Source organism: Dysidea avara, chromosome 4 (assembly GCF_963678975.1).
Source record: "Dysidea avara chromosome 4, odDysAvar1.4, whole genome shotgun sequence".
Taxonomy (NCBI): Eukaryota; Metazoa; Porifera; class Demospongiae; order Dictyoceratida; family Dysideidae; genus Dysidea; species Dysidea avara.
This window is the reverse complement of record NC_089275.1, coordinates 5,822,572-6,071,480: the sequence shown is the minus strand read 5'-3', so window position 1 is coordinate 6,071,480 and position 248,909 is coordinate 5,822,572. Positions and strand designations below refer to the sequence as shown.

The window sequence follows — 248,909 nt, the reverse complement described above, 5'->3', positions numbered from 1 at the left end:
TCTAACTAAACTCTCTACAGGGAGATTTGTTTGCAGCTGAACTCTATTCATGATGGTTTCTTTGTAGCTGAACTCTCTACAAGGTAACTTCTTCTAGCTGAACTCCCTACATGGTGGTCTCTTTGTAGCTGAACTCTCTACAAGGTGACTTCTTCTAGCTGATCTTTCTACAGGGTGATTTGCTTGTAGCTGAATTCTGTACAGGTGATTTGTTTGCAGCTGAGCTCTTTACAGAATGGTTTCTTTGTAGCTGAGCTCTCTACAAGGTAGTTTCTTCTAGCTGATGTCTCCACAAGGTCACTAGTTTGTAGCTGAATTCTGTACAGGTGATTTGTTTGCAGCTGAGCTCTTTACAGAATGGTTTCTATGTAGCTGAACTCTTTACAAGGTAATTTCTATTAGCTGATGTCTCTACAGGGTCATTAGTTTGTAAACAAATTCTCTACATGGTGGTTTCTTTGTAACTGAACTCTCTACAAGGTAACTTCTCCTAGCTGATCTCTCTACATGGAGATTTGTTTGTAGCTGAATTCTCTACAGGTGATTTGTTTGCAGCTGAACTCTCCACATGATGGTTTCTTTGTAGCTGAACTCTCTACAAGGTAACTTCTTCTAGCTGATCTCTCTACAGGGTGATTTGTTTGTAGCTGAACTACCAACAAGGTAACCATAGGCGGCGGAAAGGGGGGAGCTAGGGGGCTAAAGCCCCCCCTTGGTCTGCTGAGGGGGGGCTTAGCCCCCCCTCAGAATGATATCACACCGAAATTATCTTTCTTGGAGTGGGGCTGAAAACCGTGATAAAGATCGAGATACTCTAATAGAGCAGTCACTCTAATAAAGTAGTCAGTGTGTAGCGAGCTGTGAAAGGATTTTTATGTAGTTTATCAGCTAGAAATGGTAGCTGGTGAGGTGGAAAGCTCTTGTCAGTTGGTTGCGACCTTTTTTTTCTTTTTTTGGTCTCACCTTAGGCCACTCCAAGTCATACCTTAGTTTCTGGTCACTCCCTAGCCAACAAAAGGATGCGGGCGGGCGGATGATCAGGACTTCAGGACTATCATAGACTCTTACATATACACCAGTAATACTGTAATGTTATTAATTTTGCTCAATTTACCCATTTCATATTGAGTTTACAACCAAGCTTAACCAACATTCTTATAGCATAAGTAGTTAATTATGCTTCTACAAAATGCACCAGAAAAATTGTCGATGGCTAGCTACACTGCTGAGCACAACAATGTGTAGCTAACACTAAGGAAAGGTCTGCTCATGTAGCTACTTTTGCTTTACAAATGAAATGTTTCATTAGCTATGTCAGGAAATTATTATTTATTAGCTAGCTAATAATAATCCAAAGTTATATTAACACATCATCAGAAACTCTTTCAAATGTGAAGTCTTAGCCAACTATATATGCATACGTTTCCAGCCTTCTATACAGTAAACCTTGAGTAAAGTAGCTGTCAAAGTTTTGAGTTGAGTTGTTGAGTGCTCCAGGCTATATTGTTTTTCAGTGATCATGTGGGAAAGCTAAGTTAATGTTTTAACTAAGGGATGTCATGCACTTGCTAATTTAGGACCATACTTGCAATTATGTAACCATGGAAAAGTTGAAGTTTGAGCTCACCAAACGTTACCGGATTTCAAGTCAGTATATCAGTGATCAGTGATAAGGAAATCCAAGTTTAGATCCACTAGAAGAGTTACTAGACTAATCATTAGAGAACTACATCTGAATTGTTAGGAAAGTTTAAAGCTATGGTATATCTGATCATTAGGCTAGTGATCAATGCTACATACATACTGTACTGAAATTACTTACTGGCAACAGAAGCATTACTAATAGCTAGCTATATAGCTAGCTAATCAAGGACAAGTCAAAAACGTTATAGTAGTATCTGTCTATTCTAGTATTAGAGTTAAGGGTAGTGTTACTGCTCTATTAGAATCCCTGACTGCTCTATTAGAGTATCTCGATCTTTTGCAGTGTTTAAAAATCACTGTCCTTGGTCACGTACACTTAAGCGCTTGTAATATTAATAATAGTCCTCATAAACTGGGGTTCCAGTTTTCCATGCGGGCGGGTGACCAGAAACTAAGGTTTGACTTGGTGTGGCCTTACCAAACTATAGAAATAAGTCTGGGTCAGCCCAGCCCCCCCTCATATCAACTACTTCCTCCGCCGCTGAAGGTAACTTCTTCTAGCTGATCTCTCTACAGGGTGATTTGTTTTTAGCTGAATTCTGTACAGGTGATTTGTTTGCAGCTGAGCTCTATACAGAATGGTTTCTATGTAGCTGAACTCTTTACAAGGTAACTTCTTCTAGCTGATGTCTCTACAGGGTCACTAGTTTGTAAATGAATTCTCTACATGGTGGTTTCTTTGTAACTGAACTCTCTTCGAGGTAACTTCTTCTAGCTGATATTTCTATAGGGTGACTTGTTTGTAGTGGAATTCTGTACAGGTGATTTTTTTTGCAGCTGAGCTCTTTACAGAATGGTTTCTTTGTAGCTGAACTCTTTACAAGGTAACTTCTTCTAGCTGATGTCTCTACAGGGTCACTAGTTTGTAAACGAATTCTCTACATGGTGGTTTCTTTGTAACTGAACTCTCTACAAGGAAACTTCTCCTAGCTGATCTCTCTACAGGGAGATTTCTTTGTAGCTGAACTCTCTACAGGTGATTTGTTTGCAGCTGAACTCTCTAAATGATGGTTTCTTTGTAGCTGAACTCTCTACAAGTTAACTTCTTCTATCTGATCTCTCTACAGGGTGATTTGTTTGTAGCTGAACTCTCTACATTGTGGTTTCTTTGTAGCTGAATTCTACAAGGTGATTTCTTCTAGCTGAATTATCTCTTTCTATAGTTGCATGAATTCCCTACAAGGTAACTTCTTCTAGCTGATCTCTCTACAGGGTGAATTGTTTGTGGCTGATCTCTCTACAGGGTGACTTGTTTGTAGCTGATCTCTATACAGGTTACTTGTTTCTAGCTGATCTCTTGAATTCTCTTCGGGTGACTGCTCTATTAGGATGACTGCTCTATTAGGATGACTGCTCTATTAGGATGACTGCTCTATTAGGATGACTGCTCTATTAGAGTATCTCGATCTCGCACTTGCTGCACCAAGTTGGATTTCGTGTTATAACTCCGTGACTTTACGTCTAATTCTTTTACACCATTGATGAGTCTTTCTAAGATGATTACTCCATCTGTACAACGATTTTCAAAGCATTACCCCAAGCGGTTTATCTGGTAGGAGTGGCAAGCAGTTGTTTTTTTATTAGCTAATCTCGATTGCGTAATTGTTACACACTGTTGGTTTTTTCGTTGTATCTTCCTGGTTTTTAGCTTTCAAACCACAAAAGGTTTGAGGTTCAATAGTTAACCTATTCACCCACCGATTTTCAGCTTCTTCCCATACGCGGTTTACCCTGTAGGCGTGACAACATATTGGTGTTATATTTCGTGAATAATCGCTCATAACTCTTTGCCTGTTTATCGTATTCCAGCCAAAGTTGGTACAGAGATGCGCCTTTATATCCCCCTTCTGTGTGCCAAATTTCAAGGCAATCGGATATGGCGTTCGCGTTTTATAGCAGTTTTTGTAAGTGTGCGAAAAGAGGAAGAAAAATAAGAAGAAAAAAAAACCAAGAAACTAAGCCAATTTTTGATGTCGCATATCTCGGGAACGCGAGAAGCGATTTCGCTCAAATTTGGAGTGTGGAGTGCTGAAGGTGGAGGGAGTGTCCACAGCAAAAATCGTCTTGTTTCATCAAGGCAGCACAGAGCTACGGAGGTGCGAAAATTGCGTTACGCGCCGGCTTCTTGGGCCGCACGACACACTACCGTGTGTCTTGATAGATGGATATTATGGCTATGTAGATGGTATTCTTAGAAGTGCTATATACAGTATTATGGTTGCATAAAAGTTGGGGTGAATGCAATTGGCTTTATGAATAGCATTTTAACACATACTGTAACTTTATTGTCAATCTAAAAGTTTGAGGCCCTTTTAATAGGAGCTTGGATGCCTCTTTTGCCTTGAGGCCTAGCCTACTCAGGCTTTGCTCATGCATGTTACACTTGCATGCCCAGTATTCAAAATCCTGAGTTCATTATCCACGGTAATTCCTGGTACAAACTATGTATGTATACTTCATAAACCCATTGTACAGCTGCAACCTGACACATCTCACAAAATAAACTCACCAAAAGTTACTCAGCTCTTCAGACTGCATAAAATTATAACACATACTTACCTGCATGTATGAGTTACCACTCAGTATAAATTCTGCACATTACATAACCAGGGTATACAGCTGATCAATTTTACCTATGAAACCTACAGTACATCCATGTGTCATGCACATGTGCAAACATGCATTATGTCACTAAGAAGCCTGATTCATACTGAAGGTATACTGATGTCTCCCACAACCACTTGCATAGTTACTATTGCATACTACACACATACAACACTGTTGGTAGCTATGCAAGAATGCATGCACACACACATGCACACACACACACACACACACACACACACACACACACACACACACACACACAAACACACACACACACACACATGTATACATGCACATCACACACAAACACACACACACACACACACAAACACACACACACACACATGTATACATGCACATCACACACACAAACACACACACACAAACACACACACACACACACACATGTATACATGCACATCACACACATGCACACACTGTGACCACACAAGAACACACTATGCGCAACGTACACTATGTGCACACACTTTCCTTCCTTCATTCCTTCTTCTTCACTGCCCTATCTGGGTCATGCAGCCTTCCTAATCAAATGGACAGTCAACATTAAAAGTGTATATACAGTCATGCCACCATACCAGTACACACCTGGTTCACTGTGAGCAATGGTCATGGAGTAGCCACATCAACCCAGCAGCGGCATGTGCCAAGCTGTGCCTTTCCTCAGTGCAGACTTGCAGGTTTACACACACATGCATGCACACACGTCAAGCCTCAAGTAGTCCACATCTAATGTTGTGCGTGTACGCGCGAGCGCGCGCACACACACACACACACACACACATGTACGCACACACACACACACACATGTACGCACACACACACACCAAAACTATTCATGAATAAGCACTGTGCCAGTGTGGAACTGACCCCAGCTAGCTGTATAGTCTGGCTAAGTAGTTACCATGATGTTCTAGACTGTGAGTGTGGCTTGTCAATAGAGCTCAGAGTGCAGAACTGGGTGTTCCATATATTCAGATATTGCCACATGTGCCCCAAATTAAAGCTATAAAATGTCATGGTTACCAGTGATTTGTGCCCATTCAGTAAAACAAAGTAGTAACAGTTTATGATGAGTACCATGAAAGTTGATACAATATAACAAATCTGATAAACACAACTGCACAAACTACAAAGCCAACTATAACTAGTCACACAACACAAAACTAACTTGAATTTTTATGGTAACTATACATGATCATGTTACATGTAACAGTATGTAGTTCAATTACGCCAGTCACTACACCGGCTCCACGTCTCCCACAACTCTCCAGTGCCAGGGTGAGTGCCTGGTGTACTGATACTTTAAACTTTCTAAAATGTAACTTAAGTGACTGTTCATTGAATGTTAAGGCATCAGCTTATCTAACAATGATTCGATCTCAGATGGAGTACGCTTCTGTTATTTGGGATCCATATTATATTAGCGATAGAGATACATTAGAATCAATTCAGTGAAGAGCAGCTAGGTGGGTTTTAAGTGATTATAGTAGAACTAGTTCAGTATCATTAGTGCTACATCTGTTATCTTGGCCTACCTTACAAATTTGACGGAACATCTCAAGATTTTTCATCATCAATTATCCCTGTCAATCCCAACTTACTATCTACCTGTAACAAGAGACACACGACACTATCACCCTTATCATGCATTATGTAGAGGCTGGTATTGTGGGACAGGGGGTAATATGGGTCACATAGCTTAAAACCAGTTGAGCGGGTTGAATCCTGCAGATTTAGGAGTAAAGAGATAGTACTATTCAGTAGGGCTGGGGGATAGTATGTGCATATTATCGGAATATCGGGATAGTATATATCACTATCGGTATCGCCTATACCGCTTGAAAATTTACTATCGGACAGTAATTAACAAGTAAAATACGGAGAAATATCTGCAAAATACTGTAAAATAATAACTTTTTGGAACAAGAATCAGCGTAAAAGGCTGTTTAATATCTTATGTAAAATACATGCATAGGTACATCCCTCCTTACAACTCTCTTTGAAGGCAACTAATAGGAAATAGGTGAACTATCACTATCGTTTTACTATCGTCTATCGTGAACAGTGTCTTGATATCGTTCGGACAGTGAAAATTTCACTATCCCTCAGCCCTACTATTCAGATCATCACAGATAGTGATTATAAGTCACTCACAAATCTAATTATGGAGTAGCTCCTTAAATTTACTACGTCATATTGATATACTGTCAATGATTCTCTTTGTACCACTCACTATGTAGTTAAGAGTACAAAGATGAAAAGTACACATATGAAGTCAACTAATCTTTTTCGACTGTCTACAGTGTCCCTGCTACCCTTTACATAATATGAAATCTACCGTAATTAAATAGGAAATAGTCAACTTTCAAGCACAGCATCTCATAATATATACCCCTGTATGTCTCATAATACACACATCTACAGTGTTCCAGAAAAATTATCATACAGACCACGAATTTTTTTGAATTTTTAGGTTAATGTAGTTTATGGGTACACTTTTCCTTAGTAGTAGTGGTAAATACCAGGGTTACCGGCAGTTTTAAGTAATTTCAATGCTTTGAAGTCAAGTGTCTCATAACTACCACCACTACTCTATACAGTCATGCCACTGTACCAGTACACACTTGGTTTACTGTGAGCAATGGTCATGGAGTAGCCACATCAACCCAGCAGCAGCATGTGCCCTACATCCACCAAACTGTGTGCAGCCTTGTAGGCTTACACACACATGCACGCACACACGTCAAGCCTCAAGTCGTCCACAACTGACATTGTGCACACACACACACACACACACACACACACACACACACACACACGCGCGCGCGCGCGCGCGCGCACGCACACACACACACACCAAAACCATTTACGAATATGTACTGTGCCAGTGTGGAGCTGACTCCAGTTAGCTGTATAGTCTGACTAAGTAGTTACCATGATATTCTAGACTGTGAGTGTGGCTTGTCAATAGAGCTCAGAGTGCGGAACTGAGCTCGGGTGTTCCATATATTCAGATATTGCCACATCAGTGTGCCCCAAATTAAAGCTATATATATATAAATGTCATGGTTACTGGTGATTTGTGCCCATTCAGTAAAACAAAGATAACAGTTTAATGAGTGCCATGAAAGTTGATACAATGCAAGAGATCTGATAAACACAACTGGACAAACTACAAAGCCAAGTAACTAGTCACAAAACTAATTTTTATGCCTAACTATAAACGATCACGTTACATGTAACAGTACATAGTTTAAATACGTCAGTCATTACATCGGCTCCACGTACGTCTCCCACGACTCTCCAGTGCCCGTGTACTGATGTTGAGACTGATGTGATATTGACGGGCGTTCAGTCAGGTACAGATGTGAAATTAATTTTGTTCAACCTTTAATATATTTATGTTGTATAACTGCAGTCAATATTCGAACCGAGTCGTGACCATCTGGTCAGAAGTTGCATTGCTCTTTGACTGGAAAAGTCGAAAGAAACGTCGTCGTCGTATTTGCCACATATGCATGGCGATAGCCACACCCACTGAGATTGGTGGATATGAACACAAGTTCGTGGATGTCCCACAAGATCGATATATCTGTAAAATTTGTTACTATCCTAGTCGAGATCCTTACCTTAGTGTCTGTTGTGGAAATGTTTTCTGTAAATCTTGTTTGGATAATGTCAAGAAAGCTACAAATGAGGCCACAAGCACCATTACATATGCATGCCCGATTTGTCGTGCAGATGAAAAAGAATTTGTCACTTTTCCCAACAAGCAACTTGATAGAGAAGTTAAAAGTTTCCGTGTGATGTGTACTAACAAGGAGAGAGGTTGTGAGTGGCAGGGTGAACTGAATAACATAAACAATCACCTTGGAAACAGTGATGGTTGTCAGTTTGAGGACATACAGTGTTACAATGAGTGTGGGAAGATGTTACAACGACGATACCTGGCCAGTCATGTTGAGACTGAGTGTCCACGTCATAAGACTGACTGTCAGTACTGCCACTTTACAGGAGAACATCAGTTTATTGAGGGAGAACACAAGGAACAGTGTCCCAAGCTTCCCACACCCTGTCCCAACAAGTGTGAGGTAGGGAGTGTCCCTCGTGAAGACATTGAAGCACACAAGGAAGAATGCCCTCTTGAAATGGTATGGTGCTTAAACAAATGTAACAAAATATTACAACGGCAGAATCTGCCCAGTCATTTTCTAATTGATTGTCCACATCATGTCGTTAAATGCCACTACTGCCACACAATGAAAGAGCGTCAATTTATTATGAGTTCATTGCATTTAAATATGTGTCCCAAGCTTCCCCTACCTTGTCCCAACAAGTGTGAGATAGGGAGTGTCCCTCGTGAAGACATGGAAGCACACAGGAAGGAGTGTCCTCTTGAGATACTCCAGTGTGAGTATCACAATGTGGGATGTGAGGAGAGGATGATGCGTAAGGACCTGGAGATACGCAAAAAAGAGAAAATGGAGAAACACTTGTCACTGACTACTTTGCAATTGACAACTGCATTGAAGCGCATTGACACATTAGTAATTGCACTACAGCCAATTGTTCCACAAGCGTACGATTGCTACAAAGATATGCATTCAGCAACATCCATAATAACAGCAGCACAGCGATCTCTCAACTTAACAACCATGGCAGCTATGATTAAATCTGGTAGTCAGGTGTGTCCAGTAATTGTGAATGTCACTGAATTTAGTAAAAAGAAAAGAGATCAGGTAGACTGTTACAGTGACCCTTTCTACTCTCACGATAAGGGATACAAGCTGTCTGTGCATACTTATTTCGATGGTTGTGGTTCTGGTAAAGGTACTCACTTGTCAGTGTTCCTGTTCCTCATGAAGGGTCCACATGATGATGAGCTAACATGGCCACTGAGGGGAAAGTTTGAATTGAAACTGTTGAACCAGATCAATGACTGTGAACATTATTCAAGGACGGTGACCTATGATGACCGAGCAGATGATGATACTGCTGGTAGAGTTACTGTGGGTAACAGAGCTGGTTGGGGATATCATAAATTAATTTCCAATGAAGACCTCCAAAAGATTACTCCTACATATCAGTATCTCAAAGATGATTGTATCTTCCTCCAAGTTAGTAAACTGTAAACATAGTTACAGTTTGGAACTACAACATACAGTTAGCCTCTAGGAACGTTTAATACAATGTGTGTACACCATTAATATAGTAACAAAATTTATATTATATTATTAGTGCTGCAAAGTCTTCCAATATATTAATGCACAAAAAACAGTTCATATGAAAAACGGAAAAAATCTGTAGTTATATTGTTCTCTCAAATAGTTCAGTACCGGGGACACTTGAGTCATACTGTTGTTTTGTGTTGTATCCATGGTTACTGAATTCCCCACCACCATAATCTTGTCCAACATCAAATTTATCCATTGTGTCTTGGGTAACTACATACCTATGTGTTAGTGGCTCTAAATTATTGAAATAATACTGTATTATAATTGCTATAGAGATCTTAACATGTTTTGGAACATTTCTCTATAGTTAGTCACTCTCTCGTGTTGAAAATGATAGATCTCAGCTGTGGAGGGAACAATAAGTACCAACTAATCTCGAATAAGACAGTCAAAAATCGCCAAAAAGTGTTCACTGTATTCTGAAGCCATGTCATTACAGTGCAAAACGTGTGCATATCACAATGACCCTGAGAAGCTGAGTTATAGCTTAATTATCACCTCTATATGTGACACATCAACAAACACTTATATTGACCTACAGTAGCTATAATTCTCATGCAGATTACCAAATCTCCTCATGATCATAATGAACAAGATAATTAGTTTATAGGTAAGCTGCACCATGAATTTTACTACGTGGGACCTGCCTGTTATACTGCAATTATCTGGGATTTCCGAGGACTCCATCTATATGTTCTCTTCTCCAAAGTTCATTATTGTTAAACCACTGCAACTGGGATATATCTGGCTAGTCTGTGCTCTGTTAGTAAGTAGATAAAATTCATTGTGATTGTATTGATGCAGTGTGCGTATGTCATTTGGAAAGTAATTTTAATGTTTTCAATTTGATTGTACATCTGAGATTACATCTGAGTGCACATTATGATGGTTGCAACATGTGAGCTGTGTAGAAATATTGGCTGTCTGCAGTTAAACATGATAGCGTGCACCTACTGTATTGTAACATATGTGTGCATGTACATAATTATTTACAGTTTGTGGCTTTCTGTAGACATTGTCCAAGGTACACACTAGCTTTCTTGTAGTTCTTTAAGAGACTATAAGCTGCCATCAAGAACTGAGAAATATGTGCACGGTATCCAGAAATTCTGCCACATTATATGCAGGTGTATTGCCAAATAATTAAGATGAATAAGTCTATATTTTAGTAGCTCTCTGATCAAAATCTAAAGTCCATTTAGAGGTTTGAGTGGTAATAGTGCCTTAAGATGGCCTTTTCCTCCATCCTCAATCCAAAAAATCAACTTTTACAAATCACTCCCTAGCTGTACCAGTCATTGTGGGATGTTCATTGTTACAGTAGTATCTCACTGCTAGATCCACCATGAAACTGAAGCCACAACTGTTGTCTTCACAGTAGGCATAAGGCTATTATGCTTCAAAAATTGAGCATTATCTTTTGAGCATGCAGTGCTTAAAAAGCCACCTACTATGCAGTGGCGGATCCAGGATGGGGCATTTGGGGCAAATGCCCCCCCCCCCCCCCCTTCAAGAAATTGCATACAAGATCGAGATACTCTAATAGAGCAGTCAATTACTCTAATAAAACAGTCACAATGTTCATGAGGCAGTGTAGCTTACCTATGAAGCTATAAATAGGATTTTATTTTACATAACAGACGTGATAAAGTTGGTAAGGATAACTAGCTATTATTGTCGTGACCTTTTTTTTTTTTTTTTTTTTTGGTCTTCAACTGGTTTTCAGCAAGTTTTTTTGGTCTTCAACTGTTTTTCAGAAAGGTGCCCCCCCTCTTTCCAAACTCTGGATCCGCCCCTGCTATGCTTTTGAGAAATTGTTAATCGGATGGCTGCAGGTTCGAGGCTGCCCAGGTCCAGTCATGGATTTTTTCGTCTTTCTCCTTCTTTTCAAATATACTTAGTGCAGTTAATATAAACATCTTAGGCCTTTATAAGGCTTTCTGGTATACAGGCTCTGCCTTACCAGGTACTTTAATCATAATCATAATGAAATGTCCATGTTATTTCCAAAATTATGCCACCATCAATAATGTCTATATTATATCATTAAATGCTTCAACTTGAAATAGCTCTCTTTTCTTTTATCTGGTTGCTATATTGGAGTATTTCATTACTGTGTGACTGCTTTATTAGAGTAGCAATATTCGGTGACTGTTCTATTAGAGTTTCTGGCTCTTCTATTAGAATAATTATCTCAATCTTTTTAATAAAATTGTGCAATTTGCAGATTTTGCTACTGTTAAAGCTTTATAATCACCTCAAAATGCTAGTATAATTCTTGATTCCCACACATACCTATTATGCTCAGTATTATGCCAGTAAAGCTAATCACTGAATGCTTACTTCATGAATACATTTTCAGTAACTCAAAATTTATGTATATTTTATTCTTTTTTCCAGACCTTATCTTACCAGGAGTTTATAATGTGTTAGAGAACTACACCATTTTAAACTCTTGATCTTACTAGAGTTATTGTAGTTAAAATGTATGTACAGCAATAAGGATTCCACTGCTTTCCCCAAAAAAAAATTAGGCACGAATTTGCAAATTCAAGCTGCCCTAACAGCCAAGACAAGAAAAGCCAACTCTTCCACATAGTGATGCGATAAGGTTGGATGCATAGTCTGTGTATACTGTTAGTATGAAAAACATCTGAGATTTCTCACCATCTGGGTGATTTTCATGCTCTTAATGACTCTGAAGTCCTTTCCGCTGCTTCTGATGCCACACTGGTCACCTGATTTTGTTTAGAATGATGATAAATATGCATGGCAATGGTGGCAGTCATGGTGTTTTTGTAGTTTCATATGATGCAGTATACCAACAGTTCGCCAGGACCTCCAATTTGAAAATGAAAGATTTTGTGCTTTGGATATTCTGGAACTTGATGGTGTTGTAGGATGATCTAGTAAAGATTTGAAGCTGGTGTGGAGCATGAGAAAGTTTAGACGATTCCGGTGGTGTAGAGTTGCCAGAGCTTTGAGGTTATGGATAAAATATAAAATAATAATCAACCACAGCATGGTGCCAATTGTTCAGCTGTATCTTTTGCCATCATTTTAGTCAACATTATTGATGGTTACTGTGGCTGCAAAAGCACTGGAAACAGCTGGAAAGCATGATGAAACTCCTTAATGAAAATTTTCAGCCTTTACAAACTAACAGTTGATAGACAGGCTATGCACCAACCTATTACATCACTATGAGGAAGAGTTGGCCTTTTTTGTCTTGGCTGGTATAAGGAAGCTTGAATTCAAAAAATTGTTTTTTGCTTACTAAGTTGTTAAAGAAATCAAATCAACCCTGTGCTGGGAATCCAGCCAATCATTTGCTTATTGCTGTGCATACTATTTTAACTACAATGACTCTAGATTAGATCTGGCTAAGTACATGGCAAGTTTCATCCTATCCTTTAGTGTGGAGCACAAAATTTAAAAAATAAATTTTGCATCTTGTTAGATAATATTATACTAAAGGCAATATTTCTGTGAAGACAACAATCATGCCTCAGGTTTCATGATGGATCTAGCAATGGGGTACTATGATGAGTAGTATCCCACACAATCATAGGGGGATCGATTTATAAAAGTTGACTTTTCAGATTGCAGACCCTAACTTAGGCAACAATAAAAAAATCTATATAGCTAACTTTAACAAAATATAGTAGTATATAAAAAGGGCAATAATTTAATAAGAAATACTCCAAACCCTCATGCATGCTATACTTGCATGCCTGAGTCTTCCTAGAATTCAAAAATCTTGGATTCATTATCCATGGTAACCTCTGCAGGTACAAACTGTACACAGATATACTCATAAACCGATTGTAAAACAGCAACCTGATACCTAACATGCCATCTCACAAAGCAAACCAAAAGTTATTCAATCATCAAGTTCTTCAAACTATGTATGGCAGCAATTAATACTGATATGCATGAGTTATCACTCACAGTACAAAACCTACATATCATGTACACATGTTTATGCACCCAAATGTGCATCGTCAATTATGAGGTATGAAGTTCATACTGAAGGCATGTCTGAGATGTTTCCCACAATCACTTGCGCCGGTATAGTTAACTACTGTTTGGCATACCACACACAGACACTATAAATCACATATACACGAGTGCATGCAAGTATATATGTATGCACTCACTGCATGTACACGGGGCAATATATTGGAAACAGTGGAAATGGAAACTGGAAGTGGAAATGGAAACTGGAAGTGGAAATGGAAACTGGAAGTGGAAATGGAAACTGGAAGTGGAAATGGAAACTGGAAGCAAAATGTGGAAATGAAAAACAGAAATGGTCAAGCCGTCATAATATAAATATACCCAGAGTAAAACCCTTGTTTAGTGACCAGTGGCCACTTCTTAATACCTGCACCTCCATACAAAGACCCATGCATGGCCACATTACAATTACATCTCAAAATGGCTAATGATAACCAGATTGCTTCATGGTCAACCTTAATAAAGACCACCCTCTTTACAAAGACCATGCACCATGCATGCACCTATTGTAAGTTCCAAACATCATTTCATGACTTTATCAAAACAGCTAGGTCAGCTAAAAATGCTAGGGTGTTAAGCTCGTCATCTCCTTATGAAACCTTAGGAGTTAGGATACATGTATATATGCTTCACTTGTTGATGGACTATGTATGACACATTCTAGTACAAAACAATAGCCAAGTAACTTGAGTGAAGTGTGCACAAACACGTACATTAATGAATAGCTACGTACTGTGAAACTGGCTAGCTGAGCTATCATGTTAGACTTTATAATACTGTGAGTGCCGGGGCATGTGGCTTGGCAAAAAAAAGTAGTGGATTCGTGGAATATATTCCATATTCAGATCGGTGTTGTGCCCCAAAGCCAGTATCTCGTGATTGGTGCTACGTAGCTAGCTACGTCTCCCACGACTCTCAAGTGCCCGTGATGTCGAGACTGATTTGATGATCGGACCAGCGGCCGTGAGGTTCGAGGTGGGTTAATTCGTTCAATCTATAATTGCAGTCAAAATTTGAACAGTCAAGCCATTGATACAGGGTAGATCTAGTGAGTATAACGTTTTTACTTTGCTCTTTGAAAGGTCGGAGGAAGCTTCGTTGTATTTACCATATATGGCGATAGCCACACCTACTGATCATGAGATTGGTGGATATGAACACAAGTTCGTGGACACCCCACATGATCGCTATATCTGTAAAATTTGTCACCATCCTAGTCGAGATCCTTACCTTAGTGTCTGTTGTGGATTTGTTTTTTGTAAATCTTGTTTGGACAATGTCAGGAAAGTTACAAGCACTTGCACCATTATATATGCGTGTCCGATTTGTCGTGCAGATAAAGAATTTGTCACTTTTCCCAACAAGCAACTTGATAGAGAAGTTAAAAGTCTTCACGTGATGTGTACTAATGAGGAGAGAGGTTGTGAGTGGCAGGGTGAACTGAATGACATCAATAATCACCTTGGAAACGGTGCTGGTTGTCAGTTTGGGGATGTGAAATGTTCTAATGAATGTGGGAAGATGTTACAACAGCGATATTTGACCAGTCATGTTGAGATTGAGTGTCCATGTCGTAAGGTTGACTGTCAGTACTGCCACATAACAGGAGAATATCAGTTTATTGAGGGAGAACACAAGGAACAGTGTCCCAAGCTTCCCCTACCCTGTCCCAACAAGTGTGGGATAGGGAGTGTCCCTCGTGAAGGCATGGAAGCACACAGGAAGGAATGTCCTCTTGAGATGGTATGGTGCTTACACAAATGTAGGAAAAGGTTACAACGACAGCATCTTCCCAATCATTTTGAAAATGAATGTCCACGTCATGTTGTTAAATGTCACTACTGCCACACAGTGAAAGAGCGTCAATTTATTGAAGGCCCAAAACATTTTGATTTGTGTCCCAAGCTTCCCCTACCCTGTCCTAATAAATGTAAGGTGGGGAATGTCCCTCGTGAAGACATGAAAGAACACAGAAAGGAGTGTCCTCTTGAAATGGTAGAGTGTAAGTATCTTGATGTAGGGTGTGAGGAGAGGATGATGCGCAAGGACCTGGAAAAACATAAGAATGAGAAAATGGAGAAACATTTGTCATTGACTGAATCTAAATTAGCAGACACTACATCACAACTCTCTGTTGCATTAAATGAACTTACATTATACAAATTCAATGATGGTATTTCCTCTGAAAGAGCACTTTCAAGTGTAAAACATTCAATTAAATTACAGGCTATGGCAGTTATGGTAAAATCAGGTGATCAAGTATGTCCAGTGATTGTGAATATTACTGAATTTAGTAAACAGGTTGCAGACAAGGTACAAAAAAATACCAGCTGCTTCTTCTCTCATGATAAGGGATACAAAATGTGTCTGCGTGCTTACCCTGCTGGCAATGGGAAAGGTACTCACCTGTCAGTATACCTGCAACTCATGAAGGGTCCACATGATGATGAGCTAACATGGCCACTGAGGGGAAAATTTGAGATAAAATTGTTGAACCAGATACATGGCTGTGAACATTATTCAAGAACAGTGACCTATGATGATCGTACTGAAGATGATACTGCTGGTAGAGTCACTGTGAGTAACACAGCTGGTTGGGGATATCATGAATTCATTTTCAATGAAGACCTCCAAAAGGTCACTCCCACATGTCAGTATCTCAAAGATGATTGCATCTTCTTCCAAGTTAGTAAACTGTAAACATGGCTACATTTTAGAACTACAACATACAGTGTAACCTTAGCCTCTAGGACCACTTTCAAAGTTTAATACAATGTGTGTACACCATTAGTATATATTAGTACAGTAGAGTGTTCCAAAAAGTAACAATAATAGCTAAACAAAAAACAGATTATATGAAAAATAGAAGAAATCTATAGTTGTATAGTTGTTCTCTCATAGGTCAGTACAAGGGACACTTGAGTTGTATTATTTTGTGTTGTATCCATGGCTACTGACTGCCCCGACCATCACAATCTTGTCCAGTATCAGTGTTTCTTGTAGCTACTTTGTAACTATCTGTGGATTAGTGGCTATAATACAAGTACAAAACTTCTCACCTTGCTAAATGATGATCTGAGATCTTATCTTGAACATCACTCTAAAGTCGGTCACTCTCTTGTGTTGAAAATGATAGATCTCAGCTGTTGGGGGAACAATGAGTGTACCACTAATCTCGGTCTAAATTCCCTAAGTCATGTGAACACAAGGTTACCAATAATATTCATGATCACTGTCATGTCATTATGCATGTGTGCATATCACAATGATCCTGAGAAGCTGGGACACTGGCTCAATCTCATATTTACAGTATTGTATCTCAATAGTAGAACATGTACATTGAAAAGGGTGTGCCATCTATAGTATCTCTCTGACTACGAGCAATTTGCTATTGTATTCAGTTCAATTTGTATCCAGGCAGTAAAACCAACACTTTGAATAGAAAAAAACAAGTACTTCCAATCCAGTGAGGGAAGGCACCTATATCGTCTATGGTTTGTTTCTCAGTAAACAAGGCATAAAACCTTTATTATGATATCATACATGCAAGTTACGGCTGTTGTTGTAACATCAAACTAACATGCACCTGTATATTTGGTTGGTGTAGCTACAGCTTGAATGTTTTGCCTACTAGTTTAGTAGATTGTTTCTTGGCCTTCTACTGATACAGGATTATGATGTGTGTTAGCTGCCACTTTGACAAGTGTGAGTGATTTATAATTATGAAAAATTAGACAGGGATTATGTACTTGGCAAAAATAGGAGCTAGTATAGATACTAGTATAGTGTTTGTAACTATACATCAGCCATAATTAACTTGTCCAGCATCCCACCATTTTCACAAACATACTTTTATATAGTGCACCCACAAGGACTATAGGCCAAATTTTATTATCAGTTACAAGATCTAGTCTACACACAGGGGGCAAAATTCAGATGGATCTTTGAGTTTCCAATCCAGTAGCTATGGGGGAATCTATTATCTACAAACAAATTAGCAAAGTGATCGAACACATTTATAATACAAGTAATTCCAAATATGGTATGATTTGGTTCATCCATTGCACAATAGGGCAAACTATCATGGCAGGTTTTACTATACCTTACATAAAAAATAGTGTGGTTTCTGGTCTAGATTGCATCTCTGAGCTCTCTTTGCACTGAACTCCCTGTACAGCAGGCTTATTGTAATTGTAATGGTGATTACTAATCATTACCATTTTTTCAAGTAATTACTGTTAGAAATTGTATTTAAACACGTAATTAATTACTAATTACCAAATTTTGGGTAATTGTAATGATTAAATCTGGTAAGTAATTACAACAAGCCTGCTGTACAGTGAACATAATGCAATCAACTTAACATTGTAATTAATTATGCAAATAAATACACTAAAAAATAACAGCATGTCCATAAATGCTTGTACCAGTGGCAACTCAATGCAAACCTTCAGACCGAAAATGGTTGTTATGTTAGAGTAGTGAGCGTACTAAGATTAGTTGAACGCACACACACACACACATACACACAACACACACACACACAACTTCAGAGTCATGAACATTTCTGTTATCCGAACACAGGTGGTCAGATAACTGAGGCTCTATAGCAGTGGTGGATACAGGGGGTTGCATGGTTCTGCTGAAACCCCGTCTGAAAATAGCATGCGCCCTAAGTTTATTGACAAGTCGTCGTTTGTGTGATAAAATCACTACGAGTTATACATAGTGTGTTACAGAATGATTTTCTACTGGCAAAACATCTTTTTTTTTTTGCCTTTGAAATCACAATTATGGCACTGAACAGCAGGTTGTGACCTTTTTCTTTCTTTCTTTTTTTTGGTCTTCTACTTACAGCTATAGGCTGAAGTTGAGTGGAATCTGAATCTCCCTCTGAAAAGTTCTAGATCCGCCACTGCATAGTACAATTAAGTGGTAACTGCTAATGTTAAGATCTACATGTAATTGTACTCTAGAATAAATGAGGCTGTAATTTAATAAGATGTGAACAATCCTTGATTTGTTTTCTACATTATAGCAGAGTTCACAATAACAGTTAGCCACTGGCCAACTTCCAAACTAATTTTGTTGATTTCAGAACACATGGCAAAGTGTTTGGCCACTTTTCAGACTACATGTAGCTGAAAGTTTATGGTATTTGCTAACATATTGACTGGCAATCAACAATACTATTAACAAATGTTGTGGCAGTTTCTGTCCCTCCTTTTGTAAACAATAACTCATGACTTGCCAACCAACTTTCAGTCATTCACCTGTCTTCTGCGTGTTAATTTTGAACTCTGTAGCATGAGACAGTTACATTTGTTATTTGTCATCCAACAGCATTACAGCCTCAACCCTGAATCTTAATCCAAGTTTCCATCACAAGCAGTCACAATGGCCATAGAGATATCCTATTACATTGGGGAATATCAATATAAATTTGTTGAATCGCCACCAAATGACTGATCTTTGTACCATCCTTGTAGAAACCCAAGACAACCTGAGACTGGCAGTGGGGTACAATGTTAATAATCTTGTTGAAATTGAAAAAGGGAACTCTCTCATCAGGAATAGTTTTCCTACAAGAGGTGATTACACTTACACTTTATCATAATTAATATTTTTTTACACACATACCACAATTTTATGTATGTTTATACTCGATTGCCAAATTCTGTACACTATCACTTATTTAACTGAGTGGAGGTTGTGAACACACCGTTTGCAAAACTTGTATAGATGGTGCCAGAAGAACTGCTCATTATGCAGAAAATGAAGAAGAACTTACTAAGTTTAAGAGCCTTCATGTGATGTGTACCAACAAGGAGAGAGGTTGTGAGTAGCAGGGTGAACTGAATGATATCAACAGTCACCTTGGAAATGACAATAGTAGTCAGTTTGAGGATGAAAAGTGTTCCAATGAGTGTGGGAAGATGTTACAATGACAATATCTGACCATGCAGTCATGCATGTTAAGACTGAACGTCCATGTTACGTGTATAGTTGACTGTCCATACTGCCACATTACAGTTTATTGAGAGAGAATGTACACAAGCAACATTTCCTCATTAATTTTACCTCGTCCGAACAGATACTATTGGACATTGTACAAGTGCAATAATTATCGTACTCCAGATCATACTGCTGGTAGAGCCACTGCTGAAAACAGAGCTAAAATTTCCTGAGTTCATTTTCAAGAGGACCTCCACAAGATCACTCCCACTTGTCAGTATCTCAAAGATGATTGTATCTTCCTCCAAGTTTACAAACTGTAGGCATAATTTATATAGCTACATTTTGAGACTGCAACATACAGTGTAACTTTATCTCTAGGATCACATTGAAATTAAAGATTAATACAATGTGTGTATACCATAATTTACTGTGGAGTGTCCAATGCACATAAAGCAGTTCTTAATTATGAAAAAGTAAAGAATCTGTATTGTTGTAGTAAATATTCCCCCTTTGTGATCTTCAAGCAGCAAGGGTGGTAGAAATTGGCATTCTCTTTGCTTGTGTCTACACTGTCAGTGGTATAAATACTTTCATCCTCTAACCCGGCAGTCATTTCATTTAACTGCACCATACGCTTTACGGGAGTACAGTGGAACCTCTCTATTACAGACATTTTGGGACCCAGAATATTTGGCTATTTTTTGCTGTAATTTAGAGGTTTTCCTCTTTCAGAGGTACAAAATGTATTCCTCTTTCAGAGGTACAAAATGTATTAACCAGACCTGTTGGGACCAAAATTCTTGCCCTTATTATGGAGGTTTTTTTCTAGATTGTTAAGAGAGGTTCCACTGTATTAGGTGCCTGTTTCAAGTTTTGATGGTACATGTAAGTGTACATGTGACATCCTGAAGTTTAATCTGGAGTGAGTCTTCGTACTGTGCCCAACTTTTGTACACTTTGTGCAGGTGAGCACAATGTGTCTATAAAAACCTGGAGCATAAATATTAAAGTAAAGCTGCATTGTAAGTCTATATTCTTATGAACTGTTGTGTGTCAGTCAATTCTGAGCCACCTGGAGGATGATTTGCAATTGCTTCCTAGTGCTAACAAAGGCAAATATTATTAATGTCCAGCCATGCATGCCAAGATGTGTTAATGGATCTGTGTCAACATTATATGCATGCACAGGGGAATATTTATGGGGGATGTTTCCTGGACTCCTTTTGAAATTTTAACTTGTGGGTTTGCAGCAAGAACATCAAACTATATTAGTTTGGCAGCACAAATATACAGATTAACTGATTATGGGAGGATCTTTATATAAGATTGAGATACTCTAATAGCACAGTCAGATGCACTCTATGGTCTAAATACTCTAATAGAACATTCATAACAGACTGCAATTTTTAAATAGGTGTTAAAGAATTATATAAACATAAGACTAACTTGAATAAATGTCTTAATAGTTCTTTATTTAAATTAGAGAATTTGGTTATGTATTTGGGTCACTACTATAATGTCTGACTATAATTTAAATTTACGACTTAAAGGGAACCAAAAATGCATTGAAAATAGCTTATACACCCATGAATCTTGAAGTATTTAATTTTCAAAATCTTTCAGCAGCTGGGACTGTGTACCTATAACTCGCTTCCATTTCTAGAAACCACATCTGTCAAGTTTCTCAGCTTTCTCTTTTTGATTCTCCATAATCTGGCAATATTCCAGCATAAACAAGTTGTTTATCGATTATAATATGTGCACGTTGAGATGAGCCCCTAAAATTTTAAGTAATGGAATTGAAAAAGTTCTTGAAACTTAGCTCACTGCTTGATCCACTAAAAGTACTTTACATACAATTTTTTCATTCGAATGTCCAACACATTATTATGACTAAATTTGTCACCATGGTGAAGTTATAAGGTGCATAGCTTGTTACAAACTTGTAATGGAGTCGGCTCTTAACACCTTTTCTGCACTGGGTGCAGAAAATAGCTTGGCTGAATGAATATGTGATAGTTTTGACAAAATGCATCAGTCTTATATTATAGCCTTTCCATGCAAGATATCCAAGTCTAAAAATGGCTCATATATAACCCCCTGAATCTTCTTGAAACCTTGCTCCAACACTGTGCCAGGCAAACTGATTAAGTTTTCAGCTGCTACATTGTTCACAAAAGAAGTTATCATTGACAAGTGGCACCAACTGGCAAGGCTATACCAGGTAAGACTGGTTTTGTCAGACCTGGTCACTTGCTCAAATTATCGAGAAGCATCCTTGGCAGGTCTCAAGCCTTTTAATGCAGAAAGCGGATAAAAATCTGTGTTATTATTGTACACACACACATGAAGGAGTGTCCTCTTGAGTACCACATTGTGGGGTGTGAGGAGAGGATGATGAAAGCAAAAGACAATGACATTCTGTGAATGCTGTCCCACTAGGGTCCTGTGAGAAGGCTTAAAGCCTGTGAATACAAGGAGTTGGAAACACAACTTTCACAAAACAGTTCACAAAATAGGCTACCTGCTGTACAGTATAGCTATGTATGCAACAGGACCACATTCAAAGTTTAGATGTGTTTAATTTACACCAACGAGAGTATGACAGTAATATTATTAGTACTGTAGAGTGTTCCAATTACACTATTAAGGATAATAATAATACACAAAAAACAGTTCATATGAAAAATAGAAGAAATCTGTAGTTGTAGTATTGCTCTCTCATAGGTCAGTACCAGGAACACTTGAGTCATATTGTTGTTTTGTGTTGTATCCATGGTTACTGACTGCCCCACCACCATAATCTTGTCCAACATCAAATTTATTTGTAACTTGGAAACTTAAATAGCTTTCTGTGAATTATTGGTTCTAACTCAAGTATAATTAAAACTTCTCACTTTGCTATAGAAGGTGATCTGAAATCTTGAACATGTTCTGGAACATTTTTCTATAGTCAGTCACTCTCAAATGATAGATCTCAGCTGTGGAGGGAACATCATATTAAGATGCAGTACTAAACTGAAATGAGGTGACCATAAAATCACTGTGTCATGTGAACTCAATGTTACCAATTTCCCAAGCCATGTCATTACTGTGTAGTGCATGTGTAAGGATTACAGCAACAAAACAGCCCTGTGAAGCTGGGACACTGGACCTCATAGTATTGCCCCGTAAAAGTAACCATATGCACATACATCAAAAAGAGTGTGTTATCTGTTCTATCTAGTACACTCAGTGAAATTTGTACAGCAACCACCATACCTACAGGTGCCTACATTAGCATGCAGTCATATATGCACATACGTACCATAGATGCACGAAGTTAGCGCTTGGCTCAATGTGCTTGCCATGTAATCACTCATACAACTTGTCCTATATTCACTTGTGCATACCAGTATTTCCCCCAACCCAACAAAAACTTCAGTACCATCCTCCAGAGTTGAAAGTTTTTAGGTTTAGTTACTCACTCAGTGTACAGAAGGTTCATAAAAGACTTTGCTATCCTTGCACCAACTGCCTGAGAAAAGTTGACTTTAGATGAACTACTGAGTACCAGACAGCTTTGACCACCTAAATATGTGTCTTACCTCCACTCCTATTCTAGCAATGTACCCAATTGGTACCAAAGCGTACAGCTCATCTTGTTAACAGTCACCTGATCTACAAATTGGACTACTGCTAGTACTATATATTTTGTCCTTTGCTGCTTTTTTGTTTCTCGTATAGTCACAAAGCATATATATGCATATGCTTTCTGAAATTGCTTTGTGACCTTCGCTTTTTGACTCTGCTTTATACATATGCAAAACTCTAATCTACAGCATGGAGTCCTTTCAGCAGATAAAGTATACCTGATACAGATTTTGACATTATGGTATAGAGCTACCTTTAATATCATTACCAAGCTGGTTAGTATTGTGAACTAAACATTTCGGAAACATGTAATTGATTATGTAGGAGATAAAGAATTACACTATGGGGGTATGGGGTAAAGCTGAGGAGTATCTTCAACTCTGATAGTAAAGACCTTGATACTGCTAATGCCAATCATTGACGATCCATAGACTTAGCTATATACATATGCGTTCCGAATATTTGTAAATCCAACACAGGGGAGGATCCAGGAGCTGGCAAGGAGAAGGGTACAAACAAGCTAGTGGTTGGGGAGAGCCAGATAATCCTGTTCTAAAAACAGCTGCTGCATTTTTGAAGCAGCAAATAATCACTTCTTAGTAGTGTCTCACTGTTGATTTTTGCCATTATGGCCTTTGCAGATGGTTGTGAAGTCTTAAAAGCTGTTAAAAGGCTCGGAATGTTTTAAACAACAGCAATACATTAATAATATTATTTTTAGAGGCGCTTAGCATGCACAAAGGTGTTGAGTGACAATTTCACAGCTAATTTCACTTTATTTCACTTAAATTTCGGGTGAATTTGTAATAAATTCTAGTAAATGTGCGTACTTTCATGAGTTTTATAAAATTTAGTGTTTTAATCAGAAGTATGGCTGCATGGCTGGGGGAATTGCCCCAAATGCCCCATCCTGGATCCACCATTGCAACACTATAGAATTATTGGACCTTCTTGACCAAAGAAAATTTTGAAAAAAAAGATCAACAAAGAACTACATACACATGCATTTGCTGCCAGCTCTTAAAGAAAAGTCGTACAGTAAGAGACTATATATCTCTGGTCCATAGCTGCTATACAGAGATGACTAGCTTGATCCTATTAACAAATTACTTATATATAATACTACATAGCAATCAAACTTATAGTCATTTTTGTTCCTTTGTTTCCACCTCTACTAGGCGGTATTCATGATCACTTTCAATTGTTCCACTATACACAGACCACCATCAACTCTTTCCATTTCTCATTTTTTGGTAATACTTCATTTATCTCAAGTAAGATTCCATGTAATATCCTATCATTGTCAAATCATTGTGCTGTGAATAAGTATTTTTGGTTATATAATTTTAAATTCATCTCTGCTTTGCATAACTTGTGTTCTTGTGCATCTGCATGTGTTCCATGTATTTTTTGTACTGTTGTAGCCTTTAGTTATTTATATGTGTTCTATGTGTGTAAGGTTTTGGAGAAACACTTTTGTGCAGGCTTAACCTTTTGGTGTCACCCTTTCCAATTTTGGATAAATCAGATAATAATAAACCATATATACTTTACTTCAGACTTCTCCACATTATATACCTACTCCAGTACTACTAACACCAAGGGACACTAGTTTAAGTTGTTTTATATCATTCAAGATTGAATTGTAGATTTAATTATTATTTTTAAAGTAGGTTTACCTGCATCTATAGTTAATGCTAATTCTGTAAATAGTTTTAACTCTTTAATTAGATATAGCTACTTAGATTTGGTTTTGTATAATTACGTGCTAATGATTCATCGTACATGCAGGCTGTGGCCTTTGCCAGTATTTTAAAGTAACCTTATGCAGGGGTAATACTGTACAGAAAATTCAAGTTAAAACACATCTGCATTTGTATGCAACCCCTTTCTGATCGATCAGGCAAACAAAGTAATAATTCATGGACTGGAGATGCTCAGGAAGGTGTCGATGCTATGCCACTATTGCATACAACTGGTCTATGAACTACGTAGATTTCCAATGAAAATTACCAAATATGAAATTTCCTTAGAATCTATGATTGAGCTGCACCATGAATTAAGCTTTACTGCATGCATGGGACTTGCCTACTATGCCGCATGCAGTGGTTATTTCTTTACTTTAGGGGACTCCATAGCCAGACATGTATTCTCTTATAATTTTCTCCAAAGTTCATAATGAGAGAGAATAAACGTCTTAATGATTAAGACAAAATATACATTACAAGCATACAGGGGCCTAGACACAGGGGTACCATGTGCTGATGGATCAGTACAGGAGCCCTGGCAAGACTTACATTAACTAAAGGTAAATTAAATTACAATACACAAAAAAACTATATCTACATATATGTAATACTTAAAGTTTACCTAAGGTGGTCTAAAAGATCCCAGCCCGGGGAGACACTAGAATTAAAAATTCTGTAAGAACAGGACACAGCAATGCGAGCTGCCTGCTCAAACAAAGATCTTACGGTTTTCTTTGGCACTTCACAAGCAGTAGCCATTTGAGCAATTGTTTCTGACAAAAAGTGGCCTAAACAACCAATTTCAATTGGAACAAGATTGACAGTTAACCCAGAAAGCTGGAGGTCATATTGCAAGGAGCTATATCGATCTTCCTTTCTAGCTCTAGCAGCAAGAAGATGTTGCTGGGTATTAGTTGGTACTGTCAATTCGAACAAACAAATGGAATCATTAGAAACCAATACCAAGTCAGGCCTGCTGAGGGTGGAGGAAGATTGGTTGGGATGGTACTAGGGGGCTGGAACTAGCTAGATAACCTGGAAGGTCAGCGTAAAGTTTGAATGTTTCAGGTAAATGCTGTTGGAGCCCATGAACAAGGACCTGTAAAACTGAATCATGTCTCCAGGTATACCTGCCTTGATCTAGAGCAGCAGGACAGCCAGTCAAAATATGGTTTGTTGTGGGTTGAGGAGCTTGACAAAGAGCACATCTAGGATCAGTAATGATGTTCCATCTGGCCAGGTTTAACCATGTAATTGGGATAGCTATTTGGCTAGTCTGTGCTCTGTTAGGAAGTAGATAAAATTAAAGTAGATAAAATTTGTTTTGATTAAAGGGGCAGTGCGCCAAGCCATACTAGTGCTGAAACCATACAAGTGCGACAAGCATTTGACGCTGTTTTACGTAATTACTGAGCAATTGTGGTTTTGGAAATGAACAACAATTCTCACTTCCATACAGCCTGCTACAATGACTTGAAATCATTTTGCTGTGAAACAACATGTCTAGACAGGTTATTTAAGCCAAGTAGAAGATTGTAAAAAATGAATGCTTGAGTACAAGTTTATACCATTATCATAGCTTTGTTTACAATTATCCTCGCAATTATCCCATTAGAAGATCACTACAAGTTCGCCATTTCGTGACATGATGCAATAAAACGCAACAAATTATCACGTCATGAACATATTTTACGGGATGTGAAATTAGCACTTGTATATGGCTTGGCGTACTGTCCCTTTAACCATTATATTGATGCTGTGTGCCGTGTCAAGTAATTAATGTTTTCAATTTGATTGTATATCTGAGATTATATTTTCATGCACATTATGATGGTTGCTGTTTGAGCTACATGCAAGAAAAATTGGCTATATATCTGCAATGATACTTACCGTATTGTAACACATGCATATCATCATGTACAGATGTACAGCTTGTAGTTTCTTTAGGGATATCTCTATAAACATTGTCCAAGGTACACACTAGGATTCTTGTCAATTTCTTGTTACATATATTAGTATTCACTTTCAGCAGTCAGGCTTTGTTCAGGACCTGCTCAGTTTTGATTTCATTTGTTTCTCAGACCAAACTGTTGCTATATTCTACACCCTATAATCTCCTCAAACAAGGCCATAATGGTAGGTACATGTGGCCTAAGGGGCAGTTGAATGTGCAGAGATTTCTTGGTCAAAACTAAGAGACTGAGCTGTCATCAAGAACTGAGAATTATGTGCATGGTATCCAGCAATACCAGGGGAGAATCCAGGGGAGGTTGTGAAGTTTTCAGGAACCGGTCATCTATAATATATTATTCAGGTTAAAATGTTGCTATATTCTACACCTTATAATCTCCTCAAACAAGGACATAATGGTAGGTACATGTGGCCAAATGGGCAGTTGAATGTGCAGAGATTTCTTGGTCAAAACTAAGAGACTGAGCTGTCAGAACTGAGAAATAATTTGCATGGTATCCAGCAATACCAGGGGAGAATCTAATTGATTTTGCATTGGTTTGCATGCAAAGGTATCAAAGATTCAAATCGAAATACTCTAATAGAGCAGTCAACTACCCTTGTATGTTGAGAGATGGCTATAGCCTGCCCTAAAAAGAATTCCATAACAACTCACTAGAGCAACATTTAGACTGATCATAAAGTCATGATAAATGACTGGCTCCAGGTCCTTAGTCAGCTGAACATCAAACTCCACACCAACAGCTCCCTATAGTAAGACAACAAGAATTAGCACAAGCTGATAACATCACCACTACACTACTGTAGAGAGTTGATGATCTGAATACATATTCCAAGCCTGTAGGCAGGGGGGGGTTCTGAGAACCCCCCACTTGAAGAAAAAGGTCAACAATTTCAGCAAAAGGTCCACAATGTGAAAGAAAAGGTCCACAAATTGAGTGAAAAAGGTCCACAATTTGAGCGAAATGTCCACATTTTCAGTAAAAAGTTCACTATTTCAGTATTGAAGTCCAATATTTCAGTAGCAAAAGTCTAACCTAAAATTTTAGTACCTTAAATGTCACCAAATTCAGCCTTTTCAGTTTATTTTCAAAAATTTTCCTGGTGGCATACCTCCAAACTCTACACAAAGGTCCACCTTTTCACCTAAAGAACCTACCCAGACAAAAGTCTGGTTTTGCCTCTGTATTCAAATGCAAAATTTTGTTCAATGAGAGCAATTTGTCAACAGGTGTGCAGTATACTGCTGAACACTATGAGACCAAAATAGCTGACAACTTCAAGGAAACGTCAATACAGAAAATTAATACCTTGGTACGAGGATCATTTAACTGAAGAAAGTTAAGGCAAAGTACAGAAGGCAGACATTAATTGGAACTACAAACAGCACATCCCACAAGTTTGTTTTTGTGGCATAAAATGGTGGCTGTATGCTCCTTCATTTGGCCTCTAGCCTTGCGACTGTGGTCAGGCAGGCTGGCAGATGAAAATTTGAGTTATGGTGATTTTAAAAAAACACCAATATCCGGACACCTGTGTTTTCTGCTGTAATTGATGCTGAATGGAATAAGACAGATTTACCCATCTACAGGCAAACAAGATTAGAAAAAAATTTTTCATGCCTCAGGTATGTAGTCTCACCCCAGTCTGGTGCCAGTGTGATACAAATGTTTGGTCGTGACCATGTATTCTACATAATTATCTCATGTGACTAAACTCACTTTGTTCCTTTCATCTTCTCCTTTACTGAGTGGTCACCAGTCTTTGACCTTTTATTATGCACTTTAAACTTAAGCAATGCTCCATTGTCAAACAATATCAAGTTGAGGTCACACTAAATGGTGAAAAGAAGGAATTAGACCTACAATTCCGTTCTAGAGTAGTAGTAAATGTGAGATCGTATATTCTTCACTTGATACGGGTATGAAGAATCTATGGTCAAATCCATCCTCTTCTTGCCTGAATGAGGGACGGTGATGCAAAACTTTGATGGGTGCATTACCATATGCAAAGTCACCATAGGGCCTTTGTAAAACAATTAAACAAAACAAAAATATTACTGAATTTAGATTCCGTATGAAGCCCCTCAGTGACTGGACTGACTGAGCCATGTTGATTTAGCATGCCAATACAGTGAACCCCGTAGTATCAATCCAAGGTGACTCAAAAGTTGATCTTTAGAGAGTATTACCATAGATCCTTCTACTGGTGTTAGCTATACAGCTTGTCTCCATGTATTTGTTGGTACACTATGCAACTCTAGATGAGGATTTGCCAGGCCAGCAACAACTTGCAAAAGCAGACTAAATCTACCATGCTTTAAAACTGAGAAACAAAATCGATGGGAAATCATAACTGAGAAACGAGAGAAATATTCAAGAAATGAGAAATAATTGAGAACTATTTGGGAAATAAGTGAAAATAATTGAGAAGCAAGAAATAAATAAGAAATTCCTTGGAAATAAGTGAGCGTAAATGCCCAAAAGCAGCCAACGTACATTAGTGCAAGCCCGACTGGGCACAAGACTAACCGGTATCCTCGTTGTAGCCTGACTGAACTCTAGTATATTCTTATAAAAATTATGTTTACCTTGTTATCCTTAAAGTATCCATCCTGCTATCCGTCGCAGACCTATATAATATACAATTAGAGAACTGCACTTGTCCTCTGAAAATTCCCAACCTCGTTTCCAACTTGACTCGACTCTCACTGAGGATGAAGATCAGAATATAGTACGGGACATATTTTAGTGCCACCCCCTTGATATGTCTGTGTGTCGAGATCTCTGTCACTTAGCTAACTGATTGAAAACGCTAGAGAGTATTTCCAGATGAGGCAACTTAATGTAGCTAAATATAATATTCATAGATAAAATGGAAATTTAACAGGGGGAATAAGGATAGTGGCATAGCAAGGCCTTCAGGGATGGGTGGGTATGTTCACCCACACATTTCACATACCCATGCAATTGACTAACTACGTGTAGCACAAAATGAGAGTCCATTCTTGGTGGACTCTACATACATTTGGTTTAAAAACTGTTTTAAAAGTGCATAATTGCATAAATGTATCTAGCTAGTTAATAATATGATCACACTGCTGTTCCTGCAGCTTATTTCTAGCTAATTCAGCCACCAATTGCAATTTTTTCGCATCTAACCGACTTGCCTAACACTAGAGAATGCAATTTCGTCTATTAATGTATGTACCATGTTGTTGAAAATAGCTGAAATTTTTTTTTTTTCGTCTATAGCTATCACTTTAGGTCACTTAACCTCGCCAACAAAAGAATCCGTGCTGTCACTCCCAACTCAGTATTCCGGATGTGAAAAATAGACTGGATCCCCTCCTTCCTCGTGTTCCTCTTCCTCACCTAAAATTTCGATCACGTGATGTTGTGCGTTAAATAAAAAGTACCAAACTACTTGGATCACATGGTGTGATTATTGAAATATCAGCTGACTACAAAAGTATTTCGCTGCCAAGGTATGCACTATATACTTGTCTCTTGTTTGTAATGTGTCCTAGAAAAATTTGGGTGGGCACGTGCCCACCCAGTCCCACCCTTGGCTATGCCACTGATCATAAATAGGGATCGCTTTTTAAAAAGCCGCAAAACAAGAACGGATTGCTGGGGTGGTAATGTAAACCACAAATCTCTATTAACTTCTATCAGGATGTTACCACTTCTTTATTATTCAGTGGGTTCCCCCACTACCCCCTCGAGCATAGGTGGGGCTTTACAGGGAGAATTGACACGGAACTGATGCCCCATGGTGGGGTATTTGACATGTTATTTACAACATCTTTATATCCTCTTTCTTTGAAATTGAAGGCTCTATCCTTTATTATACTCGATTGCTATGCTTACATAACATCACCTAAATACAATTCTGAAACTCGTAAGCTAGACATACGCATTTCCGTGTTTTGACATTCTAATCGTTTTGCGTGCTGCCTTGTGCTGTCAAGAATGAGTGCCATGAAGAAAGTTCTAGTTTGTTTTGGTGAGAGAAAACGAAGTGTTGAAATTTCCGATGATGGGGAAAATGATGAGAAGCATCTTTGTGCCAATGGTATGAAAACATTTCAAGATTTGCTACAACCTGAAACGTACACCAATTTTTTCTTTCAAGTAAAAAGCAAGGATTGGGAAGGTGAATTTGTGGCCTGGTTGATAGCCAGGTGATTGAAGACAGAAGCATGGTGGAATTTATGATTGCAATGAACAGACGTGGCAACAAGTAAACAGGTGTGTATTTGACATTGTTGCACATGCGTACAGTTATATAATCTTTTATACACTAGCTACAGAATGAAGAGCTTGCAGGTCAAAGTGAAGTTACTCCTGTGGTTGCGACAGCAAGTGGATCTAGCAATGAGGTATAACAGCAATAGAAATTGTTATCTACTTCACCTTTTACAATTTTTAATTAACTGCTCCGTTAGCTGTTTTGAATTATAGCATCTCTACTTGTAGTGGTGTCCTGTAGATGGTGGTGGCATCACATTGGCTAAGCCAACTAAAGTATGTATAATTTAAGTATTGAGATGTTATAAACTGAGATTCTTGTAGGCCCCTGATAACACAGAACGTTCAGAGCAATTTAAGAGTTATATCCATGAGAAATCTAAAATATATGTAGGCCATCATCAAAAGAACCAACTACATATCAGCAAAAGATTAACAAAGCTTGTTATCATCTTGCTTTAAAAAATCCTTCTTTGTTATCTTCTCATCAAAAACTTCTGGACAATGGTTGACAAATGGTAAATCAGAGTGGATATGGATTCAAAAAGGATGAAAGTCATTCAAACAGCCTACAAGGCTTAGAATCTGAAATACCTAGTAAATGTTACAAGACCTCATAATCATAAACATTAAGAATGAAAAGGATTTCTGAGCTTAATGATGATTTCAGTGACCAGCTTATTCACCTATAATTGTAGATTTTAGTGCGAAAAGTAATTCTGCTTCAAGCAATGACACAAGTACTTCAAAATCTCCTTTACCTTTGGCAAGTAATTCTTCGTTGCCCTCATCCTGTTCTGAGGAATCAGATTTTCAGTAAGGCCTCCCCAGGACAAAATGGGGAGTCCTGCAATAGAACTAGCATACGTTTACTCTATTGAGTATAGTAAGTTATTGTCACAGCCCCAATGTATAGGGGATTCTGTACATGTATCACTTATTAATCGACTTTCTTTGCAAGAGTATATTATTGGTCATATGGGATATTGTAAAAGAAACCACAAAAACACATGTTTAAAGTGTACTCATGTTAAAATTTGCTGCAGTTGTTCTTCATGAGGGTTTCTGCCTCCTTTCATCTGCATTTAAGTAGCTTCACCAAATGCTAAGTATCAAACAGATACAGCACATAGACTGCTGCTACAAATGCCCCTGGTCTCAGTCCGAGTGGGAAACCCTTAAAATTCTTCAGATAAATCATTTACCCTGTTAATTGAAAATTTTCAAGCCATGGATTTTGCTAAAGTAGGTTTAATTCTAAATCGCTTAACTGCTTTGTTCTCTAGCTCTGATTCAAGAAGTCCTTAGCAAAATCAGATAGGGAACATCAATAGTAATAGGTATGCAATTTTTTAAAGCTTTAGGAGTATCAGCAACCAAGGCCTGACATAGATTTGGCTTTGAGTCTATGTTGAATCTTTTAGCCGAAGTTGAAGAAGCTATTACCAGGCTTGGGGTCAAATACTTTGAAAAGTATTTAAATACAAATACTCTGAAAGTATGAAATACAAATATACTTATACAAATACAAATACTTTTAAGAGCATTTAAATACTTTTAAAATACTTCTGTACTTTGATCTGAACTACATGTTACACAACCACCCAGTAGTACACAACTCTGTTTTAATATTGTTCAAATAAAATTTCAAGTGTATGGTAAAAACAACTGACCACTCACAACTAGCTAGCTACTTAACTTATTGATTATATCTTATAAACATAAATTCCTCAAATTATTTGTCAGTTAAATGGCATCGATCAGGGTGAAAGACTTTACCTGCTATGCTAAACAGTCTTTCTACGGGTTAGGTCATACAGATTCTCTTCCAAGTGAAGTATTTGAAGTATTTGCAGAAAGTATTTCAAGTTTTTACGTAATTTATTAAAGTAAAATTACAAATACATGTTGTTTCAAAACTTCAAAATACAAATACTCAAAAATAGTATTTAAATACAGCTAAATACAAATACTCATGTATTTGATCCCAAGCCTTGCCAAAGCTGTCAGAATTAGGGAAGCTATAGATGACATAGCAAGGATGCAAGACAGGTCACTTTTGGCAAACTTTGGTATCACTAATGAAACAAGCACTAGTTCTAGTGATGAAGACTCTTGAGACTACTGCACGTTCATGTGATTCTATCCCACCAGAATTTGATTCCTTGCCAGCAGATTATTTTAAGGAGAAAGTAGTAAAAAGTAACTATAATTAGTTTGAGATTTGTACTGAGTTGGGGCAAGAGTTTCCCAATGTTGATTTCAGCTTAAAGTTATTAAGCATAATTAGTAATCTTGGGCTGACGGAAGATAGGTTAGCACTAGTAACACAATCCTACCACGCATACTTATAATCAAAACAGGCTTCATATGAAGCTGAAAGAATAGCAAATATGGTAAATGGTGAAATTGTAACTGACTCAGAATCTGACAACCCTGATGAATACATTGGAATCAGTGATCTTGTAAGTGAAAGTGGAAATAAACTGATTATGAAATGGAGGGCTGTTATCAGAAGGCAAGCACAGAAAATGTGTGCCAAAATTATTGCTGACCTTTCAAGGAGAGTTTCCAAGCGAGTTAGCCGTATCTTAACAGAGTGTCCTGACATTGGAAAAACAATTGAAAAATATGTAGAAGATCATAACGTTGGTGCTGATAGCTAGAGACACATTGGTGTCTTGACATCTGATGGTAGCGTTCATCTTAAACAGAAGGTACCAATTAGAAGAATACAGAAACATCTTGAAGATGTCTGTAAACGAAAATTTCTTTTGGATCAATTGTGCAACTTTGTGTAGCTAGAATTAAAAGACAAAAGTCAGCAAAAAGGTATTTAGGCTTAGCAAAGTCATGACAAGGTGTGCACATAAGGGGTTCAATTTGAGATACAATTCTGATGCTCATTGGTCTGCAGCATTTTACAAGGGCCGAAAGACATTCAATATAAAGATGGGAAATGCATTACTAATATTAATCGTGATGATGCTGCAGGATTCTGCTTGGACACCTTAATAACACACAAACAGTATCCTACCCCTGTATTGGATGGTCAAGATATTCTAATGACACAAACTGACTATGTAAATAGATATTCCTCTACACTACAGACTACATCATACAATTTTTCTGCTACTGATACTACAACTGAAAATTGCATTGGTGTTGTAAAAGCAACCATTACATCATAAGAACCCTTGTCAGCATGCTGCAGACCTTCAAACGCTGGAACTCAAGGAAGAGTTTACACATGTGTTCTTCAGTGATACTGGTACTCATAAACCAATAGATTGTATACGTGTTGATGTAGCTTCAGATGAGGGTCCATCCCATGAAGAAGTTCAATTTTACTGGACAGAGTGACATATTAACTCCAAGCACTACATGTAGCAGTGGGTCTAGTTATTTGAATTATGTTGAACTCCAGAACGGATGTTCGGCACTGGGTCATGCCAATACATTCATTCCTTCAACTCTCTCTGGCTGTTGTATAGATCCGAACAGTGGGACTGTTAATGAAAACAGGTTAAAGGAGAACTTGAATATGGCAATAGATGCCTATATAAGCAGAGTAGATGGCTGTGCTTGTGGAGACACCACTACACAGAGGTGCAGAATCCAGCCACAGTGTTAGGGAGAAGCCGCTAGTGTTTCTCAAAGGTTCTAAGAAAGCTAATGAAGCCTTAATACTTAACAGTCCAGATTTATTTCAGTACCTTCAGGCAGTGTGAAAAGTGAGAAATGATCATATGGTTAGTTGGCTACCCAGCTAGTATGTTTTCTATTTAATTTGTTGCTACAAAGAAGGATGCAAACATGAACTATACCAAGCGGGAAAACCTGCTGATCCCATTACTTGGTATCTGGGTAGTCCAACAGTTTATCAGCTTCCCTTTCCAGTAATTGATGAAGAACGTCCATGGGGCAGTGTACATTGCCTTTCCTGTAAAGGATTCTGTGCTGGGCATTACAAGACATTACTAGTAAATATATCATCTAAAGCAGAGAAAAAAAAATACTGCCGCCACCTTCTACTGTCCTTAAATGTTCATTTACAGATATTGCTTTCTATAAGCAACCCATCAGAGATGCTGCTCAATCTGTGCTGTTAATAGAAAATGAATGCCAATTGTGACCAGATTTTACAAAACCGATCCAAATCGCACATCAGGCAAAATCAAACTACCACCTCCAGTTGATAGCTACACTATCGTACTAGTTTTGACACTCAGTACTACTCAAATTACTCGAGGCTGGTTTCAACAGGTGTCTTTTCTGGGTGGTGTGTAGAGCTCGAATGGCAGTTTTAGGCTTTGTGAAGGACCTGGCTTGGCAAGAATCAGTGGTTTACTGGTAGACAGCCTGATAATGTTGGCCAGATGTTTTTTCTGTGGATTTTGCTACGTATCAGCCACTAAGGAGCCAGCACAGCCCTTTAATCTTGTCTCTGAACTCCAATCGTGGTCTGCCTCCATTTTGAGGTCTAACCTTTTCCCACCCCGCCGCCCCTACCCTCCACCCCTTTGTGAGCACTCGTGATACTACTTCACTCATCCAACTGTTCAGATTTTCTATCTTATTTGGCGGGAAACTCTGCGAACAGCTACAAGTACTGGAAGTGGTCTGAAAGGTAACAGATTGATGCATCTTTAGTGTAAATTTCATGCGCATGCTTGCTATCCTTGGAAAGTTATGTTGGCTTGAATTCTTTAAGATTGTTTATCTCGAAACTTCTAATGTGCAATTTGGATCGTTTTTCCAAAATCCAGTCACAAATATGGATAGATCATTTAGCAGCTGTATTTGAAAATTGCAAACGTAGTGCGAAAAAAGCTGCGGAGACACACTCAAAAAAAAAAGAAGAGAACAAGTGAACCTGTATCAGATGTCAGTCAGATTGAGTTACCAGGGTCATCTTTGTCTATTCCTGTAGTTGAAGATTTGAGTGAAGGTGACGAAATGTGTACATACTGTGGAACATGTGGTGAAGAATTTGGAGAATCAGGTGATACTACAGAACTTTGGATACGTTATGGCATTTGCGATAAATGGTATCACTGTTCATGTGAAAGCTTATACAGACCACCTTCCGAAGACCACTATATATGCAGAATGTGTCAACAATAGTGTACAAACAGTTTTATTACAGAACTCATGTGATATATACAGTTCTTGTACAGCCAGGTAAGCCTTGAAACTTGAATAATCCTGCAGAAAATAAGAAGTTTAAGATTGAATGCCAAATCCTTACCATGCACCTGGGGATTTGGCATGCAAGGTGTGCCCCACTATGAGGAATTTGACATCATGGTATGTCAAATCCCCATTATAGCCCCACCTATGCCCAAGAGGGGGTAGTGGAGGAACCCATTGATAGGTGCATAATTACTAGGCAGGCAGCACAGCTGATATGCCTAGGATGTAATATCAACAATAGTACAGTGTATGTTACGATCAATAAGAGTATGCATGCTACAATTACTAGTTGTGAAACAGTACGTATGTGTTAAATCAAAAGTTAGCTACAGTGTATATGTTACAATTACTAATTATAAACAAGAAGTTAGCAATCCCTTTTTGTTTTGTGGCTTTTTTTGCAATCCCTATTCCCACTTTTAAATTTACAGTTTTTATCTATCTAGATAGATTGTTTACTTTTTATAATCCAATACTGGATCGATTTTGTCATTACTATATGGTGGTTGCAATGAAGCAGGTACAGAGAAGCTAGCATTGTTTACAGGAAAGCTAGTTTTATGGATGAATTTGTGTCAAGGACTAGAGACCAATTTAATAGACACTTGGTGGCATTGTATGAAGTAGTCCAGACATGGGTTGGTTATCTTCCAAAAGCCACTGTACAGCTACGAATCAATGCTGACCATGATACAGCAAACCAAAAAGAGAATAAAAATTGGTCTTTCTTAATGCACACAGTATCACACTGCTGTATGTTGTTTGCACATTGCTAGTATAGGAATACATAGCTTAGATAATTACTAAGTAGATTGTGCAGCCGTGCATCCAATATTTTTTTAATTCTGGAATTCAGCCAAGACTGTTTACCCATTCCAGAGTATACAGTCAGTTGCATACTGAGACACACATACCAGTATGAAACAATTACAAAACAAAGCAATATATGTGACCATCTCAGTGAAAACCCGTATAGTTCGCACAAGCATGCATTTTGGGAAAAAAAATGAAATTTATAAAAAATGGTGAAATTACACGTGATAAAGAAATTTACACAAGTTTTAATTGAGCTATTACTTAGGGAAGGAAGTCTCAAATTAATTAAACCTATACACCATCTTATTTGCCTGCTCATGGAGAGTTTGAAAATTGTTGTTTTGTTTCTGTAGCCTCAGCAGTTTGCATGTCACATGCATTTGTTTACAATGCGGTAGATGTAAACAAGATCATTGCTGTTTCTTCAACAAAACCACCTTCATATGTCTATGCGCAAGTGACTCCAAGGCTAAAACCATACCTTGATTGATCTGCAAATTCATGATGAATATTTTAAGCCACATCCCAACTCTGTAGACTAATTCAAACGGAAGTTATGGCTGCAAATGTAAGCACCTTCAGTTTATTTTCAGTGTAGTGACTCTACAAATCAATTTCCTTGCTCTTCCTACTGTTTAGTGCTGTAATTCCAAAACTACTTACCGTGTTTTAAAAAATTGTTAATTTAAAAATGAAGTAGGGATCTATGCAATAAAAAGTAGTGTAACAAGAGATGAATGATGGTATTACAGCATAGCTCAGTAGGAAGTCCCTACTTTGGCATTGAACAAAATAATAATAGCAAATGTGCCAAAGTAGGGACTTTCCCACTGAGCTATGCTGTAACACCATCATTCATCTCTTGTTTCATTACTTTTTATTGCATAGATCCATACTTTATTTTTAAATTAACAATTTTTTAAAACACTAGTTTGCTTAGTTTATTGTTGTGGCACAGCCTAGCTACAATGTAACTTGTATTAGTCCACTTGTATTTTCCACATCTGTAGGTATGGGGGAGGAAGATACCATCACTTATAAACATCTCACCCATTTGCTTAGTGAGAGGTGGAGTTCCCCATATTCTGTGGTTATGGGCTGGCTTCGCTGTAGTTTGGGGCTCTCCTTGCTGCACTCTTCAATAATGTGTATCAGGGGATTGCATTCGTCCCTGTGTGCCTCTGGCTGTCAACCTTGCTGTTGCTGAGGGGCACCTGTCTCCTTTAGAACAATAATGTAATAGCTATATTGATTTTATATTGTGCTTGCTTCTTTTTCTTATAAAAATAGCTATGTCTACCAGAACAATGTAACTTGTAACTGTCCTATTACACATGACTGTTGTATTAGAGTATATCTCAAGTCAGCCAAGGGGTGTGCAGCTAGCTAGACCATTAGGGAGTAAGGTGGTCTTGTTTACTGTTAAGTAACTAGCTAGATTGTTAAGAGGTGGGGTCTCCGTATTCTATTGCTATTAGTCCACCTAGATCTTTATTTGATGGGCATGGTCGTAAACTTATCGCAAGCGGGATCCCAATCGTGAAGTTGCAGATATCTTGCAAGTGTACCTCTTATAGTAGTGCTGGGAGTGGAGCGCTTCTGAAATCCACCTCTGAAATAGTTCTGTGGCGTCTAAACATGCTGCTGAAAGAAAGTGTTGATACAGAAAATTAATGCCTTGATACGGTTTCGTTGGATGAAGAAGACAAGCAGCCTGATTGAAGATAAAAGAAAAGACAAGGCACAGAGGGCCTACACTTGTCAGAACCCTAAAAGGCACATCCCACTGGTGAGTTTGTTATTGTGGAATAAAATGGTGACCGTGCGCTGCTTCGTTTGGCCTCTAGCCTTGCGACTGTGGTCAATGAGGCAGTGAAACTAAAATTAGAGTTTCGCGATTTTTAAAAAAAAATTCTATATCCAACTACCTGTAAGTGTTTTGTTATATTTAATGTATTATATGGAGTAGTACTATTCCGTAAAGGTGATTTTCGTCATGTAAAATGTCTCTAGGATGATTTTTGAGGGCGGTATTTTGGGCGGCGCATGAAATTTTCGGTGTGATCCCTACTTAAACAGTACTACCATACCGTTTGATAATCGACTGAAACTTTGGTGACCCATTCCTTGGACATTGTAGATAATGCTAAGAAGATAAAAAAGAAATTCGGAAGATAGACGGGTTTTCGCTGAGACGGTCACATAATATATAATGCACACACAAAAACACAACATAACTGCACAAAGCACAATGTAATAATAAACCATACAATAAAATGATTATACAAATTGCGGAAGGTAGACAAGTTTTGGAAGATTCACTGTCAGTATGATTATTGCCACTACCCTGGGGACAACTTTGGGTGACTACAAATCCCCACCCATTGCCCGAGGGTGGGTGATAGATGCATAAGCCATATTACCGTATTATATTAACTAAACTAGTATTCCATTAGGCTTTGTGTGAAAAAGGAAATAGTTTATGGAAATCAAATTCATGAGAATAAATAAGCTGGCATCACCACTGCTAAGTTGAGGCAGCGTGAATGATGAATGTAGTTAGATGGCCTCTCGTAAGTAAACTACATACACGAAGAGAAAATGCAGTCTTGATTAATTCGCTAAATAATGTATTGTACTTCATACTATTGTTCAATCCATAGCCATAGTGTACAAAATTCCTGGGTGTAAGTAAATTGTGTAATTGCATCTTTGTGTTTATTTAATGATAAACAATCTTGTAAGCTTTTTTATAATTTCCAGTGAGAAAATGGCTATTGCCGCACACAGTGCAAGTGGTGGATATGAAAATAAGTTTGTTGATGTTCCATCAGATGCCCTTGTGTGTAAAATATGCATTCATCCTTGCCGAGATCCTTACCTGAGCGGATGTTGTGGGCACAACTTTTGCAAGTCTTGTTTGGATGATGCCAGGAGGGCTGCTACCAACTGTCCATTTTGTCGAAATGAAGAATTTTCCACATTTCCCAACAAGCTAAGTGATCGAGAGATTAGAAGTCTTCATGTAATGTGTACTAACAAGGAGAGAGGTTGTGAGTGGCAGGGTGAACTGAATGACATCAACAATCACCTTGGAAACAATGATGGTTGTCAGTTTGCAGATGTGAAGTGTTCCAATGAGTGTGAGAAGATGTTACAACGACAATATCTGACCAGTCATGTTGAGACTGAGTGTCCATGTCGTAAGGTTGACTGTCAGTACTGCCACATTACAGGAGAACATCAGTTTATTGAGGGAGAACACAAGGAACAGTGCCCCAAGCTTCCCCTACTCTGTCCCAACAATTGTGAGGTAGGGAGTGTCCCTCGTGAAGACATAGAAGCACACAGGAAGGAGTGTCCTCTTGAAATTGTCCAGTGTGAGTATCACAATGTGGGCTGCGAGGAGCAGATAACACATAACAGGAAAAGGGAACATGAACAGGAGAAGAGGGAAGAACACCTGTCATTGACTAAACGTAGGCTGACTGATACTCAGCAAGAACTAGCTGATACTAAATCACAACTTTCTAATGCAGTAGAACTAATAAATGCTTTAATGGTGACATTTCATCAGGCAACAGGACAGACTAGCCCCAGAAATGCGGCAGCAACTGTTTCAGTGGCACGATGGTGGGTGAGGTTAACAGCTTTGACCACAATGTTTAATTCAGGTGATCATGTCCTGTGGTCATGAATATTTCTGAGTTTAGTAAGAAAAAGAGGGAAGATGTGGTGTGGTACAGTGACCCATTTTACACTCAGGTTAAGGGATACAAAGTTGGCTTGAAGATTTATCCAGGTGGTCATGGTGATAGTAGAGGTACCCACCTATCAGTGTTCCTCTGCCTCATGAAGGGTCCACATGATGATGAACTAACATGGCCAATGAGGGGAAAGTTTTTAGTAATCCTGTTGAATCAGATCAGTGACTGTGAGCATCATTCAATGACTTGGCTTTATGATGGTCGTGCCTCAGACAGTAGTGCTGGTCGAGTTATTGATGGTGACAGAGGTAGGGGCAGTGGATATCCACAATTTATATCCAATGGAGACCTCCACAAGATCACCCCCAAATGTCAGTATCTCAAAGATGATTGTATCTTCCTCCAAGTTAGCAAACTGTAGACATACATAGTTATATTTTGGACTCAACATACAGTGTAGCTTTAGCTCTAGGACTACATTCAAAATTTAATACAATGTGTGCACCATTAGTAGAGTGACAATAATATATTAATACAAGTACAAGGAATTTTAGGGATCATAGAAATAAAATGTAAAGAAATACCTAGCTACACCTGCAGATATACCAGTGGACGTTTAATTACTACCTCAGTCTGTACAGCGTTACAAATGAAGAACAGTACAAGAAGCATTTCTGTATAATCAATCCAGTCACTACTGATCATGATACATGGATGATGACTGTTATAAACCTGATAGTCAGTGCAAGAAAGCCATAATGCACTACAGCGAATTAACACCTTACACTGTTGATGGAAAGAAATGAGACACACAGGAGGACAAAGGCAAGCCCATGATGTGTGTATTGTATTATGAATTGTAGTATGCTAAAAGGCCTGTTGAGCTGAAGTGACAAGTCATATATAGCCATTATTGAGTTAGTCTAAAGGCGTTAGTAAATAACCTGTACTGAACAAAAAAAAATTACATTTTGTAGCAACCTATTGGAAGCATAATAGCATTTCAGATTGCACTTTTTGTCTTGTCTACATCTATAACCAATACTGCCAAGGCGCCATGAAAGTATATTATGAGGCTGGTTTATGGTCAATAGCTTTTTGTGAAAAAATGCTCCATGATCCCTAATATTGTACTTTGTGTGGAAGGATCGAATAGTGTACTGTATTTTACATGGAACTTGTTGAACTGGATTGAGTTCATCCAACTAAACTAATTTCTTCTGCACTTTGTAAAGGAGAGATATCAGCACTACCTGGGTTGAGATTAGTGGTTTGCTTCTTCAGCTTGCTGGCAAGCCATAGTACATATTCCTGACTAACCTAATTATAGAGTCTCTGATGATCCCCCATTCATGCACTCATGCTTGGTGGGACCATTAACGAAGAACTTGAGTGAACATCAATCTGTTTGTGCACATGTTCAGCTACTTGAGCCAAAGATTTAGTCCTGAATTAAATACTTCCTCTTTTCTATTGATTTTCCATGTAGATGTGGCTTACCCATGGTCACAACATTATTGTCAGATAATGCCAACACCTTCAAATCAGCTTCTAAGGAAGTACATTGTACCAGGAGTGGATCAAAATTCCAAATTATAAAAAGTTAATAAATTAAGTATACAAACCTAATCATGCTTAAATAGAGCTTTTTGGGGCCAAAGTCTGTATAATGAAATAGTCACTATAACTAGTACTAATGAGAATAAGAAGTTGCGACATACTTAGTATACTATATTTACTATACTATACTTAGTATACTATATTTACGTAGTGACATGACCACTGTAATGAGGTAGTCTTATTATAGAGGTGATCTATCATAGATATCGTTTGTACAGAGGTGGGCATTAGTAACTATTTTACGAGTATTTACCAATTTATTTCTTCCAATTTCCACTGTTTACAATTGCCTCCACTAATCTACACATAGCTACTAAGTTACAAGACACCATGCAGATGGGGATCCAGGGTTTGGAAAACAAGGGGAGCAGGAGGTGTGGGGCCACAGCTTATAATTTTGAAATTGCTGTTACTGTATGGTTACTTACTTACTTACTGTATGGCTACTGTTGCTGTTACTGTAAGATTAATAATTATGGTGGTGGGGGCAGTTAATAACCATGGATATGACACAAAACAATAGTATCACTCATTCCATAAGTGTCCCTGGTACTGACCTATGAGAGAACAGTGTTAATTTTTCTACAACGATTCTATTGCTGAGTCATAAGTTGTAAACCTTTAATTCGAATGAGCGGACTGATGATAGCTAGTCCAGCAGACTGTATAAATAATCAATCTTGGATAAGCACACTTGGCTGTACATGTGAATTGCAGAAGTATAGGAAAAGGAAAATGAAATCCACCAATTGACACTTTGAAGGTCAATGTACAGAGTTACTTGGTTTAGTTCCTATAGTGTGTGTGTTTCATGTCCATCAGCTTTGGCATGAGTATGTTTATTCGTCTTTATTTATGGATTCAATCTTTTTACCCAATAATCTTCATTGCTATAGTTTCTGACTAACTTCTCCAGCTTCGTAATTACAAGTGCTTACTTGTCTACACTGGCTAAGATGTACAAATTTGCTTCGAGTTGATAGTTAATAATGTTTGTCATTTAGCATCTCTTGCAACAGTATCTCATTGATTTCTTATGCTAGCTCCATTACCACCCCTCTATATTCTCCACGAATCGCACGAATCACTCTACAGCAATCAAATTTGGCCTTATTGTGAGCAGTGATACCTTCTTGAGCATGTACCCTTTATATAAAGAGAGGAATGGGGAATGACATTGGCTCATTACATATGTATGTATAGCATAGATATTTGTAACCGTGCCATGGGCCTGTAAAAACAGGGCATGTGTGCACAAACTACACCAGCACACAACAGGTCATAGCTATTTCAGTATTGAGTAGAATATTTGCATTCTGTAACTTAGAAACTATGAGCCATAAAGGTTTGAAAAAGTAGCCTCAGGCTATAGGTTTAGCTATGTGCCCACGTACCCAGGCCCACTCAGCTTTTATATCTATGATCATATATAGCAAGAGTTAATAATAGTGGGGAGGGCTCCCCACTATTATTAACTCTTGATCATAGCTATGAGATTAAGTGATTAAGGCCCAAAACCCAATGTCAACAATAGCTATTATATTAATTTTAAAATATATAGCTATTAATTATTGCTAAAACTCATATGCATGTATAACAAATTAGTGAACATGTCACCGGCTGTCTGCTCCGAGGTCTGCTCTTACAACTAACAGTATAGCCGCTATAACTATTGGCTAGTCTAGATGTGTTCTTACAGTTAGACTACACGTGTAGGCATACCTGCTCTATGCACGTGACTATGATGACATACAATTTACTGAGTTCGACCACAGTTCGTCATTGTTCTATTAAACGAGCACCACTACTATTTCGTGGCGCCAGAGGTAGTATATTCTCCGTAAACGGGTACGGAGAATATACTATATCTATGGTGCGCGTGACTAGTGAACTGAGGAGTGAAAGCACCAGAGACTATTTACAGGTGAGATGACTTATTTCGTATTCAATACTAGGGCCTAACTACTCATCTGCACAGACTGCAGTATAATCGCGCGGCCGCGGACCCGGTTTCTCCCCGTGCACTGCAACCTTTGGGTGGGGAGTGCCTTATGGCAGAAGCGCGAAATAGGCTAGTTGTAGGCAGATTTACCAGAGATTGGGCTGCGATTACCAGGTCTAGTTTTGGAGTCGCGCCTCGTCAGCGGTACCGGTTGCGCAATGATCGTGTTCAGTAACAAGCATATCATTGGGGCCCGTGCAGAGTCGCTCAGGCTTTTGCTGTAGGCGAGGTATATGACACCTCTAGTCGAGCCTCTAGTACACCCTTCGGCTTATCAAAGTCACAAGCGATTTCCGCCCACGAAAATAATTAGAACTCTAGATCTAGTCTCGTAATGCAAGCCTCAGCCTCATAGCTAGTGACACAAAACTAGTATACCTTACAAATCATACTACAGCAATCGCGTATGAATTTTCAAATGGTGAAGTTTCAAATCATGAAAAGATTTCTAATGTGCAGATTTTATTTATTTATTTTTTATTTATTTATTTAGCTTTAGCTACAGCATGTGTGCAAGTAAAAAATCAAAATTGCATGCTGAAGGTATGCCAGCAACAGGTGCTGACATCCAAGGTGAAAAAAAAAGTAAACAATTTTAGTTACCATTCAATACAGAATTATAGTTACAGTTCATTGAAGTTAGCGGAGATAGGCACACTGGAGCGGCAATGACATGGACAAAGGGATGTGAAAAGTGCAGGCTCGATCAGAATTGAAATTATTGGAAAAATGAGTCCATAAGTGTTGGATTAATTGGCATTTGATATCGTTAGTTGGTAATGAAATGTTAATAGCTAGGAGATAGTTGTAAAGTCGTACGATTCTGTTGAAATAAAAGTGACGCTGTGCTGCTGAAGTTGTTCTAGGATGGATTAGCTTGTGATGTGTCCCTGATCTGGTAGATTTACTGGTAAAGGAAATATGGTCTCTGATGTCAAAGTTGTCTGATGGCGATTTCAATGATTTTATTATTGTTATTGTTATTAGTGCTTTACAGTGACCAGCACTGAAGGTCTTAGGAACATAAGGTTGCGAAGGTGTCACACCCCTCAGCTATAGGTCAATCCAGAACTGAGAGGCGCATGGTCCGCGGGTCTGGAAATCTATGGTCCAACCGGACCATTTCTGGCAACGATCTATAGATTGTTTGGTCTTCCTGAACTAGTTCATCCTGGACCAAAATTGGCCCGGCATGCATGTGAAAGAAGTTTGCTACGATTATGTGCGTAATCATGGAAACATGGTAAATCACACACTAACTTGCAGATAGGCACCAGCCTATTATGCTTTTAATTTTTCCTATTATGCTATGCTGCAGTGCTCAAACATTTTGCCTGTTATGCTCATAATTATGCTCAAAATTTTTGCCATAGTTCCAATGTTTTGTTACTTTCTAATGGATAATGATAAACTTTGGCTTATGAACAACTGGTTAAATGTAAAATGTACTCGTTGTGCATTAAGGATTTGGCTGCATTGTAAACTATAATAACAGTGGCGTCATCAGTGGCATAAACTGTTTTATTATTGTAAGTCAACCTTTTTCTGTGGCATGCATTTTTGCTTACAGTATGACAATTATTCTGCCTATTATGCTAGCATTATGCATGATGTTTTCAGGCACCTATTATGCTCAAAATTATGCTGGCATAATAGGCTGGTGCCTACTTGCAGAACTAATTCAAAACATTTTTTTCATAGTAACACTAAGATGTTGGGATGCCAATAGAGTGTTCCCTTCCAAGCTATCCACCATTCAATTTGCAAGATAGCAACAAAGTAGCTTTCAACTTTTAAATGATATGCTTAAATTTCCTCTGATTTCCTTCAGCTATGTAGCTCATTTAAATCACCATTCATTGCACTTTCCGATCTGGTCTGGAATCTGATGTATTTATCACATGTCACAGGTTATTACGCCATTTATTACATGGCCCAGAAACACCCAATACAAAATGTTTGGGGGAATTTGCTTTGGTTTAGGCCACCAAAAGCTCCGTAAAAGTTGAGACTGTACTTGCAGAGAGTTTACTCTACCTGTATCACACCCAGAAAACTACAGTACCTAATGGAGGCTGTACACAGTAATTAATTTCATTTTTATAAGCTTTTCGATAGAATTGTATTGGATATGCCTGTTCCATCTGGCAATTTTGCTGCATATGGATTATGCATGGTAATTTAGTGCTTCTGACCCTGACTGAAAATTGCACTCCTGTTTTAAAATTGTGTCATACATGTTTTGTTTTAATAGCTACACAAGCATCTCCATGGCTTTAAAGACTGTTCATGGTAACAATCTGGGTAACTTGTAACTGATAGCCCAATACTTGCAGTTTGTTCCGTGTATTAAAACAGTATACTGTAAATTTTGAATGGTAGCGCAGTTTGCAGTACAGCAGTTTTGCAATTTCGTACTAATTGTAGAGCGGTTGCATACGAATGCATGTTTTGATAAGGTAATTGATCTCGTACAAGTGTGAGGAAAAATTGAAAACTTTATAGGGATCATAGGAATAAAAGCAATGAAACAAGGTCATCTGCAGCTATACTAGTTGACTTACTTAAGTCATGGCTATAGTATTGACAGGCTGTATATGACTGAAGTATATATATAGGAATAAAATGTCAACTCATGATCATATAGCTGCAGGTGTAGATGACATCCTGCTTTCTGTTTCTATGATCCCTACTCAATTGTAAAATTTCTAATTTTCCTTGCACTTGTTTGTTTACTTTTTTATTGGTTAACCATCACATACCACATCAAAGGAAAGAATGGTGCCAGAACCATCATAAAAACTACTGAACATGCACCCCAACTATCAATTATTAAAACATAAAGTGGCTATTTCACTTCGTTCTCAGCTATGTTCCAACCGTTATACAGCATTAAAAGTACAAGAAGTGCCTAAGCAATCAATGCAGTCACTATGGAAATTACAACTGAACATACACCACAGTTATCAATGATTACTGAAATGCGAAGTGGCCATTCTGCTTCAGTTTCAGCTTTGTTCCACCCCCACACAATGAGAAGGTAGATTTTATGGGGGCTAAGCCACAACAAAGGCACAGGGCATCAGTAAACTCATCCTTGAGAAGCAAAAAGCCATACTGCTCCAAAAGAAGGACCAAGAGCCAGGAAGAGGCCTCTTTTTCTGTCAGCACTCGATGCAGGTAGGAAGGACAGCAAGACACAACAGATCTGGAGTGGTCTAGAAGGAACTGATTCTTAGCAGAGGTAAGATGTTTAAACAATTCATTTTGATGATGGATAACCTCATTGGGCCAAAAGGGAAGTCCAATTTGAACAATTTTAGCTACCTCCAGTGGTGTCAAGCTTTGAATGATGCATGGAGGTTATGGATGAAATACTAACTGACAACCACTGGTGTCAGGGACATCCTTTGCTATTGCTCTAGTCAATAACTGACTACTACTGTGGCGGCAGTACATTGGGAATGGAAAGATATTATTCCTTAATGCTGTAAGAAATTTTAATGCTCATCATCCCGATGGTGAGAAGTCTCAGATCCTTTCCAGACTATAACAGCATAGACAGACTAGGCATCCAACCTTACCACAACACTATGAAGAAAACTTGTCCTGGATGGTAGGATAGTGTTTCTTTATTAGTTTTTTCAAAGAAGGCAGTCCTGTGCCGGGCATCCAGTCAGTCATTTGCTTATTACTGTGTATACTTTTTATGTACAATAACTCTAGATAAGATTTGGCTATGTAGCAAGTTTCATCTGGTCCTTTGTATGGAGCAAGACATAAAATTAATGAAGATACCATTTCTGTGAAGCCAACAAGCATATATTTCTCTGGTTTCATGGTGGATACCGCAATGGTAGGGGATCTGTTTATTTGGACCCTATAGTGGCCCTCCCATCCACCAAACTGCTATGCTAAGATGTTATAGTGTTATGTATACTGCATACAGAGCATGTACAGAGAAGCTCTACATGTTTTGCTAATTAAGAAGGGGCATGAGGGTATTTTCCCAGCATCTGTCTACAGCTTAAGTGTTTCGATGATAGAATTCATTAACAATCTAGGTACTTAAAATAGTACATGTACAGCCATTTCAAAATCTTGTGTTTGAATTTGATTCATCAGCAAGGCCTTTAAAATCAAGGTTGGCATTGATGTGTACACTCCATTTACACCTCTCAGATGAAGTAAGGAAGGACGCTTGGAATATCTCACTGTAAAATTGAGTCTAAATTTTACTCTGACCACCTGTGTCTTGGTCTGGGTGTTATCCTTCTCTTGGATCTGCCCCTGCTGTTCATAGGATTATATGGAGCCATGCTCATTTATGGTTTTTTTTTTGTTGCTGTCAGTTGGCTCATAGATGTTATGTGAACCCAATTGATTGTTAATTAATAAGCCTTACCTGTGATCTTGTTTGGTTAACATAATAACTATCCACTTAAATCTTGTTGTTCTTGCAGACCATCTTTACACTAGTGGAGCCGGACTAACCAATATTGTGCCCAAAATGGACCTCTTTATGAACAGCTTGCAATTGTACACCTCTGTTTTAATCGAATCAGGTCCCATTCAGATTACTGTACGTTTCAGTGGTGCTGACATGATGTCAACCCTGATAGGAATACGGTATGTGACCAATCTTCTCTACTGTTGGTTTATCTTGTGACCACATTCATATTGAATATCACTTGTTGAGGCTGTGAAGCGTGCTACCATAAGTGAAGGGTCAAATATGTACTGGTTCATTTCTTTGAGGTGAATATATAATAACAATGGTTTATGTGTTGAATTACAACAAAATCAGCCAGGAAGTATAGATGCTTTCTGGTGCCTAACAATAACAACTTATTACCCCCCAGTTTTACCATCGTCCTGTACAAGCTATTCTGAATTCCGAGTTTTATGTAATCATTTGTGGGTGATACCAAGAGTTCATATATAATATAATTTACATTTGAATAGGGATCATAGAAATAAATAAGAGAGATCATTTACACCTGTAGCTATAATAGTGCATGGACATTTACTCCCTTCAGTCATGGTTATACTATTGCTATAGGGATAAAATGAGCAGTAAACAGATTTGCTGAGAACAAGAAGGTTGTGTAACAATACCTTTGTATTTATTTTAGTGATCACAAGTCATTTATTAAAATTATGCTTTTGTGTTATTTACTTTGTTAACAGTGAATATGGCAATAGCAACATCCAGTACAAGTGGCGGATATGAAAATAAGTTTGTCAATGTTCCACCGGATACCCTTGTCTGTAAACTATGCATACATCCCTGCCGAGATCCTTACCTGAGTGGATGTTGTGGGCACAACTTCTGTAAGTCTTGTTTGGATATTGCCATGAGAACCGATACTACCTGTCCATTTTGTCGAATTAATGTTTTCACTACTTTCCCCAACAAACTAAGTGATAGAGAAATTAGGAGTCTTCATGTGATGTGTACTAACAAGGAGAGTGGTTGTGAGTGGCAGGGTGAACTGAATGACATCAACAATCACCTTGGAAACAGTGATGGTTGTCAGTTTGAGGATGTTAAGTGTTCCAATGAGTGTGGGAAGGAGTTACAACGACAATATCTGACCAGTCATGTTGAGACTGAGTGTCCATATCGTAAGGTTGACTGTCAGTACTGCCACATTACAGGAGAACATCAGTTTATGGAGGGAGAACACAAGGAACAGTGTCCCAAGCTTCCCCTACCCTGTCCCAACAAGTGTGAGGTAGGGAGTGTCCCTCGTGAAGACATGGAAGCACACAGGAAGGAGTGTCCTCTTGAAATTGTCCAGTGTGAGTATCAAAATGTGGGGTGTGAGGAGTGGATGATACATAAAAGGAAAAGGGAACATGACCAGGAGAAGATGGAAGAACACCTGTCATTGACTAAACGTAGGCTGACTGATACTCAGCAAGAACTAGCTGATACTAAATCACAACTTTCTAATGCAGTAGAATTAATGAATGCTTTAATGGTGACACTTCATCAGGCAACAGGACAGACTAGTCCCAGAAATGCGGCAGCAACTGTTTCAGTGGCACAGTGGTGGGTGAGGCTAACAGCTTTGACCACAATGTTTAATTCAGGTGATCAAGCTTGTCCTGTGACTATGAATATTACTGAGTTTACTAGAAAAAAGGAAAAAAGTGTGACGTGGTATAGTAATTCTTTTTTCACTCATGACATGGGATACAAGGTTTGTTTAAAGGTTTGTGCTACTGGCAATGGTGATGGTAAAGGTACTCACATGTCAGTGTTCCTGTACCTCATGAAGGGTCCACATGATGATGAGCTAACATGGCCACTGAGGGAAACATTTGAAGTAAAAGTGTTGAACCAGATCAGTGACTGTGAGCATTATTTAGTAACATTGGTCTATGATGACAAGTGCAAAGATGACACTGCTGGTAGAGTCATTGATGGTGACAGATCTAGAGGTTGGGGACATCATAAGTTTATTTCCAATGAAGACCTCTACAAGGTCACTCCCACATGTCAATATCTCAAAGATGATTGTATCTTCCTCCAAGTTAGTAAACTGTAGACATTGTTACATTTTGGAACTGCAATATACATTGTTACAGTAGCTGTAGCCTCTAGGACCACATTCGAAGTTTTATACATGTGTGTATACACTTTTAGCCAAAGGTAGTGACAATATTAATATTATTAGTACTGTAGAGTGTTCCAGTAACATTGTTTAGATGACTCCATTTGGTCCATTGTCTTGTGCCTAATATAGGCCACATGCTACTGATATGTCAAGTCACCACTGCATCAGGAATATTTTTGTATAGTACATGCTGCATACAAGACTTTGATTCTAGATTTCTGTATTTACAAGCTTTTAGCTTTCTCAGAAGTCACTTGTGGAATAGCAATTTCAATTAGGGCTATAATGATTGTGACTTTTTATTCAAACATGTTACATTAACTGATAATAACCTGTCAACAAATCTGGGAGCAGTGGTAGCTGACGGGCATGAATGTTGTAGTATATTGCTGTAGTTAAGGCAGAAAGGATTTGAAAGGAGTAATCCCAAAACTGTAGTATTTTGCAGTTTAAAGGCCTTAAAATTAATGTAAAGTGATGCTAATCTATACAGCAGCAACTATTCCAAAGGAATTTTTAAAACCCCTTCCCCTTAGAATATTGCCTATGACTTTGAGATATGACTAGCAATTTGCAAAATTAAATGATTTCACATTTCTAAGCAGTCTTTTGGGTGCAAGTATTTCTCTTCTAAAAATGAGATTACTACTGAACTTCCTACTTGAAAAAGTGGTAAACTGCTAATAGCCTGCATGGTGAAAACATGTCACATACCGGGTATGTACCTACTGTATGTAGGCTACCATTGGTTAACACCAGAAAATACTGTGGTTAACCACGCAGTCAAATGATGATGACCACCATGTGACTAGCCACTATTTTGTAAACATGTCCATATGAGGTCATCATCTTTTATCTTCAAATGAAAGGGGAATATATACTTTTTAAAATCTTCTGGTGTATGCAAAGTTTTTCATTTACATTCTTGGCACACTGTAGTTGCTGGATGGTTTGAAGAGTGGAATAGCATGAGTGTCTAGAGAGTAACAAAAAACAGGCATTAAGAAAACTTGGTCATGCAGACATAATGTGAATTCTACCATATCTGATTAAAAGGCTTCCAAAAAAATAAACAAATCTCTCTAGACTTGTTTCAAGGATACTCAGTCTGCCAAGGAGATTTATCACCAAATTTACAAACAGTTTATTTTCAAACAAAAACCAATACCACAAGCTGTTACATGTCTGTTGGATCTGCTTTCTGTGCTCATGTTCCTGGAGGCTTGTAATACATAGGTGACAGTCAACTTTCCTGGGGTGACTTGATGACTTTGATTTTGCTGAGCACTTGGTATATATAGGCTTAGACTCTATTTAGGCCGTTTTGGGTGGGTAATAAATTTCATATACTCCACCTTGTTTTCTAATATACTCTACGCCTTCAGGCACAATATAACATATGCTCAAAATCTAGGTTCATCCAATCGCTATGCATTGTTCATGTGCAGTGATTTAATGAGTGTGATTATTTTGTCACGTGAGGACGCATAGTTGCCATGGCGCTAGTATTATCGCAAGAAAACTAGCCGCTTTTGCCAAGCCTACAGCAGAAACAGCCGTGGATGAGGTAAGTAATCTGAGTGTAATGTGAAATAGAGTCTAAAGCAGTTACACGGGCACAATGTGGAGTCTATGAAATTTATAAACCCTCAGGCCCTTAGTAGCGCCCTCGCTTTGCTCGTGCACTACAGTCCGGGCCTTCGGGTTTATAAATTTCATAGACTCCACATTGTGCCCGTATAACTATTATTTAGCCAAATAGCAACAGTTCTGGGAATGTATATAAATAGTCTCAACTGGCTTCAAAGCAAAATTATCCCCTTTAGTCTATTTCTGGTTCCTATAAGTAGCTATAGCTCAATAGTCACACATTCTACCACCTGGTAAAACTTGCCAAAAGTGCTTAATAAGCATAAAGTACAAAGTTAAACGAGGGAATTTTTTTGGCAATTTTCTCCCTATAATCTTCTGTAATGCAAATATTGAAGCAGATGTGTGTATAGTTATTTTATATGAAAATACTGCAGTGCAGAAAACAGACTTATCTATTTTGTTGCCACCAAAGTACAGATGCATACACTAGATTATTTGATTGATGTATGTAGCAAGTGCAATTGATGTTATGACCCATGAATAATCACATCAAGACTTGGTTGAATATATTCAATGTCTGACATGCATGATTCCTTCAATCGTGCATTGTACAATAATATTTACAAAGTTACAGGCTCTTGAAAATGCTATATATATACTCAAAACGTTTGAGGTGTTTGTTCTAGTGACCCACCTGATGGTCATGGGGATTGATAAAAAGTGGCATGGCTTAGTTGGGATAGTGTTAGTTGAATTTGTGGCATTTATGCAGCTGTTGTGAAGGTGGTATACAACTTTCATGTATATGAGGAGATGAGTGTTTTAGATACATAATTATTATGTGGATATTGCCATAATCACCAGGTAGTATGCCAATTGGTAGCATAGTGTTGAATGTATTTCATTTGACTAATGTTGTAGATAAAAACTGACATGGTATCAGAGTGTGATGATGGCAATACATGTGCTGTGTCACAAGTTTTATCTCTTTTATAAATCTAGCTAGGCAAGCCAATTGGTGTACTACTGTCAGAATCACATAGTTACTTTCCGTTACATAAACACTAACAGCTATTCCAACAGTGTTGGGACTTACTTTTTAAAAGTAACTAGTTACATTATTACTTGCAACTGAACTATTTAGTTACAGTTACATATTACCCAAAAAATACAGTAACTATAATAATATTACATAATTATTATCTTACTTTGTGTTCACAGCATTAAGCTGTCACGTGTGAAACTACCACCTTATCACGTGACATGATTACGTTGTTGGGAAATGTGCAAATCTTGGTTATAAGTAAGAAGCTGGTGAATAAGCTTCATTCAGTAGGCTTCATTACTTCGTTGTGGCTAGGCGTTACTCAGTGAATCACGAATGAGATTAGTAACTTCGTTACTTACAGTAATAATATTATGTAATATTAGATTCGTTACAGTAACTATATTACTTAGGTAACGGGTTACATTTGTAAGTAAAGTAACTTGAGTTGTATTACCTGTTTTTATAGCGTATTTCGTTATATTACTTAGTTACCACAAAAGTAATAATATTACATAACGCATTATAATTATACGTAACACGTTACTCCCAACACTGTATTCCAATAGGGACCCGCAGAATTTGCAGATGGTAAAAAGAATCCAGAATAATAGGATGAGAAATTATAAATTAAAGTTCATAAGTATAATAAAAATACTAGATTTATCCTATCAGTTTTAAGTCAAGTAAAAAAACATCATGTTAGATACAGGAGACTCGCTCCCTTCGTTATTAAACTCTCAGAGTGACTTGTTTGTTGGTTTGACTGTATAGATATACTAACCCCAGGTGTTAGTGTATCTATGGTTTAACTCAACTCAGAGACAAGAACCTGAAGTTCTGGTTGTCGTGCCGCTAATCTTATCAGGGGAGTCAAGCGCAACAGAGAGTAAGGAATGTGATACCTATAATTATTATGCACCTATCAATATTATCCCCCTCCCGAACAACAGTGGGGGAAAAGTGCAGGTGGAGATTTGGCTTTTTCAAAATTCAAATTCCTAACACATGCAACAAGCATAAAATCCCTGCCCATGTGTACTTTGGGAAACAGGTTATTCTAGGTACATAGCCTGTAAAGTCAAGCAAGAACTACTTTATTTTTGGATGATCAAATCCCCTGTGTCCGGTAATCATGAATATCACTGAATTTAGTGAAAAGAAAAGTGATCAGGTAGACTGTTACAGCAACCCTTTCCACTCTCACGATAAGGGATACAAGTTGTCTGTGCATACTTATTTCGGTGGTTGTGGTTTTGGTAAAAGTACTCACCTGTCAGTGTTCCTGTACCTCATGAAGGGTCCACATGATGATGAGCTAACATGGCCAGTAATGGCCACTGAGGGGAAAATTTGAAGTGAAACTGTTGAACCAAATCAGTAACTATGAGCATTATTCAAGGACAGTGACCTATGATGAAGATGATACTGCTGGTAGAGTCACTGTGGGTAACAGAGCTCGTTGGGGAAATCATAAATTCATTTCCAATGAAGGCCTACACATGGTCACTCCCACATGCCGGTATTTCAAAGATGATTGTACAGTATCTTCCTCCAATTTAGTAAACCGTAAACATAGCATTTTGCATGGAACTACAACATACAATGTAGCTTTAGCCTTTAGGAAAATTTAATACAATGTGTGTACACCATTAGAATATATATATATATATATAGTGACAAAATTAATGTATCCGAATCTGCAAGAATCCCATAAGCCTAATTTTACGGGAAGGTACACTGGAAAGACTACTGGACTGGTATTTTTTGTTATTAAATTATTTTTTACATTCCAAGATACAGGGTGTGTTAAAGTGTATTTGTGAAAAAGAAATGCCTACTTGGTACATTCTCTACCAAAGCATCCTATTGACATTATATACATGCCTTGCATGTTTCAAAGTTGAATGTGTATATTAGTAGTAAATGTTTTAATGCCCATGTGTGATCCCCAAAATTAATGTAAGCAGTATTGAAGAGAGATACTCTGGATCAACTGCTAGATTAGCATAATATTATTTCAGGGGACTAAACGTTGAAATGATATATAATAATACATATCATTAACTACTGTCATATAAGTACAAGTATAGTCATAATCAAACCAATAGTCCCTCAAAATTGGAAATTACTGTTTTGTTAGAGTATTTCGAGTACAGGTGTATGTTCTATTAGAGTATTTCAACAGAGCTCTGTATACAAATGTGTGCACTTCAGTTATCCAAACTATTCACTTATCTGAACACTTACCATTGTCTGAGACACATCAGGATTCAGATAACTGAGGGTCCACTGTAATTATAGTGAGTTGTAATACTACATATTGGCTTAGCATCATCATACATCTTATCTGCATAATAGAATGATTTGGTAGAGAAGGCAACAAGGAGACACTTCTAATAAAACAACATGAAATTTCAATAGGGAAAACGTAATTATATCACCAATACCGTAGCTAATGCAATAATGTCACACTCACATTATTCAAGCAGATATGACTAAAGCTAGTGTATTGAAGTAAATGTAATAGCCAACATGTCTAACAAAAGTGTAGAAATATGCAATCCAAAATACCAGTCCTGTGTTCCTTGGTTACTGATACAATTACCCATAAAAATACCATATTACACCTCATCTGATTAACCTAAGTAAAAAAATAAATTTGGTTAAGAATGGTTACATTGGTTGCTGGCTTGGAATAGGAACCACAACCTACTTAAGTTGTGAGTTTACCAAATAATATATTTACTATTACAACACACTTATCTTATCTTTGTCACTTCCACACATGAGGATAAGACTCACTAGTGACATGTCCGCCGTGTAGTTGCCAAACACATGTACAGTGTAACAGTAGCCATACATGTACTTCAAAAGGCCTATCACTTTGGGATCTGGTTAAGAGTTTTACTTGTACATTGTACACAATTCACAATATTTACATGTAACGTGATTTACAATAAAATATTTGATGAAATAAATAAGTTTACCCATACAAAAATGAACATACAATAGTAAATTATTGTGAATAGATAAGCTGGTCCACACCAGTCCATTAAAAATACAAATAAAAATGTTTAAATAAATGTGTCAACTGGTCACACAGTTTGTGATAATCTGGTGTTATCTGAAGACTGTTGGATATTTGTAGGTATTCTGTAAGGCAATTCGTAGTGATTATACAATTATCACAGACACACACGCACACACACATTAAAATACAGGGAGTATGTAAAACCCGGAACCTGGATCAGCCGGATGGAACAGTGTTATTTTGCAATTGGAATCACGTGAAATCACTAGCATGCTACAGTGGAATGAACAAATTTGTGTGATATGTTCTTAACTTATCCTTACTTGTAACAAATCTGCAGCCAAAACTTTATCTTAGCATTCCTAAGTGCACAATCGCTACAATTACACAAGCTAGCTAGCTACCTTACTTGTGGTCTGTGACTGAATTTATTAGATTGTAGCGAGTTAGCACGGAAAATTTTGTCAGTGGAGTTTTTTATAACCTGTGGAATGCTAGTGCTTGCACATGATTCCAATCACAAAAATAACACTGCTTCGGCCAATCCGGGTTGTTCCAACATTCTGGGTTTTCCACATTCACTACAATAGACACTATACACGCACACGTACACTACACACACACACACACACACACTACACACACAAACCTGTCACAGATAATGGCAGTCACTCTTTGGCTGTTCTGCCATGATACACAATCCTCAAGATCATTATCAGTACCCCATGTCATCAGGAATAGTTGATGCCCATGTACCAAATCGATCACTTTAGATTGTCCATTCACCATATCAGCACACACACTAACACCCTGTATTACGCAATAGGTGATGACGTACAGGTACTCAATACTGCATTGTGATTAATTTTAGACACAATTGGCCAGCTAGCTAGAGCAAACTAAGAAATCTGTGTTCTGAGTCATCAACAGTGAAATCTGTGTGTATTAAGGACAACTTGGTACCAACCAATAGTGTCCTGATTATCAAGGTGTCCTGATTATCAAGGTGTCCTGATTTAATTTCCCTGGTCAGTTTATTTACTAAGGAATACTTTAGGCTAAGTGCCCAGATTATGCAGGCGACCTCATTTTAAGGGTCCTGATTAACAGTAATTCAGCCATCTAGCTACTGCTCATCAACACTGCCATGAGGATTAGCATATGAGAAACATCTAAGTTCATGTGGCCTTCAGATTCACAATTATAAGATGAATTTACCATCATGTAAGAAGAGCACAACACAACACAGTACAGTAGTGCACTAGTTTAGTCACAAAAATGCTCAGATAAGTGAACCAGTTTGATGCATCTCATTCAGTTATTCAAGGAGTACAGCTGTTGACAAACACTCTAATAATAACTTTCGCTCTGTCACTTCTGCGTACTAGTTAGAACGAGCTAACAGAGTCTCTATAGTACTTAGAGACCTAGAGGATGGCTACCCACAAACTCAATAATTGTGGGTACATCATCTGAGAGGCTCTAAATAGCATAGAAACTGACGTTGGCTCGTTTAAGTACTTTAGAAAATTTTCCTTAGGTAAAGCAAGTAAAGGAAGTGGCAAACTGTGGCTGCTAGTATTGACATTGATCCTTCAAGTTGAGCTCCACAACATGACATTGGTGTATCAATTAACACCTATGCCTAGATAAACATCAGTGATGGTCTTGTTCAGAAAGAAAGCTAACAAGTGGTAAACTGTGGGTGCTAGCATTGAGATATACCCTTTGAGTTAATTGTGTCATAACATTAGAGTACCAATGTCTAGATTAACGCTAATGACACCTGTCTCGTTGCTGATTTTCATTTGATGAATGTGGTAAACAACCACGGGCTAGACCACAGGTAATCCTTCCATACAGGTTTCTACATTGCATTCAGATTGCATAAAATTTCTAATGTATAGATAATCTAAATTGTATATGTAAACTCACAGTAAAGTTTTGAGACTTTGCAAAGGCAACAGCATCGTACACTGAATGACCTCTAACATCAACAGCTAAGGGGTACTTTGGTGAATTGGCTTGTGTTAAGAAGAAGACTGGAATTTGAGGTTGCTTCAATTGTAACCTGAAGAGATAATGATTTAGTGATCAGTGATATTACCAACCCCTCACATTGTACATAACGAGGGATCAAATGTGGAGATAACTATATTCCTCTTTGAACCATATTGGTATAGTGTAGAAATGATTACATCAGCAATTGTGTTGCGGTTGAAGTACGGGAAATAGTCACATTCTCCACCATCCTACAATGAAGCATACAAACAGTACAATAGCTAGTGTACACACAGTGATGTACATACCACACTCATGTACACACAGCATTCATCGAGTGGTGGTCAGATTTGAATAGTAGCCACATTGATTTTATGAACTAAGTTAAACGTTGTGGCATTTAACAAAGTACGTACAGTAACTTAATTTTTATACGTAGCCTAAGACTACACATTAATTGAAAGTGTGTTCACTGGGCTACTGGAAAAGGTTCAATACAGTGGCTTACTTGTTATGAAGCAATGAACAACAAGAAGTTGTGTATCCGTGTTTCAAAATTCTTGTCATGAGTTTAATTTTGGTTGTGGGTTTACTCACGTGAGTCTTATATGGCCTGATAGAAAATTTAATGGTGAAACAAATAGAATTTGTTGCAAAGTCAAAGGAGCATCCACTATCGAATTTTGGATCATTTATAAAGGTATGTAAAGGGTTTGCATGTTTCCTTACCGAAAAGTTATTTTAAAGGGATAATTTTGGTCTCACCGTTTAGCATTAGGGTAAAACCCTAGGTATCATTTTAACCCTTGTTACATCACAAGTAGAATGACATAAATTGTGTAGCCACATAGGACGGATACTTTTAAAGTTACAGCGCTTTGTGCTAGGCACATGTATTTACATTCAGTTTTCTAGACTATGCAGGTTTAAGGGTTAAAATCATCACAAACTGAGCTGCCTTGTCTTCCAGCTGTATGTTGCTCCAGAACTTGTTTCAGTATGTGTCTAAGTCGTGTTAGCCATGTGTCTACTAACTCATGTTAGCCGTGTGTGTCTAAGTCATGTTAACCATGTTTAGCCTGTTAGTATCAAATGTAAAGATCATTATATGATAAGCTTATTACTGCTCACTTATTAAAATAATGTCGTAGCTGCTATCTGTGATTAGGGACCCGCCACCAATTGCTGCATTGCTCAAAATTTTACCTATGGTGCTCAAATTATGCTCAATATTAAGCTATACCTCAGTTCTCATGTTTTCTAGTAAAAATTTTGCACTTTATGGGAAAACAGTAAGTTGCTGACTCTAAATCCTTGCTTGTCAAAATTCATGTCACAGAAAAGATCAAATATACTCTAATAGAACAGTCAGCTGTCTGATTATTCTGATTGTTCTATTAGAGTATATTGATCTTTTTCTGTGATATGTATTTTTGATAAGCAAGAATTTATGGTAATGCACAAGTGTTCTGCCTATTATGCTAGCATTATGCTCAATGCTTTCAGGTACCTATTATGCTCATTATTATGCCAGCATAATCGGCGGGTCCCTATCCTATCTGTGATGGTTACAGCAAGGCTACATGTATGTAGTGTACTATGGTAGAAGGTGATTTGTTGCAGTCAGAAGACAAGTTATCACTTTGATATAATAAAAAGGTAGTATTATTATTCAATGCAATATACTACTGGCCCACGAGAAGTAACGCGTTATATTACTTTTTGCTGTAAATAGTAATAATACCCCTCTTGAAAAAACAATGTTGAAGCCCTTATTTCCAAAATCAATTGTGGCACCACTCAAGTGCGACTACTATTGAAGGTGCAGCGTTTATGAATAAGCAAATATGGTACCCCACCTAATGTCACCATGCATGCCCATATGTGTAAACATGCAGTTCTTTACTAGTTTAAGGGTCTCACAAAATATAACATATCTAGTTATTTTAATTTTACAGTAATATGTAATTCTACTGCATCACTTTTGTTGGTAGTAACGAGTAATAAGTAATAATATATATTACTTTAAAAATGTAACGACCCCAACACCACATGAGTACACACGACACACAAAATATAACTTATATTACACAGCCATATACACAGCCATATACACAGTCATACAAAACACTGGATCACTACTCAGATGATCTAAGAGTCAGTACACAAATCCTCCTGGGGCAGGACTAGTAACACACAGGAGGCTGTACCATGTCTCACAGGTGAAGGTATGGACACCCGAAGTCCCACCTGAACTTCACTTAAGTTGTTCTGTGAGACAGGGACAGTTGGCATTTGCTGATGTTATAGTTTCTTGCTCAAGGAAACAACAGCAATTGGGCATTACTAGGCATCAAATCTGAGCTTTGTGATTACCAGGCTGGTGTTCTTATCATTTAGCAATGTTATCTTACACAACACATAAAATACTTTACTTGTTTAGGAAAGGGATATTTCACTTCAACATTGAAGAAAACAGACTCTGGAAGCTTCTCCAGTACCTACAAGTGTACAAACAGTACACAATCAATAGCTGATCTGTACACACTATCAAAACACAGAAATATTGTTGCTGAATTAGAAGTTGATGCCTCTATATGTCAAAATACCCAACACTCGCATACTTGTTATTTCAAATGCAGCCTCCCCCCAGCCTTACAAAAAGCTTACCTTTACCAGTTTAGTAGTTTATAAGACCTTTAAACATAGTGTATGCACGTGCACACTTTATCGCTTTCTATTTTCAAATGCAAACCCTTGTTGATGCATCATCCACACACTTGTAGTGTACTAGTTCAATAAGTGTTCAGTGAATTTGTTTGGATGAACTATTTCACACATGTACTCCGATAGAAAATACACCAGCTAAAAAATATTCTAATAGAACAGTCATCCAATACCTGGTAACTAGCCCATTGCATGTAACACAATGAAACCTGTCTGATCAGGCCACAAGTCAAGCAGAACTACTAGTGTAATGCATTAACTGTGACTGGATTAGACAGGTCCCATTTTAGTATGTAGCCTATTTATTTATTTATTTACCATATGACTAGAAATCTTCAAGGGATACCAACTTTTTAATTTGGTTAACTTAAGAGCCTAACAAGTTTTGTAACCACAAAAATTCTCCCTGAGAAGTTTCCTAGCCATATGGCATAAACTGTATACTGTAGATCAGAAACCTTTGTCGATGAATAAATTTTTTTTTGCATTAAAATTAAAAATAAATAACATGCAAAAACTTGTAGTACACCCAAAATATTTTTGCAATTATAAAAGGAGAAACCCAATGGCGCAGCCTTTTGTAGTGTAGGTTTCTGATCTACAGTACACTGATGATTGCACGTCAACATCACCTCTCTGAGATGTGGAAACACTTTATTCTTGCTGCTATGTCCACCCAGCTCAACTCCTGTGGTATTGCATGACACATTGTACACGTATACACCCTGAGCTATTGTACTGGATGGTGGCAACTGGAGTGGATTATAGGCAATTAAGCTACCTGTACCCGAGTCTGTGGCAGTTTAGTAGGTGCGCAACCTGCCCTTAAAATAAGCCATTTTAGAGTAACAAGATGATTGTTATAATCACGCTGACTTGTATGACAATCATACTCGTAACAGCATGATCAAACTGCAACTAGCACTCACCTGATGTGGTTAAGAGCCGTGACTTATCCTTGGGGGAGAGCTAAAAGGAATAATGATTATTACGTGGATACGGTTGTCTTCTATCTACCCACCTTGAAGGATTTAATCTGATCATAAGTCAACTCTTTCAACAGAACATCAGCATAGTGATCCTGTAATGAACAATAGGATTACATTATGTAGTATATTGAAATACTATGTACGAAAAAATACCATATAACGGGAATGATTCGCGGAAGAAAACATTCACGAATGATCTACTATTTCCTCGTTAGCGAGAAAATGTTCGCGATTTGTTGCATAAAATAATTAATAATTGGGCGCGTGCCCACAACGAATTAATCTTTTTTTCTATGGATAGGGAACGTTTGACTATATGGCTCACTTTGACATGTTGTGTACTACACATACTAGTAGCCATGCATGATCGCTGTTTCGCTGGAGAAGTAGGCATTCACGATAATGAGCACAGACAATAGGCACGCCTTGGGGGCGGCATTAAAACCGAGGCTAAGACACACCGTTCCAGCACAGTGAATCGCTAGGCTGCAATTATATTTGCCCCATTTAGTAGCACCGATTATTCCACTGTCACTAAAGTTTGCATCTCTGTCCGAATCACACGCCATGGCCTGTCACGCATATATAACAGTCCATAGCAGTCTAGCAAGTAGCAAGGCGAGTAGCTACCGCTTATGCACTCGTTACATGAATGCTACATCACAGATTTTCGAGAGTATCTATGGCTACGTCAACTGATCCATGAAAAAAAAAGTTTTTTTAACTAGGAAAATTTTTGCAAGAAAACATTCACGAATGCACCTAAAATCACAAAATTCGCGAATGTTTTCTTCCGTGAATCATTCCCATTATACGGTACTATGGAATTCTTTTTAGGGTAGGCCATAGCCATCTCTCAACTGTATACATACAAGTCACAGTATTGCCATTTTGTGGATAAGCAGTTGCTTTGCTTCTAATGTTTAGAGGGACCTACGTACGTCGTGCTGTAGGCTTGTTGCTATAGTTCCCATATGCCATTTGTGACTCTATCAACTCAAGAGTCATAAACCATATGAACAACTCTTGTTACATAACAACTCACTGGAGCAACATTTAGACTGATCATCAAGTCATGATAAATGACTGGCTCCAGGTCCTTAGTCAGCTGAACATCAAACTCCACACCAATAGCTCCCTACAGCAAGACAACAAGAATTAGCACAAGCTGATAACATCACCACTACACTATTGTAGAGAGTTAATTATTTCGAATTGTATGAGAGCAATTTGTCAACAGGTGTGCATTATACTAGACCAAGTGCTGAATACTATGCAACCAAAACAGCAGATCTGATTATTGTGCTGTAATATTCCACTGGTTAAGACCCCTTGTTAGCACCATCATTTGCCTGTACACCATCATCTATATATATATATACACTTTGAAACAACCCTATGCCACTCACCACCCCGATTGGAACTTGCCTGGTACGCATTAAAATGAAATTTGTGAAGAAACTTGACTGATGGCAACTTGTATAATAGACGCTCTGAACTAATTTAGAATGTACAAGTACAGCCACAATAATTCCGAGTTATATAACCTTCTGAATACACAAACAAAAAGGTACACGGGAATAGATATTTTCCCAGAGACCTTGACCTGCACAGAAAAAGTAACTACAATGGTACTCTTCCCCCACACTAATAGACTCTCTGACACATTCACTGTAAAAGTGGCTAAACAAAACTGTCATCTTAACATGTTACAGGTCTACTAGTCTAAGTGATCATATCAGAACCACAATATAATAACAATGCTTACTTGTTCAATAGCCTTCTCAAATGAAGCTATAGTGTTTTCTGTTATATCAGCTGGTCTACAAAACAAATAACTTGCATAGTAACTGGCCTCCTCATTGTAGTGACCATGTCAAGTGTCTAAAGTGTGCTTCATGATCTCAAAATAAGACCACCTCATTATAGTTAACATATCAAGTAAATCCCAAACATAACTAAGGAGTACTTCATGATCATGACCTCATTAATAAGTTGATACTGTGCCACTTCTAAACCAGGCACCCATGCAATAAATACCATTCCTTCACGATTTGCTACGAACAAGACTCGGTCATACAAACACTCACTCACAAAGACACAACAAAGTGATAGCACTGATACCATGTAATGAATATAGTTTCTATAAACCATTTTCTTTCCACACAAAGCCTAAAGTTGGTTAGTCTTGTTGATTCATGCCAATAGACATTGCAGCTACACAGTATTTGACTTTGTTGTTGTGAATTATGTGCGTGTATCCAAGATTAGCCACAGCATAGATTTCATCATGTAATGGATACAATACTAACATGAACAACAAACTCTGCACAAACTACATTATATTACGTGTCTCTTTTCTGACATATCATTTATACTACTGTGCACCAGTGAGCCAATCATAATAATAATATGCTCAGTATATTATTATAGTCCATGCACCTCTGCAAAAACCACATGTGATTCTTCTGATTGTGTGCTGAAATGCACAACCACTGACTGTTTAACTTATATAAGTATATGCTTGTCAAGGTCCATGTCCTGTGACAGGTATGGTACTGCTCAAACATAACGTCGCACTCACTCGCACCACTCGATTGCAAGTGATTAAGAAATTCACCCATTAAAGGGTATGGCACCCGTTTCCTTCACGAGCATTCATCCTGTTTCATATGGGAAGAATACCCATGAAGGAAACGGGTGCCACGCCATTTAATTAGTAAGTTTTTTAATCACTCACAATCAAGCAGTGCCAGTGAGTGCGACGTTACGTTTGAGCAGTACCGTAGCTAGCTCAGTAACATACTGTACCATCTGGTGTGTATTTATGAGCACTACATGTGGATGCCAATGTGACAACAATGACTACAAGTCCTGGGACTACAATGTACACGTACTATTGCAATAGCTCCTCAATATTAGGAATGTGTAATGTACACAGCCAAGAACAGTCACATAAATACTCTAATAATGCAGTCAAGTGTGTCGGATAACAATAAAGCTTGCACAGTTGCACCGAACTTGACAACTATTAAAAACACTAATGTAAATTGCTCTATCTACAACAATCATCATTATCAAACAAATCCAATACTGAATTTAAAAACAGTACACAAACTAGATGAAAAAATTTGTAATTTTTAAATGGGAAATAGGGATCGCTCAAAAAAGCCATGAAACAAGAAGGGATAGCTTGGGTGGTACGTATGTAAACCACAAATTCCTACTTTGACTCATCTCAATATGAGTGGAGCATATAAAATTAGAGTCATCTAGTTATATAACAAACATGCACTAGTCCGGGAATGATCCAGTTATCCCAACCTTTATGGGTGTGTTCGCTTCAATACTAACACATCCTGCTATGAAATGCATTTTACAAGTTGTGGTGAAATATAAAAAAAAACTATAGATGAGTTATGATGACACGCCACCACCATATGATGGCAGTGGCTCTTAATGGGTTCTCAATACTCAGGCCATCTCAAAAGCGGCCATCTCAAAGGCAGCCGTATCAATCAGGTTTCAAAACAGTCTGATGCAATCCACACAAACCATATTCAAGGGAAAACACATTAGTGCCAGCATTGGCATGTAAAAACATTTCACAGGTACAGGTTGTCAGGTGCTTTTCAGCTCTACAATGTAACCATGTTCAATGTGACTGATGATGTTGAATGCCTCATATGACTCTGCTTTGTGTACAATTCCATTGTGCTATTCAGACCATCATCATGTAGTGTGAAATAGCCCATAATAGGCTGATGGTGGGTAAATGTATTTTATATAGCATTTATTTTACAGTGAAACTTCTCTTAAAGGTTTCTTTGACATAATAGTTATAAAAACAATTGGTGTCAACAAGCCATTTTTACCTCTGAAAGATGGCAACCTCTCTACTACAGCTTAAAGTCTTGGTCCCTATAAACTATCCATTATAAAGAGGTGTCTAGTGTGAAGCTTATATTAACACTTACGGACTATGACAAGTTTTCCCATTTCCTCGATGTCCAAGAATCATTGAGTTACCTTCTGTAGTTGTCCATCGGTACAACTGACCCAGTCTCCACTGGTCATCCATTGAACAATCAGCTACTGAGGCACAGGGCAGCACCACAATGAAATCCACTGATAAAAATAGTAACACATCATTTCTTTCCTTATTTACTGACCTGATATAGTTCCAATAGGAAGTAGAGCAGCATCATGTAAAGTTAGTGTAAGAGTTCCCTCCAAATTCCTCAATTGTTGAGGTAGGACACTTGCTCTTCCCACAAATTCCTTGTTGGAGTCGCTACACACTTCAAACCTGTAACTCTGTAATACTACACATCAAGTTAACACTACCACTGGTAACTACCTACATAACAGTTGTAGTCTGGTACCCTTAACATCCATAGCTGTGGTAGTGATATAACGTGACCGACATTAGTGCTCAGTTCTTGACAGTGACCAGTAGCAGAGTCCAGTGACTATAAATGATCAAATAATTTTGTAATGATGTTCAACCAAGACAGCATCAGCTAAAGGCTGCATCCTAAACATGTTCTCCAGTTTTGTAGCTGGTTAGAAATGATAATGGAGTTCTCATTCAAGGAAACAACACTAACCACCCAGGTATTAAACCAGGAACTGTCCAATGTGAGGTTTTGCTAATGTTCCATAACTGATAATATTTTTCACAATAAATGTAGCTAATTCAATATAGTAAAATGTATTCAGCAATAGACCCAATTTAGTATGTTTGCAGTGAGCAACACATGCCAAAGTAATAGTTAAACAATACAATACCAGGTGAATGAGGGTCACTACCATTAAACACAACTATACACATACACAACACATAGTCTAGTAATATGATATGGGGAAAAGTACATATGATCTGTAACCTCATTAACACTTATTAACACATGATATACACAAGGTGTTTACAACTCACATAAGCTCTCAAGTTGTTAGTAGTACTGATCTACAGAATAACACAACCGCCATTAGAACTATACAGTGTTCTATATTATATGCTACACAATTCTTAGAATAATATTATACTCTTCATCATACACGTACTTCTCCATTCCACCAATCATTGTTATAGTAACATAACAGGTGTATAATGATATTATTGCATCATCCACAAGGATGATGCAAGTACAAGGTCCATATACTGTACGTGGGACATACCAGCCCGAATCTCTATGACTCTGAATATCACTCTGAATAGAACATGTATACGGTTCTGTAACATGCTGTTCTATCCTCCATACATGCACTAATAAATGGATAAGTGCATGACAAGATTGTCGCCCATGTATGGAAGCAAAGACTGCTGTAAAAGCAACGTGAAACTAACTGTTATATAAATGCAAAAGTGTATTTCAAAAATGTCTGTGTCTGTGTCCACATCTGACCATGTCCGCTAATTCCAACTACCTACTTTACCAATGTCTGCGCCTTATACTAAATGTGGATCTGGCCTGCAAAGCTAATTTGGGGCATACAAGCTAATCTATACAACTATATAACTCTGTATTAGATTTCTAGATCACTATACAGTCTATAACACTTAATAGCATTCTGTCAAGTGTTAATCCTCCACACATATGCTTTTAAATGGATAAGCACCATGACAAGATCAACTCGCAGGTCTGGAAGTGAAGACTGCTATAAAAATAACGTTAGATATGAAAACTAACTGTTGTATAATGTATTTTGAAAATGTCTGTTCCACGTCCAACCATATCCGCCTTTTGGGTAAAGCTGTCACTTTAAAGTGATTTAGAATGAACATTCCACTCATTCCTTAGTCCTACTTGTCTACCCAATCCTTTTTTAGGATAAGGTAGAAATCCTAGAGTCTGTCCCACATGTCCCACCAATACGCTATCATATCATTACCTTTTCATCCCATATAGGACAGAGTGGACATAATGATATGGTACACTTTCTCACAGAAAGTTTATCAAATGTCATAACTCTATGATGTGTACCAAGCATACCACCAAGCAATATTGTCCATCAACTAAAATGGTTAAAGATATTTCCTGATGTCTCTACCAATTTTTAATGACCTATGGTGTATTTTAAATTTTTTTAATGATGCTATGTGACTGGCCTGGAGGCATGCTCTGAACAGCAGTGGTCACACATTGTACACTGTATGCAATCTGACACTCATACAGTTTGTCCTAGCTATAGAAATACCAGCATCTAGAAAAGCGGATGTAGTGTCATGAAAATGCAATTTGGTACAGGTTTCAGGGAAGTGTATCTTTGTAGATTTCAATTCTTTAAGCTTGATGGGTAATGTTAGTGTATACAACTTTCAGTGATTCCACTGTTAAAATGAAAATCATTCACATCCAAGTGTTAGATTGTTTATTGGTTAAGTTACCATAAAATCAAGCCTTACAACTTCAGAGCAGAAAAGCAAAATGAAAGCAATTGATTTTACAAAGCTCAGTATACTAAACTACAACATCCACTCCAGTGGAGTTCTTGCCACCCTAGCTCACATTAGCACAATTATTAAATTTAGATTATAACAATTTAAGTGTGGTCTGATTCTCAATATTAACTAATTTAGGTGGAAAAGTTGTGGCCACTCAATACCAAGTAACACAAAGGGTGGCCAGTTAACATATTTCACCAGCTACTTACGTTTTAGCGGGATAATTGTAAATTCACACTACCACTCCGGAACACAACCACAATGTCAACAAAGTCCCACGTATTGTGTAAGTTGTGCATGCCTGTGAACGTATTTGGACATAGCGCAAGATTGCATGTTATATAAACAACAGTCGCGTGACTTACCCAGTGCTGTACTGCTAGCACACAGCGTCTAACAAGAACGTTGCGTACCAGGCAATTTTATTAATCTACCCCATTCACATGAGTTTACGTAGCCAACAGTACACGCAGCGCTTTGTGCAGTGAAGCTTACAGTAGGAACGTTTCACTCTCGTCAACAGAAATAATTACCAAGTGACATGTTATATCATGAGAACTAATCGCTAACCTCGCAGTGACGCAGAAGAGGCTTGGCGCGCACTTGAATGGTATACTGGGAGGTGTCCTCCACACCAATGACACTGAGTGGTTCCGCTGAGGAAGAGTGAATGAAGAACTGAACTTCATTCTGTGTTCCTAGCCAATCTCTACATGATAACGTGGCAACACCTTCAGCAGCCATGTCAAGGAATGGAACACGTAAATTAATCGCCACTTTTATACAAAAACGGGTGTGAAATCCGGGATGAATTTACGGATCTTAGTCTCGCATGCCCCAGGCGGTTCGCGCGTTTTCTGCCTATACATGTATTCAAGTAATAATTTTTTTTTGATCCTCCGGCCCTAATGGCACTCCCTTCCTCTCACACATCTCTAGAATGCTAAGAAAGTATTTGAAAAATTAGTTATAAAAGAACCTACAGCATGCCCAGGGTTCAACAGGCAGGCAGGTGCCCCTCAGCAACAGCAAGATCAACTGCTTTCAAGTAATACCTGATAACTGGTCCCAGTGGACTCATTGTAGTATACGTATACTTAGTATACATCAAATGTTGAATTGCGCCGGACGAATTTTTTTGGACACAAAGTAATATAATTATTGGGAAAAACAAACTATGATACACCGGCTCTACAATACAAACTACTTTACAACTAAAGTACAAACACAATTACAACAGGGGTTTGGGGAAAGGAAAATCAGAGTCCTCACACTGTAAAGCCCAGTACCGTAAAATTATACAGGCAATGTTCGTCCATAAAGAAACTGAAAGTTGTTTAGTGTAACAAATGTTTATGAGCTTGTTTGGTTGACGGATGCACCACTTCTGGTTGTGGTGCATTCAGCGATGGTACGAAGGGTTTGAAGTGCAAATAGTGACCAAACACCACAAGTTTCAGGCTACAACAAGTGGGACAAAGTCACACCCCGCCTCCTCTACAGTATCTTGATGTTTCTGGTCCCTGGCTAACTCACCAGCTGCAGCAGCTATACCCCTGCACAAGAAATGTGGGAAGGCTGGGTATACAGTGGGGCGACTAAGTCATATGATCGTTCACTTTGTGATAAAAGCACCAAATTTGGTGTGGTGATACTTTACTTTATGCATTTTCATTTTAGGATGGGTACCATTAAAAATTGCAATGGTAAAACCACCATAATCAACATTTTTGAACCAAAGAAACCTTATAAACGTACACTTCTTAGCTCTACATACATGTAACATATAAATGAACCTGAAAACACATTTTTGGTGTGTAGCAAGAACATGTTTATAGTAAATTGTCTGTATAATCATGACCACACACTATATGGACCATTATAAAAAGACCTGAACTTTACCTGAAATGCATTGCAGCCAAAATTTTAACAATTACATTGATACTCTGAATCGATTATCACCATATTTTTTGTTGTTGTGGATCATCATACAGTACGATAGTACTGTATAGTAGTAGGGACCACAAAGGTTTGGGCATGGCCCATGAAGAGCCACCACCCAAAAACCACCTCATTTTTCCTGACGAGGAGGCAGTATTGGTTAGGTAATACTATATAAGCCTAAAATAGCCTTCAAAACACTTTTAACAAGTTGCTATGGAATTTTTAAAAAAGAAATTTTCTAGTGACTGACTGACTGACTAACTGTGATGCCTTCAGATAAGCAGGCTACCGGCTTGATTTTTTTACTGTTCAAGGTTGTACATACAATGCATTCTTTATGGGCTTACCAGTGTTCTCCTTTGCGTCTCACTCATCTTTGCTGACAGCGCAAGGTGTTGATTCAGAGGTAGTGCATGATGGCTTCCCTAGCAGAAATTGTCCAGGTTTTTCATAGTGGCTATTTTAATTGCAGGGACACTTTTTGAACAGATCTTGGTTTGTAATGCTGTGTAACGAGCTGAATATAGCTGACAATGTAGCGTAATGGATACTTCACTTTTCAGACAACAATTTATAGCTGGACATTCCTTCTTTTGATGCGATATGCAATATAGGAATTTTAAATTGGAGTAAGGACCACAGTAGAAAGAAAAGGTTAGTATTTCAACCAAAAGTAGTATGGCACCTCCACACTGAAGGGGGGGGGGGGGGGGGGGGGAGGCAAATGTCCCATTCTGGATCCGTCATTGGGTTTCTGATCAGGAGCATAGCTAGACTTTTGGTGAAGACCAAAAAAAGGTAACTGCCTACTGAAATTAACTAAATACCCACTACAACTTGTAAGGCTACACAACCATCTGTAAAGGCCATGATAGCAAAAATCTACAGTGAGACACTACCAAGAGGTGATGATTTGCTGCTTCAAAAATACAGCAACTAACAAGAGAATCTGCTCCACCCAGCCACACTACATCTGTGTTCCTCCCCTTGCCATCAGTCCTGGATCCGCCTCTGAAACCAGTCACCAAAATCCTGGAGCCGCATATGCAGGCCATTTAATTGCAGAAAAGTACCAAGAAATTCTGTGAGCATCATTCTGATAAAATGACCTATGATGATCATACTAATGATAAGTATGCTGGAAGAGTCACTCATGATGATAGAGCTACTGGTTGGGGAAGACATCAATATATTTCCAATGAAGACCTCCACAAGGTCACTCCCACATGTCAATATCTTGATTGTATCTTCTTCCAAGTTAGTAAACTGTAAACATTGTTACATTTTAGAACTACAACGTACAGTATAGCCTTAGCCTCTAGAACCACATTTAAAGTCATCTGAAGAAGTTTGCTACATATGGCACGGACATTATTTTGCTTAGTCACGAAACACTGTGATTTTCACAAACTATAACCTGCAGAACTAGTTCACAATGCTTTTGTGTCATTGTAACGCTAATGTAGTGAAAGTTAATGGCTGTCAAGGCATTGAAATAGCTCAGAGCGTTCCCTTCCAAATATCCGCCATAGAAAAAGTAAGTTATTTTCAACCTTAAAGTGATGAGCTTAAATTTCCTCTGATTTCCTTCTGCTATAGCTCATCTTAATTGCTATTTACTGCTCTTTCCACATCTGGTCCGGAATCTGAGGTATCTATCATGTGTCGCAGGTTATTACACCTTTTATTACATGCCCCCAAAATGCCCAATACAAAATGTATAGGGAAAAATTTGCTACACCCGGTCAGTTTAGGCCATTTTGACAAGCCAAAATGTCTGTTAAATTGCAATTGGACTTCTTTTGGCATCATTGTACTCGCAGAGAGTTGCTCTACATATATCAAACCCAGAAAGTTACTAAACAGACTCGAGTTAGACAGTACACGATAATTAATTTTTAATGGTTTTTCAATTGAAATGTATTGGACATGCTTGTTGCAGCTGGCATTTTTGCCATGAACAAAAGTCAAATTTCTTAATATGTTAATAATACAATGTGTTTACACTTGATAATTAACAAAACATCTTAGTATTTGCTTAACAAAAGAACTGGTTACTGTTTGATAGATAGTGACAGTGTTCAATAATTTTATAGGCAATAAACACGTGAACTCAAATGGAATGCAGACAGACAGATGGCTGTTCAGCTTTATATATAACTAGCTATAGTACCTGCCCTATCGTGCAGGGCAGTATGTACAATGACATGGAAATTAAATGAAATTACAGTTGGTAATATACTATTATAGATACTTTATAAAAGACTAAGGAAACAATGTGGTGTAAGGTAAGGATTGCATGAATGCAATAATTGTGGAGAAGTGCACTCTTATTGGAATATTTTGTGACTTAAGTTGCTCAAATTCTACCATCAACCAAACATACCATGAATTACTGTAATCTGCACTACAACGATTCTGTTATGACAAAATATAACGGCTTTATAAAATATAACAGCATGGGCACAGAGTCGGGGCTAGCAAGAAATAATAATAAATGAAAACAAAAAATTTTGAGTCATCCAGCCCAAGACAGCTCATGGAAAAAACCTGCCAGCCTTTTCTTTTGTTTTGCTGCACAGGAAAAGGCGAAAAATGCTCCACTCTGCTTTGTATGCATGTGTAGAAAGAGTTCAAATCATTGCTGCAAAGTCTATAAATAGCTCCCATTTTCACAACGTGCCCCACGTTGTGAAGAACAGTCTGCCACGGGACCATGTCATTTTACTGTGTAGCTGCAGTCATCCCTCCTCCAAGCAAACCATCCAGGATATGCATAAAGACAAAAGAATAGAAAAGATAAATAGTTTCACACATACATAAATATACAAAGCAACCATCTGATACATTTTTTTTACCATAATACCTTCCTTACCACCATCCACAGGTGCTGATCCATAATATCACAAAGCAGCAGTAGCAGCAGACATACCTAACTAAAGTACATGTGTTTGCCTATCTAAAAACCTCACTACAGACTACATTACGTGTTTTGCAATCCCCTCTAATTAAAAGTGTCAATCTATCTGCTGAATCTACCCTAGATAGTGCCACATAAAGCATGCCGTGTGTGAAGCTTTCGTCCGTCAAATCTAATCCTACACCCTTAAAAGTTTGACCCTGGCTTTTGTTAATGGTCATGGCAAAGCAAAGTGCAATTGGAAATAGAAGCCGTCTAAATTCAAAAGGCAAAACCGAGTTACTCGGAATGAGAGGAATGCGTGGTATTATAATATCGTGTCCTGCATATCTACCGTGAGAAATCTTGGCCTCTACTGTGTTAGCCGACAGTTTAGTAACTACACACCTAGTGCCATTAGTAACCCTTGGAGGATCTAGAGAGCGTAGAATAATAATAGGAGCGCCTACTTTAAGTAAGAGAAGATGCTGAGGTAGTCAAGATACCTCTAAAGAGTTCAAGAATTCTGTTGGAAAGTGAACAGCCTGAGATTCATCAGGTATGGTGTCCAAGGACCTGTAGTCACAGCAGTCACCAGGTAACTGCTCCACCAGAGTCATGTTGATGGAATGAGTGGTCTTGTTAAGAGGAGCAAGAATGCAGCGTTCAGAAAGCCAAGCCAAGTCCCTAAAGTTAGAGAACAAATCTGGATACACCCTGGAAACCAGTTCCTCCTTGCTATCCACAAAGGTTCCCATGGTGTCAGGTAGCTGGACAACATCAGGTAGAGTGTCAATAGGAAACTTCCCATCTCCAATGGCCAATAGTTCTTCAGCGAATTGTCCAGCTGCCACATCCCCACACAGGTGCACTCTCATGTTAGTGTGTAGTTGTTTAACCACCACACTGTCCCACAGATGAGATCGCTTGAGGCAAGCATCAACAATGTTACCTCTAGTGCCACCTTGAATGACAGGTAGAATCTGCCTGAAGTCACCACACAGTAGCATGCACTTGCCTCCCATTGGATTATCATTCCCTTTTGCAATTCTGTTGAGTAGAGCCAAGCCCGTGGTTTCCCAAAAATCATCTCCTTTGTGAGCATCTCTAACAATTTCTTCACCTTAAGCCTAAACACACGGGCCATTAAGTCTGGATGGTCCAGAGGCTCTTGACCTGGTAGTAGATTGTTCCTAATCTCTGGCCAATTAGGATTGGTGGTCATGGTGATAAAGAGGTCGGGGTGGCCATACTTCCTAACGTAGGTCATTGCATCCTGCTGACGCTCATGCATGTAGCGTGGTCCACCAGTAAATGACGACGGTAGGATCACCCTACGACCAACATTCCTGGGGTCACCATCCCCATCTACCATTGCATCCCGCAAATCCTGGTAGCAATCAGCACGTAGTGCCTTTTGCTCACGCCAGAGAAACTGTAAGCGCTCAGTTTCAATCTTACAGTAGGCGTCAACCAGGAATTGCTGGAAAAGCCTTTTAGCCTTAAGCAATACAGGCACTTGCTGCCTGACCATGATGTGGTAGCGGTAATACACCATGGCTGTCAATTTCCTACCATTAGCCAATTTCAGGTTGATGTGCCATAAGAAAAGAGTAAAGGATACTGTAAAGGATCATACCCCCTATGAAGTTCAGAAATGTGCTGCAAAGACCCATCCCTATAGTGCAAAACTATGTCCCTATTATTTACATTATCATTAGGCATTAGCACTCCTACCTCATCACACATCGGGCTATTGTACCTCCTAGCATGCTCTCCTACAGGCCGTTTGTTCTCATTAATCACTACCCTAATATTTGCTGGCTCATCATGCTGCTCAAATATTTCTTTAGCTACCTTAATAAGTTGAACATAGTGATTATCGTCATGCAAAAGCTCAGTAATACCCCTAACTATGTCAAGCCTTAACCCATCAACTATCCCACATCTTGTAGCTACTTCAGTTTGCTGGTTGTCGATAAAATAAATTTGGGAAAATTTAGGAGACTCACCTGTTGATGGAACTAAACTACCTATACGATGATAGACTTGACCCTGTACTCTAAAAGAAGGATTGAAGCCAGCCATAGTTATCTCGTTACAGCCAAAGCTTGTCATTTGAAATGCACTATTATACTTACGTATGCTAGCTAGAAAATGTTTACCTCCTGTGTTTGTACCTTCATACAGGTGTCTCAAGAATGACTGGGGCTGTGGAAATGCCTCTAACTGGACATTACCCTTCAAGCAACAAAGGGATTCGGTCTCCTGGGGAAATTTTAATGCGCCGCAGTGTGTGCATTCTACACTAAGCGTGCCTACATCTGTAGTGTTGAAGAAGTTGTGTGGCTGATAGTTAAGCCCCCTAAAGCTTGGGTGTGTGCTTGCACGTGCCTGTTGTCTGCGTGCTGTGTTAGCCTGCTGCTCCAGAGCTCTGTAGAGTGGATCAGCTCGAGCTTGTTGATGGGAAGCTGTATCTTCTTGTTGCTCCTCCCTCCTTGTTACTGGGTCTTCACGCGCAAGTCGACGGGCAGCTGTTTCACGCTGCTGCGAGGGGTCACCAACTCACGAAAAAGGGGTACGGATTTCAAAATCTTGAACAAATTTCTCAAGATTTCACGGGTTTCAAAAGATTTCGCAAAATCGAACGAGAGCTGCAAAATCTGATTTTAAATTACAGGTTGGTGTAGAGTGATAAGTTCTGAAATCACCAAAAAAATAGTGGGAGAAAGAAACAGAAGTTCAGCAGGCATGTAAGAGCAAAGCCTCATGAAATTGAGAGGAATTGCGAAGCCATATAAAACCAGGAGTAAAGCCTAGGCATAACTATTAAATGAAACCTTACAAAACCAGGAGCAACTCACAGCTGAAGCCCTATAAACCAGGAAAAAGGCCAATCATTCAGGGGAAATCCCGTGCGAAACCCCTCAAAACCAGGAGCAACTGTCAAAGCTCTATCTGGTGTGAAACCCCCACAAAACCAGGAGCATCTCATGCATGCTTAAGTTGCTTTTGTAGTTGTGTGTTGCTAAGTTTATGAAGTTTTGCTAAGTTTATGTTGCTAAGTTTGCTAAGTAAATCCGAAGCGGAGCAAAACATCGGATTCCATTCTTACTTTTGTGCAGGAGCAGTTTGCATGGATTCCCTGGTTTTGTTTGGCTTCCACAACTCGCTTAATATAAATCCGAAACAGAGCGGAACATCGAACTTTACATGGATTCTCTCCTGGTTTGTTGGCTTCTTTCCCACAACTCCTGGTTTTGCCGGTTTGGCTTCCACAACTCGCTTAAAATAAAGGCTTTTGTAAAAGGGAGCGAAAACTCCGCACCTGCGAATAATTAGGTATTATGGTCACCCGTGTTTCTCCGCGTACCAAAGTCAGGTATTAACCCTTCCTTGTGACCTTAGTGGTGACCTCAGGTGGTTGTTGGACTATTAGTGCTATTGAACAGGTGGCGATTTTCGCTGTTTCACTATGGAAGGTATGTAGTTTCACTCGTGTATGTGCACCTCAGTAGTGATCACGAAAGACTGTAGGCCTATTCCTCAGCCAGTGTGTCACGAGTGAATAGGGCCATAGATAGGGCTAACTTTAAAGATGTAGTGGTCTTAGCCTCATGGATGTACGGATTGTGAGCTTGTCACCTTGTGGGTTGTATAGGGTAATTAACTTACAGTGACTTTTGTTTAGCCAATTATACTCCTATCAATGTCATGCCCCACCCCCTGGTAGGATGGGGCTGAGGCTAATAAGCCTGTCAAAACCCCACTATGTCCCTACCTCGAAGAGGGGATTTATTTACCTAATATAATAATTTTTGGTTCGGCAAACTACTGCTGTCAGCCTCAGGGGTGGGGTAAGATGTAGATGTCAAATCCCCTTATGGGGACCCCCAGGGGCACTAGGCACATTACCTGCCTGCTTGTTAAATATTTCAGGTAAACTCACCATCTGGCTAAGAAAAGAGCAGTTCAATGTTGTACAATTTATTAAAACGGCACCTTGGCACCCCCTAGGGATATTTCGGAATCATGATATCACTCTACCTCTCAAGTACAGGCAGACTAAGGGATCAGGTAAGTCCTGGATTTGACAACTTCACGAAGCATATGCCCCACAATTTTATGTGCTACCATTACCTATGAACTGATGCAAAACTATATACGTAGGTAGATTCAGTGGTGTAGCCGGACTTTTTGCCATGCCAGGGCACTGGGTTGGCAAGCCATTCAACCGTGCAACACACATACACATGCCCATCTTCATATGGACATCATTACAGCATTTTAAAAATGTGTATGCATCACTATAATATACTTTACTGTATGCAGGGTGATTAGTGTACTTTAGAATGGTATGACTCATTTATAGGTTAACTAAATCACTTAGTCACCTACACATGTTCTCTTAGTAACCCGCCCTCAAGCAATTTTGTACATGATAATTATAACACAAAAGGCACACTGGAGTACTTGATAATACTGTAATACTCTTCTTCTCTGTGTTCTGCAAATAATTCTGAACAAATAGTAGACTAAGTGGCATATCTACTGTAGCTCTAGCCATTACATGTGGTAACCGGTCGAATAATTATTTTTGTGGATGCTGTTAGAACTTCAGGAAGAAACCGTTCCACTGTTCTGCATTGCTCTTTCACCCCACACTCATGCTCTGGTTATAAAGGTACGTACTTTAAACCATAGTCTAAATAAGTTAGACACCGCGACCAAGCGATTTAGTAACCCCTCAGGCCCTTAGTAGCGCCCTCACTGCACTCGGGACGCTACAACTTCAGGCCATCAGGTTTACTAAATTGCTTAGTTCCCTTGGTCTTGGTGTCTAACTATTATTTAACCTTACTCTAAGTGAATGCTAGCAAGCTATTGGCCTTCTTACTCCATGCATACATCTCTGTATGTGTCTTAATACCATATCAGACTAGGAAGAAACCTGAATTAAAGCACGAGGTACTTTTATTGTTGTATCACGTGATGACTATGCCCTGCCACTGCCATTAGAGTTGTCAGCTTAGAACAAAAAAAAGAAAACAGTTGTTGACTGAACAAGTATTCCGTGCCGTTTTAACTATCACTAAGTAGTATCTACGCAACTATTGCTTCAAATATCTTGCCTCTGATCTGAGTTTTGACCACACTGATAGTTACACAAGTTAATCCAAATGTTTAACTTAACTGTCGATCCCACTATACTGGAAGAATTAATACCAATCCTTGTTCTTCACTCCATGTCACAATGCTGCGTGGTTTTTTGTAATCACATGATCTCACTTCTATTTATTGCCTCCTATTATTTCTCCACAATGAGTGATATCCGCAATGACGTTTTTTGACGTTGCAATTACAAAATTTGATGTCATAATTGACAAAATGGCCATGTTAGTGTTGGGGCTTTAGAGACTTCGGCTCACAGTATTCGAAATGAATGTTGTCTGTATACTTTTACACATGGAACCACGAGATAATAAAGGTAAGAAGTAGTACACGTACTGTGACAGTGCAAAACGAACTCCAACAAGGAAAACAAACCAAAAATTTTAAAATCGCACATAAATAGGCTTATTTGAATTGCCTTATATACTATAAGTCTCACCTTCGCCCTTATTCGAATTTATAAATGCTATCATAGGGAAACACCATCTCGTCCAATACCTCCATGTACAAAGTCCCCACACTACAACGGCCATTTTGTTTTGTGACATCACAGATAATGCACGCTACGTCAAGAAACGTAATTGTGGATATCACTCATTGAGTTACTCATAGGGAAAATCCCTTGGATACCCCATCTCTGTCCATCAACTAGATGGAAAGAAAAACATCGGCGAAAATAACACGGTTAGTATTGTGTAAGTTAAGCTACTGTATCACAATAATGGAGTAGCTAATTTTAATCCAGCCTATGTCTATAATTGCTCTGGGTGGCTGATGGTGAGGTAAATTAGTCTGATTCCAGGGCAATTCCCAGGCCAGGTTTGGCTACGCCACTGGGTAGATGGCTAGTTTTCAACAACGCATGTGTTGGTATACCTTTTTGTGGGATACTAGTTCTACTACTGGAAGTTAATAATTTGTACACACCTAAGTAGTGCATGGGTGGCCCGGTCAACTGGGTAGGTATGACAAATTTGCAGTGTATAGTATGTGCATGCATGCATACGTGGTATGTATGTTTGTGTGTGAGGCATTAGAAATGTACATAACTATTATGCCAGCAGCAAACAGAATGAGAAAGTGTATGACAAAATTGATGTTGACTAGCAGGTAGGAAAAGTTTTGTTCCTGGCTAACATGATTAGTTCTCTGGTGCAGCCTGTCACTTGGTTTCTGTCCTGGCATTTAACCAGTAGCCCATATAGTAAGTGCTACAGTAGTGTTGTGAGCCCTTGTGGCACCACTCAGGTGTAGAGGTGTACCAATACTCCGATTGGCTTTGGCTATGTTGGCCTTGTTTTTTTGCATATCATCATCAGATCGGTAACATGTGTAAACAAGCAGCAGATATAGATACACATAAACTATTATTTATGAGCACTCGTGTTCAAGTGATATCCTAGTAACACCTGTTGTCAACTGTTGATCAAAACCCCACACTGTCACTTTATAGTTGAAGTTAGAGTGAAAATTGTAAGGGGAAGGGGTCTATGCTACCATATCAGGTCAGCTTTGTTACTGCATGTAATCCATTGTCAAAATTAACTGCTTAAACAGCTTACATGTACCTCTGCTAAGAATCCTTAATTTGTATAGACCTTTCCAAATGTATTGTGCCTCGTTGTCCTCCTATTTGTGTTGGGCTATTGAGTGCTACCAGAATAAAGGTACCTCTTACTGGCTCTCAGCTATTTCTTTGGTGCATTATGGCTTTTCACTTCACAAGGGTCAGTTTGTTGTGTTTCTGTTACGGTTTATTCCCACTTTATCTACCTTCTCATTATGTGTGTGTGGCTAAGATTTTCTGTGTTTCATGTTCACATGGTACCTTTGTGCCAACTTCTAAATTGTTATTTAAGGTGTGCCATATGAGTCTCCCTGGCAATCCCTTACAGGGAAGTTGTTGCATAATTGTTCTGCTGTTCTTGAAAAGTAGATCTTTGTTTGACTACAGGTTTTTAGTGGTCTATTAATGTGCGTGTTATTTAACAACTTTGTAGCAACCAGTTGGTCTTCCACTCTACTCACTTTCTCCAGTCTACACAGCCATATAACAGGGACTTGGTGTCAACCAGGGAAATAGCTCACCCAGCTCTAACATCAATGGGTACCTAGTGTTAGCTGGGGAAGCAAATTCCCAACTGTCCTTGTCTTGTTTAGCAGTGTTGGGGTCAGGGATTAGGGATCATAGAAAAAAAGCAAGGAAACAAGGGAGGGAGGTTGCCTACACCTGCAGATACACTAGTGAACATTTAATCCCTAATTTAGTCTTGGTCTTGGGGTATAGACTGGATTACGAATTAAATGTTCACTAGTGTATCTGCAGGTGTAGGTGACCTCCCTTGTTTCCTTACTTTTTTTTCTGTGATCCCTAATCGAAATTAAAATTTTTAATTTTTTCCTTAAACTTGTACACCCAAATACCATATCATTACAACTCGAGTGTGTGGGGTGTGTGTCCGTGTGTGGGTGTGTCCATGTGTGCATGTACATGTGACTGCATTTGTGTTTATGGTGTACTTTAATCAATCCGGTTCAGATCCTCGCCTTACTGGGATTACTATCTGGGTCAGTGATGCTGACCTGGTTCAATGCAAGCTAGTATAAATAGTTTTCCCCATACCTATTGTTCATGCAGTTGTTATGTAGGGCTAACTAACTGGTACCAACAAGGCTAAATGGTGCCAAAATACATAGCACTTGGTGGATACCTCTGTCAGTGATGGTATACACACTTGCCTATGGTCCCATTTGCAGTGATGTGCAAATAGTGGTGGCTTCAAGAGACAGGGTTGAGTCCAGAAATGTATGACAAAATATGTGGGTCCTTGACTTACTGATTTGTGTAAGTCAGAGGTCTGTAGTGGTTGGTGAGTGAGTGGTAATGGTAGCTACTTTATTTGAGTGCTGGTTGATGCTGACATTTGCTAACCACTATGGATACATTCTTTCACCTCACTATATTAAGGATGTCCCAAGGTGTCAGCCTTTCTAATGAAATGACATAATATTGTGAGTTGCACCACAAATAGTGAAATGCTCTTTCTCTTTTTACTATAGCTGTTAGTGAATACCATGTTGAAGTCATGCTACCACATGCAAACCTCTAAGAATTATGTAAGGTAAAAGCTGTAACACAGTTGTTTCCGTTGTATGTAACATTTAAATTGCAATATGGCAGGTCCCTATAGATGATCATGACAAGGACACATGACTTTCACGCTTCATCCATATACTGTACAGTGATGGTATGTGTTTAGTGCATATGTCAGCAATACTACAGTTCTCTTCTTTCTCCTTATTTCTAGCGAATACATAAGAGACAATTTGCTGAATCATCAAGGAAGTTGAATGCTGTCTTTCTAAGAAGTGGCTAGGTGAAGAAGACTGGAATGAACTAACAACAATAGTTATTCATCTATCAAAGTTTTGTCCTACCTAGGTAAACGAGGGGCTTAATTAGGTAAACGAGGGGCTTAATTAGGTAAACGAGGGGCTTAATTAGGTAAACGAGGGGCTTAATTAGATAAAAATTCATGATCCATGATTTAGACTAAAGTTACATCATAGGGTGATGCATTTACTATGTAGTCACTATGAAATAGCAGCCAGTTTACTATGTGTTCACTTACAAACAAATTGTCTATTCATTTGTACCATTAGTGTAGTCCGTACCACCAGCCCTAGAGGTGGACGTCCAGACTACTTTTTTCCACCAGAGCAATTTACTTTGACTTGAGAGTTGACCAAATCCCCCTCTTTGCTGGCATGGGGTTAGACTGACAAAACTTTGATGGGTGCATTGTTATTCACTATAACTTTTTATGGTAATTTATTTTACGAATAGTTTGTATTGTTATTGTACATAAAACTAAAATTTACGGTAAAATTACAAAGAATGAATTTGGCGCGTTATTCGAGTGCAGAGAGTTGAGTTGCGGGTAATTGTCACATGTTTGTACCTATCGCGAGATATGGCCAACAATGCTACTGAGCTCGAGTCCAAGAGTGGAGATCAAGCGATAGTGGAGTGCTGTAAAGGTGTCATGTACTGACGTATATTTGTGCACACGATCATCGTGCTGCAGCTGGCATATAGTCAGCTGTTGTAGGTTTAGTAGTGCATTCCATGCCTCGAAAGCTACCCTGTAGCTAGACGTAGGACGTATACTGAATCACTGATGGTGTCGTGGTGAGCTGTTCTCTGAATTATTAGATCAAAGCTAATTGTATTCATGATTGCCAATGCCGAAGTCTATTAAGTGGATGTAGAAGGTGTAGCTAGAGAGCTTTAAGCTAGCTAGAAAGTTTTTCTAAGGGGAAGGAAACTAGCTTCAATTCCATGCACTTTGTACAAAAATTAATAGTTATGCTTGACTTAATATAAAAATGACAAGCTATTGAGGCATGGATCCAATGAGGCATGCTATAGCTATCACATTAGTTACCTAGATCAGATCATAGCTATATAAAACAATGCAAACAAAATTGCATAATAGTGTGCATGTCACCATGCAGTACTTTCAGAAGTGTGTACGTGAATAAATATTTACTGTAAGCTACAACATTATATTATGTGTGCCTTATAAATGCAGCTGACGTAGAAATCTTGGGTCGCTGCATATCATGCTACAGAAATAAGAGGAGTACTGAGTATTGCCGAATGATGAAACAGCATGAAGAAGCTGATGCTGATGTGTGCAATAGCTGTGATGACAAGCAGAACAACATCACAACATGTCGCCAGCAGCTGCGACATGACGGAAGCAATGCCACCTGTAAAAAAAAAGTTGACCGTTGCAAAGAACTGGGACTTCCTCAGTGTTGCTTAAACTTAGCCGGTCTCCACCTGGAATGTTATGCTTCAAACCCAGACAAATTGAAGACACCAAATGCAACTGGTTACATAATGCCGTATAATGAGGAAAAATGGGAAAAGTGGCTTCAACAGTTTACACTTCAAACACAGTGTGAATACACTGCCCGAAATGGCTCTAAAGCCAACATTAAAACAAGAGAAAAAGGTGTTATTAGAGTAAACAAAGGCCAGTTCTCCTATACATCATCATGGGTACATACATATAATTGCTTGCGTGGAGGCAAGAGAAAATTCAATCCACCAAGTCTAGATGTGGAGAAGAAATCACGTGCTTCAATTGGCTCTCGTCGTCTTGGCTGTCCAGCATGCATTCACATTAGACACCTTATAGTCAGCAAGGGGATGGAAATTTTAGAAATCAAAGTGCCATTGTTATGCGCACACTTGTCATCACACACTCCATCATCCATCAAAGATCAGCTTACAATGAAACCTCTAACTGAGATAGAGCAGAAGGTCACAGATTTGGTACTAGAGTGCTTCTTAAATCAAAGAGCTTTAAGAATGCTTCTGAATAGTTGGGTTGAGAAAGATCTTATACCAGCCCACATTGAAAGTGGAGTGCTGATTGAACCACCATCACAATTTAACAGAGCTTACTATCCCACAAAGGCTGACATCAGGGTAATGGTAACAAAAGTTATGACAAAACAACGCAATGGACTCTTTGATCAAGACGCAGTAATGGAGCTACTACAAAGCACTGCAGGTATAAAGCATTACTTCCGGCAATACAGCAAAGGCACTGCAAAGTATATGAATTAGTTTAATCTGATCAATATAGCTACAATATTTTATTTTATAGGCTTGAAAGCCATATAAGCAAAGCTGGGTCCCACATGAACAGTAAGAATCCCATTGAAAGGTATATAGATAATATTATAGAATGGTGTTATTTTTTATGTACTGTATGATATTATAGACATTCTGAATTGCTGGAAGAGGCAGATGAGGCAGTGTCAAAAGTTTTTGTGCCAGACGCTGATCAAGAAGAAATATGCTTTAATGAAGAACAGCCATTTTTATTAGTCCTCCAAACAAGGCAGCAAAGTAAATGGCTACAGCAGTATGGTAATACTATCACCTGTATGGATGCAACATACAAAACCTTACGATATGGGTTTCCCTGCTTTTTTGTTGTTGTAAAAACATCTCTTGGGATAGGGAGAGTAGTAGGGACCATCATCCCACAGTATGAAACTGAAGATCTAATAAGAGAAGGCTTAATGAAACTGGCAGAATGGAATCCATCATGGTGTCCGCAGTTCTTTATGACTGACAAGAGTACACAGGAACTAGGTATATCACCCGTGAACAGAATTGTTCTTACCTTTTATTTTAGGAGCTGTTAAGGATATACATCCAAATTGTGTCAGGCTTGTGTGTGATTTCCACACCCTTCAAGCTTTTGAACGATGGGTAAACAATTCCCACCATGGTGTATCACCTGAAGTGAAGCAGTCTGCAAAGAAAGCATTTAAAGAATTGATGTATTCCAGAACCGGTAAGTTCGTTTGTCTTGTTTTAGAATAGTATTTGTATTAGGATTGTGTATAGAAGAAGATCACGAAAAGGCCTTAGTAAAGATCACTACTTCCTCCTGGTACAAAGACAATGAAAAGTTACAGACATATCTGCAGAATGAATGGCTGAGTTGCAAGCCAGTAAGTTTTTTTACTGTATATACAGTGTACATAACAAACTATAATGTAAATTTCACAGCTTTGGTGCCATGTTTTCAGACAAAAGTTTCATGGAGAAGTAAACACCAATAACTACACAGAGTCATTTAACAATGTTTTGAAAAACCACTATTTTATCTTACGTAATGATAAGTCAGTCTTTTCCTTGATAAAACTCCTACTACAGCATGTCTTTCCTGAGCAAGAAAAGGAGTACATAGAGTTGTCAGCCAGGCAAGCTAGAGATCACCGACTTCCAAGGGAGCTTCTTCCTTCATTTTTACATAATCGTCCCAAGCCAGTCATAAGTGCCTGCCTATCAAGTATTGAAAAAGCCAAAGCTATCGACATCTCCACCATTACTGAAGTAGACAAAGTAAATGGCATTTACCAAATATGTTCAAAAAATGGTGAGTATTCAATTGACATTAAGGGTGGAAACTGCACATGCCCTTATTATACGTTGCGCCAAATACCATGTAAACACATGTTCTGTATTTTTCAAAATTTCTGCTGGACTTGGAATGACCTTCCTCCATCATGCATACAGTGTCCTCACATGACTTTGGACAACGAAATTGACATGTACATTAATCAGGATGACTATCAACTAGCTGATCAGCAAGATGATGCACACAATCATGATAACTCATCAACCACAATGCATTCTTTAACCCCCATTCCACCTCATCAAACAGCTGGTTCAAAGTTACTCTGTTTGCAGAAACAGCTAAGAGATGAATTAGCAAAATGTACTGCAGCTGCGTTTATGATTAATGACATTGAGGTTCTAGAGACGTTAAAAGAGAAAGTACATGGCATACACCTAGAACTAGTTTCAGCTGCCTCGACATCACAAACAGAAGTAGGTCTATTTGCTATGAAGCAATTGATGAAAGAAGAGGTGTTGGACTCCAGAAAGAGATCAACAAAAATTTGTAGAGCAAATCGGGTGACAAAGAAGTACAGCAAAATGAAGAGGAAAACCAAAGGAGAGTGCCCAGTACTACCGAAAAGATCCAGACCAGTGCAAAGAGATGATCCACTCCAAGCAGCTGCACATGCTTCAGTTGGCCGTCCAAAAGGCAAGAAACATTCTGCAGTTACAGGTACAGTTCATATCTCAGTCACTGAGTTATCTTATTATCTATAAATTGTTTAATTAACAACTAGAAATGATGGATCATGGTGGTATATCACAAAGTGATAAATCACAGTTAACCAGTACCACAAGTGAACAGGTATCTATAGCCTTTGTAATGTAGCAGTATAAGTTATGTTGTACATAGGCATTACTTACAATTGATGGATGATAAATTCTCACATGCTAAGAAAGGTATAATATACATAGCTACATGCACATATTTCATATCAAGTTGTCATCTGAACTAAACGACTGAGATTGCATAAGCTTACTTCAATATTTTACAGAGTTTACATTTTATATACTAGAAGTGATATTGCTGCAAGTCTCCTATACACAGCTGTTGATCAGCTGTTTAACATCCATTATACCACTTTGACACCTCAGATCAAACGAAATCACTCACATATTGTCCTGACCACAGGGCGATATCGCCCTAACCTTACCTGTGGTTAGGACGATATCATATTATAGCCCTGACCACAATGCCTTTTATGCTGAGGCAACTAAAAAGCATCAGTTCCCTTCGATTCTCTATATTTATTGGGTTTCTTAAAGTTTTGCATTGTGGGCTTGAGTTTATTTAGCATATAGGCTTATAGCATTCTCTTCACGGAAAAATAATCAAATGAGTCATCATCACATAGTTTAACTACTACACACCACTAAATAATTCTTTGTGCAGTTTAGGGGTTGGTTCTCAAAACAGCACATTTCAACCATACGTAACCTCTACTCTTCAGCACTTACTCTAGTACCTTAGACTATTTCCTTAACTGGATTACTTGGCTAGAAATGGTACCACTAAAACCAGAAATATCCACAATCATTTCTTTTTTGAATAGCACAGCCCAAAATTCAAACCCACAATAAATATCTACATAGCTTTGTAGTGGTGAATGTAGTTTTGTTTCTTCACATAATATTAGGTGAACATACCAAAGTGGTATATTACTTTTACCATGGCCACTCCTGATATATATGCCCACGCCCTCGGGCATATATATACCCTTGTGGCCATGGTAAAACTATTAAATGTAAATATATCACACAAAGTATTTACAATGGTTGCATATGCTTTAGCTGATTTTACATATAAATGTACATACTTATTGCAGGAAAAAAACGACAAGGATGTGGTCAGTGTGAGGCATGTACAAAGGCAGACTGTGGAAAGTGTCGTTATTGCCTTGATAAAAAGAAATTTGGTGGAAAGGAGAGACTTAAACAACGTTGTGTTCATAGAAAGTGTAGGAAAATTCACATTAGGGAAAACAAACTTTCAGAAAGCAGAAAGGTATGTATGTATTATGCAACTGTTTGAGCTAGATATAATCGGATTCGTATACAAACTTTTAGTCTTGAGTCTCTTGACCAACTTGTCCATAACAGGCAAATTACGTGCATACATACATATTTCATCCAAGTACATGCCAGTACTTCATGTTGTCAATATATCACGCATATCAGCATAAATGTAAATGTAGCCATGCAAACATTATAAGCGTAGCCATGTTACACATTAATATGTACGTATTCCAATTGGAGTGCATATAATGTGCTAAATTATTGTTATGTGCCTCTTAAATGATGTGGGACTAAAGTTAAGGTTAAGACAAAAATCTGCAAAATTTGTTCACTAGTTAGCTATAATGAGTTTATTCGTAGCAGTATGAGTCTACCTATCACTTGACATACTCATTCGCCAATGTAACTTTACCCCTAAATCTTACAGTGAATTCTATGTGTACAGCTATACATAAACATGAATCATGTTTCCAAACTATTGAGACTAAGACATAGCTATAGACTTACAATGCTATGGGCGTATCTTTGTATAGACACTGAACTCAGTGGAACAACACGTCGAAGCATCAATCAAGTCATTACACACAATTACAAGTCAAATACTGTGTACATCAAACAGGCAAGTTATAAATGTCAGAATAATAACATACTGATTACATAAAGTAACTGTAGGGAAATAAATCCTGTCAAGCTGTCACTATCTGCTAGCAGTATTTTCAGTTACCGTCTTATGTTGGCAAGTACTTTGAGACTAGACATCACAGAAGACCAGTGTAGGGAAATTTCAGTTACGCCACCTAGTCCATCAACTTTCTCCATCCAGCTGTTACTATCTGAGCAGAATAGGTCTCTAGATAGGATCATTGGTGATGGTAATTGTCTTTTCAGATCATTCTCAAAGGAGCTTTTTGGGGATGAGAAACACCATACAAACCTACGGGGGATTATAATGGAGTTTATATCAAACAATTCGGACACTTTCAAACAATTTTTATCAGACAGCTCAGAAAATATTATTCAACACTGTAAAACAGTAAGCAGAGTAGGCACCTTTGCTACACAAGTAGAGATTTATGCTTTCTCTTATTTTCTACACCTACCAATTTACATGTACAGTATGGTTGGATTGGCTTCATCTTGGAAATGGCTCCAGTACCAGCCAAAGAACACAGTGAAGTATAATCCCCTACATTCCAATTTGCCATTGCCATCCCCAAGCAATTACCACATTGAACTGTGCCATACCAATGGGAACCACTTTGATCGTGTAATACCAATAAGTCAGTTATTCAAATCAGTATCGGACTCATCATATGACCAATACATAAAAGATTATCCAGCATTATCAGGGACAGAAAACAAAGAAAACATTATTGAACTGTAAACACATATACACAAACTGTAGCTTGGTATCTCAGACATTGTAACATCTGCTCACGTTTCATATATACATTATATCATACAGTTTGATAGCATTAAGCAGACCATCAACTAGTTATAAATACACTCGAAACTGTAATACATAATTCCACGATGTAATGCTGTCTCATATAATTATAACAAGTCAAAGTGTACTGTATCTTTGAACTAGTTGGACATCAAAGCCATGAGTAAACCAAATTCCATGATTTGATATGCAAGTGAAACCTCAAGTGGCACCTTTTAATGCCATGCTAAACAGCTAAAAGTGGTACATATAATAATGATATCAAGATAATAAACTTGAAACCGTTGATCTATATGGCAATCCCTGGATCGGAGCTCGTTAACTTATTACATTGCAGTAAAGTGGACAAAGTTTTAAGACACACACAATTATTAACTTTTTGGGATACTTCAAACTTTACTTGGTGGTACTCATTTGTTCTAAAACTGTTACTACAAGCACAATGTGGGTGAAAGTATAAATCATAGCCCACCCATGTTTCTAAGTGCGATACGGAGGTATTTTTCCTAATACCATACCATTCTTCAAAAAAATGCAACACCACCCACCCACAATTATATGCATGCACACAACCACAGTCACCCATGCACGTGCACATATACGTATACACACACACACACTACACAATACAAAAAACCCAGTTGACTGGGCTACCCTTGCACTACTTAGGTGTGTACAGGTTATTAAACCCCAGTAGTGGGAATAGTACTCCACAAAAACACATGTGCTTGCAACTTTGAAGTTAGTTGTAAAAATGTCTAGCTAGCTGTTCTCTTATTGTACATGCATATCTAGCACACAAATGCTGTGTTGTAGTTGTGTACTTATAAACCACACACTCCGCAGATTGGACACCAAGTTATGACTGTCACTCTAAGGTGGTTAGAGGCATTTGCAACTAGTGACTAGTGTAAGTACCGTAGATTCCCTAAAAATTTGGCAGAAATAAATTAATTCTGGCCAAACAATTAGGAAAAAAATGTACCAGCCCGGTGCTATTGTCGAATTTTTAAGGATCTATCCCTAATACAGTCTACACGCTTCATGGCTATGTTATTTGCGATCTGCTAACTGGTTACTTTCTGGATTTATTTCTACAGGGACCAACAGGAACGCCTTGTGGCGGAACTGACGATACTGGCTGCAGCACTATATACCGTGATTGCCTACATTATCCAGGAGAGATCAATGTCATTACTGCATCGCTTTTGTATACAGTCACTCGACACTAATAATAATAGAAACCACAATCAATATTATTAAACTAACTATCTCGTAATAATTAATTAAATCTCGCTAGCTCCCAGTTGGTGCATGAAGTGTTCCATGACTAAACAGAGTGTTATATCTGAGGATGTATCATGTTTGTGGGCTCTAGGAGAGATGTTATTCTGTGAACAGAAACGAAGATCGTTTTGTGGTAGCCGTGATGTTACACGATGATATCGTTGGGCACGTTCGTTCCGTGAACAATTTTACACTTTGTGCTTAGGCAGTTCATCCAGCATTGAGGTAGCATAATATGTGAGATCACTGGAAATCCTTAGTACTAAAGAAACCTTCGTCAATTAGTACTCCAAGTGCCAAAAAATTAGCACGCTTGTAATAGAAACTTTCTTTCCGCTTGCCGAAATTTAGAGCACATTGCGTTCAAAGCACGGGGAGTGCCGAATATTTAGAGATGCCGAAATTTTAGGGAATCTACGGTATACTGTTTATGCATCTACAATTTGTACCCCAAGTACAAGCTAAACAGGTGGAGTTTACAAATAAAATGCTCCACAGGTGTGGATGGCCATACTTTTTTCACTTTGAGTCATTGTTTCTCATCACCACCTGCATCATCCTGACAACTCATTCCCATTGTATAAATTCACACAAGCCGCCACTTCGACACATGTGTTCTTTACACTGCTGTGATGCCATAGGTACTGGCTACCGCTAACCCGGCTTGACGTTTTCGATCACTGCCGTTTCCCAGCTGTGCAAGATCCGAGTCTAACGTGAAAGGAAGCGGTGTGAGCTTCGATTTTTTCAAAACTTCGGCAAAAGCACATTCAGTCTCTCCGTGATTATTTTAAATTGTGTAACATTGTCACTACAACATATAACCCAATCCCACAATGACTCCACCTATATGCCCATATAAAATGCATACATTTTTAGAGACCCTTGGATCTTTGTGGATTTTAAACACCTCGCTTTGCTTGGTTTAAAAATCCACAAAGATCCTTGTGCTAGGTCTCTAACCTACACTTAGGGAAGGTTTTCAAATTATAGAATGCTCAATACTTTTGTCATCACTTTTCCCCGGAAATCTGAAGCCATAGCAACTTCTTACCAGACCATGCCTTAGGTTGCAACCCGCCTATAGAAACCACTTTTTCAAGGTGGGGACATAGTGGGGCTTAGACAAGCTTCTCAGCCCCAATACTGGGGAATATAACACTAGACTTTATCAAATCTCCTGTACTACCCCACCCTAGGGCATGACATTGATAGGTGCATAATTGACTGATTATAATAAAAAAGTCAATACTGTAAGTTAATTAATTAACCCTATACAAACCATGAAGTGAAAAGCTCACAATGCATGCTACACGAGGCTAAGAATTCAATCACAATAAAAACTACCTAGATTACAAATATTTTTCAAAACTGTACATCAAGAGTGCCCACCGTCAATCCCTTCCCAATGGAAAGATCTACCAGACTATATCACCCAAGACGATTCATTACACCAAACTCATCCACTTATTTGCACCAAAAAGTTTTTATTAAAGGATTGGAACAATCTACCATCTAATAAACAACATTAACTCTTTTTCAGCGGAACTTTATACAGCACTGTGTCGAACTAAACAACATCATTGTAACTACATCCTGTGATTGCACTAATTAATTTCTTTTCTTGAGTACATCAATTGTGCTGTCTGTTCAGTAATGATTAAATAAAAATAAATAAAAAAGACCACTACATCTTTAAAGTTAGCCCTATTCACTCGTGACACACTGGCTGAGGAATAGGCCTACAGTCCTTCGTGATCACTACTGAGGTGCACATACACGAGTGAAACTACATACCTTCCATAGTGAAACAGCGAAAATCGCCACCTGTTCAATAGCACTAATAGTCCAACAACCACCTGAGGTCACCACTAAGGTCACAAGGAAGGGTTAATAGACGATATGCACACTCTATTACTCGAACGAAAAATGATCAATTAAGCGTAGACGGCGCAAAACTCGACGGTACCTTAAAAGCGGAAGTCCCATACAAAAGTATGGGAAGCAAATGCGGCTCGAGCAATAACTCACCACTCGAGCTAAGGACAGGCCATCTCGCTTGCCATACACTTCTTTCCGTGCCAAAGAAGTGTATGGCAAGCAAGACGGCCTGTCCTTAGCTCGAGTGGTGAGTTATTGCTCGAGCCGCATTTGCTTCCCATACTTTTGTATGGGACTTCCGCTTTTAAGGTACCGTCGAGTTTTGCGCCGTCTACGCTTAATTGATCATTTTTCGTTCGAGTAATAGAGTGTGCATATCGTCTATACCTGACTTTGGTACGCGGAGAAACACGGGTGACCATAATACCTAATTATTCGCAGGTGCGGAGTTTTCGCTCCCTTTTACAAAAGCCTAAAATAAATCCGAAACGGAGCGGAACATCGGATCTCATTCTCTCCAGGTTTGTGCGGCTTTTTTCCCACAGCTCCTGGTTTTGTGCGGCTTCCACAACTTGATTATAGATTATACAAATCCGAAGCGGAACGGAACATTGGATTTCATTCTTACTTTTGTGCAGGAGCAGTTGAGTGTAAGCTACGGTACCAGAACGAGTATAGAATCAGAATCACGATAACAACATAAGATTTCGTATTTCAGGTAGGATTTTACTGAAGGTGTACGAGATTTCGAAGCAGTTGGTGACCCCTCGCGCTGCTGTTCTTCTTTGGTGGCCGGGTCCGCACGCGCAAGTCGACGGGCAGCTGCATCGTGGATCCGTTCCTGTGATCTTCTTTCTTCGTCCTGGCGGGCCACACGATGGGCTTCTGCGTCACGTTGTCGTCGTCTCTGTTGTGAGTCCAGTTCACACCTAGCACTGGATGAGGTGGTAGCTCCAGTTGAAGCCTCCTGGCGGCGCAGTATTTGTCGTTCTGCTTCTTCCCGTCTCTTCTCTGGATCCAATCTTTGGTTCTGCTTGCGTCTCCTTGCTTGAAACGCACAAAAAGTAGACGATCGTTTTCGCTTAGGCGGCATGCTCGGGCATGCTTACACCATAGATAATAGACACCCCATTATTATCTATGCTTACACAGCACATCATTTGAATTAGAAATATCACGTGTGTACAGTTGGCAAAAACACATGCAGTACAGTGCGAAAAAAGGTGCACTGAAAAGGTGCCCAAAACGAAAAAAAAAAATTAACACCAGCTGGACTCGAACCCACAACCTCGCGCACGTAAGACAGGCACCTAAACCATTAAGGGTGCTCGCTGATATTTGAAGCCGTTTAAGTGCCAGCCCAGAAACCACATGCGGCTATTGCATCATAATTGGCATTACTACGCATACTTGTAGTATCCGTGTTAAGCGGACATGTTTTGCGCCAGAGAACACGAGGAAGAATAGCATGTTTTTTCGCTTCAAAATCGTCACTGAAGTGTTAGCAAATGATTGTCTGATGGATCAACAGTTACACTAACATGAATTAATCTGAAAGTAAGTGTTATTTAAGGCAACAAGTGTGAACGCACTTTTCACTTGTAGGCAACATGCGTTCGTGCCTTGTTTTCTCGAGTGACAGGGTATGCTGGTAGTTAGTATTGTAATTGTAAGCTGCTTATGTAGGGGACAATGTTACCAGCTGGAATCACAAGGCGTTACAAGCTGCTGATGATGGCGTGCCTAGCGTAACCTATCCAAGAGCGACTTGGAGACTCCAGGCGGAGCAAGAAGCTGTTCCTGTGTGTGAAGAAGAGATAACAGAGCTTTTTGTGTTTAGAACAGCGTTTATGACATGTTATTTTGAAAAATTGGTGATTGCGGTCAATAGGAATTTGTGTGGTTATTGTATCAATAATGTTGGGCGCACGCAATCTTTGCACATGTTTACTAAAAATAAAACTAGTTTTTGAGTGATAGCCGTGAAGGCTTCACATTTTGTAGGGAGATTGGCTGATAAATTCTCCAGAGGTCTATGTTTAGATTTTGTCCGTAGCGTTATGGCTTCATGAGTTACGGCACCGAGAACATGAGGTTTTGAATGGTGTAGCACACTTTTAGTACTAACTTAAGTTCTATGTACGCTGTGTACTAATACTAAACATAGAGTTGTGAGTTATAAGTTGAAGTTTGTTCAACGTGGTTTCCAGTGCGCTACTGTGAAAAATGGAGAACTAGTTTCGATTTAAGCGCTTCATAAAGAACTACGCATAGTTATAAAATGGTATAGGCTAGAAGAATTCTGTTTGGTTTGTGTTGAAGAGAAAGAAAAGCACTTCCAAAGTAAGTAGCATATGGATTCATTTTATACATTATGTGAGTATAAGCAACAATACAAAAATTGCATGTTGTATGGCTTCAAATAGCCGCGAGCACCCTTAACCTATCTACTTCACCACATTGTTACAGCAATATTTTTGTCTTATAAAGACTTGTACAAATGGACTGAGATAGGTGTTTACTTGCGGTTTGCATGCGGTTTATAGAAAGAATTCAAGCGAATTTTAGTCTACACACCTGCCTTCAACGGCCCCTAGACGACTAACGATAGCTCGCACGAACTTTTCGAAAGCGTCATTGTTGAGCTCAATAATCAGCGCTTCCGTGACGCCAAAGACGCTTCCAAACGCGCAGCGGTTCAAGAGTACATGCCTGACATCAAATGGAATGCAGACAGACGGACGGACGGCTTTTCAGTCTTATAATATAGATATGGCAGATTTTTACTATCTAGTTACTAACACTACATGTGTATACTAGTAAGTAGTTTATGGTAAACTCGCTCCTGTTTAGCCACGTATGTAATTCCTTCTTTTTATAAAAATCACTTATGCTTGTCAAAGTGGCAGCTAACAAACATCATGATATCAGTGCATCTCCGGCAAGGGCTAGGCCAATTATATTTTTCATAGTAGTACGTTAGTAAACAAGACATGTGTTTACAAAATCTAGTCTACAATCTACAATTGGGTGACTATATATGAACAAATTAACAAAGTGATTAATTAATTATAATTAACAGTTTTATAATACATGTAATTCTAGTTTAGTTCATCCATTGCTTTCAAAACAATGGGTTGAACTATGCAAGTTTCACTACTTTAAAATAGCGTATAGTAGCAGTAGTTTCTAGAGTGGATCTCTGAGTTCTCTTACTTTACCCTGAGCTCCCTGTACTGTGAACACAATGCAGCCAACTAGACATTGTAATTAATTATGCAAAAAAAAAACAATTATACTGAAAAATAATGGCATTTCCATGAATGTATGTAGCAGTGGCAGCTCATTTATCATGACAGTTACTGTATGCAAACCTTCTATTAACCGAAGTATTCAAGTGTCCATGACTCTGAAGTCGTGTGTGTGTTTGGCTATTCTAATAGAACGCTCACTGCTCTAACATAACAACAATATTCAGCAATGTCCCCAAGGGTTCACATAACTGAGGCTCTATATTGTACAAGTAAGAGGTAACTGCTAATGTTAAGATTTAGATCTGATGAAATTGCGCTCTAGAATAATGTATTTAGTAAGACGTGAACAATCCTTGATTCGTTATGGCACAAAGTCCAAAATAACAGTTGGCCACTGGCCAATTTCTGACCGCATTTGCTGATTTCACACATGACAGTGTTTGGCTACTTTTCAGACTACATTTAACTGATGTCGCTACAAAGGTGAACTCAAATGGAATGCAATAACGAATTAAAAGCAATTACACTATTATCACATGTTTTGGCAGTTTCTGTCCATTATTCTGTATCATATCAAAACAATAACTCATGACCTGCCAACCAACTTTTATAATTGCCTAATGTTTTGCAAAGTATTATGCCATTTTGGTTGTCCTCACATTATTTTGATCTCTGTAGAGCATGGGGACAGTTAATTTTATCTGGTGTCATCCAGCGGCTTTACGTAATCCGAGTTTCAATCATAATCAGTCACTATGGCCATAGCCATGTCCAATAACTTTGGGGAATATCAGTACAAATTTGTTGACTCACCACCAGATGACCTCTGTAAAACATGTTACCATCCTTGCAGAGACCCCAACCTGACACTGGAAATGATGTATAAAATTGTTAATAATCTTGTTGAAACTGAAACAGGGAAGCTGAAGGAACTCTCTCGTCAGGAATACTTTACCTACTAGAAATAGATTTACAAGGGTCAACTCTTTTAAATATTGCTTTTACCCATATGCAATTAAATTGCGGAACAAATTGCCGTACCAGATACTCATAGGTGGCTCCAGGATTTTTGGTTACTGGTTTCTGATCAGGAACATATAGCTAGACTAATGGTGAAGACCAAAAAAAAGGTAACTGCCTGCTGAGAATAACTGCCCTCCACATAAAATGCATAAAAATCCTTATTTATAGCTAATAGCTTGCTACACTGCTTCTCTAATACTGTGACTGCTTTATTAGAGTGATTGACTGCTCTATAGAGTATCTTGATCTGAACGTCTTGTGCCTTTGCAAATCAAATTTATTACCCCTTGAATACACTTGACCAGTTTCTGGGAACCTCAGAAACTCCCTGGAGCTGCCCCTGATACTACATGAATAATTAACTCTATAAAATTACTAAACTTTAAAGATCTAATCAATTTTAACAGTTAAGATCATTTGCACATGCACCACAATTTTACGTACATTTACACTCGCTTGTCAAGTTCTGTACAGCTAAGTAATTAATTATTTAACCCTTAGATGGTGCCAGAAGAGTTGTTACAAATTGCCCATTTTGCACAAAAATGAAGTAATTTTTGCTAAGATTAGGAGTTTTCGTGTGATGGTACTAACAAGGAGAGAAGTTGTGAGTGGCAGGGTGAACTGAATGACATCAACAATCACCTTGCATGGAAATAGTGATGGTTGTCAGTTTGAGGATGTGAAGTGTTCCAATGAGTGTGGGAAGATGTTACAATGATGATATCTGACCATTCGTATGCATGTTGAGACTGAGACAGTGTCCATGTTGTAAGATTGACTATCAGTACTGCCACATTACAGGAGAACATCAGTGTACACAGGGAGAACACAAGGAACACTTCCTCATTAATTCTTACCTTGTCCCAACAGATATAATAAAAACAACCAGTAAAGAATGTGTTACACTGTCAGTGGCATACTTTCCTCACATTTCAGTTGGCTGCTCCATTACGCTTTGCAGCAGTATTTGGTGCCTGTTTCAAGTTGTGATATATCGATGGCAATCAGGTGCACATGTGACATCCTGAAGTTTAACTTGAGTTGGAATGTGCGAGTCTTTGTACTGTGCCCAACTTTTTATACTTTGTGCAGGGTGAACCCAGCATGTCTATAAAATCAATATATATTCAAAAAAAGCTGTATTGTTTAAAACTCATTCTTGTGAACTGTGAATTCTGAGCCATCTGAAGGATGATTTGCAATTGCTTCCTGGTGGCCCTAACGAACATGACCAACCATGCACGCAGCAAGATGTGTTAATGGATCTGCACCAGCACATGCACAGAGGCATATTTGGGGGATCCTGGGTTTTGGAAACACCTTTCTGAAATTGTAACTTTATTTAAATTGCAGAATTTGGATTTGGGACACTACAATATCTGACTAGCCACGAACCATAATAATTATTGACATTTATGACTTAAAGGGAACGAAAGATGTATTGAAAATAGCTATATCATGAATCTCGAAGCATTGTATTGTTCAATCTGTCAGCGGTTGGGGACTGTGCCCCCAGACCACTGCACTTATATATAACTCACTCCCAAATATGGAAACCACACTAGATACGCCCCTGCATGTATGACCTGGGCCATCCCTGGTTGATATTTCATGTGCTATAGACTTTTTAACTGTATGACTATTTCTCAGAACAATACAACTTTTCTCTCCTTTGAATATCACTAATACAATATACCATCACAAACTGAGGGTTCTTTGCCATCACTGAGACCATCTGCTTTGTTACTGGGAAGTTTGATCTTATTAAGATTTGCAGTATCCTTCTCACAGTTGCTGCAAGAAGCAAGATAGCATTTGAAATAAACATGCAATGTCTGTAACTGGCAATGTTCATATATAATGCCTGAATCTTGGCTTTGAAACTGTGACTGTGAGCGTCTTGATGCATACACTATTGGATAACCATAAGAGAACTGATCCAGACTTTTGTAGCTGGCAGTCAACAAGAGTATGATTGGCTGTAAAGTAAATGGGGTTCGCAGGCCAGATCATGTCCAAGGGACACAATTAATTTTGTTGTTTCTTTGTTTAGTTCAAGATTTGGTATATGATTGGGGCTTGATGCCTTCACTCCAGAGTTTGTTCCAGTGTGCCACTACTCATCCCAAACATTTCTGTGACCACGTTTTGAAAGATGCTTTGTGAAAGTGCATGACATGTTGTGGCCAAAATCTGTCGCATGTGTAGAGATTATAGTTATTAGTGTCGATTTGCCAACATCTGGCATGAAAGAACTCAGATATGTGTCATCATTGAGGTCAACTGATTAATATCAGGGATAGAAATAGTGATGGTTTTATTAAATTTTGTTTGGATATTGATGGCTTGATTGATGGTGACTACCTTACTTCAAGCTGTGTACGTGCAGTGTGGCAAACAATTCTTAGTAGAAGGTGGTCAGCCTCATGGAGGTTTCCCAACCATTCATAATGAACTGTGGGACATCACTGCTGACTGAAATTATATGAGTGAACCACTTTTGTCCACTTCTAGGGTATAGAAATGTCATGTAGCATCAAGTACGTCCTGTTGATGGATTTTGGAAATTGATGTGGACAGAATCGAAGGCATAACATCTTTAGATGTGTAGCTGTGGTTACTATTTTCTGGCCAATGTCTCAAGTCAAGCGTGCAGAGTTTGGAAAAAAGGTTACAAAGGTAGGGAACATGTGGTGAATTAATTTCTTCCTTAGTTCACAAGTGCACTGCTACCTTGTCATCTGAACACCCTGGAATAGAACACTTCACCTGCTGATCATGGTCCAAGTTAAGTTAACTCTCTTTGTTCATCAGTAACTTGCCTAAGGGGAACTAAGTGATGTGTGTAGAAAATAGCATGGACTTGCCTGGCTGAATGAATATATGTAATGACAATAGTTGACAAAATACACCAGTCTTAATAATATTATAGCCTTTCCATGCCAGATATCCAAGTTTAATGGCTCATATATAACTCCCTGAATCTTCTTGAAACCTTGCTCCAATACTGTGCCAGGTAAAACTCTTAAACTGGCTAAGCTACCAGCTACATTGTTCACAAGAGAAGTTATTATTGACAAGTGGCACCAACTGACAAGGCTATGCTGGGTAAGAGTGATGTCAGACCTGGTCACTTGTACGTTCATATTGAGAAGCACCCTTGGCAGGTCTAAAGTCTTTTAATGAAACCCTATCTTTGGCAAACCAGAAAATGAACAAAATTGTACACACAACAAGGAGTGTCCTCTTGAGATGGTCCAGTGTATCAAAAGCAAAGCACGATGACATTCTGTGAATGCTATCCCACTAGAGGGGCTTAAAACCTGTGAATACAAGGAGTCAGACAATTTTTGCCGTTCACAAAATAGACTACTTGCTATACATGTATGCAGCAGGACCACATTCAAAGTTTAATACAATGTGTTTACACAACAATAGTGTGACAATAATATTATTAGTACTGTAGAGTGTTCCAATTACACTATTAAGGATAATAATAATAATACACAAAAAACAGTTCATATGAAAGATAGAAGAAATCTGTAGTTGTAGTATTGCTCTCTCATAGGTCAGTACCAGGGACACTTGAGTCATATGGTTGTCTTGTATCGTATCCATGGTTACTGACTGCCCCACCACCATAATCTTGTCCAACATCAAATTTATCCAGTGTGTCTTGTAACTTGGAAACTATCTGTGGGTTAGTGGCTCTAAATTATTAGAATACAAGTATAAAACTTCCTCACTTTGCTGTAGAAGGTGATCTGAGATGTTAACATGTTCTGGAACATTTTTCTATAGTCAGCCACTCTCTCATGTTGAAAATGATAAATCTCAGCTGTGGAGAGAACACCACAATAACAATTAATCTTAAACTGAAATGAGATGACCATACATCACTATGTCATATGAAGACAATGTTATCGATGTACCGTATTCAACCATTACCATGTGTAGAAGCTGGGACACTGGACCTCATAGTATTGCCCCGTATAAGTAACCACATGCACATACATCTAAAAGTGTACTATCTGTTCTATCTAGTACACTCAGTGCAATTTGTACAACAACCATACCCACTAGCAGCCGTATCTTGCACATTCATACCATAGGTGTACAAAGTTAGAACTTGGCTCAATGTGTTTACCATGAAATCACTCGTACAACTTCACTTGTACATACAAGTAGGAAGACACGAAATGATGACATTAATAAACTTTTGTAATACAGATATGGTATGATTTAGCTTGTCTAGCATGTGAATACAAGGGTGCAAACAATGCAGGTTTCACAACATTCCATAGTTCTTTGCATAAAAATTGTCTACTCACCTAATAGTGTAGTAGCAATAGTTTCTGTTCTAGACTGGATCTCTGAGGCCTCCACCATCTGAAAATAACATCATTAGGATGAAGTGATAAGGTTTGAACATGACTCACATCAAGTCTTCCATCATCTTTTAGTCTCTCACTCTCTCTAACTTTACCTTGAGCACCCTGTATAGTGGATAACAATACAGTACGGTAAATTACTAATACAACAGCTAGAAAGTAAACATCTACTATTTGTAAAATTGCCAAGCATGTAAACACATACATGATAGTTATACCATGCCCACAAAAGATTTTCCTGAATATACACATGCCCAAACCCGAGGGCGCAGGGATATACAGCACGAAAATCATAAGAGGCTATGGTATAAGAGTTCATAATGTACTCTCGGTGTAAGTAATATATAGTGCTCTGTCTAATAGCCGAACTCATTGGAGCCTGGTGAGTTCAGATAATTGAAAAATTCAGATAATGGTAGCCCATTCATTTATATACTGAACTCTGTTCAAATACTCCAATAGAACATACACATTGACAAAATACTCTAATAGAACAGTCATTTCTACAGTTCAGATAACAAAACGTTCGGAAAATCGATGGTTGGATAATAGACGGACTAACTGTATACCACTCAGGCATGCTCACCTAATACAGTGTAGATTGAAAGACAAACATACATTCTCCTCATCTGTTATACACACAGGTATCTAAAGATTGATTGTAAGTTAAACACCTGGGCTATAGAACTCATTAAATATTATTTATACACTTAGTACAGTACTTTTCGAAACAAAATGGGTTTTGCTGATTTTTGTGGTAGCTATCTAGGCCCGTTAAGCACCCTAAACTAAGTTAATTCTCTAAGGTAAGTAATTATGAATATTATAAATTACTAATGTTAATGACAAGTTACGTGTAGTTACTGTATGGCTGGTAATTTTCGAAAGGTTTTTATTGTTGGATATTTCGAAGAGGCCCTTCTCTTTGAAAATAAATTTCCACGTCCGGCTGTTTTTAAAAATAAATTCCCACAAGTGAAAGCAATCGTCCAACTTCGGCGATTCGTTCGTGTATTCCTTGAGTTTTAGCTCAGTATTACTGATGATAATGGGTAAACTGTATCATTACTATACCAATAACCAGAAAACAGGTGATCCAGAATGGGAATTGATGCCGTCTGCTCTAGAATCTATGGTAGGATAGCTAGCTATGATCGAGCGTGATCGTGCCAGTGAATTCACTCTACCCGAGACTCCCTCAGTCTTCTCTCCAGCGCACAGGAATGGGGATTATTCCATCAGTCAGTTTTCGGCAAACATTCACGCATCTTCATAATCTGTGACATGAATTTTCCGTTTATTTGAAATCCATCCGGACTTCAAAATATGCACTCTTCGAAATTAAAATCTTTCGAAATTCCGATTTTGCTTCTTGTGCGAAAATTTCTGTTTCGAAAATAACCCACTATACGGTACTTAAGCATAAGTTAAGGACATCTAAGCCATTTATAATGTGTCATGTATAGAAATGATATCCCAATTATGAAAATAATTATTTAGTGTTGCAATTGCCTTTTTTCAAGCCTATCTAAACTACTAAATCCAAACCCACAATCAAGAATATATCCTAACTCAAACCCACAATGTAAACTTCAAGCAGTTCAGCATATAGAATTAAAGGAAACCAATGCTTTGTACTGCCTCAGCTTCAAAGGCAAGGTAATATCATGATATCGCCCTGTAGTCAGGGCAATATGTGAATTATAGCACTGTGGTTTCCTTTGACTAAGGTATGAAAGTGGTATATCACACTTTAGCAAAGGTTAAATAATGACTTAACCCTTAAACCCACATAATCCAGAAAACTGGATATGAAGGAAAAACGCACAATATTTTAGCCATTTTACATACATGGTTTTAAACAGGTATATCTTGTGAAGTGTTTATCCAATCTCTTAGAAACAGATTTTTTTACTTGGGAAGGCCTACCGTTTGTAACAGTATATAAACTTTTAACAAAAAAACAAGGAACTCACGTGCTACGAAGCATTGAATCAGTTTGTTTCATTTCGTGTCTGTATCATTAGTGTTCTTGCTGGCCATTCCGTCAATTACATGATAGCTGTATCAGGAGCTTCCCTAAAAAGCGGTAGAGCGGCGCAGCACTCTACTTTACTCAAAAATCTTAAGTGGTAATATATAATTAACAAATTGACTTTGATGTTGGTAGCGAATTGACAGCTTTACCTCTCTACTTCATTTTGCTGGGGAAAACTCTCTGTATATCAACGGAATCGCCATCATGTGACGACCAAAATGACATCAAGAAAATGTTTCTATGATGCAGTATGGCCAAGTTATGGCCTTTGGTATATCGATATGCAAAGGAAGATGAAGATTATAGTTCTTTTGTACTGTAAAGGCACAGAGTGAAGTTCTGAGATGAAAGGATGCGATGAAGGATAGACACATTTAAACCGAAATTTAATGGTGTGAGTAACATGGTGTTTGTAGTTTTTACACAGCTTTAACAGTTCTTGTTCTATATTAGTTTGTTTAAAAGGCTTGCTTATAATCCAGTTTTCTGGATTATGCATTTTCAGTGCTTGCGTTTCGTAAAATGGCTGCAGGTTTAAAGGCTTCAAAATCATTTTTTTCTCAATTCCCAACTAGTAATTTGTATACAAGGGATTTCTGCTGTCCACTGCCTTGTTTAGCCGCTGATTGGGAATGGAAAACATTTTTAGTTAGAACTTACTCTGTTAATCTGGACAAAGTCTGGTAGTTCGTGGATCATTCCAAGGTATTCCTTTAATCCATCCATCATTGGGATCATGTCATGCCTTGGCTGTGTCAACACCATTTAATGTAATCTTCTCTATAACACAATATCACTTCACCTGTTCCCCGTGCATGTTACCAATCTCCTCATACGTCGAACCAGTAGTATTGATAGCCTCTGTTAAACCACGAGCATCTGGAGAAGAAAAGAACATAAAGTATTAACTACAGTTTATAAAATAACACTTTTGAGGAATGAAACTTTCAAAATTAATTGTAGGAAGGGTTCAGTTCACCTAAAATATCATGTACTGTATATTTGCTTGCAAGGGCTGTTCCTTTAAGCTAGTTTTAGTAATAAGACTTGATAGTGAGAGGTTTTAAGCCTTAAAACGGAATGTCAGAAATTTAACAGAGAAATGTTCAACACATGAAACTTCTACATATAAAAGATCACAAAGTTACTTACAAGGAGCATCTTCCATGTGGAAACATTGTCCTAGTCCAGTCACTACTGCTGACATTCTGTGCCACTCCCTCATAATGGCTGCAGAGGAATGAATTACATCACAAGGGGTGGGAGCTCAAGTGATCACATGATCCACTTACGTCCAGACATCTTGTTACAATGATCATCAAACTTCTGGAACATTTTGTTACACGTATCGTCCATCTGTACAACGAATTTGCCAAAGTGTTCCACCTTCTCAGTACTACACAAGAAACAGACAAGTATGCATGCATGTGCATCATATCATACAGTAACACACACATATGTACAAACCACCTGCATGAATGTATGATTCTTAATCCATGGCCATGAACAAGGACCGCCATCCTTCGAGAACATGCAGTTCCTCTGTGTGTGCGTGCGTGCGTGCGTGCGTGATCTTCAATGTGTAGCTAACACGTGGCTACCCAGCTTTAGTACACACCATATAATAACTAGCATGTTCACCAGAATATGTACAACCTAACTATGTAGGTCACAAGTTCAGTTTGTTATGTATTTTATCAACCTCTGTATTAAGGACACCTCTATACAAAGGACAGACTACACCCTCAGTCCCACAAGAGGTTTGTAATGTGTATGTTATTCTTAGTGTCTTACGCTGTATTGAGGTCAGTCCGAACATCTCTATGATCTACTGTTAGTAACATCTGAGCAGCACAAAATTCATCCTTCTCAGCTTTTCTCTTGCCAGCCTTCCATTCCTGCAATTAATTCACATGTGACTGAATCTTTATGGTTAAATTTGTACTATGCAAGCTAGGCACACAGACAGACGCACCCCACACACACACTATGGACGGAGACACTTACTTGATCTTCTTGACATGTTAGAAAATGTCTAAACACAAAAGACCGTGACATCACTGGGTGCCTAGCAACTCTATTACTCCATCCTTCTAACTTCTCTTTACGTTTAGATACAAATTCTTCACCATAGCGACCTGTAAATAATGTGATAGGACCAGATAATAGTTAAGAACATGTAATGTACATACAGACAAGTAACGACCTCACATTACACGTTATGACCTTACCATAGTACTGTTTATCAGGTAGTGGTGGAATAGTACATGCTGTAAACTTTTCTGTTAATCGATCGTGTAGCCAATCGTATTGCTTGTAACGCCGACTAACAGGATTACCAGTATCCTAGAATATCCAAACAATAATAGTGATACAATGACAGTATATTCAAGAGAATTACATTTGTGACCAGATCTGCGAAAACAGAACATAATCACTTTCCCCCTTCAAATTCCTGTTTATTAAATATTTATAATCTACTTAGCCAAGTGTACCCGCTAGCAAAGTTTCAGCTTCATATGCCAATAACTTTGGGAGTTACAGCCCTACAAAGTAGCAACAACAGAAAAATTGATTTGTACAGTAAGTATAGGAAAAATAAATTACAGGCGCTTACAAAAACGGTTGTAACTTCTTAAACGGAATGAGGTACGGAGCTAAAACCTTCACCATAGTGTTTGCCATGAACAGTGGAATCAATTACTGGGTAAGCTTTTCCTTTACTCGCCCTTCTTCACGGCATACAAAGACGAAATTCGTGAAGAAAAATCGATTGCGTACGATCGCTTTGACACGATGTAAACAAACGCTTGTAACTTATGTATCCTTGGGTCTACTGCAACGAAACAAAGATTTTCCAACTGCTCTTGAGCAGGCGAATATGATATCCAGGTGTTTATTGTTAGTACCTTCCTTCACTAAGAAAGAGGAGTTAAAAAAATTTATGGAATTTTTTCAATAATATGCAAGCATTTCACCCAATGTATTCTATGCTTTACAATGTAAATTTAGGCTTGTGTGATTATGTCCCTTTTTTGCAGATCCGGTCACATTTATTAAAACTGGTAGTAAATTATTGACATGACATTTTATCAGGTAATTCATGGTGGGTAAAATCCTCTGAGTGTAAAAATATTAAGTTACGAATGATTGCATGAATACCGAACCAGTCACCTTTAGTCCATTTTTTGGCTATATGGTAGTTAGACACCAAGACCAAGGGAACTAAGCGATTTAGTAACCCTAAGGCTGTAGCATCCCAAGCGCAGCGAGGGTGCTACTAAGGGCCTAAGGGGTTACTAAATCGCTTAGTTCCCGTTAGTCGTAGTGTCACACTTATTTAGACTATGGTTTAATTTATAACCAGAGTATGAGTGTGGGGTGAAAGAGCAATGCAGAACAGCAGAACGGTTTCTTCCTGAAGTCCTTACAGAACTCACAAAAATAATTTTTCAACTGGTAACCACAGTAACGGTTAGAGCTATAGTACACATGCCTATTATTTGTCCAGAATTATTTGCGGAACACGGAGAAGAAGAGTATTACAGTATTATCAAGTACTACAGTTTGCTTTTCCTGTTATAATTATTTATCATGCACAAAATTGTTTGAGGGCGGGTTACTAAGTGAACATGTGTACGTAGGTGACTACGTGAACGTGTCAGGTGACTAAGTGATTTAGTAAACCTGTAAAGGAGCCACACTATAGTATAAATTAGGAAGGTGACTGCATTAGACAGGTGGTATAGGTTCTGGCATGACATTTATTGCGTATAAAAAGGTGGCCACGCACTATGAAGAGTTCCACATCATTGTCTGAATGTGCTGTGAATACATAAGATTATAATACAGTAGATACGTTATACTGATATTTAGTTCTATGACATTTCACTGTGATGTGCACTAAAAGGAACAACAGATCACTACACAACACAGCTGTTGTATACTTCTTCTAAATCTATAGTAGCTAGATTCTTACAACACTTATTATATGAGTTCTAATAACAGCTGTGGCGTTGATGTCATTCTTTCATGAAACAGTGTGACCACTATACTGTGACTATTTCAATTGTGGTGTTTAGCTAAGTTAATACATTATGTATATGTGTATGTACGTACGTAATTAAGATACTTACACTGGGTACGATACTGTATGCAGTAAATGTTTTAATTCCTTTAAATTTGCTTTTCTTCTCCGGGTCTCTGACCTCTATATGGTAAGGGTTAGGATGAGGTTCCCACATTGGTTCATTCTCTGGTCCATACTGTGGTGGAATAGAATACACACAAAGGAATTATTGCTTTAAGAAATAACTTTGGCAGTCACTATATATTGTTTACGGTACAATACATACATGATTGTTCACTTACCACTATTCTGATTTTTTCAGCCTCTGCAATGCGAGGAGCTTTCTTTGCTGCTGTACCAAGTAAGAAAGATTCAGCACCAACTTTGACAAACGGTGAAAATCTACAAAAAGTTTATACACACCTCATTAGTATTCATTATGAACTGAACTACTACAGTACCACATGTGCAGTAAGACAGTTTTACAGATAAAACATCTGGAAGGTTTGTATAAGAAGTATAGCATTATAAGTATGTAATATGGTCTATCAAACTATTGTAGGGATGGCCATGTAACACATTAAAAGTTAACTCATTTTATTACAGTTGTAGTAATGATGGTTATCATATCACCATGGAAACTTAAAGACTGAACATTAGTTGTAGTGTACACAATTCTTACATCCCATTCATACTATCCTCTAATGCAGGTACAACATGGCTAATTTGAAATAAGTAGTAGTAGTGTTTAACTGATTGAGTTGTGCCAAGTCAGGCCCAGATGGGTTGGGGTGGGGGGGTATGCAAACATATTCACTACTGACGTGCCTGTATACATTGTATGCATGAATATACAAACACATACTATATACGTAAGATGAACACCAGCAAATAGTTAACTGCATAAATAGTATATAGACAGCAAGATGGAGATGAGAGTGAAAAAGAGAGGGGAGACAAACCTGTTCATATTCTTCTTCACTGTGGCATGTCTGGACAATTGTTCAGTTGAAGTACCAGCTGTGGAGTCACTTCTCTCTGTTCTGAATGAGTCATCTTGACAACCAACAACAATAGCACTTAATAAACACAGCTAAAAGTTATGCAAAATCACTGTAGCAGCTAATAGTCTTCTGACAACTTCACATGGCACAACACACATACAGTGTATGGGCACAGAAAATTACATGTTATTTAAAACCCCAGACATGTGCAGACTGACAAACCTGTGATTCTGTGCAATACTGCTGTGCATGCATTATGTTGTGTTTGAAGACGTAAGTAATGTATATTATAAAGCAAGGAGATTTATAAATAACCCAAAACAAGAAAACAAAGCCTATTAACTCATGTTGACACATAAATGTATTCTTAACATCAGCAGTTTTTGTGATTTTCTACTTTAACCATCACATGTACACAATATACTATAGCTAACTATGCAGTGTGTACGTGTAAATGATGTAATGAGAGCACTTAGGTGAGTCACGTTGCCATGGCACTTATAGCAAGAGATCTAGCTGCTTTTGTCAATGCAATTTCAATTAAGGGTATTACAAGGGGCAACTAATTCAAGTGTAATATAATACACGTATATGTATGTAACACTCCGGATTTCTTGTAGCTCCGCTCGTTGTAGCTACAACCTCTACTTTCCTTAGCAACAACTGTCCTTATAGTTTAGAACTAGTTAACTGGGTACAATGTGGAGTTCTATAAACCCTCAGACCCTTAGTGATATCCTCGCTTTGCTTGTGAGTTACAACTTTGGAGCTTTGGGTTTGTACCACAAATACCATAGATCTTCACACTGTCTACGTATAGCTACCATTTATCTGTACATGTACTGTACCTCTATTAAAAGGTGGTGGTTGGTTATCTTGTTGATAATAACTGTTTGGGGTGTCATCCCATTCTCCAGTATTGTCCACATATCCTGACTGGTTGCCATAGCCACCAGCTGCCTGGTCACCATATGACTGGTCACCATATGACTGGTCTCCATTATAAGGGACATCACCTCCTCCACCACCTCCACCTCCTGATAACATCTATAAGTGTTTGTTGTAACAACATTTTAAAAACTTCTACTAAAGTCTCACCTCTACGTATGCCTCAGGGAAGAGACCTCTTTGTCCATTCGATAGTTCTCCCTCCCACCAACCATCTCCAATATCCTACAAGTGTAAGTCAAGAATGAACACCACCTCATAGATGTACAGTATAGTAAAGACCTGTTGACAAGTTAAGTCAGTTTACAAGTTTAAAACAACTTTTCAACATAATCACACATATGGGTAAGTATGTGAACTACAAAACAACTATTCGGAGAACTTCAGGAACAATACACTATACGTATGCACAATACACTATATGCACACAACAATATGGTAATGCCATAATTTGTTGTTGGAGTACAGAGGAACCTCTCCATTATGGACATTTTGGATTCAGAACTTTTAGCCACTTTTCGCTATAATATTCCACCTATGAAGATTACTTAGTAATCAAAATTGAATGTATTTCGTAAATTGTTAATTGTTTTGTAATTCATCAAATACATTACTATGCATTACAAAGGACGCGTAACTTGAACCAACCACTAATTGCATAGAAGTATCTTCTCAACTGTTTTAATTCTATCGTGTTAAAGCCTCAAGGCTACCTTTAATTTTTGTTTGCGTAAAAAGGGGACGTGCCCATTTTCAACTCATAAGGATATGCTATTCTCGGTGCTCACAAGGGCTGCTACACTGATTTTCGGCCTTTAAAAAAAGCCTGTTACAGTACATAAGCAAGCCCCCATTAAGTGGTTTCACACACCCTTCAAGTAAACACGACTAAACTGATAAGCTAACCTTTACCACAGTATGTAAACAGCCTCTATTCATTGAACGAAGGCTTACTTTCTGTATCTCAAAGTTTTGTTTGCTCATGTGTGTTTGTGGACAGACACGCATACACACAGTTTTGGCCAAACAATTTCTGTTAGCAGGGCGTGTGCCTGGTTAAAGTAAAACTTCAGGTACACTAAGCTTTAGTCTGCAGTGGTTTCTTTGTACCTGTTTTAAAGACAGGTGTTGTGTGTTTCTATAGCTTTTTTCCTTTCCAAACAAAAACAACAAATAAAAAAAACCTGTACATTTAGCAAATCCCCTTTAACGTGCACAATAGCACTGCTTGTATCCTACCAATCATTACTGTGGTTGACCACCAGTTACTGTTATTTGCAAATGAATATAATTATGTTGCATAAGCACATGGACAGATCATCACAGCATTTAACGAGATCGTCATGCGCTATACTACAAGCCTCGATACAAAAAATGAACTAGTCGCTGGCTTTTCTAGATACAACTGTCGAATTTTGGATGGGCAAGCAGTAGTAAATAAGCTACAATTGTGCGGAAGCCGCTTTTTAATACTCGCTTCCGGCAGTGGCTAATTAAAAAACAACAACAACAACAACAACCTGTTGCAAATCTTTGTGCGACATGGGTAGAATTAACATGTGAACTAAAGACCTGATAGAAAAAGTAGCTCTGCATGATGATAGATAATCAGGTAAATAGTGACTAACAGCAAATTCAGCCCCATAGTGCCAAGAACGAAGAAAGAGTTCACTCTGAAGGGCTAAATTTGTAACTTGCACTACACGCATCCAAGAGAGTTCCTGTTTGTTGTAAACAGTAGAAAACAAATGCTTATATAGATTTCTGTTAGTACAAGGTGCTTCATTGTGACAGCTTGCTTGTTTTAGGCCCTGTAAATTTCATGGTGAAGCCATATGGAAACTGTTCCAGCCATCTAATAAAGTGCAGGATAGTACTGTTTGTATCCTACCACACCTACTTATGTGGCTTCTATGAATTTAGTGACCTCATCACAAGCAGTAACATTTTTACCAAATATGGTCAAGTTATAGAAGTGCATGGTTTCACAGTTTACACAGAGAAATTCAATATAACATCACCAGCAGAAGTCATAGACAAGTAGCATAACTATTTATAGAAGAACCCGAATATGTACACAGTGACACGTAGGAGTGTATCCACTCAGAAGACAAAATTGCTCATTCTGTTGCTATAGAGTCAAATATGTACTTTCCTATAAGGCATATACGTGTACATTGTATATTCAAAGTACTGTAGCATTCATTGAATACTAACTATACCACTCTGACATTTAGGCAGACTTTGTGCTATACGTACATCCTATATGACAAAATACCTTGTGTCTATTTGGGTCCATGTGCATATTTGAGTACACGGTCCATAAAATGTATAATATGTAGTATGTGAAGCAATTTACAAAAGCTAAACAACCAATGAGATCACCTAGATTGACTATATTGTGCGCTCGTTTGTGATATAAACATTAAATTACACACACTACATACACACGCGTGCACTACACACACAGACGGAACATTTATGACCGCCTTTTCAACATGTCTTGTATCCACCACTACAGCTACTGGTATGGTAATAGTTAGGGTATGGACATTGTTGGATAGTTTCAACTTATTTCCTTTATGTTATGAAAACATTATCACATGCTTATACCAAAACTATGAATGATACACTAAATACAAGACAATCCCATAGTGTTTCCAATGAATTAGAAACTTGAAAGTTCACTTAATTGTGTCCTCTGGGTGTTGAGCTCCTGACTCAGACTGCACAAAATTTTGTGAGTATAGCATGAAGCTGCATCACAATGAGTCTCAAATGTATAGGGACAAAAATATGAGGAACAGTTTTCATACAATTAATGGGAATTAATGTTCTAGAGCTTCAACCTCCTGGACATGCCAAGTGTCCCACAGATCAGACTCAGGCAACTGTTTTAAGATATTACGACATCATACTGTATAACACCAAGAGTTAATATTATGGAGACGAGAATATCTAACATAGCTCTGGACCCTGGTAACAAATGATTGCAGAGAAGTTAAAGGGCTTTTTTTTCTGTGTAACATATAATTTGTCCTTTTCCTTACCACAATTAGTTTAGCCACACAGTGAAGAATGTTTGAGAATATTATCCTACTGCACCAGCCAATCACTGAAGACTGAGTAAGGATAATGGACAGTGTTCCTTCAATTACAAAACTCTCAAAGGCAGGTTTCCAGGAGGATGTGATTGAAAATTGAAAGCGGTACTCCGTCATTTGTTATTGTGTTTCAGACATGTTCAGAGTTATCCTCTAGGTTATCAGCCATGCCCTTTAATACAACAGGACTGCTCTTGCTGGCCAAGTCAAACGCATGTCATTGAGTCTGGTGGATAAATACGGAAAGATACTACTGTAGCTACGCGGAAAAGAAACTATTGTTCAATTTCTGCGTAATCATGACTATACAGCATTAGATGTACTCTCCTCTCTGTACTTTTAACTCTTGATAACACAAAAAGGAAGAAATTCTACACAGACATTCGTGAGGAGCATATTATCAAATTGTGATCTTTGACATCACTCATATGACCTGCAGACAGATGACTGGATAGTTTCAAATCGTTTTCTTTATGAAAAACATTGACATGTTTATAATAAACACTGACATGTTTATAATAAATCTGGTTGGTTGTACATATGCTTCGCTGCACTACTACCACATGTTGATTCATGTTCTACAGTATATAAGTGTCATCAAAACAATCTGGCATAGAATAACCTGCAGAGAGTGATCAGCTACATTTAGTACAATACATTGCTTCAATTTTTCTGTAGTTCTAAGTAAGAAAATTATACAAAAATACAAATCCATGATTTTTTTTCAAAAAAAACCCCCAGGAAACCTAAGAATGTATCACAAATTATAAAATGACTTGCACCAGATACAAAAAAAGCTTTAGATTCAACAGACTATATGCACCGCTGAAAATATTCTAAAAACACATGATATTTCAACATGTTTTGCTATGTTTTAATACGTCATGACGGTGAACAACTGCGATAAATGTATGTCGAAAAATGTGAATCTCAGAAAATAGACCACTCACCAGTACTTCTTCCAGATTGATAGATTCCTCTCCCTGTATAGAATAGTAGTTGGAAAGAAGAGCCAAGTCCGTAGTGTTAGTGGTGGGTATAGCCTGAGCTGTATTTGCTACCCATACTTTTGTATGAGGTTTGTGATAGTTGCTCACCATCAAAAATTCTCGGGCACTCCGCTAATCACTGCAAATTGATTTTTTGTTGAATAAGTAGACCACACTACGTATATAGTCTACTGTTAGCATAAATGGAGTTTTAAATGGTTTCCAGTGAGCTCAGCTCCATCAAGTAGCTGACTTCAACTTATGAATATCATCATACTGCACTAGTACATGTGTGTACATGTAATACAATAAAAGCCATTGATGTGATCAAGCCAAACAGTTTCATTGAAAGCTATTATGTAGCTGTAAGCAAATCACAATGAAGTACATTGGGTACAAAAATTAATGCGTTTAATTTCCTAAAATAATTTAAAGCACATTTTAATCTCAGTGAAACAAGACTTGAATTGATATAACTTGTACACACTGTATCATTGGATTTACTTCTTCAGTAAAGATAAATATCATCGCTACCGATATTGCAATATATCAGTAATATCCTAATAGCTTGCAGAGGTTTCACGTAAGTACTGTGCCCACTTTTATTCATGGTTGACATTCTGTAACACGTCGGTAATGCATAATACAAGGCTTTTCATGATGGCCAAGGGTTCATGTCCTGAGTTGGAGGAAATGTATTTTCTTTGCATAGACGTTTTTTGTTTGTTCACAATATGGCTTTGGTAACTGCTTGTAGTAGTGGGTTGCATATTACCACAAAAGATTTAAGTATGGACAATACAATAACTAAAAATATGGCAAAAAAAATATTGGTAAAAGAATTGGTAATTCAAAAAGTGCTCAATATTTGTATAATATAGCACTTGGTTTTGCCTCATGCTATATTTGTCTCTCGCCCACTCTATAGTTTTTCAGATAGCACTTGCGGCAATGCTTTAACTGGTTTAAAGAACTTTCAAGTTCGAGCTGGAGTTGGACAAAAACATGCGCAACTATTTGAGACTTACCAAGCAGCCTTCAGTGAAACAATCGACTTCGCTCCAGATGTACCTCTGGAGTACTTTCATCGCCCATTCTCGATTTTAGGGTCAGGCACCGCGTGACTAATCGTCTTCTACCCACACACAGTGTTATAACTACTCAAATGTAGCACTGCAGTCACCAATATAGTACTGTGGTCATGTAAACTGTTCTGTATGGCAAATATAGCACTGTTTTTGCTTTGATTGAAAGTTCTTTAAGTAAACACAAAAACTATTGAAGCACACAGGTGTAACATCACCACAAAATGTATTTCTCTACTACAATAACAAGTAACATCATCAACATCAACTGACTAACAACTCTATGGCACTGCATGTACATAAGCTACCATTATAAAAATGATTCATAGGAAGAACTCTCACTACAGGATTTTTCTACCACAATGTACATTTAGGAGGGTAGCTGGTACCATAATCCCTAATGCTATGTATGTGTTACATTCATGTAACTTCACAAAATTTCAACTATGATGATCTGAACAGATAATGTTACTATTCAAGGAGGATGTGTTACATGATGTTGTACACACGTACGCATGAAGTAAAAAAAGTGCCACCTTACCTTGAGAACAATATTGGATGGGACAAAAAAGTTTTTGTTCTTATTTATTTTAGATAAAATACGTGTTTTAACATACAACACTTGGGCTCCTGTTAATCTGAGTAGGGACCACCATTCCTCCGTGGTTTGCATTACGTAGGATAGATCTACAATATCATACAACTTTTACTAACCTTCTCTATTATTTCGTCTCTTTTGTGACAGTAGTATCATCGTAATTATCATCTTAGAAACGGCCAAAAATTCTTTCAAATGCAGAGGTTCGCCTCACATTACACTTGATCATGTTGCAATGCTCGGATAAAGCTTAGGATAACAAGCACACGAAAAAAATTGGAATTTTCGACTAGAGTAGGGACCATAGCACATCGATAAAAAGTACTGAAACAAGTTGGAGTAGTCCACGATATTAAATCACAGCAAAACAATAAGAAGTGTTATATCCCTACTGTACATTTCCATTATGGTATCTTGAGCACAGTAGGGATATAACACTTCTTATTGTTTTCCTGTGATTATCATGGACTACTCCAACTTGTTTCAGTACTTTTTATCGATGTGCTATGGTCCCTACTCTAGTTGAAAGTTCCAAATTTTTTCGTGTACTTGTTTGTTAACTTTTTTTGTAAATAATTTTGTTATGACAGGTGAATCTACGCATACCGCATCTGAAATGGAGCTGTGCGCCCCTGCGTCCCAGCTAAATCAAATATTGTCTGAAAAGTGAAGTATCCATTACGCTTGGTTGTCAGCTATGTTCAACCCGTCACACAGCAATACGAATCAAGAACTTTTCGGAAGCACCTCTACAATCTACGCATACCAAAAGAAATGGTGCCGCGCCCCAATTTTATTAATTATCACCTGAAAAGTGAAGCATCCATTGTGCTTCGCTGTCCACACAGCAATACGAATCAAGAACTGTTTGAAAAGCGCCTCTGCAATCAAAGTAGCCACTATGAATAATACGGATGATTTCCGTTTCGAAAGGAAGCCATCACGTGCTCGTGCCAAATCGACACCTTTCCCTGTCAGCAAAGATGAATGGGACAAAAAGGAGGACGCTGGTAAGTCCATGAAGAGTGCATTGTACGTACTGCGGTATGCCAAAAGGCACCTGTAGGGCCGAAGCGACACCGAACAGTGAAAAAATCAAGCCCATAGCCTTAGCCGTTCTTGAGTTACGCTTGTCTGAAGGCATCAGTCAGTCAGTTACTTACTCAGTCAGTAGAAAATTCCGTTGAATAAATTTTTTTAAATTCCGTAGCAACTTGTTGAAATCGTTTCGAGGTTGATCTGAAAGCTTGTTTGCATGGGCTTAGTTTTACCTCACCAATACTGCCTCATCATCGTTAGGGAAAATTGAGGCTGATTTTTGGGTGATTTTATTTCGTGGGCCATGCCCACTGCTTTGTGGTCCCTACTATACAGTTACTATCATACTGTATGATATCCATTAACTGCAGAGTCCAAACCATATATTCATAGCAGGATATTTAGTTTATGAGATATATGTTTGAACGCATGCATGTAACAAGAGTCACTATAGTGGCGCTTGCATTTAACGGAACACCTTTTTTATTAACTTCGGGGCCAAATGGTTAAGACACCAGCTTTATAAACTAAGTTATAATATATGTTGAGAAATATGACACACGAAAGCAAAAGACAGAGATATGGCTCCCATCCTTTCTCACTTTTAATAAGAGCTAAATAAACCCTTATAACTATCACTTCACTTGCACCACAACAAATAGCCAAAAGGAACACAAAATATATCATCCATCACCCACCATCTATAGCATTACAGCAGGCATTTGAACAGAACAGAACAGATGTGCCAGCAGGAACAACTGCATCATAGAGAGAGACAATTGATTCTGAACTAAGAAAGAAAAGCTAACACTAAGTATTATACTTCAGTGTTTAGTTTAGCTGGTTAGCACAAGCCCAACAGTTGATGAAGAGTAACATAATAGTCCATCAAGCTTCAAAGGCTTTTATTTTGTAAACAAACATGCTGTCATTAACTTATACGTCAATCAGTTTATGATAAGATTTCACTGGAAGGCTTCAGCCTTTGAATTAGGACACTTAGCGCAATACTACCAGTGTACTATCAGAGTTTCTTTACAAGTTCTTTGAAAAGCACTTTGGGAAGTTGGTACAATTACACGATACAGATTCACATTTACCTAAGCTTTGCATTTCGTTATTTGCCAAAATACAGGTATTTAGTGAAGCCCACATGAGAACTGTTTATCAACATTACCTAATGTTTATCAACAATTAAATACTAAACTAGATCCACTTCTTTGATTTACTGACTTTTACAGGAGACTAGGATAAACAATAGACTTCATGCATACAAGCATGTGCATTATAATTACCAGGAATTTAACTGTTGCATGTCACAAGTAGCCTCAAGTCACTACCACCACATCACCATCACAACATTACATCACGATTGATGTCATAACAACATACACACACTAGAAGGATGTACGGAAATTTCATTAGGAAATCACATGTATAAAGTACAGGTAGTTTCATCTTTAATATCTCAGTATGATCACTATCATAAGCAAACATGGTGCATAAACACGATATCATTTAACTAACTCAAGAAATGTATCTCATAACACAAAAGGGTGGTACATTGGTAGGGCACTTTCAATGAATACAGTATTATGTTATGTACACGACCTACGTATTTTCATAAGTCCCTTTAATGACTTTTCTTCTGCTGTATGTTTGACAATCTCTGCATTTGTAAGGAATATATCTGTCGTTATACATACGTACCTTATGAAGAACAGTTTTAGTGCTAGTAACACAAGGTTAACTTGACTATTGAGATACCTGTAAAGATTCTCTTTTCCAAAAGTTCGACAAGCAATTTCCTCAAGTTTGTACACACGTGCACACACACACACCGTATATAATTCCAAACCTTGAATATAGCTACCATGCTTTTAGTCAAGTAACCGCAGAAAACAGTTTGCGCCGCAACTAGGGATTTAAAAGACACAGCACCTATTTTCGAGATAATTAAAGCACGCATGAGTGACAGCAGGTGTTATCATTTTGGTTGTAATCTGTAACTCGAGACGACTAAAATCTGATAATTGTGTAATTATCAAATTAACTGCTCCACTGGGTTTCAGAACAAGCACCAAGCTTACACACTGTATGTTCTACATTTCTACAATACTTCCCTAATCCAAAATTCCCTACTGCCGTACACAAATCAACAGGGAGCACCCCACAGACATTTAATATGTTGTAATTTCATCTCATCTTCTGGAGGGCAGACATGACTTAAGCACTGCCAAAATGTCTCTTAAATAATGCTAAACCCAAAACAATGATCGGTTATTTTCCCTCTGTACTGTATGCAAACAGCTGAGTCAGCTACATACAATGAAATTAATACAGCCAAATGAATTGTTCACTCAATCTGATTGTATGGATTGTTAACTCCCCTCCAAATGTGGTTTAAATCATACACATTAATTTTATCTACTTTCTAAACTATGAAATAGTATTTTTTTTTTACTGATGCTGCTTGTATCATCGATTTAGAAAGTAACTCAAGGAGAAAATATTTAGTAACATGCATACTAAGCAAATATTTCCAGGTAGGTGGTCACAGTTAGGGATGACAATTTCATGCCTCCAGCCAGGGCTTGTACTATTGATTACAACCACTACTAAATATTTTACAGAATTAGCATACCACAAACCAATGTTTTAGCCCAGTGAGAAATTCCAAAGCAGCCCTGCCTGTACCTGACAATTAACTACACTACATGTTGAATATTTGTGACAACCAAATAAAAGCATGTAGAAATGTTTTTGAAACATGCTTAGGAACCACAAAGATAGCTTGATACCACAAAGAAAGCTTGATACCAAAACTACTTACATATAGTCCATTTAATAACCGCAAACAAAGAAAGCTGTTTAGCAATACAAGGTGTGAAATCTTACTAGAGTTTTCCAAACTATCTATTGAGCTTATCTACTAACAACACTGGTATCTTGTCAGGCACAGCAAAGTACAAACACTACATATCGCAGGATACCCACTTAAGAATTTAATTTAAATAACCTCACGGAGCTATGTTATACGTATTTTGTGACAATCACCACAAATAATCACTCTACAATAATCATTGTAGTGTTTTTCCATGTTCTAAACAGCCACTTGTTCTACATGCCAATAACAAACTGATTGCTTAGCGTAACAAGATTATAACACGGCCACAGCTGTGTTCAGTGTGTACCCGCGAAATCCAGAACAGTTACACACTTACAAATGGACCGCAAGCAACTTACACGTCACAAATACAACATATAATGCTTGCCTGGTTGATAACTGTTATCGTATCGCCTTCAGATATTGTCAATTCTCCATTTTCGATGTCTCCTTCGAAATCGTACAGCACTCTGGCCTAGATATAAACGAATAGTTATAACTCATAACAATCGCAAGAAGATCCGTTTAGTAAAATCACTGTAACATTGCCGGAATAGCCTTAACTAAGATGACCCACCTGCAGCGCCATTTTACAATGTTTAAAAATTTGCCTCTCCCCAAATGAACTGGTTAGTTGAGCGTTTACAAAAATTTATTGGACTATCGGTTCCAAAATCACAACTCCTTGCAAGTGAAAGTGTTAGAATACGCAGGTAGCTGTTTGAGTGAAATTTCCAGCTGACATGTGAAAAAGGCCAACGAACTTAGAGAAGTAGTTTAAAGAGTCACTTGAGCTCTTACTGGTGAGTTAGACAACATGTATTTCTTAGAGCTAATTTATCCGAGAATGGACAACTCACTGAAAATCGCGGCTAAATTACTCTGCAAATTGCGAGTATAAAAGCGGTGATTTTAGGAAGGAATTGTGCCGCTTTTTAAAGAAATACTACCGTATGATGGTTGAACGTATTGGGTTTCATAAAAGCGTTGAATTTCATGCTGTGCCCACAAACTCTGAAACTTGACAAATGTATAAACACCTCTATTGGTGAGATGGTTATGAATAACTTAGCTAGTGACAATCAACTCTTGAAATGCAACACTATACAACTTTAATGTATTAAGCGACAAATATGTTTTGTGTACTGTATTTATTTACTGTAGCAGTTAGGCACTGGAGGAGCTACATTACTACTGGCCTAAGTGAAAAATATTTTGTGTAATGTGTCCTGAAGTGAAGCGGAACAAATACTTAGACGGTTTTTTAACAAAGCCAACCCATCATGGCTTGGTCTGTAAGCCACCCAAATTCCAGCCAAGCACCTTAGCCCTTCATGTTCAATCAACTGTGTTGTACGAATAAAGCAAATCTTCCCCGGCTTATTGTATACATTGTATGAGCCTTGGTTCCTAATTGAAAGATTGTAATCTGTGAGAATGTGTGAAGGAAGAATGTTGATTTGAACTCCTCACGATTGTCTTTGTTGATTTTACGTTGTCTTATTTTGTACTGTATTGGGATAATGGTTTTCCCAATGATTCATTAGTTTTTGTTATCACTTTGACCCAGACACATTCAACATTTGATAAGGCCACCCAAAGACGATGGTTTACTTTATGAAATGTTCCACAGTGTCGTTAAAAACGTTATTCCGTATTTTTAAAAGATGATACCTTGGTACTGCATATATATTGAACCCTTGAATGTATATGTATATAGCACAAGAAAATATATTCAATGTATGGGAAAAAGAGTTAATTGACAAGACAAGAAAGTTTATACACAGCAACACTAGTGTGTGTGTACTGTTAATTTTGATATTCCTTGTATTTTAATACTAACTGCTATTATATTTCAGCGATTTTCAATATTTCAGTATCATAGCTTCCCAGCAGTATAGTTGTATGGTGCATTTTAGGTATGGTTGGGACCTACTTGACATGGTCACTATAATGAGGTGGTATTATTAATGAGGCCATGAAGTAAATCATCTTCTAACCCTGGGAGCTGTAGTGAGGTTGTATTATGCCACCAATTATAGAGTGTCACTGGGGTGTGTAATAGTGTCACTGCAGTACTGTATGTATGTTACTGTATCGTACGTATATGATTTGTTTGCTGTTTTTCTATTACATAGACACCACCTAGCTACCAGTTCTTTAGAAACATCCAGATTGTGTCATGTGGGTAAAACCTACTGAAGTATTGTTGTCAAATAATCCTTTATGGTATGGAAATACTTTGGTTACTCTGTAGTTGAGTATTGTTCTTCTTGTAGGCTTGTGGAGCAGTCTAATGCTTTCTTTTGTCTCCAAAAGAGGCGTGGCCACAGTGAGAGAGGACAGAAGGCAAGTTTCACTTCACGTGTTGTTGGTACCCTTGACAACATCATGGATACCAAGGTATAGTACAGGCTTTGATTGTGAGTTTGGTTTGGAATATTCAGTTACAGCCTCTGCCCTATCGGATTTTACTACAAACAGCCAGCTCGGATTTCAGCTATTGTAAGTCTCTACTGTATACACGTTTATAGGTTAAAATTTTATGTGTTACGTATTTGCTCAAAACCTGGAATTATACCCATTCTCTTGGCCACTATTCAGGTTGTCACATGCGTCAGAGTATGGCAAATTTTCAACTCTTGAATAGAATGAACATTTTTGAACATTCTGTCTTGACCATGTTGGAATGTGTCATATTATTTTATCAATGCTGGTCAAAATATTATCTTAATTTATTGGGTATGACCAGTGTGACAACTTGTTTGGGTTATTGTAATGTAGCAAGCCATGAATTTCATTACACAAACACTGCTTGCACTATATATATGGGGACCTGTTGTAAACTGGGCAAGCAAATGGCAACAATGCATGTCTTGCATAACGGGTGAGGCTCAGGTGGAACTTCTAATGCCCACACTTTCACCTTTGAGGCATAATATGCTGGGTTTTGTCATCTACGTAATTTTTGTGACATATTTTTCCAAACTGTTGCTATAGTGATCGCTACTGGTTACACGCTAGATGAGATTACCAAACACTGGTTCTACCTGGAGAAGTCTCTTCTACCAACGTTATGTTAGTAAATGATGTTATTGTACCATGCTATAGTGGATCCTGTTGATGTGGACACTTAGTACACCTATGTACACAATCAGACTCTGTGTTCCTTAGTAGCTGACTTCAGGACACATTAATAACAAGAACACTATTGGTCTGCCCTAAGGTGTCCATAATGCACAGGCTTCACCATGTGGCGCATGTGTGTAGAGTTATATATGTATTCAAGACAGAGTCTTTGTGAAAGAAAGGACACAGTGTGCTTAACTATATACTTATAATGCATGGCTAAGTAATCCTCAGATAGTGATAGAATTTTTAAAATGTATCTTAGAGAACCATGGTGAATTTGTGTGCATGTCAATAAATGATGTCAGTAATACCCTCTAGATAAAGGTAATGAGTTTCTTTGTGTAATCAGCAGATCCCAAAGCTCCTATTGTCATACAGTATGATAGTACTGTATAGTAGGGACCACAAAGGAATAGGTGTGGCCCACAAAATAACATAACCCAAAAACTTTCCCAGATGACGATGAGGCAGTATTGGTTAGGTAAAACTAAGCTCAAACAAGCTTTCTGATCAATCCAAAACACTTTCAACAAGTTGCTACAGAATTTAAAAAATAATTTATTTAACGGAATTTTCTACTGTCTGACTGCCTGATCCCTTCAGACAAGCATAACTCGATAACAGCTAAGGCTACGGGCTTGATTTTTTCACTGTTCGACCATGCTTCGGCCCGAGAGGTGCCTTTTGGCATACCGCAGTATGTACAATGCATTCTTCATGGACTTACCAGTGTCCTCCTTCGTGTCCCATTTGTCTTTGCTGACAGCGAAAGGTGTCGATTTGGCGATAGCATGTGATGGCTTCCCTTCGTAATGGAAATCCGTCCGTATTTTTCATAGTGGTTATTTTGATTGCAGAGGTGCTTTTCGAACAGTTCTCGATTCGTACTGCTGTGTAACGGGTTGAACATAGCCGACAACAAAGCATAATGTATACTTCACTTTTCAGACGATAATTGATATAACTGGGGCGCGTGGCACCATTTCTTTCGGTATGCATGGATTGCAGAGGTGCTTTTCGAACAGTTCTAGATCCGAAATGCTGTGTAGCGGGTTGAACATAGCTGACAACGAAGTGTAATGGATACTTCACTTTTCAGATGATAATTGGGGTGCATGGCGCCATTTCAGATGCGGTATGTGTGGGTTCACCAGTCATAATAATCATTTACAAAAAAAGTTAACAAACAAGTACACAAAAAAAAATTGGAATTTTCAACTAGAGTAGAGATCATAGCACATCAATAAAAAGTACTGAAACAAACTGGAGTAGTGCACGATATTAAATCACAGTAGAACAATAAGAAGTGTTATATCCCTACTGTGTTCAAGATACCATAATGGAAATGCACAGTAAGGATATAACACTTCTTATTGTTTTACTGTGATTTAATATCATGCACCACTCTAGCTTGTTTCAGTACTTTTTTATCGATGTGCTATGGTCCCTACTCTAGTTGAAAATTCCAATTTTTTGTGTACTTGTGTAAATTACTTCAATGGTTGTTGGCTGTTCAAATATTAATTGGAATTCACCATCTCCAATAGCATATGGATGTCACCCATATTGGAAGCTCCAAAGTGTCTCTTATAAATTGGTTTTATGAACTGTGTAGGTAGAATCCACTCACTATGTGTCAAATTCTTGGAATTGTCAATATTTAAAGTATTTCAGAAATGTACATTTGTGTATTTCAATTCCAGGTGAGTTTGACGATGACATAGAGGCTACCACATTCACTAGAGGGAAGATTGAGGGATTGATAGCTCATGAGCGGTATGAGTTTGAGACTAGAGGAGGTGTGTGTATCTGTTAATGTGTCTGTCTGTCTGTATGTATCTGTTAATGTGTCTGTCTGTCTGTATGTATCTGTTAATGTGTCTGTCTGTCTGCCTGTCTGTCTGTCTGTGCCATGATGAGTTGTCGTACTTAATTAACCAGTAAGGTACTACGTATGTATGTAGAGTGTGCAAGATTTTAAAATAATAGTTAGACACCAAGACCAAGGGAACTAAGCGATTTAGTAACCCTGATGGCCCGAGGCTGTAGCGTCCCGAGCACAGCGAGGACGCTACTAAGGGCCAGAAGGGTTACTAAATCGCTTAGTTCCCATTGGTCGCGGTGTCTAACTTATTTAGACTATGGTTTAAAGTACGTACCTTTATAGCTAGAGCATTAGTGTGGGGTGAAAGAGCAATGCAGAACAGCGGAACGGCTTCTCCTGAAGTCCTTACAGCGCCCACAAAAATAATTATTTGACCGGTAACCAAAGTAACGGCTAGAGCTACAGTACATACACCGGTTTAGTCTACTATTTGTCCAGAATTATTTGTGGAACATGGAGAAAAAGACTATTACAGTATGCAGTGTGCCTTTCGTGTTATAATTATTTATCATGTACAAAATTGCTTGAGGGCGGGTTACTAAATGAACATGTGTAGGTGCCTAAATGAGCATGTCAGGTGACTACGTGATTTAGTAACCATGTAAATGAGCTGTACCATAGTCTAAGGATATATGTTTGTGTACGTATGTATTGGTATGGCCATACAAATAATATACTGTGATATTAAGAAGTGCATAAATTTTTTAACATATGCACTGATATGATGAACATGTACAAAGTTCACATGCCAGTGCATCAGCTACACTCATATGTGTGTTAGCTATTAACACCTCATCAGGACACTAATGGTTGGTCCTAAAGTATCCACATGTAGCATGTATATAAAGTAATCCTTGAAGTTGCAAAATTGAGTGCGTGCATGCTTTTCAGTTTGTGATTTATTCATGGAAGAACTGCAATACCCTTATGGAAATTTTTATTAAGCTGCACACATACAAGTGCTGTTATTTTGTATGCACACTTGTGCATGTGTGCACATATGGCTCGATTACACACATGCATTTCCATAATTCCAAAGCTGTTGCATGTAACACTTGATGTGTGCCATTGCATATGTGTGCAGTTTAGCAACTGAGCAACTGCATGCATGCAGCTTGCAAATGCTAGCGCATTATGTCAGATTAATCTTTATACAAGAAATGCATGTAATACAGAACTACGAAGTCAGCCACAAACTGTCTGCTTGGTCCCACTACGCACAAGTGTTTCACAGTTCAATAGCAAAAAGTAGCAAGTTATTTTGCTTACATATTGCACATGTGCAGCTTGCTTTCACAAAAGTTTGGGAATTGGTTTGCTTACAAATTACACACATGCAGTTCACTCTTTTTCTGCATACATGTAGCATACAATACACTGTAGAAAAAAAATGCGCCTAAACTTTTCGCTACTATTGACAACATTTACTACTATTTTAGCTTTTTTAGGTGTTCTACAAAAACTTGTTGCAGCTGTACATGACATTACCAGTACAGCTGAGGTTGATGTTTGTCTTTAAAGTCCATCACAGGTATAGAAACATGCTAAACATAATTAAAAACTGCTGCTACTGTTCATTGTGGCTTCTCCATCAAAGCAAGGGTGTGTAACTTTTACCCTTTGATTTGTATTGAAAACATACAAGAAACAGCAGCTGTGCTATTGTTTTGTAGCCATCTTAAAAGCACTGCATGTGTTTGATTGCAAACTGCTTACAAGTTGCACACAAAATTTTCAATAGTTTGTTCACTTCTTTTGTTATACCATAGCTATGATATACGTACAGACATATGGCCATGACTACTTTTTTCAGTATCTCATTAGCTTGAGTAAGCTCTGCACTAGATTAAGAGGTGTACATTTGTGGTTGTCATGTATTGCAGCAGAATGGTTAAAGGGTGCAACAGCGTGTTCTGACCATTTGTAAGAGGGGTGTTCATGATGCAATCGCTATTGGGACGAGCCTGAGCAATCCCACACTAGGGAGTGGACAATTACAAGAAAACACGATAGCTTATAAATGTTTCCATATAAAGCTGGTAGGTACATAGCATTACTGGCACTCCATATAAGGCTGGTGCGTGTGTTCATAACATGGACAATAACCTACATGTTTTACTGATCTCCATATAAGGCTGGTACGTATGTACCATGTATTACTGACCAGTGACAGTGTCATTATGACAAGCTTTGAGTACTCAATTTTCTGTAATGAATGGTAGCCAGTGTTGGGCAAGTTACTTTGTAAAAGTAACTAGTTACATATTACATATTACTTGCAACTGAACTATTTAGTTACAGTTACATATTACCCCTAAAATAAAGTAACTGTAATAATATTACATATTATATTACTTTGTGTCCACAGCCTTAAGCTGTCACGTATGAAACTACCACCTTATCACGTGACATGATTGCGTTGTTGGACAATATGCAAATTTTGGTTATAAGTAAGAAGCTGGTGAATAAGCTTCATTCAGTAGGCCTCGTTACTTCGTTGTGGCTAGCCGTTACTCAAAGGACAACTAACGAGATTAGTAACTTCGTTACTTGTAGTAAGGCCACTTCAACTAAATCTTTTGTTTCTCGGGCAAAATTCAGCCAAATAAAGATCGGTAGGTCGGTAAAATAAAAATAAAAATAGGCTATTTTGCTAGCTGAAGAGTGATATTGTGAGTCAAACGGTGGCTAAGCTACATTACGGTTGCTGTATCACTTGCGAGTAGGCAGCTATATGTTGAGATATTTAGTGTTACCTATACTTTTTGAGAGCTTAAAGATGAATTTGCAACTCCTTCGTGGCGTTGCCACCATATGTTGCCACTCTTTGCAAGGTGATCACGTGATTAACATAATTATTTTATACTGAAAAATATAGGATCGGTCGGGCCCGAGAAACAAAAGATTTAGTTGAAGTGGCCTAATAATATTACGTAATATTAGACTTGTTACAGTAACTATATTACTTAGGTAACGCGTTACATTTGTAAGTAAAGTAGCTTGCGTTATATTACCTGTTTTTATAGCGTATTTCGTTATATTACTTAGTTACCACAAAAGTAATAATATTACGTAACGCGTTACATAAGTAACGCGTTACTCCCAACACTGATGGTAGCATTATCAGTTTTTACATAATTGGATTTGGCAAGTCAAATCACTGTGCCCCCAAAACTCTTTCAGCATCATTCTAATTGTGAATTCTTGAGAGCAGTGCACACATATAAAAACACATACGTACTCTCATTTGATTCCTTCATGTTTTAGTAAATTGTATTCAACATTGCTACGTATGTTAATGTTTGTATTTAGTAATTCAGTTGAAATCTGTGTATGTGTAACAACAGGAAGTAAGCTACTGTGCACTGTGTGTATGTTTACTGTTTATTGTTTACAATCCACTAAAGACCTACAAAATGGCTACTGAAAACCATTGCATTGTCAGCAAATGATCACCCATGACCTCATTCAAAAATGCATGGTTTAGTTGATAGATGTATTTACGTACGTAGCTTAGCAGCTCATTATTGCTCTTTTCAAGTACCTTTTTACTTGGTTAAATGCCACAACATTAATTTATTTAATTACCTTAGGTCCAAAAACTGATACGGTGATTAATCATGACCACTACTTGATACTCAAAAATAATGTTCAACTCATATTTTCGAAAGACACAAAAAAGTATCTTCTAAACGTACATTTTAGTAAAGGCAAAACTATGCTGGCAGGTCACATTGTATGTATGCTAGAAGAGCTGCCAGATCAACCCTATGAATGAAGGCTACTGGTTATGGGTCTAGCAAGCTTTTGAGAAGTAAACTAGCGCTAAAGTTCCTCTAACTGGATAAAATCGGCATTTTTGCTGAATTTTGACAGCCGTTGAGCTCAGCCAGATGGCAAACAATTGTGGAATTCGTTGATATTTGGTGTGTTAGTAGTTTGACCCATGCCAGACCAGTTTGACCTGGGAGGCATCGCTGTGTGCTCCAGACGCATTGAAACTTTTTTTCCAGTCTGAAATTTTATTTTTGCAATGCTGTGGTTGGAAATCACTTCATACAATGCAGCCACTGATGGTTTTTGTTTAGAGTACAGTTAGTATGAAAGGTTGAGAGAGCGTATCGCAGCTTGAAAAGACATTTCCTTGAAGATATAGCAAAAATTTGTAAACATATTAGCCAATCTGCACAACAAAATTAATTAATTAAATTTTTAATTAATGAAAAATAGTGTCAATCTGGCATTTTCTAAGTGGTACCTAGCCTAGCATTTGTGGGTGGTTTGGTAGTTGATTCTCGGAGGTCGAAATTTCATGTTGCGGACCTACATAAGCAGTACTAAAACATATGCAGAACTTTGTGCTTATCAATTAGAAGGTTGCATAGTTTAGGTATGCTTCTTCAAGTACAGGCATTAGTACTGTACAACAATGCTACAATAACAGGGTGTAGGGTTTTGTATGTTACTAATGGTTAGTTAGATGCAGTCTTTAGGACGTATCTTCATTTCCACAGTATATGCAAGGTTAGGCTGAGGTGGTTTTGCATTGGGATTAATATTGTAACATTGATTGTACCACCATCCAGACTTGTGTTCTACAGCACAGTTGCCTTCATACAGGTCATTATCATTATCCGGAGTTGAGAAGAATGTGTTGTTTAGTGGCTGATTTCCACCATTAAAATAGTCACCTCTTCCTCCAGTGTACCCCCCAACTGTTAGTTTGTACTTTTCATTATCACTTCCCACCTTGAACTGATTGTAGTGGATGTACATGGAGCGATAATCTACTATCATTTCCCATTGGCCACTTCGTGTTAGTATATGGATTAGTTTAAGCCCGTACCAAAAATGGTCATCAAGACTGCCAAATCCTTCCTCGTATTCTCTCCAGTTCCTATTGAAGCTAAAACCAGGACCTTTACTATTTCTTTGTATCACAATCCATCCTCCATCAGCAGTATCCATGTCACAGTAGACATCTAGAGTACCAAATGTTCCCATATTCATCTTGTATATTCCACTTGAATATTTCCTGAAGTCACAACAACTCTTGATTTGCGCCATCTTGCTGGGAACTTGTTTACTGCTATAAGCACTGACCAGTAGCAGTGACAGTATCAGTGTGAAACATTGTTTAATGTTTAATCATCATCTTTTAGCAGCAATATTTACTCTTACTACGATTGATCAAGGAATAGTCACGTCACTGTTAACAGTTATGCTTATATTGCACAAAGAAAGTTCACAGATTATCATAACCTAACACCGTAATAGGAATAGTATCAAGTTACAAAGTGGTAGTGTAAGTGAAGTCATGTGATACATACATTTTGTATGGGCACATACAGTATACATGTGTGGAATTGTTGTAGTTGTGGTGTATACAAGCCTGCACTTAAAATTATAGGTTCTAGATACAGTCTTTAGGATGTATCATTTGTATGCATTAGTTGCACACTGATGTCTGTTAGGATTGATGTCATCACAAGCATTAAACTACATCCTGAGTTAACAGTCTCTTTGTGCAGCGGTCTTTAGACAGGTTATTATCGTTGAAAGTTGAGAATGATGTGTTGTTTGCTGGTTGGCCCCCACCATTAAAATAATCGCCATCTCCTTCAGTGTATCCTCAATTTGTATAACAATACAAATTGAGGATACACTGAAGGAGATGGCGATTATTTTAGCGGTAGCGGCAGTTCTGTACATGCATATTAATATGGGCATTGCCACCCAGGGATATACAGTAAGCTGAGTGTAGTGTAGTCTACTGGGGCAGTACTAGTAACTATTGTGTCTTGCAGTATACGAGGGGAGGAGAACTATGTAGGAATTAGCTTCCAAGGTTAATGCTAGGTCTCCTTTTACAGTATACAGCTGGGTAGGCTATATGCAAACCTAGTGGAGTATTACGTACATGTATAGGTTGGTTAGGGATCCAACATGAGGTTCTTGAGGTTTTGAAAACAACCGAGGTTTCTACATCACAAAGAACTGATGGCATGGCTCCTAACTTGTTTAGTGCATCAAAGCACGTGGCTACTATTTAAGACAACTATCCAAGGAGGACAGCTCTTACTGACTTAGTGAATCTGTGGTGTTTACAGGGAGGTACAGTGCTCCCTTGATTATCTGACCCCCTTGGGACAAAGACACTTAAAAAGTTTTTATGATCAAAGCCCATTCATTTTATATGCAGAGCCCTGTTCAAATGCTCTAATAGAACACACATAATATTATTTTGATAAAATACTTTAATAGAACAGTCATTTCTGCTGTTTGGACAACCAAGTGTTTGGTAATCGAGGGAGCACTGTTTATGAATTCCCTTTAATATAGTCTAGATGTGCACTGATATAAATGTCAGTATCTGTACCAATACCACAGTAATATCAGAAATTCACTTTTTAGCAGATATTTCACTCAAGTACAAAAATTGTATTGTCTTATGTATGGTAGATCTTGGCATGAGGTTTACGATGCTAATGTTTCATAGTGGCCAAGAGTTCAGACCTTTTCATAAACCTTTTGGCAATTGCCGTGCATTATTGTGGTGTTCATTCTGAAGACCATTTGTGTTCAGATACAACCCAAATAGTATCAGTATCGGAAACAGTAATGGACCTTATCCGCAATGACATCATAATTGACAAAATGGCCGTGTTTAGTGTGGGCACTTGTATGTAATCACTAAAATGTTTGTGGATTTCACGACATGGAACTATTAGATAATAAAGGTAAAAGGCTAGTTAGCATGATCAAGAGTAAATAATGGAAGAGAGAGTATCCAACTGCCATATACTGCATCAAAAATGAGCATGTCAAGTAGAGAAGCCATCCTGTAGTGCTTTCAAAGGCAGTGTTGAATGAAGTAATAAACACCTGCTGTTTCAAGTGCCCAGGCATGATTTGAAGTCAAACAGTCTGAGCTAGAAGGTGTTTATTACTTCCATTATTTACTCTTGGCGTGATGTGATGTGATGATGCGAAATAGTCCCACCAGACGAAACCAGACTTAAGTTTGCTATCACCACGCACATTTTCCTTGTAATTAAGTATGTATGCCTCACCTTGCCCCTTGCTGCAGTATGTAAACGTTACATAGCGAATCGCCATCTCTCCCAATAGTCTCTCCTTTTATCCAAGGGGTGTGGCTCTTGTAACAATATTTCAAGGTCAGGTTGTGCTGCTATGCAGGTACGGCTATCAACTGGATGCTGTTTGCTGATATTTAAAGTTACAGGCAATATCCAGTGTAAATTAAGGACCACATTTACTTGGTAAAACTGAAACCCACAATCATAAATGACATGGACTATTATAAAAGGCATGGACTACAGACATGCGTATTCTACTACCGCGAAGGTGTTGATTTATGGGATTTTTTGGAAAAGGTCATACTTCATTGGAGACCTTTAAATTGCTGCATGTGCTGTCTCTCTGGTTTAATTCCCTTGTATACTGTACATCTGTGAGTCCACTGCTGTTTGATTGTCAATGTGTGCACTTAGCCATTTCTATTGTTTCAGAGTAGATAATTTCAAATAAAACAGTACAGTAGGTGAAAGTCTCAATCCAACACGGTAGGCAAGAACTGGGTTCACAATCCGTCCTCCACCATCAGCCTTGTCATAGTAGGTATGAGCAGTATTAAATGTTCCTGCACTCATTTTGTATGTCCCGCTTGGTCCTGAGGTAACAGCAACTCTTGATTACTGTAGCAGATGTATTGGTATTGTAGTGGTTGAGTAGCTGTTGATTATCATCAGCAGTGACGGTATCAATATGACAAGTTACAAAATGCCATCATCATTTTATATATATCAGCAGATACAACTACCTATCACGACATGACCCTGTCAACGTCAATGAATTAAACTCAGCACAAAGCAAGTCCGCATGTTCATCATAACCTACAATCAAAGTTTGTAAAGATGAAGAGTATAGACCAAGTCATGTATTTGCCTCCAAACTATTTTAAACATTGATAGCAGTGTAGCTGTGGATGGGTGGGGCTAGTATTGTGCAGTGCAGCTAGCCATTCTTAGTTTATCTGTGCTTGTTATCACATTGATAAGACTGTTTGCATGTTAATATGTAGTACACACTTTTTGTGTGTAGTGTACGTACCATAATTCTATTATGATGAAAGTATATCTGTTCATATGTTACATACATACATACTGTGTGTTGACTATGTTCTGTTCCTTTATGTTCCCTTGTAGAATCTTTGGAGAGTATAAAGTTCAAAGAGATTGAGACAAGATTCCATAGCCTGTTCAACTTGCCACCTGAAGAGAAGCTAGTAAATTGTTAGTTATCATGATAATGTAGTGTTGTTTGTGTGGTGTTTGGTACATCTGTCTTGTACAAAAACATGACTTAACACATGTACATACAAACTACACACACTGTGACATACAATACATGTTTGTCCACATGTTACTGTGATTTCAGATTACTCCTGCTCCTACTGGAAGGGAACACTACCTAAACAAGGTTGGATGTACCTCTCTATCAACCATCTCTGTTTCTATGCCTTCTTCATGGGAAATGAGATCAAACTGGTACTGAGATGGAGTGAGATCACGGTAAACAATCCTCTGTAGATGTATATATAGAGTGTATGTGTGTACCTTTCTTAATGGTCACTTTAAGAGCAATACACTAATTGTAAAATTGTATGGAGGGATGTTAACACACAAGTGTTTTTCATATTATAGTGGAGAGTTTCACTGTACATGAGTGTGTATATGTGGTAGTGTAGTTATGTGCTAATTGTTTGTTTTAGGCAGGCAATAGGTGTGTTTAGTAGTTGTGTGTGTGCATGTTGTAATTTAGAATTTTAAGGTTATGCTATTTGTTTCTTTTGTCAATAGAAGTTGGAGATACAGGCACACAAGCTAAGTGGATCAGGGATAATGATATGTACGGCTGCTTTAACGGTAATCTCCATACTGCATACTACATTCCATCTATAACACACTATATGGGGGAAACTTTGGCACTGGCAAAATTTGATGAATGGCCATAAATTCACCAATTTTTCCTCATCCACATATTTTGAACTGAAACAGCTCTTTGCAGCTCACTTACTATATACACATATCTAGTATACAATATATTGTAAGTACGTAAACCTGCTGCAAGTTCTTGAGGCCACTGGGCCGTTGAACAAGAGTCCTGCCAGTACCATTGAGTACTGAGCTAGGTAGTCCTCAAATGTTGAGTCCAGACAAACATGAGTGTATCAGTAATTGCCAGGTGTGTCAACATCAGGTATAATAGTATGTACGCGTTGAGCTTGATCCTAAAAAACATTTAATACTGATGGATGTAATTACACATGATCTTGAAATTTGGCTCATTTGTAGTACTGCTTGACTTGCTAAAACTATTTCAAACTCTTTTCATTTAAATGTTTGACACAATATTTATGGCAAATCAAAAATTTCACCATACGTGTCTAATGGGGAAGCCATAAAAGTGTTGTATCCGTTACGGATGGTTCCAGAACTTGTAACGGAGCCAAAATACACATGTTTGTTGATGACACATTTACTGCCACTGTTAATCATCTGGTTGGCTGAAATGTTAATTCTTTTGAGAAAAAATCCACTTTTCATTTTTAGCTGTTTTTTTTTTTTTTTCAGGATCCAGCTCAACTTGTACATGCTATAGTGATTGGTAATAAATTAACAAGGGCGTGCATTTTGCTAACAATTCACCAAAATTTTAGCCAACTGTGATATTTTGCTTGATTTGCCAAATTTTCTAATTTAATTTGAGTGATTATACATACAGTAATATAAAATAAATAATTTGATCTCTTCAAGTAATTGTTTGTAATTAAGTTAATTCAACCGGTTTAAGTGTACATTTTTGCGATGTATTGTATTCTAATTATTTCAGGATCACTTTGCAATGTTTGCTAATATACAAGAGAGTTTTGAACTAATACAACAGCTGACTACCCTATCTAATTCTGAGTAAGAAAATATTACTGTATTACACTAAACTAGGGCTGGAACAAATGTACACAACAAAGACTTTTAAATATTGCAAATTCTACTCTTTATTCATATTGTACTCGTGCTGTAAAGCCTAATAAATATAACTAATCACTTTGGTTTGTGGATTGTGAAAGAAATTAAAACAGCTGTAATGTGTTTGCACTTACAGCACAATGTTGACTGCTCTATTAGAGTATTTTACTCACATTGTGACATGTTGCATCTGAGCATATTGTGTTACAGTGTTTCAGCCCTACTGTTGTTCCATGCCATCAACATGTATTATACATTTTATATTGTAATGTATTGTTGATATTGCTCCCTCTACAGCATATTGTCAGGCAGTTTGATAGACACTAGTGCCTCTATAGTTGAAACCATGAGAATGGCCAGGTATGTGGTTTAATGTTAGCACAGTGGATGTGTTGGTGGTAGCTACTATCATATTGTTATGTATGTCATGTACAACGGACACAGAACCTCTCCTTTGAGGTTCTAAGTTAAGGATTTCTAATTAATAAAGAGAACAGGAAGAAATAGAGAATTCACCTTTTATCAGTACTGTATAGCCAAGTGCTATGTATATTTGTTTGTGTCATGTATACCAACTGAAGTGTGTGTATCATTTATATGGATGCTATATGTTTCATAGTAATCGTCATATTCCACTGAATCAGCAGCTGGCCTTGTATAAACAGAGGACACAGTACAGGTAGGTGGTGCTTATATTTAGAGTGTGCTTAACCCTTAAACCTGCAATAAACTTTGGGGAAATGCATTTTTATGGGCACGCATGGCAACACTAGTTGGGTAACTTAATAATTCTTATAGCCTACAACTACACATTGATTAAAAAGTCTATTCAATATGGGCTACTTAGAGAAGGTTAAATGAACGTTGTAACTACAGTTGCTTGTATAAAGAGTGGGCTCTACTTATCTGTACACCAGGTCAATTGGTCTTGAGTGGTGGTAAAATCTAAATAGCTGCAGCGTCAATTTTTAGAACCAGGAGCGCATCGAATCCTGTGGACAAGGGAGCAAGTAACTTCATAAAGAGCAAATTTCAAACATGGCTGCCATGTACCACTATAAATAACTTATAAAATTTCCTAATTAGGATATTATGCAGAGGCGCATGCTAGAATATATCACATTTCCGCTGCGACGAAGCAAAGCTATGGAAACAAAGTTCAATGGCATGATGGAGGAATATTGGCACAGGCTTAGCAGGACAGTCTTTCTACAGTCGATAATCACGTGAAATTACTCCGCTTGAATATTCCAAGCTTCACCTTCCAACTCGTCGATCTTCCTATCAAAGCAGCTTTGCTACCTTCACACTAGATGATGGAGTAGCAGCCCATTCAGTGCATCCCTGTTGCGCGTAGCATAACTAATTATATACATAGTAACACCAGACGCCATGTTTGAATTTCACCCGTAGTATTGGTAGTATATGGAGTTACACGCTCCCTTGTCTATAGGATTCGATGCGCTCCTGTTAGAACTAAGGTGATAAACTCTACAACATTTAATATTTTAGTATGTATAAGGGGATGAGATTTCTTTCCAATAAATTTTCTGATTTGAATTTGATAACAATGTTGAAGCCCTTTTTTCAAAATTGATTGTTGCACCGGATGATTGCGGCTACTGTTAAAGGTGTGACAATTAACCAAGTAAATATGGTGTGTATTTCTCTATAGATTGGTAATTTTTACTAATAAACTCAACAAATTATGTAAATATGGAAAGTTTTCAATCTCAACTCTCAATTGTCTAAATGATTAATATGATTGTTCTATTAGAGTATTCTGTCATCAGCAGAAAAGTGTACTGTATGTTCTATTAGAGTAATTGAATTGTAATATGCACCATAATTACCTTGTTGTGTGTGAAATGAGTTGAAGTGTTTGGTAATCAATATTGCTCACTGGTTCATTTTTACAGGTTGCTATTCCGTCTGCCGGATCATGAAATACTCCATGCTATGTGTAATTGTACACTGTGGCACATCACTACAAAGGGACTGATAGCCGGATCTCTCTATCTCTCACCTCACTACTTGTGTTTTACCAGTAAGGTGAGCTCTATATAGAATGTGTGTATGAGCTCTATATAGAATATGTGTATGAGCTCTGTACATTGCCATGTCTACTGTGCAGGCCCTCAGGGTACAGGTAACATTACTGATCTATTTTTTGTGAATTTTTGCAGGGTAATTTCTATATTTCTTTAGGAAAACTATAGCTTTATAGGCAGTGTTTTGCAGTGAAGTTTTCCTGATGTGTTCTAGATTGCACTGTGTGTTTCTCTTGTTCATACAGCTGCAGGGTGCACTATGGACGGTGATTCCCCTTCGAGAGATTATACAAAGTGACCTCATAAATGATAATCCACACCTCCCTCAATCTCTCCACATTACCACCAAAAACTCGGTAACCAGTTTATGATTGAGCAACAAAAACTCTACAATGTCTTGTGTTCTCTTGTAGGTTAGTTTTATATTTTGTAACTTAGATGACCGAGATGGGTTGTGGAAACAAATTGATGGCTTTATTCAAGAGATTGAGAGACAAGAAGACAAGTAAGTAATGTACGATAGCAAGAGTTCATAATATTAAAAAGAGCTCTTGACGATAGTACCTATCATATGGGTCCAGTGACTCCATTGCCTGTTAAACTACAGTTGGCCCTTAAGCTAGTTTATTCAAAACTGGTAATGACTAGGATGTATGTATGTTTACTACCAATGATTGATGAGACTTAATGTAGTGTAGGTTTGTTAAATTACTCTAATACAACACACGCCTGCCCTTAAAAACTCTGGATAAAAAAGTGGTTCTTGTTCCTTGAAACTCTGTAGTATATATTTGACCGGATCTCCCACATGTTAGTGCATTTTTGAATTCTATTTTAATTTTCTTTATCTACATAGATAGCCAAAGGAATGGTCAACCAAAGTTTCAGCTCTAGAAGCCAAGAGTGGCAACAACAGAATAAATTGATTTGTACAATGACAATGTTGAAAATGTAGTGCAGGCGTTTAATTAAATGGTCATAACTTACAAATGCAGTCCTCTATCAAGATGCAACTTACACCATCGGGTTCTCCATGAACAGGCGAATCCATTGCTGAGTAAGTTTTGTCTTCCAGGCCCTTCATACGACCAGGGCAAAAAACGTGAGGCAAAAGGCTACAGTGAATTGCCTGTCTAATGCAAGGCAGACTAACGCTCATATCTTCTGTCTCCTTGTGAGCACTGACACAAAATAAATATTTTCGGGCTCCCCTTGCTTTGGGGATCACGATGCTACCAAGATTTTTGCTGTTACCACCTTTCTTCATTGTGAGACAAATGTTCAAAAAAGTTATGGAATTTTTTGGATTTTGTAAATATTTCACCGTTATGTTTATTGCATTCTACTGCAAAATATACTTGTGCTAACATGTGGAATTTTTGCAGATCCGGTCACATATGGTATACGGCTTATATGAAATGTAGAGATCGAAGCATAACATGTCAAGAACTATACTAATTAAATACGTATAATTTTTAAAATGTATACACACTGTTTAACCTTGTACTTGCATACTTACCAGCCACCTCTTTAGTAAGACCACCTCATTATAGTGACCATGTCAAGTAGGTCCCAGACATAGCTAAGGTGTACTTCATAACCTCATTAGTAGGACCACCTCATTATAATAACCATGTCAAGTAGGTCCCAAATATAGCTAAGGTGTACTTCATAACCTCATTAGTAGGACCACCTCATTATAATGACCATGTCAAGTAGGTCCCAAATATAGCTAAGGTGTGCTTCATGACTTCATTAATAAGACCACCTCATCATATTGACCATGTCAAAAGATGACCTGGTTTCACTATATATAACATATATGTCAGTTTCACTGTCATGTACATTTGTACTAGAATACAAATCACTGGTGGTTCCATTAGTGCTAAGAAGGTGTTGGATTCAAGTAAGAAAACAGAGTTACAGTCTGCGCTGAGGCTATTACAGCCTGAAAAGCTGAATGACAAAGAGGAGGCTCTTCAACAATTGCTTAGGGACAAGTGGAAAATCTATTTCTATGAGAATGGACGGTACGAGTGTGTATGCATAGTAGTTTAAATGTGCTTTGTAGAACTATACAATAGTTTGACTCAGTGATACAAAGAGTATCTTACTTCTTGTGCTATATAATGTTTGTAGTAGCATTAGGGGCAGTAGTAAGCAATAAGTAGCAATAACAGTAACTGAGGTATTTTTCTCAGAGTCTACTACCAATGTCAGTATACAACTCTACCAATCTGTCATTTCATTTGCTTTACTAAAGATGTGTTTTCTTGTTTTATAAACATTTTTGTTGTTTGTCCAGTGGTAGTTGTACACTGAGGACGAGGGAGTTAACTGATCTTGTTCGTACTGGGGTACCCATCAAGTATCGTAGTGAGATATGGATGGTGTTCTCTGGATCCCTTGCTGAGGTGAGTATATCAACTAGAGGTGGGTGATAGCAAAATTTTCTCTCAAGACGATTGATAGTAATGAATATATCACAATAATGATATGTATCACGATAGTATCTAAATGACAGATCTGTAGTTAGCTGCTTTACTTGTACAATTGAGAATTTTGTGAACAAACTTGCTAATTTATACATTGTTTACACCTAATCATTGCTCCTTTCTTGTGAAGAAGCAAGAATATGGTTCATGAATAGAACTATTTAGTAGTCATGCATTTACAAGTGTTACATCCATCACAATAGTGTAGAGGCTAAATATCACGATACGATTTGAAAATTAATATCACGATACTCGATAGATATTTTTTTACTATTGCCCAGCTCTAATATCAACACTAATAAGTTGCAGTTACGTTTCCTTAATACCAGTGGCTTGTAGTAGTTACTGATGAAGTATTTTATAGTGTCAGTAACATCTTGATAATAAGCACGGGAGCTTATTCCTCTAATGTTTATTCAAACAATTTCAGCATTTGTGTGCACGTTGCTGCTGTATATTACAGCCTGGTTAGGGTATACAACATGCATGTACTTACTTTATGGTCTATCATATGATTTTAGCACCTTTTATTACGTACAATGATGTTAGTTACTATACAAGTGAGGTCATATTGGTGTTGTTACAGATGAAGTACCGTCGTGGCTATTACCAGTGGTTGGTACAGGAAGCTAATGGATACTGGTGTTTGGCATTTGAGGAGATTGAGAGAGATCTACATCGGTAAGGGCCTAAACTGTCTGTGCTTATCTGTCTATTTCTGTACATGTTCTCCTACGTAGGTGTTTCTGAGCATGACTGTTTAGTTGTCTGCTTGTACATTTTCTCTGTCCATGTGAATGCCTATCTCTTACTATTGGCATGTGTACCACCCCCAACACTACATTTACACTTTTACAAGATAGTCTACTGCAGTAAATCCTTTAGCATAATTCCACTGAAGAGATACTGTACCTTAGTACTTATGATATACCTGTATGGCTAGCCCAAATATCAGGTTGTCGAGATGCCTCGATTAGACAATGTTCTAAGAGTCAAATGTAGGTGAAACAATTCTGACTATGGACAAGTGTCTACTACATTTATAATATGTTACACATTTATCTCTTCAAGATCACTACCAGAGCATGCAGCTTACCAGAAGCCTGATGGGATCAATGCTCTTCGCAGGGTACTGAGAGCATATGCTTTGAAGAACAGACAAATTGGTATGTATTATACTGTAAATGAACGTGTTTGTGTGTGTGTGTGTGTGTGTGTGTGTGTGTGTGTGTGTGTGTGTGTGTGTGTGTGTGTGTGTGTGTGTGTGTGCACGTATGGTGTGTGTGTGTGCGTATGCATTTGTGGTATGTGTGTACGTGTGGTATGTGTGCGCACGTGCGTGTGTGTGCATGCACATGTGTGTGTGTCTACCTAAAGAAGTGTGTTCCATCAGTGTGACAACAAGTTCTTGCTTCCTCCGCTGCGGTGGAGGACCACGCGACACAAACGGGCAGTGTCAAGACAAGTGTGTGTGTGTGTGTGTGTACACTTATCGGCATTGAGGCAACAGAGGTACAGCTGGTACACTATAACTGGTACTATAACACTATGAATATCCTAATACAATAGTTGCTTTATAACTCTAATGGCGTATCATTATCTTATACATAATTTTATTTCCTGTTATTATGCCTTTGTATAATGATGTGAACTGGAATAATCTGCCGAGTACAATGCATCCAGTATCATAACTGTAGCTAAGTTTTGCTTATAAATCACTGTACTTCCACTCTAGGTAAGGTTTGTGGTTTGCATAGAATATGAAAAAATCCATGAGGTGACTTTTCACAGCTACATGATACTACACGGCTCCATTTCACTGAATAATGTTTGTGTTGTGCCGCTAATCTTATTTTCCAATATACCCTCACTCCCCCCTATCAATACCATTATGCTGTTTGTATTGTTGTAATTAGTTTTTTTTTATGGGGAAACTTTTGTATTTTTGCAGATTGGCAATTATTTATCTGTGAATTTTTTTTCCCTCAATCAAAAAGGCACTGTTTGAGTGTTATAAATGAACAAAAAAATTGTCCCCTCTTAATTTTTAATGGTGAACTACAATAGTTTTCATCCTTGAAAATAATCCACTACACGGTATCTCTGGTACTCTATGTAATCATGCATTCACTTTGATTCACTGTTTGTTTTATGCTACTCCGTGTCATGCTTAGGATACTGTCAGGCAATGAACATCATTGCGTCAGTGTTTCTACTCTACTGCAATGAAGAGGAGGCATTCTGGCTGCTAAGCACTGTTGTTGAACACCTGTTGCCTGGTTACTACAATGTCCGTGTGGTTGGTGCTCAAGTTGACCAAGGTGTGCTATAAATAGAACATAAATAATGTAATTAAGGTATTTTAGCACTTGAAATGTTTTCTGTGTTCGATGTCAAATGTATTTTTGTTTGGGCATACATGTAATTCCTGTGTCTCTATTAAGAGCTCATGTACAATGCTAAAAACTACAGTCAGCCATTTTTTGACAAGCATTTGGCTAACCGAAACCCTATAAATTACCAGTACATTTTTTTGATGAGTAGAATTGTCATAAATGGTCTATCAATTTCTAACTCCTATATTTTTAATGTGTATGCTGCATGCACCGTGTGTCCGTCCATCTTTCTGTGTTCTCACCTATTCTCTTACACACTGTAGTTGTATTCAGCAAGCTGACTAAAGTTCATCTACCTGACCTTCATGATCATCTAAACAAGTTACAACTACTTCATATGATCTCGTTGTCATGGTTTCTGACCCTCTTTATCAGGTGAGTGGTTGTCCAGTAATGTATAATCATAACTGAGACCTATAGTTATCCTAATGGGCCCAAGCAGTGAAAAAAGTATGGAGATAAGTGACTTGCTGTACTCCAAATAAAGCACACCACACAACCATATGTGACTGTCTCAGCAAAAACTCGACTTGTTCGCACAAGCATGCGTATTGAGAAAAATAATTCATAAAATTACGCCTGCTACAAAGAAAAAAATATGCACGTTTTTATCATGTGATTAGCAACATGCCCCAGAATTTTAGACTGTTGTAAGCCCATACAATAATAAAGGTAGCAAATACAACTTGGACTAGTTTCTGAGGTCCGCACTTTCTCTACATATATCCACAATATATTCTGTTTACCACTGGTTTTTTGGCAGTGCATATGTGACCGAATCTGTAAGAATCCCATATGTTAGCGCAAGCCTAATTTTACAGTAGAATTGCAATAGGTGAAATATTTACGAAATTGGAAAGTAATTCTGTAAATTTTTTGAGCACTTGTTTCACAATGAAGGAAGGTGATAAAAGCAAAAGCTATAGTAGCATCATGATGTCCAAAGCAAGAGGAGTTTGTTTTGTGTCAGTACTCCCAAAGAGAGAGAAGATACAGTATGAGCATTAGTTTGCTTTACATTGGACGAGCGGTTAGTTATCGTTTTATGTCTTAGCCCTGGAAAGGCCTGTAAGACTAAACTTACCCAGCAATGGATTTGCCTGTTAATGGAGAATCTGATGGTGTAAATTGCATCTCAGTAGTGGACTACATCTGTAAGTTATGACTGTTAAAGAGCCTGTAGTTTATTTTCCTTGTTGTCACTACTTTGCTGTTGTCACTTTGTAGCGCTGTAACTTCTAAAGTTCTTGGATTCTGGAACTGAAGCTTCTGTTGGCCATTCCTTTGGCTAAGAAAATGTAATGGAATTCGAAAAATGCACTATTCTTGCAGATTCGGTCACATGGTCTACTGAAATACCTTGAATGAACAATCATTTTTGAATTTTGGTTAGCTGAGTGTATGGCCACCAGCTACCGTACCTTTGTGGCCATGTCATGGAGTAACACTGCTTTCTATATGACCTCATTAAACAAGACCACCTGATTATTGAAACTATATCTTATGGTCCTATGAGGTGGTCGTTAATGATTCCTCTTTTGTTATGTAGAAAACCTACTTTAGTATACAGCTAGTGTTATGTGATGTATGTACGTATTAGGCAACAACAATATGTCCCTATTCTTTACAGTGTGCAGTTCAGTTTAATATGTGACATACCCTTCTCAGAATGTAGGTATCATCTACATTAACCCTTTAAGGACCAGCGTCGTACATGTACGTCCACATGTACGTCCAAGATATTAAGCAGTAAACAAATAGCCATATCTTCGCAGTATTAGAAGCTATGGGCTTTAAGCAAAGACGATTTTGTTCGCCATTAGTAGGCGATTCTTTTGATATACAATGTCAATATATTACGTAAAACTACACTAGAAAGAACTAGCCTTCTACTTTTAAGTATACTATATTTACACTACAACAAAACTAACCTTGTACAAATCCGTCCATAACTTTCGCCTTGTAGCTCATATTGAGCAACAATAAACTTCACGGCGCTCTTCATTTAGAGATGCATCTAATGATATACAAGATCACGTGATGGCGCTCTTTAAAAGGAGTAAAGCAATGGCTTGTAACAGATCGCATCGTGAAGAAGACAGATCATCACCAGTGTTAACAAATCGCTTTGCTAGTTGAAAATGGTAAGTTCTATACACTTATAACTTAGATAGTTCTGCTTATTATTGATAGGCGAATCTGTACTACAGTTTTTATTAGCCCTTACTACTTCCTGCGGTTTTGGTGATGCTACAAACTTGCTAAGTAATAGAATACGCAAATTTCATAAAACTTACGGGTTTTCAGGGTAGGCACTGCGTAAATTACTGTAGTCCTTAAAGGGTTAATTAATTAAACAAGTACACAGAAAAAATTATAATTTTCAATCAGAGTAGGGACCATAGCAGATCGATAAAAAGTACTGAAACAAGTTGGAGTAGGCACGATATTAAATCACAGTAAAACGACAAGAAGTGTTATATTCCTACTGTACATGTCCATTATGGTATCTTGAACACAGTAGGGATACACTTCTTACTGTTTTACTGTGATTTAACATCATGGACTACTCCAACTTGTTTCAGTACTTTTTATCAATGTGCTATGGTCCCTACTCTAGTTGAAAATTCCAAATTTTCTGTGTACTTGTTTGTTAACTTTTTTTGTAATAATTATTATGACTGGTGAACCCACGCATACCACATCTGAAATGGCGCTGCGCGCCCCAGCTATATCAATTATCATCTAAAAAGTGAAGTATCCATTACGCTTCATTGTCAGCTATGTTCAACCGGTTACACAGCATTTTGGATCAAGAACTGTTCGAAAAGCACCTCTGCAATCCACGTGGTGAACCCACGCATACCACATCTGAAATGGCGCTGCGCGCCCCAGCTATATCAATTATCATCTAAAAAGTGAAGTATCCATTACGCTTCATTGTCAGCTATGTTCAACCGGTTACACAGCATTTTGGATCAAGAACTGTTCGAAAAGCACCTCTGCAATCCACGCATGTACTAAAAGAAAGAAATGGTGACGCTCCCCCCAGTTGTATTAATTATCGTCTGAAAAGTGAAGTATCCATTACGCTTCGTTGTCTGCTATATTCAACCTGTTACACAGCAGTACAAATCAAGAACTGTTCGAAAAGCACCTCTGCAATCAAAATAGCCACTACGAAAAATACGGACGATTTCCATTGTGAAGGGAAGCCATCACGTGCTACCACCAAATCGACACTTTTCGCTGTCAGCAAAGACAAATGGGACACGAAGGAGGACACTGGTAAGTCCATGAAGAATGCATTGTACGTACTGCTGTATGCCAAAAGGCACCAGTCGGGCCGAAGCGACGTCGAACAGTGAAAAAAATCAAGCCCATAGCCTTAGCCGTCATCGAGTTACGCTTGTCTGAAGGCATCAGTCAGTCAGTCAGTCAGTCATTCAATCAGTCATTAGAAAGTTTCTTTAAATAAATTATTTTTAAAATTCTGTAGCAACTTGTTGAAAGCGTTTCAGGTCTATCTGAAAGTTTGTTTGGGCTTAGTTTCACCTAACCAATACTGCCTCATCGTTGTCAGGGAAAATTGAGGCTGGTTTTTGGGTGATATTATTCCGTGGGCCACGCCTACTCCTTTGGGGTCCCTACTATACAGTAACTATCCGTACTGTATAATTACAAACACAAATTTGGATAATTTAAAGGTCTCCAATGAAGTATGACCTCTTCCAAAAAATCCATAAATCAACACCTTTGCGTAGAAGATACACATGTTAATAGTCGATACCTTTTATAATAGTCCACATCACTTTTGATTGTGGGTTTGGATTTTTACTCAACCAAGCTGACCTGAACTTGCACAAGACTAGTTTGTAGCAAAGTTTTGGTAAAGCAAAATAGCGTGCTGATTCATGTACATGTCCAATATAGAACACTCGTGATGCTGTGCATCATAAGGCTGTTCGAAATTATTTAACTGTTTGGTACTTCATACACATCTATCACTTTTACTAGAAGTTTAGCCGCAGGTTAACGGAGGTTAACTTGAAGGCGATGCCGCTTAAGCCGTATGCTCTTGCGGGCGTCCCTATGCAACATTTGAATTCTCTGACACGTGAGGAAAAGGGCGGTTGTCACGGTAAGCGGGCTAGTTAATCCCGCTATTTCTTGACATTCAGAGAAGCAGTTGTGTTGTTGTGCCTTGTTCTCCTAGTCAAGTGCGAAGAAGTGTCATGGACCTAGCATTGTCCGGAGCAGGTGATCCCCCTACAGCGCCTGTGGTTGTGATGTCGGCCCAGGCCGGCCCAGTTGCTGCAGTCCACGTAGTGGGAGTCCCAGATTATCAGCCAGTCATGTCGGTACCTCCACCGACAACAACCTCTACAGTTCGCCTGAGACTTACACACCTGGCGACTTATCCAGCATAGCCACCACTGCGGCTGGAATTCTCCAGCCGGGGAAGTCGTCTCGGAACTCTCTCTTCGTGGGCGCCTCCCTGCCAACTCAAGCTCCATCCGCCTCATCAAATAACTTATATATTTTGTTTTGTTGTTGTTTCTTCCCTTATTTTAGCTAATGTGTACTACTCGACCGAGGTGCAGTGCACCTCCCAACCTGACCTCCCCCCTCCATCCGGTGCAGCACACTCTACTTCCTGGAAGCAGTCTCTAGTGGGTGCTGCTAACTCTACCCATCGTTAGAAGGGCAAGGGGGAGTGGTATGGACCTATTAGTACTTACAGTGCAGTGCACTGCTGTTGCTCTGCTGGTCTTGTTGCTATCATTGCTATTTTTACACAGGTGGCCACAGCACAGCACCTCTCCTCCCTGCAGACCCCCTTCTGGCACTGAGAGGGCCTCCCCTCCCCCAGACCGCTGTTCCCCCGGGTAATGTCGCCGTCAGTAGTGGTCACAGAGGGTATACCCCCGGTGTCGTCCCAGGTAATCAAACGGTGAGAGTTCATCGACCTATCTATGCTGTTTAAAGGAGCAGACACGGGGGAGACTTCCACCTCAATGGATGGATGCGTGGCACCCTCCATCCCCCCAGCCAAGACTCCAAGAAAGGCACCTTCACCAATTAGGGACCTAACCAGCTGGCTTCAAACATATTCTCGTTTCATGGTTGTCCTTTTGTCAGCTCCAGCCACTGCAAAGGAGGAAGCAGCAGGCCTTGTGGCTCACCAACACCTTGTTATCCAGGACCATGGGGGCCATCAGTGGCTGGTATACAATCGGGAGTTCAGGGAGTGGGCAGCAGCGAAGTCCATCAAAGTGTGTGTGTGTGGGGGGGGGGGGGGGGGGGGGCTAAATCTCTCCATTTATGGCCAATGTTTATCCTCGCTCCTCAACATCTGGTATGGATGTGGCCTCCCCTGTCTCATCAATCCCAGTTTGCTTCAAGTGGGACCAGGGGCACTGCTAAAGGCCCCGCTGCAAATACCTACACAAGTGTTCAGAGTGTGGTGGCCCATACAGGAGAAACCAGTGCCACTCTCAGTGATGGACGAACTGAGTCCTGGGCAAGGAGCTGGACTTTAATGTGATTATTTATCAGACTATCATTTATCATTCACAGAGCATCAAACTGTTACCCACAGTCTTTTTATGTATTATGTACCATATATATATATGGGAGCTGGTCTCCTGCAAGCAGCTAGTATACTCATGTACACCATGTCATTTTGTCAGTGACTACTACTTGACATTGTTTCGCTGTGCAAAGACAAACTAAAAATAAAACATAAAATTTGTTAGTCCAATATGTCCTAAGTAGGGGGTAGGGTCTCCTTACCGCCCTGGTATAGTTTGTAATGGTTGTGGGAATTAGGTCCATCTGTAGCGAGTCTGACACTTTACTTACCTGACTCACTGGGTCATACTATTCAGCATCATAGTATTATTATTGTTGTGGTTGCTGTATGTACTGTATGTATCTTTGATTATGGTTTTGCTTGGCCGGTTGTTGTCTAGCTTCGAGGACTTTTGCAAGGAAATTGTCGAAGTATAATCACTCCATCACATAATTGTTTAAATCGGTGAATGTGGCTCTGCTGTAGCTTCAAGGCCAGGGGGAAACTGCTAGACTGCTAGAGCAACCTAGCTTGAGTGGGTCTGGCATCCCCCCATGGCCTCAAAGGGAAGGCAACAGTTGAGTAATCGCCTTCAGTCCTCTCAGGCAGTTGCTGCACGAAGCAGCCGTGGAGGAGCCTTCCTACCGGTCACGAATCGCGTGAGCTCCTGTAAGGCCCTGCGTCTTCGTGACTTCTGGCAATTATAAGCCTACAGCACACAGTTCCTATTCTCCCTTTCTTAGTAAGTATAGTCTGTCTCTGCGATGAGAACTTGCCACCTCATGGAGCCAGACAAGTTAACAGTTAAAAAAAGGTAGTAGCCATTTTCTTTTATAACTGCAAACTCCTGTTTGTTGTGTGAATCAGACATGCAAACCAATGTCTGTGGTAGCCTGCAACTATGTAGCTTTGTAACTTGCAACAATAGGTAAAGTGAATAAACAGTTAACTGTTTGTTGTATTTTATTTTGTTTTGCAAACCTTTTTTTCTTGGCAGCTAGGGCATGCCTTCTCTTGGTGCAATACATACAATACATTACCAGTGTTTTAGTGACACAAGCTATAGTGTGACTTAACATAAACACCAGTCTTGGTTGCTGCATGCTGAACATTAACAGCATCTGCCTGTGGTGTTTGTTTCTATTTACAAATGGTCCTGTCTGTGATACTGTTAGAACTGAAAAGGTTGACCTCTTCCAAATCTTGTGGTGGCTCCTCGACAATTATTGTGATGCCAGTAATGTTTCCATGTTTTTTTCCCATCAAGGCAGTAGTAAAGCCAGTGACATAGGCATTTGTGGTTACAGCTGTTTATGGGAACCAAGTAAATCAACCAACCTTTTCATAGTAGCCACATGTGTTTTCCTTGCTGAGCATCACAACAGCTATGACTATGTCAAATAAAAGTACAATTGTCTATTCAGCTTTGTGAATGACATTAGTTAAGAAGCAAAGTCTTCCGTGCCTTATGTAGTCTAGTGGGATTGTGTGTTTCCCTCCGCTTTTACATGTGAGAGATTGTACTGAGTCTCAAGTTGTGGTTACTAGTGCTGCTCCAGGAAGATTTGTCTGTACTGATGTGTGTACTTTTGTGTAGTGTAATGGACTACACTGCTGCAATTCATATTATTGACTGCTTCCTGATTGATGGCTCTAAGGTATGTGGGCAAGTGTTCTTTCTGTGTACGTATCTGTTATTGAATTAAACCTTTAAAGATTTTTCTAGTTTTCCTATACCTCTTAATTTAGTGTTGTGCTGCTCCCCCTCAGGCACTGTTTCAAATTGCACTAGCTGTGTTGGAGTGCAACAAGCGGCAACTGCTTGAGTCATCAGATGAAGGTGAAGCTATGTGCTGTCTGAATGAGTTCATGGCCAACATTGGCAACAAAGATCATGTGGCTGGAAAGAGTTACGATGAGAACATGGTATGTTTGTGTAATATTGTGTGTTACAGTGGAACTTACCATATTCTGGATATCATTCTAAAGTGTCTTTATTAGTGAAATAACATTACAAATGGAGGTGTCCTGGTTACCAAAGTATCCACGCTTTAGATTTTCATAGATACACTGTATCAGAGATTCCATTGTATGGTGCTAAAATGTTACATCATTAGATCATAAGAACATGTTACGTATGTGGCTTTCATTTTTAAACATATACTGTGGATTTTCAATGTAGATGTAATAAACTGGCATAGTTCAGAAAACTGGATTTATAATTAATAAATACTGTATGCATACCTTGAACAAAGCACTGTAACTTTTGAAGCATCTGTCCTATGTCTACGCAATTTATGTCATTCTACTCATGAGGATTAAGTGACACCTAGGGTTTTGCCTTATTGTTAAACGGTGAGGCCAAACTAGTCATGTAAATAACTTTTTGGTAGGGAAGCATGTAAACCCTTTACACACCTTTATAAAATGATCCATAACTTGATGGTGATTGTTGCTATCGCCTTGCAATCAGTTCTGTTCGCATCGCTGTTAAATTTTCTATCAGGCCATATATGACTCGTGTGAGTAAACCCACAATCAGAATTAAACATTGGCAAGAATTTTAAAATGTGGAGGCACAGCTTGTTGTTCATTGCTTCATAACAAGTAAGCCACTGTAGTTACAACGTTCATTTAACCTTCTCCAAGTAGCCCAGTGAACACACTTTTGATCAGGTGTAGTTTTAGGTTATAAAAATTAATTACCCCACCTAATGTTGCCATGTATACCCATATTGTGTAAACACACATTCCCTTGAGGGTTTAAAAGGGATAATTATGAAATTAAGCAAGTTGTCTATAGCATCATCTGATTGTCTTATCATGCAGTGAAGATTAAAAACTTTGATGAGTATGCATAATTTTGTTGTATGTACCAACTTTCTGTACTTATATGTTACATGTGAACAGTATATTTGCAGTGTTGAACCGACTTTATGGTTATACACTTGTGTGTTTTATCATCTACTATAGCCTGCTGCCACCTACATGACCATAAAGGAGTTGATCTCAATGAGTTATGAGATGTTTGGCTTCATCTCTCAGAAGAAAATTGATAAGATGCGTGATTCAGCCAAGCTGGAAGTCAGCCAGGTATAGTTGGGGCTCAAAACAACAACTCAGCTCATTTACTGTGATAGAACTAGTCTTGCCTAATATTCTAATTGAAATTGAACATTCACTTATGTATGTAAGCTTCGGTTAAACTCTAAACGTATACCCAGGATTAAATGTATACCCAGGATTAAATGTATACCCAGGATTACACTAGCAGATTAATGCTTCAGTAGTTGATGTTCGGATGTTTCCATTGTATTATTTCATGTGATTGTGTGTTGTGCAGAGCAGATTATAACTAGCTTTCGTTGATCTGACATTATGTCAGATCAAAGTCAAAGTTGATCTGACATGATTTGACATTGCATAACAATGAATGTGCTTTTATGCAGCATGCACAAGCACGCCAAACTAGGGGGCATACACCGTAGGAAAATATTGGATTTTAAATGCACTGAGATTGCAAATGATGATAATTTTGATACACGAAACTCCTTCTGCAGTTTTGAACATAGGCAGAGAAAACATTAAGTGTATGAAGTTATACTGGGATTGAAAATAGTAAGAAGTGAACATCTTTTAGAAGCACTTACTGCTCTATCAGAGTAGCTGACTGTTCTATTAGAGTATATCGATTTTTTTTTAGTGGAAAGTGGTTGACCACCTTGACCAATTTAATAGGTAATTGATCAGTAAATGTCTGATGGCTGACCGTTATAATCTGCTCTGGTCTTGTGCTGTATCACATGTCACTTGTACATGTTTTGCTACTACAGAAAATCAAGGCATCCAGTCGTAAGTCACTGTTAAGGACACAGATGGATGGATCACGATTTAACAGGAATGAACTTGAAGTTCTCTACTCTTACTTCTTAGTATGTGACTTTGTATCTTTGTTTATATGCTTGCTGATTGGAAGTGTGTATATCCTAGAGACTTAATGTTTTAATTGTTCTATGTTTATGAGCATTAGTGTACAACATTAGATTGGAGGGTGTCCTGTTTTTAGATTTCTAATGCTCAACCTTTCTTGTCATTCCTATAAAATGGCTTTATGCCCTGACCAGTGTTATTGTTTGACCTTACTAAAACAGGTTGTTACATTGTTTCTGAATAAATGACGTATTCAGAGTTTAATGTGATGGTTGTATACTCCACTCTGTATACTCCACTCTGTATACATGTGCACACATACACATTTATGATCATATCCAATCATATAAATTATTGTGATAGTACAGTAGATCCTTGATTATCCAATCAATGTGGTTTCAGGCAATGATAAAACAGTGAAGCGTTCAGGTAATCCAATTATTCTAATAGAACATACACTTGCTCTAATACATTCAAAATACTCTAATTGAGCAGTCATTTTCAACTCTACTTGAGCAGTTATTTTCAATTTTAAATAACAAGTGTGCAGATAACTGAAGGTCAGATTATCAAGTGTGTATGTTTTATCATGATAGGAAGGTCATCGTCAGGCTACATTCTGGGGTAGCAAGAAGCCAAGTGCTACCAACACATCCAAGAATTCATGGGACAATGAAGAGTGGTGTATCGACTGTGAACGCTTTGTGGAATTGTTCTGTATCATCTCACCCTGGGGGCTTGGTGAACATGCGGTGACCATGGCTAAAAGAGCTTTTGCGGTATGCGATGTATTGTCAATTATGTTTTTATGGTTCTATAACATGTATAGCACTTTTACATAGATAGTTCTTACATGCAAGACTCAGTATATCGCTTGTTTCTTTGTAGAATTGTGAGGTAGTCCTCTATTAGGCTGAATGCTGCCTTGCTGCTAGTTTACATGTATATTGTATATCAAACAGTACAGTAGTACATGCTGTACTTTTTTAGTAAGATTTCCTACTCTTTTAATTTAATTTAATTTAATAATTGCTTTACAGAATTGGAATTACATACAGTAGAGGCTATAGTGATTACAGAGACATACAATTCTGAAGGACTACCAGTGTCCTGCACTGGTAGCCTAGAGCACTAACTACTTAACTACAAAAACTATACATGCATACATTTATATAATAGTTACAAATAATTATAATTGGTTGGTGCACTCCTGAATAAATGGCACCTGTCATAATTCTGCTGTTAAAATCCATCATAGAAATGTCATACACGTTGAAAATAGCCCTTATGGAAAATTAAACACAGAAGGCTGAATATAGAATTTTTAAAAAAAATTCAAAGCTCAATTTTGGTGTGCCTACCTGCCAGTTTGACCACAGCTTCAAGGCTAGAGGCCAAACTAAGCAGCACATGGCCATCATTTCATGCCACAACAACAAACTCATGTGTGACATATACCTTTTCTGGTTCCGACAAGTATCTACTTTATCTGAGGAAACTATATACAGAGGTGTTCATTTCCGTATCAACACTTTCCTTAGAGGACTGTATTTAAAACTATTTGAAGTGCTTAAACTAATGTAACTGCATTTATAAAATGAAAGCATGCAACCACTCTCTTTAACAATCAGAACACACTCGGCCACCATGCCATCAGAGGATAGCTACCACACCTCTTAATGATCTTTTGAAATATCAGCTGCAGCTTTGATGTAGAAAACAAGATATGGAACCCTAACCCTTATTCTATTGTGTAGCTTACTCGAGCATACTGAGATGCTCTAAACTAAAGTATGGTCCAAAAAAGTAGAGGTATGAAAGTTGATAGCTATTACAACATAGCATCTACTTTGGTATTAAACAGATGGTGATATATGATGATGCTGTGGGGATTTTCCCTGTGTTGCAATAGCTATCATTATTCCCATATCTTGTTTCACTACTTTTTATTGTGCTTTATTTTAAATTAGCTACAGTAGTATTTCTATTTTGTCAATGTGTACTATAGAGCGTTTCCTTTTATTAATGACTGTGTGTGCTGCAAATTTGCTGAATTTTTTAATGTTATTTGTGCTTGTTTAATGGTTTTACAGTTGGTAGACTTGGAGGAAACAGGTCTGATTAATTTCCATGGCTTCTGTCAGTTGTTTAGTGTAATGAGCCGTTCTACATTACAAGATCGTCTAAGACTACTCTATTCTTTACACATTGACCACCAGAGATTGCGTAAACATTTAAAACTCACTAAAAGTTCATCATCTCTTAAACCATACTCCCCTGTTACATCAGATTCTTCTGCTACGAGTGTAGAACAATCTCGATCAAATGAGTTAGGTGTTATTACAACATCATCGTCCACAGTGACAGCTACAAATACAGCACCGATTTCACCTACAAAAGCATCTACTAAATCTCCCTCACCTGAAACTGCTACAAAACCTAACTCAAATAACAATGATGAATCTGATTATACTGTAGTTGAACCAGATGGATTATCTGAAAACCCTCCAGTGTCCAGTAAAGCATATAATATTGCTCCAAAAGAGCAAATCTCAACTGACTCTGGTAGTAAAAGTTATCTAGACAGGATCCTTGAAAGGAATTTGCAGGCACCTCGAGCACTGGAGCAATCATTTCAACCACCAGACATCAACCAGGTATGCTAGGAAAGTCTCCTGGGTTTACTTATTTTTATTAGCTTAACTGACCTAGCTTTTTGTTATTTTGAATAATTTATGGCTACCTTATACAGCTAGAAATTGTGTATGAACAAAAAACATAATGTGCATAGCTATAAATGTTTTGTTGTTTCAAACCATTTCATAGCCACAGCCGGATTTATCCTGTACAGCATTATAAAAGACACTCCGGTTGCAATTCTAATGTGCTACCACTTCTATCACGTGTTTTATAGTACAATGTGCTTACCCTGGAATGAGCACACCTGCAGAAGTCCTGTTTCTGGATCTTTTGTGCACTATTGTGGGTTTGTTACATAATACAGTGGAACCTTAGTTATCCGAACCCCTTGGGACCAGGGGTGGTCCATAAGTTTGAAAAGTCCATATCTCTGAAACTGTGTGTATAAATAACCATTATTCAGCTATCCTAATAGAACAATCACTACTATAATAGACTGGTCATTTCCATAGTTCGGTCGAGAATCCGGATAACTGAAGTTCCACTGTACTGCAAAGTTTTTCTTATCAGAAGACGAGTGTCATGAATCTTTGATAATCATGTCCACTGGATTGTTATTAACAGGCTAAGACAGCCAATTGAGGGTGACAGTGGGCCGTTTTTCAGAAATGTGGCATGATTCACTTGTGTGCATATATTATACACATATATAATACAAGATTTGGGATAAATCTCCAAGAAATCAGCTGAAGAGAAATGATCGCTCAGTAAGGAGACTGTTTGGAATAGTTGAATAGATTGTAATACTTACCTGTAGCAACTTTCCTTGTAACTGACTACTTGTTTAAGTTGGTTTTTTTTTTTTGCGGTTTTTTTTGTCTTGTAATTACTTACTTTTTATTTATTTACGTAAATCTAAATAACTAATAACCTAGATAAGGTTCTTAGTGTATAGCGATTACTTAGAGGTATGGTTACTAAGTGGTTTAGTATATAGCATAGCGCAATTTGGTATAGACGTGTGGAAATTCAGCGGTGAAATGGATTATAAAATCTTAACGCAACAAAACATTTATATGCTATGCACACTTATATATATATATATTACATAAATATCAATGGCTGTTGTTGTATTCCTAGGCGGAGTTTATTCAATTGTGCAAAACCTTGTATAGCTTAGTAAATGACTGTCCTAATGAGGAGACGCTATATCAAGCCATGAACAGATTTGCTAACAAAGTATTACAATTGGGAGAGGCCAACGTTGAATTACAGGTACGCAGTGAGCCAAACACACCATCCACCAGCCACACTAACTTGGACGCTAATAAACTAAAACAACCAAATGAAGAGTCAATAGATGGTAAAACTCCTTACCATCAACTAGTATCAGCTGGTAGTGAACAACAAAAGAACAAACCCAACTTAGAAGAAAACAATACTGAACAAGATGGTCAAAAAACAGAAACAGGTAAAGAAGCAACTAGTGTAGAAGATTCATCATCTTCAACAGAAAACGATCAAGTCGATGCCGGTGGTCTGAAAAGTAAGAGAAAAGAATCTGCAATGGTTGAACTGGAAATGTCAAGTGCTAACTGGTTTATAACTTGTCATCAATTTATCAGTGGTCTCTTGTTTGAGCCTGACTTGTGCCAGTTCTTTGCTGAGCAATCGTCCATCGACCTCACCAGCAATAGTATGGCAGAAGATGTAGTGTCTCCATACACAAAATCAATAATGCTACCACATTGATGTGAATATACTACAGTATAGTTTATTACTAGAAGAAATTTGTATATTTGGAAGTTAAGTTAACATAGTATAAAGAGGTGTATTATAATTATTGTGTATGTGTATGCAGTCATTACACATGTATAGGAATGGATATTATATTTTCCATGTGAAGGATGCTATATTATTTTAAATGCCATTTATTTTCTAAGGACATAAAGCCTACATTACTATTTGACACTGTATACATTTCAATCCTCTTCATGTGGTCATGAGCAGCTATGGAGCCAACATGGCAAGCATGGATTAGGGGAGCATGGAAGGCTGAAGCACCTCCCCTCCAAAATTTTAGCTAGAAAGATGGTAGAAGCAGTACAGGTGCAGTTACATCTAAAGTATACATGGGCAATGAAAACATGGAAAGAGTCAGAAGAGAAGAGCTAATCTCTTATGGGAATAAAACAGATGAAACTGCTAATCATTGATATACTCTAATATAACAGTCAACTACTCTAATAGAACATCCATCACTAAAATTCTCTGAACTATAATTATAAAGAACAAACACCAACTCTCCTAAACTTCTTGGACTTCAATTCTGAACTCAAACCATCTACTGCAGCATTTATGTTGTGCCATTTATATCAAAGCTAGTAACCACTGCCAGAAACTAATGATTGCACTTAGTTTTAAGGTGGTTCACGATGTTTGAAGTTCGGTCAATATCAGAAAGCTCAATTTACAAAAAAAGAAAAATTCTGTGAGGGCATACCCCCAGACCCCCTAGATAAAGCATATTCCTCATTCTGAATGTGCTTCTCACACTGCACACTACTGGTTGTATCCACCAGTTGCTATAGATGCCCCTAGCTTAGCATCACCCCCATATGAAATCCTAGATTCGCCCCTGACATGGTATATTAGAAAATATATTTTACGATCAAAAAATGCCATAGCTACCACCAGGAGCTCATAAGCCCCAGCCTGCTACTAGAGGTAACCAAGGCAGCCAGCCTTGTGTATAAGAGAACTGATTTTGAATGAAAGAAATTTCTTACATTGAGTTAAAGACCACCAGCAAATTAATATGGTGCCAGTTAATACCTACAATAAATCATGATGAGATCACAATTATGCAAATAAATGTATTGCCAAATCTGCATGTCTTGCTGTAGTACAGAGTTTCTGCTGACTTCTACCATGTCATCAGTTTGCAATGCTATAGAAAAGGTCCTACAGTGTAAATATGGCATAATTATTAAGTCTTGTATCTCAGCATGTAAACTAACTGGTCAAAGAATACAGGTGGGAGGTTGGGGACTTGAGGTTCCAACTATCACATACATGTACATATACACTTGGTAGTTTTGATGGGGCACAGTTTAATTTTGCAGATTTGCTTGGAAGATACCTTAAGTACATGTACCTTAGGGGGCATCTCCAAACTGATTTTGGTACACTTAACGTCATGACGCTACCTTCAGACCCCTCCCCCCCTTAGTGTCACACCATGAAAACTATGCACTGGCAATAGAAGCACAAAACATATTCTTTACCTGAAAATATAGTCTACAAACAGTATTGCTGCTTAATCACATCACTTTCTCTATTACTAGTTGTTTACACTATAACTGCTTTAATAAGAATTTATAGTGTCATGGGCTGAACCCCCCCCGTATCAAAATCAGTTTGGAGATTCCCCCTTAATAATAATAATAATAAACTGTGATAATTTGATTAAAAATTTAATGGACAATTATATTGTATGTTCATCAATTTTTTTGAAAAATCTTAACTACCACTAAGACTTTATGAAAGTCTAACCATCCAGTTTTTTTTTTGTTCTTTTTCACTGCACATACTATGCACTAATAGTTTTGTGTAGCAGAGCCCTAAAGAAATATGTTTACCAAGTTGTATTCAGAATAAAATAAAAACAGATTGGACCAAAGATCAATGGCCACCTCATGCAATATTGTTAGAATCATAGATTTCACACTAGTAGTTTTGAGATGATCATAGAATGCCCTGTGTGCATTTGGTGTGTATGATTTAATACATGTTAAAATAAATGATACAACTTTCCCGTCATAAGATACATCTCAATGTGTTGCCATATAGAAAATATTTTCAATTCATGAAATATAGCAAAGAGCACAATGATGTGCATACAGTGTGTCATATCAAAATTTATTGAAGCCATAAACTGTATGTATCAAAAGCTACACAATACCTCAGAAAGGTGACATTACCCTACAATACATGCAGTTATTTAGGGTGAATATCTTTACTTCAACGTTGATGGTACATGATATTGGGATAGTTATAATGAGGTGGCTAAGAGTTTGGATTGATGTTATAACAACTGTGAAACCACCGTACCTCAGTAGAATTAAGTCTGCACTGTTACTTCCCCATACGTCATTGTCATTGTCCGGAGTTGAAAACATCCTGCCATTTGCTCTTGCAGTGTATCCTTCAACTGTTATCTTGTAGTTTTCACTTGCACTTCCTAGATGTAAAACAAGGAGCCATCTCTTTTCAAAGTCCAATCATCCGATCTGGTTGATTGATTCATGATTTACTCTCTGGAAATTGGCAGCTACATCACATTGGATGGATGCAAAAAATAATAATGAACATGGATGCAAAACAGAACTCATGGACACAAATGCAACAACTTTAATAAATGACAGAAAAGATGATTAGAAAAATGAACGATGGTCATTAGTAACTGTTGTATCATAGCAGCTCTTGTGTTGGCATCAGAAATAGCCCCATATTTCGTGACTTTTATATCAAGAAGTAGCCCCATGTTGGATATGTAAACTTTGTGGAACAGTCAGACGGTCATACTGACAGTTAAAGGGAGGAAGCCTGTATACACATACAATCATGTAAATCAAGGAAATTTTTAAAAGGTGATACCAGGATATGTACAGTTATTTGATTGCCACATTAGTTGAATATGTGTAGTGTGTATAGTACAATACAAAGAAACGATCGAGTGTACTTAGTTAGGCTATACAGTGTAAGGTGTACGTTTAATTGTACATGTGTAGAGAGTGGACACACATAGTCACACCCCACATACTTCTGATTGGGCCATGGATATTTCTACCTAAGTCGTCCTCAAGGTAGAGGCACATGCATGTACGCAGATTTCTAGGTAGAGGATTTTTAGAGTGAACTTGTGAAGAATTGTCTAATAACTATTGCCACTGCCTGATCATGACCCGGGTAGGTCTGTAGGTTGAGTGTGGCACTGAATGGGTGTATTGCTTAGGACATTATTTTACTCTTGCTTAGGGGACAGAATTACTGCTAAAACTACACTGGAGTTAAACAACTCAGAAAGTGATTGCCTCAGCCCTACACTGACATACATGAGGTTATGCTTGCATGGTGCACACATATACTGTGCCAGTGACATAAATCCTCGCATAAACCAGTTAACATGTACCTTCCATATTGAAGCTGCTATCTGGTAGCTTTGCTGATCTCATATCATCTCTTGCTGTTAGACTAGATGTCCGTCCTGGCCATGGTTAAAACATAGTCACTCGTAATGTTTTGTTACGTGGAGACACGGTTATATCGCCTGTACAATAAAAATAATCACGTGCTGACATCAGGTTGGGTGAGTGGATCCCCACACGTATAATGCCTCGTATAAAAATTCCTACACTATCATACATCAATAGACAATTATAAGTACTCATTTTTTCCAAGAACAATACCAGAATGGAATGGACTACCACAAGACATCATCAACCAACAAGCTATTGACAGCTTCAAACAATTATTATACAATCACTTTTAATTTAATGTACATTAGCACTTATGCCCCAGGCGGGCTCTGCTAATAAACAATATAATAATATAATAATAATAATAATATAATGCCTCGTATAATGCCATACCGCATTGTACCACAGAGGTTTTGAAATTGCATGATACACGACTACGTCGCGCATGTGCAGCAACTAGCCAATGAAATTTAAACAACATATTTGAATTTCACGAAGAGTAGATTTTATTGGCTATATACGATCGTGCCACTTGAATCAAGCAACCTCAAAACCTCTGTAACATATTGGAATACAAGTACGTTAAGTGGGGCTGAGATATCGCCTGCCACTAGGAAATGAACCGATCAGTTGTAGAATGGTATGCACGAAGTACTGTCAACTAGGACTCAACAACGGCTCGCGCAAAGGCATGTGCATAGATATTATATACTACGGCATGTGTAAGTGAATCTGTGAATGTATAATTAGCGATTTGTATGTAGTCTCGCGTGGCCAGACCGTTTTTTTCTCTGTCATCCGGGCCACGCGAGACAAATTTGTATGTGCTGTTTAATCAAGGCCACTTAAATGACTTTAACACAGAAATATTGTTGAATCAGTAATTTGTAATTGATGAAATATTTTAAGAGCACTGCCCCTAGGATTAGGAACAGTGCTCTTAGGATTAGGAAGATGCGTAACTAGGGTTAGGGCATATTAATTTTTTCGATGCGTCTAGAGCTCCGGCAGCCGGAGGCTCCGTCAGTTCATCACGTGCCAAAGATATCAAGGGGGCGCCGTATCAGTAGCCGTAGCACCATAGATACTATACGAACATGGATTGGAAACACCTTTAGGGTTCGCCAATACATTGGAAAATTTGTTGAAATGTACTGGTTGGCTGTTTGGCTTTCTCTCGCTTGTTTCAAGGCTAGTTTCAAGGCGTGGACATTCCTTTTACATTGTTTATTGTGTAGCGTTTTGTACTGAACAAGAACACAGCTTGTCTGTGGACATTGGAGGGAATATCATTGGCGACAGGTGAATAATGCAAGGGGTAGTCACCTCCATACCACCAATTGATGCGCTTGCGACCGGGATCAATATTTAATCAAGTGATCAAGGGGTATTTTTGCAGTGAATCAAGTGATCAAGGTGTCCGCAAAAGTGGCGATCAAGCACCTTTGGAAAGCTAACTTTGAGCAACACGAGAATTTACTAAGCTTTTACGGTTGACGATCAAGAATCAAGGCTCTTGGAAAGATGAAATCAAGTGATCAAGGCGATATTTTGGTGATCAAACTTTTTTATCCTGGTCGTGAGCGTATCAATTGGCAGTATGGAAGTGACTACCCCTTGTACTGGCAGGTACGCGTTAGCAAATATTTCAGCAGCATCGTTACCAGCTATCTTAACATAGCCTCTATGCCACAACCAAATAAATGTTTGATAGACTTAAATGAATTTTTAGCCAAAGACTTTTTCGACTTGGGTAAAACAATTGCCCAAAGTAGTGCCTGTTTTCTGTTGTTTTATCCAAACAGTCTGAGTATACAGTGAAACATTGGATATCTGGTTAGCTAAAGCCACTCTACCTGCTACAAGTGAAGCTAAGTACAGCAAACAAACGATGCTGCACTTTTTATTTCTACAGGAAATTTGCCCAACCGTGATGAAACACTATACTTCACCTTATAACTTGCATCTTGTTATGCTGTTGTTTGCTACTTGTCACCAGTGTCCATAACCAGTCCAGCCTCCAATTAGTGTAGGTGCTTTGTAACCCAGCTGTAACCAATAAACACTTTGTAGCTTACAAGAAATGCAAAATGTTCCACCTGTAACGACTGTAAACTTTTCACGCAGCACCGTAACGAGGATGGTCTATGATGTCACTACGTAAATAATATGGGCGTTTCCAATCCATGGTTCGTATATTATCTATGGTAGCACCAATAGTGCTGCGTACTTTCAGTTGAATACCACCAATCTGCCAATACTCTGCACTTGAGGCCAGCTTGACCCACTGAAGTGGAAGAAAGTACCGGAATAAAGCGGAGGACTGAAAAGTGACTGGTTTTCTACAGGGGAGAAAGTGCCCGCTGGGTTTTTAAGTCAGTGTTTTAAGTAGGTACTCCTCTAGTATAACAAATCTTGCTTAAGCTTCAATGTTCCTCTGAATGTAGAGGGAGCTTGCATGGCTAGATAGCTGCCAGACTAATTATCAAGCTAGGCTGAGTCGTGATCATGTGATTAAATTGGGTGAAGCCAGATTATAGTATACTACTATAGAGTTTGATGTATCAGTGTTGCAGCTATAAGACCATTCACAAAACAAGGAAAATTTTAAGCCTTTCAAGGAGGGTACTTTTGCTGGTTGAGCGTGCTATTTAAAGGTCAACCTGCTTAAAGCTTGAAATTGAATTTAAGGACAAGTGAAAGTTAATGTGTTACTTTAATAACAGGCTTAATTTTAAGACACTTGGGCTCTTGGATATCAAACTTAATAGTCAGTTCAGTACTACAAGTGTGAAAGTTAATGTGTTGTGTGCATGTAGTTTTAACCTGGGAAATATTTACATATTAGCTAGACTGTCTCAAGATCGAACTGATCTGCATACAGTGTAATTATCACTCACAATTTAAGGGGTGTATCTGAGATTTTGGGAAGGGTATTACATCATACATATTATAACTGTCGTGTCGGGGGTGATACGGTTCGCTCCTGGTAGCAACTGCTCGTGATTGATCGACCACGCACGGATCCCACTACTAACATCCTAATTAAAGCCTTCAAACCCATGCGACAGTACACGTGATACAGCATTACATAATACATTACAAACAATAACAGTTAGTCAATTCTCGACAATAACATCAAGTTGCAGCTCTCCAACATGGAACAATTTCAAGTATTGCTCAAGTTCCCCTGTAGTCAAAAGATCAACATTTGAAACAGTGAAACAAACTTTTTAACAAATTCTCCACATCAAGAAAAATGGAGTCAACAGATTCGACTCCAAAGTTTTACATCCCAATTCTGTAAAGTGTCCACCAGACAGAAGTTCCATTGTATACACACATATCTACTGTATACACACACACTGTCATTCTGTATACTGTCTATATATCAGGAAACTGATTATTATTTAGTTGTCATTTACTGGCTGCACCTTTTATGGTACACAGTTAAAATCCATTGATCATTTGAACTATAACTATAGTAGGGTTCGATTAAGAATGATTATCAATGATTACCAATCATGTACAACAGCAAATCATACAAAACTACAACTATAAGCCTAGCAAATTTACAACTGGCCTACGTGTACAAAACTCAATAATAATGCACAATACTACACGTGAGCCAGATTAATCATTACATTCTTAAGATACTACATCTCCTCCCTCTTAGTTTAATTGTTACTAGGTGACCAGGGTCTCCTTGGCTTCGGCACTCGTGCAGATCTTCTCAGAGGTGGCTGTTCAACTATTGACTGTTCAGTTTGAGCTGGTTGACTGTCTGCCACTTGAGAACTACTTGCTGGTTGAGAGTCACTTGGTTGAGAAGAAACTTGTGGAGGATCCACAAGATGTGAAACAGCCAGTCTGGTTTTCAACTGGTTCGCATGACGGCGCCAAGTAAGGTTTTGCCCTTCAATTAAAACTTGGTACATCACATTTCCAGATTTCTCTTTGATTATACCTGGAACCCATCTCTTTCCTTCCCTGAAGTTTCGTACCCACACTAGGTCACCTATCTTGAAACTTTTCGGTCTGGTCTGTAAATTGTAATGTTCTTCTTGTCTCAGTTTAGCTTGTTGTAACTGAGTTTGACTAGGGTGGAGGAGATCTAGAAGTGTCCGTAATCGTCGTCCATTCAACAGTTCTGAAGGTGTCTGACCCGTCACTGAATGAGGTGTAACTCTATATCTTGCAAGGAAATTCGTAACACAATCTTGAACTTCTTTTCTTGAAACAGGATTAGCTTTCTCGACACTGTTCTTAAAAGTTTCAACAAGTCTCTCTACTTCCCCATTTGATCTAGGGTGGTAAGGGGCAGTGGTTGTGTGTAGAATTCCACGTGAACTACAGTAATCGTTAAACTCACTGGCTGTGAACTGAGGTCCATTATCTGAAACGATCTGCTCCGGTAACCCTTGTGCAGCAAAGATTTGCTTAAGCTTGTTAATTGTGGCTGTGGCACTTGTATCAGTCATTTCTAACACTTCTGGCCATTTACTGAATGAGTCTATCAGAAGCAACCACATCTTGCCTTTGAATGGTCCAGCGTAGTCGATGTGAACTCGTTGCCAGGGATGTAGTGGCAATTCCCACTGGTGTAAGGGTACACGGACAGGATCTCTCCCAGCTATGGCACAACCTCTACAACTCTTGGCATGAGTCTCAATAATAGCACTGTCAATGTCTGGCCACCAAACATGAAGCCTTGCCAATGACTTCATTCGTGTCATGCCAGGATGTCCTGAATGGAGTAGTTGCATCACTTTGTGACGGTATTTCTGTGGAATCACTACCCTCAGCCCCCAAAGTAAACATCCATTGTGAATCGTCAATTGTGTTCTCTTGTGAAAGAAAGGGTGTACTTTACTGTCCACTGCACTAGAATAAACTGGCCAACCATGTAATGTATAATTAAATACCTGAGACAAAACTGGGTCTTGAGCTGTGGCCTTCCTAATTTCTTTGTCAGTCACTGGTAATTCATCTAACTGTTGTGTTTCCACAGCACAAACAATTTCTTCAGCGTCGTCAACCCAGTCTTGGTCTTGGTCCAATGGTAATCTGGACAGAGCATCGGCATTGCCATGACTGGTGGAAGGTTGGAAATGCACTTCGTAATCATAAGCAGAAAGAGTTACAGCCCATCGTTGCAATCTGCTGGCAGCAATTTCAGGAATTCCTTTCTGTGGATGAAAAATAGTTAACAATGGTTTGTGGTCAGTGTATAACTTGAACTTCCTACCCAACAGATACTGCCTAAACTTCCGGACACCATACACTATACCCAGTGCTTCTTTCTGGATTTGAGCATAATTTTGCTCGGCCTTGGTCAACTTACGAGAAGCATACGCTATTGGTTTCTCTGTACCATCAGGAAAGGTGTGTGAGAGGACTGCACCCACTCCAACAGGGCTAGCATCACAAGCTAAAGTTAAAGGCAATTTGGGATCATAGTGAGTCAAGGAATCTGCTGATGTCAGAGCCTCTTTGATCTGATCAACTGCATTGGTGTGTATATGGCTCCAGTACCACTTCTTATCCTTGTGTAACAATTCATGAAGGGGAGCACATTTGGTAGCTAGGCCAGGTAAAAATCTGTCATAATAGTTTACCATTCCTAGGAATGACCTGAGCTGCTTCTGATCTTGGGGCAATGGCATGTTCTGAATGGCTTCAATCTTGTCTGTCATTGGACGAATTCCATCCTTATCAATAACATGCCCCAGGTAGCTGACACTTGTCTGCAGAAATGAACACTTTGATTCACGAAGCCGAAAACCACTGTCCTTGAGACGCTGCAGTGTCTTCTGCAAGTTTGTCGGGTGCTCCTTTGCAGTGTTACCTGTAACAATAAGGTCATCTAAATAACATGCAACACCAGGAATACCACTAAGAGTTTGCTCCATAACTTTCTGGAAAATAGCTGGAGCACAACTTAACCCAAATGGCATTCGCTTATAGCGATACAACCCTTGATGTGTGTTGATCACAACCAGCTGCTTGGAAGCATTGTCCAGTTCAATTTGTAAGTATGCATCAGCCAAGTCTAACTTGGAAAAGTGGACACCACCATTCAATTTATGAAAAAGTTCTTGTGGTAGTGGTAGAGGGTAAACATCATTCCTCAATACTGGATTCAATGTGACCTTGAAGTCGCCACAAATACGCACTCTACCTCCAGGCTTTCTGACTACCACTATTGGTGTGGCCCAGTCTGACTGTGTAACTTTCTCAATCACTCCATTCTTTTCTAGCTGGTCTAATTCGGCTCCAACAGCAGGTTTGATAGCAAATGGAAGTCGGCAAGGTTTACAGTACTTAGGCACTACTTCATCACGAAGTGTGAGTCTTGCTTGAGCAGTTGTGCAAGTACCTAAGCCTGGATGAAAAATGTCTGCATGGACTTCCAATATCTGTTTGACACTGTTCAACTCAACTTGTAAGGCAGCAGTGATGCTGAGCTGTCTGGGAGTAATTGTGATGTTGAGCATTGCTAGCCCATCCCTGCCTAGGATGTTGACTCCCTTGTGTGAAACATAAATTGGCAAATTGGCTGACTGACTTGAATCATCTTCACGTATCACTGTGGTTGTAAAGTAACCCAAGGGTTTGATGGGTTGGCCTTCAAAAGCTCCAAGAACTCGTTCAGTCTTGGGTTTCTCCAAGTCTTGCCAGGTCTTCACATTGATAAATGTTAAGGGTGAAGCTGAGTCAAGCATCAAACGTAGGCGTTTCTGCATCTCTGTGAGGTGTAAAATTTGAAACATTGGAGGAATGTCAGCATGGGGTTGTTTATCTGACTGAGATATGGGAACAACTGCTGACTCATATGACTCCTGGGGTGTTACAATCACAGCTGCAGATCCACAGACTTTGGCAATGTGGCCAATTTTTCCACACTTATGACACTTGGCACTGTAAAATCGACATGATTTCCGAGCATGATTTTCCCCACAACTGGCACAATTGGTATGAGTCTGTTCTTTAGAAAACTGTCCTGTGCTAGGCTGCTGTGTTCGCTTCCTGGGCGGTTCTGTTCTGGATTTGGACCTTGGATGCTTTCCACTGTTGATGGGTGTCACACTTGTCTGACTTTCGCATTCAGAACGTTTCAGGGCTTCACTCTCTGCAGCTTCAAATGTAGTTGCTAACTGAAATAAATCATCCAGAGATTTGCTGTGGTCCTGGGTCAACAATTGTTGAAGAAGGCGTTCATTGCGTAGTCCCATCACAAACTTGTCATGAAGATTTTCGCCCAATGCTGCTTCTGCCCACTGGCATGTAGAAGCCAAACGACGGAGTTCTGAGAGGTAAGCGGCCAACGACTGTTTGTCCTGCTGTTTGTACGAATAGAAACGGTAACGTTCTGCCAAGACGAGTTTCTTTACTCCAAACTGTTTGTTGAGCTTAGTTCTCAAGTCGTCATACGTCTCTTCCTCTGGACGCTTGGGTGTACAAAGCGTACACAACAGTTTGAAAGTGTCAGATCCAATTAACGTGCAAAACACAGCTCGCTTCTTATCTGCGGCATTGTCACCTGTAGCGTAAGAACTGATTGACAACCACTGATCAAAACGACGGCTCCAAGAGTCCCATTCATCACGCTTGGAATCAAACTTTTCCATCTGACCCGACTCCGCCATTCTCGTCGCCAATATAGTAGGGTTCGATTAAGAATGATTATCAATGATTACCAATCATGTACAACAGCAAATCATACAAAACTACAACTATAAGCCTAGCAAATTTACAACTGGCCTACGTGTACAAAACTCAATAATAATGCACAATACTACACGTGAGCCAGCCGTTATGAAAATTTGCACACATGCACACGCAAACACACACGTATATTTGCATGCAAATGCATGTAATCAAATGCATGTGTGTGCATGTTAGTATTTGGCCCGATTACACACATGCATTTCCAAAGCTGTTGCATGTAAACGCTTGCATGTGTGCAACTTGTGAGCAGTTTAGCAGTTGAGCGACTGCATGCATGCAGCTTGCAAACATTGGCTATTTATTTCATATTTGTATTTCTTTTAAATTTGTAATTCACATCTACAAGAAATGCGTGCAATACAATACAAAATTACAAGTCAGTTACAAGCCACAAACTGTCTGTTTGACCTCACTGCACATAATTTTTTCACAAAGATGATCTTTCGTTGAGCTTTGTCCAAAAGCAATGTAGAAATTGATACAGGTTCAAATACTCTCAATCCCACTTCTTGTCTGCTTTCATTTGTACATTTCTGTAGTCTTTAAATCAAAGGTTAAGAGTTACACTCCCTCATTTTGTTACAGAAAGCAAAGAAGCCATAATGAACAGTAGCTGTAGTATTTTATTCATGTTTAGAAATGTTTCTCCACCTGTGACGCACAACTTTCAAGGAGACTCAAGACGCCAACCTCAGCAACTCAAGGCGCCAACTTCAGCTGTACTTGTAATGTCATGTACTGCTACAACAAGATTTCTTGTAGAACATCACATCCCACTAACAAAGACTACTTGTACAGGTTGTCAATAGTAGCAAACAGTTTGGGCGCAAATTTTAAACATTTGTTTGTTCTCATCTGATTGGCTATTTCGTACTGTATACTGCATGTAAGCAGAAAGAGAACAGACTGCATGTGTGTAATTTGTGAGCAAACTAACCCCCTATTACAGCTAAACTTATGAAAGCAAACTGCAAGCATGCAGTATGCAAGCAAAAAGAGCACAATTGCTATTGTATGAGAACAAAATGCACACGTGCAATATACAAGTAAAAGGATAGCATGAATAATGCTATTGTAAGAAAGCAAATTGCATATGTGTAATATGATAGCAAAAGAACTCACTAGGTTATTGCTACTGAACTGTATGCATGCAGAGAATATGCAAAGTTGTGCTATTGTTTTGCAACCATCTTAAGAGCACTGCACGCGTGTAGTTGCAAATCGCATACAAGTTGCACACAAAATTTTCATAAGGGAGATTAATCATTACATTCTTAAGATACTACAATAACAGTACAGCAAAGAAGAAATTTCTTAAAGTAATTAATGTTTGACTGCTTCGTGAAATAATCTTGGGCTACCTATTGGTCAGCAGATTCTTCAAAGCATGAGCGGCATATCCATACTCTGCTCTTCGGTGATCTTTTGAGACCAACACAATTAAAGCCGTGGTACCATACTAATTAAGCAGCTTTCACAAACAATTGAATTCTGTTCATCGTCAATTATCTCCCTTGTGCATCTTCCACAATACCACATGTGTGGGATTGGCTTGTATTACAGATACTACACTGTTAATAGCTCAGTGCCCATGCTTCCCTGGTGCAATACTTCCTGCACATATCTAAGCAGACATTTTCATCAGTGCATGATGATGAAACCATCTCAGGTCTCATTTCTACGTCATCCTCTTCTATAATTCGGCTCCCATCTATGGTGTCCTTTGCAATTTGTAGATCAACAAACCAGGTTAAAATCACTAAAAATGAAAACATCTTCCAAGATCCACACAGGTTATTTAACATACATACCAAGTTCCTTTTGCTTAGCACCTTTGTATAGGAATGACACAGGCCTGCTTCCTCTGGATTTCTTTCTAGGGAGACCAATAACAGTCTTGTCAGCTCCTTTAGGTCTTCCTCTCTTTCGCATTTTACTTGGTAACCTAATACTTTGTAACTCTGTGGATGCAATCAGATTGTGATAAATGTTTTGCAAGTTTGTACCACAGTTCTGATACCACCCCTGGTAATTTACTGATTGCACTATTTCACATACACACACACACAATACACACTACACATACTATACACAAACATGTACACACACAACACATACTGTATTACCGTAAATCAGGAAAAATTCGTCACCAAAATAGTTTCATTGCTGGCTGTATTGATGAAAATTAAAATGAGGAATTATTTTTAACTATTATACGGATAATTCACGAATTAACAAAAGCTAGTTATTCCGTCAAAATTTTTTTGTTGATTATGCAAGCGACAAAAATATGTAGCGTTGAAATTTTAATGGACGAAAATTTTCTGCGTCGAAATTTTCCTGATTTACGGTATGTGTACACTTGCACAAAGCAAATGCAAGAATCAAACCCTTCAACTACCATACTACGTACATCAAAATTACCTAGTGGACACTGGGAGTTGTAACATCAAATGGCTACCAGGTGTTAACTCACGAAGCAAATGCCAACTATCCATGTCCCACAAAGCGGTTGAAGGTTGACTAACAATACCTTCAAGTGTGAGACATGATATAACCTCTTGTATTTTATTAGTCTTGCCCCAATAGGATTCGACTTTTAGCACCTGAGTAGCGCAAAGTCATCAGGTCCCCACGAGCAGTTAAGTAATGTGAAGAAAATTTCTTGCTCAAGGAAACAACAGTAACTGCATAACCAGGTACTGAACCTAGAATGTTTTGACTATATTGGGCAGGTGCTCTAGCCACTTGGCTCATGCACACACACACACACATACACACACACATACACACGCACACACCATTTACATCATTGCTTCTAGTTTGCACTGTGTCTACCAGTGGTACAGGCTGATATCCTATGCAAAATTTGAGTAAGTAGTCAATAAACTACAAAGTACCTTGATCATGATCATCATTCTTTTCCAGTATGTGATTTTCTGTAGTGTTTACTTCACTATTTCTTGTACCATCACTTTCATTATCACCATGGCTGGTACTTGATCCACTACTATTACTACAAACAGCATCAGACTGTGTTGTACATGTACCTATCAATAGAGTTCATTGCATAAGTGTTGAAAATGTTTGTCAGTCCACACTCGCCAGCATTCTCAACAGCTTGACTGCCTTCATTCCTAGCATTTTGATTAGCACTGTGACCTTCACTGACACAACCAACAAGGGATTGACTTGCAGTAACAACAACAGTTCCTCTTTGGTCACTGCAGTGCTGATCTTGAGCTGTATAAATGTCATAAAAATATGAACAAATACGGGTGATTATATACCTGCATGCACAAAGAATTGCATCCCTTCCAGATGCCCATATATCTCTCAAGGTCTGTAGCAAAGTGTACCTTCTTGTGAATTCAGTCATGCCAACCTCGGAAGAAAGAGAAGCTAACTCCACAGCAACAATATGGCTTTTATGGTATTTCTGGTGCTGTGTTAAACATGACCGTTGTGGTCCATGCCCAATACTTGAAATCTGTACATACAATTATAGTGAATTTTATAGCTGTATAATCATATACTACTCACACTGCTTGATGCCTCAACTGTTAATTCTGATTTCTTATAGTAAGCATCTTTCATATAATCCTTTGTCCAACGTTCTGCAAGAAGTGAGGGAGTAAATAAAGGGTCTTTCTTTCTTTCTCGTACAGCAAAAATATGATGACAGGGGAGGTTGGTGGTGTTCCAAAATGCACAGTGGCATCCGTTGACTGTCACCTTCAAAATCCCTTCCGATGATGAAATATGGCATTCTTGATGATGTTCTGAGACTATGGTGACCTTTCTCCACAATGAAAGCTGCTTAGATACATAATTTAATATATAAGGTGTGAGAACTGAGGAGTACTCAATTTCTACAGGATCTTTCATATCAATCCTCTTCTTCACCATAACCATCAATGTGCAGTGATCCCTCTCATTCCGTAAAGTTGACAGCAGAGCACAAAAGTGTTCAAAAAAATGCATGAGTGTGCTGTACCTGTACAATGATTTATAATTTAAATTAGGATATCACTTAAAATATACATATATTCATCTATCCATGAGCAAGACCACAAGAGGTGTATATTAAGGATGTGCTGGTTGAGGCATGCAAACTGAGTAATTATACTGTTTAAGATTAGGTATAAGTGATCATGGTACATACATTGATGAGAAATGTTGAAATCATTGCAATCATACTACCGTGCAACGATTTGTACTAGTACAGTATACAGTACATGGTAATAAGCAAGCACACTTATATAATATTTCTTAGTTATCATTCTTTCCCTAACTTGGATAATAATTACAACAGGGTGAAACCGTCTAGAAAAGTCCCTATAACATGGTGAGCCATGGTAGTTATTTCTAAATATCTCAGGGGTGGTCCACAATTTTCTGCTTTTTTGCGAACGTACAAAGAGTACTCTTTTTTCTAACCCCCTCCCCTCAGCCCAAAGCGTTCTGTATAAATGTTGACACATGGATGTATTGTATAGCAGAACAAACACATGGATACTTTTTTAATATTGCAAAATTCATGTTGTTTTGTCTTTTAGGCATCTTATCATTTTGATGCTTTTGAAGCTGATACCCTGAAAGAAACATTCCTACACACAGCAGGCATTAGTACCTGATGCACATTTGCAAATGTGTACATACACATCATAGAAACAGTTCTTGGCTATCTTCAACGTGTTCATGTAAAACCATCCCAACACTGGCAGTAGCAACAGTAGTACTAGTTTGTTGGGTATTCACCATAGTCTGAGGTGGACTGGAGTCAGGAGATGTGGGTACACTCTGCAGAGACAGATTTTCTCTATAGGCAACCCACAACTACCACAACTAAATGTAAACAAATTAGTACCCACATAATCCAGCCTCCCATACCCAACAGTATTCCTAAACCCACAACAACACCTTCTGCAGTAGAAAACAAAAGCAACAAGCAGTGTAGTTACAAGCTATTCAGTTGTAACCGTTTATCAGTGTTAATTGCTAGGCTAAGCGGGGGGTCCTTCACATACAAAATCCATCGACAATATTTCAAAATATGGAAATTTGCCAACCCAAATTTCTAATTTCTGGATAAATTTCTACCAAATTTCTATCTTAGAAATTTTTGAGTGCTACGAAGTTGTAGCTTGAGTTGTAGTACTTTCTGTGCCTTAGGCTACTGTATTAGATGAGCTGTGGTTTCAGCATGGGTTCAAGCCTAGCCAAGCGGTTCACTAGCGGTCTGGTAAGCCATCGTGACTCTATCGCGGTTGGGGCGAGGGTGCCAGTGCATGTGACCTCTCAGGAATTTGAATAAAACTTGTCAGTAATCCATGGACACACCAAAACAACTTATACTGTGGCCTTTGCACTGTGGGAATCGAATCAGCTCGAAAGTATACAAAAATGCACGAGAAGATTACGGACACATGTTAGTACGCTTATAATATAGATGGCGCTATATGTCTTCTATTGACAGTGACCCCTCTTCCTTGCATGGCTTTATTTTATGGCTTTTTTTTTTTTGGCTAATGTTGCTTTAGCCTGACAGATTCACCACAGTACGTACAATGTACACATCATGGACTTACCTTTGTTCTCCTTTGTGTCCTATTTCTTTTTGTTAACAGCTGAAGGTATCAATTAGCTGAACTGTTACTTCTCTTGAGAAAAAGAAAGAAGAAAAACTTCACTTTTAGCTGTTTTCTCAGTTACCAAGTCAAAGGGATGATACAGTACACAGTTGTGATACTACAAAAACAGTGTACAAACAGTGTACGTCAGATTTACAAGACCAACAAAAACAGCCAAAGGTATCAGTATGCATGACATGACTGTAGCACAGAATGGATTGGAAAATGGACTTGCAAAAGCAATAATTGCAGCAGTTAATTTGAATAAAAATTTAAAAAATACGTACTATAGCATATAATTGATGGTATCTTCCAAGCTTGTTTCTTGGATTGCATGTCACTGCAACAGGTTTACAGCCATAACATGATGAGTATACTGCTTCTAACCACTGGATTTCAAACTAGTTTCAAGTGCAGGGGTTATTTATTTCTTTTAAAGCTTTACAGCACAAGTGCTGAAGGTTTGTAGGACACCTGGTCCTACAGCCTGTTTAAAGATTTTATATTAAGTGTATTTGAAAAGTTGCAGAAAGGAGAAAAATCCATGACTGTACCTGGGCAGCCTGGCAGCCTGGCAGCCTTGAATCTGCATCCTATATCAGTTCAAGCACTCTTCAAGATTGTGTTCAGAGGTTTGCATAAGTCATAACTGCAATTGTTATTGTTTTAAGACAACTAAACATGCAGTTAAGCAATGCATAGATATCTAAGGCAAGTTTCTAGTCCATTAGTAAGTCAGTTTCCAGTCTGTTAGAGGAGATATAGAAGGGTGCTTACACACCCCTCTATTACTTCTGCATTCAAGTATGCATGCACATATGCGAGTGCATATGAGATAATTATGGTATGTGCTCAAAGAAGTACTGCTACTATATAAGACTGGATCTGCATTTTTAACTCCATTTTAATTACATATTTATCTACATAGGAATGGTCAACCAAAGTTTCAGCCTATAAACTAAGAACGTTCAAAGCAAACTGGTAAAAACAGAAAGATTGATTTGTACAGTGACAAAATGGAACTTGAAAATAAATTGCATGTGCTTAGTTCAACAGTCACAACTTACGAGTACAATCAACACGACTTTCACTATTACTTTCTCATAAAATTGATAAGTAATTTATGCCTTTCAGCACTACAAGGGTAAAATTTTGAAAAAAGTGAGAGTGAATGGCTTATTGAACATGGAGCATACTAATGCTCATATCTTCCATATCCTTGGGAACATTGATGATAGTAAACAAAGATTTTTAAACTTTGGGGAATATGATTTAACATGTTTTTGCACTTAGCACCTTTCTTCATCATGAAAACAAGTGTTCAAAAAATTTACACAGTTTTTATTGTTCACAAATATTTCACCCATTGTATCGATTTAATACTGTAAAATTAGGCTTGTGAGAAAATGTGGAACACTTGCAATTCCGGTCACATGCACAATAAATTAAATATTTGGTGATATACGTTACTCAGTTACATAAAATGTTTTACCTTCTATTGCCTTCAGATAAGAAGACAATTTTTCCAAATCATTTCCATCCATTTTCCGTATTGAGTGCTTTATATTGCTGATATCTTTTAGGGTAACAATCTTCCCAGTTGATTGTGATAGGTGCTGCTGAAGTAGCTTATTGTTCACCCTTAATTTTAACAATTCAGCAGCTTCATTCCGTTCAGATGGTGTCAACTTTCGTTGTCGGGGTAAATGATCGTAAATAGCCTGTTAGAAAAAAAATTACATGTACACACGTAATAGAAATAGCCCAATGCATGATGTAATTATTTTATAACACACTGTACCTTGCTGACTTCATGATTGTGAGTATTGCAGACGTCTGTGACCTCCAGGTACTGGCCATCTTCACTTAAGTTAAGCTTTATACAAGCTTTGCAATTCTGCTTAATTGTGCTGCACATAATTAATATTATACGTAGCATCATCAGCTAAATAAGTTTCGACCACTTAGTTGCTATATCTGTGACAAGGTCTCTGGCCAGATCCTTTGCTGTGGAACGGCTTTCCACCAAGATTGCACGTAAGGTGCAAAGAATAATAATGTAATTTTTCATTTGCTTTCTGTATTCTCTTCAGTGCTCTTTTCTGAGCAGCATCCAGCATCCGCGAGTCAGTGTAGGCTAACTGGACATTATTCCCTTGTTGGTATGCAGTAATCTTCTCCTTCAGCTGCTCGTAAGACAAAAACTTCTCACCAAGAACAAAGTTTATGCTGTCGCACTCCACTTCAACAGTCCCTAACACTCCCTCCCTCTCAGAGTCACTTTCTTCCATTTAAACCTCTATACAGCATGATACAAGTACAGGCGACTGACGGCCCAGTCTAGTTCAACTGAAATACCGTGTGTTGAAGTATCACATCACACGATGGAGTGACGGAACTGTAGCATTGGCATGGCAAACCACCTCCGGCTGCCGGAGCTCTAGAAACACCCTAATATTTTAGCCATTAGGTTAAGGTTAGGGTATATTTGTAACATTAAAATAGTACAAAAACAAGAGGTGTAGCCAGCAAGCACTGGTGGTACAGAGGTACAATGTAGTGCTCCAAACCTTGAGGTATGTGGTTCAAACCCCTTGCTCCTTTTAAACCAGGAAGTGGGCATGCAGCTGGTTTACTGAAAAATTGTTCCGAAAATTGTGTGTGTGTGTGTGTGTGTGTGTGTGTGTGTGTGTGTGTGTGTGTATGGTGCCGCTCAAATGTAATGCCATCCTTTGAGAGTGCACAAAATTCAAAATTAAAGGGCGTAGCACTCATTTCGCTTACAAGTATTCATCCCACACGAAACAGGATGAATGCTCTTGAGCGAAACAGGTGCCACGCCCTTTAATTAGAAATATTTGTAATCACTTGTACTTTACTGAGGCGACGTTGCATTTGAGCATATTTGTTTGCCTTTCTGCACCCACGTGAGCAAAACTTTGCTAAAAACAGCCTTTATGTGAGAAATAAAGGCCACATATATAGAGCCTGTATTAAGCCTTTGGATATGGATGAAGTGAGTTTATACAGATGTGGTGAAGGCCTTTCCCAGTGGGCTCTATAGATGTCAAACAGCCGAAAAATAACACAACTAGCTGGCCTCCTAGACTACCAGCTATAATGATTCCTTTAAGTTAAAAGAGGGTTGGAGAGGAGGGGGGCTGTTCCTATTACTACAACTGTGTTTCTTAACTATATAAGTGTAACAATCTTTAATAACACTCTGAATAGCACTCACACTACAGTCACAAGCACGTGTACAATCTCGAATGTTCCATACATATATATTCTCTAATTATAGATGCGAACTATTACAACTATTGGTGTGTGCATAACATCAGTACTACACATGTCCCCCCTCAGTAGAAGCTTGTCCTCAAGCTTAAATTCAAGTTGGCTGTTCTATGTATCTTAATGGTGGCCGTCTGGTTCTCACCGGATATCTTCGAGAAATTTGGTTCTGGACTATTGTCTATATAGTGGTCCACTTCAGGAGGCCTCCAGGTTCTAGTCTGGTCATTGTGCAACACAGTAGTATCACTGGGACTTGGTTGAAGTCTGTGGCGGAGTCTATTTACATGAACAACCTTGGATGTAGTACCATTAGAGATCTCCATAACAAGTGGTCCTTTCACTGCTGTTATAGTCCATTTACCATCCCAGCGAGGGTCTAACTTCCGTGCTGTGGGTACTGATAGCCACACATGATCTCCAACTGTAAAGTGCCGTGTTAGTGAGTGCTTGTTATAGTTAATTCTTTGTCTGCTAGCCGATTCTACAAGATTTGCTTCCACAAAATCACACATTTCAGCAAGTTTTGCTTGCAGGTGGGATGGATATGAAGCAGTATCAAAAGAATTGAGCTGTTCAAAAGGGATTGGCTTCGGGGGTCTTCCATACATCAGCTCAAAGGGAGAATATCCGGTCGAAGAATGTATGGCTATGCGGTACGCATATAGCACTAGTGGAAGGTACATTTCCCATTCTTGCTTCACTTGAACATACGAGCGCAACATCTGCAATAGTGATCGATTAAATCTTTCGACCATCCCATCTCCTTGTGGGTGGTACGCAGTAGTATGGGACTTGCTGGTTCCAAACGCCTTGAGAGTTTCTCTGAGAAGAAGACTTTCAAAATTACGCCCTTGGTCTGAGTGAAGGACTGCTGGCATGCCTAGTGAACAGAATATCTTGGTAACAGCTGAAACGATTCGAGCAGCAGTTTGATCTGGCATTGGAACTACTTCCACCCACTTTGTGAAATAGTCTTGTAAAACAAGGAGGTAGCGGTTATTGTTTGATGACACAGGTACCTCCAGAACATCAATCGCAACCATTTGCCATGGTCTTCCAATTGGAATACTAGTCATAGGTGCTCGAATTGGAGCAGGTGGTTTGGACTCATTGCACTTGACACATTCTCTACAATACTGCTCAACATCACGTGACATTGATACCCAAAAGGCTTCCTGGTGTAACTTATGGAGCGACTTTTCATAGCCTAGATGGCCTCCAACAGGATCATCATGACACCGACGCACAGCATCAATTTGAAGGTTAGGAGGGAGGAGTGGTACTGTAACCATGTTAGCTGAAGAGCTTGGGTGGTACCGTCTGCACACAACACCACTGACCAGATGTAACTGTGACCATAACTGCTTATATCGATGAAGTGGTGGGCATCGCCATTGTCTACCAGACGGTGGAACTGAACCTGCCATCAGCGTGCTGTATATCTGAGTGATTGTAGGGTCACTCTGTTGGCTCTCCCTAAGCTGGTCCAATGATATTGACGTCATTGTGAGTGCTGCAACTTCTGTGACTGGCTGCTCCCTGCGGGACAGTGCATCTGCATTGGTATTCAAGGCACCCTTTCTATACACAATATCAAAATCAAATTCTTGTATAGCTATTGCCCAGCGTTGAAGCATACCTTCCATTTTCTGAGATCCCAACCATTGCAATGGAGCATGGTCGGTGACAAGATGAAACTTTCTGCCCAATAGGTAGTGCCGGAACTGCTTTAAAGCATAAACAATTGCTAGACATTCTCTTTGAATCACACTGTAGTTTTGTTCAGACTTTGAAAGCGTACGGCTAGCATAGGCAATGACATGATTGTTCTGTTCAAGGACTGCACCGAGGCCATAAGCACTAGCATCTGTTTGCAATACAAAGGGGTTGGCATTAATGCTAACATCAGGATATGCCAGAACAGGAGCATTACTAAGGGCACATTTCAGCTGTTTGAAAGCTGTATCACAGCTTGCCGTCCATTCATAAGTAACCCCTTTATGTGTAAATTAGTCAGTGGTGCTGCGATAGTAGAAAACTGAGCAATATATATAACGCCTATAATATGATGCGAGTCCTAGAAATTTACGTAAGGATGAAGCATCGGTTGGAGCAGGCCAATTGTTGACTGCTTGGACTTTGCTGTTATCTGGAATTAAGCCCGATTTGGTGAACTGATGACCAAGATAATTCACCTGTGACACTGCTATGGTGCACTTGCGACCCCGGAGAGTTAACCCTGCCTCACTAAGTCTATGGAATACTTGCTGCAAGTGAGATTTATGGTCTTTCATATTCTTGGAATGCACCAATACATCATCAATGTAGGTTGTAACAAAAGGAAGACCACGCATAACCTTGTCCATGAGACGTTGGAAGGATCCTGGCACTCCAGTGAGACCGAATGGCATCTGCTTAAATTGGTACAGTCCCATACCAGGGCCAGGACAGAAGGCCGTCTTGTGAATGTCTCCTGGATACACTGGTAACTGCCAATAGCCACACTGGAGATCTAAAGTAGTAAAGACTGAGCATCCTGCCAATTGATCCTGCACCTCATCTACAAGTGGGAGAGGATAAGCATCTTTAACAGTACGCTTATTTAACTCCCTATAATCAACACATAGGCGTATTTCACCTGATTTCTTGGGCACGAATACTGCTGGTGCCATCCATGGACTGGAGCTTTCTTCTATAATGCCTTGCTTCAACATCTGGTGGATCTGTTGTTCTATAGTGGCTTTGTAGTGTACTGGAATCCGACGTGGTGGGACACGCACTGGGGACCCTTGTGTGGGTATCTGATGACAGGCAAGAGTAGTAGACCCTGGAACAGTATGAAATAAATTATTGTACTCGTTCACTACATCCATGAAAAATTCTGGGACATGTGAAGGGTATTCATAGGAGGTGGGTCCCCCAAACAATGGAATGACAGCCTCATTAACAATGTTTACTGCAGGATCCTCCACAGCCATTACTGCACAAAACTTAGCTCGCCTGAGTCGTTCCGCCTGTAAGAGTGGTTCCACTTCTGCAGTAGTGTCAGGAGGATCTGCCAGGGACGTCGACTTGGAGCTACTGAAGGAGAGTGTAACAGGATTAGTGGAGAAGTCCAGGATAAGACTATGTTCCTGCAGGAAGTCAACCCCCAAAATAACTGGTGTGATTAGCTTATTCACAACACTGAACTGGTGAGTGATAGCTGATGTATTTACTCTGATAGATAACTCTACACAATCTATCACTTGTAGGGGTTGGCCAGATGCAGTAACAAGATTGTGTGGTGGTAGTGGGAGGTGCTGATCAGCTGTCACAGTGGATAGTGTATCTTGCCTGATAAGTGAAATAGTTGAGCCAGAGTCTAACATTGCTTCAACCAATTTACTACCAATAGTGATGTTTATAATTGAATTATTATATCTCACTGCTGCAACTGTTATAACATTATGGTGGCCTAAGGTCGGGGACGCCTGGCGGCCTGACCAGACATCCCGTTGAAGTTTCCCTGGTTGATTTGCCAGCAATCTCTTTCGATGTGGCCTATCTTGCCACAGTTGAAACAGCGACGGGGTGGGCGTGTCTGAGACTGGTACACCAGACATTGACGCTGAATGTGACCAGGCTGGTTACAATAAAAGCAGCGTATAACTGGCTTCCTTGGGGTCTGGTTAACTCTAAGTGCAGCTACTTGATCAGTAAGCAGGGCCATCTGTTCACGCAAAACCGAGAGCTCATTTGTTTGCTCTACCATTGTGGCTGTTTGCTGCGGCTGGCGATTCTCCATCGTAAGTAATAAACGCGCTCGTTCCATTACTTTATCCAAGTCGGAAGTTTCACCTGAGGCACGTATTTGCATGCTAATTGGATTGGGTAAGCCCGCTAACAGCTGGTGAAGCAAAAGCTGCTTACGTGCAGCTGCATCGAGTCCTGGCATAGCCCCATTAAGCAGTTTCTTAAGATCATGTAAAAAAACAGATAATGACTCACCGGGTCGAAGATTTCGTTGGTGAAATTCTTCGAGAGAAATAAATTCCATCGGCATCATACTCTTACACAAGTGCTCCTTGGCCTTCTTATAATCTTTCTTGTCGTCGTCGCTCAATTCTAACCAAACAGCCAAAGCCTCTCCTTCTAACAGTGTCGGTAGTTTCACAGCTTTGACTTCGTCGTTCCAGGAGTTGGCGGCACAACATATTTCAAATCGCTGAAACCACTCCGTAACATCTCCAGTGGAGAACGGCTTCGGAATACTGATGTGTCTCTCTGCCATTAGAACCGGCCTCTGCTACCAATGTAACAATCTTTAATAACACTCTGAATAGCACTCACACTACAGTCACAAGCACGTGTACAATCTCGAATGTTCCATACATATATATTCTCTAATTATAGATGCGAACTATTACAACTATTGGTGTGTGCATAACATCAGTACTACATAAGGATGAATTCCTAGTGTTTATACATCTTGCGTTTCTAAACACATTTTGTAGGATCGATGTTTGTGGTATATGCAAGGGTATTAGTGGTTATGAATTTGCAAAAAAAAAGTTCACAAAAAATTGCAACTAATTTTAAACTAGAGTAGGGACAATAGCAAGTTTTGATACCTATTTTGTCTGTTTGGTTATATTTCTTTATTGCTATAGTGATCACTACTGGTTACACGCTAGATGAAATCACCAAACATCAGTTCTACCTGGAGAAGTCTCTTCTACCAACATTATGTTAGTAAATGATGTTATTGTACCATACTATAGTGGATCCTGTTGATGTGGACACTTGACATGTATGTATGTACATGAATCCAGACAATTATTTAGTTAAGGTCCCAAAGTATCACTTAGTATGTACATACTGGACATCTTGATATAATGGTCAGCCCCATGAAAGGTGTCCATAGTAAGGTGGTGTGACGCTAGTTGAGTTATGTATGTATGGTAGAACCTTTTCTGCAGTACTATAACTGTTGTCTGTTTAGCTATCATAAGCTGCTACACTGTACATACATGTACTGATCCTGAAGTTCATATACGCTGTAGTCCATTAATAGTAACAGAAATTAGCAACTTAGTTTGGAGACCACCGGTTAGTCAGTTACTTTAGGTAATGCACTTCAACAAATAATTAAGGTAAAGAGTTGCTTTGTGTAATCAGCATACCCCAAACAATTTTATAGCTGTGTCCAGACACTTTAGCGGTTGTTTGAAGTTACTATATTAGCTATTTTCAACAGCAGATGTAACTCTAGATGTGCTTCATCTAAGTATACCAGCAGCTCATAAAGTGTTTGCTATAGAAAGATCCTATAATCCATTCACTATGTGTCAATCTCTCATTGGAGTGTCAAGTACTGTATGTCTGTGTCTTCCCCATGGTTGAGTGCTGCACTTAACCAGAGAAATGCTGTATATTGTACAGTGTGTTTATAGGAAATTGTAGTAACATGCGCACGCTTTTCTGGTTGCAAAATTTGTTGGTGAAGGACGTACATATACTGTACAGGTATGTGTAGTGTATTCAATATACACTACTGCAGCCTACTTAGATTAGATTGTTTGATAACATTTATAGTCCACAGTGATATACATACGTACAGAAAGGGACTGCTAATATATGTATAATCATTCCACGATAAGAAATGATGTCTATGCACTTGTATGATTGTAGATTGCAGAACTCAAAATCCCGAATCAGATATAACCCCAGTAGTCTCTTATGTTGTACATATGTATTGTATATACATAATAGGATTTCCCAAGGCAGGTAGCATAACATTTCAGTTAGCTGCATACAGGTGTAGATGTTATTTGGGATCAATGTATGTTTCACTATGATTGTAATATTCTCTTGATAGTCTTGATTGTATAATACGCATCGCCATGCATTTAGATTTTCTTTTCTATGTCACTCTTGTTAACTGTGCAAAGTATAAGACTACATATACATACCATGAAATACAGGAACAGGCAATTGTGTTTTGTGTGTATATTGCTTGGGAAGGTTGTACTGTATACTGGCAATAGTATTGTACTCAACATACGTTGCTGTTTAAGCACAGTCTTTAGGGCGTATCTTCATTACTGTGTAATACCCATTAGTCCAATCGTGCATAGGTGGTTGTCTGTTAGGGTTGAAATAATCACAGGCATTGTACCACCATCCACACTTGGTAGCCGCTGCACAGTTGCTTTCAGACAAGTCATTATCATTATCCGGAGTTGAGAATGATCTGTTGTTTGCTGGTTGATCTCCTGCTGTGAAGTAGTCACTACCTACTCCAGTGTATCCTCCAACTGTTAACTTGTAGTTTTCACTGGCACTTCCCACCTTGAACTGGTTGTAGTGGATGTAAACTGGTGGATAACCTCCTTGGTTTCTATAGTCCACTCTCATTTCCCATTCACCACTTTGTGTTAAAAGGTGCATCAGTTTAAGCCCAGCCCAAGAATTAAAATTGTAATAATTAAAACTGCCAAATCCATCTTCATATTCTTTCCAGTTCTTATTAAAGCTACATGTAAATCTATTGCCTCCCCTGTTACTTTGTATCACAATCCATCCTCCACCAGCAGTGGTCATGTCACAGTAGACATTAGCAGTACCAAATTTTCCCACACTAATCTTGTATATTCCACTGCCTACATCAGGATAATAGATCCTGAGATCACAGCAACTCTTGATTGGTATGTTGGGTAGACTTTGACTCCAGGGATATTTTTGACTGGTACCACTGACTAGGAGCAGTGGCATTGTCAACAAAGCAATTTGTGTAATCATGTTATACCTCTCAGCAGGGAACACTTTAGCCGAAAAACAATCACGCTACTCGACAATTAATTGAACACAAAGACAGTACACAGTTTATCATAACCTAATGCCTTATTGGGAAATATCAAGTTACAAAAAGGTAGGACTATGCAAAGTCATGTGATACATGTTGTACCATGTCTTAAAATGGTTGTTTAACATACTTAGTGTATTGTGTAGAGTTTTCATTGACTGTTAGTGATACAGTAGATAGAAAGATAAACAAGAAATATTTCTATTTCAGCTGAATTTTTGTTTGATTATAGATGGGCAGTACATAAAGCAGCAAGTTGCTACCACTTAGTTCCTGTTGCGAAAGCTCTTCAGCAGGTCGAAAATTATGTATTAGTCCTTTTACAAGAGGTATTACAACTGAAAGTAAAATTCAGCACTTAAAAATCTGATAGCAGTTTTAAAAGGCTCTAAAACTTTCTCTAGCTTGTGTAAAATCTCCCACAGATCCGTTGTCTTTTATCTCTAAGTGTTATAGTATCATCTCCCAGGACAGTAGTAACAGCCCATCGCTGCTCAAGTAATCTTGAAATCATATCGTACGTGCTAGCTATTCCACCTTGTGGCCACATCCTGGATTAAAGTATGCTCAGGAAGAGACATCATTTTTTGCTTAGACTTAATTTTATTACTCCATCTAGTGCTTTTGTACTTTTTCTAAAATGCTTTACTAATTCATGTGCAGCTGACATTGTCCTCTAAAGGATTAAGTACCCAGCACATCTTACAGAAGTAACATTAGGGAGCTTTCCTTTGAGGTTTCTTATTGCTGCCACCATGTTAGATCCATTGTCGTGAACTACATGCAGTATACACTTTTGATTCTACAATAGAGAACTCATGGAGAACGTCAATGTTCCACTGAGCAATGTTCTCTGCTGTGTGACTACCATCAAGAGGTTTGACAGCTACAACATATGTTTGCATGTCCCATTCAGCAGTGATTAGATGTGCAGTTACACCCAGGTAAGCTTACATTGCACTGCTGGTCCATACCTCTTCCATGAGACAGAGTTGATCACAACTTGGAAATTTCAAACACAGCTTGCTAACAGCTGTACTATATTTGGTTTCTATTGCTTTTGTAAAAGTGGAAGCTGATCAAGGGAAGGCAATATCTGGGCTCTAAAAATTGCATCATCTCTGTAAATCTTTCCCCATTAACTGTATAAATTGGTCTCATGTCTTTTACTATGAAGTTTGTGATCTGTTTGGTAATTTCTGCTGCTCGCTCAACAGTACAAGCTGATCTTGTACATAAATGTTCCAAAATTCTTGCCTATTGTATACATAGAAAAGATGAAGATTAGCTAATACACTAAACCAGCTTCACTCTATAAGACAAGGCCACTAACCAAGCCTTTTGGCTTTAAGGTGGCAGGTTTTAATGACATGGGCTGAGTTTACTCAGACTAATTAATTTTTTTTGAATTGACTAAACACACTGTACACAGTACTGAGGATTTCCAAATCTTTGCAACACCAAAGCACAATGTGTTCCTATCACGTGAAATTTAAAATTCTTATAACACGCTATGAGACTAGTGAAACACTGACACACTAGTATAAAATCTATCAACAAGCACTTGAATGAATCATAACTGTTGGTCCAGTCTAAAGGATGTAAACCATCGAATGGGTAAAAGGCAGGAAATGACGTACTGGATCACGTTATCCACTTCGTGTTTTTCAGACGTGTTGCAAAGATTTGGAAATCCTCAGTAAACAGCTAGGCTATAGTGTGATGCGTAACAAACTTAATCTATATTGTGCCAGTACTGCATGCTGTGAATGAGTAGTAACAGCTAGATCACTTTATTTATTGTTAGGACAGGAAAACTTGATTAATTGTTTCTCATCTGCTTCTAATATCATTATTGCTGTTATCAGTCACATGCACACTTATTTTGATGTTAAGAAGGATGGTTATCATTTTACAGCACAGCAAATGTTACTTGCACCTCAGAAACAGTGGTAAAACATAAGTACTAGTTCTTAAAAGGCTTTAGCTAACCTTTATAGTAACAAACAACTTGATTAGAGTATGTCTTTAATTAGTGTTGCACCGATATGCATTTTTTCACATTTACCGATACCGATTATTTGCCTATTCCTGTAACCGATATGCCGATATTTACCGATATTCTTCAATTCTTCAGAACAGGAGAGGAGGAGCAGAAAATCACCTAAAGTTTATGTGTATAAACTGCATTTGTAATATCAAAGTAATTAATTGCGTGGGCGGCAGACTTTTACCATTTTTCTATAGTTTTGCAACTAACTCCTTTCATGGGAAAGGAAGCAAAGTAGTTATAAAACAAAGACAGCTTATCAAACAGTGTTTTTAGTGGGACTCCAGACCCTTTGTGAAAAGTGATCAACTAATTGCGTGGGCGGCCGATAAATATACACAGCCTACTATATAGCCTTGCAACCATACTTGTGCAAACAAACAAGCCAAAACAGTTGCAACCACTTACTGCTACATTCACCACCTTCTTTCTTTACTTTCACCTGTTCATTGCCGTCATTAACGATTGATTGTGGGTTTCGGTTAATCGGCAAACTATTTCCGCTTCGTAGCCGATACCGATACTTGTAAAATTAGCTAATATCGGCTGTTACCGATAATTCAACCGATTATCGGTGCAACTCTATCTTTAATAATGAATAATGAAAAATGACCTTCCGCGTGCATGAAAATCCAATTTTTTGTGGATGAGAAACAAGTAATCAAGTTTTCCTTGCCTTACCTAGTGGAATCAGGGTCTTTAGCACTTGTATGGTCCATTACACATCCCATGTGGCGGTGTTTTACGTAAGTGCTCTGTCATCGCAGTTATGGAGGAGTGGTATGCTAGTTCCTGATGGCATAAGGTACACCTCACTTTCTTGCTGTCCATACTGTCAAAGTAATCCCAGCACGCAGCTCACTTTTTTTTAGGGTTTATAGCCATTCTCACATGATTAATCGATTATGTAATAATTAGTTGATGAATAACTTTAGTCGATTAGTCATTTGATTGATTAATTGTGAGAGCCCTAATATGTACATACATGTTGGTGTGTTGGTTTAATAGTACTGTTGTGTGCTGTTGTCTCAATAAGTGATTGTTTAAAAGCTTATGTACTAAATTCAGCAGTAGCAATAGCAGCAGCAGCAGCATCACAAGCACTAATTGCATGCGTGATTAAACAATTGTGTAATAAAGGGGAGTGGCAGCTGTTTCGTTTGCAAGTAACAAAATGGCTACCATGCCCCTGAAGACTCGCTGGCAAAATGGCTGCCATGCAAGAGTTTTTTAATCACACACAATTAGTGCTCGTGATGTTGCATTTGGGCAGTTCTGTAAAACACTGCCCATACTTGTGTGTAAACACTTAGGGGGTGTCTCAAGACCAATACATTAGCTTAGTGCTGTATTTGTCTCACGTGTACAAGTATAGATCATCATACAATACAATAGTATCACTTAAAGCACCACTGCGCAGGCGTACAGTAAATATAGCACAAGGGGTTGTGTCAAGTGTGTGATCAATTTAATGCATCAAATAAAGTATGGGGTGTAGTATACTGAGTACATACATGAGTGGTTATATGTTTCTAAATATAGGCATTTGCTAGATGCAAGCTTTTGGGCGAATCTTCATCTCTGTTATATCTGAATCTGATTTGTAAGGCAGAGGTGGTTGTCTATTAGGATTGATATCATCACAAGCATTAAACCACCATCCGGACTTTGCAACTAAAGCACAGTTGCTTTCAGACAAGTCATTATCATTGTCAAAGGTGGAAAATGATCTGTTGTTAACTGGTTGATCTCCTCCATTAAAGTAGTCACCATCTCCTCCAATGTACCCTCCAATTGTTAACTTGTATTGTTCACTGGCATTTCCCACTTTGAACTGATTGTAGTGGATGTAAAATGGTGGACCATGATAACCTTTTCGATTTGTATAATCTACTCTTATCTCCCAATGGCCAGTTTGTGTTAAAAAGTGCATCAGTTTAAGTCCATACCAAAATTCATTGGTTAGTCTGCCAAACCCATATTCATATTCACTCCAGTTCCTATCAAAGATGAAACTGCTCCTTTTCTTATTTCTTTGTATCACAATCCATCCTCCATCAGCAGTGGTCATGTCACAATAGACATAAAGAGTACCAAATGTTCCCATACTCATTGTGTACATTCCACTTGGTGCTGAATATTTCCTGAGGTCACAGCAACTGTTGATTGGTAGGCTCTTGCTGGAAATTCGTTGGTTAGTGTTGCTATAAGCATTAACCAGGATGACTGACATTGTCAACATGACAAGTTGTAAGGTCGTCATCTTGTATCAGCAGATAGCTCTTACTGTAGTTGAAAATAGTCACGACACTGTTAACAATTACACTGGGCACAAAGGAAGTTCAGGGTTCATCACAACCTGATTCCTTAATAGGATAATATCAAATTACAAAAAGTTGAATAGGCCAAGCCATGTGATATGTGTATATGTATAGTACGTACATACATACTTGTTGGCGTGTCAGTTTAATAATACTGAAGATTTATGTAACTGCACTTTGTCACTTCTTCCCTTCATCCATGTCATCACCAGCCAGGCATGCCCGCCATACCATGTAGTTTCTTTTTTTGTTACATACAATTTACTGTATATCTAAGCTATACTGGACTATGTACTAACGAATTAGGCAACATGCAACTACCGCATACTGACCATACCCTAAAGAAATATTTCATTTAAGCTAATCTGGTACTGATGTAGAACAACATGTGGAGCCATGCAGAAATGCCATGTTTGTGTGAAGCTATAAGTGGACTATACTTTATGACTGATAAAGCAGTACATAATACAACAAAGGAAAGAGTGTCATCAGACACTTTGTAATTACATGTCTGAGCACTCCCCTGACTATCAATTACTGAAATTCTGCTTCAGTTTCAGCTATGTTCCACCCATCATGCAGTGTTGCAAATGAAGAACAGTACAATAAGGGCTTCTGGCAATCAATCCAGTCACACTAGGTGCATAGTTACTAATAGCAATGTAGCCATTTTTACTGTGTTCTGTCCGTTACACAGCCTTACACACTAAGAATGATACATACTACAGCAAATCTGCTTACTTGGACTGTTAGAAGCATTGATACAAATTTACGGGAAATTTCATTACATTCTTACCAGATAGGCCACACAAACCCATGAACGTTCGTATTATGTACCATGAATCAACACCTTATGAAGTCAGTGAAAGAAGTGTGACGTAAAGGAGGACAAAGGCAATGCATACAGTACACATACTGTGGTGTGCAGCCCATAAGGTACATTACGTGTCTCTGGTATCTGTTGTGTGTATGCACAGAATAATTGAAATAAAGCATGAAATATATGATTAGAGATCATGTTTGATAGAATTAATGTGTGTGTGTGTGTATTGTGTGTGTGTGATAGTTTTCTAGTGTGGTTATACACGTATGTCTATGCTTATAACACCATCTTAGGTGTACTTAATTGCAGTCTTTGGGACATATCATATCATCATTTGTATGTACTTTGCAGTATTAGGCCAATCGTACACAGGTGGGTGTCTGTTAGGATTGATATCATCACAAGCATTGAACCACCATCCAGTTTCCTGACTTTGTAGCTAAAGCACAGTTGCCTTTTGACAAGTCATTATCATTGTCAAAGGTGGAAATTGATCTGTTGGTCTCCAGTATTGAAATAATCATTAGCTACTCCAGTGTACCCCCAACTGTTAATCTGTAGTTTTCACTGGCACTACCCACCTTGAACTGATTGTAGTGGATGTAAGACCAATAACCACGTTGATAGTCCACTCTCAGTTCCCAATCACCTGTTTGTGTTAAAAGGTGCATCAGTTTTAGTCCAGCCCAAAAAGCCCCATCAAGTTTCCCAAAACCATCCTCATAATCTCTCCATTTCCAATTAAAATTAGTACGATCATTTTTATTCTTTTGTATCACAATCACCAGTGGACATGTCACAGTAGACAGTAGCAGTATTAAATGTCCCCATACTCATTTTGTATATTCCACTTGGAGCTGAATATTTCCTGAGGTCACAACAACTGTTGATCATTACAGCAGATGGATTGGTAGTATAGTGTTTGAGGAGTTGGTGATCATCACTGACTAGTAGTAGTAGTAGTGATATTGTCAGTATGACAAGTTGTGTAAAAGCCATCATCTAGCATGTATCAGCAGATACAATGTTACTGTAGTTGACAAACTAAGTGTCACAATGAACTAAACCGAACACAGTGAAGTTCAGAGGTTTATCATAACCCAACACCTTAATAGGAATACTATCACATTCCAAAAAAGGGTGGTGTAGCCCAAGTCATGTGACATTTGCCTCCAAACTCTTGTAAACAATGATCATTTGTTCTCTTGGTGTAGCTACTTTGTAGTGATGTACATATATTATGTACAACACATTTTGATACGTACGCAATATCACATGTCACATATCGATATTTTGAATAGTGCAGTGGAGTAAAAATTATCAGCCACCCACACATTCAATTAAACTTAATATGAAGGCCTGTGTTTTTGACCTAGCGCTGCATGTAAACGTTAACATGATCGCATTTGAAAATCTTGTGTGCGAATTGTTCAACTGTATTCACAAGCACCTTGAATTTGACTGTAATAGCTGGTTGCAGCCCACACAGTTAGGGTTCTCGGTAGAAAAATGTGTCATATTTGTTATCTCTACATGTATGCGAGTAAAAATTTTTTTATTCATTTGTGCTGTTCATCATTATTGTGTTCCTTTGCAGAGTCCTTGGAGAGTATCAAGTTCAAGGAGATTGAGACAAGATTCCTTACCTTGTTCAACTTGCCACCTGAAGAGAAGCCAGTAAATTGTTAGTGGTCATTATAATGTAGTGCGTTATTTGTGTGCACACATTCTCTCACATATCAAACAGTACAGTAGTACTGTTTAAGTAGGGATCCCTCCAAAAAATGATGCATGCTGTCTAAAATGCCACCTTCAAAAATCATCCTAGTGACATTTTACACCATGAAAATCACCTTTACGGAATAATATTAGTCCATCTAACATCAGATACAGCATTAAAAACAAGAAAATACTTACCGAATATAGAATTTTTTTAAATCTCCAAAACTTGAAATTTGCTCACTCACTCACTCACTCACTCACTCACTCACTCACTCACTCACTCACTCACTCACTCACTCACTCACTCACTCACTCACTCACTCACTGACCACAGTCGCAAGCTTAGAGGCCAAACAAAGCAGCACACAGTCACCATTTTACACCACAATAACAAACTCACCAGTGCAATGTGCTTTTTGGAGTTCCAACGAGTGTAGGCCCTCTGCACCTTGTTGTTTCTTTTATCTTCAATCAGACTGCTTGTCTTCTTCCTCATGCAACGAAACTATATCGAGGTGTTAATTTTTTGCATCGACACTTTCTTTCAACAGCATATGTGACCGGATCTGTGAAAACCTGACATAATGGCGCAAGCCTAAATTTTCAGTATAAGCCATTGATTTGTAATGGGTAAAACATTTGCGTAATCGAAAAAAATTCGTAAATTTTTTAAATACTTTGTTGTCTGTGAAGGAAGGGTCCTATGATAAAAACCCGATACTTATTCGCCTACTCAAGAGTTCAAAACTCTTTGTGTCGTTGCAGTAGACTAAAGGATACGTAAGTTATGGGCGTTTGTTTACGTCACGTCGAAACGATTGTATGCGATCCATTTTTCTTCACTGATTTCGTTTCTGTATGCAGTGAAGAATGGTAATAGAAGAAAAACCTTACCCAGTAATGTACTCCCCTATTCATGGCGAACACAACGGTGCAAGTTGCAACTCTGTACTGCATTTTATTTGTAAGTTACAGCCGTTTTTGTAAGCGCATGTAATTTATTTTCCCAATACTTGCTGTACAAATCGATCATTCTATTGTTGCTACTTTGTAGGGCTGTAACTCCAAAAGTTGTTACCATATGAGGCTGAAACTTGGCCAGAGCATACACTTGGCTAAGTAGATTATAGATATTCAATAATAATGAATTTGAAAAATGCGCCATTATGTCGGGTTTTCGCAGATCCAGTCACATAGCTATTTAGATGCCAAAAAATTATTTCAGAGCTGGATTTTAGAAGTGCTTCAGTCCCGACACTACTGTAAGAGGTGGATATATATATATATATATATATATATATATATATATATATATATATATATATATATATATATATATATAGATATCTGCAACTTCGCGATTGGGATTCCGTTCACGATAGGTTCGTGACCTCACCCATCAAAGAAAGATCTAGGTGGACTAATGGTGATAGAGTGCAGAGACCACCTAGCTATTTACTTAACAGTAAACAAGATCAGATCTCACCCCTTATTGGTCTAGCTAGTTGCACACCCCTTTGTTGATTTGAGATTTTCTAATAGAACAGTCACAAGTCAGACTGTAGCTAGCTGTGCTACAACAAAAACTAGTATTTTAAAAATTGTTAATTTAAAAATGAAGTAGGAATCTATGGAATAAATAGTAGTGAAACAAGAGATGAATGATGGTATTACAGCATAGCTCGGTGGGAAAGTCCCTACTTTGGCACATAGTTCAATGCCAAAGTAGGGACTTTCCCACCGATCGAGCTATGCTGCAATACAATCAGTCATTTCTTGTTTTACTACTTATTATTGCATGGATCCCTACTTCATTTGTAAATTAACAATTTTTAAAATGCTAGTGTAGATTTGCACTAGTCACACACACACACACACAACACACACACACACACACACAACACACACACACACAACACACATACACACACGCATACACACACACATACACACACACACAATGCTTTATTAATTATGATCTACATATTTCAGATTTCTCCTGCTCATACTGGAAGGGAACACTAAGGTTGGATGTATCTCTCCATCAATCATCTCTGTTTCTATGCCTTCTTCATGGGCAATGAGATCAAACTGGTACTGAGGTGGAGTGAGATCACAGTAAGCAACCCCATGTAGATGTGTACAGTAGAACATATCTGTAAGACTTTGCAGCAGTTTTTGCTGCAAGATTTCCTGCGATACATAGTATTTCTTGTTTATAAGATAATCATGTATGGAACCTGACCTGTTGGCACCAAAGTGGCGTCTTTATTTATGCAGGCTCTCTATGTAGTGAGGAGAGTTTCACTGTGCATGATATATGTTGTGTATGAATGTGGTAGTGTATGTATATTGTAAGCTGTATGTTATTACTCTACATAAGTTGCATGCACAAATCTCCACAATCATCTCTATTGCATCCTGCACATGAGTTACAACGTTTACATTGTTTTGAACCTTCTGGAGGATGGTGTAATTTTATACTTATTATCTAGCATATATTATACCACTACTCTTCACAGTTGAGTTTTTATCATTGACATGTGATGCCTGTTTATCATCATTACAGCTGGGTTCTGTCAGTACACTGGTGGTGGTGGAAGGGGGTGGGGGTGGGGGGAGAACACCGTATGTGAGTAAGCGTTGCAGTAAAGTATGGTTTACACAATATTTCATTGTTTTCTATTTTTCCCAAAGTGTATTTCTTGTAGCCTTAAAACCATAATTATTTTTAGAGGCGTAAAACACTTAAATGCCGTAATGGCATTTTCAGTGCAAAAGTATGAAGTTTGGCCAGTAGAAAAGTCCCAATATAATACATCACCCAAATGAATTGTAAATAAGTTTGGGGCGCACACTATATTCAGAGGGGGTTTCAGCTAAAACCATTGCAACCCCCGTGTATCTGCCACTGCTAGGCACTTATAATATAACGAGTACAGCAGCACAGTAGGGACATAACACTTCTTATTGTTTTACTGTGATTTAATATCGTGCACTACTCCAGCTTGTATCAGTACTTTTTATCGATGTGCTATGGTCCCTACTCTAGTTGACAATTTTTTTTGTACTTGTTTGTTAAGTTTTTAAACCAGGTGCGTGCCTGGTTTACTGAAATTGTTTTCGTAAGTGGGTGTGTGTGTGTGTGTGTGTGTGTGGGTGTGTGTGTGTGTGTGTGTGTGGGTGTGTGTGCCTATCTACCTATGTTTGTCCGTACGCACCCACATGAGCAAAATCATCAAATGGACAAGCAACTTTAACGTAAGAAGTAAAAGTTAAATGAAGTCTGTATTAAAATTCCACACAGGTAAACTTTGTGGTGTGGTTTCTTTTTGGCAGTCTGAAATATGGGTGTGGTGACTCTCCTCAAACTTTGTGAATTACCTTCCCTTCGGGTTTTACAGACGTTTAACAACTGAAAAACAACTGTGCAGGCCTCATAGATTACCAGGAATAGCCTATCCCTATGAGTTGGAAAGGGGGCGTATCCCCTATGTACGCAAACGAAAATGGAGAGGAGCTTTGAGGCTTTGCCGAGAGAATTTGTGGAAAAAACACGATAGTCAAACTATAAAACAGTTTAGAAGATACTTCTGTGTGTAATGGTTTGTTTAACAAGTGCTTCCTTAGCAGCGTATAGCAATGTAATTGAAGAATACGAAAATTTCGTGAATTACGAAATACGAGAATTACAATAAATTAATTATATATTATTGCACAACCAAAAACCTATATAATACATATACATAGTTGGTTAATTTCAGATGAGTTGGCTAGCTGCATGGTACCTGAAGTAGCATAACATCAAGTTGTTTTGTAAATTATTATTGTGACTGGTGAACCCACGCATACCGCATCAAAAGAAAGAAATGGCACCGCGCACCCCAGTTATATCAATTATTGTCTGAAAAGTGAAGTGTCCATTACGCTTCGATGTTAGCTATGTTCAATCCATTACACAGCAGTATGAATCAAGAAAATCACCTCTGCAATCAGTGTAGCCACTATGGAAAATATGGACGATTTTTGTTACAAAAGAAGCCATCACGTGCTACAGCCAAATTGCTGTCAGCAAAGATGAATGGGACACAAAGGAGGATACTTGGTAAGTCCATGAAGAATGCATTGTACATGCCAAAAGGCACCTCTTTGGCTGACGTGACGTCAAACAGTGAAAAAATCAAGCCCCCAGCCTTAGCCATTGTCGAGATACGTTTGTCTGAAGGCATCATTCAAACAGTTACTCAGTCAGTTACTCAGTGTAGAAAATTCCATTAATAATTTTTTTTGAAATGTAGCAACTTGTTGAAAGTGTTTTGGGTTGATCTGAAGGCTTGTTTGGGCTTAGTTTTACCTAACCAATACTGCCTCATCATCATCTAGGAAAAGCAAGACTGGTTTTTGGGTAATATTTTTCATGGACCATGCCTACTGCTTTGTGATCCCTACTATACAGTAATATCGTACTGTATAATGGGACTTAATTTAGTACTTAAAACTTCTTTTCATCTGAGTTAAAGCTTTCTTCCAATAAAATTACTGATGGAAAGTCATTTGCTGCCCTTGTAGCTACTCACTGAACTTACAAAATAAAATTGCAACCATGCAGGCCACTATGGCTAATGCTAGCTGACCAATAGTTATATAACTGGATAACAGTGTTTAAATAGATTATAGATAGGTCAATCTATCTAATGAATTCTTACTATATGGTTAGCATATTCTATTTTTATGGTAGCTATAGCTCACCAGGGTAGCAACATTATTTACAATTATCTTGGAACATTTTAATCAGTGAATGCTCTATTAGAGTATTTCACTACAAAGTGGCTGTTCTATTAAAGAGTATCAATCTAAGGAGCTAATCAACTCGTTGCTTCTTCATCTTGGAATTTGTCCTTTGTTATCACTACTACCATCACCTCCTCTGTTTTGAATTCTGCATGTAGTCTTGGAAGGTTTGCTACTGATAATTCACAAACTATAGCGATGGGTATTAATTATAAATTTAAAGCTTTGGGGAAGTTTTGCTGTAATGCTTCTTGTATACCAACTTTGGTGGTATACAAGTAATGTACGGAAGTTTACTATTAGTATCTAGATACAGTAGGTATGATGATCATCCTTGTTTTAATCAGTCTTATAATATATTGATAATATCTAGACGATCACACAGCTCTAAGGCCACAAAAAGTTAATTATATGTTTCTGGTTCCCTTCCTGGTCATTTTTATTGCTGAATGAATTGCACAATCACATATACAATAGTTTATAATATTAAATCTGTTGAAAGGTTGTAAACACTCTTTTCTTATAAAGATTAACTTTATACATTAACTTTGTTTTCCCCTACAATTCCATGTACTGCTATGTCAAATGTAGTGTACCACATCAAAAAGTTGCAAAAAAAGAAGCCTGGTCACCTGGTAAACCAGAAACATATAATTAACTTGCACGGCCTAATATCCTAATGGTGTACATGTGGTCTAACAACTGAATCATACTGAAACAATGTCACATAGGTTCAGTAATTACTGCAGAGCCCAAAATTACAATTTAAAACTGTTCTGATAACATGTCTGAACATATGTTGAAGTGTTCAGACATCTCAACTTTTGGTCTGACATAGCCAAGTTCAATGTACAGTGTAAGTATTACTATAAAGTGACCAGACAAGTGGCAAAAATTAAGTAAACCACAAAACCAATAAAATACAAAACGAAATCCTCCCAGTGGTCTAGTATAAACTCTAACTCCTTATCCTCTAACTCCTTTTCAGCACTGTCAAGCGCTATCATTGATGATCACATTCCGACGTACTTGTCTGTTATAACTTCTCTTGGACATTTGTGTAGTGTGCTCTGCCTACCAGAACACTGTAGAGCGGACTGCTAACCTACAAGAGATAATGGTTGGCTAACACTAAAGTGGTACACAAGATGTGGGCCAGCTAGTCTTGCTATCTAAGCAAGCCAGCCTTAGCTGTGCACCTGTATTGCGAGCGTACAAAGGTACATGTCGAATTAATATTAACTTACTAATTTTCCCAGTTTTTATCAAATAATGCAATGAATAACATGAAGAATAACACACAAACAACAGTCATAAACAAAGAGGTAGGAAAATAATGCAAAAGGAGTACGCACCAACAACTTTTGCACCATGAGGGAAATATTTTTGTACGTGAAATTTAGCACTTGCTCACGTGCTCATAGAATTGTCTTGCATCCGGTCCAGCTTCGATCGATGTGCAACAAGCAATTCACAGCATCTATACCCGTGTGTGGAAGGCTTTCCTTGTAGTGCCATTTACAGTAAGTCATTTTGGCATTGGATAACTAGCATTTTTAATGGCTCGGACACTGTCTGCACAAAGTCATACTTGGTCAGACATTTGCTAAAAATGGTTGGAAATTGTCCGATGTCTGACCGTAATTTCAGACTCTGTTAGTACGTACATACTATATAAACTGCTGTCAGACTTATGGTGTACTCTATACCTACATAGTAGTGTAGTGTCCCCTATATTCTGTACGTGCATAATTATACATACAGTGTATGTATGTACTGTAGTAGTTTGGTTTTGCTAAATGCAGTCTTTAGGGCGGATCTTCATTTCTGCTAAAAGTGCAATATTAGGCCAATCATACACAGGTGGTTGTCTGTTGGGATTAATATCATCACAAGCATTGAACCACCATCCAGACTTAGCAACTAAAGCACAGTTGCCTTCAGACAAGTCATTGTCATTGTCAAAAGTTGAGAATGATCTGTTGTTTGCTGGTTGGTCTCCACCATTAAATTATTCACCCTTTTTCTCCAGTATACCCTCCGACTGTTAATTTGTAATTTTCAGTGGGACTTTCCACCTTGAACTGATTGTAGTGGATGTGGTGGGTATAAGTCCGACCACCGGATGACTTATAAATATTCACTCTCATTTCCCACTGGCCACTATATGTTAAAAGGTGTATCAGTTTAAGCCCAAACCAAAAAAACATATCTACTCTCCCAAATCCTTCCTCGTATTCTCTCCAGTTTCTATTAAAGCTTACATGTTCGTCTTTTTGGTTTCTTTGTATTACAATCCATCCTCCATCATCAGTGGTCATGTCACAATAGACATAAAGAATACCAAATGTTCCCATACTCATCTTGTATATCCCATTTTTTATATCAGGGTAAATTCTGAGGTCACAACAACTCTTGATTGGTACAAATGGTAGGGACTTGCTAGGAAATGGTTGATTGGTGCTGACCAGCAGTAGTGGCAGTATCAGTATGACAAGTTGTATAAACATCATCTTGCATACGTATATCATCAATAGAGAGACTATTAGAGGACTGTCACGGTGCTCTTGACTATTTAACTGAGCACTGAGATGTTATAATAACCTATTACCATAATAGGAATAATTTTGATTACACAAGGGTGGTGTAGACCAAGTCATGTGATATTTGCCTCCAAAAATTTCAAACTGTTATGTACGTATCTAATGACAGAAATCAAATGCACTGAGGTAGCTTCCTTGAAATTAACAATTGCCTTCGCAGTATACTTGTCTTGTGCCATCCTCTCTTTGGTGAATGTGCCCCTAGACTAACTTGGTTTTTTGCACATGATATTGAGTGCACAATGATTCAGCCCACTTCAAACCACTAAGCTGGTCACTTTCAGGAGGTCAATTTTTTTTGTTAGGGTATACAACATGTATGTACTTACTTCATGGGCTATATGACAGTGGCATATGATTTTGGCACCTTTTTGTACAATGATGTTAGTCACTATACAAGTGAGTTCATGATGATGTTGTTACAGATGAAGTATCGTCATGATTATTACCAGTGGTTGGTACAGGAAGCTGATGAATACTGGTGTTTGGCGTTTGAGGAGATTGAGAGAAATCTACATTGGTAAGGGCCTAAACTATCTGTGCATTTCCATACATGTGCTACTGCATAAGTGATTTTGAGCATGACTGTTTAGTTGTCTGCTTGTACATGTTCAATGCTCTATACATTAAAATGCTTATCTCTGTGTATTTTACTATTGGTGTGTAACACCCAATGCTACATTTACACATGTACACAGATAATTCATCACAGCAGAAACCATTAGACTGAAGACATATTGTATCTTATTATGTGTTGTAAATATTTACCCCCTCAAAATCACTACCAGAGCATGCAGCTTACCAGAAGCCTGAGGGGATCAATGCTCTTCGCAGGGTATTGAGAGCATATGCTTTGAAGAACAGAAAAGTTGGTATGTACTGTACTGCAAATGAATGTGTGTGTGTGTGTGTGTGTGTGTGTGTGTGTGTGTGTGTGTGTGTGTGTGTGTGTGTGTGTGTGTGTGTGTGTGTGTGTGTGTGTGTGTGTGTGTGTGTGTGTGTGTGTGTGTGTGTGCGTGTGCATGTGTGTGTGTACACTGTACTTGAGGCAACAGAGGTAGCTGGTAATTTGTACTGTACTGTAAATTAATACAGTCTGATTCTAATGGGGCAGCATTGCTATCTAATTTATTTCCTAATTATGCCTTTGTATAATGATATGAACTGTACCAGTTACCACAAGGAATAATCTGCCAAGTACAACATAGTCAGTACATATGTAACTAAGTGGTCTTGACAATTGCTTGTACATTCACTTTAGGTAAGTTCTGTTGTTTGCATAGAATGTAAATATTTACGAGATGATTTTCGCAACTGCACAATATTGCATACAAAGTTCCAATTCACTGAATAATATTTGTGCTATGCTGCTAGTCTAAGAAACTTTTCTGTTAAACCCTTCCTGTTAATATATGGATTTTTTTTTAGCATCATAAATGATTGTTGATATAGTGAGTTATTTTAAGGGAAAACATTTTTGCAGATTGGCAGTTATCAGTGAATTAAATTTGATCAAAATGGCATTGTTTAGATGCACACAAAAAATCCCTCCTACCCTCAAAATTTGCGTGATTGATGATCCACAATGAATTTTTATCTTTGAATATAAATGTGACCAGATTTTACAAAACCGATCCAAATTGCACATCAGGCAAAATCTAACTAACACCACCAGTGGATAGCTACACTATCGTACTAGTAGTTTTGACACTCAGTACCACTCAAACTACTCGAGGCTAGTTTCAACAGACATCTGGGGGGCACGTAGAGCTCGAATGGGGGTTTAGGCCTTGTGAAGGACCTGGCTTGGCAAGAATCAGTGGTTTACTGGTGGACTGCCTGACAATGTTGGCCTGACATTTTTTCTGTGCATTTTGCTACATATCAACCACTAAGGAGCCAGCATAGCCCTGTAATCTCGTCTCTGGACTCCAATCGTGGTCTGCCTCCATTTTGAGTCTAACCCTTTCCCATCCCACCACCCTCCACCTACCACCCCTTTGTGAGCACTGGTGATACTACTTCACTTGTCCAACTTTTCAGATTTTCTATCTTATTTGGTGGGAAACTCTACGAGCAGCTACAAGTACTGGAAATGGTCTGAAAGGTAAGAGATTGATGAATCTTTAGTGTAAATTTCATATGCGTGCTTGCTATCCTTGGAGAGTTATGCTGGCTTGAATTCTTTAAAACTGTTTATCTCGAAACTTCTAATGTGCGATTTGGATCGTTTTTCCAAAATCCAGTCACAAATAGTTAACTAATTAATCACTTTGTTATAATTGTTGTACTATATACTCCGTATGGAGGTTTTTGTACAGTAAAAAAAAACAAAAAAAACCTATACAGTATCTCTGTACTCTATGTAATCATGAAGTGACTTTGATTTTACTCTTTGTTTTTTACTGTTTTCCATGTTGCTACTTCTCTGTGTTGTGCTCAGGATACTGTCAGGCAATGAACATCATTGTGTCAGTGTTTTTACTCTACTGTAATGAAGAGGAGGCATTCTGGTTGCTAAGCACTGTTGTTGAACACCTGTTGCCTGGTTATTACAACGTCCGTGTGGTTGGTGCTCAAGTTTGACCAAGGTGAGAACATATTGTTTAACAGAAAAAATTGTCTAGTTATTATCATGGATAGTTTTAAATCTGGTTGTGCGTACACGTGTATTTTTTCAGCCCTAGGCCTTGGTTGTTAGATATTGGCAATGTCCACTGTATGTGCTGCAAGGAATAGTTTATATTTACGCCTGTACATTTACTATTAGAGTGTTAGTCCCATTGTGTTGAGTATACATGCATGTTGCTGTTTTACTGACCGTGAATAATGTATTCTTTGTGAATCTAAGCTTGTGTTGAAAAATGCTCAAAATTTTCATCATTATTCTATTTTGAATTTGTCCAAGAAAAGTTATCATTCTTCTTACAAATATGCTCATTATTCTCAAAGGTGTTTGTAATCAAAATGTTCTGTTAAACTTTAAAACAGCAAAGTTTACTGTAACTAGTGTACTTAGTAAGTTAGTAAGCAGGAAAGCTATGTCTAGATACTTATTTACTAGTCTGTGCGTCCATGCTACTACTGCATAAATGTGTTTAATGGAGAGGAGTGGTCGTAAAAATGTGCCGCATGTGCAAATTACCAACCATATTTGTAGGGCAAAAGAAATGCGATGTCAACTGGAACTTATCAATCAAGCAACGATAAAAATGGGTAGTTTTAGGACTACAACCATTAATATACTCAGGCATGGTAAAATAAGTTACTTTTCAGATGCTAAAGTAAGTTTTTAGGAGGTAATTTAAGTTTCGCGTTCACAGAAAAGTCACCCCGTTATTCTTTTTCAGCAAATACAGAGTATTAATAAATAAAGTATGACTACAAGGTTTGTGTTTCGGGTAGTGATTACTTGATACAGTATTACAGTGCTCAGAGACACTTCAAAAACGCTTGCCCTACATTAATTTTCCCTATCTTTTTGTCATACACAAATCTGGATTGCGTTACAGATAAATGATGTACTGTAATATAGTGCCACGCCTTCTTGTTAACCTTTCTATCCAATAAAGTTCTGCTGAATGTTCTATTAGAGTATCTTAATATCAAATGCATTTCTATACCAATTGTGCTGTAAAATGCTGTCATTTCTTTTACATCATCTTTATATTGTTTGGGCGTACACGTAACTTTAAGAGCTTTTGTGCAATGCTGGAAACTACTGTACAATCAATGATTGACCATTTCCAAGCATTTGGCTAACCAAACATTTTTTGATGAGTAATTGTGCATGTACAGTGAATGAATATCATAATAGTCTACCAATTTCCTGTATGTATGCACCAATGACTCTGTGTGTGTGTGTTTGTGTGTGTGTTTATTTGTGTTCTCACCTATTCTCTTACACATGTAGTTGTATTCAGCAAGCTGACTAAAGTTCATCTACCTGACCTTCATGATCATCTAAACAAGTTACAACTGCTTCATATGATCTCGTTGTCATGGTTTCTGACCCTCTTTATCAAGTGAGTGGCTGTCAAAATGATGTACAATCATAATTGACTGGGAGTAGACATTACTTATTGTAATGGGCCCAGGTAATGAAAAAGCATTCAAACAAGTGATGAGTTGTACTCTAAATAAACAGTATACCATATGCACACCAGACATGGGGCCAAGTACATGAGTTCTTGTACTTAAGTACACTTAAGTACAGATTTGAAAGTACTTGTACTTTACTTAAATACCTTCTTGATTTCCCCAATGTACTTGTACTTATACTCAAGTACTTTGCTAAGTACTTGTATGTACTTGAGTACTTAAAGTACTTGTAAGTACTTGTAAGTACTGCAAACATTGTACGTAGTTTGTACACAGTGGGTGAAGGTGCAGTTTGCAACTTTTTGCGATTCTTCTACTGCCTTCCCCATCCTTACTATGTACCATGTTGCCAAGATTAATGATGTCATAGCATTCTGGCAAACAAAAACAATGCTGCTATTCAAGTCAGTGAATTTTAAGAGTTTAAGAGAGAAAATGGTTGACAAAAACCAACCCCCTAGGCGCACTTACATACTACAATACACTGAATACAACATATATTTTACTACAGCAAAATGTACTTGTACTTTACTTAAGTACTTCCAGCATGTACTTGTACTTTACTTAAGTACTCTCTTGATTGCTGCTGGAGTACTTGTACTTGTACTTGGAAAATTCAAAAGTACTTGTACTTTACTTAAGTACTTTTAAATGTACTTGGCCCCATGTCTGATGCACACTTCATTATTTGGATTGTAATGATGTTGATTATCAGTGTGCCCCAGAATTTTAGACTATCGTAAATCCCATACAATAGTAAGGGTAGCAAATGCAGCTCAGACTATAACTTGCCACTAGAATTATTCCTCCTTCCAGTTACTTTGCTGCAGGTAAAGACTGAATCTGTTGTTCTGCTCGTATCTGGTCTATTTTCTATGATTCACACTTTTCTACATATATCCCCAATACATTTGTTTACCACATGTTATTAGAATGTTTTCAATAGTGTATATGGTCTATTGAAAGGGAACATTTTAAAGTTTTGGTTTGCCACCTTGTAATAGAGCTACCATGTCATGAGGCCCAACACTGCTTGCTATGTGACCTCATCAAACAAGACCAATTCATTATTCTTATGTATGGTCCTAATTAATGATTCTTCCCTTGTTACTTTACATGTGTACTATGTAATAGTTAGAGACCTACCATGAGGATCTTTGTGTTTTAAAAACCCAAGGCGAGGCCAAAGTCTTTTAAAGCCATGAAGGTCTGAGTGCGTCTCTAGCACAGTAGCCTATTATCTGATTGTCTTATTATTCAGTGAAGATTAAAAACTTGCACTTTTTGATGACTATGCATGATATATTGTTGTATGTATCCTTCTGTCATCTTTCTGTACTTATATGTTACATATACACAGTGTATTTGCAGTGTTGAACAGACTTTATACACTTGTGGTATTTTATCATCTACTATAGCCTGCTGCCACCTACATGACCATAAAGGAGTTGATCTCAATGAGTTATGAGATGTTTGGCTTCATCTCTGAGAAGAAAATTGATAAGATGCGTGATTCAGCTAAGCTGGAAGTCAGCCAGGTACAGTTGGGGCTCAAACCAACAACTCAGTTCATTTTCTGTGATAGAACTAGTCTTTCCTAATATTCTAATTGAGCAGTCACTTATGTATACAAGTTTTCGATTAGACTCTAAACTTTTTTACCTGGGATTAAATGTCCACTATCAACACTAGCAGATTGATGCTTCAGTAATTGATGTTTGGATGATTTAATTTTCATTGTATTATTTCATATGATTGTGTCTTGTGCTGTATCATACATTTCTTGTACATGTTTTGCTACTACAGAAAATCAAGGCATCCAGTCGTAAGTCACTGTTAAGGACACAGATGGATGGATCACGAAGTTCTCTACTCTTACTTCTTAGTAAGACTGTATCATTGGTTACATGCATATTGAGAGCATGCATTTGCTACAACTAGAGCTAGGTATACAGAGCCAGTGGAACACTTGCTGACTATAAGTTTTAATTGCTCTAGGTTTATAAGCATTAGTATACAACATTAGATTGCAGGATGTCATGCTTTTTAGATTTCTAAGGTGCTAACTTTGTTGTCATTCCTATAAAATGGCTTTATGCCCTGACCAGTGTAATTGTTCAACCTTACTAAAACTGTTACATTATGCATGCAGTTACTGAATAAATGACGTATTCAGGGTTTAAAGTGATGGTTGTGTACTCCACTTGTTTTAGTCTATATACAGGGTTCTGCCCAGAAATTCCTGAGTGGTGGCCTAAAGTTAACATGAACCGATATGCTGTGTGTTGTATTAGGGTATATTGCACGTGTATCAGTGATATATGTAAAAATTGTACTGGTCGGATTTAAGAGGGTACTAGTCAATTTTTAGAGATACTGGTCACTTTGAACCACTGCCAACCAGTGTGGGCAGAACCCTGTGTATACAGTACATATGCACAATCATATCCAATAATGTAATTATTGTGGTAGTACAGTAGATCCAATCAATGATGGTGAATTGTTTGGACGAACGTTCAATTATTCTAATAGAACATACACTTGCTCTACTTGCATTCAAATAGTTTAATTGAGCGGTCATTTTCAATTTTAGATAACAAGGGTGTAGATAACTGAAGATCAGATTACCAAGTGTGTGTATATGTCTGTTTTATCATGATAGGAAGGTCATCATCAGGCTACATTCTGGGGCAGCAAGAAGCCAAGTGCTACAAACACATCCAAGAATTCATGGGACAATGAAGAGTGGTGTATCGACTGTGAATGCTTTGTGGAATTGTTCTGTATCATCTCACCCTGGGGGCTTGGTGAACATGTGGTGACCATGGCTAAATGAGCTTTTGCAGTATGTGATGTACTGTCAATTCTGTTTGTATAATATATATAGCACTTTTGTAGAGCACTTTTACATACAAGACTCAGTATATTGCTTTGTGGGATAATCGTCTATTAGGTTGAATGCTGCAGTCCACTGGGTTGTTATAGATAGGCTAAGACAGCCAATGATGACAGTGAACCATATTTTAGAGGTGGGGCGTGCTTCACTCGTGTGCATATACACATGCATGATACAAGATTTGGGATAAATCTTTGAAGAAACCAGCTGAAGAAATGATCATTCAGTAAGAAGACTGTTTAGAATAGTCGTATGGATTTTAATACTTACCTGTAGTAACCTTCTTTGTAACTGACTACTTAAGTTGTTTTTCCATATTTTGAGGTTTTGTTGTCTTGCCATTACTTAGTGGTTTTATTTATGTAAACAAAAAACCTAGTCGAGTCTATAGCAATTATTTAGAGGTATGGTAACTAAGTAGTTTAGTGTACAGTGAAGGTGATATAACATGATTTGGTGTGTCCCCAGGAAATTTAGTGGTGTATGGGATTATTGAATCTTAGAACAACAAAACGTTTATATGCTATGTACATTTATATAATTTACTTAAATAATATCATTAGCTGTTGTATTCCTATAGGTGGAGTTTATTCAATTGTGCAAAACCCTGTATAGTTTAGTAAATGACTGGCTATATCAAGCCATGAACAGATTTGCTAACAAAGTATTACAACTGGGAGAGGCCAATGCTGAATTACAAGTTCGCAAACACACCATCCACCAGCCACACTAACTTGGACACTATAGTACACTAAAACAACCAAATGAAGAGTCAACAGATGGTACAACTCCTTATCATGTTCAAACTCAACTGGTATCAGCTGATAGTGAACACAATGCTGAGTGAGATAATCAAAAAACAGAGAAGCAAGTGATGCAGAAGATTTGTCACATTCAACAGAAAATGATCAAGTTGATGGCAGTGGTCTGAAAGCCAAGAGAAAAGAAACTGCAATGGTTGAACTGGAAATGTCAAGTGCTAATATAACGTGTCATTGACTTATCAGTGCTCTCTTGTTTGAGCCTGACTTATACCAGTTCTTTGGTGAACAATCATCCATCGACCTCACCAGCAATAGCAAGGCAGAAGATGTATAGTGTCTCCATACACAAAATCATTTATGCAGCCACATTGATGTGAATACTACAGTATAGTTTATCCTTAGAAGAAGTTTGTATATTTGGAAACTAAGTTAACAGTATAAAGAGCTAGCTGTATTATGTATGTAGTCACTAAATGTGGTTATATGAAGGGTACATGTATATTAATTTTATTGTCTATTTGCATTTCTATATGGCATTATACAGAGTGTTCATGCTACAATAGAACCTGTTAACCACGATGCTTAAAATGAGAACACCTGTATAGTCTGAATGCTTGTTAATGATCCCAAAGTATCTGTTAGCATGCAAACTAACTTTTAAATCAGGACACTTTCGATCAGTCCCAAGGTGTCCTTAATACAGTGTAATATCAGTTTTCCAAACCCCTTGGGACTCAGGGGTGGTACACAAGCCTGAAAAATTGTATCTGAAAATGTGTATAAATTTTTAAGAATATCAGTGTTTCAACTACCCTAATAGAACAGTCACTATTCTAATAGAGCTGTCATTTCTGTAGTTTGGTTAATCCAGAAAAGTGGGGTCTGGGTTCCACTGTGCAGCCTGATGTCCAGTTTTTGTGTCTATTACCTTGTCTCTGGGTATTAACTCTACTCATAGGTTTAACAAAAAATGTGGTTAAATGATGAGAAAGACCAAAAGTAAAGTAACACTTGTTATGCTTTTAATGGTGATGACTCAATCTTTGCCAATCATGTACTTAATAATACTTGTACACTGAAACCTCTAATCCGACACCTCTGTAATCCAGAATACCTCTGACATTGTTGTGTATCTCAAAAAGACTTTCAATGTAATACTACCTCAATAATCGGACATCCTTCAACACAATTTTCTTATCCCAATGATTGTTGGATTATGGAAGTTTTGCTGTAATTAGACACTGCATGAGAACCCAAGCGAGCAAGTGTGTTTATGCATGTATGGCATAGAAAATATATGAAACAGCTTGTGTTAAAAAAAGCTAATTCTGGCTGCCATACAATACAAAATGGGATGTGATTTGTGAGATAGCAAATAATCGTGTAGACTATATTAAAATCTGATTTTGATAATAATCGTCATGGCTATGTCAAAACTATAATGAACAAATTAGAGCGTATAAAATATAAAACCAATCAATTGTGTGAGTCCTTGGACAGCTGTGTCCACATATCTGACCAAACATGGTTGGACAGTTGTGAGCATGGTAAGGAGTAGCAATACAAAACAATACAAACTAGAATTCAGTAGCTAAAGTAAATCAACCATTCAGGGACTTGGGTTTGAATGTTCATTCTTTAGAATTTCTACCAAAGAAGATCCTATGAGGGGTACGTAGAAATTGAGACTCTGACCATATCTAATTTTAGAAAATAAGAAATGCTGTATGGAACTACTCATGTTTGTACTTGCTTGGATAGAAATGTGACCTGCAATTGCTGCAAACATTAACTTCTACAGTCTTGTTGAAAACTCTTCAAATGATCATACTGTGACTGGCCTGTCCTGTTTTTGACTGTATGACACTGACACCTTGGCACTCAACAAAATGCTAGGGTTGGATGCCAGAATATGTAGTAATACTTGATGATATGTCTATAATATACCTTTGCTGAGATAGTGTCACTGGGCAACCACCCACATAGGAGCCTCCAGGATTTTTGGTGACTGGTTTCTGATCAGGAACATAGCTAGATTTGATGAAAACCAAAAAAAGTAACTGCCTGCTGAGAATAACTGCCCTACACTAACTATAATATTTATTATGAAGTACATAAAATCCTTATAGCTACATAGCTTGTTAAGCTGCTGCTCTGAATACTGTGACTGCTTTAATAGAGTATCTCGATCTGAACATCTTGTGCCTTTGCAAATCAATGCAAAATATATTTTAACTGCTTGAATAAACTTGACCGGTTTCTGTAAACCTCAGAAACTCCCCTGGAGCCGCCCCTGACCCAGGATGTGTGGTTCATGCACTGACCTGTTTAAATGATACGCATTTTGCAAATTCCCAAGTACACCTCAAGGGTACAGGTACATTTAGAATGTGGGGCCGTGGTTCTGATTTTTTTTTATTACTATGTGCTATAGAGTAGGCTAGTAAATTAAAGGTACAGATGTAAATACATTGTACTGATTGCAATTGATTTACATCTCCAGCACTCAGAGCTGTTTTACACGGGAGCATGCACATGCATAGACAATGAAAATGTTAAATGAACAAAGGGAAGGTTAGGGTTGATCTTTTTGGAGTTGTGGTTAAAATTACTTTTGAGGAGTACAGCTTATGTAAATTGTAGATCAGAATATTTTGCTACCCTAAATAGAACAGAAAACTAAATTTCCTGTAGTGGGTGTAGATAGAGCATATTCTACATGCTGAGTGTGCTTTACACATTAATTTTATCAGTGCTAGCTACCCTGTATTTGTTACTCCATCACTATATCTTTGCCCTGCTAACACCCCCTTGAAAAATCCTAGATCTACTGCATCTTAATGTGTTAAAAAAATCAATTTTTTCAAATTGTGAAATAGCAAAGAAGAAAATGCACACAGTATACAGCATGTTAAAATAAGGTTTGTTGCAACTACGTACTGTCAACCATAAAATTTTAATTAAATTGCATGTGTCAAACACCAACATGGTATCACAGAAATGAGACATTACCCCAGAATACAACTTTTAGGGTGTATCTTCACTTCTATGTTGACTGCAATGTAGGGAGAGTCATAATGAGGTGGCTGAAAATTTGGGTTGATGTCAAAACAACTGTAGAACCACCATCCACTTTTATAGTAGTCTGCACAGTTCCTCTCATTCCATACATCATTGTCATTGTCTAGAGTTGTAAACATCCTGCCATTTGGTGGTTCATTCCCTGCAGTAAAGTAATCACCATCTCCTCCAATGTATCCTCCAACTGTTAACTTGTATTCTTCACTGGCACTTCCCACCTTGAACTGGTTGTAGTGGATATAAGACAAGGAGCCATCTTGTTTTACAAAATCCACTCTCATTTCCCACTGGCCATATTTTGTCAAGCCATGGATTGCTTCAAGGCCATACCAAAAATCTCCACAGAGGTCTCCAAATCCAATTTCATATTCTCTCCAATTCCTATTGAAGCTAACAGGACCATCTTTACTGTTTCTTTGTATCACAATCCATCCTCCATCAGCAGTGACCATGTCACAGTAGATATTAGCTCCAACGAATGGCCCTTTGTACATCTTGTACACTCCAGATTGTACTCTAGTAGGTGGGTAGACCCTGAGGTCACAGCAGCTGTTGATTGGTTGAGTGCACTTAGGTGTGCAGCTGTCATCATCATTGTAGCAGTGGTCATTGCAATCATTAGCATTGATCAGTATAAGTGACAGAGCCAATATAATGAGCTGAAGGATCTTCATGATTGATCAACCTAGATACGAGATAGTAACTACTGTTTTAGATGTGCTCTAATTGTTATAGTATGTGATGACAAAAGCTATTGTGCTATTGTTAGTCTAAAGAGGTCATGCAAAAACATCACAAGCATGTGTAGGTATTTATGTTAGACTGTCACTACTGTGTACATACATAGCTATGAATATAGCACCACACTAATGTATAGGAAAGAGTTATGCAACATTTGCTAATCCAGTTGTAAATTGCTTTGGTATTAGTTTATTTTATCATTGAAGCGGGTGACAGAGTTGTGCTGCCACCTACTCCAATGTCCCAGCAATTACACTTGTGAGAACTATGCTCCAATTTTAGTATGTTATCTATTGTGTGACTGTTAATTGTGCGTGCTGTTGGTCATGATTTGACTCTGGCACTAATTATAATCTAAATTATGATGTTTCTGATGATACATCAATGCAGAGCTTGACACAAACTTTTAAAAGCAATATAACTACTGATTGTGGTATTGAAATATGTAATGCTGTATAATCTTAAGCGTTTGAATGTGGAATCTAGCCTATGGAAATAGAGGTAATTTTTTGAAATGGATTGAGATTATTTGGCAGGTTGCCAACACAAGGTGATAGTGAGAAATGAAGAGTGTGAATGGTGTGATGTTTAGTGGCGTCCCTCAAGGGTCACTGTAGATCATATTTATACAGTACATGCAGGAATTGAAAACCATAACAGCTCTATTAGAACTTTACTTGACTCTTCTGTTATTAACACTACTGTTAAAACAAACCATTCGAATAGTTCATTATTCAATCTAAATCAAATATCCAATGCTGTGGGAGTAGATTCGAAATTCTATAGACACACATTACAATGGTCAAGCAAAAGACTTTAAAACTTTATGAAATATTTATTTTTCTTATTAAAAATGGGCTTGTAGTAGTTGTACCATTAAATGAAGCAGTTTTATTTCCTAATTTCAAACTCTCCCACCAGTGTATTCTGTGAATGCTATTCCACTAGGCACCTGTGAAGCTGAATACAGCCTATACAGGAGTCAGAAACATGTCACTAAAATGCGTAGTTGCGTATGCAGGAATGCAAGACCTTTCCCCAGAATGATGTACTCTAATAGTGCAGTGTAGATAAGTGAAACACATGTTCATTTCTGGTAGAAAGCATAAAAAAATGGTACCTTGGGGTTTTAGAACATGCCGATTCAGAATTTTAGTGTAACCATCTATGGCTTCCCACTCAAAATGAAGATTTTTTAAAATTATAAATAAAATTTGACTGATTTCTGTTCTTTGCACAATAAATTCTGCTGATTCAGGTGTCACTACACACAGCGCAACGAGAGGCATAGACTGATCAGTATAGCAGCGTCTACAACACGTATATAAAACAAAGACTGGTTACATACGTGTAGCATCAACCCAAACGTATAGATCAGTCTGTTCCGAATCTGGACTCTTAACTTAGACGGCACCTCTGTAGAGTAAGCCACCGATGTTCGGCCACCAGGAATTTTCGGACACTCGTACGCAGAAACTATGCAACGTATTCCCTTGCATTTTGCATTGCTATTACCTTAGACCCTCACCATTTAGCCCACCAAGTTTCGTAGGATTTCTTCAAGGACTGTGTGTTTGGCGAGCCAATAAGCATGTGTCCGAATCGCATGACGTTTTGGCCAAAAGTATGCATTTTCGGACTGTAGCTCGCAAAGCACAATAAATGTACGGATTTGAATGAAATTTGGCATGCAGCTAGGTTAATCACTCAAGGTTCAGCCCACCAAGTTTCAGCTTATAAATCGATTTTATGCCTCAGTAATTATTAAATAAATCTATAAGCGCATGTCGGCGTATCAAATATCGGACATTTATTGCCGCGAAAAACTACAACTGCTGATCAAATTTTTGAGCAAATTCAGATGATTTCAGCTTTTACACACTATAAAGAGCAAACAAATCACAACCGATTGTTATTTGAGAGCTCATATATCTTGTGACAGTCTGCAACTGCTCAGCTAACAAACTAGCTATGTACAGAGAGCCACAAACACCTGCTGCATAGCCACAGCAAACTGTAAAACCTTTATTGTGAATATTCTCACATGAGAAATGATACAGCATGCAAGAATTGTGAAGAGATTTTTACTGTATCTAAGTGACTGTTCTATTAGAGTAGTTCATTTTGCCTGACTGCCTTATTAGAGTATCTTGTGTTTTATTCAAATTATGGGAAGCCACTAAATAAAACTGATACTATATCATGTGAGAAACCATTGCTTATACAACTAAAATAAAATTTGTAGTGTGTTCTGTTTATGTTAGATCCTTGATTTTGGAACCAGAAGTCTTGATATTGTCTTGCTCCTTGCAGGTAGCTATAATAACTTAAAATAAACTTAAAAGGGGTACTGAAGCCACTTAAAACTGCATGGGTATAGCATGCCCTGACTGATGAATTTATACATGCCACCCTTCCTTATAAAATCAGGCAACTACAATAGATGTACATCTAGGTAATTTGGTATATGCCTTTCTTCAGTCCAACACCTATAAAACCTGTGGCATTTTCCAGATTTTATAGACACTTTGCAATTGCAACATTAGATCTCATAAAATAAATTTAGCTTGACAATAACACAGTGAAGAGATACATTGCCATGCATAACATATGTATAGCTCTATTGCTACCCACATGTATTCAACTATTCTGATTTTGGTTTTCCTTATCCATTTATTTTAAATAGGATAAGTTTGCATATGTATACTAGTGCAGAAATGCAATGAATATATTCACACCAACTATTTAGCTACAAAATTTGATTGAGATGTAATGTGAAGTGTATAGTTTGAAGAGCATGCAATGTAGCCCGGATTGTTGCTAGTGTTGAACTACATCCCGCAGTAAGTAGTTCCACGATAGCTCTGGGGATGATGTATGTGTTTGATATGCATGGTCATGCACTCGAGGTCATTGATTAAGTTATTATTGGAAGGAGTTCAGTTAGACCATGGATGGCTTTACCATTGTAAGGATTGAAGAGTGATCAAAATACTGGAACTCTGTATGATGGCAGCAAGTAAACCTTGAGTAATTGCATAGCATAGTATTTCATATTATAACAGTATACTTTTAATAAGGGAAAATACATGTACAGGCATGTAAAATTGCATGGATGATGCATACAATTTTAGGAAAACAATTACATAGACTTTAAATTGATCCATTTACTATAATGTATTGTCATGAGTTTCCAGCTCTTGGATCATAGCAGAGATTATTGATAGCTATGTATACAATAATACAAATCTTCATCAAAAGTAAGCACCTGATTGCAGCCACTGTCCTACACGATTAATCTTTGCAGGATATACGCAATGGAAGATTGAAAATGGCAACATGCTAGGGATGGTTCAGTTTCCAAGCTTTCATGAGAGAATCAATTTATATAATATTTATCTTTTTCCTCCACTATGTGTCCATTAAACAAATTGTGCAGTCATTTATGCTTGTCACACTTATTACACAAGTAAAGCCTTACAGTGCAGCTTTGTTATAATTACATCATGCATATATTATGGCATGATGAAAGCAGCTTTATTGGTTACTTGAATGACAAATGATTCTCACTTTCCAATAATGATTTTTCCTTCAGGGAGGCACAAATATACACGTGCACTTACAAAAGATTTACACAATAGCAATTCAATGCAAAAATTTGCACAATATTGGCTATATGTATAGCGATGCATAATTAGATCTTTAACAGGGTAACAATGCTTAAAATCATTCAATCACTTTAAAATAAAGGTTGCACATGGCTTCATGAAAGTTATAGTATAAAGGGCATGAAATGATTCCTTCATATCAGTAGGATTCAGGACTGGGAGATGGTATCAATTATTTTGCCTTGATATCTAACAAAACTTATAAGATTACAAGCAATTCCATTTTACTTAGAAAAGAGAAGAGCTAATTCAGAGTGTGAACTTCTTATACTTAGTTTCAAGGGTTACATTTTCAGGAAACTTCTTTGCACTATAGGTATAGCCAAGAGTTCATATATATATAGGGAGGGATTATTATGAACTCTTGGTATAGCTATGTATTGGCGGTTAAACCATGTATGGCTTCTTACATGACATTTATTAGCATTATCTGATCATATTGTAAGTATAAAGACAAGATATACCCTAAAGCAGTCAGACAAAATGAACTACCTTAATAGAACAGTCACTTAGATACAGTAAAAATCTCTTCACAATTCTTGCATGCTGTATCATTTCTCATGTGAGAATATTCACAATAAAGGTTTTACAGTTTGTTATGGCTATGCAGCAGGTGTTTGTGGCTCTCTGTGCATAGCTAGTTTGTCAGCTGAGCAGTTACAGACTGTCACAAGATATATGAGCTCTCAAATAACAATCAGTTGTGATTTGTTTGCTCTTTATAGTGTGTAAAAGTTGAAATCATCTGAATTTGCTCAAAAATTTAATCAGCAGTTGTAGTTTTCGCGGCAATAAATGTCCGATATTTGATACGCCGACATGCGCTTACAGATTTAATAATTACTGAGGCATAGAATCGATTTATAAGCTGAAACTTGGTGGGCTGAACCTTGAGTGATTACCCTAGCTGCATGCTAAATTTCATCCAAATCTGTGCATTTATTGTGCTTTGCGAGCTACAGTCCGAAAATTCATACTTTTGGCCAAAACGTCATGCGATTCGGACACATGCTTATTGGCTCGCCAAACACACAGTCCTTGAAGAAATCCTACGAAACTTGGTGGGCTAAATGGTGAGGGTCTAAGGTAATAGCAATGCAAAATGCAAGGGAATACGCTGCATAGTTTCTGCGTACGAGTGTCCGAAAAGTCCTGGTGGCCGAACATCGGTGGCTTACTCTATATGTCACGAGTATAATCGTATTATAGACCCACACAGAGTCACACATACCTCAATACGGCTGCATACTATCCTCTATACGGCTGTATACGCTTCTGCTAGACCCACACCTTGCCCTCAAAACAGCCCCCATATCCCCTTCCGAAATACCCTCAGTTTTAATTAATGACGTCGCTTTCGATTTATTGTTGCTATTTCACGTGAGCCAAAACAAAGTACAGTTGTACAATAATGAAACTGAAAAAAAAAGAAGGTAAAATAACCTCATAGTCAATGAGTTTTCAGTTATAACTGTCCTGCCTGATCATCACACTGCATGAGCTGAGTAGCAATAACCCACAATCCTTGCTTTCTTCATACTGAGAACAATCACATCATTTCTTCATCTGCAAATAGCTAGTTAACATTAACGTTCATACTTCGCATGTTGTAAATATACTTACCAACGCCAGTTTCAAGGTGAGTAGGTGCATTGAACTTGTGGAGTCATCGATGGGACTGCTGTAGTGCATCAGATAAAAATTAGCAAAACCATACAGTATAACTCTACTCACATCGGTATCTCTCAAACTAACTGCTCTTGAAGTGCGCCACGTACCACGCTGTGATATTCAGCCCTTGTGCACCTTGAAGATTCAAGATTGCTAGAATCACAGGGTCAGTGCAGCACAAATAACTTACTGAATCACCCAAGCAGATACATCATACAGAGTTTACAATGGAGTAGACAATATCCACTTTCCTTCAATGTTTTATTTAATGTTCCAGTATTTCAAAAATGTAGGCAGTCCAAAGTCTATATTGCATAAGTGCACAGTCACCAATTATTATAGGGTACACATACTGTCAGATCTCCACAGTGGTTAGTAGGACGTGTAACACCTGATTACTTTCATCGTCCCTCTTCTCTTAGGTCCATGTCCTGCATGTAATTCTTCTATGAAAGGACATATGCAGTCAACATAATACAGCTTGCATATTACAGTATCTGACTATCTGTGATTTATGTGCACCTCTTTTTTAACTGTTTGTGCGATTCATTCACTCCTTCATGGTTGACACTGTAAATGCTGGTGTCATAGTGTTGATGTGCTGCTCTGTGAACAGAATTAGAGATATAAGACAAAATTACAACTTAAAAAAATAGTCATCAGCTTTCTTTCTCATCTTGGTAAATTTGTTAGCAAGTAATTGAATATAACAGTCAAAAAACCTATAATATTTATGAAGTTGTTGTAAATTAAAAACTTGTGATAATAACACTGATTGGTAATGGCTCACTGCATGGACTTTCCCGTACTGCAATTTCATGTTGGTCATCTGACTTCACAGCTCACCAAGACACCAATGTCCTTCCTAAGAGTTAAAATTGCCTGTGTCATCATTTGGCATTCTTGAGACCCACATGCAGCTATATAAGTAGAGGATATTGTACACAGGACATGGTATACACAAGTAAAATTCATACCAATACCTACAGTAAATTATTATCTAATCAAAAACAGCCAAGCTGTAAAAAAAAAGGTGCGGCCCCCATAAAGGCCATGGTGAAAAAAGATGTGAAATCCAAGGTGGCGGCCAAGAAATGGCTGTGATGGTAGGTTAATGGTTACATTTTAATAACAACAATTCAGGTGAATTTGGTGCCAAGACCAAGCGGCACAAAATTCACCTGAATTGCCGTTATTAAAATGTAACCATTAACCTACCATCACAGCCATTTCTTGGCCGCCACCTTGGATTTCACATCTTTTTTCACCATGGCCTTTATGGGGGGGGCCGCACCTTTTTTTTACAGCTTGGCTGTTTTTGATTAGATATCACTTCTTTTTGTATTTGTATACTGCAAAGCCGGCCTATGGCTGGCTTTGGGGCTTTTTTAACCCATGTGTTTTTTTTCTTTACCACAGGAAGAAGAAAAGAACTTAAAGAAGAATTTTAGTACTTCAATTATTTTTGATTTTATTAGTTATTATACAAATTATATACATATCAAGACACACGGTAGTGTGTCGTGCGGCCCAAGAAGCCGGCGCGCCACACCGTGAGTATATTGACAGGAAGAACGAAAACGTCGTTTTCACACCTTTGTATCTCGGTGATCACTTATCTGATTGGAACCAAATTTGCTACACAGTTGCCCGCCAGCCAAGGGAGTCTACATTCCAAATTTGAAGGAAATCGCTCCAGCCATTTCCGAGATACGAGCTGCCAAAGTTTCGTTTTTTTTTCTTCGTTTTTTTCTTCTTCTTCTTCTTCTTCGTCTTTTCGCACACTTGCAAAAATTGCTATAACAAGCAAACGCGTACTCCGATCGCCTTGAAATTTGGCACACAGAAAGGGAGTCCAAAGGCGAATCCTAGCATCAACTTTGGTACAAATCCGATGAATGGTTCAGGAGTTATGACCGATTATTCGCGTAAAACAAGATCGATTTGTTGTCACGCCTACAGGGTAAACCACTTCATGGAATGAGTTGAAAATTGCTATGTAGATGGAGTAACCATCGTAGGAGTGCCTTTTGGTGGTTTGAAAGGAATCGAGATAAAGACCACGGAGATATGACACAAAACCCAACCTGTGTCACAATTACGCGATCGATTTTTATGAATAAAAAAGTATTAGTTTTCACGCCTACTAGGCAAACCGCTTAGAGCAATGAGCTGAAAATCGGTGTATAGCTGGAATAATCTTCATAGAAAGTCCTTGCCGTAGTACAGAAGAATCGGATTACAAACCACTGAGTTATGATTCGAAAGCCAACTCCGTGTAGCAAATGCGAGATCGAGATACTCTAATAGAACAGTCACCCTAATAGAGCATTCGGCTAATTTATTTACTCCATTACAGAATTTTATTACATCACAAGTTATTCTGTAGGAAGTTCAGCTGCAAACAGTTAATCTTATAGACAGTTCAGCAAGAAGACAGTCACCATGTGGAGAGTTAAGCAAATATACCACTATAGAGATTCAGAACATTACAAGTCACACTGAAGAAAGTTCAGCTATAAACAAGTCATGCACTGTGTAGAGAATTCAGCTACAATTAAGTCACTCTCTAGAGAATTCAGTTACACAGAATTCTGCTACACACAAGTCACTGTGGAGAGAGTTCAGCTACAAACAAATTACCCTTTAGAGTGATCAGCTACAAACAAAACACTTTGCAGGGTGTTCAACTGCAACAAATCAATTACCTTTAGAGCGATCAGCAATGAACAAATCAACACAAATCTACCTGTAGAGAGATCAGCTAGAAACAAATCACCCTGAAGAGAGTTCAGCTACAAAAAATCACCCTGTAGAGACATCAGCTAGAAACTAGACACAATGTAAGGAGTTCAGCTACAAGCAATCACCCTGTAGAGAGTTCAGCTAAAACAAATCAAACTGCAGAGAGATCAGCTACAAACAAATCACCTTATAGAGAGTTCAGCTACAAACAGATTACCTGTAGAGAGATCGGCTACAAACAAATCAACCTGCAGAGAGATCAACTATATACACACAAATCAACTTGTAGAGAGATCAGCTACAAACAAATCACCCTGTAGAGAGATCAGCTAGAAACTACACACAATGTAAGGAGTTCAGCTACAAACAAATCACCCTGTAGAGAGATCAGCTACAAACTAGACACAAAGTAAGGAGTTCAGCTACAAGCAAATTACCCTGTAGAGAGTTCATCTACAAACAAATAAACCTGTAGAGCAATCAGCTACAAAAAATCACCCTGTAGAGAGATCAGCTAGAAACAAATCACCCTGAAGAGAGGTCAGCTACAAAAAAATCACCCTGTAGAGAGATCAGCTACAAACAAATCAACCTGCAGAGAGATCAGCTACACACAAATCAACTTGTAGAGAGTTCAGCTACAAACAAATTACCCTGTAGAGAGATCGGCTACAAACAAATCAGCCTGTAGAGAGTTCAGCTAAAACAAATCAACCTGCAGAGAGATCAACTACAAACAAATCACCTTATAGAGAGTTCAGCTACAAACAAATCTCCCTGTAGAGAGATCAGCTAGAAGAAGTTACCTTGTAGAGAGTTCAGCTTCAAACAAATCACCCTGTAGAAAGATCAGCTAGAAGAGGTCACCTTGTAGACAGTTCAGTTACAAAAAAACCACCATGTAGAGAGCTCAGCTACAAACTAGTGACCTTGTAGAGACATCAGCTAGAAGAAGTTACCTTGTAGAGAGTTCAGCTACAAAGGAACCATTCTTTAAAGAGCTCAGCTGCAAACAAACCACCTGTACAGAATTCAGCTACAAAAAAATCTCCCTGTAGAGAGATCAGCTAGAAGAAGTTACCTTGTAGATCGTTCAGCTACAAACAAATCACCCTGTAGAGAGATCAGCTAGAAGAAGTTACCTTGTAGAGAGTTGAGCAACAAAGAAACCACCATGTAGAGAGTTCAGCTGCAAAGAAATCACCCTGTATAAAATTCTGCCACGAACAAATTGCCCTGTAGAAAGATCAGTTAGAAGAAGTTACCTTGTAGATAGTTCAGCTACAAACAAATCACCATGTAGAGAGATCAGCTAGAAGAAGTTAACTTGTAGAGAGTTCAGCTACAAAGAAACCATCATTTAGAGAGTTCAGCTTCAAACAAATCACCTGTAGAGAGTTCAGCTACAAACAAATCACCCTGTAGAGAGATCAGCTAGAAGAAGTTACCTTGTAGAGAGATCAGCTAGAAGAAGTTACCTTGTAGAGAGTTCAGCTACAAAGAAAACACCATGTAGAGAGTTCAGCTGCAAAGAAATCACCCTGTAGAAAATTCTGCCAGAAACAAATTGCCCCGTAGAAAGATCAGTTAGAAGAAGTTACCTTGTAGAGAGTTCAGCTACAAAGAAACCATTCTGTAAAGAGCTCAGCTGCAAACAAATCACCTGTACAGAATTCAGCTACAAACAAATCACCCTACAGAGAGATCAGCTAGAAGAATTAACTTGTAGAGAGTTCAGCTACAAAGAAACCATCATTTAGAAAGTTCAGTTACAAACAAATCTCCCTGTATAGAGATCAGCTAGAAGAAGTTACCTTGTAGAGAGTTCAGCTTCAAACAAATCACCCTGTAGAAAGATCAGCTAGAAGAGGTCACCTTGTAGACAGTTCAGTTACAAAAAAACCACCATGTAGAGAGCTCAGCTACAAACTAGTGACCTTGTAGAGACATCAGCTAGAAGAAGTTACCTTGTAGAGAGTTCAGCTACAAAGGAACCATTCTTTAAAGAGCTCAGCTGCAAACAAACCACCTGTACAGAATTCAGCTACAAAAAAATCTCCCTGTAGAGAGATCAGCTAGAAGAAGTTACCTTGTAGATCGTTCAGCTACAAACAAATCACCCTGTAGAGAGATCAGCTAGAAGAAGTTACCTTGTAGAGAGTTGAGCAACAAAGAAACCACCATGTAGAGAGTTCAGCTGCAAAGAAATCACCCTGTATAAAATTCTGCCACGAACAAATTGCCCTGTAGAAAGATCAGTTAGAAGAAGTTACCTTGTAGATAGTTCAGCTACAAACAAATCACCCTGTAGAGAGATCAGCTAGAAGAAGTTAACTTGTAGAGAGTTCAGCTACAAAGAAACCATCATTTAGAGAGTTCAGCTTCAAACAAATCACCTGTAGAGAGTTCAGCTACAAACAAATCACCCTGTAGAGAGATCAGCTAGAAGAAGTTACCTTGTAGAGAGTTCAGCTACAAAGAAAACACCATGTAGAGAGTTCAGCTGCAAAGAAATCACCCTGTAGAAAATTCTGCCAGAAACAAATTGCCCCGTAGAAAGATCAGTTAGAAGAAGTTACCTTGTAGAGAGTTCAGCTACAAAGAAACCATTCTGTAAAGAGCTCAGCTGCAAACAAATCACCTGTACAGAATTCAGCTACAAACAAATCACCCTACAGAGAGATCAGCTAGAAGAATTAACTTGTAGAGAGTTCAGCTACAAAGAAACCATCATTTAGAAAGTTCAGTTACAAACAAATCTCCCTGTATAGAGATCAGCTAGAAGAAGTTACCTTGTAGAGAGTGAAGCTACAAACAAATCACCCTATTGAAAGATCAGCTAGAAGAAGTCACCTTGTAGAAAGTTCTGTTACAAAGAAACCACCATGTAGAGAGTTCAGCTACAAACTAGCTACCTTGTAGAGACATCAGCTAGAAAAGTTACCTTGTAGAGAGTTCAGCTACAAAGAAACCATTCTGTAAAGAGCTCAGCTGCAAACAAATCACCTGTACAGAATTCAGCTACGAACAAATCATCCTGTAGAGAGATCAGGTAGAAGAAGTTACCTTGTAGATAGTTCAGCTACAAACAAATCACCCTGTAGAGAGATCAGTTAGAAGAAATTACCTTGTAGAGTGTTCAGCTACAAAGAAACCATCATGTAGAGAGTTCAGCTGCAAAGAAATCACCCTGTAGAAAATTCTGCCAGAAACAAATTGCCCTGTAGAAAGATCAGTTAGAAGAAGTTACCTTTTAGAGAGTTCAGCTACAAAGAAACCACCTGTACAGAATTCAGCTACAAACAAATCACCTGTATAGAATTCAGCTACATACAAATCACCTGTAGAGAGTTCAGCTACAAACAAATCTCCCTGTAGAGAGATCAGCTAGAAGAAGTTACTTTGTAGATAGTTCAGCTACAAACAAATCACCCTGTAGAAAGATCAGTTAGAAGAAGTTACTTTATAGAGAGTTCAGCTAAAAAGAAACCATTCTGTAAAGAGCTCAGCTGCAAACAAATCACCTGTAAAGAATTCAGCTACAAACAAATCACCCTGTAGAGAGATCAGCTAGAAGAAGTTACCTTGTAGATAGTTCAGCTACAAAAAATCTCCCTGTAGAGAGATCAGCTAGAAGAAATTACCTTGTAGAGAGTTCAGCTACAAAGAAACTATCATGTAGAGAGTTCAGCTGCAAAGAAATCACCACTGTCCAAATTTCAAGGCAATAGCTCTTTCCAATCTGAAGTTATCAATTGTCAAAGTTGGCATATTGGATGTGTGTGGAAGACCCCTTTTCGCAAATCCGATCACAGATGTATTATATATATAATTTGTACATTTACTGATAAAATATTTAAAGTACATCTACTTCATCTTTTCGTCTTCCTGTAGTAAAGAAAAAAAACATAGGTTAAAAAAGTCCCAAAGCTGGCCATAGGCCGGCTTTGGGGTATACAAATACAAAAAGAAATGAAATCTAATCCAAAACAGCCAAGCTGTAAAAAAAGTGTGCGGCCCTCAGAAAGGCTATGGTGAAAAAAGATGTGAAATCCAAGGTGGCGGCCAAGAAATGGCTGTGATGGTAGGTTAATGGTAAAAATTTTAATAACGACAATTCAGGTGAATTTTTGTGCCGTTTCACAAAATTTACCTGAATTGTCATTATTAAAATTTTTACCATTAACCTACCATCACAGCCATTTCTTGGCCGCCACCTTGGATTTCACATCTTTTTTCACCATAGCCTTTCTGAGGGCCGCACACTTTTTTTACAGCTTGGCTGTTTTGGATTAGATATTTATTACATGCTCATTATTCCCCACAGGATTTTTTTTGCAGCTGATCTCTCTACTGGGTGACTTGAAATGTAGCTGAACTATATACAGGATGGTTTTTTTGTAGCTGAACTCTCTGTAACAGGTGATTTGTTTGCAGCTAAACTCTCTACATGGTGGTGTCTTTATAGCCGAACTCTCTACATGATGGTTTCTTTGTAGCTGAACTCTCTATAAGGTGACTTCGTCTAGCTGAACTCTCTACAGGGTGATTTTTTTGTAGCTGAACTCTCTGCAGGGTGATTTGTTTGCAGCTGAACTCTCTACATGATGGTTTCTTTGTAGCTGAACTCTCTACAAGGTGACTTCGTCCAGTTGATCTCTCTACGGGGTGATTTGTTTCTAGCTGAACTCTCTACAGGTGAATTGTTTGCAGCTAAACTCTCTACATGGTGGTTTCTTTGTAGCTGAACTCTCTACAAGGTAACTTCTTCTCTACAGGGTGATTTGTTGTAGTTGAATTCTCTACAAGGTGGTTTGTATGAGGCTGAACTCTCTACATGGCGGTTTCTTTGTTGCTGAACTCTCTACAGAGTGATTTGTTTGCAGCTAAACTCTCTACATGATGGTTTCTTTGTAACTGAACACTCTACAAGGTGACTTCTTCTAGCTGATCTTTCTACAGGGTGAATTGTTGTAGCTGAACTATCTACAAGGTAACTTCTTCTAGCTGATCTCTATACAGGGTGATTTGTTTGTAGTTGAATTCTGTACAGGTGGTTTCGTTGTAGCTGTGTACATGATGGTTTCTTTGTAGCTAAACTCTTTACAAGGTGAATTCTTCTAGCTGAACTCTCTACGGGGTAATTTCTTTGTAGCTGAACTCTCTATATGATGGTTTCTTTGTAAATGAACTCTCTACAAGGTGAATTCTTCTACCTGATCTCTCTACAGGGTGATTTGTTTGTAACTGAACTCTGTACAAGTGCGTTTTTGTGGGTGATCTCACTGCAGGTTGATTTGTTTGTAGCTGAACTCCTTGCATTGTATCTAGTTTCTAGCTGATCTCTCTACAGGGTGATTTGTTTGTAGCTGATCTCTCTACAAGTTGATTTGTGTGTAGCTGATCTCTCTGCAGGTTGATTAATTTGCAGCCGATCTCTCTACAGGGTAATTTGTTTGTAGCTGATCTCTCTACAAGTTGATTTGTGTGTGGCTGATCTTTCTACTGGTTGATTTGTTTGTAGCCGATCTCTCTACAGGGTAATTTGTTTGTAGCTGAACTCTGTACAAGTTGCTTTTTTGTAGGTGATCTCACTGCAGGTTGATTTGTTTGTAGCTGAACTCACTAAAGAGTGATTTGCTTGTAGCTGAACTCCTTACATTGTGTCCAGTTTCTAGCTGATCTCTCTACAGAGTGATTTGTTTGTAGCTGAACTCTCTATAAGGTGATTTATTTGTAGCTGAACTCCTTACATTGTGTGTAGTTTCTAGCTGATCTCTCTACAGGGTGATTTGTTTGTAATTGATCTCTCTACAAGTTGATTTGTGTGTAGCTGATCTCTCTGCAGGTTGATTTGTTTGTAGCCCATCTCTCTATAGGGTAATTTGTTTGTAGCTGAACTCTCTATAAGGTGATTTGTTTGTAGTTGATCTCTCTGCAGGTTGATTTGTTTTAGCTGAACTCTCTACAGGCTGATTTGTTTGTAGCCGATCTCTCTACAGGGTAATTTGTTTGTAGCTGAACTCTCCACAAGTTGATTTGTGTGTAGCTGATCTCTCTGCAGGTTGATTTGTTTGTAGCCGATCTCTCTACAGGGTGATTTTTTTGTAGCTGACCTCTCTTCAGGGTGATTTGTTTCTAGCTGATCTCTCTACAGGGTGATTTTTTGTAGCTGACCTCTCTTCAGGGTGATTTGTTTCTAGCTGATCTCTCTACAGGGTGATTTTTTTGTAGCTGACCTCTCTTCAGGGTGATTTGTTTCTAGCTGATTGCTCTACAGGTTGATTTGTTTGTAGATGAACTCTCTACAGGGTAATTTGCTTGTAGCTGAACTCCTTACTTTGTGTCTAGTTTGTAGCTGATCTCTCTACAGGGTGATTTGTTTGTAGCTGAACTCCTTACATTGTGTGTAGTTTCTAGCTGATCTCTCTACAGGGTGATTTGTTTGTAGCCGATCTCTCTACAGGTAATCTGTTTGTAGCTGAACTCTCTATAAGGTGATTTGTTTGTAGCTGATCTCTCTGCAGGTTGATTTGTTTTAGCTGAACTCTCTACAGGGTGATTTGCTTGTAGCTGAACTCCTTACATTGTGTCTAGTTTCTAGCTGATCTCTTTACAGGGTGATTTGTTTGTAGCTGATCTCTCTACAAGGTGATTTGTTTGCAGCTGAACTCTCTACATGGTAGTTTCTTTGTAGCTGAACTCTCTACAATGTAATTCTTTGTAGCTGAACTCTCTACAAGGGGACTTCTTTTAGGTGATCTCTCTACAGGATGACTTGTTTCTAAATGAACTCTCTACAGGGTGATATGTTCATAGTGGAACTTTCTAGTGGGAGATTTCTTTGCAGCTGAACTCTCTACACGATGGTTTCTTTGCAACTGAACTCTCTACAAGGTAACTTCTTTTAGCTGATCTCTCTTCAGGGTGATTTGTTTCTAGCTGATATCTCTACAGGGTGATTTTTTGTAGCTGACCTCTCTTCAGGGTGATTTGTTTCTAGCTGATCGCTCTACAGGTTGGTTTGTTTGTAGCTGAACTCTCTACAGGGTGATTTGCTTGTAGCTGAACTCCTTACATTGTGTGTAGTTTCTAGCTGATCTCTCTACAGGGTGATTTGTTTGTAGCTGATCTCTCTACAAGTTGATTTGTGTGTATGTAGCTGATCTCTCTGCAGGTTGATTTGTTTGTAGCCGATCTCTCTACAGGTAATCTGTTTGTAGCTGAACTCTCTATAAGGTGATTTATTTGTAGCTGATCTCTCTGCAGGTTGATTTGTTTTAGCTGAACTCTCTACAGGGTGATTGCTTGTAGCTGAACTCCTTACATTGTGTCTAGTTTCTAGCTGATGTCTCTACAGGGTGATTTTTTGTAGCTGAACTCTCTTCAGGGTGATTTGTTTCTAGCTGATCTCTCTACAGGTAGATTTGTGTTGATTTGTTCATTGCTGATCGCTCTAAAGGTAATTGATTTGTTGCAGTTGAACACCCTGCAAAGTGTTTTGTTTGTAGCTGATCACTCTAAAGGGTAATTTGTTTGTAGCTGAACTCTCTCCACAGTGACTTGTGTGTAGCAGAATTCTGTGTAACTGAATTCTCTAGAGAGTGACTTAATTGTAGCTGAATTCTCTACACAGTGCATGACTTGTTTATAGCTGAACTTTCTTCAGTGTGACTTGTAATGTTCTGAATCTCTATAGTGGTATATTTGCTTAACTCTCCACATGGTGACTGTCTTCTTGCTGAACTGTCTATAAGATTAACTGTTTGCAGCTGAACTCCCTACAGAATAACTTGTGATGTAATAAAATTCTATAATGGAGTAAATAAATTAGCCGAATGCTCTATTAGGGTGACTGTTCTATTAGAGTATCTCGATCTCGCATTTGCTACACGGAGTTGGCTTTCGAATCATTCAGTGGTTTGTAATCCGATTCTTCTGTACTACTGCAAGGACTTTCTATGAAGATTATTCCAGCTATACACCGATTTTCAGCTCATTGCTCTAAGCGGTTTGCCTAGTAGGCGTGAAAACTAATACTTTTTTATTCATAAAAATCGATCGCGTAATTGTGACACAGGTTGGGTTTTGTGTCATATCTCCGTGGTCTTTATCTCGATTCCTTTCAAACCACCAAAAGGCACTCCTACGATGGTTACTCCATCTACATAGCAATTTTCAACTCATTCCATGAAGCGGTTTACCCTGTAGGCGTGACAACAAATCAATCTTGTTTTACGCGAATAATCGGTCATAACTCCTGAATCATTCATCGGATTTGTACCAAATTTGATGCTAGGATTCGCCTTTGGACTCCCTTTCTGTGTACCAAATTTCAAGGCGATCGGAGTACGCGTTTGCTTGTTATGGCAATTTTTGCAAGTGTGCGAAAAGACGAAGAAGAAAAAAACGAAGAAAAAAAAACGAAACTTTGGCAGCTCGTATCTCGGAAATGGCTGGAGCGATTTCCTTCAAATTTGGAATGTAGACTCCCTTGGCTGGCGGGCAACTGTGTAGCAATTTTGGTTCCAATCAGATAAGTGATCACCGAGATACAATGGTGTGAAAATGACGTTTTCGTTCTTCCTGTCAATATACTCACGGTGTGGCGCGCCGGCTTCTTGGGCCGCACGACACACTACCGTGTGTCTTGATTTATTCTTGCCAATACATACTATTAGCACACAAAGCTAAGGGGTATATATGGCCACATGTCGTCTTGGGCTTGGGCTAGGCCAGTCACATGCATCACACCCAAGAGAGATGAGACAAAGATGCAACAGTTACACTTTTGTCTGTAACCGTTATTATATTAATAACTAGCTGGGCACTTTATAATAACATGGTACAGAGATTAAAAATAAAGCACACTACAGGAATATCACAATAATTAATATTTGTATGGGACTCATCTGATACAGATGGGTCTCTTAATACATTGCACCAGCTCCCACAGATGCAAAGCATCCTACAGAATGCCCACGCAAGAGACCAGACGAGTAGAACTGGTAAGTAAAGCGTGTTGACAGTTTTATGAGTACGTGTAAAGAATGACCCCTTACAATCCCACACTCAAACAATCCCGTGCATACTACTGCATGTGTGCAAGCTTCTGTTATTCTTTTTGAAGGGGTGAGCATTGCCAGACTGACTCAACAAAATTTAATTCTGCCATGGATTCACCTTCATTGACCCACTCGGAGTTTTACACCTCTGTTCCAGGACCACAGAAATCAGGCCAACCCAGATTCTATGCTGGGACCATTGGATTGACTCTACTAGTCTGTTGTGGCCATGCCACTTTCTCTTCAGATAACAGATGAAGTATGCTGCCATATATGGATTGGCGGTGAGCAACTAGTCTACAGCTAGAGCACTGTTTTGTCATTTGGTCAGCAAAAAAACAGATGCTTTACTATGTGAAGCGGCGTTGGGCCACTAAATATCTACCATCAAGAATCTACTAACGTTTGCACTTTGAATCAAATTTACTAATAACATTATGTTGATATTTCGTACATCACAAAGAATTTCTCTGGCTAAAGTTTGGAGTGGCTAGGAATTCATATTGTCTAACCAAATTCATACAAACTGAAAATAATTATAACTAACATACGATCTGCAGCATTTAAGTCTGTTCCATGTTCACCGAGACTGTAGCTACATGACGCTGTTTGTGGCAGCATGTTACCCAAAGACTTTCTTTTCTTCCTGAGTGTAGCTAGCTAGCCGCATTTTCATCTGTTGTTCATTCTCTTTTCCTGACCCATTGACTAAAAGAATAAAAGGGACAAGCGAACAAGGGTGCCTGAGTTACCCAAGAGTGGGCAAAACCAGTTCTTCCTTTCCGTTGGGCCGCTGGTAGCTCAACAAGGACGGCGCGGCTAACTGCTGTTATATTTGTAAGGTAAGTGCGGCTAATTCCGGACAGTTCCTAACTCCGGACACTTCCAATGTTTGGCGTCATATCTCCAAAACTATCTACAGCATTTACTTGAAATTTTAGGTGATTAATGCTTCATATACAATGATGCTGTGATCCTAAAATCAGCTTAAAAGTCCTGCTAGTTTTTCTAAACGAGGTGATTATTTATTGCTATGTGTGGCAAAATTATCAAAAATTCTTCAATAATCGCTGCTTATTCCCAAACTCAAAGAGCTATTTGGCTGATTTTCATATAGTGCAGAGGGACAACTATGACTTACTACTGTACCAAGTTTCGTTTGCAAACAATCAGCCAAACACTTGCTATGGACGATTTTGTAAGAGCCAGTTTCATTGAAGCTGCATAAATATTTACGTAAATACACCTAGATTTGAAATACTCATAACTCGGCAACGAAAGGTACTATGACTCTCAAAATCGAGTATGAGGTGGGTAATAGATGCACGTTTAACGTGGCGGTGTTTAAAATTCGAAATCAACTTCGAAAGTGCTGTATCAGGCATGATGAAAAGTGTCCGGAGTTAGGAGCATGTGCGAAATTTACACATAGTTGAATATTGGAGTACAGCTCCTCGATGGATGGAGATATTTTGATGAAACGTGCAGGACTGATGCACCATAGGATTGGCTTTATAACCATATTTTAAGGATTGAGAAATTCGCTTGCATGGCGGAGATAGAGCACCGAAAGCAAAAACTGTCCGGAGTTAGGTGCATTTACCTTACACAGTGGCGGATCTAGGAATTTATAAAGGGGGTTTCCAGTTTAGAAGGTGGAGATATATATTGACATGAGATATGCAAAAGTTTGCACTACATCGTCTGGTTTGGTGAGACCAAAAAAAAAAAAAAGTCACAGCTTAGTAATAGTACATAAAATATATTAAATAACTTCCTACACACTACTTTAGTAGCTACTGTGACTGCTCTATTAGAGTATCTCGATCGAGACGCACGCCGCGATAAAACATTAATTGTTACGCAATCATTTTTCAAAAGGGGTTTCCGTGGAAACCTTGAAACCCCCCTAAATCCGCCACTGTTACATACAATAGTACTCACTCGAAACATCAGTCACTTCTACCATCTGTGCTTCGGCTGCACCATACTGCCTCTCGAGTGTCAGTCAATCAGTAGCTGCGGCTGGTTCTTTGTCACAATAGCGATTCGCCCCTGACGACGTTTTACACAATGCAGTCAGTCTTGACCACAATTATGTGAACAAAAAGAAGGCGTTCACGTATATGTAACGTCGTTCATTGGCAAGCTATACATCTGTATACGACCTGCCATCTTGCTCCGTCTCTGTATTTGTCTGTATATTCTCCGTATATGTCTGAAAAATGACTGTTTTGTATATATCCGTATATGCTTCCAGTTGCGCTGTGACACATGCTCAGTATTGTGCTGACATATCACTTTCATGTTTACACTTGTAGTGGAGTGGATATGCAACAAAGAAGGCGAAGATACTCACCTCTGGCAGAAAGCATGACTTGGTATTTGGGGTTTTAGAACATGCTCAGCTGATTCTGAATTTAAGTGGAACCAGCTCATCAGAGCAAGGCTTCCTGGTTAAAGCTGAGCTTAATATGGCTTTAGTCAAGATTTTTAGTTTTGACATTAGTTGTTTTGTTAACTAGATTCTAAGCAAAATTAATGTTATCACTTTATTAACTCTTGTTCTAAACAACACAGTCATAACTTAATATACCATAATTATTGTTCAAATTTATTGTATCTCTTGCTCAGTGCATTGTCCACTATACAATCACTGTTTAAGTTGGGTGTTCTCAAACACCCACGTTGCTGTGTTACCTAAACGCCCACACCTGTTATTATTATTATTATTTACCTATACTGTACAACTTCAGAAATGAAGAAAAATGTACAGACAAATCACAAAAAAATAATTCAATACAATAAGTAAATTATAATTTAATTATAGATTTAAATACTTCAAGTGAATTAGAGTCTTTAGCTAGGTTAGGTAAATCATTCCAAAGTGAAATTGTTGCTGGAAAAAATGAGGACTGATATGAGGTCTTTGATGCTTGCAATGATAGGAGGTTAAAAGGATGATAATTTCTTGTACTGGAATATGTTGCAAAGTTAGTATACAAATCAAATGGGATATCAATTTCATGGTGTAGTAGGAACACCCTTGGGTGTTTGCACTGCATTAATTCAATTTTGAACACTTCTTGGTGTTTGTTAACACCCTTTGGTGTATATGTACACCTGGTTTAGTTAATAAAATTAACACAATTCGGTCACACATTAAGTTTGTAAGTCAATAAGAGCATACAGGCTAGCATTTACAAACAAAAATATCTTCCAGCATTGCACATACATTAAATCATTAATCATTTACAATTAAGAAGGCAAAATAATGGAAAACATATAGCATGTGACTCTACCACTGATGTATCTCATGCACATGCATAAAAGATGTACATGCAATAATTTGCGTAGGTGTTAATTACAGTGAGATGACAGCGTGATGGAAATATCATGTACCTGTACACTATTATTTCTTAACAACCATGCAGTAATTCATTTCAGAGCCTTTTAAAATGAAACCCACAATCAAAAGTCATGCTTATTGGTTACGTTATAAATACAAACTGAAAACCATAAGAGGTAGGAAGAGTTGATGATAGAATATATGTATTAATACCATAATTATATCGATCTTTCCTGTATGTTCTTTGTGTCAATGATACAAATGATGATGTTTGAAATTGTTTGGTAAAAATGTGATTGGCTGTATAACAAAGAAAACACTCCATTTCCATTTTCTTTTAAAATATCTTCTACACCCCATTGGTGTAATCAAAGTATCCTATGGGTGTAACAGAACACCCTCAGAGGAGCCTGGTGTAAATGGCAGCTATAGCACCCCAAAAGGTGTTTTACAAACACCTTTTTTTAACAGTGATAGCACAACATTGTGCACTTCAAGTTGGCCTTGCGGCATTTGCAGTGTCCAAGACAGCGTTTCTTACAGTTACATTTGATCAGTTCTCTGCATTGTTTTGAAGCTTCCGAAAGTGTTGTCCATAATGGTGTCCATTTTCCATCTGCATCCTTCTTCCAAAACCGATCACCAGGACTTGGAAGGGATGGGTTAGCTATCAGTACTTGTCCCCAAATATAGCCAGCTTGGAATGATGCACGTTTCACATGCTGATATAGAGCTGCTCTCGAAGGAGGAAGATTTTCCAGCTTTCTATTCCCATAGGAAAAGAGTTGCTTTCTTGCAGCATTGACAGTGAGAAGTTGGGAAGTATGGCTGTACAATAAAACCACAAATCTTTTTATCTCTTCCATGTAATCATCAGTAATTGCCTCTGGTGTATGAGAAAGACAACCAAACAGAGTTGTTAGGCTTGGTAAAGACCTCCAAACATCCCAAACAGTTTTCTTTTCTATACCACAGAAAGATGAGACTGTATCACAGCCTGAAAAAGCATGCATGAATAACAATCCCTTGTACCGATCATCTCCAAGTTCAGCTGCAATTGTGTGAGCTGCAATGTAACTGAAGTTCTTATTGTGACCAAATGCTAGCCATATCTCACATCCTTCCAATACACTGACTGTAGCAATGGCAAGTACAAGCACATCTGTGTCAGTTGCATGTACCATAATCTTCTTCATACCATGTTGGTAAGCATGAGCACAATGAAGCATAATACGATGGTTAGCTTCTTCTTACGTGCAAGGCTGAAGAGCAGAGATGTCTAATGTGTTGGTTGATATAACTCTTTCTCCTTTTGTGGTGACAAATATCTTCCCCCCCGGTGTGACAGCAGATTCAATCATTGAAGCAAGAAACTGGAAGAGTTCAGTTTTGTTGGAATCAACACGCAAAAAGCTCCTCCAGTTCTGAGGTATACATGTTCTCTCAGATACACGCATATGAAATCCGTTACCGCGGCATCCTCTCAAATGTGCCTTTAAGCTGTTGGCAGTCCCACACTACATCTATCCGCTTGACAATGTGAAGATGTTTGAATAGATAGGGCAAAAAACTCTCTCTGCATAATCCTTAAATGTCTTGACAGCAGAGACTGCATTCTTGGGCTCCAATGTATGAACAAGGGCTGCTCCATCACAAAGTTTTACATCTACTTCAGGTGGTGATGGTGGACTTGGTGCAAATGGTTCTAGACATTTCAACAAATCTGCTTTGCTGCTATGACGCATTGAGTTATTTTCAGCTAGTAATGGTGGCCAAGCATGATGTTCGTGCTCAAAAAATACATCCATTTCTCCTTCTCTAGCCTGACAAGAAATGTACATCCTGGAAAACAATTCTAGGTCACCCTTCATGTTGGAGAGTTTTGTCTTTGTTTTTGATGACCTCTTTTCTTGCCCTGATTTAAATAAGATTAGATTGTTCTTTGGTATAGTGTCATAGATTGATTTGGTCAAGTTGATCATACGGTCATCAACAAAAGCCTTGTACTGAGCTTTACCTAGATCTTCAGCTTCTCTTACACTTTGAACAACTTCATTAGCCATGAGTATGTTTGTGTCAACAGCAAACAAATATGAGCTCGTTTCTGTAAAAGGGTTTCCCCATTCATTGAAAATATCTACCACACTCTTCACATTTCTTGCAAACCTGTTCTGTGTACTTGAAGTTTGTTCATGGTGACTATTCTTTGGATCTTTACACTGTTTTATGTTGACCTCACTTACTATCCTAGCCATATCTGGACCAGCAATCATCCAGCGCCGCATAGCTGATTCATTCTCAGTAATTCCTATTATTCCACCATCACCCTTCACAATAGCATTTAACTGTTCATGAATCTGGTCATGGGCCATCACGGAGAATTTGTGTGAGGTTTACTGAGTGACAAAATGCCCCTTAAGAAACTCATTCCAGACTGTGGGACATTCATCTTCCAACTGCATTAGGTCCCTCACATGTATACTGAAAGCCATCGCGCATAATGGAAGTGGTGAATGCTTGGCTTTGTAGACAGAATAAAGCTGCTGCTGATACTTGATGAGCCCACTGGGCTCTTGAAGTGTGTGAACCACTCTGAAGGGCGTCAGCTCTCCCCTATTAGCAGAAGCCAAAATGGCAGCCCAACCACTTCCTTCCAACCAATCACCAAGGACATTAAGTAGGGCCATTTCTATGTGGAGTCCACCCATAAGAACTACATACTTTTCTTCACAAGCCGACTAAGTACCTATACAGTAAAGTTATTATTATTTTGAGGCGCCACATCAAGTTGGGTGAATAGCGTTACCCCTACTGGGCAATACCTGTTTGAGCGCGGACTTTGCATGGGCGTGTCTAGTGTCTCCACCTCTTTTTTCGAAATATAGACGCTGTTGAGTATCTGCACGAGCCTTGGTCGGTAGCAAAACTTGCTGCAGAAACTTTCGCTGGTTTAAAAACTTCAGTAACAATATGGGGGATAGTCAAGATCAGTTGAGTGCTGATGTGAAAGATTTAAATGTAAACGAGTTGAGCAGAATATCTGAAGAGAAGAAAACGGGATTTTTCTATCGCTTATCAAAGTCAAAGGACATGGAGGATACCTCAACAAATGTGATTGGGGTTTACGCTAGGTCCGTAATGTGGTGTGATGAGGAGCTCACTGCTAGCGATGTGAATTTCAACGATATACGAAGCCATATTAAGCTTATCGGAACGACTAATAATAATTGTCTAGGAGTTTGCTTTTTTGGAGTGTGGAGTTATCAGGAGGAAAAGGAGAAAGGCAAAACTGTCACAGTTAGGAAAAGAGTTGTAGTTCCTGTCAAAAACTCCCAAGGTGGCATCTGTATTTGGAAAACCCAGTTGGTTGGTTCTGCTACAACCACAATACCATTGATTACAAAATATGATCAGTTTCACCATATGCAGTACAATAGAGCCCGTCATGACCCACACACAGAAAAACGAGCCATTGACTATCTAGAGTTACCCACAACAAAGGAGAACTTGTGGAAAGAATTCCAAAAGCAAACAGATCTCCAAAATATCCCTCAACAGAGGGTTCTGGATTGTAAAGGCTTTCATTTTCTTTCCCACTTAGATGCTTGCGATGAATGCTTACAGTTGCTTATTTCCTTTCAAGATCCAGGCAATGATATGTATAATCAACTCGATGGTAAACCCCGTGTGCCATTTATCATCACTTTTACTTCAGAAAAATACTACAATTATCATCTGTATGGCCAAGCTATTCGATTTAACGGTAGTTGCAGTGCTTCTTTGATGTATTATCCGTCCTACCAACTTTTGTACACGTACATAAAAGAGAAAAGTCCAGATCCTTCTAAGTTTCCAGTGCACAGTCCATCAGAGGACATTAAACATCAAGAGACCATAGAGTTGAAAGAAGGAGAAGAATTCAAGTACATTGTTCTTAACGTTAACAATGGGGCACCAGTGAAAGTGAACTATAATCCAGTATTTAAATTTTGACAAATATATAGGTATATCTCCATGCAGAGATTATAGTTTTGTAGTATTAATTATATATATATATTAGTTCGAGTGTATATTTTTAGGAAGCAGTTACTTAACCGAAAAGTTCTTATTATCACATCTAGTAGTTTCCCTGAGCATTCGACTTTAGGAGATGTGAAAAGTAGCATTAGGGTTAGGGTCGGGTTCAGCTTTGGTTTCTTCTTCACCTTTAGGTTGCTCATTATCTATGGTTTATATGGTTTTACGCAGCCACCTCGGCCTGGTCAGCCATCCACACTTGAGATGGAAGATAGGGTCCGCAAACCAAATAGTCGATATCTTCAAATCTACTTACAAACTATAGTCATGTGTAGGGGTAGGTCTAATCAAGAAAACACTAGAGTGGCAGCAAATTTCGTCCATGTCTTCTAGTGAAAATAATGCGAAATGCCTTGAATTCGATCGATTTTTCGCCGTCGTAATTTACAATGTTATTCTTTTGGGCCAAAACTCTCTCTCAAGCTTTGAGAGGTTGTCCACTCTTACTTTGGAGTATAGGTAGTTAAATATAATTAATTAATATTTGGTAGTGGCGTCGCGCGCATCGCCGATCGGCGAAAGAAAAGACGTTTCGTGATCTGGAGCACAGCAGACTTGCAGGAAATACTGCAACATTTACTGCAGTGATCACCTCCAAGTCAAGTACCTGTGTGCAGAATATGGTGTGGATTGAAGTTTGTTGACCATCTGGTTGAGACCAGCCTTGCCTGATTTAGCAAAATTCCTCCGCAATCCAACAAATACTGCAGTCTCGTGCACATAAGCGCCTTTAAGTGCGTTGAATTATGGAAATGATTACTCAGTACAAGTTTTTTTTGTTTGTTCGTAATCAATTACGGCATGCGAAACGCGATTTATTGCACAAAACTAGGGTTCAAACTAATATTCTATTATTCGAATATTCGGAGAATATTCGTTTCAAAGGAAATACGTAACATCAGTGTGTAAATACTTGGAATTCTTGATCCTACATAAGCATATCTATGACATAAATGATCAAATCATGTTGATTCTGAATTGTATTAAAGATACATCTTGTACTTGATATCTCGTCCATATACCAATGCTGAAAAAGAATATTCGAATATTCGGTAGTTGTGAATAAAGAATATTCGAATAGTAAAAACCACTATTTGTTTGAGCCCTACACAAAACCAAGGCCCTCGTAACTAATATATAATTTTACAAAACTATTGTGAAATATACTTGACAACTACTCTGAGTGTAGTTAAATAAACATGTTTGTGATTGCTTATTAATTTCAGTGACATTATGTATAAAAATCAATTTCTGACTGTTCTATAGGAATATCTGACTGCTCTATTGGAAAGTTTCCTTCATGCAAGTTATACATATTATAGCTATGTGGCGTTGGTGTAAATTGACCTATATAATTAATTTTACTGCCGGCATATTGCATGCTATAGTAAAATCATTGTGCCTTTTTCTCAAAAAATCTTCTTCCTCATATGTGACTGAATTTGACAAAACCCGGCTTCGACGCACAAAGCTTCGTTAGGAGATATGGCGATTTTAAGTAATCATTGTGTAATAACTTCCCAGTGCCTACAGCTGTGCAAACAAAATTTGCACCAAGTATGCATCTATTTACTAGCTATCACTGAGTGGGTGTATACATTTCTGATACCCAAAATTAGCCCTGTTTTGGGCAGCTTTTCTCGAGCGGGTAATAATATCACAGGTGGTAGTAATAGGGTGGGAGGGTGGGAGGGTGGGGGGCGGCGGCTGCATGACCTGCATAGCTATAACAATTAAAATCAAAATTTCTTCCAAATCACAAATAGCTAAACTTGATTTTTAGAGATTTTGTGTCATGGAAGTAACACTATGTTTTTAATGTCTTGCACAGGATAGACATGATTGAGGCTGAATAAGTTGCAATTGGCACTTTGGTACAAAATTAGCTACCAGGAAATATCACGGTTTTGTATGATAGTTTTCCATGCAGATGTGATTTCAAGGCATGTAAAAACTTGTCTGGGGAGCATACCATTTGACCTTGCATGCTACTGCATCTGAGTATCACATAAAAATAGATGATCAGATAATTATAAGCTCTATAATTAACTATCAAAAAGGTGTGCATGCATGATTATAACTATGCTGCATGACCTGCATAGCTATAGCTATATAGACCTGGCCATGCACTCAAGACCTCTGGACTCCATCCTTGCTACAGAAATGATCATCTTACTGTGCTCAAGAAATGAGCACAGTAAGATGATCAAGACCTCTGGACTCCATCCTTGCTACAGAAATGATCATCATCTATCAAGTCAGTAACATTATGCATTATGCTGAATTCCGTAGAATTTACATTACAAGAGTTTTAGTTTTGCACCGGAAATAAATTGCATTATCGGCTAACTGTAAAATTTTCCGTCAGTAATCAAGCCATTACTGTTAGTTTATACTTGCTCTGAGCAATCATTTCCATACTTCAGCACACCTAAAGGTGTTAATTTGCACGAAACTGCAGTATTTGTTGGATCGCGGAGGAAATTTTCGCTAAATCAGGCGAGGCTGGTCTCAGCCAGATGGTCAACAAACTTCAATCCACACCATATTCTGCACACAGGTACTTGACTTGGAGGTGATCACTGCAGTAAATGTTGCAGTATTTCCTGCAAGTCTGCTGTGCTCCAGATCACGAAACGTCTTTTCTTTCGCCGGTCGGCGATGCGCGCGACGCCACTACCACATATTAATTAATTATATTAAACTACCTATACTCCAAAGTAAGAGTGGACAACCTCTCAAAGCTTGAGAGAGAGTTTTGGCCCAAAAGAATAACATTGTAAATTACGACGGCGAAAAATCGATCGAATTCAAGGTATTTCGCATTATTTTCACTAGAAGACATGGACGAAATTTGCTGCCATTCTAGTGTTTTCTTGATTAGACCTACCCCTACAAATGACTATAGTTTGTAAGTCGATTTGAAGATATCGATTTTTTGGTTTGCGGACCCTATGGAAGAGTACTTACCTTGTAAGTGTATACACACAACACACAAGTATTAGATTATGATTATGAATACTGAAAAGTACAGTTATAACTGAAGTTTTAATCTTTTGGAGGCCATTCTAGAGTGAAACAGCATGTTATAATGTAATATGTTTGACTAGCTGCCATACTAGTTGCTGTACTTCACCATAGCTCCTCTTGGCCAGACTTATTGCAATTTTTATGGGGTCTAGTATAGCCTTTTATGGGCAGAGGCTGCACTCTTCAGGGCATTTAAATATTTCACTCTAGAACATGGTATGCAGGAGAAAATAACTCTCCAACAATGGTTTACTGTTGTAATGCAATAAAACTATAATTATTTTAGAGGCGCTTATTTCGTATGGAGTTGCTATGGTGACAGAATAAGGGCAAAAAGCAATGCAATAAATGCTTTTCCATTATTTGTGTTTGCAAAAAAGGTTTTTATTGACTGATGGACAAATTTAGTGAATTTTAAAAATTATCAGCAGCTTATTACAATAATTATAATATTAAGGCTCTTCCAAAGGTACTCCATGGAGCCTTTTGAACACCCCTAGATCCACCCTGACCTCCTAGTTATTTCATTACCTCTAAATCATTTAGCTAACCCCATGCATGAAAAACTCACCTTGATCCAGGACAGAGCACTCAAATCTACTCAGCAGCTAGATCTATGACCAGTGTAAACATGAAAGTGACATGTCAGCACATTACTGAGCATGTTTAGTGACACCTGGTTGCAGTGCTCGAATTGTAAATTTATATGAAGGTATACTATCAAGGGCAGATCCAGGATTTTGTTAAGGGAAGGGGGCACACAGGTACTGGAAATCATTCCACAGTGTGCAAAGCATGAGCTTTCTAGGGGGGTCTGGGGGCATGCTCCCCCAGGAAATTTAGAAAAATTAACATTCTGAGATTGAATTTGGTGGCAATATTGACTGAAATTTGCTTATAGTTCAACACTGGAAGAGTGGAAGTATGAATGCTAATAGTATAGCTACTGAGCTAAAAAGTCAAATTATAGCTATAGTGTAAAGACCTAGGCTGCTCCCCATAGAAATTTTGAAAATTAACATTCTGAGATTATAATAATAATAATATTATTTTATTTGGTGGCAATCTTGACTGAAATTTGCTGAGTTCAACACTGGAAGAAGTATGAATGCTAATAGTAGCTATATACTGAGCTACATAACAGATTTAGTATAGCATAAGATTTCTTCAAAAAATCAACTTTTTGAGATTGGATTTGGTAGCGATTTTGAATAAATCAAGAAGCATGAATACTATAATAAAGTCTATAAGGAAACTTTGAAAATTTTTTGAGAATGATATTGGTGGTAATTTTGACTGCCATTCACAAGAAAGATGAATACTCTTTGCAGCATTTATGGCCACTCCAAATAAATTCTCTGTTTCCCGTCCACCGCCCGCATCTAGTTACTGTCAGCTCTAAATATTCCATTATTCCGTATTCTTCCATTATTTTCCCGTTATTCTTGCATACTGAGAGGCTCAGTAAAAGCCATCTTGAAGCAGTGTCAGCTCACATGTCAGTAGTGCTATCGAGTTGGCACAAACTTTACGTTTGTACTATTTTTGCAACTTGAAAAGGAAGGAACAAGCTTAAGCATGCTTTTATGCAGCTTTTTATGGTTGTGCCAGGCAAATAATGGCTTGAAAAGCTGCCAATCTTATAATGAAATAATGGAAATGGACCGCCCGCCCGCATGCAAATATACTTTATTCCAGGACAGGAAACAGAGAATTTATTTGGAGTGGCCTATACCTAAAGATGGTAACCCAATTTATGTTTTAGACAAATAAGCCAAGGTGGGAATGTTTTTTTTATCCAGCCACATTTCTGGTTCTAATTAGGTAAATATGTCACTGTTAGTTGGTACTTGCTCTGTATATACACTACCATCATTATATTGACTCTTCTTCTTCACTGCTTTAATTTGCTGCCTTTCATCATCATCAGCTGATTCATCATCAACTGATTCATCACCAGCTGATTTCATCACCAATTACTTCCTTGGTAGACACATGCAGTCTACAGTAGAGGGGCTAATGTACATTGCATGCAAAATTAAGCAACACTTGTTTAATTCTAATTAATGCACACTTCACGAAAGGAATTTTGAGGATTGTGGGATTAGCTTCCTTGGGAGATCAATTGGCTCGAGAATCACGTTACACCAAGTAAGAATATGTATTACTATGTAGTAACTAATGTTTCCTGGATGTTCTTTGCTGAGGGTACTATAGCTACACTGTAGCTACCTTATACTTAGCTAGGCTATCAAGGTATACTAATTTACAAAAATTGTTATCAAGGTATACTTCGTATACCCCCGTATACCCTCAATTCGAGCACTGCCTGGTTGCTGTTATGTATAATCAGCAAAATTGCTATGTGCACAAATACAATCTATTGTGCAAAGAACACAGATCAATCAAATTTTGTTTATAAATATTTAAAATCTTCATTTTGAGTGGGAAGCCATACTCTGATGAGGTGGTTCCACTAAAATTCTGAATCAGCATGCTCTAAAACCCCAAGGTGCCAATTTTACGCTTTCTGCCAGAAGTGAACATCTTTGCCATTTTTTGTTACATATCTGCTTCACTATAATGACAATTTTGCCATAAAAATCTGATATTTTAAACATATTTTGGGAATTATATCTTAAATATACCAGTATGTTTACTTCTGCTGACATAGCATCTAAAGAGTTGATTAAGAGATGGAGCTATGTAAAGTATGAAACATACAACATGGATGCCATTCTGTGTGTTGTAGCATGGCCCCAGTTCATCTCTTCAACACTATGAGATAATATGTTGACTAAGTGACACACAAAATATTGACCATTGTATTAGGGTATTTGACTACTCCATTAGAGTATTTCAACTTAAAAATTTAATTATCTTCGCAAATCTCAATAATTCAATTTCCTGAATATACTTGTCAGTTTCTGGAAACCTCAGAAAATCTCCTGGAACTGCTGATATCAACCTAAAAATTTCATGAATTTTGCATTATATTTTACAAGGTGTGCTTACTAAATTAAATGTGATTAGTGAATTAGCATATGTAATGAATAATGTGATAATAATAATCAAGTTAAGTGTGCGTGTGTGTGTGTCAAACATTGTGTACCTAACTGACCTAATGGAGTAAGTACAAAGTACTTACGTACTGTACTCAATCATTTAGTGGACTGGTAAGTATACATTTTTTAGACTCTATTTAGGCTGTTTTGGGTGGGTAATAAATCTCATATACTCCACCTTGTTTTCTAATATACTCCACGCCTTTAAGCACAATATGACATATGCTCAAAATCGGGTTTGTCCAATCGCTATGCATTATTCACGTGCAGTGATTTAACGAGCGCGATTATTTAGTCACGTGAGGACGCATAGTTGCCATGGCACTAGTATTATCGTAAGAAAACCAGCCGCTTTTCCCGAGCCTACAGTAGAAACAGCCGTGGATGAGGTAAGTAATTTGAGTGTAATGTGAAATAGAGTCTAAAGCAGTTATACGGGCACAATGTGGGGTCTATGAAATTTATAAACCCTCAGGCCCTTAGTAGCGCACGAGCGAAGCGAGGGCGCTACTAAGGGCCTGAGGGTTTATAAATTTCTATCGGGTTTATAAATTTCATAGACTCCACATTGTGCCCGTATAACTATTATATAATTATACACATCTGTCCTACACAAACCACCCTTTCAATGTGTATAGCTAGTAATCTAGCAGTGTCATTGAATATGAGCTCAATTTCAACCAGTTATGAACAGTGTCAGTACTATTTTCTATGTGACTACATTGATGATGTGTCTTGTAGTGGAACCACCACCACAGCAGATCCACATGTGCTAATTCTGTCATTGATAAAACACTTTAACTGAGAACTTGTGAGATGTGATGATCGAGTAACTGCCAATCCAAACTTTCAAATTTCTTTTATACTTTTATGGTTTATTGATGTATATACAACAGTCACTGTAATTGTAGCACATCATGTATATGTACCATGTATACAGTAAACCATGGTAGGGCCTTCTCTTTTTGTTTTATTCGTTAATGCTGTTTACTCACTCACCTTACTTAGAACATCCTAGCTTGAGACATCAGATGGTTGATGGTCACTCCAATCATTGATTGTGGTGATAGTGGTAGGTGCACAGGGCCCCACCACCTGGCTTATCAAATACAATAGTATCCCTAAACTACACACACTACTAAAACTTTAAGCCCGTGGGAGGAAAACTAGGCATAAACTTGGGTGAATGGCCTATGGGGGAAGGTGGCACCCTAAGGAACCTGTGCTATCACATTCTCAGCTATATGAGAATGGGGAAGACTAAGAACACTTCTGCAATGTAAGCACGTACATATTACTGCACGTCTTCCATAGTGCAAGCACACATCAATTACTGCACGTATTCTGCAGCACTAGCACACAATTAGTACTGCTCCACTTCCGCAGTACTAGCACATATTACCACACATCTTCCACAGTACGTGCACCATTATATGTGGTACAAGCCTGTGTTGCTGATCTAACATCCACATCACAGGAAATCAGTCTATCACAAACTGAATGAGGATAGACTAGTTGTTCCTTTCCACAAAAAAATAACAGCAATCAATGAAACAAAACAAGGAAACTCTTCCCCCAGCAAACACTGTGCTGAGTATGGTAACCTGCTGAAAGCAATCATGCATACAACAATAGTCTAGCACACACAACAATGGGATGGGAGGGAGGAAGAGCTTTTCATAAGCCACAACTCACAGTTTAAAAGAAGAAACTAATGAATTATGAAATCATGCATGCGTTTAGATCCTGACTAATGCTCACTTGTGACTATTGTGTGACTATTTAATTGATAGCTGAATGGAGAGCACCTGCACAGTTCGCTTCTATCATTAACCTCGTTTAAATTCTTTAAACTCCATTTCTTCACACCAAGTTTTCACAGGTTTTATACAAACAATAATATATAAGATAACAATTAGCACAGCACTTTAAGATTTAGCGGTACAGGAAGGTGCATGCCAAATAAAATTCGACATGTAAGTACAATAATTTATGTTGTTAACTGCATTTGAACCAGCACTAATTCCTTTTGTATAGATGCAATACAGAAAGATATTTGCAACCAGGATTACAGTTTAATTCATCTGCTCTAGCACGTATCCTATATTAGATTTTTCAGTTTGTCAAAGTGATACATTTGCAGCAATTTCTTTGAATTACATTATATAGTAGATTATGCATGCTGTACAGTGTAACAGACTATTCCGCAGAGTAAATTTTGAGAGTGGCAATAATAAAAGCAGTAGCAATAAGGAATACTAACAACAACTACAACTAAACTAAGTATGTAAATTTCCAGGCAGCAGCAATAGCAAAAGCAGCAAAATATATAATAGCTGCAGGAGAAACTATTTATCCCAGCAGTAAGCAGTTGTCAGTAAGCAATTGTAATTTAAGCAACAACTTTAACACTTAGCTGCAGGTACAACAAACCTCAAGTACCTTTGAAGCAGCAAACTGAAGCTGTAGAAACAGAAGTGGGTATATGGTATATGGCAACAACAACTACAGTTGCAAGGTGCAGCAGTCATGAGCAGCAGGCACATATTAACCACAATTGGTAGCCAACAATGTACAAGGAGTAAAGGCAAACTGCAAACAGTAAAAACCACTGCAACTAAAGTTGCAAGCGACAACCATCTGCAAGTAGTAGCAGCAAACTACAAAATTAGCAGCAGTAAACTATATATTCAAGAAGCAACAGCAGCACCAAGCTACTAGTAGCATCCAGTAGTAGTAGTAGTAGTAGTATAGCCTGCTGCAAGGAGCCAACAGCAAACAAGAGCTGTTCCAAGCCATATGACTGTGTGGCAGCAATAGCAGACACAGTAATAGCAAGCTTTAAGCAATAGCAGTAGCACTAGCACGAAACAGTAGCATGAAACAAGGAATAACAACAACAGACACAGTAGAGAGCTTCAAACAAGCAGCAATAAAGAGTAGCATACTGCAAACAACAGTTAAAAGTTGCAAATAGGAAAAATCAGCTGTAGTAGAAGCAGCTAATTGTAAGAAAGAGCAACAACCTGAAAGAAACAAAAGCATCAAGCAGCAACAGCAGCTTGCTGCAAGAAGCAACAACAGTTGTAACAAACTGCAGCAGTGGCTATAGCTGCAAGCAACAGCAGCAGTTAGCTACAAACAGTATCAGCCAACAGCAAGTATTGGCAGCCAGCTAAAAGGAGCAGTATTTGCTGTTCAATATAAGCAACTGTTACATCTTAATATTGAAATGATCCATATAATATGTATGAAGGTGTAATATTAGCCAATTTGCAAGTTCAACATCACTGAGTATGCTGGTGGAGTGTCTATTAGTTTGCAGGTGGAACATTGGCTAGAATATCACTTAGTGTTCAGTTGAAACATTAGGCGTTTTGTAGGTAGAACATCAACAAGTTTGCAGATGGAACATCAACTCATTTACAGGTGAAACTTTGAATGTGAAATATAAACTATACTTCAGGTAGAACATGAGCTATAGTTAGTGGAATATTAGTTAGCTTGAAGATAAAACATTAACTAGTTTACAAATGAAACACATAAACTATACTTCAGGTAGAACATGAGCTAGCATAGGTAGAAAGAACATCATAGGTGGTATGAAACCAGAGCAATAGATAGTTTGCAGGTGGAACATTGTGCAGTTAAATATTTGCTAGTTCGCTCAAAAGGAATATTGAGTAGTTCACAGCTGGAACATGAGCTAGTTGATGGTGGCAATTCAGCTGGACATTAGGTGGAGCGCTATCTGGTTTCCATCTGCTAGTTTGTAAGGGCATTGTTAGCAATTGGAACATCATGCAGCTAATACTTGGAGTAATTTTAGCTAGCTTGCAGCCTGACCTAGAGTGGGATTGATGGAACATTGCTAGTTTGCAGGTAAAACATCAACTAGTTCACAGGTGTCACATCAGTTAGTTTGCAGGAAAGACATTAGCTAGTTTTCAGGTGGAATAATTGTAACAGTTATAGCAGATGGCTGTAAGCAACTGCAGCCAGATATACAGATTGCACTAGATCACAGTGACATCAGATAACTGGAAAACAGTAGTTATAAGCAGCATACAGCTGTTATCAGCTGTACAAAGTAGCCAGGTGCAAGAAACAGAATCAAAAGCAGTCACAGCGACAGCAAGCTACAAGCAGTAGCACTATCAGCTGCAAGTAGCAGTAGCCGCAGCAGTCAAAGTAGAAAACTGCAAACAGTAGTGCAAAGCTGTTTACAATAGTAGCCAACTAAAGCAGCTAACAGTGGAGCATCAGCAGCTAGCAGAAACAGCAGCAGCAGTAACAGCTAGTAGTAGCAACATGTGCATATAGTTTAACAGCAGCTACAAAGCAGTTGCTGTAGCAGCAACAATCTTCAACAACACTGCAATATATAGCTGTGTAAACAGCAGCTACAATTGTAATACGAAATAGCAGGTAGCATCAATAACACTAGCTAAACAGTACCAGTGAGCAGCAAGTAGCTTTCAACAATAGCAAACAGCAAGAACTACAAAACTTTATACTCTTTTATTTTTTATTTATTATCATTACTGTACATGCTTAAAGTTGAGTATGTTGCACAAGCAGCAAAAGGGCGGGAAATAAATTATTATGGTAGTTACATAATTTAGTTTGCTTTTGAACAATTCCAGACTGGAGGATGAGTCAGTTTGCAATAAATGGTAGTAATACTCAACATGGTAGTCCTTCCACAAGGGGGTTGGGGGAGGGACATTTGCGTTGCCACAATTGCAAATACCCCATGTTGGATTCGCCATTGTTCTAGAACATTCTATGTATATAGATGTTACCCTTGGTTTACCTATCCAACCAATAAGAAGATAATTTGAGATCTAAAGCCTGTAGTCATTGGAAAATTGGGTTGGTTTTTTTAGTGGTGGTCACTTTGTGAGATTTCACAGTGGTGTCAAGTTGCCCACTGACAGACCTTACAGTGTTGGGTATAAGTTAGCTATGTTATCACATATCACAATAATATTAAGGGAAATCAACTCCTGCATATGTGACTTTGCTTGACAAAACCAGCTGCAGATTTATAACCTTTACATATTTCACTCCAACTTGTCAATGCTGTACATGTATCTTGGTGAACCTTTGCCACAAAATCATATTAAGTAACAACTTTAAGCTGCAAGTTTTTGCATTAGTGACAAGTTGTGTTAATTGGAAAAGTTATGTATAGGACTGGTTTTGTCAGATCAGGTCGCAAATGCGTATAGGCCATGACTATTAATATTATTACACAGAGAACTAACATGTACAAATCTGATCATGAGTTATCACATATTAAAACTTCAAAGTATTCCTTACTGTAACATACTTTATACGTTCACAGTTTGTTAATTTGGAAGAACACGCAATTATCTTTGAGATACTGACAAGTGGGAGTGACCTTGTGAAGATCTTCTTTGGAAATGAAGTTTCTTATTTCCAAACCTGAAACCATTGTATCAACGACAGTGACTCTACCAGCAGGGTTGCAGTCATCATAGATCACTGAATGATGCTCACAGTCACTGATCTGGTTAAATAGTTTTACTTCAAACTTGCCCTTCAGTGGCCATGTTAGCTCATCATCATGTGGACCCTTCATGAGTTGTAAGAATACTGTTATGTTTGAGGGATCAACATGTAGGCACATCTTGTATCCCTTATCATGTGTATAAAAAGAGTCACTAAAGAACACTTTTTGATTTTTTCTTTCTTTACTAAACTGTTTGAAATTAACAACAACTGGACAAGTTTGATCACCCGATTTGCACAATGCAGCCATGGCTTCCAACTTGACAATCCAATTCGCTGCCAAAACCATGGATGGGGTACCACCAGTGCTACTAAACTGTTCTTGTTCATCGCCCAATTGGTGCATCAAGACCAACGTTGAAACCGGGTCACTACTGCTGACCCGGATGACCCACTGACCCGGATAGCAATCCGGGTCAGACCCGGATGTGACCCGGATTGATTAAAGCCGAGACGTGTTTCGGCTAGTCTGGGTGAGCGAACGAGTCTACATTTTGAGCGTTCGATTCGTGTTGAGTAAATAATGCAACTTCAGCCTAGCTGTAGGTTGAAGACCAAAAAAAAAAAAAAAAAAAAGGTCTTCACCTACTGACAATAGCTACCCCTCACCATAGATACCCTCAGTTTCGTGCTACATACTGCACTTACTAACAAATAGGCGTGGCTGAGCATATGTTGGTAATGCGATAAGTGGGCGTGGCTCACGAAAGAGCTACGCGATAGCGTTTATAAGTTCCACGTCGTCAAACGAACAATTTCGTTTCTCACGTGATCCAATCCGGGTCAGACCCGGATAAATTGTAAACCGGGTCAGACCCGGATGACCCGGAGAAAATGTGACCCGGATGACCCGACCCGGTTTCAACGCTGATCAAGACCATTAAATTGTTAAGCTGCCTTAAAGCACTATCTAGTTGTGATTTAGTCATGGTCAAATGTTCTTTTGTCTTTTCTTCATTATGTTTATTCAAGTCCTTGCGTGGCATCCAGTCTTCACAGCACCCCACATTGTGATACTCACACTGGACCATCTCTAGAGGACACTCCTTCCTGTGTACTTCAGTGTCTTCACAAGGGACACTCCCTACCTCACACTTGTTGGGACAGGGTAGGGGAAGTTTGGGACACTGTTTTTTGTGTTCTCCCTCAATAAACTGATGTTCTCCTGTAATGTGGCAGTACTGACAGTCAACCTTACGATGTGGGCACTCAGTCTCAACATGACTGGTCAGATATTGTCGTTGTAACATCTTCCCACACTGATTGGAGCACTTCACATCCTCAAACTGACAACCATCACTGTTTCCAAGGTGATTGTTGATGTCATTCAGTTCACCCTGCCACTCACAACCTCTCTCTTGATAAGTGCACCGCACGTGTAAATTCTTAATCTCTCGACCCACTTGCTTATTGATAACAGTTGAGAGCTCTTTACCTGAACAAGGACAAGCTGGAAAAGTTACAGCGGCAGTGTCGCCAGTGGTAGCGTCTTGACTCTGAGTAGCGGCTTCCAAGCAGGACTTGCAAAAAGTGTTCCCACAGCACAAGCTAAGGTGGGGATTTCGACTTGGAAGGTAACATATCTTACAGATACATCGATCTTTAGGAGCACTAAGAAATTTGCACTCGTATCCACCACTGGGCGTGGTCATAGCAGTAGTGCATGCAGTAACTTCTATTGTCGCTTCTTCTGCCACGGTAACTAGCTAGTACAACAGTGAGAGAGAAAAAAACAACTGCTTAATATGTAGTTAAGTCACTCACTCATTCATTCCATCCTGCTATTATAATAAATTCCTGAGTCATGGTAGTCGCTCTTATTTACGAAATCCAACGAGTAGCTCAGAAATTTTGTCATATCCGAGGCCACGCCCAATGACAAAACAATTCTGATCACCGATCTAGAGCTCAGCGTCGAATGAATGATCATACAAGTTCCGAATTATAGTCTACTTTCCGACAACTTTTTCACGACTGATCGGAGTGCAGTGAGTGTTAGTCATGTAGCCATCATGCATATTGTTTATTATGCACTTGTCAATTTCATGCCCCTCCCCCCGGGCGTCCCCACACCCCAAGTGAGGATTTAATATTGCTTCTTGTCCCCACCCCTGGGGCAATTGACAGTTGTCCAATTCACTGACCTATATTCTATACTTGCATTTCTAAACAATAAAATCACACTCGTACCAGGTTAATTACTAGTCGCATGCATGAAATATTCACTTAGTCCAGGGCCGTAGCCAGACTTTTATCTTGGTAGGTTCTTTTAAAAGAAAAGTGGACCTTTTTATATGACATGTTTCAGATTATATTATGGTGTGCGCACCCAGCATGCAAAGCATGCTGAAACTAGGGGGTCTGGGGGCATGCCCCCCATAAATTTTTTTGAAAATAGATACTAAAAGGTTGAATTTAGTGGCATTTCAGTCAATAAAATAACAATTTTTTAGGTAAGCTGAAGACCAGCTGTATGGTTGATCTCTGGAAAATATCTCTACTGCTACTGTTAATAATTATATCATCTGTACATGCATGTCTAAATACAATATATTGGAATGTCACAGTGAATAAGAATGGGAGAGATTGAGCACTCTGCCATGATCAACAGGGGCAGTAGAGCAGAACAAAGAGTGTCTTAAACAATGAAATTTACACATTACATAGAGTTGAAGCATGGATGCTATTTGTGGGCTCTGCATGGAGGGGCTTGTCCACCAAAATCTTATATTTTAATGAAAGCTCAGTTTAGACAGTCTACATGTAAATTAAGTAACTTTTAAAAGAAAATGTAATTGTGACTGTTCTATTAGAATGGCTGACTGCTCTATTAGAGTATCTCGATCTTGCATTGCATTTAATACAAGCACTGAATGAGTTACTCGGAGCACTTAGTTTCTTATTAGTGATATCTAGTAAACTGTAGCTAATGGACTTTTGCTCCTGAAAATTTGGACTTTTATACTAAAATTGTGGACCTTTTTGGTTAATTATGGACCTTTCTGCTAAAATTGTGGACCTGTTTACTGAAATTGTGGACCTATTTTCCAAGAGGGCGGTTCTTCTGGCTATGGGGCTGTAGTCATCCTTGAGGTGCTGTCAAATCCCCTACTAGGGGGTGGGGACATAGTGGGGATTTGACAGCCGATTTTGCCCCAGTAGTGGGGAATATGACACCACAATTTGTCAAATCCCCTGTATCCTCCCCCCCGAAATTGACAAGTGCATTGATGTTTCACTGTGAATGATCAGTTGTTTTTTAATAATCAGTGGCATAGCCAGACCTCTTTGGAGGTGGGGGTTGGTATAAACAATAGTGAACTCGGGGACCAAGAAACTGGGAGACCAACTTTTAGTCCCTGCCGGATTAAGGCTGCTAGCTAGACTTTTTCTATTTGGTGATTTTCCAGTGTTTTTAATCTGATAGCTACAGGGTCGTTACCATTATTCAATTACGTAGCTAGCTATAGACTTATTTCATACCTTTATACTCCCTAGGGCCTGATACTCTCTGCATAACAGGTAATTTTGCTAACTTAACTAACTCAACATAGCTATACAGTAGTTTGGCAACTATTCTCCTTAAATGTAGCTACGTATGTGACCAAATAAGTCTTCCACTAATATCCACATTAACCAACTGTAACTTGACTATTCAGTAAGCTATTGACCTAAAAGCTTTCACACAATTCTTCCAAGCACCGTAAAATTCCAGGTCAAAGTTTGAAACTAATGGCACACTCCTACATTGAGTTAGCTAGCTACAGTGCTTCAAAATCTTAAAAGTGGATGTGTGTGGAAGCCTTGTTTTGTCAAATTCAGTCACATATAGTCATCCTTCGTCATGTGATCAGTTCCATTCGAGGATCAACTTTTTACTATAAACTTCATTGCACCAATCTTTCATATTCTCTTGGCTACAATGTGCAAGGTAGCTACTGTACAAGTACACAAAAAAAAATTGGAATTTTCAACTAGAGTAGGGACCATAGCATATCGATAAAAATTACTGAAACAAGCCGGAATAGTGCATGATATTAAATCACAGTAAAACAATAAGAAGTGTTATATCCCTACTGTGCTCAAGAAATGCACAGTGCATATAGCTAACACTTCTTATTGCTTTACTGTGTGATTTATCATGCACTACTCCAGCTTGTTTCAGTACTTTTTTTTTGATGTGCTATGGTCCCTACTCTTAGTGATGCATTGATAAGAGATATTGCTGATTATCTGATTAGCCAATATTGAAAATCATATAATAGCCGATACTGATAACCGATCCGATGTTTATGTTTGCCAAAATTTCACTCATATTTTGTTTATTTTTGTCTTATTTTTATGAAAACAATAGCATCAGGGTCAGTAAAATTAATCAGCTAAATAATCTGCTAAAAATTACCGATACCAATATTGCTGAAATTTGGCCAATTAACCGATTTCCGATTATTTATCGATTAATTGATGCATTACTACCTACTCTAGTTGAAAATTCCAATTTTTTGTGTAGTTGTTTGTTAACTTTTTTGGAAAATAATATTACCACACAAAGCACATTGTTAGTATTGACATCATTGCAGCCATTTGTTGGCCAACACCTTTGATTTCACAACTTTTTTTCACCCAGGCTTTTTAAGGCTGCACCTTTTTCACAGCTTGGCTGTTTTTGTGCGGATATCACTTCTTTTTGTAATTGCAGGTTCCAAGGCCAGGCTATGGTTGACCTTGATAATTTCTTTTAACTTTTTTCTCTATACTACAGGAATCGTTGAACACTGCATGGCTATATGAAGAACTGAAATATGATGAATTTTGAAGGTGCGTATACCTCAATGATAGCTGGGCAGATTCGACTCAAACTA

General features: G+C 38.3%; 13 protein-coding genes, 5 long non-coding RNA genes and 1 pseudogene across 46 annotated transcripts; 8 read left to right on the top strand and 11 right to left on the bottom strand.

The window, feature by feature from the left end:
• The first annotated feature begins 7,435 nt into the window (after nucleotides 1-7,435).
• Nucleotides 7,436-9,585, top strand: LOC136252345 (TNF receptor-associated factor 4-like). The gene is made up of 2 exons (XM_066044771.1): nucleotides 7,436-7,691; nucleotides 7,751-9,585. Exon 2 carries the CDS (start codon nucleotides 7,851-7,853, stop codon nucleotides 9,462-9,464), a length of 1,614 nt encoding a protein of 537 aa, XP_065900843.1. The 5' UTR covers nucleotides 7,436-7,691; nucleotides 7,751-7,850; the 3' UTR covers nucleotides 9,465-9,585.
• A 4,908-nt stretch (nucleotides 9,586-14,493) lies between these two features.
• Nucleotides 14,494-16,417, top strand: LOC136252347 (TNF receptor-associated factor 4-like). 2 transcript variants are annotated; one of them, XM_066044774.1, is made up of 2 exons: nucleotides 14,494-14,561; nucleotides 14,923-16,417. In XM_066044774.1, exon 2 carries the CDS (start codon nucleotides 14,985-14,987, stop codon nucleotides 16,284-16,286), a length of 1,302 nt encoding a protein of 433 aa, XP_065900846.1. In that variant the 5' UTR covers nucleotides 14,494-14,561; nucleotides 14,923-14,984; the 3' UTR covers nucleotides 16,287-16,417. The 2 variants fall into 2 exon arrangements, with proteins under 2 accessions (XP_065900846.1, XP_065900845.1); XM_066044773.1 differs by having other exon boundaries at nucleotides 14,669-16,417.
• A 5,714-nt stretch (nucleotides 16,418-22,131) lies between these two features.
• Nucleotides 22,132-29,474, bottom strand: LOC136252360 (uncharacterized). Its single transcript, XR_010699482.1, has 6 exons — nucleotides 28,618-29,474; nucleotides 27,552-27,644; nucleotides 26,816-27,221; nucleotides 26,056-26,208; nucleotides 22,442-22,525; nucleotides 22,132-22,396 (listed from the first exon to the last, which is right to left on the bottom strand). It is a non-coding gene; the product is annotated as an uncharacterized lncRNA (long non-coding RNA).
• Nucleotides 29,475-30,251: 777 nt separating this feature from the next.
• LOC136252356 (TNF receptor-associated factor 4-like) lies at nucleotides 30,252-41,406 on the top strand (annotated as a pseudogene).
• A 2,866-nt stretch (nucleotides 41,407-44,272) lies between these two features.
• Nucleotides 44,273-51,206, top strand: LOC136252349 (TNF receptor-associated factor 4-like). 2 transcript variants are annotated; one of them, XM_066044777.1, is made up of 3 exons: nucleotides 44,334-44,412; nucleotides 48,954-49,119; nucleotides 49,681-51,206. In XM_066044777.1, exon 3 carries the CDS (start codon nucleotides 49,686-49,688, stop codon nucleotides 51,045-51,047), a length of 1,362 nt encoding a protein of 453 aa, XP_065900849.1. In that variant the 5' UTR covers nucleotides 44,334-44,412; nucleotides 48,954-49,119; nucleotides 49,681-49,685; the 3' UTR covers nucleotides 51,048-51,206. The 2 variants fall into 2 exon arrangements, with proteins under 2 accessions (XP_065900848.1, XP_065900849.1); XM_066044776.1 differs by lacking the exon at nucleotides 48,954-49,119 and having other exon boundaries at nucleotides 44,273-44,412.
• A 5,501-nt stretch (nucleotides 51,207-56,707) lies between these two features.
• Nucleotides 56,708-69,739, bottom strand: LOC136252835 (glycerophosphocholine phosphodiesterase GPCPD1-like). The gene is made up of 15 exons (XM_066045409.1): nucleotides 69,524-69,739; nucleotides 67,445-67,474; nucleotides 66,870-66,977; nucleotides 66,678-66,822; nucleotides 66,483-66,633; nucleotides 64,274-64,328; nucleotides 63,551-63,643; nucleotides 62,538-62,597; nucleotides 62,446-62,485; nucleotides 62,149-62,204; nucleotides 61,225-61,290; nucleotides 58,907-59,040; nucleotides 58,724-58,859; nucleotides 57,438-57,598; nucleotides 56,708-56,910 (listed from the first exon to the last, which is right to left on the bottom strand). Exons 1-15 carry the CDS (start codon nucleotides 69,695-69,697, stop codon nucleotides 56,853-56,855), a joined length of 1,467 nt encoding a protein of 488 aa, XP_065901481.1. The 5' UTR covers nucleotides 69,698-69,739; the 3' UTR covers nucleotides 56,708-56,852.
• Nucleotides 69,740-77,095: 7,356 nt separating this feature from the next.
• On the top strand, nucleotides 77,096-89,252 carry LOC136252685 (uncharacterized). 19 transcript variants are annotated; one of them, XR_010699752.1, is made up of 15 exons: nucleotides 77,096-77,278; nucleotides 78,410-78,480; nucleotides 79,581-79,652; nucleotides 82,029-82,090; nucleotides 82,150-82,216; nucleotides 82,277-84,599; nucleotides 84,653-84,712; nucleotides 84,770-85,146; nucleotides 85,190-85,351; nucleotides 85,405-85,511; nucleotides 85,570-86,638; nucleotides 86,703-86,770; nucleotides 87,792-87,970; nucleotides 88,515-88,600; nucleotides 88,654-89,252. XR_010699752.1 is itself a non-coding variant. In XM_066045253.1 (12 exons), the coding sequence occupies exons 4-12, from the start codon at nucleotides 83,632-83,634 to the stop codon at nucleotides 88,519-88,521; spliced, it is 2,997 nt and encodes a 998-aa protein (XP_065901325.1). In that variant the 5' UTR covers nucleotides 77,097-77,278; nucleotides 82,029-82,090; nucleotides 82,150-82,216; nucleotides 82,277-83,631; the 3' UTR covers nucleotides 88,522-89,252. The 19 variants fall into 19 exon arrangements, 2 of the variants coding, with proteins under 2 accessions (XP_065901325.1, XP_065901327.1); XR_010699759.1 differs by lacking the exon at nucleotides 82,029-82,090 and adding an exon at nucleotides 80,969-81,132 and having other exon boundaries at nucleotides 82,109-82,216; XR_010699750.1 differs by lacking the exons at nucleotides 78,410-78,480; nucleotides 79,581-79,652 and having other exon boundaries at nucleotides 82,277-82,452; nucleotides 82,495-84,599.
• Nucleotides 88,524-92,611, bottom strand: LOC136252686 (uncharacterized). The gene is made up of 2 exons (XR_010699766.1): nucleotides 92,513-92,611; nucleotides 88,524-88,915 (listed from the first exon to the last, which is right to left on the bottom strand). It is a non-coding gene; the product is annotated as an uncharacterized lncRNA (long non-coding RNA).
• A 1,236-nt stretch (nucleotides 92,612-93,847) lies between these two features.
• On the top strand, nucleotides 93,848-94,576 carry LOC136252965 (uncharacterized). 2 transcript variants are annotated; one of them, XR_010699880.1, is made up of 2 exons: nucleotides 93,848-94,153; nucleotides 94,283-94,576. It is a non-coding gene; the product is annotated as an uncharacterized lncRNA (long non-coding RNA). The 2 variants fall into 2 exon arrangements; XR_010699881.1 differs by having other exon boundaries at nucleotides 94,202-94,576.
• Nucleotides 94,577-100,273: 5,697 nt separating this feature from the next.
• Nucleotides 100,274-119,692, bottom strand: LOC136252340 (sorting nexin-33-like). The gene is made up of 18 exons (XM_066044764.1): nucleotides 119,605-119,692; nucleotides 119,416-119,502; nucleotides 109,477-109,551; nucleotides 109,227-109,425; nucleotides 108,337-108,430; nucleotides 107,677-107,776; nucleotides 107,442-107,570; nucleotides 105,537-105,651; nucleotides 105,313-105,443; nucleotides 105,100-105,203; nucleotides 104,598-104,701; nucleotides 104,458-104,535; nucleotides 104,108-104,184; nucleotides 103,966-104,055; nucleotides 101,316-101,372; nucleotides 101,208-101,265; nucleotides 100,623-100,714; nucleotides 100,274-100,570 (listed from the first exon to the last, which is right to left on the bottom strand). The coding sequence occupies exons 1-18, from the start codon at nucleotides 119,614-119,616 to the stop codon at nucleotides 100,439-100,441; spliced, it is 1,734 nt and encodes a 577-aa protein (XP_065900836.1). The 5' UTR covers nucleotides 119,617-119,692; the 3' UTR covers nucleotides 100,274-100,438.
• Nucleotides 119,693-119,699: 7 nt separating this feature from the next.
• LOC136252339 (TBC1 domain family member 9-like) lies at nucleotides 119,700-155,106 on the top strand. 2 transcript variants are annotated; one of them, XM_066044762.1, is made up of 28 exons: nucleotides 119,700-119,830; nucleotides 121,166-121,256; nucleotides 121,307-121,430; nucleotides 121,481-121,532; nucleotides 122,028-122,105; nucleotides 123,863-123,958; nucleotides 132,273-132,359; nucleotides 132,505-132,638; nucleotides 132,927-132,992; nucleotides 133,960-134,036; nucleotides 134,391-134,453; nucleotides 134,713-134,772; nucleotides 136,013-136,145; nucleotides 136,390-136,500; nucleotides 136,558-136,649; nucleotides 138,001-138,174; nucleotides 138,450-138,558; nucleotides 139,226-139,320; nucleotides 139,711-139,805; nucleotides 140,814-140,960; nucleotides 141,299-141,410; nucleotides 148,208-148,268; nucleotides 148,381-148,536; nucleotides 149,584-149,703; nucleotides 150,444-150,542; nucleotides 151,137-151,319; nucleotides 152,634-153,197; nucleotides 154,321-155,106. In XM_066044762.1, exons 2-28 carry the CDS (start codon nucleotides 121,210-121,212, stop codon nucleotides 154,930-154,932), a joined length of 3,747 nt encoding a protein of 1,248 aa, XP_065900834.1. In that variant the 5' UTR covers nucleotides 119,700-119,830; nucleotides 121,166-121,209; the 3' UTR covers nucleotides 154,933-155,106. The 2 variants fall into 2 exon arrangements, with proteins under 2 accessions (XP_065900834.1, XP_065900835.1); XM_066044763.1 differs by lacking the exon at nucleotides 154,321-155,106 and having other exon boundaries at nucleotides 150,444-150,511; nucleotides 151,140-151,319; nucleotides 152,634-152,774.
• An 886-nt stretch (nucleotides 155,107-155,992) lies between these two features.
• Nucleotides 155,993-158,760, bottom strand: LOC136254140 (uncharacterized). Its single transcript, XR_010700335.1, has 3 exons — nucleotides 158,375-158,760; nucleotides 157,294-157,513; nucleotides 155,993-156,144 (listed from the first exon to the last, which is right to left on the bottom strand). It is a non-coding gene; the product is annotated as an uncharacterized lncRNA (long non-coding RNA).
• Nucleotides 158,761-158,915: 155 nt separating this feature from the next.
• Nucleotides 158,916-204,544, top strand: LOC136252338 (uncharacterized). 5 transcript variants are annotated; one of them, XM_066044760.1, is made up of 13 exons: nucleotides 158,916-159,163; nucleotides 179,752-179,829; nucleotides 188,738-188,824; nucleotides 190,855-190,980; nucleotides 196,682-196,776; nucleotides 197,045-197,128; nucleotides 198,700-198,847; nucleotides 200,170-200,281; nucleotides 201,776-201,895; nucleotides 202,164-202,242; nucleotides 203,020-203,202; nucleotides 203,311-203,479; nucleotides 203,834-204,544. In XM_066044760.1, exons 8-11 carry the CDS (start codon nucleotides 200,258-200,260, stop codon nucleotides 203,097-203,099), a joined length of 303 nt encoding a protein of 100 aa, XP_065900832.1. In that variant the 5' UTR covers nucleotides 158,916-159,163; nucleotides 179,752-179,829; nucleotides 188,738-188,824; nucleotides 190,855-190,980; nucleotides 196,682-196,776; nucleotides 197,045-197,128; nucleotides 198,700-198,847; nucleotides 200,170-200,257; the 3' UTR covers nucleotides 203,100-203,202; nucleotides 203,311-203,479; nucleotides 203,834-204,544. The 5 variants fall into 5 exon arrangements, with proteins under 5 accessions (XP_065900832.1, XP_065900830.1, XP_065900831.1 ...); XM_066044758.1 differs by having other exon boundaries at nucleotides 203,256-203,479; XM_066044759.1 differs by having other exon boundaries at nucleotides 203,245-203,479.
• On the bottom strand, nucleotides 178,557-179,372 carry LOC136252861 (uncharacterized). The gene has a single exon (XM_066045436.1). It carries the CDS (start codon nucleotides 179,370-179,372, stop codon nucleotides 178,557-178,559), a length of 816 nt encoding a protein of 271 aa, XP_065901508.1.
• LOC136252860 (fibrinogen-like protein 1) lies at nucleotides 181,154-181,882 on the bottom strand. The gene has a single exon (XM_066045435.1). It carries the CDS (start codon nucleotides 181,880-181,882, stop codon nucleotides 181,154-181,156), a length of 729 nt encoding a protein of 242 aa, XP_065901507.1.
• LOC136252859 (fibrinogen-like protein A) lies at nucleotides 185,546-186,259 on the bottom strand. Its single transcript, XM_066045434.1, has one exon. The coding sequence runs from the start codon at nucleotides 186,257-186,259 to the stop codon at nucleotides 185,546-185,548; it is 714 nt and encodes a 237-aa protein (XP_065901506.1).
• A 2,481-nt stretch (nucleotides 204,545-207,025) lies between the features above and the next one.
• LOC136252858 (ryncolin-4-like) lies at nucleotides 207,026-207,772 on the bottom strand. Its single transcript, XM_066045433.1, has one exon. The coding sequence runs from the start codon at nucleotides 207,770-207,772 to the stop codon at nucleotides 207,026-207,028; it is 747 nt and encodes a 248-aa protein (XP_065901505.1).
• A 5,096-nt stretch (nucleotides 207,773-212,868) lies between these two features.
• Nucleotides 212,869-214,032, bottom strand: LOC136254287 (uncharacterized). Of its 3 annotated transcripts, none has more exons than XR_010700417.1 (6): nucleotides 213,701-214,030; nucleotides 213,532-213,624; nucleotides 213,369-213,483; nucleotides 213,242-213,313; nucleotides 213,131-213,185; nucleotides 212,869-213,073 (listed from the first exon to the last, which is right to left on the bottom strand). It is a non-coding gene; the product is annotated as an uncharacterized lncRNA (long non-coding RNA). The 3 variants fall into 3 exon arrangements; XR_010700415.1 differs by having other exon boundaries at nucleotides 213,131-213,188; nucleotides 213,701-214,029; XR_010700416.1 differs by having other exon boundaries at nucleotides 213,242-213,483; nucleotides 213,701-214,032.
• A 29,756-nt stretch (nucleotides 214,033-243,788) lies between these two features.
• On the bottom strand, nucleotides 243,789-245,551 carry LOC136252958 (TNF receptor-associated factor 4-like). The gene is made up of 2 exons (XM_066045542.1): nucleotides 244,928-245,551; nucleotides 243,789-244,401 (listed from the first exon to the last, which is right to left on the bottom strand). The coding sequence occupies exons 1-2, from the start codon at nucleotides 245,295-245,297 to the stop codon at nucleotides 243,854-243,856; spliced, it is 918 nt and encodes a 305-aa protein (XP_065901614.1). The 5' UTR covers nucleotides 245,298-245,551; the 3' UTR covers nucleotides 243,789-243,853.
• Nucleotides 245,552-248,909: the final 3,358 nt, after the last annotated feature.

Coding starts and splice junctions, on each gene's coding strand:
- LOC136252345 (XM_066044771.1), top strand. CDS start 7,851: ATGGCGATAGCCACACCCACTGAGATTGGTGGATATGAACACAAGTTC.
- LOC136252347 (XM_066044773.1), top strand. CDS start 14,700: ATGGCGATAGCCACACCTACTGATCATGAGATTGGTGGATATGAACAC.
- LOC136252349 (XM_066044776.1), top strand. CDS start 49,686: ATGGCAATAGCAACATCCAGTACAAGTGGCGGATATGAAAATAAGTTT.
- LOC136252835 (XM_066045409.1), bottom strand. CDS start 69,697: ATGGCTGCTGAAGGTGTTGCCACGTTATCATGTAGAGATTGGCTAGGA. Junction 59,041..61,224: donor AATATCCCTTTCCTAAACAA/GTAAAGTATTTT, acceptor GCTTCATTGTAG/GATGGTGGAGAATGTGACTA. Junction 56,911..57,437: donor ACTGCCATTATCTGTGACAG/GTTTGTGTGTGT, acceptor ATTGCCTTACAG/AATACCTACAAATATCCAAC.
- LOC136252685 (XM_066045253.1), top strand. CDS start 83,632: ATGATGAAACAGCATGAAGAAGCTGATGCTGATGTGTGCAATAGCTGT. Junction 85,147..85,189: donor CAAGAGTACACAGGAACTAG/GTATATCACCCG, acceptor CTTTTATTTTAG/GAGCTGTTAAGGATATACAT. Junction 86,771..87,791: donor CCAGTACCACAAGTGAACAG/GTATCTATAGCC, acceptor TACTTATTGCAG/GAAAAAAACGACAAGGATGT.
- LOC136252340 (XM_066044764.1), bottom strand. Junction 105,204..105,312: donor TAACATGTCAAGAAGATCAA/GTAAGTGTCTCC, acceptor AATTAATTGCAG/GAATGGAAGGCTGGCAAGAG. Junction 104,056..104,107: donor GTAACATGCACGGGGAACAG/GTGAAGTGATAT, acceptor GTGTTGACACAG/CCAAGGCATGACATGATCCC.
- LOC136252339 (XM_066044762.1), top strand. CDS start 121,210: ATGTGGGTAAAACCTACTGAAGTATTGTTGTCAAATAATCCTTTATG. Junction 132,360..132,504: donor TGAAGAGAAGCTAGTAAATT/GTTAGTTATCAT, acceptor CTGTGATTTCAG/ATTACTCCTGCTCCTACTGG. Junction 134,454..134,712: donor GAAACCATGAGAATGGCCAG/GTATGTGGTTTA, acceptor TATGTTTCATAG/TAATCGTCATATTCCACTGA.
- LOC136252861 (XM_066045436.1), bottom strand. CDS start 179,372: ATGGCAGAGAGACACATCAGTATTCCGAAGCCGTTCTCCACTGGAGAT.
- LOC136252860 (XM_066045435.1), bottom strand. CDS start 181,882: ATGATTACACAAATTGCTTTGTTGACAATGCCACTGCTCCTAGTCAGT.
- LOC136252859 (XM_066045434.1), bottom strand. CDS start 186,259: ATGACGACCTTACAACTTGTCATGTTGACAATGTCAGTCATCCTGGTT.
- LOC136252338 (XM_066044760.1), top strand. CDS start 200,258: ATGGTTTCTGACCCTCTTTATCAA. Junction 200,282..201,775: donor TTTCTGACCCTCTTTATCAA/GTGAGTGGCTGT, acceptor CATCTACTATAG/CCTGCTGCCACCTACATGAC. Junction 201,896..202,163: donor CTAAGCTGGAAGTCAGCCAG/GTACAGTTGGGG, acceptor TTGCTACTACAG/AAAATCAAGGCATCCAGTCG.
- LOC136252858 (XM_066045433.1), bottom strand. CDS start 207,772: ATGAAGATCCTTCAGCTCATTATATTGGCTCTGTCACTTATACTGATC.
- LOC136252958 (XM_066045542.1), bottom strand. CDS start 245,297: ATGTTACAACGACAATATCTGACCAGTCATGTTGAGACTGAGTGCCCA. Junction 244,402..244,927: donor AAGGCAGCTTAACAATTTAA/TGGTCTTGATCA, acceptor CGGTTTCAACGT/TGGTCTTGATGCACCAATTG.